The 288,358-nt window shown below is 40.7% G+C and overlaps 2 protein-coding genes across 8 annotated transcripts; both read right to left on the bottom strand.

The window, feature by feature from the left end:
• Positions 1-147,593: 147,593 nt before the first annotated feature.
• On the bottom strand, positions 147,594-189,759 carry LOC115653968 (spindle assembly abnormal protein 6 homolog). 7 transcript variants are annotated; one of them, XM_030567837.1, is made up of 16 exons: positions 189,678-189,759; positions 179,089-179,149; positions 178,498-178,577; positions 177,521-177,625; positions 175,053-175,224; positions 171,242-171,319; positions 170,991-171,110; positions 170,444-170,635; positions 164,401-164,595; positions 162,525-162,614; positions 162,251-162,430; positions 161,829-161,910; positions 160,780-160,904; positions 153,240-153,343; positions 150,387-150,475; positions 147,594-149,607 (listed from the first exon to the last, which is right to left on the bottom strand). In XM_030567837.1, exons 2-16 carry the CDS (start codon positions 179,113-179,115, stop codon positions 149,516-149,518), a joined length of 1,731 nt encoding a protein of 576 aa, XP_030423697.1. In that variant the 5' UTR covers positions 179,116-179,149; positions 189,678-189,759; the 3' UTR covers positions 147,594-149,515. The 7 variants fall into 7 exon arrangements, 5 of the variants coding, with proteins under 5 accessions (XP_030423697.1, XP_030423695.1, XP_030423694.1 ...); XM_030567835.1 differs by lacking the exon at positions 189,678-189,759 and adding an exon at positions 189,549-189,633; XM_030567834.1 differs by lacking the exon at positions 189,678-189,759 and adding an exon at positions 189,528-189,604.
• A 2,037-nt stretch (positions 189,760-191,796) lies between these two features.
• On the bottom strand, positions 191,797-274,266 carry LRRC2 (leucine rich repeat containing 2). Its single transcript, XM_030567861.1, has 9 exons — positions 274,137-274,266; positions 265,468-265,613; positions 249,347-249,557; positions 238,338-238,494; positions 224,874-225,010; positions 200,962-201,107; positions 197,088-197,243; positions 195,541-195,677; positions 191,797-193,701 (listed from the first exon to the last, which is right to left on the bottom strand). Exons 2-9 carry the CDS (start codon positions 265,590-265,592, stop codon positions 193,652-193,654), a joined length of 1,119 nt encoding a protein of 372 aa, XP_030423721.1. The 5' UTR covers positions 265,593-265,613; positions 274,137-274,266; the 3' UTR covers positions 191,797-193,651.
• Positions 274,267-288,358: the final 14,092 nt, after the last annotated feature.

Below are 288,358 nucleotides of genomic sequence, written 5' to 3'. Positions count from 1 at the left end.
CTGGAGACTTAATTCACTCCTGTCTGCTGCTGACCTGTCCAGTGGAGTTTACACTGCTCCAATAGGAGGAGACTCCAGAAGAAATCTCTCTTCTCCACGGTAGGACTCCAAAAAGATACCTCTATATCTCTGGTGCTTCTTCTGCCTAAATACCCAATCTGGGACCATGGCCTTTCAAATTAGGGTGGCTCACTTCCCCCATTGAATAAACCCTATATGTTATACTCACAGATACACCCTAAAATTACATGGCATAGTTATTTTTAAGTGTGGTACACAGGGAAACTCCAGATTGTGCAGTTTTGCAGACTTCATGGAACTCCTGAAACATATGCAAATTAAACCTGACATCTGCCACTCTGATTTTCCAGTTTACTAATAGGAGCCTCCGGACAGCTACTAGGGACACTTCTTCAATTCCCTCACTTATCATCTAGAGGGAGACAAATAACTTATTTCCCTACGCCTTATAGGCCTCAGGCTTAAATATGGACCAGTGGTCACCACACATTTATTTTTATATTAACATTTCAAAACTCAAGGCATGTACATCTCGTATTCAAGTGCTTACTTATGGTCTGTAGATTACTCATCAAAACACACTATTTATACACATCTATGTAGGTACTTATATGCTCCCTATCGTCATAGTGTCTGAGTCTCTGCCAAGTATTTAGACAGAGGAATAATACTCTCTTTATTCTTCTCAACCTGTAAGAGAAATAGCTCAATGGCTTAAAAGAGTTATATATTTGTTAGTTTGTGAAGAACTTATTGAAGGAAAGCTAAATGATAGAAATGAGTTTAGCCTTGAAAGTAGTGAGTTCTGTGGTCAGACTTATCTAGAGGAAGTGAATCACTTTAGAAAATGAACCAGTTTTCCAAAGTATTTAAAACAAATTATCCATAAGCTGAATACTATAACCAATGTACAAACTCACACAAAGGAGTTTTGTCACATTTCAAAAGAATTCAAAAGATTTACAGAACAAAAGCTAGTAAATGCAAAGCTCTTTCACAACAGTTGTTTATTTTACACTGGTACAAAGTCTGCTGCTTTAAGGCAAATCAGCCCAAGTTTCCAAGCTTTTAAGTATACTTCTCAACCCTAGTGTACTTATTTGTTCTGTCCCAAATATACCTGATTTTTGTTCTTACTGGTAAAAATTAAAAAAAAAAAAACTTCTTATTCAATGGCCATTAAGCCTGTATCAAAGTTTTTAGTAGGACTTTTTTTTTATCATTATTATTATTGTTGTTGTTTGGGACTAAGAGGTGCTGTATGACAAAATGGTCTCATCCAGATCTGAAATCATCTCTTAATGCCAAAATTTTAACAATGGAGTTAAATAAAGGAATTGGGGGGTGGGGGGGATGCAAAGCAGGAGCTCCCTTTTCAATAGCTGCCATGGTCATGGCAAGAGTGTGCATTCAGGGCTTGTCTACACTTACAGTGCTGCAGCTGCACCAGTGTAGCTGAGCCACTATGGTGTTTAGTAAAGATGCTACCTACATCTAAGGGAGAGCTTCTCATGACATAGCACTGTCTGCACCAGGGATTAGACTGGTATAACTACATCGTTCAGGGGTATGGATTTTCCGAGGCATTGGCAGGCAGTGGCAAAACTCATATGAATTTTGGTAGGGCAATGATTTCACTCAGTATTTAAATCTTTCACAAGAGAAAAATAACCAGATACTCTTTACTATTCAGTCAGTTGTAAAAATACATTATATAAAAAAAGGAAGCAGGAGCAATATATAAAAATGAGATCCAGAAATAGGAACAGTATAATATTATCTACAGTTATTTCAGTTCTTGTCTATATTATAGGATTGGTTCAAAACAAAAGCCTGATATTTTACCCAGTAGGTATATCTAAAATGAAAGTTTTGGTTAATATGAAGAAAAAAACAAACTATTCTCCTCCCCCGCCCCCCCCACACACACTCCTTCTTCAAGCTCTATTCTTCCATAATCTTAGTCACTAATGGTGAAATTCTCCCCTGGCAGAGGAGAACTAGCAGGAGTGGTGCATAGACCTTACGCTGACTCTCTCCACAGGAGAGAATTTAATTTCTTATAAATCTTTAATGTCTTGGTAAATAGCTCTTAGATTTGCAGGATATAGTATGGCTGTTTCAACATTAATTGTATAATGAAGTTCATATAGCAGTGGAGTGACCTGGAGTATATCCGGAGAGAAACTGTCCTTTTTCCTATTCAAATTAATCTCCCTTTTAGTTGCTTTCACTATCCTTCTAGCACTAGTGGCAAATCCTGTTCCCAGTGCCTGGGCACAGTAGAATAATCTACCAGACTTGGTTTGTCAATCTTTTAAAATAGCTCTAGGTACTTTCAAGAGAACTTTGGGCACCCAGGAGGCTTCATTACCACATTGCATGTCTCGCTGTAATACTAGTAATAGTCAGTATCTCATCAACTGGAGCACCCAGCAGTTAAGTTACTTATAACTTAACTGCCCATGAAGTAATTGCAGTGGACATTATTACTCCATCAATTCTAATTTTGTCTGAAAAATCAAACAGGAATATTTCTGTGGACAAAAGCTCCATCCGTCCTTATTATTTCTCAATGAACAAAATTGCAATAGTCTTCACAATAACAGTTAGTGGACTCCTAATCCGTGCTTAATTCCTCATTACAATTTTTGAAAGTAAAAAAGGCTTGTGTTCTTTTGAAGACTCCATCACACTTTGTAGGAGGTCTTCAGAGCTCTCGGGAAGCTTTATGACTATTTTAATGTCTAGGTCTTGAATATTTTTCTGTTTACAACCCATGCTATCAATGCCTCATTCTCAATTGTATATATTACAAACTATGCAAGTTGTTTTAGTTGAGAAAGGGAGAACACATTTCCAGCAAAGGCCAGTCAAGATTAAAGACAGGCCTGTTTAATATGAATGTGTTGAATTAATTACTGATGAACTCTAGCAAACTCCAGTGGTCACTGCAGCCACACTTAGCTGATGATGAATTAGTGTGTGAGGCAAAGCAGTATGGTACAATCAGATTGTCTTCATTGTTATTAAGACTCTTTATTAATTAGAGAACTCATAGGGCTTAAACTCTAATTCCTTTCCTTATCTCTGATAGCGTAAAGTGGATATCTGATTGATCTTCTATATTGCTTATCTTTAGCAAAAAGTCCAATTAAATGCTCTATGTAGAATAAAAATTCTTGGTAGTTCAATAGACAGCATTCTTGCCTTCAGGCAACATGGTTGTATGTGGAAATTTATGCTGACTTTAAGGAAAGCTTTTGGCATCTAGGATTTTCAACATAAGCTTCCACATACAACCATCTTGCTACTTCACACTTCCCCTTCTCCTTCCCTCTCACCTTGCCCATTTGTTGACCTTCCCTTCAAAGCCTCCTAGGAAAAGTGCCCAACATTCTTTCATCCTTGAAAAGGAGCAAAGAATCCTGTGGCACCTTATAGACTAACAGACGTTTTGGAGCATGAGCTGACATGCATCTGATGAAGTGGGTATTCACCCACGAAAGCTCATGCTCCAAAACGTCTGTTAGTCTATAAGGTGCCACAGGATTCTTTGCTGCTTTTACAGATCCAGACTAACACGGCTACCCCTCTGATACTTTCATCCTTGAGTTGTCTGTCCACAACAGAACTGTGGTACCTGACAACCACAGGTGCTTCCTGAAGCCTTAGTAAACTTAGTTTGAAAATACAGGGTTTTTAAATGAATGCATTGTAGCTCTGCACTGCTTTGTGCAAGGAGCAGAGCCATTATTATTTTTGTGGTATATGAGTTGCATCCTTGTGTGGTGAGTAGGGTGGAGCAAGGAGGGTGTACTTGGGCAACAATGGTGGATCAGGCTGGCTGTGATACCTGGAAAATAGGAAAGAAACAAGGGGACAATTTAGTTTTTAAGAATGTAATTAATAAGACGTGTCCCTCTGATGTTGTGCATGTACCTACTACACTATTATTGTGTTTTCTGGGTTTTCTAATTAGATTGTAAGTTTTTCAGATAGGGACTGTTTCTATTTATGAGATTGTTTGCACGTCTAATGCAATAGGACACTGAACTAGGCATGAGGATAATTCAAGTAACAAAAGTAAACACTTCTACTTAGTACTTTATCTACTATATTTTTCCAGATGGTGATCAGGGTTTTTGCCACAAGTTAAAATGATTGTCACTGAAATTATAATTTAAATCCAGTGACATTTAGAATGAGCCACAGAAACACTGGTTCCCTGCTTTTCTCTGTCTCTCTCATCCCCCTTAGTTTGCATGGTCCATTGCTCCGTAGCTTGTATTATAATATCATGAATCAGTGCCAGGGCTGTAGTATTCTCATATATAAAGATGAGGGTGTTCATCATGTGCATTTTGAATGCTTTTTGTTCTCCTTCTCACCTTTTCCTTGACAGTTTTTTGTTTCTCATCAAACATATACTTTTGCCGGTGAAAACCTCCTGTTTTCTATATGGCAAAAATTTGTAAAACTGCATAGTATAAATGGATATGTATATTTTTCTGTACATCTTTATTAATTATCAACATACAGTGTAGACATCCACAATATGAAAATAAGTAAAACATGGGTGTGGCCACAGCGATTGGCTTCAATGCAAGAAAGCATCCCTATCCAAGAGGAAGCATATGTTTAATGTGCTTAAGTGCCTTCCTGAATAGTGATGGTTATAAGCACATGTTTAAGAGCTTTCCTGGCTCAGGACTGAGCTACTGTTATCAATGTTGTCATGCAAATATTTTATAGTTCTGTTGCTTGTCCTTACACTAAATGATATTTGCAGCATTATGTACAGCATTAAGCACCGATTATTAATTTGTAGAAGAGACCAAGGGCCCTGATTCTAGACTGTTTACACAAACATACTAAGATTCAGTCTCTGACACAAAGGACTTAGTCTCTTTTAAGACAACATGTATGATACGAGAACAGCAATCTATTGACGGGGAAAGAGAGGGAGGAGGATGGTAACATTGATAGGAAAACGTTAGATGTTTTTCAGTCTAACAAAGGCAAAGTGAGTCATGTCTTCTCTGAACCATCACTTCTGACTGGTTTGTCAATACACAAAGCATACAATTAACTTGTAAAAGTTCCACAGGCCTTACATTAAGACCAGTACCAAATCTCTCATAGAAGATCTCAGGGAGTGCAGTCTTCAGTAATGTTGCCATTTGGTTCTGAAGCTAGGATGATTTTCTGCTGGATGACTTTCCCCCTTTCACTATTTTCTTCATGACTAACTCCTGAAATCATGGCCTGGCATTAGGCTGGAGTGATCCGGGTCTTCAAAGATTGAATACAAATTCACTCTAATACTGCACTTGCACGGAGCTATTCTGATTTATGGCTATCAGCAGAAGAAATATATAAGACAAATATTTTTGTGCATTCACTTGGTAAAAACCTGATATTTCACTTTGTAAATCCAGCTTGATAGGATGAGAATTTTAAACACATTAGAACACTTTAAAAAGCTATTGTGAAATGCATGAAAGTCTTATATGCACTAAGTTATAGCACTGCCATTCACATTAGTGTAGTTAAGGTGCTGTGAGCCTTTCCATTAAAAAAATCCTATTTTCAGCATTTTATAACTCAGCTCTAAAAATTCATGCTGGACTGAAACTTGTAATAAGAGGTTACAACCTGGAACCATTTCAAGTTAAAAATTCTTTTCAAACAATCTATTGGATTAGCTTTGATTGGCAAAAGTAGAACAGAAAGAAAAGTTCATTCTGAAGACTTATTGCAATTCATAAAAGTCACAAACGCCCTTATGTGAATTAACCAGTCAGTGACTGGACAAACACAATTTCACATAGCTGTGTTACTGCATGACAATTATATTTACGAACCTCATGGGCCAAATTCATCCCTGGCATTGCGACCTCTTGCTCCAGGGCTTGATTTCACACATACCCTCACACAAACACACACACACACGTGAATTAATAGTAATGTAGATGATATGTTTACATAAATAAAGTTAATTATTAATGACTTGTGTTGAAATAATTATTTGATTACCATTTACTAGCTAGACAACACCCAGATAAAATGGACCTCCACTGTCAGCTGTTTTTAAACAGGCTTCACTTCATCTTGTCTTTAACTTCTCCTTGATGGAATGTAGAGTCCCTTCCTCATCTTCTCTTCATGTAGTTTAAATATAAGAATTAAGAAGCAATGTAGTTTAAATATAAGAATTAAGAAGCAATGTAGTGACCTTTTATGTGACAAGTGAGAATCAGCTCAGGTAGTTAAGGTTTCATCAAGTTAATTAGTCATTGTGTAAAAATAAATACATTTCCTTTCCTCAGTTTTAAATGTGCTGTCCCCTTGTTCTTGTGATGAGAAAGTATAAATAAGAACTCTTGCTTCGCTTCCTCTTCACAGTTATTCATCTCTTTTTTCTAAACTTATCTTTTCAAATTCTAAGGCTTTAATAAGTTTAGTCAACTGTTTTTGGACCAGTTCTATTCCTACTGTACCTGTACTGAGATTTTAAAATATCATCACAGGACAGGTGCAAAGGTCCAAATTTAACCACAGTTACTGCCTGTTTAAGCACTCAGCTCAACTACATCTACACCTTGGGAGCTTTGCTATCTGTATGAATAGATAATGAAAGTACCATTTAAAATATATTAAAGATCTGAAGAAGTGGCACCACAATGAGTGCGCAATGTGTACCTAGTTTCAATGTTTGTAACACTCAGAGGCCTGTGGCCACTTCCATTCTGGTTCCATGCTATGATTATGATGCTATGAAAAGATTCAAGATTGTATTGAAAAGTATTCATGCAACCTGGAATCAGGATACATCAAGGCAGTCTTAAAGCACAATAAATCATTTATGAATAAATGGAAGAGGATAGAATCAGTGAAGCAAGTCGGGAATCAAGAGGGATGGAGAAGGAAGGGCAGAAAAAGAGGTGCATGAAACAAATATAACTGAAGAATCACATGTTCACACTGAGTTTTCCAAGAGTACGGTATAACAATGACAAACCTGGATTTTGCTTCTGTCACTGCAGTGAATGCACCTCTACTTGTATTGTCCTGAAGACATAATGACAACGTGTTGAGAGGGAAATTGAGTTGAAGTTGTGTGTGTGTAGGTCGGGTATTTTCTATTTGGTTTCTTTTAGGCAATTGTCCATTGCTTTTCCTAATTCCCTTTTCACAATAAGACAGTTCTATTTGTTTCTCCTTTATGAAAACTCATCCCCTTGGTTGACTCTAATTCCCTGTAAGCCAATCGCCCTCTCCCCCCATCAATCACAGCTTGGAAATAAAGACACTATCGTTTAGAAATCATGTATTCTTTATTACTTGATTATAAAAATAGGGAGATAACTCACAAGGTAGCCCGGGTGGGGTGTGGAAAGAGGGAAGGAGGAAAGGAAAAGTCTACTTCAAAACTTGTTGAATGACAGCTTTCTGTCCACTGGGCTGGAGTGGTTGGGTGCCCGGAACCTCCCCTCCCCCCATGTTCTTGGGCATCTGGGTGAGGAGGTAGCTATGGAACTTGGGGAGGAGGGAGAGTGGTTAAACAGGGGCTGCAGCGGCAGTTTCTTCAGCTGATGTTCCTGAACCTCCACCAGATGTCGCATCATGTCCGTTTGTTCCTGCAGTAGCCCCAGCATTGTATTCTGCCTCCTCTGATTTTCCTGCTGCCATTTCTCCTCACATCATTGGCCGCTTTCCTGTCCTGTTCTATTGTGTCCCTCCACACTTTCTGCTGAGCTCTTTCAGTGCGGGACGCCTGCATGAGCTCAGAGAACATTTCATCGCATGTGCGTTTTTTTCACTGCCTTATCTGAGATGGCCTTTGGGACGGAGGAGAGGGACTTGAAACATTTGCAACTGTGGGGATGATTTCTTTTCAGCCACAGGCAAACAGCCCAGTAGGAATGGCCACCTATGAATGTCCCCTTAATTAAATTCACGTATTTCAACCAGGTTACCATGAATGATATCAATCTCCTAAGGATAACACAGAGAGATAAAGAACAGAAGTTGCTTGAATGCCAGCAAACACCGGGACCATATGCTGCCAGGCTTTGTCATGCAATGATACCAGATTACTTGCTACTAGCATGGCATGATGAAGTGTCCTACCATGGAGAACAGAATAAGGCTGCTCTCCCCAGAAACCTTCTGCAAAGGCTTTTAGAGTACCTCCAGGAGAGCTTCATGGAGATGTCCCTGGAGGATTTCCACTCCATCCCCAGACACGTTAACAGACTTTTCTAGTAGCTGTACTGGCCACGAATGCATCCCAAGTCCTCAGGGCAAATTAATCATTAAATATGCTTGCTTTTAAACCATGTTTTATATTTACAAAAGGTACACTCACCAGAGGTCCCTTTTACAGCTTGGATACTGCCTTGGGAGGGCATTTCAGTCAGGGTGAGAAAAAGATCCTGGCTGTAGGGGAGAACGGTTTGCTGTGTTCTCTCCTCAACCTCCTCCTCCTCCTCCTCCTCATCATCATCATCTTCCCTGTCCACAAAATCCTCAGGCATGGCGACTGAGAGTACCCCATCATCAGAGTCTATGGACAGCGGTGGGGTAGTGGGGCAGGCCCCCGCAGAATTGTCTGCAGCTCAGCGTAGAAGCGGCACGTCTGCGGCTCTGTCCCAGAGCATCTGTTTGATTCTTTGGCTTTCTGGTACGCTTGTCTGATCTCCTTAAGTTTCACGCAGCGCTGTGTTGAGTCCCTGTTGTGGCCTCTGTCCATGGCCTTGGAGATTTTTTCAAATGTTTTGGCATTTCATCTTTTGGAATGGAGTCCTGATAGCACAGATTCATCTCCCCATACAGAGATCAGATCCAGTACCTCCTGTATGGTTCATGCTGGAGCTCTTTTTTGATTCTGGGTCTGCATGGTCACCTGTGCTGATCAGCTCTCCATGCTGGGCAAACAGGAAATGAAATTCAAAAGTTCGCGGGGCTTTTCCTGTCTACCTGGCTAGTGCATCCGAGTTCAGATTGCTGTTCAGAATGGTCACAAAGGTGCACTCTGGGATAGCTCACAGAGGCCAATACCTTCGAATTGCATCCACACTAACCCTAATTTGAACCAGCAATGTTGATTTCAGTGCTACTCCCCCCGTCGGGAAGGAGTACAGAAATCGATTTTAAGAGCCCTATATTTTGACAAAAATGGCTTTGTTGTGTGGATGGGTGCAGGGTTAATTCGATTTAACGCCGCTAAATTCAACCTAAACTCGTAGTGTTGACCAGGCCTTCAAAGCAAAACCAAGCTAGACTCAAAATCAACATATATTTTATTTTAAATTATATTTATAATTAGAATGTGTTCTATGTGAACAACTTTGAATGACAATGAATAAATGTAGAACTTGTTGAGAGTTCATTGTATGGTCTCCCCATAATGTCTTAAGGTCTGTATCCAAGCATAAATTGAACATTGTAGAGGCAAGTTCACCAGCATAAGTACATCATATATTTGTGTGAATATCTGCATACCTGACAGTCTCATATTCTCTTCTCAGTAACTGTTTCTGCAGTAATTTTCCAATTATCAGGAAGACATAATAGGGCGAAAAAGAAAAATGCAAAAGAAAATGCAACCTGGGTCATTATTTATTTATTTATTTATTTGTTGGTAAGTTTCAGTACAAAGGAATGTTGCTGCCCTCTCTTCCACTGCTACAGCTGTGGCAATCACTGCGGCTAGAATTGCTTCTGTTGTTGAAGAATGTGTCCCCTGTCTTTTCAATTTTGCCCACTTGGGTCATCAGATATCTACTTATAGTAGAAGGTCTTAAATATTTTGATCATCTCAGCATTAACTGGTTGTAGACAGAACGCAAAGTTTACTAGAAGTCATTTTAGTTTCACATTTGAAAGATTCATAGTCACCATAGTATTTATAGACAGTGCCTCTAACTCTACACATGACCAGCTTTATTTTAATGGAAATTTTCTTTTCACTCATTCATGTCAGATATTATGTTGGAAACAATTAAAAAGTCCATATAAGTAGAGTATTTGGAATGAAAATGGTATGGAATGCTTTACTTTTCACATCTTATCCAGTTAACAGCTGCTTTTCTTTTTCACTCGTCATACTACCATGGGAGCAGTACATTTGTGTAGTCTTTGGCCAATTTTTCACCATCCACCTTCAGCTTTGTTTAACTGCCTCCACAAGTAATTCTTTTATAGTAAACTCCAGTAAAATAATTTTGTTGCAGCCATATTCTATAAGCAGTCCAGCTTTCTGTCCTGAACCATTGTTTTTGATTAAATGTGCTGCTAATTAACTGCTAGGTTTCCCACTAACTATTCTTGTTGGTTTTACACCATGTGTGGAAGTTTTCTATTAAATATACTAGTATTGTCTAAGAGAAAGCATGTGAATGCATTTATGGATTATATTATAGTTGGCTTGTCTGACCTATACAAAATCAAGTTGCATACTTATTGCATTCCAATTTTAAGCATGGAAAAAGCAGTTCAAGATGATTGTGTATTTCATTTGGCTACCTGAGTATCAAAAGAAATCAAAACGGTTTCAAGGCACTACTTATAATGCTCTGCAGTTTGCCTTTGTCAGATGCCGAAATGAAATATACAATCATCTTGAATATTGGAAAGGTTGATTGTAAGTTTTTGCTAGCAACATCAAACCAAATTTAGCCCTGTAACAGCTCTGATCATATCAAAGAAAGATACACCTGTATATACCCAGGCTGAATTTTACTGCAATTACTCTATATACGGGACCTAAATTGTGGTATGCACTTCACATCCAAATAAAACACACAGTACCTGACTGGGGGAGTCTGCAATCTAATTTTAGACATTGCACAACAAAAGCAACGATCAATAAGAGTAGAAAAGTGGAAAGAGAGACCAAGGGCTACAATAATCAAATACAATGGTTCCTCTTAAGTTCAAAGTGAGCACAGAATGGTGCTGAGGTTTCCTTTTTATTTAATTACTTTACATATGAGTGGGCTAGTCATTAGGGCTGGATGAAAAAAATTGGTCACATATACATATATATTTTAAACAAAAAAATGAGGTTTTAACTAAAAGACATTTTTAATGAAGAGAGTCTGTTTTCCTAAAAGAGCTAGAAAACCAAAATTGTTCAGTTTTCAGCAGAACTGGGATGACTATTTTTGGTTTTTATCTTTTTTTAAGAAGAAGAAAAAAATCTAACTAGCTCTCCCAATCATATTCTTCATTTGGTAACAGACTCTTGCCTGTGAAAAGCCAGAAATTCATCTCCCTTTCGTGAGATGAAACACTTAGTTGCCCATTGATTGTTTACATCTGTGGGATGAGTTTAGCCACTCTAGCATCAGCCAGTTAAGTGAAATAACTCATTTTTCATCTTACTGGCAGTTCTGAAAATTTAAAAAAAAAATCCTAATTTTTCCTGAATTTTTGTAAATCAAAAAATTCATTTTGGGTCAAAGTAAATGTTTCATTCAACTGGAATGATTTTGTTTCTGAGCATTTTTATGGGGGCTAGATTAACAAAATGAAGGGAGAAGGTGCCCCTTCTTATAACTTTTAGCTAGGATGCTCACCTGGATTGTGAGATACTCATGTTTAAATTGTTGCTCTGAGGCAAGGTCTGAGCTCCCCTCTTCTGGGTTGTCTCCACTATGCTATACAGTCAAGCAGGCTCATGCTGTCTTTCTGACCCAATGGCTATTCAAGTATTTTATATACAGTAGAACAACTTCAACAGGAAGCTCCAACCCAGAATAACCACTAGCCCAGTGGTTAGGGCTGTCGTGTAGGAAAGGACTAGACCAAAACATGACACAATAATCATTTATTATTGTATGTATCATTTCTAAGACACCCATCATTTCAGTGCCTGGGTACCAGGTGAGGTAACATGTATTTAAGTCAGGAGGAGGAAGATGACACTAGGCAGACTGCTACGTCAATTCACAATAATCACACTTTGTTCTTTGTAGAAGCAAAAAGTTATTTTTAACTTGCACTAAATTACATGGTTTAGCTCTCATTCATATCACCAGAATGATCTACATAGCCATTGTACTAAGTAAATTAGATTACTAGCATTTCCCAAATGAATTCAAACAATTCCTAAGTAGGTCTTTTTGCATAGATGTTTTCTCGCTAATCCTGTTTCAAATAACAATTGCATAAAGCTAAAAGAAAACATCTCACCAGTAATTCTTCAACTGTGTAATTGGCAGGGCTGCTTCTACTATCAAGTAAGAACAAGTGGGTGCCTAGGACAACAAAATATTCAGGGCAGCAAAACGTTCAGTACCGTGTCTAGAAGTTGGTAGAGAAAGACATTTGCTTGGGGCAGCAGAGCTGCTAAAGCCAACCCTGGTAATGCGTAACGCTGATTTTATTCATAATTAGAGCTGGGTGGAAATGGTTTCCCTGTCCTGCAAAATGTTTCCCGTTCCACACTGGGGGACAAAACCCAGACTTTTCAAAGTGTTTTTTTTAATGAAAAATAAAGGAGAGGCCCTCCACCTACCCCCAGAATATCCCAGGGCTTGGTGGTCAGGACACTTATCTAAGATACAGGAGGCCCAAATTTAAGTCCCTGTTCTGAATTAGACAGAGGAGGACTCAAACTTGGATCTCCCTCAATCTTCATTCAAGCGAGTAGGCGTGGTGTAGTCCCAGCAGCAGGTTGGCTGGGATGAGGGTGGAAAAGGTTTGGGGAGAAGCTGATAGAAGCCCCTGGGGATATATTGAAATGATTATGGAATTATCTGCACTGTACTCTTTTATCTCCTGGGTACTCCCAGATATTTTAGAATAAAGTTGCAGCCTAATTAAACCACATCCACTGCCTCCTGTCCTTCTGGAACAGCCAGACAATGGGACCTAAGTGAAAATATGATGACCCAAACTGAAGGACTAAACCCTTCAACCATAGGCAGGCTCACTTTTATGTGGAAGTGACGGCTCTCTGGAATGGCAATTTGTTTCTATACTATCAAAATCAATTCTATTTATACTGGCAAGTCTTTATGCTAGTGACTAGCCTTGTAGAGAACAGAATATATTTAGGTTAATAATAATAAACCAAGCACAAAGGAAATCAGTAGCCTATCAGATGCAGAAGACATTGCTTTCAAAAAGCAACACCACGCCTGCTGCTTCCAAAATATTTTCTTACTAAAAACACAATTTCTGATCTGCAACTTGAGTGTATAATATATATATATATATAAGCAGCAATGAAAAGGAAAATAAAGTACTATATCTGCTTTAGTAGCTTCTAATGAAATCAGAGCCTTGTTACAATACCCCAAGGCTATACTTTGTTTCCAATTAATGTTTGCACTCTTGGAATCATATATAAATCGTTTATATGTGTTCATGCATAGCAAATTTGTGTAATGATTTTTTACCATGTCCTAGTCCAGATAAAAGTACTTAATGGCTTTATCATTAACTTGACAAGAAGTCTGTTACTTGCAACTAGATGTTTCTTAAGCTGCACCATCACATGCAGAGAAGAAAATGTAAGCACTGTAGTAAAAAGACAACATTGCAAAAAATACACTTTAATTTTTAGGTCTATTTGTTACATACTTCTAAAACCACTGGGAAAAAATAAAAACAACAGACAGACTTAGGAAACTTTTTGATAATTTTCCCTTGAGCTCATAATTCTCTCTTGAGGGTAAAACAAATGAAAAATATATTTCTAACCATTGTACTTCAGGCATTTTTGAATGGGCTTTACTTGTATTTATCTACATAGTTTTTGTATTACCTCATGAGAGAAGCTGCCCAACTGTTGCCCTTCTCCAGGGACCCTGACAGTTCTCGGGACTGTCACTGTTAGTTGTGAGCCCTCATTCCAGACTTGCTGCCACAGAGCCCAACTCTATTTCCTTTGGGTGCATTCCAGCCTGAAGCACAGATCTTCTCTAAACAGACCCTTTTTCTTCCCCAGTCCCGGCTAAACAACTTTTTCCTTTCTAGTGTTTTAGCAGCCACTTTCTAGCTCAGCTGCTCCATTACTAGTTACCTAAAGGAGCACCTGATTCCTCCCACATGTAGCCCACAGTGTCCTTATGGGCCAGTTATGCAACTCATTCTCTTGAAGAACCATTGGCCAACAATCCACTAGATCTCCTGTACATAAACAAAAATATGTTTCCCACTGTACATCTGAATTCCCCATAAAGAACTGTCAGAATGTGTCAAAACTCATACTCCCAGGTCTGAGGGAAGTCAACCATTTTTATGTTTTTCTGTCATAAAGGATATCTGGGAAACTGAACCTGTAGCTTTGAAATAAACACTGGCAAAAGTACTACACATCAGTCAGTTCCATTCAAGAGCCACAATGGAATAGGCCAGGGTGCCCATTTTATACACTGAAGTTGAACCTCCGTTACACTCATTTTTCAAAATTAGGTCCATCCAATCAACTGGTGTACACCAACACATTTAGAGAAATGGAATTACAGACTTGCTTGCTAAGACTAATGAAACGGAAACATAAACACCTCTTTTGCTGCATAAAATTGCCCTGATTTAACCATTAGTTTGTTTTGAAATTTATGCACCGCTATCCTGACAAGCTCAGCATCATAGGCTTTACTTTCGACATTTAACAAGAGCATGTTTGTGTCTGCTCAGGAAAAAAACACACCCCAGAAGCTCTTATATAAAAAAATAGCCCCATCATATTTTTAAAATCAAATTTTCCTGTACACTCTAAAGGTTTATCTATTATTATTTATTGTTAAGAGATAGTGAAAGTATGTCTGTGTCTCGTTGTGCTGCACATATTCTATAGAAAAAGATCCAAACCATTTTTGAAAACTTGCAGATGAGAATTGTGAAGCACTATTAGAATATCACCTTATAAAGAATTTCTTTTATGGATACACAGAAGAAGGGTTATTTGTTCTCTAAGTGAAATACCATTGTTCAAAAGAGATGGCTTTATCCTGAGAATTTTGCATTTTAACATGTATCCTCCCAATTCATTTTCAGAAGTTCTATATATGGGCCAGATGTTAAGACTTTTGTATATTGATTATTGGGCTCATATTATTTCCATTCCCACAAATGGCCTATGAAAACCCTGCACATCTCAAGTACTAAATTCATAGGCCCACTTCTGCTCTGATTTTCACAGGTATTTAGCTATTTTAACAATAGCTGCACTTGTGTAACTCAGCACTGAAATGAATCCTAGGGTAAAACCCTGGCCCCATTGAAATCATTGGGAGTTTTGCCACAGACTTCAATGGGGGAAGGATTTTGCCATAGAGTTTGAGCTGAAATTATGTTGGCATTTAGGCCAATTTAACAGTGTTATCAAAAGCATCTATCATCTTATTCTTTCTCTGTTAAATAGTGGTAGCCCCATTTTAAATTCAACTTTCTCTTGAAATTCTGGGAATTCACTTGAATTCAAATATTTCTAATGCTGATATTTTACAGTAGTGAATTGCACTGTGGCATCACAGGTGTGACAGCCGGAAATAATTAGGAGTTTAATGCTAGAGAAGTAACAGTTGAGAGCAACTGCACCTGTGTTTCCCCATCTACAATCTAGCACGAACACCCACTATTAGGCTTTTTGAGTCCCCAGCCACCACTTCTTTTGGGCAGAAACACATGTCTCTCTCCCTTCTGACTGGGATATTTCCAAGGTGCACAGCTGCCTGCCTATATTGTGTATTCCCCAGCTAAGTCACACTGCCCACGTAAGCCTGCTTTATTTTTCTCCTCAGAGACAGAATAGAGTATAATTGCCAGATTTAAGTTACCACACAGCTCTAAGCTATTATTATTTAAGGTACTAAAAACAATAAGAAAACTCATATGCATGCTAATAAGCTTACAGGAGATCACCCCAACACCAGCAAGGACTCTGGAAAGTGAACAGTCCTTCAAACCCCAAACCGGAGTTTTAATGTGGTCACAAGTTCATAACAACTGTTAGTTTACAAAAAGCACACAAACTGGGTCAAGTCCTTCCAACTCTTCTCAGGAAGGACTGGACCCAGGGCACCCCTTGGACCGAAGATTTGGTCCATTTGTTGGATCAGAAAGAAGACCCTGAGTCAGTTTTTACTCAGGCTATTTAACCAAGCATCCTTACTTTGTTGGTTGGTTCCTGGAAAGTCCAATTAGAACCAACATACACTAGACCCTCCCAGGGGTGGTAGCTCTCCAGAGCTGTTACAACTTGACTTAATGTGGCTAACCATTTCCCCCGCTCCTCCATTCTTTATTGCAGGAGAGCTGTGCTGTCCCTCCCATGGCCCACAGTGAAGCTTAAACGTAATTCAATAAGTCTTGTCTAGTATGTTGAAGGAAACTACCATATCTGTCACAAGGCGGGGAATATATGTGCTAAATAGGCACTGTCTCCACTTGTATTTGCAAAATATATCTGAGGCCAAAGTTGTATGATATTAATGCTAATCCTCCCTCCTGAAAAAGTTTTTCCAATGTCAAAATAGTGGTGAGCAAATTAGGCTATGTGTACAAAGGTTGGTGTACCTTTTATGCTATAGGAGGAAAGAAGGTTTTGTGGGGCTGGCTTGTCCCCAGCCAACAAAGGATCCACTACCACACCCAGAGTCATTTTCCAAATACAGTTTTATTTCCCAAACACAAAAACAGTTTTCCAGCACACCCAAGGCTACAGCTTCCTTTGCCCCTCTTAGTTCCTGTTGCCTCAGGCCCTACTGCAGGAGTCTTCCTTGTTTTTTTCAATGAGCACCACCTCCCAAGGCTTTCTCCTTAGAGACCCTTTTTCCCCAGCAGGTTCTCACCATCACCTCCTATCCAGGCAACTCTAGCAGCTTCTCCTAAGGAAATCCCTGCTTCTGCTTCCTGACTAACAGCCTCACTCTTCATAGCCCCAGGTGAGAGCACCTGTTCTAGCATAGGTATACTAGATTTGCTTCATTTAAAGTGGCTAGCCACCTAGTGGCAAAGGCTATGTTATGTTAGTACCCGTAAGATTTAGTCATAATCAGGCCTCAAGTGTGCTAGGTGCTGCACAAACACAAAGGAAAATACAGTTCCTGCCCCTCCCAAATTATCTCAATGTACTCAGATTCCCTTAGACCCACCCCCGAATATGTTCTTTAGAGGATGATTCTGTCTACCATCAGTTAATACAATATGATTTTTTTTTAAAACGGAGATACTAACACTAAAGGGGTCTGGTTTTGTTTGTTTGTTTATTTGTCTGGTTTTTTGCAACATTTAAAATGCACATTCCTTGAAAGTCAATGGATTGTTCAGCCAACTCATGTACAGTAAAGGAAGCCAGTTTTTAATCACTGAAATTTAAGGTACATGGAAATACCTCTGCACACAGTAAGAGGACGTGCAAATATTCACTAACCGCAAATCTTAAAGCTTTATTGCCTAAAGAAAACTGTGCAGAAGCATAACTACTTTAAGATAAGTGGCTTATCACAGAAATTCATTTGTTATTCATGCTAATAAAACTAATTCTGATTAATGTTTTGGTATGCTTAGGAATATAACAAATACTTGATTTAGCATAAGTTAATAAACCTGTCAATTAAAAATTACAAAAGCAGGGCAAAAAGAATTAGATGTTAGCAATACTCAGGCTCCTTTGGCATTATACAAATGTGCTAGCTTTTAAGTTTAAGAAACTTCTGGTTTTATACTGGTTCATTCTGGTTGATTATTTTCATTAACACTTCAAAGCACTTATGAACCACCATGACTCAGAACCAAATTAACACACTTGCATAACCACAACCAGAAAAATGCAATGAAGGGGTGGCTCTGCTATTCACACAGTGTAATTTGAAGAGGTAACATAGCTTTACCTGAACAGCTGATCTGACATAACACTGAACTACTCTACCTGTTAGTTTGGCTCCATGATCTTCAGAGTTTCACCCTTTTAACTGTTTATAAGCATCCATGAATTGACAGTAAGCTAAACAGCCATTATGACTTTTCTCAGCTATTGTGCTCTGAAAGAGTTACATGTTGATAATTTAAAGATATAACAAGAAAAGAACAACAAAAAAATCCCTGCCCTGTTATCAACAAGATGTGTAACATTTCAAACAGAACACTAAGTGCAAAGACTCTTCAAGTTCTAAAGTGAAGCACTCAAAAGACAATGTGAGAATGTGCCATCTCCCTCAGCAATAAGAAAGGGAAAATATAATAGATGCTTACCTGCTCAAATTGAGAAAAATGTAACAAATGGCAATTTTTTTTTAAATGGCTACTGCCTGGCTCTGCCAGATTTAAAGGGCTAACCACAGAAAAGCATGCTGAGGGGAAAAATTACAATAAGAAAGTTAGCAGAGCTCAGAAATTAACAAATAAAGATGATTCTGGGGAAAGGTTGATTATATGTCATTAGGGTGACCAGATGTCCCGATTTTATAGGGACAGTCCCAATTTTTGGGTCTTTCTTATATAGGCTCCTATTACCCTCCACCCCATTCCGATTTGTCACATTTGCTGTCTGGTCACCCTATATGTCATGTATAGCACCACTGTATCATAGTGAAGAAGTGTCAAAATTAAGGATGCCTGTGCAACCTTCCTTCTATCCTAATGGTATATATGCATTGAAAAACCGTATGTAATCATATGGTTGCCTGATGTCTTTGCAAAACCCTGCATCATTCTTTGCACAGATTAGACAGTACACAGTTAATGACATATACTCCTCCTTTTGCTTCATCTTCCTTCACTTCTACCTTGTTAGGCCACAGTTCCCTCTAATAGAGACTATGAGTAACAGGTTTTATGTTAGAATAGGTACATATATTAAATAAAGGGAATACATTAGTGACTCCTATATTAATAATACTTAATGTTTGTGATTCTTATAAATGTCATGATAGTACTTTGCACAGAAAGCACTATGAAAAATGCTAAGTACCCTAAAAAATCAGGTCCAAGGTGTCTCAGACTGGGCACTCACTCACTAAAGCACCAAAAATTAGTGGGAAATTTTGCAAATGTTGGCCTTAATCCTCTTGTGCCTGAGTCCTCCATCCACAAAATGGAGATAATACTTTCTTATCTCAAAAGAGAGTTGCAAAAACAAGTTCATTTATGTTTGAAGCACTTACACATTACGATGACTGTCATAGAAAAGCCCAGGAGGAAATTAATTCTATAGTCCGTGCAGGGTTCAGTTGATTTGTAATAAATAAGCTATGAGTCCACACGCTGAATAATGAGAATCAAACAAAATGTTGAGCAGCTGCCTCTTTCAGGGAGTCCCTCCATCGGACTTCCCGAATGATGTAGGGATCTTGTGGAAAATGCAGTGTGCAATCATGTAACACTGCTCTACAGCCAAAATACTTCTGAAGTAAATGTAGTCCAACTTTACTAATTCTGGGTCACTGAGAACGAAAATGATGCTTAAAATTGTTTATTGGCTCTAGTTTTCAAGATATGCTATTGGATCAGTATATATGACCCTTGACTTGGCGGAGGATAAGAGAGTTATAAAGGGAAGGGATCTCAATTTAAACCAGAAATGACTAAAATACATCTTTGACTGGATCTATGAATAAATCTATGACTGGGTTTGGACAGTACTTGCTTTTGAGGCAAAACAATGAATGATGCAATCTGAAGCTGGTATTGCATCATACATGATAATAATTGCATCATGGTATTCCTAGAAGTCATGGATGATGCAATCATAACGAAGCTTACATCACTCTGCTGAACAAATTGCCCTATATCAGCTCTAGAAATCATACAGTGTCGTGCTCTCTTATTTGTCAGTGTTTGATTTTGCAAAGGGACACATTTCTGTTTAGCCAAAGTGAGCAGAGATGCCTCGTACTTGTGAACAGTGCAGATAACTTCTGCTATGTTTGTGGTAAAGTGACTTTTGCATCACAAAAGCGCAGTATAACCACTATGGTTAAGAAAGCCTATCACCTTTATTTTGGCTGCAAAATTGGAGATCAGGACAAGAGGTGGGCCCCACACACATGCTGCAACACTTGTGCAACAAATCCTTGCCAGTGGTTGAACAGGAAAAGGAAATCTATGCCTTTTGCAGTGCCAATGATTTGGAGAGAGCCAACAGATCATACCAGCAATTGTTACTTCTGCATGGTGCCTCCAGTTGGGAAAGGTGTGTCAAAGAAGAAAAAGTGGACTGTGCATTATCCAAACATTCCATCAGCTATATGCCCAGTACCCCATGGAGAAGGACTGCCGGTTCCTGATGCACCAGAACCATTCTCACTTGAGTCAGACGAGGAAGAGGATGAAACTTCTGGTCCTGAACCATCAATGTCACAGGACCCACATTTTCTCCCATCCTCCTCCTCTGAACCACACCTCATAACACAAGGTGAACTGAATGACCTTGTCAGGGATTTGGAACTACCCAAGAGTAAGGCAGAGCTGTTGGGCTCCAGACTACAGCAGTGGAATCTCCTGGCAGGCTGTCAGGGCAAATGGAGCCCATCAATGCTTGCAGACTATTGCTGGACAGTGATAAGAGATGCTCCATTTAATGAATACAAGAGACAAGCCAAGAAGCACCGAGTAGACACTGGACAGGACTAAACTATGTACATAATAGTTTTTTGCCTTTTGTTTCATAATAAATTTTATTTATATAACCCTTTTGCTGATTTTTAAAGTGTTACGTAAACAGGATAGGTGAAATATTATCATGTAAAGCAACCATAAACACATGAAAAGACCTAGGTTTACAATTTATGATTAAAACTCTACTATCTACACAATATACATAGACATAAAATGTAAAAACTTAACTATCTTAGAAACAGTAGCCAATCAGTTGTTTTAATTGTCATATTTGAATTCAGCACATCAAAATACATAATAAATATCACATTTTATCTCTGAAGCAGATGACGTCTCAAAAATTGTAGACCAGTGTAAAGACCATGTCATAATGCATACACACAAAGGACAGAATTCAGGTTGTCTGTACAAATTTCATTTAGCATCTTCTAATTGCGGGTGCTTGATTTTGCACCTTAATAACATTTTAACACAGTTTATTAGCTTATGTTGTATGTAGTAGTATAAAGGTAACTCACTAGTGAATGTGTGATACAGGCCCCCCTCTGTGCCAAGCTGCAGAGGATATGAGTTATTACAAGGCTACCCCTCCTAGGGCTGCTCCCATTCCCCTCAGCCACAACTAAAGAGCTTGAGCCTTTTCGCTCAGGCTATAGCAGCATGTGCTTTGTAGCTCTGGAGGTTTCCTTGTTCAATTCCCCAAGTCTCCCCAAAGATGTCAGCGACTACTTGAGCTGGGCACAAAAATATTAATTAATGGTTTATTGGCTGAAAAATGCAATTTCAGTCAACCTGAAACAATTCATGAATTTGACTAAAAAATTCTGAATAATGTTGATGAAATCTTATCTTAGGCTAAATTCACAAAGGGACTTAGGATCCATTCACAAAATGGCCCAAAGAGAAGATGTCTCCAGCACTCCCCCGTCCCCTTCCCCTCCAATAACTTTTAGCTCAGTGATTAGGGCATTCACCTCAGATGTGGAAGACCCAAGTTTGAATCAGGGCTCTGTGTGATGCTGACAGACAAGGTGCTAGCTCATGCCAGGCCTCACTGAATACTCACAAATTCATAGCTGGAAACCAGTCTGGCTTACCTATGTGCCAGTATTGTTAAGATACATATTAGAGTTGTAAGACTTTGTTTCATGTCTAGACCTTATGAATACTGTAGAATGCTGCATGTAATGATCTCACTTATAATTTCAGTAGCCCATGGTATAAAGTTAGATTGAGTGTTTGCATTATAAACCTCTGTAATTGTGTAACTCATCAAACAGGAAAAGCAGCATTCATAGAGGTAAAGTGTTCATCCTGCATACAAGATGGCCTACTGAAGGCAAATGAGGCATGTTTAGCATCAAAGGACAGAGATCTTGTTGACTGCATTCCTCACTCCCTCCAGGAAAGTGAAACCTGCACATGAACTCATGCCATTAGCTTGGATTCTGGGGTAAGAGGTATAAAAATCCCTGACAAGGAGAAACTGGGATGTTTATGCTGTCTGGACTCAGAGGGGCAAAGATGCTTAAACATAAGCAAGAGATCCCCATGCTGCTTGGCCTGGGTCAGCCCTAAAGGACATAAAGCTGCTAATTATAGAAGCTTATGTTACCTTTTTAAACCTAAGACTGTAACTTGTTTGTGTGTGTATATTTCCTGTTTCAATTATGTAAATAATGCAATTTTTTTCTTAGTTAATAAATCTTTAGTTAGTTTATGTCTACAAGCATTGTCTTTGGTTTGAGATTTATGTACAAATGACTTGGAATAACTGTCTGGTTCTTTGGGACTGGGAGTAACCTGAATATTGTTGTGATTTTTGGTGTAAAGTGACTATCTAATCACATACAGTAACTCCTTGCTTAATGCTGTAGTTATGTTCCTGAAAAATGCAACTTTAAGTGAAACAATGCTAAGAATCCAATTTTCCCATAAGAATTAATATAAAGAGAGGGGTTAGGTTCCAGGGAAATTTATACACACACACACACCACATACAGTATAAGTTTTAAACAAACAATTTAATACTGTACACAGCAATGATGATCGTGAAACTCAGTTGTGGTGGTGAAGTCAGAGGGTGGAAGAGGGTGGGATATTTCCCAGGGAATGCCTTACTGCTAAATGATGACCTAGGACTTGGCTGTGCCCTCAAGGGGTAACACACTGTTGTTAAGGTAGCCTCACAATCTACAAGGCAGCACGAATGGAGGGAGGAGAGACAGCATGGTAGACACAGACAGAGAGACACACCCTGTGTGAGAGAGATGCTGACCCCACTCTAAGTACAGTGCCTTTTTAAATAAATCAGCAAGTTGAGAGAGCAGGTGTGGCCAGCAAGCTCCCTCTGTCTTGAGCCCTGTTGTGTCTCCCCACTACTCTATGGGCGGGTAAGCGGGGGGCAGGAGCATGGGAGGGGGGACACCCTGACATTAGTCCCCCTCTCCCCTCCCTCTGCACAGCAACCAGGAGGCTCCCAAAAGCAGCTCCAAGGCAGAGGGCAGGAGCAGCACATGGCAGTGGGGAAGGGACAGCTGAATTACTGGCAATTGATAGCCTGCTGGGTGGCTGCTTAGGGAAGTGGGGAGCTGATAGCGGGGCGGGGAGCTGATAGAGGGGCTATGGTCTACCCTGGTTCCAAGCCCCCACCCCCAGCTAGCTGCAATGGGCTGCTCTTCCTGCAAGCAGTGGACAAAGCAGGTGGTTGCCAAAAAATGTTATAAGGGAGCATTGCACAACTTTAAATGAGCATGTTCCCTAATTAATCAGCATCATAACAACAAAACCTTAATTAGGACAACTTTAAGTGAGGAGTTACTGTAATACATTTTCCTGGATGACAAGATGGACTGGAGGGTCCTAAGTCTATGACTCCCTGGTAAGACTGTTACAATGCTGAGTGTGCTTGTGATTGGGTAAGTGAAATCTTACTATAGAACATACAATTATAGAACATACTCCATGATTGCAGAGCCATTGACCATTATCTTTGAAAACTCATGGCAATCGGGGGAGGTCCCAGATAATTGGAAAAAGGCAAATATAGTACCCATCTTTAAAAAAGAGAAGAAGGAGAATCCAGGGAACAACAGACCAGTCAGCCTCATCTCAGTCCCTGAACGTTTTTCAGAGTAGCAGCCATGTTAGTCTGCATCCTCAAAAAGAACAGGAGTACTTGTGGCACCTTAGAGACTAACTAATTTATTTCAGCATAAGCTTTCGTGGGCTACAGCCCACTTCATTGGATGCATAGAATGGAACATATAGTGAGGAGATATATGTACATACAGAGAACATGAAAAGGTGGGAGTTGCCCAACCAACTGTAAGAGGCTAATTAATTAAGATGAACTGTTGTCAGCAGGAGAAAAAAAAAACCTCAGTCCCTGAAAATATCCTGGAGCAGATCCTCAAAGAAACCATTTTGAAGCACTTGGAAGAAAGCAAGGTGATCAGGAACAGTCACCAGGGATTCACCAAAGGCAAGTCATGCCTGACCAATCTTATTGCCTTCTATGATGAGATAACTGGCTCTGTGGATTTGGGGAAACCAGTGGACATGATATATCTTGACTTTAGTAAAGCCTTTGATACGGTCTCCCACAGTATTCTTGCCAGCAAGTTAAAAAAGTATGGACTAGATGAATGGACTATAAAGTGGATAGAAAGCTGGCTAGATTGCCAGGCTCAACGAGTAGTGCTCAATGGCTCGATGTCTAGTTGGCAGCCGGTATCGAGCAGAGTGCCCCAAGGGTCAGTCCTGGGGCCAGTTTTGTTCAACATCTTCATTAATAATCTGGGATGATGGGATGGATTGCACCCTCATCAAATTTGCAGATAACACTAAGCTGGAGAGAGATGTAGATATGCTGGAGGGTAGGGATAGAGTCCAGAGTGACCTAGACAAATTGGAGGATTGGGCCAAAAGAAATCTGATGAGGTTCAACAAGGACATGTGCAGAGTCCTGCACTTAGGGCCAAAGAATCCCATGCACCACTACAAGGTGAGGACCAACTGGCTAAGCAGCAGTTCTGCAGAAAAGGTCCTGGGGATTACAGTGGATGAGAAGCTGGATATGAGTCAGCAATGTGCCCTTGTTGCCAAGAAGGCTAATGGCATATTGGGCTGCATTAGCAGGAGTATCGCCAGCAGATTGAGGGAAGTGATTATTCCCCTTTATTTGGCACTGGTGAGACCACATTTGGAGTACTGCATCCAGTTTTGGGGCCCCCACTACAAAAAGGATGTGAAGAGGTTGGAGAGAGTCCAGTGGAGGGCAATGAAAATGATCAGGGGGCTGGAGCACTTCACTTAAGCAGAGAGGCTGAGAGAACTGGGCTTGTTTAGTCTGCAGAAGAGAAGAGTGAGAGGGGATTTTATATCAGCCTTCAACTACCTGAAGGGGGGTTCCAAAGAGGATGGAGCTTGGCTGTTCTCAGTGGTGGCAGATGACAGAACAAGGAGCAATGGTCTCAAGTTGCAGTGCGGGAGGTCTAGGTTGGATATTAGGAAACACTATTTCACTAGGAGGGTGGTGAAGCACTGGAATGGATTACCTAGAGAGGTGGTGGAATCTCCATCATTAGAAGTTTTTAAGGCCTGGCTTGACAAAGCCCTGGCTGGGATGATTTAGTGGGTGTTGGTCCTGCTTTGAGCAGGGGGTTGGACTAGATGACCTCTTGAGGTCTCCCAATCCTAATCTTCTTTGATTCTATTAACCAGTTCAGGGTGTCTGCCTTGCTGCCCTCTTTTTTTTTTTTTTTTTTTCCTTTGGAGTGTCTGCCCTGAGGTTGGCACTCATGATTGTGAACCACTGCAGATAGTGTGACGCTGTGAAACAGGGAATAGAAATATTCATTAGAACAGGTGAACTGGAACCTGGGTTTCCCTCCTCTTAGGTGGGCACCTGAACCACCAGCCTACAAATTCATTCTTACTTGCTCTCTCTTTCTGGCCCAGTGACTATTCAAGTATTTGATATCAAGTGGAACATCTTCAACAAGGGAGACTTAGAGAATGCCATGCCAGAATTCCATATAGGCCACTCAACTAGGACAGAAAAGACATGGATTTAACTCTCTCTTCCTAAACAATTATTCAAACCTGGGTCTCCTACATTCCAGGTGAGTGCTCTAACCCCTAGACAAAAGGTCATAAGGGTGAGGTGCTACCATCAGCAGGCTAAAGGTTGTAAGGAAGCCATCACATCCTCTGGTTTTTTCATTAATCTAGCCCTTTAAAAATGCTCAGAAATGAACTGTTTCAGATCAAATGCAATGTTTCATTCAATCCAAAATGGACTTTTTTGATTTATCAAAAATTCTGAAAAATTCTCTCATTTACTTTGATCCAAATCGTATTTTTTGGAACTGCCATCAAACTGAAAAATCAGTTATTTGGTCGACTCTAGCCACTACATGTATACCAATAGAGAATTTATATGGTTAACGTCTGTGTATGTGTGTGTGTATTAGCTGAAAGTATGAAAGAGATATTAATTTCAGTAAATGTAAATATTCCACTAGCATTTAGAGATGGTTTGCAATACTTGACCAAAGCCCTGTGTTATAGGAATAGAGAGAAGCAAATTTCCTGGTACACAAAGGGAATCAATGAAGTTATACCAGCATAAAAGCAATTTAACATCAGAAAGCATCAGACTCAGTCTTTAGTTTAATATTGAAGTTCTATTTTTGGTGCATAACTTTCCAAGTTTCATTCCATTTTTGTCTGAAGACTCATGGCTGAGATTATGTTTGGCATGCAGAAACTTTCTCTCTTTTGTTACTCCTTTTTAATTACACTGCCTCTGATTGCCAGTGAAATCGTTTTAAGAATTGAAAAGTAGCTTCCCCATGCCTCATTATAATGAACAAAAAACCTAGTGAAAGCCTACATTGTTGTGTTATTGGATCATTACTGCAGTATATGTTCAACTGATGAACACTGCTTATTCAACGAGAAGATGATTAGACTGATCTGTGAGCCTGCAATGATTTACTATAGATGGCAGGCAGCAGGCAGGGCTGTGTGACAGCAAATCTTAATTCTCTCATTTGTAAAAAAGATCATTAAAGTAACAAAGCTGTCCATGAGTGGCTGTTGTCTGTACCTAACTATTAAACTGTATTTTTCTACTTAAATTAAAGTATTAATTTCATGCAGTGCACTAATGATGGAGGATGTTCATAACAAACTGTGAATTTCAAGTTCCTATTAAATGCTCTGCCAGAAGCAACAAAGCCAACAAATGCAAGTGAAACTATTCTAATTACACTCTTTTCACTATGCAGCCCATGTCAAAATGCACAGGATCAGGGATTGGAAGCAGTGATAGATTTGTTGACAAAGCTTCTTGACCCAGGAGACATTGCTTTTGCCCTTGAATTTTCTAGGGATTGATCAATACAACAAATTAAGATCTCCCAAAAGGATGGTTCTTGTCTCTTCTGATTAAATATGATATTGCCATGTAGTCAGCAACCTATTCCATGACTGCTCTTTTGGACCAGCTTTTAGAAAGACCCTTTAGCACAAGAATAAGGATGATGGCTGTGAGTTTGAGAACTAGGGAGCCGCACAGTCTGTGTGTGCTCAGCATCCTAAATAAAGAATCTTCTTTCACTTCACTATATCTAAATTGTCTTTTTTCCATCAAAGGGGAAACAATTCTGGCAATGAGCCCACAAAGCCCACAGCATGTGGAGACTAACTCCTTTCCCTCCTCTCCTCCCCCCCTCCCAAAAAAATATCAGATACAACACAAAAGCTTCCAAAGTACTAGGGGAGGGAGAAGAAAGGGGCAACATTCAAACCAGAAAATCCAGCTTCATAGGATGCAAATAGATATCAAGAAAGTAGTAATTGAAAGGGAATAAGGAATAAAATTAAATTCTGGCCATTAAAAGGAATTTAGTTCAAAACAAAATATAAACCAAACCGGTGACATCCCAGCACATTACTCACCCCCATGACCTAAACCACCTGAAGATAATTGCCCCCCTTGTGTTCCCCCTCAGCAATGGAAAAAAAGCTGAATTCCCACCCAGGCTTAATCTTTGTGGTGGTAGAGACCTTGGAGTCTGCACAAGACAACATCAGACATCTTGAGTTACTACAAACAAGCCAGGAACGCCCACCACACTTCTGAGTGTGCCTTCAGAAGTTATTCCAAATGTAAAGAAATTATACCCTTTAACATGTAACAGTTAAATAAATAAAAGAAAGGACACAAAAGGTGAAGGAAAAGGAAAAAACTGAAATTCAATTATAATACACTATTATGTTTATAATGTAATACATATACACTAGATACAGGTAGAATACAGTATACTTTTATATATATATATATATTGGGTTTGTTTTTCACATGAATGTTAAGGTGAAAATGATCATCTTAACCAGGTAGAAGCTTTGCCTGGGAACTCCAAATGCTTTGAAATCTTCAAAGACATTTTTTATCAGTGAATTAAAGATCATGATAAGGAGAAACTAGTGGTGTCTGAGTCTCTGAGTGGGGACTTGTCACCGAACTCTCAGTTGTTTAAATAGGAAACTCATGAAGAGAAATATGAACTCTGGCTTATCTGGCTCTAAGTGTGAGGTATCTGAAGAAGCAGATGAAAAATGTTTCTGAAGTTATAAGTGTATTTACATTTATCAACTTTTCACTATAGAAGGCTGTGACATACCAAGGCACAAGTCAGCCAAGTGGGGGCCTGTGTCATCCCTGCCCTGCAACCTTGGGTGCCTTACAATTCTTTGCTGGGCTGCTCACAAACAGCCTGCCAGCCACACCCTGACTAACTGCAACCTACCAGCTATACCCTTGTTCTCTCCAGCCTTAGTTATACTGCAGGATGACCCAACACATGCCAGTCTCAGATCTTCCCCCAGAAATGTGTGTCTTGTACTACCTAGCCCTTTCCTGGACAGTGCAAATATATTAAGTCCATTATTTGCGTAAGGGAATAATATGCTGGTTTATTATCTTCAGTGGAGTTACCCAGACACTTCAGTTTAAACACACTGAATTAGGTAAAATAGTAAAACAACTTTATTAACTATAAACAGAGATTTTAAGCAAGTACAAGTAATGAGGCATAAAAGTCAGAAATTGTTACAAGAAAAATACAGATAAGCTGCTTATTAGTATCTACTTAAGAAATTATCTTATTTGCAGAGCAGACTCTCTCACCGCATGCTCCAGATTACTGACCAAACTTTCAGGCCAGGACCCCTTCCTCAGAAACCAATGGCTATTTCCTTTGGTCTTCTCAGGTGCAGTGAATGAGGAAGCCCTGCTTTTTATAGTTCCAGATACCTTGAAAAACATTTCCAGCTGAGAACCAAGAGACAAAGAGTCTGTGTGGAAGGACATTCCCTGCTGTTTTTCTTCACCTGTTTGAGCTTCCTTTCTTTCCCTTCCTGCTTGATGACTCTATTTATTGTTTAAATGCAAATTAAGGCATGCACACATTCCTCTGTTTAGGACAGACCTGTTTGCTGACTTCTGTTTGGGCAGGGCTATACGGTTTGAAACATATTTTGAACAATATCATACAGGGAAAACATCATATACACAGTGTTGCCACACATATTTTGTCAGGACAATACTGACCTGCAAATTAAGAGTTTTCTACTCTAAGGGAATTCTGTGCCAAAAAATTAAAAATTCTGCAAAATTCTGCATATTTTATTTGTAAAAATAATATAATCATTCTAGTTTCAATTATTTTGGTAATTTATATCAAAATACTTGTCAACAAGTATGTCAACAATACAGACAACAACAAAAAGATTCCCCCAGGAGTAAAGAGTTAAAGAAACTTCTATGACAGTTGGGGAGTGCTGTAGGGGGCTGTGTGGGCCCCCCCCAATGCCCTGCTACAGGGCACCCCCAGAGCCTAGACACCCTCCCTTTCCCCCCCCCTTTACCTCCCCCAGCTTCTTTACTGTCCTGCCAGGGGACATGGTACAGTGCAGTCCAGCCCTTCCTCACCCTTTGCCAGAGCTGGGTTTCTCAGACCCTCTCCTGTTCATGGGTGGAGGAGGATCAAGCTGGGCAGCTAGGGCATGCAGGCCTCCATCCATGCTGGACTGGGAGGTCCGCTGACTGAGGGCTGGAGAGCTGGGTTCTGCAAAGCCCAGCAGCCCCTAATGGCCACCAGCTGTTCTACAGCCCCAGTTCTGAGGGGAAAACATGAAATTCTGCACAGAACGTTAATTCTATGCAAATTCTGCATTCTGCAGTGGCACAGAATTCCCCCAGGAGTAGTTTTCAAATGATACCTTACAAGGCATAGCTTGTACAAAGATTATTACAATAATGTGCAAGGTGTGAATACAGGGGTATAGTCTGTCACAGAGGCAGCCCAAACTATTGGTATGCTTGGCCACATGCTACTGAACACTGCTTTGATCAGTGGCTTGAGGGTAGAGTAATTAGGGTACTTTCCCTGACTTATCTGCGTTCTAGATCAGTATACCACAGTTTTACATGTCATTCATTAATACATACATAGGGCGAAAAAAAACCCTAGTATTGCCTCTCTAAAACCCACACTTCATTCCCTGCTAAATTCAGAGATGGTTTTTCATTTTCAGGTGGTGATCCCAAATCTCACATAATACAGATATAACAACCTCTGAAAATTACACTATCTGTAGCAGTTAGCACCAGACAAAAGATGAAGTGAGCTAGCAGCACACACCTTGATTTTTCATTGCAGAGCTTCTATGATGAGACAGCCAGGTGGTTGATCCACTCACAAGCAGAACCTCATCTCCTGCTGTCAGACTGAAGACATTCAAGACAGCCTAATTTATTGTCTCAGAGCAAATAATCTACCTGCACTGGCAAATCACTTTCTGTAGCAGATATTCCTTTTACAGAAGCAGAAAGAGAGATCACACACTCAGGCTTTGAGGCTAATAGCACCTCCTTCTGAGCCATTTGAAATGCTGGAGAACCACAGATTTTGGAATGCACTACTAAAGAACAGGAATAGTCCAAAGAGAAGCAAGGCAAATTTTCTCTCAATGACCCATAAAAATGCTTCTATCCTGAAAGGTTACATCAAAAGTGAAAAGGCAATTCAGTCTCCATGTTTATCTGGCCCTTTAGTGAGCTTGTGACAATGATTTTTTAAATGGACTTCTGGCAATTAAGATCTAGAATGAGACTAGAGTTGGTTGAAAAATTTTGAAAAAAACATTTTCTCATCTCAAAATGGGGTCCCAGCAAAATCAAAATTTTCCATGGAATATATTTATTTTGGTGGACTTCTCTGTCATGGAGACTCTAAATGAAAGGTTTCATTTCTGGTCATGCTGACTAATCTCACTAGATACAAGACTGGGGCATAAGGGACATGGCACTACATCTCACCTGAGGTACAGCTGCAACTCAGGCAGACACAGAGATCTTTCATTTTGGATCAATAATCGACAAGCCAAAGCAATGTGTTCCAATTCATCATTCAATAGCACTGAGCATCCTATGAGTCAGTGGGAGTTGAAAGCACTCAGTGTAATAATAATGTGCTACCCAGGAGTGCTGGTTAAAGATAAATAAATTTTATGTCCTGTTCCTAGTCACCTGACCTGAGTCAGGGTTTCTTAGGTTAATGACCGTGCCACATAACAAGGGTCAGTATCAAGTATCCACTGTCACAAGATGTGTAATTAGTTTTGTTTTTCTGATTTAGAGTAAAGACCTTTTTCACAGCTTATGCTTAACTAAAGCAATGTGAAAGAACCAAAATAATTAAGTTGACAACTGTCCAAAAAATTATTTTTGAAACACTCTTTTTGCTTTGATAAATAGTCCCAGATGATATTTGATTGACAATATTAAGTCTGCACATCTGGACTACCATTCTTGAATCAGAATGTTACTTAATGCTGACAAGAACAGATAATTCTATAATTCTTCAAAAGGAGCCATTATTTGCACAATCTTGCATAACATCCTTGATTATGATTTACAATTATTGTATAGGCTCAAAACCCATTTCACCAGCTTCTGGGTCCCACCCAGCTAGATTTCAACAGAAATATAAGCTTTTGCCTTTTTTTTTTTCCTCCTGTCAATATTCAGTCCTTGCTATGGAACAAACAAACCTTCAGAGAGATTGTAAACAACTTAGCCATGAAATACAAAAACCATGCTAAATGAAAAGCTCTGCAGCTGTGAAACCAGCGCTAGATAAGAGTCTTCCTTTTGGATAGAAAATCGTTCATATTAATTTTAGAGCTCTGTAGTGTCTTTGATACCTTTTCCCCATGGGCATCTTCAAATTGCCTGACAGCTTTTTATGCTTAATTATCTTTTCCAGAAGTACTGCATCACCTGCAGAAGGTGACACATTTAGCACCAAGAGAGCATGTGATAAGACTTTCAAAAACAGTGCTTTTACAAACGGTAATTCTGCATAGTGAGTCACAAGATCCTGTAGGCAGCTGAATGCCTGCCCAGATGGACATGTTAGTGTTTGAAACAGCTCCTGAATCTTAGCAGATAAGTAAAGAAAAAAATCTCTAACTCATTAGTTACGGTGGTCAGTCCTATAAAGGCAACACTTAATTAACAGCACTGCCAGCAAAAACAACAAGGAGTCCAGTGGCACCTTAAAGACTAAGATTTATTTGGGCATAAGCTTTTATGGGTAAAAAAAATACACTTCTTCAGATCATGGAGTCAAAATTACAGATGCAGGCATTATATATTGCCAGCAATAGCCACCAGGTAAACAACGCTACATTGCATTGGCACACCCCTTAAGAGTGTGGGGGGGAAGCTCTGGAGAGGTGATATACAAGATAACAAGTGTTTGGTTACTAAAAGCATTGTTTAGCCAGTAGCACAGAGTTCTCCACAGGGAGGAGTGTGGAGAAACGGAGCCACTGTAGCTAACTGGACCCCAAGTTAGGAAAAGATAATATAAAATACAAAAAAGTTTACTGCAAACTACTACAATAACTTATTGAAGCAATCACATGCAAATAGTGGGGGAGAGATGCAGCAGGAAGACACTGTCAGTTTCAGTTTCTTAAACTGGGAGGGAGGTCTTTTCTGCCCTGGAGATTAGAAGGTTGTCTTTAAGGACAGGCAGACAAATGGCTGTGACCAAGAAAACAAATGGACGGTTAAACTACAAAAGTGCTTAGGGGGGTGGCAAGAAAGATGGAAAAGGTGGGAAGGACTTATGTCAAATTATCCATTCATTCCTGCCTCTGGGAAATGTGAGAAGCTAACCCACTGCTGGAGAAGTTCAACAGCCCACATACTTATTTCCCACGCTGGTTGATAGGGCTGCAGCACTTGGCAGACAAGTCATGGGGCATCTCCACAACAGGGAGCTACTGCACCACCCCAGAGCGAGAGTGAGTTTATCATCCAAAACACCATTTTAGTGCCATCCTTAAAAATAAATGGAAATTCATAAGGCACCACGTTCTTCTTTTACTATTCTATGTAAGGCCTGCTCTACACCAGAGTTCAAACCAAGTGAAGAAGCAGGGTTTCAAACACAGCTTCAGTGGAATTGGTTTGTGGCAGGGTTTGGCCAACCAGCCAGGCAAGGCGAACCTGTACCACAGCACTTAACTATGCAACATCAGGACCTAGACTAGAAGAGGTCTAAATGTACTTATGTCATATGAGTGGGCCCTATCCATACTGGTCAGCAAAACCATCTATGTAGGGCAAGCTGAAAGTTTTCTATGTCATTGGAAGACATGTCTGTTTTCGGCAGAAAATTACAACTTCTCGCCCAATCACCAAAATCTTCAATCTGGAAATGCTAAAACTCCATTTTGATGTTTTTGGTTGAAACAACATTTCAACATTCCCAAAATCAAAAAGTTTAGTTTTGTCCCATTAAACCATGTCCTTCTGAGCTGCTGATGCTGTATGTCATGGGAGTTGTTCTCAGTAAATATTTACCATTTAATGGCAACCACTTGCATCAGTAAACATTTTAAATCTGCTAGATTTGCCTAAGGGCTTGTCTACACTACAGAGTTGCAGTGCTGGTGAGGGGGTTACAGCGCTGCAACTTAGGATGTGTACACACCTGCACGGCACTACCAGCGCTGCAACTCCCTGTTTGCAGCGCTGGTCGTACACCCGGTCGAGCCTCGGGTGTAGAGGATCCAGTGCTGGATCACCAGCGCTGGTCATCAGGTGTAGACACTCACCAGCGTTTTTGTTGACCTCTGTGGCATAAGCAGGTATCCCAGCATACCTGAAGAAGCCTCTCTGGTAATCAAGTATCAGAGGGTAGCCGTGTTAGTCTGGATCTGTAAAAGCAGCAAAGAATCCTGTGGCACCTTATAGACTAACAGACGTTTTGGAGCATGAGCTTTCGTGGGTGAAAGCTCATGCTCCAAAACGTCTGTTAGTCTATAAGGTGCCACAGGATTCTTTGCTGCTTCTGGTAATCAAGCAAACTCCACTGCCCTGTGCTCACCTGACCCCTCCTTTAAATGCCCCAGGAAATTTAAAAATCCCCTTCCTGTTTGCTCAGCCAGGTGTGGAGTGCAATTAATCTATCAATCACTCAGCGACCATGCCTCCATGCACCAAACGAGCCCCAGCATGGACCAATGCAGAGCTGCAGGACCTCATTAGTGTTTGGGGAGAGGAGGCTGTGCAAACACAGCTGCGCTACAGAAGGAGAAATTATGATACGTATGGGCAGATAGCGCAGTCCTTGATGAGAAGGGGCCATGAACGGGATGCCTTGCAGTGCAGGGTAAAAATTAAAGAGCTGAGGAGTGCGTACTGCAAAGCCCGTGAGGGAAATCGCCGCTCAGGAGCTGCCCCCACAACCTGCCGGTTTTACAAGGAGCTGGATGCCATACTTGGGTGTGACCCCACTGCCAATCCTAGGAGCACGATGGAGAGTTCAGAGCAGGGAACAGTGGGGGATATTGTAGAGGACGGAGACAGTGAGGCTACTGGCGTGGAGGGAGACACCCCGGAGTCCCAGGACACATGCAGCCAGGATCTCTTCTCAAGCCAGGAGGAGGCTAGCCAGTCACAGCAGCTGGAAGCTGATGTTGAGGAGGAAGCTGAGGATCGTGCTCGGGGTAAGTAGATTTCTATGTTTTGGGTGAGGAGGATTTTGGTTATGGCTGCCTGCATGCATGCCTAAACGTGGAATAGCCCATTGATTTGATCTATCACGTCTCTGTAATCTGCCTCGGTAATCTCTTGAAATGTTTCTGCAAGAGCATTTGCAATTTGCTTTCTCAAATTGATCGGGAGAGCCACCATGTGCCCTGTCCCGGTCAGGCTACCTCGTCCGATCCACTGTGCAGCGAGGGGTGGAGGGACCATGGCTGCACACAGGCAAGCTGCATAGGGGCCAGGGCGGTATCCACATTCCTGTAGAAGACCCTCCCTCTCTTCCCAGGTAACATGCAGCAGTGATATGTCTGGCAGTAGGAAACCCTGTTGAGAGTTTAGGGGTAATTGAGTGCAGGGTGCCAGATTCGCGGTTCCCCAGCCCATGGCGCTCTGTTTTCCCACCCCCCCCCTCCCAGCACATAGGCAGCCATGCGGTGTGCTCCGGTGTTCCCCGGCCCCTCCCTCCAAGCAGGCACCCAACCCTGCGGTGTGCTCTGGTGTTCCCCGGCCCCGCCCCCAAGCAGGCACCCAGCTCCGCGGTGTGCTCTGGTGTTCCCGGCCCCCCCTCCAAGCAGGTATCCTTCCTCGCGGTGTGCTCTGGTGTTCCCCGACCCCCCTGCAAGCAGGCACCCAGCCCCGCGGTGTGCTCTGGTGTTCCCGGCCCCCCCTCCAAGCAGGTATCCTTCCCCGCGGTGTGCTCTGGTGTTCCCCAACCCCCCTCCAAGCAGGCACCCAGCCCCGCGGTGTGCTCTGGTGTTCCCCAGCCCCCCCTCCAAGCAGGTATCCTTCCCCGCGTTGTGCTCCCGTGTTTACCACCCCCCCTCCCAGCACGTAGGCAGCCACGCGGTGTGCTCCGGTGTTCGCCGGCCCCCCCTCCAAGCAGGCACCCAGCCCCGCGGTGTGCTCTGGTGTTCCCCGACCCCCCCGTCCAAGCAGACACCCAGCCCCGCGGTGTGCTGTGGTGTTCCCCGGCCCCCCCTCCAAGCAGGTATCCTTCCCCGCAGTGTGCTGTGGTGTTCCCCGGCCCCCACTCCAAGCAGGTATCCTTCCCCGCAGTGTGCTCTGGTGTTCCCCGACCCCCCTCCAAGCAGGCATCCTTCCCCGCGGTGTGCTCTGGTGTTCCCCGACCCCCCTCCAAGCAGGCATCCTTCACCGCGGTGTGCTCTGGTGTTCCCCGACCCCCATCCAAGCAGGCATCCAGCACCGCGTTTCCCCCCCGCCCCACTGTCAGGACGGCGTGAACGCGGACCAAAGAAACCCCCACCCAAGCAGCTAGCTCACCACCTTCCTGTTCACTACTGTCCCTTCTTCAGGACACCAGCTACCCCCTGTACCCATTGCTGATAAACCCCAGTGACCCAGTGGTCAATTCCCACTCCCAAGGGGAAATCGGGGCAAAACCACTCACCCCATTTCTTGCCATGACTTAGCTTGCTTGCCCTCTCTGTGTTATGTGAGGTATGTGAGAAGGATGCTACCAAAAGTCTCAAAAGTCCTTCAAACTGTGATAATAAACAATGATGCCTCTGTGTATTACATGGTTCTCTCTCTGTTTTCTAGGGACCTTGACTACTGCAGCCGTATCACCGGCCTCACGTAGGTTGCAGAACTTGAGACGGAATCCTAGGAAATCAAAAGAGGAATTGATCAAGTCTGTTATGATCCACTACAACAGAGAAAGTAGGAATACAGAGGAATGGAGAGAGAAGACGTATGAATGGAGAAGCAGTGCACAGGACTGGAGAAAGAGTGTACATGAATGGAGGCAAACAGAAAGCAGGAGAAAGGAATTGTCTGCCAAAAAAACCACAAAGCAGATAAGCCTCCTGTCTCGCCAAGCTGAGTCTTTCGAGTCTCTTGTAGCCATGCAGACAAATTTGTACCGTGGTAACCCACAGCCCTCCCAAAGACCTCTTCCTTGTTCCCCAGTCTTTCCACAAAACAGCTTTCTCCAGCAGCCAGTTCCATATTATCCCCAGCTGCCCCCAACACCTATAAGATCACCTACCAGCCCTGATAACTATAATTCTTACCCTGTTCACTCCACCCCCACTGTTCTGCAGCATAGTACTGCTGAAGTGCAGCAGACAGGGAATATTGATCAAAATAGGACATAATAAAACCTGTAAATGTACAGTCCACCATCCCTACTCCCTTGCCTGTTATGTACTGTTTGTTGAATAAAGTTTTTTCTTTCTATTTCTTTCACTACGTTTTATTGTTGCTGGAGTGGGAAATATTACACAGCAAGGTAAAGCAAAGCACATCAAATGCATCAAACATTACTGTTGGCTCTCAGCATCAAATTGCTCCCTTAAAGCATCCCTAATCCTTGAAGCCCTTTCCTGGGCCTCCCTATTAGCCCTGCTCTTTGGCTGAGCAAACTCATCCTCCAGGCGTTGAACCTCGGAGGTCCATTCCTCACTGAATCTTTCACCCTTCCCTTCACAAATATTATGGAGGGTGCAGCACGCGGATATAACTGCGGTGATGCTGCTTTCCATCAAATCTAGCTTCCCATAAAGACAGCGCCAGCGAGCTTTCAAACGGCCAAAAGCACACTCCACAGTCATTCTGCACCGGCTCAGCCTGTAGTTGAACCGGTCCTTGCTCCTGTCAAGCTTCCCTGTATATGGTTTCATGAGCCATGGCATTAAGGGGTAAGCGAGGTCTCCAAGGATCACAGTGGGCATTTTCATGTCCCCTACTGTGATCTTGCGGTCTGGGAAAAAAGTCCCGGCCCTCAGCCTCCTGAACAGGGCACTGTTCCGAAATATGCGTGCATCGTGCATCTTTCCAGGCCATCCTGAGTAAATGTCAGTGAAACGCCCACGGTGATCCACAAGCGCTTGCAGAACCATGGAGAAATACCCCTTGCGATTAACATACTCTGATGCCAGGTGAGGTGGTGACAGAATAGGAATATGAGTCCCATCTATTGCCCCTCCACAGTTAGGGAACCCCATTTCTGCAAAGCCATCTACAATGTCCTGCACGTTCCCAAGAGTCACAGTTCTTCTTAGCAGGGTGTGATTAATGGCCCTGCAAACTTGCATCAGCACCATTCCAATGGTAGACTTTCCCACTCCAAACTGGTTCACCACCGATCTGAAGCAGTCTGGAGTTGCCAGCTTCCAGATTGCAATAGCCACCCGCTTCTCCACAGGCAGGGCAGCTCTCAATCTCGTGTCCCTGCGCCGCAGGGTAGAGGCGAGCTCAGCACACAGTGCCATGAAAGTGGCTTTTCTCATCTGAAAGTTCTGCAGCCACTGCTCGTCATCCCAGGATTGCAGGACAATTTGATCCCACCACTGAGTGCTGGTTTCCCGAGCCCAAATGCGCCGGTCCACGGAGCTGAGCACGTCTGTTACTGCCACAAGCAATGTACTGTCTTCACAGTGAGGCGATTCAATATCATCGTCTGACTCCTCACTCTCACTCTCACTGTCGCTCTCACTCTCACTCTCACTGTCATTTTGCAGCTGAAGGAATAGCTCCACTGCCAAGCGCGATGTGCTGGCAACATTCATCAATAAGGTCGTCAGCTGCTCAGGATCCATTTATAAAAAAAAAACGCAGAAAAAGCGCTGTACAATCACAATGCTGCTACACTGCTCCGAATGTGTACCAAAGCACCACGGGGCGTTGGAACCGGAACAGGAAGCAGAAAGACAATCACAGTTCCTTCCCCTTCCCACAAGCCACAGCGCCGATATGGGACGAGGTGCTCCTTGGGATAGCCGCCCACAATGCACCACTCCCAACAGCGCTGCAGTGTGGCCACATTTAACACCACTTGCAGCGCTGGTTGCTGTAAGTGTGGCCACTCTGCAGCGCTGGCCCTATACAGCTGTACTAACACAGCTGTAACAACCAGCGCTGCAAAATTGTAGATGTAGACATACCCTTAGATTCAGTTACCTTGGTGTTTACATACTGTAGGGAATACTGCAAATACTAGAGTGACATTATTTGGATTTCTAAGGTAATTTGCATGTTAAGTATGACTACTATCCTTGAGATTAGATCTTTGAATCTGTCTTTGGAAAATGGAATTCTCACAAATCTTTCCAATCAGGTATTGATTGAGCTATTCACTGCTGGGAGTCACAAGTAAACATAATAGACATTTAAGGTGAAAAATCAAATTGGAATTCCTGGAAAACAGTGCTGCATAATAAAACAAGATAAATCTCTAATAGGGAATTTAAATGCTTCAATCAATGTATATTCCTAACCTGTTGTATATTCAAAGCTCAACCTGAAAACTTATTTTTCAGAGAACATGCCTGATATCTACTCTTTGAAACTCATTATTGCAACTTCATTTCAAACTCTTCCTTGTTGAAGCCATAAAATGTGTTAAAGGCTCCTGTAGATATTTAAGTAGAGATATGCAGTCACTGGCAGGGACATCCCAAGGCAGATGCTTTTACCAGCCTATTATACTTTTTTAAATTCATGGGGCCATTATCACATGAGCATACAGGCAGGTTTTCCAGGACCTATTCAATCAACACTAGTACATTTCCAACAACATCTTTATGACACCAAATGTTAATAGTGGCACCATCCTATTTGGAATTTGGTTGTAAACTGATGGAAAAGGTTTGTATCTACCTTCTCCATTACATTATTCAGTGCGAGTGAATATCTTTACATTTTTCTCTCTCTCCCAAGAATAGGCATATATATTCAACACATAAATATACATACAAACTCAGATCATCCATGCAAATAGGTCTGATATATGTTAATCATCAAAAAAGCAGTAAGCATGTATCAGCTTTAGTGGGTTTTTATGCTCTTACAGCTACAAAGAATTAGATGACTACCTGTGGTAGATGTGCAAGTGAAACTGCTTGCTACCTTGTGATAACTGATGTTTAAAATGACCTTGACAAGAAGCATTAATAGCCTTTGCAAGCTCTACAAAGTAGCAAGACAAACATGTTCTTCCATCTTGATCACTCCTACTATAAGTCATCCAAACACCTGACCTAACATTGTGTGGAGATGTAAGAATACTGCAGAAGAATTATTTATTTGATGGGAATGCAGGGCTATTTTCTTTATATTTCCTTTTTAAAGGAGGACTTTTCTCTGTGGTGTAGTTTTCAAGCTGAACTCAGTATAGTGATGGACAAATTTCAGTCATATGATTTGAATTCAGATGCAACAACCTTGGAGGAAACTTTTATATTTGTGTTTCATGACACTCTAGTGAATTGTTTTTTTCTCTTGTGAACTGGCTACATATAGACAGAGCACAGAATTTCCATTAATGGGTCAAAACACGGTCTGGAACCACTGATTAGATTTAAGTTCAAAATCTGCAGTACAATTGTCTAGCTATGTGGGACCTCCATAATTTGGGGCCATAATCAAAATGCATCTTCCCCAAGTACAATTATTCCTGGACACAAATTTTTCCTTGAAAAATCAGAGCACCAGTTGAAGCTTGACCGAGTATCAAGTATCTTAATTCCTTAGCAATTTTTTCTCCAAACACATGGACTATGGTAAGAAGATTCTTGTCAAGATCTGATTTTTCTTTTTTTTAATGGCAAGTTATTTCAAAGTACTATGCAATTGTCTGGAAACACTGCATGACCTAAAACCAGTGACATTCCTGTTTGTTTAAACCCTGGCATGTTGAGATATTGTAGGTAGAGAGAATAGAAGATGCTGTGATCCTATTATAGTGAACATCAAAATAAAAGCAATAATGATCTGGCTGATGATAACCTGGGCAGTCTGGATGGTGATGCTGTATCTGATTTAATGCTTCCAGAATAGGAAAGGCATATGCAAGGACAACAACTTGGACTAACTGTGTTTTTCATAATAGCTTGGACTACCTGTGTTACTCATAAAATATTTAAGTACCTTCTTTTTAAAAAAAATTGGGACTGACACCATTACCTTGATGCTTCCGTATGGTACTTACAACTGTACTTCATGCGTACAGAATGGGAATAAAATGCTACTACATAAGAATTCTATCAACTCAGTTTTCACACTCCTAGTACTCAACACATGTAAATTAGCATAGCTCTATGCTACTCTCCCAAAACAAGTAAACTTCCTAGGCCTTGTCTACTATGCACTTTCATCATTAAAACTTTTGTCACTCAGGGATATGAAAAATCACCCTCCTGAATGACAAAGGTTTTAACAACAAAAAGCGCCGGTGTGGACAGAACTTTGTCGGCTGAAGAGCAGCTACTGCCCCTCATTGGGGGTGATTTTATTTTGTTGTCAGGAGAGCTCTCTCCTGGTGAGAGAGAGCAGCTACACTGTGTGCCTTTCAACGGCACGACTGGAGTGTGCAGTGTAGACATATCTCTAGTAAAGCCTGACAGGACTCCTGGGCATTTAGACCTAAATCCTCAAAAGGTATTTAGGCGTCCAACTCCCATTGATTTCAATAAGAATTAAGCATATAAATAATCAGAAGATCTGGACATTAAGGCCTGCTCCAATTCCCATTAAGATGTAAGGGAGATAGATTGGATGCTTAATATCCCACTAAATGACCAAACTCTCTGCTGGTGTGAATTGGTTAACAGAGCAACCACCATTTACACCAGTAGATAATCTAACCAAAAGCCTCAAGCATGCGTGAAGCTCTCAGGAGTTATGGTCATATTCTGATTTCACTTACAATCGGTATAAATGAAGTCAGTGTAGTTATTCCAGACTTACACCAATAAAAATAGATCAGAATTTAGCCCATTAATACCAATGGGATTTACAAATACACAAGAAGCAAGAGGAAGACCAAGGACAGGGTAGGTTCATTACTCAACGAGATAGGAAAGACAATAATAGAAAAACACAGGAATAGCCAAAGTGTTAAATGTCTTTTCTGCTTCAGGTTTCACCAAAAACATTAGCCGTGATTGGATGACTAGCATAGTGAACATAAGTATAAATGGAGTAGGGCAAGCATTCAGGGGCACTGATGCACATACCACTGTTGTAGATGTGCGAGAAAATAATAAGGATTCTGGAGGTTTTTTCCTAGGAGGGATTGGTTTTAGTGGCTACCAGTAAATGTTATACGTTAGGGAACTGGACAATATGCTCTTTAGTATCCTGTGATTCTTATCATTAAAATGGTATTGACTTCATACACAGAGACATACAAACAGAATGGTTCACATAGTTAACGATGGAAGCAATGGAAATACAATAGAGTGAGAAAAAAAACTGTCTTCTAAACTCTGATTAGTAATAGTCAGTCTGATGTTGTTTTGGAAACAAAGAAGCATGCAAACTCAGGTGGAAAATTTTAAATACTCTAAGACATGCCATAAGTTTTGAAGTCTTAAGAAAAACCCAACCCAACTGATTTCTGATGTGAACAGAAGGAAACATCCCCCTTGCCTTCTCTAACAGGTTCTATATGTATTACCAGGAGGTGATAATTCAGGAGATATCTTTAATTCTAACAATTGGAAACAACCTGAGGGCTGCAAATATATTATTTTTGGAAACTGCATCCCTGTGTTATAAATAAATCCCATTAATTTATGGTCACATTACCAGCAGCTGAGGTGCACATTCAAATGCAGTTAGTGAACTGTTTCACCATAAATCAGGTCTTGGTTTGCAGTGTCAGTGGTTCTGTTGAAATGGATCATTTTAATGGTTAAAAAACATTTTAGAATATAGCTGCATTTTACAGTAATGATTATTGTTTTGTCTCTGATATTTACATGGCAAGGATTTATAAACCTTGTTAAATTTCCCAATGCATAAATAGTTTTTTAAAAAGATAAATTTTAATGAGACTTTTGTCAGAGAATAAAAATTCACTCTCAGAAAATTGTTTTCATACAGAATAAATAGCAGTTGTTATTCTGAATTATAACTATCATTACCATTACATTGCACAGATACAAGGCTTGTTGGCTTTTATCACATTTGAATGTTGCACCCACACGGACATAATTGTTCTCTAAGGCACTGCCTGTGGTAGGGCCAGTGTCAAAGTGCACTGTCATAGTGGCACTCTTCTTTTGGATCATACAATGGGACTGATCTGACTCCCTGAGATCAATGGGAGTCTTGCCATTGACTTTAAAGAAAGCTGGATCAAGCCAAATGCCTGTGTGAATGCAAGAAGAGCCCAGTTGTTGCGCCACTGTACACCTGTGACACAGTGAAGTGTGGATTTCTCCTGCCCAATGGTGCCAGCACCACTGGCCTGTACAGAATGGGTCCCCATTCTCTTTCACTGAGGGAAAGAGTCCAGCACTCTGGACTGAGAAGTCTGTGTTCTCCCTGGGCATTAGAACTGACATTGTGCCCAGCCGATACACAGACACCAGTGATAGGGAAAGGTTCATTATGCTCTTTTCTCTCTCACCTGAGAAAGGCTGGACTCATTCAACCCTAAAATGTTTTCGAATATTATTTAAAATTTGAAGCAAGTGGAATGACACTGGGTTCAGGGTTTCTTTTTCAGCTTTATTAATTATAAGATCACTGTGACCTTCTCTCTTGTAAACCTAATTTTGTATCATTTATTAAACACTGAAATCTACTTAAGTAAATTTTATTAGAACAGTTTAATTGTAGGATCATTTTCACTTCTGTCTTTTAGTCATATAAATCACGTTGTTTGATAATGTACCAACTATGCCTGTGCAATGATTTCCAAGAGGACCAGACCGATCTAGCAAAATCTGATTCTTCATTCATTTTTATGGATATTTCCTATGTTGTGCCACCATCATACCTGCTCTTACCTGTGGCCCTGGGATCAAGGGGTATAGAAAGCTGCCTATGCCACACTCTCTTCAGGTGCATAGCACAAGCATACGTGAGGATCTGACCCACAGTAAACATTTGTCGCTCTTGTGAATTTTAACAAGGAATATGTTACTTTGTATGGATTGAATCTTTTTTAAAATGTTTTGATTAGTCAGAATATATTAAAGTATTATCATTTAATATATCTTTAAAGACAATTATTGATCAATTGATCAATTGATTTCATTCTTTGACAAAGGACCCAATCCAGTAATCTTTGTGCATGCATTATAATCACTGAAGTTTCTAGTACGCCAGGAAGAAAGGTTCAGATCCACAGAAAAAAAAATGTTTGCTTTAATGCCCTGGTCAGAAGATATTCTCTTTATTATGAATTATGAAGACATAGAAGAACCAATAGCCTTCTCATTTTGGTACTAAGATCTGCATTTAGCAAACTTCTCCCCAGCCAGTCCAATTAAAGGGAAAATAGTTATTTTTTATAAAAACTATTATCCTGTGAAGTCAATGTCAGCCTCATTCCTGCTTGATTTCCATTATCTTGCTTTCCATTATATTTTATTTTTGGCATCGTACAATGATGCCAAAAATAAAAAAAGGAAAGTTACAGAAATTTCTGCATGATATGACACAAAAAGTGCATATAAAAATTGTGCGGGTAAAAAGCATATCAGATTCTAGGGAAACAGCAAAAGGATTGGAAGTTTGGTTTGGAATTTAGTGTGTTTAGCTAAAGTATACAAATATCTTAGAGGCTGACAATGTTATAAGAACTGTTGGGAGGGAGGGGGGAGAGTGCTTTTTGGTAGTGAAATTTCTGTTATTTTCTTCTGGTCAGATAAGAAATGCTAGAGAAGTTCCTTTTTTTTGTATTAATTATGACACTTCAGAACCAGGAAATACAGAAGCAGATAAAAAAATGCTGCTTTTTTTTTCCAAATAAAACCAGAATTTTATCTAGCTTGAGATAGGTTTGTTTCAGGTTTAGGTTGGTCCTTAATTTGTCTGAAACAGCTCACCTCTCCCATGTTTTATTTGTGTGTCTGTTTTTCATCAGTCATCTTATAAGAGTGTTTTGGTTATTTATTTATTTTATTTTATTTGCTTGATTGACTACATCCCATTTGCTGAAACTTGTTTGTAACAGATTCTGGTTTCTGCTTTTTGCTCTCCTTTATGACTGGGGATAATTCACAATAGCATGAGTTTCAACATGATATTGATCTACCTTCCATTTATACTTTGGCTCATGTTGCATTTCAGTAACAGTGAGGAGTTTGTCAGTGATCCAGTATTGATTTAAGGTATATTTTCTGTTGCCACAACACTTTATAACAAATTATCCTCTACTTGAAAATGTTCAGCCAGTATGGGTAAAAATGCATTCACATTATCAGATTCTCTAGTTTGTCATATGTTTGCTGAACAATCTTCTGTCAAAGGTGAACATTGCTTATAGAAAAGATACTGCCTTCTTCTGCTCCAATGATCCAGACTTCCAGTTAAATATCTTTAGTTCATATACACAGTTAAATGACATCTGGATCCAGTTTTGTCAGTTTTTACACTAACTTGCAGCATTTACAGTGCCAAATCCACCTGACAGTGAAAGATGAGCAGTCATATACTTTGACATCCTGTTACTCAATTTGCATGCTGATAACTGATTTTCCAAGATTCACGACTAAGGACTGGATTTTGCATTAAACCCTTTTTGGAATGTACAGGAGTTGTGCAGTGGTGTTCTAGAGAGATCTAAAAGCTATGGAACAGCTTTGGTTTCATTTTAGGGAAAGATAATTAGGATATTTGCTTGTATGATAATCAGTAGCAATTATTATCCCAGAAAGCATTTTTTAATACTTCAGGGATTCAGTGCAAATTGTCAAGTTTTGGCCTCTATTTATGACTGCAGTTTTTACACATTATCATCTGAGCACACAAATAATAGACTTAACACACACAAAACTCATTTCTAGGCATTGATTAAATGCATATAAGATTTAAATATATAGATTCTATTATTTACATAGTGTTTGAGGCCAGAAGAGACTATTATAATGTATATAATTTATCCTGATAGCTGCATAACAAAGGTCTTAGATTTCATTCAGTTATTCCTACATCTAAACCAAATTGGGTTTGAGCTAGAGCATATATTTCACAAAGATATGCAGTCCTGAGTTAAAGATTCCATGGGATGGACAATTTAAAATATGTAAGTAAGTGATAGCATACAAAAATTGCACACACAAAGTGCATGCACTAATTGAAAAAACTTGGCCCTTCTATCAAATGCTGGTGATAATGACTGACCTGGGTGAATGGGTCCACTGGGTAAGTGTGATGGATGCTAAGGAGCCCCACTCCAACCAGGAAGCAAGTGAGCATCTATTACAGGAGCTTTTAATGTACAAGGCCTTGTGTTGTAGAAGTGATCCCTGTGGTGTTCCTTACGAAGTATTGCTCAAGCTATGATGCTGGACTCCTTGTGGAAATGCAACCCTATGAGAAATGAGAAGAAAAAAATTATTTTTTATCTCAAGATTTGCAGAAGCAAACCCCATCACTGAATATTCAGAATTGAGTGCAGATACCCAGATATTCAATAGAAAGATCCTCATGATAAACTCAAAGTGGAAATGACCCATCAAGAAAAAAACAACCAGACATTTTATCCACAGAGTTAAATATTCTTTCCCAAATGTACAATATTCTTTCCAATATCAGTCTTTTTTTTTTAAATAAAACACACTTAAAAATATGTTTCCTTTAGGAAGACTAGACTACTTAAACTCTCCTTACAGGAGGAACTATGGAAAGCTATGAGAAACCCTGTGTTAAATTTCATATTACAGTCATTTAACTCTTTCTGTAATCAGCCCTGCGAAACCCCATCTGACTGCAATATAAGTATTCCTGAAGGCATCCAGGAAAGTTCCACAATTTACAGCCACCACAAACTCAAAACAAGAGGAGGTTCCAATCTGAAGGAGACCTAGGGGGATAGGGCCAGAAATTGTTTCCAAGTCTGGTACATATGCCAGAGAGGAAGACTCAATGAGTTGCCTCCCTTTTTTATCCCTTGTCATGAGAGGGGATTGGAGTAATCCACGAATTGCTGAATAAACCAAGACCATGAGGCTTGAGATGGTTGGTTGTGTTGCTTGTGCCTGAAGTCAGCATTAAAAACCATTGGTTCTTTCCCAATGTTCACCCCTTCTCTACTGTCCTTGGTCTGCCTGCTGCTGTAGGAGGTTGAGTGCATATAGTCATATAAATGACCATACTGGATCAAACCAATAGTCCATCTAACCCAATATTCCCTGTCAGTTGTAGGTTTAGGGATACCCCGAGCATGGGGTTGCATCCTTGACCAATTTTGTTAATAGCGATTGATGGACTTGTCCTTCATGAACCCAGTCATACTTTGGCCTTCACAATATCCCATGGCAATGGTTGACTGTGCACTGTGTGAAGGAGTAATTCCTTGTGTTTGCTTTAAACCTATTAATTTCATTGTGTGCCCACTATTCTTGCGTTATGTGAAGGTGCAAACAAACACTTCCCTATTTCTTTCTTCATACCATTCATGATTTTACAGGCCTCTATCATATCCCCCCTTAGTCATCTCTTTTCTAGGTTGGCCGGATGCAGTTTTTCTAATCTTTCCTCATATGGAAGTTGTTCCATACTCTTAAACATTTTCATTGCCCTTCTCCACACCTTTTCTAATTCTAAAATATCTAGTACTCTTTGTTTGCCAACACCCTGAGTTGAGTTTTAATAGCTGGATTCATGTCTAAATATTATAATAATAACAGACAAATACAGTTGACAAACATTTACAAGCTGTTCTGATGCTCTAATTAAAATGAAGGGAAAGGAAGAACTCTGCTGGGATTCTGTGGAGGGCAACAACAAAATGGAATGGGCAATAAAACAACCATGTTACTCATTTTCCTTTACTTATAGGATTGCCACCTGTTCAGGATTTTCTTTCCCCTTAGTTTGAAGGCATTCCCATCACTCCCTAGTTGTATGGAGCAGGGGTGATTGTTGATTTGTTTGTTTTAAGTAAGGTATTTGGCTTTCCGCAATGCTGCTCTTATGGACTGACAGCTGAATTGAGTCTACCTCTGCTCCTTCTAATGTAGATTAATCTACTTCAGATTAGGGTGACCAGATAGCAAGTGTGAAAAAACTGGCTCAGGGGTGAAGGTGAGGCATCTATATAAGACAAAACCCTGAATATCAGAACTGTGCCTATAAAATTGGGACATCTGGTCACCCTACTTCATATGCAGTTGAGGTCTTTCAAATCTGGAGCTGACTGCTGTGGCGCATAATGTTTTTAATGTTAAAAAAAAATCTTCTCTTCAGAGAGAAAATTTCCATCCTCATCCCCACCCATCTAGAAAAATAAAATCTTCAAAGAGACCATCTTTCCTCAGAATGAAACATCATTCCCTCAGAAAAATCTGAAATGTAGAGCTATTTGAGGCTTCATTTTTCCAGCACAGTGGATTTCACTGTCCTTAAGAATGACTGGATAGTGATGACAATCATTGTCTGGTATAGTTAATCTTTGGCTAACCTGGAGAAATAGTGTCTTCTCAGAACAAATTATTGAGAGAGATTCTGGTTAATCTATTTTGTTACACTCAAGTATTATCACACCCCTTTGTAATCAAGTGACATGGTATTATGCAAATATTAACAAGGAGTCAGTGACACCTTAAAGACTAACAGATTTATTTGGGCATAAGCTTTCATGGGTAAAAAAGCCTCACTTCTTCAGATGCAATCAATGCAACAGGGATAGATTTAGCGGGTCTAGTGAAGACCCACTAAAATTGATGACAGAGCAGTCTCGATCGACCCCGGTACTCCAGCTCTCTGAGAAGGGTAAGGAAAATAGACTAGAGAGCATCTCCCATTGATGCAGCACAGTGAGGACACCATGGTAAATTGACCTACGCTACATCGACTTCAGCTACATTATTCATGTAGCTGGAGTAGCATAAATTAGGTCGACGTAACCCCGTAGAGAAGACAAGCCCTAAGTGCCCCTAATGGATGGATAGTTAATACAATGGTGTACTGATTATACAAGTTATTCCTAAACAATTTGGACTATCTTGCTAACAAGAAAAAAATGCATTCGATTCCTTCAGTACTGTCTCCCTCAGCCCCTGCTCCTTTATAACAACATCCTTCTCAATGGAGAGGGAAAGCAATGGTGTTTTCCTCAGTGGATCACCAGGGGATATTTTTATAGTACTTATTGCAACATTGCTATGACTTGGTTATTTAATATTCTCATGCATATTTATCCCTTTCTAAAGATCATTTGATGAAAATTGCCTCTCACCTTAATTAAAGAGACCTTTCAGGATCTAAACTTGTACTAATAAATATTAATCTGCATCCCAACAGAAAATCAAAACTGTCATTTCATGTTTAATGTGTTTTTTTCCCTTCCTCTAATTGTTATTTTGTAGACATTCTATAAATATTTTTTATTAACAGACTGATAGCACAGCCTTCAAGCAGACATTAGATGTCTCTTCTGGCACCTCACACCCTCTTAGTTATGTAAACAACTCAGTCTCAGTTGTAACTTCTTAATTGTGTTCATTTGTAGACTATAAATGTTGTTTACATGTTTCTTCAAAAGGAAACAGTATTTAAATGAGGTGACAAAAATGGACTAAATTTGAACTTGCAAAGTAATGTTCTTGCTCCTTTGGTTCTTACCTAGAACCCAATTCTGGTAGGTGCTGTGTGCCTCCAGTGAATTCGGGATGTACTCTCTACTACACTGAGGTCAGAGGGTTTGAGGGCTCTCAGAACCTTGTAGGAGGGATTCAGTGTCTTGCAGGACTGAATCTTGAAAGCTCTCAGCAATAGGCTAGCTGCTGAAGAATAAATGTCTACACAACATATAAATGCACCATTTGACATAATATATTCAAAACTAGTAAATATACACAGGAATCTTTTTCTCATTTGCTCTCCCTCCATCCTCCTCCTTTACATTTCATCTGATTTTTTTAAACCAAGAATATCACTCAAAGTGTTTCCATAATGATTTTATGTAATTTGAAAGGGACAAATACAGGCCCACCCTACATAACCATAGAGGCCCAAGTGTAGTGTAAATGCAGCCTCACTAGGAAAGATAGGCCACAAACCCCTGAGTATTGGAGAGTAAAAAAGCTCTATGTGATGGAACATGGTGGAAAGTGTTACTGGACATTAGAAGCAGAGGGTTAAGTTAGTGGTGGATGCTGGCTGGGATAAGCCATTACTACCAGCAGCAGAAAGGCAACAGAGAAGTAAGCAGAGCCCTCTAGCCTGCACCGCATACTATTAGGGGACAGTAATTCCCAGAGGCTTAAGCACCTATGTGGGCCCCTCCAGCCAGGGCAACAGCAGCTGCTGTCTTTCACGGGCTGTCTTTCATGGGCAGCCTTTCAAAAACCCCTGTTGCCCCCATCAGAGCCCTCATGGGCCCCAGCACCAACAGGACAGGACATCACCAGGGCCACCAGCAGAGAGAACCCTCTGTGACATCTTCTCTTTTCATTAGCCACCTAGTTGGACCAGTAAGTATTCATCCCCCACCAGGTACCTAAACTTATTTTCTTAGTCTCCTTCACCACCGTTCTCCTTCTACTCCTCCTTGCTTGTTCATATGTTACCCACTGATGAGTTTGTGTTACAGGTCCCCCTCTGTGCCAATCAACAGATATGAGTGGTTACTGTCCCAACTTAGCTCCACAGCTCATGCTTTTAGCTCTGGAAGTCCCTGATTCAATGCCCAATGTATTGGCCATGAGGGTAGCCATCACATGTAGTTCCTCTTGCACCCTACCATGTCCTGCTTTCCCATTCCTGCCACCACATATGCTCTCCATAAAAATGCAAGTCAGTCATGTTTAATTACTTAGTAATTACATATATTATGTATATTATTTTAAACTGGAAAAAAGACAAAAAATCAGCAACTAGGAGACATATAGAGAAGGCATGAGAGACTGTGACCTTTCACATTTGAAACTCTTACAGGTTCTCTCTATTTGACGATGTGCTTCTATCTTCAACACACAGCTACCTGTTGCAGGGGGCTGGTGGAAAAGAGATGGCAAGAGAAATATGCAGTGTTTTTGTAGCAATGTTGCTCCCAGGATGTGAGAAAGATTAGGTGGGTGAACAATAGCTTTGGTTCAATAGAAGATATTACCTCACACATCTTGTCTCTCTTACAGAGAAGGGCTGAAGAAGAGGAAAAGGGATTTGTGGAAAGAGAAGAAGCAGCTAAAATCCTATAAAAGCCTTGAATCCTGTACCTATCATCACCTTGTTTGGCTTGCTTATATGTTGCAACCCTTTCCCTTTCGTCTTTCTAGATTACAATTTCTTTGGAGCAGGTCTGTATTTTCATACATGTTTAGAAAGCATTCAATACCTATTGGACACTTCCATACAATAATTTATAATTAAATAAACATCTTTGTGAGCTGCCATTTGCACTATAAGAACAAGAGAAAAAAAGAATAATGAGTTATGGCTGATGGGATAGAATTAAAGGAGGAACAAAAGGATGGTGGAAAAAATCAGAAGACCAAAAGCCTCAAAGCAGATAAGGCCATGCATGATGCCAAGGCATCAACCCCCAGCCAGGCCACAAGGCTACTTTTGACATTTAAAGGCCAGAGATTATTTTTCTCCTCCTGTAACTACACAAAGAACAAAAACAAACACGACAGATATCCTGGACCTAATTATATGATTCAGCATACGTCACACTCTAGCAATAGGCTTATTGACCTAAGTGTATCTAAAGCTATCACAATATTAGGAGGGACTGCTTTAATCTAATGTATTATAGTAGATAATATTGTATCTACTATTATAGGTGAGATTGGGAGCACTGCCCATTATTAAGGTTGCCTGACACTTTCCATTGTAAGATTTATCAGTTGCTTATAACTTTTCCAAACTTCAACCATTTGGGCTGAAATTTTTCATGCTGAGCATCTACCTCAGGTTGAATGTTTTGGGAAAGTTTCATCCAAAACAGATTAGCAATTTTCATAAATGAGGCTAGGGAAAATATGCTGTTTTTCCCATAATAAAAATGTATGGTGACCTTTTCTTTGAACAGCCCTACTGCCCTCTGGCATTGCAGCAGGATCTTGACATTTGGCAAAGGAGTGGCCTTTGTGTCAGGGATTTGTCGTTTCTTGTCCATAAGAAAATTATCAAAATTTGGCAAACTCATGTCTGAAAAAAAATCACACAGTTTATACATTCTCAATAGAGACTTCTTAGATTTTAGCAGCTAAATACCCCAAAGATTCTGTTCACACTTGGCATGCTCCAGCCTAGAGCTAAGCAGAACTTTCCCTGCAATTGCAGGAGCAGCTCTGTACTGCTGCTCCTCACACCAGGACCAGCCCCAGTGATTTTGGTGCCCTAGGCACACTGCCATTTCGCAGCCCCATGGGCTGCTCCTGCGGCTCCGGTGGACCTGCCGCAGGCGTGCCTGCAGGAGGTGCACCAGAGCCGCGGGACCAGCGGACCCTCCACAGGAACGCCTGCGGCAGGTCAACCGGAGCCACCTGTCGCCCCTTCGGCAAAATGCCACCCCCCCAATAATCCTGGCATCCTAGGTGATTGCCTAGGTCGCCTAAATGGAAGCGCAGGCTCTGTGGAGGAGGAAGCAGCCTAATTTCAATGCAGAGGGCACAAGATCCAGACCTATGGGGTGAGGAAAGCGGAAGAGAGATGGGGGCCTGGGACTGAGAACCAAAGGGGGTGGATTGTGATGGTCTTGGCAATGAGACTGGGAGCAGCAGAGGAAAATGGGGGAGGGAGCAGGAAGAGCCAAGGGAGACTGGGACTGACTGGGTAAGGAGACTGAGAACCAATTAGGTGGAAGGAAAGAAATTGAAGTGGGAAGGAAGACAGATCTCATGTGGAGCTGGGGTATATGGGGAGAAATGGGACTGGCAGGGCAAAGAGATTGGGACAAGGAGCCTGGAGAGAGGGATTATGACTGGGAGCCAGTGAAGATGGAGAATGTGGGTAGAGGGGGCAACTGGAGGGATGGTTTAAGTGAGAGAAAACGAGGAGTTGGGGGTGGCAGGGGAGTTGGGAAAATAGTAGCATCTGGATAAGAAGACTGGGACTGGGGGGAGACTGATTATGGAGGATCCACAGGGATGAGACTAGGGCTTGCTGGGAAAGAAGACCAAGATTGGGGAGAGAAGAATGAAGAGTAGAGATAAGCACTGTCTAGGTGAACAGAATGGAACTGAGATGAGGAGCCAATGCTCGGAAGAAAGACAAGTCTGGCACAAGGAGAGGTTGAAGGAGAAAGGGCAGAAAGGAGTCACACTTGCAGGAGAGGGGGGTCTCCCTTTTCAGTTTGCTTTTTAAAAAACTTAAGAAAATACACAGACACGCACACGCGCACGCGCACGCGCACACGCAAGTTGCAAAATCTAACAGAAAGGAACTGCCAGAATAAGACTGTCTGATCCTTAATTTAGTCACCTTGTGCAAAAGCATGATATACAATATTTAATCACAGGATATTAATGCTGGTTTTCCTCATGTGTGTGTTTGTTTGAAGATCCTTTCTGCCAAGCACAAGGTGAATTTGGCCTCATATTTGAGTCAGTGAATTTACTGTTAGTCTTGTAATGTAAATATAGGTAGAAAATATGTTTTATAAAACTAGAGAAAACCACAGGGCTCAAACTGGGTGGGTATTCAAGCATGCAACTCTGAGCCAGACACCTTTTTGCTGCGTTGTATCATGGTTCCCACTATCACAAGCAGCATGACAGTTCTGAAGCGCAGATGCTTAAGACTAGGCATGCAGCTTCCCAGCACTTTGCCACCAGCCAGCAGAAGGGACACAGCCAGAGCCACTCACTAGGAGCTGCCACTGCCGAAGAGAATGGCTACCATGGTCTTTTCTTTACCCATGGTGCAAGTGGTGCAAGAAGAGCTGCCAAAAGAATGATCAGGAGTAGCAAGTCTTACTTAGCAAGGAGGAACACAGAAGCCCCAGCAAGGAGTAAACAGAGAGCTTGTAAAAATGGGTGGGAGCATCCTCGTGAATTCAGAGCCTCCAGTTAGACCAGAAATACCACAAGTCAAATGTTTTTATGTGGTTTCTTGGCACACTTCTTTCCAGTTTTGGCCAGAACCAAAAAAGCACATGAAAAACAAAACCAACCAAACAATGGGAAAATATTAGCTGATCTCTTTAGAACATCAAGAATGGTTCAATTATGGCTCAATTAAAGTGTTTAGTAATCCCAGATGATTCCATATAGGAAGCCCCTGAAAGGCTTCAATTGATTTTGGATCAGGCTTTGTGGTAGCCGACCAGAAGCAGGCTCTGTCTATATTTGGATTGGAGAACTGTAAGGAAGACCTAAATACTGAAGCAAATAGGTCTGGTGATATAGTGACATGCTATCCTCTGGATCAAGACTGAACCTGTGTTCTACTATAGCATGAGAGCTACTGTCTTGCCGGATATGCCATCTTATAGATGAGATGTAAAACCAAGGTCCTTATTAATTGTAGCTGTTAAGGGAACCACACTACTTTAAAAAAAAAGTAGGATATTAGTTAACTCAGGTGTGCTTATCTAAATTATACCTTGTCTGTGATTGTATAGTGCCCAGCACAATCATGACTGGGACTTTTGGGTGCTACCATAATAATTCACTTGAAGTATAGGAATCTTTTGCAGGATAGGCAGGAAACTATTGCTCCAGACAGTCTAGTTCCCAGATCACATTTTTCTGAAATTTAATCCAGACATCACTATAAATTTTCAGATTTCTTGGCTACTCCTTCCTGGTTATGTTCATGAGTAATTAGAGGGTCAGATCTGAAAATATTTGCACTGTGGGGGGATCAGCAGATACCCACAAGTTCTAAGACAGCAACGCTTTGACAGATTCATTAGCACATCTTTACTAGGAATATTTTTAAAGATCAAGAGGACATTGCTGTTTTAAGGAGCAGGCACCTCTAGCTATCTCTCAAAGAGCAGAACAGAGCAGTGGATAATTGATGCATGCTTGAGAGCATGATGTGCAGACAGAATGATTTATTAGCAATTAAAACAAAGGAGAAGACAGTGAACTCAACCATTGTGGTACAAAGTTTGCAAAAACCAAAATAAAACAAACCAAAACCAAAACCACATTAAGCACTCAATTAGGCTTGAATAAAGACTAGGAGTGGATGGGTCATTACACAAAGTAAAACTATTTCCCTATGCTAATTTTTCCCCTACTGTTACTCCCACCTTCTTGTCAACTATTGGAAATGGGCCATCTTGATTATCACTGCAAACGTTTTTTCTCCTGCTGATGATAGCTGACCTTAATTGATTAGTCTCGTTATAGTCTCGTTATAGCTGGTATGGCAACTCCCATTTTTTCATGTTCTGTGTGTATATATATCTTCTTACTGTATTTTCCACTGCATGCATCTGATGAAGTGGGTTCTAGCTCATGAAAGTTTATGCTCAAATAAATGTGTTAGTCTCTAAGGTGCCGCAAGTATTCCTCATTCTTTTTGCTGATACAGACTAACATGGCTACCACATGAAACCTGTCAAATTTTTTTTCTCTCCCAGCCTGAAAAACATTTGCCTTACAGCTATAACAAGTAAGACCAGCCATAGGAATGCTCAGATTATGTTGTTCAAGACATGGGTAATTTTAAGAAATGTTTCCTCTCTCAAACCCACAACAGACCTTGTGCTGGGACACCATGTGTCCTGTTGTTCCCTCTAACCACTCAGTGACAGATTTGAAGTGGCAATTTTGCAACAAAAAGACTTCAAAAACAGACTCCAAAGAGAGACTGCTGAACTCAAATTAATATGCAAATGAGATACAATTAACTTAGGTTTAAGCAGAGACTGGGAATGGTTGGGTCATTACACTAATTGAATCTATTTCCCTATGTTAAGTTCTCCTCACACTTTCTATGGGTCATCTCAATTATCACTTCAAAGGTTTTTTGTTATTTTTTTTTCTCCTGCTGACAATAGCTCATCTCAATTGATTGGACTCTTCCAGTTGGTATGCATACTTCCACCTTTTCATGTTCACTGTATGTATAAATATCTCCTGTCTGCTGTGTATTCCACTCTATGCATCTGAAGAAGTGAGCTGTAGCCCACGAAAACTTATGTTGAAATAAATTTGTTAGTTTCTAAGGTGCCACAAGTACTTCCGTTCTTTTTAGAGAGAGAGAGAGAGAGAGAAAGAAAGAAAGAAAGAAATTACAGACTTGAAGTGAAAGGACACCTTGTGGGAAGGGAGTTGCCAAGGTAAAGTAAGTGTGTAAAGAAAATGAAACCTAAAGGTAAAGGAAACTACTTTTCTTTCAGGGATCCAACACTTTAGCATCAAATTGCTATATTAGGAATAAAATTTTCTGGACCTCTTTTGCGTGGTTTAATTAGACATGGAGCTGAACCTTCTGTAAGACGCAGAAAAAAATTATGGAGCTATCCTACCTCCTAGAACTGGAAGGGACCTTGAAAGGTCATCGAGTCCAGCCCCCTGCCTCCACTAGCAGGACCAAGTACTGGTTTTTGTCCCAGATCCCTAGGTGGCCCCCTCAAGGACTGAACTCAGAACCCTGGGTTTAGCAGGCCAATGTTGCAAAAACCAAGACTAGTTCATTGTCCCACAGCTGCACTTTTTATTTTATTCAGGTTCTTATACCACACCTATTTTTCTAGTATGGGAGGTCCTTCCAGCACTGTTGATTCTTGTTTAATTTTTATTTTTTTTAATCACCCAATTGTAATGGTGGGTGTCACTTAACTAAAGTAATGACAGTGCCAGGCTATGAAAGTAGCATCATGCGTAGCCACCTTCCCATGCCATCAGGTCTCCAAATTCCCATGGTTTTCTATACTCTTTAAGCTTATGGCTGCTCTTGATCAACTTCAATTCTTTCAGTCCGTACGAATACAAAATGCACATCCACCAAATTGGAACACATGTGGTCTTTAAAGTACATAAGTTCATCCTATTGAGGTTTATTTTTCAATAGAGAACTCTGACACTGAAGCATTTTTGCCTGCAATAAAATAATCATGTGTATTTTAACATAAGCACACATGGTTTTTCTCTCATAGCCCTATCATTCAGAACCAGCACTAGCAGGTAAAGAGTGAATACAGCATTTCCTTAAGATCACGAGATTTCTTGTGGGGATGGCGAGGGAATGTGACCAGTATACTGTAGCCATGTTCTGCATCTATCCTATAAGGAGCCGCTGAAAGCGTGACACAAAGAATGTGTGATAGAGGGAATACCTGCTGAACCTTCCACTGTGTGAAGTCTTTGTTCTCTATTATTATCCAAATTTCTTTTCAGTTATGTGATAGACTTCTAAAATCAAGCATATGAAAATCAATGTACCTTTAACATCACATAGCCAGGAACCCTGTGTATTTTAGTCCTACACTTTTATCAGATCAACCAGAAACACTTGAATGAGTGTACTTCCACCCCAGGAAGTTTTAAGTGCTTGGAACATATATGCCATTAATAATTCTGTTGTCTTTGCCCTAGAGAGATCGCTTCTATTTCTTGGTGTATTTCACTTCTTCCAGCAATACAAATTAAGTTTAGGTATTTCATGAAATATTTGTGTTGATTAAAAAGACTCATTGATTTGTAAACCCAACTCTTAATCAATAAAAGCAGTCTTTTCTCTTTGGTCCCTTCCACCCTCTGCCCCCAGCATTCTCAATCCATCCAAATCCAGTTTTAACACTGACTAGAAAGCTAAAATGGCCTTTTGGAAGGTCGTTCGTGGAAAGTTACTCTCTGCTAGCCATGGCTCCCTCACACTACCATACCCCTCTTCCTTGACCTCACTCCTGGCCACACCATCCTACTGGTATACTTTGAATACTATGCTGGTGTCTCAGGTCCATTCCATGCCTGCTATGCTCATATCTATGGTATCTAACTGCTCACAAGAACATAAGAATGGCCATACTGGGTCAGACCAAAGGTCCATCCAGCCCAGTATTCTGTCTGCTGACACTGACTAATGCCAGGTGTCCCAGAGGGAGTGAACCTAACAGGTAATGATCAAGTTATCTCTCTCCTGCCATTCATCTCCACCCTCTGACAAACAGAGGATAGGGACACCATTCCTTACCCATCCTGGCTAACAGCCATTAATGGACTTCACCACCATGAATTTATCTAGTTCTCTTTTAAACCCTATTATAGTCCTAGTCTTCAAAAGCTCCTCAGGCAAGGAGTTCTACAGGTTGACTGTGAGCTGTATGAAGAAGAACTTTCTTTTATTTGTTTTAAACCTGCTGCCCTTTAATTTCATTTGGTGGCCCCTAGTTCTTATATTATGGGGACAAGTAAATAACTTTTCCTTATTCACTTTCTCCGCACCACTCATGATTTTATATACCTCTATCATATCCCTCCTTACTCTCCTCTTTTCCAAGCTGAAAAGTCCTAGCCTCTTTAATCTCTACTCATATGAGTCCCGTTCCAAACCCCTAATCATTTTAGTTGCCCTTCTCTGAACCTTTTTAGTGCCAGTATGTCTTTTTTGAGATGAGGAAACCACATCTGTATGCAGTATTCAAGATGTGGACGTTCCATCGATTTATATAAGGGCAATAAGATATTCTCCATCTTATTATCTATTCCTTTTTTAATGATTCCTAACATCCTGTTTGCTTTTTTGACTGCCGCTGCACACTGCATGGACGTCTTCAGGGAACATTCCATGATGACTCCAAGATCACTTTCCTGATTAGTTGCAGCTAAATTAGCTTCCATCATATTGTATGTATGGTTGGCGTTATTTTTTCCAATGTGCATTACTTTACATTTACCCACATTAAATTTCATTTTCCATTTTGTTGCCCAATCACTTAGTTTTGTGAGATCATTTTGAAGTTCTTCACAGTCTCCTTTGGTTTTAATTATCTTCAGCTGTTTAGTATCATCTGCAAACTTTGCCACCTCAATGTTTACGCCTTTCTCCAGATCATTTATGAATAAGTTGAATTGAACTGGTCCTAGGACTGACCATTGGGGAACACCACTAGTTACCCCTCTCCATTCTGAGAATTTACCATTTATTCCTACCCTTTGTTCCCCGTCTTTTAAGCAGTTCTCAATCCATGAAAGGATCTTCCCTCTTATCCCATGACAACTTAATTTACGTAAGAGCCTTTGGTGAGGGACCTTGTCAAAGGCTTTCTGGAAATCTAAGTACACTATGTTCACTGGATCCCCCTTGTCCACATGTTTGTTGACTCCTTCAAAGATCTCTAATAGTAAGACATGATTTCCCTTTACAGAAACCATGTTGACTTTTACCCAGCAATTTATATTCTTTTATTTTATTTTACTATTTGTATTTACTTGATATTAGATCATTCCTCTCGGAGATTTCCTGAAACTCTGTTCTTAGCCCTTGTCTTTTCTATCTTCTGCCTTCCCACTTGGATATATCATTTGAGAATTTAACCTCAACTACCAGTTTTATGCTGACCTCACCTTTAAACCTTTCAGGGATCCCTCCATCAATACAATTCCCATCTGTCTTAAGCACATCAATACTTGTTTTAACTTAAGTTAATTTAATGATACCTTTCCACTGTCAAGAAAAATACTTTCAGTCACACCCATTGCACAACTCCCTTTTAAATTCTGGCCCACCTTTTAGCTATCTTGTCTGTAATTTTGAAGTCAAGTCATCTTTTACTTTGACTTCTCTTTTGCATTTCATGTGGCTGACGTCTACAAGTCTGCCTTTCACCATCCTAATATAACCAACATATGACACTTCCTTGCTGCTTACTCCTTTGGAATTGCAATTTCATGCCTTAGTCACTTCACGTTTTGTCTGTTATAAACAGTTTCTCCTCTGTGGTCTCCTAGTGTCACCTACAACTACAACTGCTTGGGATTTTCTGGACAAAACATTTTTTGTACAAAATGCCAATTCATCAAAACAATGTCTGTGGTCCAGGATGAGTCTCTGGTCAAAATGAAAGCAAGAATCAGAGCCAGAAAATAGCCAATAGTTCAGTGATTAGGGCATTGACCTGGGATGTGGGGGTCCCTGGTTAAAATCCCTGCTCTACCTGATTCAGTGCAAGTATTTGAACCTAGTCCCTCCATCCCAGTCCCTCACTACCACAGGTGGTCTGTGCGGCCTAGCGGCCAGAGTCAATAGCTGCCCCCTGGCTTGGGGTTGTATGGCCTAGCGGCCAGAGTCAACAGCTGAGCCCCAGGCTCAGGGCTGTATGGCCTAGTGGTCAGAGCCAATAGCTACCCCAGGCTCGGGGTTGTACGGCCTAGCAGGCAGAGTCAATAGCTGTCAGGATGAGCCGCCACCTCGGGGCGGGGGAGGAGCAGGCAGTGGCCTGAATAGAGGGACCCAGGCCCTTCTCTCGACCAGATTCCAACCCAGGGCCCTGTCGGTTGCAGGGTTGCCTGCCACCAGCCCAGTGGGGATCTGGCCCAAACACACCAAGCTAGCCTCCGGTTGTCCAACCAACTCCACGCAAAGACTCCCTGGGTTACTTCCTACCCACTTCTCCACATCTGTTGGCTTCCCAGTTCCCTCGGTTCCTTTTCCCTCAACTGCGTCCAGGGAGAGCTGAGGGTTGCTGTCAGCTGGCTGCCCTCCACATCATGAAGTACCCACAGCCCTTCAGCATGAGAGATTGAAAGTAAGACTGAGGCTATATCCTCACTACCATTTATGTTGCCTAGATCTGTGAATAAGGGCTTGTCTTCACTCCCGGGGAGATCGACACTGCTGTAATCGATGCAGCGGGTATCAATTTAATGGGTCTGGTGAAGCCCGGCTAAAACGACAGCACAGCGCTCTCCAGTCAAACCCAATTCTCCAGCTGTCCGAGAAGAGTAAGGGAAGTCGACTGGAGAGCGTCTCCCATCAACACAGCGCAGTGAAGACACCACAGTAAGTCAACCTAGTCTATGACGACTCCAGCTACGTTATTCACATAGCTGGAGTGGCATAATTTAGGTCAACTTACCCCAGTAGTGAAGATAAGCCCTAAACCACCCCCCTGAGCAGCATAAGTTACACCGACCTAAGCACTGGTGTGGACAGCACTATGTCGGATGGAGAGCTTCTTCCGCCGACATTGCTGCAGCTACTCATTCAGGTGGATTAAGTCTACAGAGGAGCTCTCTCCCATTGGCTTAGAGTAGTTACACTGGAAAGCTTACAGCAGCATAGCTGCACTGGTGAAGCTGCGCCATTGTAAACTCTCTACTGTAGCCATAGTCTGAGTCTATAGCCCGATGGTTAGGAAATTAACCAAGGAGATGGGAGACCCAAGTTAAAGTCCTGGCTCCAGTTCAGACAGAGCAGGGACTTTAATCTGGGTTTCCTACATCCCAGGCAAGTGTGGCTATTGGGGTTATTGGCTTTTGGGGATGGTGTGGTAAGAGTGTTTTAATGATTTGTTTGTTTGTTTTAATGCAGAACAAAAACAAATTGCAAAAAAAAAAAAAAGAAGTGCAAAAGAAAATTCTTGTTTCCTGGCCAGGCCCACTTATAACCAAATGGGCATCTCTTCGGAATGCTGCAACACATTTTCTCACCCATATGTGCAAATGCAGCTACATCACCCTGTTCATGGATGACTGCTCTCTATTATTTCATATACAATAAAAAAACATTTCTCACCATTCAAGATCTCTTGTTTTCTCCACTCCAGTGCATTTATCCTACCTTAGATTCCCTATTCCCTTCTCTCTTCCAGTGTTCTTGCTCCTGCTGTTGCACCAGGTATTTGGGGCTATATGCCTGTCTCCATTTGCCTAGCCGATTCTCTACCCTCATTAAAATGCAGCTCTGAAACCACTTCTTCTATGCTGCCTATAAGTAGTAAGCTGTCAACCAGTTTCATAACCCTATTTAATATATTATCAGCCCTTCACACTTCTAAGATTTCTTTCCACTCCTATGCTCATACCTTATAATTTTTGACACTGTCCATTGTTGCAACTGGTGTGCTTTGTGAGGTATATATATGAATTATACTTTATACAATTATATTTTAATGTGCTGAACATCATCTGAAAGGACATATGAGTGCTCATAGAAAAAAGGTCTCAATTGTGTAGCCTCAATACACTTTGATTAATTGTCAGTGTTAGACATTTCTTCTTCAGTGTGTTGGCATTAAAAAAGGCAGATTGACAAGGAGGTAGGAAGATGATTTGGATTCAGAATATAAGAGCAAAGAAACCTTTACAATAATTGCATTAAATATTATTTCCCCCAGGCAGCTAAATGAAAGTTTTTAGATCTGTGGGACTTGTATAAAGTGAAATAAGATTCTGCAGTCTCAGAAATCAGTTTTTGAGTGAATTGGAAAAGTATCTCTTTGGTACAACTGTTCCATAATATATTTCCTTGTGGCTCTCTCACCCCATTTCCTTACTGTAATGAGATTTATATACTTCATTCAGTATAATCAATAATAAATTGACTTCTTTAATCTTAATAAAAATGTATAGCTGTTTCTCTTTCCATATTGGACAGAAAGTCAGAGAAAACTGACATTTTTCACAGAAAACTGGAGAAAAGGTGAGGTCTAATCTTTTGCTATGCATAGACTTGCACTTAGATATTAGGTTGATAGGTGTTATAGAAAACCTTAAATTAGACAGACAATTAATGCTGTCTGCGGATTAATCAGCTGTGAATATCTGGAAGGCACACAGATGTCTGATTTCATTGTTGCTTCCTGGTCATATCCAGGTGCATGCTGGGGATCTGAATAATCCATGTTTTCAAATAAAAAAGCTTAAATCCAATGCTCCTCCAACAGGTTCAGTGCTTAATAGCATTAAACGTATTATATAGTAGTCTCACACATTCACATTCAACTCTTTCTGAGTTTCCTTCGGAGGTAGTTATTGCCAGTAATATTATTTGTTTTATAAAATAACTAATACAAAAGTAATGCTAAAATGATATACCAGTAGAAGAGTTCCTAATTTTTTTTTCAAAAATGAATTGCTATATTTGCTAGGAAATATTCTGGGCAAGAGTTTTGCATAGCACATTCACATAGAGCACACTTCAGTCCATTGGAATGCATTTAAAAAGAAAAACAGGTTAAATGAATATTATTAATTAGAAGTAAAGGCTGGACAAAAATCCCAGGGTCAGATCTTCATCTAGTGTAAATCTTCTTAAGTGCATTGAAGTCAATGGAGTTATATTGATTTATATCCATTGAGAGGCTAATCAAAAAGGTGCTTTGGAATGGTTTTAAAAATAAGTTTTCTAAAGTGAGTTCAGCGTTTATTGAAAGTGCGAGATTGAAATGTCTCAGGACTGACCTCCTAAGAATAGTACAGCATAGGAATGCCAGGCAAGTTTCCTCAGCTGCTGCTTTGATGGTGTTTCTATCCTAATTTTAATGGACCACCTCATTAAGAGAGACAGGGTGGTCCACTCTCTATACTCATTCAAATTCTTGGCCTCTTTGCTGAAGCTGCTAACAGTGGTGCTTACCTCTACTGTAATTAAAGGACAGGGATCATATTATTATTTACTATTTATTTTTGGTAGCCTCCGTAGAGTGTTAGGCACATTCATAACAGAGAAGATAGCAAAATCCCTGCCCCAGGAAGCTCATAGTCTAAAGATGGAAAAGTAAACAAGAAATCAGGTGATTGTACAGTTAAGTTATCCTCTTTATTTTTGTTATGTAAAATAACCCATGTCGCTCCTCAAGCAAAAAGCCAGTTATTAAAGTTTCTTAGGGGCACTGGACAGATTGGCTTCAGGAATGATTTCCAAGCCACCAAGATAGTTAAGTCCAAAGCAGACTACAAAGAATTACCAAGGGATCTCACAAAATGTGACTGGGCAACAAAATGGCAGATGAAATTCAATGTTGATAAATGCAAAGTAATTCACATTCAAAAACTTAATCACAACTATTCATACAAAATGGCAGGTTCTAAATTAGTTAGCACTCAAAAAAGAGATCTGGAGGTCATTGTGGACAGGTCTTTGAATACATCCTCTCAATGTTCAGCAGCAGTCAAAAAAGCAAACAGAATGTTAGTAACCATTAGGAAATGGATAAATAATAAGACAGAAAATATCATGATGCCACTATATAAAGCCATAGTATACCCACACCTTGAATACTATGTGCAGTTCCAGTCTCATCTCAAAAAAAGATATATTAGAATTGGAAAAGATACAAAAATGATAAGGGATGTGGAACTGGGCAAGTGGAGGATATGATAGAGGTCTATAAAATCATAATGTTGAAAAAGTGAATAGGAAAATTTTATTTACTTCTTCAAATAACACAAGAACCAAGAGACACACAATGAAATTAATAGGCAGCAGGTTTAAAACAAACACAGGGAAATACTTTACACAATGCACAGTCAAGCTGTGGAACTCATTGCCAGGGGATGTTGTGAAGGATAAAAGTATAACTGGATTAAAAAAAGAATTAGATAAATTCATGGAGGATAGGTCCATCAATGACTATTAGCCAAGATGGTCAGTGATGCAACCCCACGTTCTGGGTGCCCTAGGCCTCTGGTGGCCAGATGCTGAGATAGGCTCAATAAATATATCCAGCAGTTAACATATTACATGTATTACATATCAACCATGAAACCCAGATTAATCCTGATTATGATTACAAGAAGACATATCAAGTAATCATGAGATCATTACTATTTCTAGATCATTATCTAGAAATCGGGGTTCTCATCTTTTGCTGTGTGCCACAATGGCATTCAAAGTAATACAAGTGTTAAGCTAGGAATTCATTACATAAACAAATTATTTCACAGTAAATGCAGTCCAAATGTGTTGTAAAGGTATATTTAATCTTTCCTACTCTAAAACATACCTAATGGGGTTGCTGTTTATAGTCTCTTTTTAAAGCAAAAGCAGGTGCAACTGGAATCATTTAAAAATTGCCCTGGAAGAACAGATGGCTTCAATGCAAATGTGAAGTATCTTGCAATTTGTGTAGTATAAATTGAAAATTGATTTTAGGACTTCCCTGTGCATTTGGACTTGCAATTTAAAACTCAGGAAAGGAAACTGTGGTTGTCATGAAGGGGTTTCAGATTATAAGGTTACTGTTCACAAATGTCATTCCCTTTAAATTGAACATAATTAGTTCTGTTTTGGTGTACATTAAACTTTTTTAACAAGTTTCAGTCCTTCCTGTATCTGCAACAATACACATACCAGAGGAATACAAATTATTATAATCCAAAATAGTATTTCCTGATGTCCAAACCCCCTCTTTCTGAACAGTGAGAATGGTAAGGACCACAAGTTGGTTAACTTTTATTAATAGAATCTTCTGGGCCACTGTCATTAAATCATCATCGCTTCACTGAAATCAATAGAAGTATGCCAGTGCACACAAGCTGAGGATATGGCCCTCTGCTTTTAAATAAATAAAAGCTAATCGTTAAATATAACTATCTTACCAAATCATCAATAATTACACTTTATTTTGCCTGTAACCTAATGAAAGCAGATAAACCTCCAAACATAATTCCTAATCTTGCCTAGGAACTTTAGACACAAATATTTGTCTGATGTTTCATATGTTTTTAATATGCTTTTCAGTTCCCCCACTCTCTAAGGGCAGGTCTACAGTATAGCCTAAGTCAATATAACTTACATCACTCAGCGGTGTGAAAAAGGCCCCTCCACATGCAACACAAGTTTTGCTCTGTCCACACTGGCACTATGTTGGCAGGAGATGCCAGGGCAGCCAGAGGATTCAGGGACTTGGGGTCTTCGGCGGCGGGGGGCCCCTGCTTTGGTGGTAATTCAGCGGCAGGGGGTCCTTCCACCCCAGGGCAAATTGACCCCCCACCGCCGAAGACCCAGAGCTGAAGAAGCTCTGGGGGCCTGGGCCCCGTGAGAGTTTTCCGGGGCCCCCGGAGCGAGTGAAGGACCCCCCTCGAGGGGTCCTGAAAAACTCTCATGGGGCTCCTGCGGGGCCCGGGGCTAATTGCCCCACTTATCCCACCCCCCCGGGCAGCCCTGGGAGACGCTCCCCCGGTGACATAGCTTCCACTTCTCACTGAGGTGGAGTAATTGTGCCAACTGGAGAGCGCTCTCCCGTTGGCATAGCGCGTCTTCAACAGACATGCTACAGCAGCGCACTAAAGCCAATGTAGTCCTGTAGTGTAGACTTGCCCTAAATGTCTTGTGTCAAAGTATAGGGTCCTACATCTGCCCTAACTCGACTGTTTCCAGGTACATTACTGAGGTGAATGTTTCAGTACTATCCTCTCATCCTTCTTGAGAAACATGTTTTACACATTCCCTCAGCATCCTCCATCTTCTTCAGATGGAAAGCTCTTCCCTAACCTCTTTTATATGAAGAGTTGTAAAAAGTTTAAGCCTGCAACAATTTAACTGGCTGGCAATGATATATTTCCATTGGCAATTATTTAGCTTGATCTTATTGTACCCCTACTTAAATTATAGGCAAATGCTTCCTTTGAATCTGCTATGACAATACTAGTTTAGCTATCACAAATAATCCTCAATAGCTAAAGAAAAACAGATCTCCATTTAAAACTGTTGCCTACTGTGGCAGCTGCTTAGTTTTCCTTAGGCCTGGTCTACACTATGCGTTTAAACAGAGGGTATGGCTACACTTGAAATTTCAAATCGCTGCCGCGGCAGTGCTTTGAAGTGTGAGTGTGGTCGGAGCGCCAGCGCTGGGAGAGAGCTGCACATAAACCACATCCACTACGGGTGCAGCTTGCAGCGCTGGAAGCCGCGCTCCCAGTGCTGTGGCACTGATTACACTGAGGCTTTACAGCGCTGTATCTTGCAGCGCTCAGGGGGGTGTTTTTTCACACCCCTGAGTGCGAAAGTTGCAGCGCTGTAAAGTGCCAGTGTAGCCAAGGCCTGAATTTAGCAGCGTTAAACCGATTTAACCCTGCACCCGTCCACACAACGAGGCCCTTTATATCGAAACTTTATGAGCTTTAGTTAATACAGCCAGATATAATTGAAATCGTAGGAAAAATCAATACACTTAAGAATAAGGCAAATACAATAAAGTGGTTTCCTATACTGTACATATTTATAACCTTATGCAGACCACTAGAAACAAAATGGAAGGAAACATAAGTAAAGATCATCCTGAGAGAAAGGCATCCCACGTTGCTTCCTGGTGCCCCAACAAGAGATTGGATAACCTTATCTTCAATACACCTTTTCCTATTCCACCCATACATGTCAGCAACCATATATGATAAGGATTTGGTCTTCTGGCTAATCATGTGCAGTATAGTGGCTAACTATGGTTAAACTTCTGACCGTTAACACCTCACGTTCATCAGTAAATGTCCCAATAGTTTCAATATGTCAATACAGTTACATCCATGATTATCTTATTGCAAAAGTATCCTAAGATGATACCATATGTTTATTTGTGGTTTACGTACTAAATCACAAGATACATACTGCTAAATTTTATAACCTTACATCAAGCAAACAATACTCATGTTAATTTATGCCAACTGCCAACTTCTACTGGGTCTCACTCAACACTTAATGTTTATAACTGATAGCCAAGCCTACTTTTAATACATATATTTTGATTCTTCTATTTGCTGTTACAGCTTCAATAACTTCCACTTTTATTTCTATATGCATGCTTAGCAAATAGATTATATTTTACCCAAAACCATATACCTTCCAAGATGAGGTCAGGGTCAACAGTCAACACTGTTACCCAGTTTCCTTGCATTGGTGCATAAACAAGACAAATTGAAGTTGCTCATTTATGAGCATAAATTCCATTTAATTGATATTACTGAAACCTGGTGGGATGAGTCACACAACTGGAATGTTAAAATCAAAGGTTTTAACTTATTTTGGAATGACTAAGTGGGCAAAAGGGCAGGAGAGTAGCACTCTATGTCAAAAATGGCATTACCTCTTTCTGAGTCACTGATGACTTGGAAGAAAATGATCTTGGATTTTTATGGATCAATGTCCTAATAGATAAAGCACAAGTTAGGGTACTAGTTGGTGTCTGCTACTGGCCACCAAATCATGCTAGGGAACATGAGGACTGCCTCCTTACACAACTATCGCTAATGTGTAGGAAAAAAACTGCATAATCTTGAGGGACTTTAGTTGGAGTGACATATGCTTGAGGTCTCATGCTGCCAGTACTACAACATTTCTAAACATTATAGATGTCACGTTCCTAACACAAAAAGTGTTATAGCCAATGCAGGAAAATTCTGTTAGACCTTGCCCTGACAAATAAGGAAGAACTGATCACAGAACTAAATATTAATGGTAGCTTAGGTACAAATGATCATGATTAGGGCTATGATTTTGTCATGGAGGTCACAGAATCTGTGACTTCTAGAGACCTTTGTGACTTGAGCCCCCGCGCCTGGGAACTCTAGGGTCCCCCACCACTCCTGGTGCCTGAGAACTGTGAGGGCCCAAGCTCTCAGCTGCAGAGGGCAGCAGGGGTGCCCAGAATTCCCAGGCAGCGGGGATACCCCAAGCTTCTAGACGCTGGAGGCAGCAGGGCCCCCAGGAGCTCTCAGCCACTGCTTCTGGCAGACACAGCCTGCATCTCCCGGCCCTGCAGGTGGCTGAGGTGCTCAAGAGCACAGAGCTGCCACAGGCGGAGGGGGAACCCCAGAGCTTCGAGCCACTTCAGGTGGCGGAGGTGCCCTGAGTTTGGAACCTCTGGTGGTGGGGGGACCCTGGAGCTCTGAGCCAGGCCCCCCAGGTGGTGTGGGGAGAATGCAGCTTCCTATTTTGTCATGCATATTTTTAATAAAAGTCACGGACAGGTCATGGGCTTTGATGAATTTTTCTTTATTGCTTGTGACCTATCCGTGACTTTTACCAAAAATATGCATGACAAAATCTTAGCCTTAATCATGATGATTGCATTTATAATATGCATGCAGAATAAAGTAACCAGTAATTTATCTATACTTGGTGCTTTAAAAGTGCCAATTTCACAAAACTGAAAACAGTTATGGGCCAAATCAGAGAGGAAAAATTTAATCAGATAAATGTGAGTGATAATTGGGAATAATTTATGAGCACCTTACTAGATGCCCAAAAAGCCACAATCCCAAAATCAAGGAAGGAGACTGTACTTTTAGTAAAATGGCCTGGTTTGAGGATAAATAAAGGCAGCTGTAAGAAAGTAATATATAACAAATGGAAAAAAGGAATAATTGATTGTAAAGAATATAAATCAGAAGTTAGAAAACATAAAAAATTAATAAGGGAAGCAAAGGGACGCAAGAAGAAATCAATAGCCAACAAAATTAAGAACAAAAAAGGTTGTTTTTTTTAAATTGTATTAGTAACAAAAAGAATCCTGGCAATGGTATTTATGCACTACCAGATGGAAATGACAGAATTTTCGATAATGCATTGTGACAAAGTTCCTCCTCTACCTTGGTGGGTCCTGAAGTTACTGGCAGATTTGCTCACCTCAGTGATCTCCCCCTCAGTCTGGATCAACTCCTCCTGTGCCTGATCAGGAGTTGGGAGGTTTGGGGGGAACCCAGGCCCACCCTCTACTCCAGGTTCCAGCCCAGGGCCCTATGGATTTGCAGCTGTCTATAGTGCCTCTTGTAACAGCTGTGTTACAGCTACACCTCCCTGGGCTACTTCCCCAAGGCCTCCTCCAAACACCTTCTTTATCCTCACCACAGGACCTTCCTCCTGGTGTCTGATAACGCTTCTACTCCTTAGTTCTCCAGCAGCACACCCTCTCAGTCTCAGCTCATGTCTCTTGCTTCCAGCTCCCCACACACACTTCCTCTCCTCTGGCTCCTCCCCCATCTGACTGGAGAGAGCTCCTTTTAAAACCCAGGTGCCCTGATTAGTCTGCCTTGATTGGCTGCAGGTGTTCTAATCAGCCTGTCTGCCTTAATTGGTTCTAGCAAGTTCCTGACTACTCTAGTGCAGCCCCTGCTCTGGTCACTCAGGGAACAGAAAACTACTCACCCAGTGACCAGTATATTTGCCTCTACCAGACTCCTGCACCCCACTGGCCTGGGTCTGTCACAGCAGAAATGGCAGAAGTGTTCAATAAATATGTCTGTTCTGTATTTGAGGAAAAAACAGATGATATAGTCTCATCATATGGTGAGGATAACATTCTTTCCATTCAACTAATATGTCTGTAGGACATTAAACAGAAGCTACTGAAGTTAGACCTTTTTAAATTAGCAGGTCCACATAACTTGAATCCAAGAGTTTTTAAGGAGCTGGATGAGGAGCTTGTTAATGTTGATTTTCAATAACTCTTGGCACTCTGGGGAAGTTTCAGAAAGCTAATATGTCAATTTTTAAACAGGGTAAACAGGAGGAGGGTAATTATAGGCCTTTTAGTCTGACATCAATTCAGGACAAGAAAATGACGTAGCTGATATAGGACTAAATTAATAAAGAAATAAAGGAAGGTAACTTAATTATTAATGTAAATCAACATGTGTTTATATAAAATAGTCCAGATATTTTGACTAAAACAACTAGAATGATATAAAATTAACATGGTTCACATTAAATGAATTAAAAACTGGCTCACTGTTAGGTTTCAAAATGTAACTGTAAATGGGGAATAGTCATTGGATGGGTCTGTTTCCAGGGAGGGCTCCCACCGGGATCATTCCTGACCCTATGCTATTTAACTTTTTCTTTTTTCAATGACCTGGCAGAAAACATAAAATAATCAAGTTTGCAGATAACACAAAAATTGGATGTATGGTAAATAATGACGGAGAGGACAGGTCATTGATTCAGACTGATCTGAAAGGAGTCACAACTGTGGTTGGAAAATGTTTACTTTTTTATTTAGGGGATTATTTCCCTACATCTTCCATTGGTACTGTCTTTTGCAAATTGCGGTACTATGTACTTTAGCATCTCTTTTACAGTCTGATCACTGAATGTTTACCAAAAGCCTACAGCTGTTGGGTAATTATTTACCTCTTAGTTACCACGTGTTGACAGAGGTCATATGACAGGCATTCCAGTTGCTCACTCACTACCATAGAAATCACAACCAACCCTAACTCTAGGTTTTCATATCCTTAGCACACAGTAACACTCTTCCACCCATGTTCACAGTGCTCTTACAAAAGTGTGTGGATGTGTCTATCATTTTCTATCTAAATGAAAGTGACATCACACATCAGTTCTGCTCCTCACCGCCATCAATTCTGCATACGCAACCTCATTTCTGTTTCTCCTGCAAAGTTTGGGGTTCTTCACCCCCCCTCCACCTCTGAGGCTTGGGTGGGACTGCAGCAAGATCCCTTCTTCTCCTTCTTAGACCTGGTGTTGCAAGAATGGATGAGGAAAAGAGAATCCATCCTCTAGTTCATAGGAAGGGAGGGGGAAGAAGGGCGCAGAGCTGCTCTGAACTATTAGTCTCTTTCCGTTCCCTTCTTCCCCTTTCTGTGAGGATGGTGGTTCTTGAAGTTGGGGAAAGCACTATCTGAGTCTTGACTGGCTGTTGAACCCCTAAGAGGTGGGGAAGTAGGGGGAAAACAGCCACTCAAAAGAGGTTTCCTCCCTACAAGAAAGACTGAAATTTGCATCCCTCAGCAATCCAGCTGGAGTTATAGAAAATTTATTTGTGAGGTCTGCAACCCATTTCGACCAAGCAAACTTTAACCACTGACACCCTTTCAGTGATCCTACAGTGGCTATCAAAGGGCTACAGCTGTCTCATGTGAACAACCAGTGGCGGCTCCAGGCACCAGCGCTCCAAGCGCATGCCTGGGGAGGCAAGTCATGGGGGGGCAGCCTGCTGGTCCCTGTGACGGTGGCAGTCAAGCTGCCTTCGGCGGCTTGCCTGTGGGAGGTCTGCCGGTCCTGCGGATTCAGCAGCAATTCAGCAACGGGTATGCCGAATCCACAGGACCGGGGACCTCCTACAGGCAAACCGCCGAAGGCAGCCTGCCTGCTGTGCTTGGGGTGGCAAAAAAGCTAGACCCGCCCCTGTGAACAACCAAACTGAACTTTTAGAGCAGACACAAAACAATCTGCACTAACATAACCACTTCCTTCCCCAGCCATCAACCCATAAACGTTTCCATATCCCATCCATTCAGAGCCTAAAGTCCCTCAAACCAAAAAGCTTCACTTCTCATAATTTCCTATCTCAAACAGACTTCCATGTTCTGCAGGCCATTCTTTGCTTCTTTGTTTGCTTTCTGTCATGTGGTCTCTGGAGTTAGAATTATACTCGATTCCCAGTATTCCGCATTAATGGTTTCCAACAAAGCTTCTTCTCGCACTGGTGCAGGTTTGAAAATGCTTAGCTTGTTCCATCTAAGAACCAGTGGTGGCTGTTGCCATCAGTCACATGGTTACAGTAGAAAGATTAACCCCTTGTGTTGAATTAAATATTCTTGGAGCTGGCGGCTACTAACAGAGTATAAGATTTCTCCTTTTCTGTTAACAATGATTGAAAAGATTCTACAAAGATTTTCTCCCTTTTTACAATGGAGTGGGTATTTGTTATAAAGTGCCTGTATCAATACTTTTTATGTATGTGTTATTATATTTCTTGGTATGAAACCAAATATTGTTGTGAGAGGTTCACACTTGGAACTGAAGAAATAATATTGTACATTGCCTACCCAAGAACCTCATATTAAATTGCACCATTGTTGTTTTTTAAAAAGCATTTAATTCCGAAGCAAAGCTGATGGTTTGTTGATTCTTGATGTATACACAAACAGCTTCACAAAGAAGCATTTGCACAGTAGGGTTTTCACGCTTCCTGGATTTCTTGATGAACCTATATAACCTGAATCCTGTGTGAATTATTCAGTTTATCAGCAGCTTTCAAAGCACAATTGCCTTTAATGGTGTACTGAAATTTTAAAAAGCAGCTTTCTACCTGCAGTTTTGAGCTATAAGCCTCAATTAGCAATAACCTAGCAAAAGCCTCAAGTCAAAGAACAACCTAATTTAAGGTTGTTAGTATGATACATCCATAGCGCTGGTCTGATTTAAGAATCATAAATGCAGGAAATCAGACTAAAAAGAAGGGAAAGAATCTTTTTTTAAACTTAAGCATGACAGTAAAGAAACATGTTATGAGCTTCACAAATTTCCAAGGCATCTTTCATTATAAAGCTTCTTAAAAACCATTCTTGTATGAAAAGTCCTATATAAATAATCTGCAAATATTTAATCATTTTAATTAATGACTGACTACCTACCCAATTAATACATTAGTGAGTTTGCTACTCTTTCTTTGTGTGGGGTTTTCTGGGCTTCATGCAGGCTGAAAGTAGCGAAAGTTGTTTGTTTTATTATTTTCCCCTGTATATATGGAATTAAAAGAATAACTAGAATTGGCTTTGAAGGAAGGCTTGAAACTTTCATTACATTTTATGCCCCTCCATTCCCAACTTTTATAATAGTATGGTGGACAGTGTGCATTATATCATATGTGGTGGCTAAATATTAGAGATGAGAAGATTCCACAAAAAAAGTTTTCTGAAAATTAGTGTGAATTTTTAAATGAATCCACTTTGACTATGTTTGCACCACTGCCCTTTTCCTGAAAACACAAGCAAGAAAGATTGACGGCTGGAATGTTTCTCAAACAATGGATTTTAAGCAAATGCAAATATTCAAGAACAGCTAATTTCAAATTCATATGCAAGTATTCAGCCAGAATGCAGAGCCTAAGAATTATGCTTATCCAGACAGGGAATAGAAACATAGCATCTCTACTATGTGTCCAATTGAAATGGCTCAAATTTCATGTTTATCAAATGCGCACAATTGTTTTCAAGAAAATTATTTTCAGAAATTATGCAAAGAAAATCGAATAATGAATACATTAAAAAAAACTAGCAAACAATCTTCTGGTGATCAATTTCTAAACAGAAAATGAGGCAAAATTATTTGGTATGAATTACTCAGTTATGCTGAAAATCTATTTTCAAAGTTGGGTTTGTGCTTTAGTGGGATATGCTATGACTTTCCTTCCTTGAAAGCTTGTAACCAATCTTTAACTTAAAAAAAAAGCATCAAATAAACAGACGATTAGCCTCAGCTGAATTCTTTAAGTGTATACATTCCATAGGCCTCTTCTTGTCTAAATGTCAGTGTTGTAGACAATTACCAGACAAACTGTCAACAAAGGATAAGGGTTTGCTATGGTTGAATGTCATCTGCAAGTTGTTAGGATTCTAATCTCACCACTTGACAGATTTTGATGCCTTATGAAGGCAGCAGGATCCATTCAAATAAGAAATCTTTCCTCTGAACACAGAAAGCTGAAATGAGACACCACAGTAATAACTGTTAATATGACTTTCTCGTACAACAGCAATTTCAATCAGTCTTTATTAAAAAATGATTGGTGCAAGCATTTACAGTTTCCTTATTTTATTTTGAAGGGCCACCAATATGAATCCAGCAAGAGAAAATTATTTGTATTCAGTTCCTGGGCTAGAAAAGTTAAATCAATTGTTTTGCTTTTCAACTCTTGCCTTTTTCCAACTTGCTACAGAGACAAACAAACAAAAAATAAAATTGCTGTCCACTGAAGAGTGAAGCAGGTGCAAGCTTTGCTCTTTCATACTTCCCATTTAATTCAACATAAATTCCTTGTAATTATTTATCAAAAATGTTCTAGTGGCTCTGTAACTCATCCATGGTTTATTTTTCTCTTTCATGAGGCTTGTTTTTAAATGATTATAAATAAGGTGCTCTCTTTCAAAGCCATTTTTATCAACATAATGACTAAGAAACAAACCTGAATGGATTATAATTATTATTTTAACATGTATACCTATTGATGGGGATGGAGGCAGGGGCTGATAGAAATGGAACTACAGTGCTACTACTCTGCATTTGGCAATAAATGTTAACTGCAATAAATTGATATGAAGTTTCTTCATCATAATTGTGCTACTCCGCAAACACCATCATTACAAAATTTTGTTTAATTTGCTAATTTGTTTATTTTTTCATCAGGAAAAACTAATCAGATGCCTTATTCTTTGACTCTGTAATGAAACTATGAAGATGTTGGTTGTATGCACAATTAGTTTAACTAGGTGAGAAAATATTTCTAATCATTTTCTTTTGAACTATAATTTGAGATATTTATTTTAAATAGAACTTTATTATAATTGTAATTCATTTTAAACAATCCTAGTCACTTAGACTTTTACAACTTTATGGAGACATTTATATGCTTAGAATATCAAAATCTTTGCTATTAAAATTTCTCCCTGTAACTAAACTTTTCCCATTTTCCTAACTCTCTGACTGATCCTTTTCTCTCTTTGCTTTATTACAATTTTATAGTTTAGCTCATTCTCTTTAGTTTTCCATTGGCTATCTGGGGCCTGCCTTTACTTCCTAGTTCTTTTTCTTTACAATTTTTTGTTGAAGAATAATGTACAGTAAGTAAATCTGATTTTAAATGGCTGTTTTAAGTATTGTAGACATTGGTATGAACTTGTAGGTGCACTTTCTTTGAACTCTGTCTGTAGCCCTCTGCTAGTGGGCACCCTCCGCTTATTTCTTTTCTGCAGTTTTAAATGAATGTTCACTGAAATCAATGGAACATCAGAATGTATAGACCCCAGATTTTTTTCTGTAACATAGGAAATGTTTATATATATATATATATATATATATATATATATATATATATATATATATATATATATATATATATATAAACACATGATCCTTTCATTATAAAAGGAGCAACTCAGTCAACTTCAGCTGCTATAAAAATGTGCCTGTCAGTAAAGAACCATACTTTGTATTTCTTGCTTTTCTGTTCCAAACCTCTTCTAGGACCCTAGGCCACAACCTACAGCAAAACCCTGCCCATTGGTTTGCTCCAGCCAATAACAGATGTTGTCCCTTTTTGAGGAACAAAAAACAAACACCCAAAAAACAACAACAAAGCTGCAACTCCACACATATAGTAGGGCAAGATGCTGATCATCCTTACATCCTGAAATGCTAAAACACTGGTTCTCAACTGCATTTTGCTGGAGCTATCCTTGTGATGGGTTGATAGATGGCAAGGATGACCCAGCCATTAGAAGTCTCTTATTTCATGGTAAAGTTGCCACTGTCTTTCCTTTTATCTATCCATTTTGTCTGTCCCACCCCTTTTGTCTCTGCCATTTCCTTTTCCTCCTTCTTGCTTTCTTGCTCTCCCTCCGGCGTCTCATCTCTTTCTTCCCTTCTCCCTACTCACCAGGATACATGTGCTTTTTAGCTGTTTGGCTGTGAGAGCCATTTGTTGGGAGACTGGGTTCTCATCATTGAACAGATCTCCACAGGAGCAGCAAGCTGTTGTCAGAGTACACAGGCCTGTATCTGAGTTGTCCTTAGAGCAGATTGCATTATGGGCCACCAAAGAAGCAAGAAGTGGATGTGAGTAGCTTTCAAGGAGTCACCCACACTTTACTCAGAATGTGGAAATACTCCTACCTTTGGAAAGGCAGGGTTGATCCAGGGCAATTCAGCTTTGTCTAACTGCACCTTACCTCTCCTCTTCTCTAAGCCCACCCTCCCACAGTAAACTGATGCTCCCCAATTCCAGAAGACACTAAACTAAAAAGAAATGGCTTAACAGTAACCCTTTCCCCCAATGATTACTGCTGGTCTAATGATTACTGCTGGTGGTTTAACCAGAAAGAGGACGTTCCAGATAGAAACAGGTACTCTTCCTTACACTTTGTATTCTCCAACCTAAAGCTTGTTTTAATTCCCATCAAACCCGAGAGAGTTTACACTGCCCAAGTCGCTGCTCTGAAGGCAGTAGTAACCTTAGGCTTATTATATACTTCCAAAAGCCTTGTTTCACAGATATTCAAGGGCTGCTCAGCTTTCACATGATTGGGAAGGGCGGATATAAAGAAAAAGGGCAGGTGACTAAGTAGAGGTTTAAAGTTTGTACCTTTTCATTCACTCTCATTATTTCAGAGAAACAATCAGAAGGAAGTTACATTTCAGTGAACAGTAGCTGTTTCTAGCTTTGCTCCTTCCCTCTCGCACGTCCATTCCATCTGACCACACAAAACAGAGACAATGAGGAAACTCTAGTGCTGACAGACAATGGCGTAGGCATGTTGTCCACAAGTCCCAGTATGCCATACTGCAGCATACCAGCTTTTTTCTAGCCCTGCGTAGTTTTTTCTAGCTATTGTTGCAGAGAAAGCGAGTAATTGCTGTTCTTGAATTGAAAAGGGAAATGGTAAGAATTGCAGATTTATGCTTGAATAATAGGCTTGTCATTTATGGATTTACAAGAAGAGAGAGATTTGTTAAGGTTGAGTCGTGGCAGAGTCTCCAACTGAGGCAGTGCATGCAAAATATGTTAAATGCCAGCTTAAAACTTTCATCACAGAGCCCTTTATATAGAACACTGTTCAAGTAGAGCTGTATTACTATATACATCAGAGATCTGCCCTCTATAATCTTCTAGTAAATACTAATGAGAATGTATTATTGTACTTTAAATCTGAAGAGGAGAAATATATAGAAGCAATAAATACCTTATTGAAATGTAATAGCTGATGGGAGAAAAAATATAGATCTGTCAAACTCAAAGGTGAAATGGCAACTGGTACTGTTACATTCCATATATTGGACACCTGTGAGCATGCTTCAGAAATTTAAGCCTTGGAAATGTAGGGACAAGTTGATGTGTAACTGGGAATGGAGATCACTGAGGAAGCCAGGCCTATTCTTACTGTCCTTGTGCCCTCAACTGCTCTGGCTCTGGTAGCATAGCTTCACTAGAGCTGAATTAATAGGTCCTCCCCCTAGCCACAGCTACTCTAGGGCTACCTCTTAAGCAGGTATAACTATCAACGAAGAAACACAACGAGAATAGAAATACAACCTATGCCATATCGCCTTTACTTTATAAACTCCAGTAAGAATGAGGGGCCTACCCTTAACCTCATGTCCAGCCTCTCTCATTCTTCCCCTCACCCTCATCCACGCATTACAAGAATCCCCCAAGTCCAGAGGCAGGATTTGACCATATAGGCAGCTGACCTCTCTTCTGTACAGGCAGGAGAATAGCCACATGAAGAGTGTATCCTTCACATGCACATCTGGAGGGGCACAATCTCTACAGTGCATTAACACTGTGCTCATCACCATGCAATCCGAGTGCCTATCACTGACAACTAGTTCTGAGAAGCGATGAAAAACTGGTGCGGTACTAGAAGACTGGAGAAACGGCACATGTAGTACTAGTTTTATTGAAAGGAAAACATGATCCTCACAATTATCATGCTTTACTCAACAGATAAGTTGGGCTCAAAATAATAGAAAAACTTTTAAGAAAGAAAAAATAATTAAACTGTTAGATGATGAACGGAACCAAGAGCAAGCTAGCCGGAGACTTGGGAAACCTGGGTTTGATCCCTTGCTCTGCCCCAGACTCCCTATGTGAACGATGGGCAAGTCATTTAGCCCCTTTCTGCCTTGGTTTCCCATCTTTAAAAATATTGGATAATAGCACTTCTCTACTTTATGGAGGATAAATACGTTAAAGAAGTGAGTAGCACAGAAACTACAGTAACAGGGGCCATTCAACTACCTAAGATAGATAGAAAAGTAATAAGCAGTGTGTCTTTATAAAGATTGTATCTTGCCAGATAACCAAGAGTGAAAGAATTAGTATAGTTTTTGGGGTCTTATCTAAAGAAAGTCTCCTGGCTGTGAAATAAGAGCTCTCTTAAGGAAATCAGACATACCAGACGCAAAAATATATGTCTGTACATTTTAATAAATCAACTCATCCCCTGCAGATCACCTAAATGCCATTTAAAAGCATGACACTAGAAAAGCCTATACTCACATTTAATTAATAAAACTCTAGGAAGGAAATTACGCTGCTGTGAAACATTTCCAATTAAAGTTATACAACTGTGAGGAGAAAAAAAAAACTGCCACCAAATGCGCTGGATGCCACTTCAGCTGTATCATTTATATCTGAGGTATTCTGACTTCTACCTGAGGTACAAAGGTGGAGCTGAAAGCATAATATGTTTTAGAGTTGTGAAATCATATAAGGTTTGGCATAAAATACTTAGTGCTATAGAGAGATTACAGGACAGATCAGTTGCTTTCCCCAGAACTTCCTGTATTAAATGACACTAAAGACAGACAAAGTGCTTGCTCTGTAATTAAAATTTGAGTTAAAATAACATCAATAATAGAATTTGCTATGAAGACATTGGAAGTATGTGCTTGTTACATTGCTTATGCGATCTGAGACCTAGCATAACTTTAAGTGTGAAAAAACTGTTTATTTTAGAAAGAAATATGAAAAGAGAGGTAGAAACCCAATAAGTGTCTAATTATACCATATAAGCTGAACATTTTGTTTCAGATCAAATGTTGTGTTGCAATTTTGCCTATTTTATAATATACAATATAAAACAAAATAAAAAAAAGTTGTTTCAAAACGATAAATGTAAATGTGTCATTCCAAAAATGTCAAAATGTTTTTTCTCGTTTTTCCCCAAAATTGAATTTTGGCAAAATTGATACAATTTTGTGAAGTATTTCTGTTTCAACAGAACTATATTTTCTGATGGAAAACAGTTCCATCAAAGTTTTTCAATCAGCTCTAGGTGTCACCAATATTCCTCCTATACCCATTGCTGCAATCTATTAGCAGCTCTTTGGAATATCGCTTAATTGTACCTTGTTATTTTCCTGCACGCCTCTTCTCTTTTTGATTTCTTGTCATAGTTTGATGTTAATCTGAATACTCTTGAAAAGAGGTTGAAAAAGGTAAGCAGAGAATATATAACTCTTTCTATCAGTTACCCAGCTCAACCAATTAATTTCCTTCTCTCCACTTAGATAATATATAGTCACCAGTCTAGTGCATATGACAGAATCTTTCTGATCCATGCAGTCATTACAAAGGCAAATTAACTATAATCCTTGTCAACTTCAGGCTGCCACCACGGAATAGGAATGTGGTCTTGTGTAACACATGCTCTGGAGCAAATCAGATGTGACAAAGAGGAGGCTCAGCAGATTACAGTGTTGAAATTGTAAGAAGAATGGCTATACTATATCCCATTCTCATTACAGATTTTGCTAGGACAATAGATGAATCGAGTGTCATTTCTTGTTCTCTTCACTGTCTCTGTCCAGTACAGGAGGCATTAAAAATTTAATTTCTAACAATAGCATGTCAAATATAATAGAATGCTATAAGAGAATACTACTTTGACCTTTTCAGTTCTCTGCACTTTGATTGGCTGGCCATCCCACTCTTGCCTGACAAGTCAGGGAAGTTGTAAACAGGTAAAGAATTACAGCTGCCAGCTAACCAAATAACTAAAAAGGTCAATGCATTGTATATGACACACTTACTCACCATTCTGCTTTTTCTTATGATGAAAAACAGGAATAGGAACTGAACATTATCTATTTTTCCTCTACTGACATTAATTGGATCAAAAGTATAACATTGCCTTAATTTTCCCTCAGTCACTGCTTTGTCGATCTGTGCTGTCTCCATCACAGATGACAAACTTCTGTGGGAAAATTATCATCTTATCATGTCTATTGCTATAGTTAAAGGTAATACAGTCTTCTGCTATTTCCCTCAAAAACAATGATGATTCCCACCCCACCATATATTAACATGTCCTTCTATTAAGACCCCTTTATAAATTATTAAGATTTTTCCATTATTTTATAGTTCCCAAAAGGTGTGCTAGGTACTTCACAGAAGACAGAGAAAAATAAACATTGTCCCTTCTCTAAAGAAGTCACCCTGTGAGGCCCCAATCCCACTCATACTTTTGATCATGAGCATAACTTTACTCTGATGATTACTCATGCAGGTAAATTTCACCATATGCTAAGTGCAGGATCAAGGCCACAATTTTAAATGTGACAAAAGTGTGGGTGATAAAGATCACAGAGAAAATCATGGTTTACACTGAGAGACTGATAAAGCTCAATCTATTTAGCTTTTTGAAGTGACGGTAAGAGGTAACTTTGTCAAGGAGAAGATATAAGACACAGATGTTTACCACGAGTGTAATTAACCACTGGAATACTTCCCCAATGGGATGTGGTAAATACTCTACGACTTGGAGTCTTGAAATCAAGGCAGAATGCTTTTCCGAAAGATAAGCTCTAGTTCAAACACTAGTTGATGGGCTAGATATAGGAGTCAATGGGTGAAATTCCATGGCTTCGATTATGCAGGAGATCAGACTAGATGATCATAATGGTCCTTTCTGGTCTTAAAAATCTATGAAGCTATAACATTTTCTTCTAAGACTTCATATCAAACTTTAACCAAATCTTCTTTGGGATTGAGAAAAGTACATTTTTATTTCCCCTTTCTGGACAGGATTGGAAATGCTGCAGTAATATAAGAGAAAGTATTCTCACAACTTTTCTAGCCTGATCTGAAGCCATAAAAAAAAACCCAGAACTCTCATAAGAACTTATCCTCATGAAATTTCCAGCTTTCATTTGAACATCATTAAGTTCAGATAACTTATCTTCTCAGTGTTGACCCAAACTGAACCTCTAGACCTTCTGAAGTTTGTCCATTGCCTCTTCACTGCATACTGATAATGCTCCCTAATCTGCAAGGGTTGTGTCCTTCTCATGTTCAAGTCAGTTGTACAATTGCCATTGGTGTCAATGGAAGCAGGAATGAGCAATGGGAAAGGCTGCTGTTGGGTGACAAGAAATGTTCACTTCCCATTGAGGGAATCAGCATGCTGCCTTTGTGGCGTTTGTCTTTGTTGGCCCAGGAAGCAAGACGCTAGGCCTGGGAATTTAGTTTCCTGAATAGTCCATGTGCATTTATGTCCACACTCAGATGAGACTTTAAGAATAGATGAGACTTTAAATTTCATAACAAAATATCATTCCTTGGCTTGCTGCCAAGTTTTAGATGAGAGCAATCTTTTTTTCCCTGCTAAATTAGAACACCTTAAACATGGCTGAGACTGGAAGTGCTGACACAATTTTGATTATAACAGTTTGAATTCTGTGGCTATAATATAGCTGTGCAAACATTTTCATTATCATAAATGTCTTCTGCAATGCAAGTAAACTAAACTCAATGTTCACTGAACACAGGGCAATTCTGTGTCCTTCAGCTTTAATTTTATCATCTTTGATTCATAAAAAACGGATCCAGACACAAACTATCATGCTTACCAAAATAAAACACAGTTTCAACAAATGATAATGAAGTCATGCAAACCTGGATTCAAGCACAGGTGGTCTGTCTAGGGTAAGAACTGAGGCAGGTGCTTTGAGAGAGGACCTAGCAAATAACTAAGGGATTGATTTGTGAGATGTTGGCTTTACTACTATTTCCCAGAAGCTTCTTTCTGGTGAATAAAGGGACTTTAATTGTGTTAATATATTTAAAGGTGATCCAGTGTTTTGCTTCTCCCCACCCCAGTTACAAAGCTGATAAGATTGTGGCTCCCATTCCATCACTCCCATGTTATAACTGGACATGAGCTAAAATTAGAACCTCAAACCTAACCCCGTTTGAATTTCAGTTGTGGTGGAGGTCAGAGAGGAGAGCAGCAGCAGCAGCAGCAGGGAGTTAGCTATGCGCAACATGCCTCAGGTGGCATGTGAGCAGGATTCATCACCAAATTTGGTCCACTGATTGGATCATTAGAATCCCTGATTCCAAACCTGTCCCAGTAGTTCATTCAGTAGGGACTCCTGTGGCTAGACCAGAAGAAATGTTGTGCTCTTAGGAAAACCCCATCCAGCTTTACTCACTTGAAGGAAGATGACTACAATGAAAGAAGGATGGCATTTGTTGTTAAGGCTCCTGAGTTCCCATCCAGAGGACATGAGATTTCAAATCCAAGGTCTGCCAAAAACTTCTTGTGTGACATTGGGCAAGTCACTCAATCTCTTTGGCATAGGTCCCCAATGGTATATAGGCCTTTGTGGATCTGAGACTTTATGGCTGAGTTCCCATTTGTAAAATGGGGAGAAAAATACTTATTTTATTTTTCTTGTCTGTTTAGCTTGTAAACTCTTTTGGGCAGAAACCATCTGTTACCATGTTTGTATAAGGTCTAGCACATTGGAGCCTTTAGGCACTTCTGCAATACAACCACTACTATTAACAATAATGCAATGCTCAAATTCAAGTTAGCAGAGAAGACAGATATAATCCATGAAGAGAAAGGGTCTCTCTCAAACTGTAGAATGTATATCAGCAAGATTGAGGTTTTATCTGAGTTCTGTTAATGTTTGATTTTCTCACTTTCTTTCCTCTTCAAGTCAGATTTCAAAGTTGTTGGGTGTTTACATTCCTTGGGATATGAAAGTTCCTGTGTCACACACTTTCCAGTTTTGTGAAAAAGCTGGACTGGAATAAAAAACCCTCAGCCTAGAGCAAATCTATTCCTGTTGTCAAAAAAATTACATTTTATATGACATATTTTAATTTGTCTGCAAAACACAGTATCCAAAATTTCTGCATGTATTGCAGTTTCAGTTTAACATGCTGCATAACTGTAATCACTTGTGTATAAAAATGTACACTGTGATGTACCCAGCATCCTCAGGTCACATGAAGGGCAAATAGAAATAACTTCAAACATTTATAATTGTACATTTTGTGGAATGGAATGTAGAAAGAACAACCTCAGAGAAGAAAATGATTGCTAGGTTACAGAGGCTTGTCAGTTATTTTAAGCTTTGACCTTCAAGAAAGAGCAGTGATGACAGCTGGAGTGATTTTAGGATACTGCAGAAAGGAATTATGAGAGAAATTAGGGGGATGGAGACGAGTTGAAAATAATTATATGAATAATATGCAATTACAATAATTAAACACATTAGTTTTTTGTAAATGAAATGAATGAATATTGCTATATACTTGATCTTCCATTCATTTTGATGGTGGTGGGGATGGGGGAGGTTGCATGTACACATGCAAAAATACAGTATCTCAGTAATATCTTGTTTTTTTTTTTAATTTTTGTTCAACACTTTTACTATTAACAATTTATCAAACCTGCAAAATAAGCAGCATCAAAAAGCAGCAAACAACAAACAGAGCTATGTGTTAGGAATAATTCTTGTAGAATTCTTTGAGGTGGTCAACAAGCATGTAGACAAGGAGGATCCAGTGGATATAGTGTACTTAGATTTTCAGAAAGCCTTTGACAAGGTCCATCACCACAGGCTCTTAGGCAAAGTAAGCTGTCATGGAATATGAGGGAAAGTTCTTGTAGTGAGGCAAGACTCACCAGCGTGGCGCCCCCTTCTGGCTATCCTGGGAATTAGCTCTTCCAGCCCAGAGTACCCTCTGCAGGCCATTGTCTTGCCTGCCACTGGCCCCTGTGTCCCTCCCGGACTCCGGTGCCCCTCTAAGTCATAGTTCTGCCCCCAGCAGTGACCCACAATTTCTGGGTCCACACTCTGGGTCTCTCCTCCCAGGGAAATTCCCAACCCTCTAAACCCACCTTGCCTCAGTGGCTACTGCCAGTCATCATCTAGCCTCAGCTCACTGGGGCAGACTGCAGTCTATAAACCACTCATCATCGGCTAGGGGGTTGGACCAGCTGCCTCTGCCTATTCCCAGGCTACACTTCTGTAGCCCCAGAACTTTTCCTGGCCTTTACTGAGGTCTGCAGCCTGGGGGGGTTTCAGGCTGGAGCTCCCCAGCTCCTCTGGCCTTCCGCCAGCCCTGCTCCACTCTAGGTACCCTGCTCAGCTCCCAGGCAGCCAAGTCCTTCTCTCTCAACAGCTAAAGAGACACTCCTTGGCACCTGCCTCACAGCCCTGTTATAGGACCAGCTGTGGCCTGATTAGGGCATGGCCCCAGCTGTGGCTGCTTCCCCAACAAGCCTAGCCTTTCACAGCTGCAGCCCTCTCCAGGGCTGCTTTTAACCCCTGTTCTTCAGGAGTGGGGCAGCTGCTCCACTACAGTCCTCTTGTGGATAGGTAACTGGTTAAAAGATAGAAAACAAAAGGTAGGTATAAATGGTTGGTTTTCAGAATGGAGAAAGGTAAATAGTGGTGCCCCCCAAGGGTCTGTTCTGAGACCAGTACTGTTCAACATATTCATAAATGATCTGGAAAAAGGGGTAAACAGTGAGGTGGCAAAATGTGCAGCTGATACAAAACTACACAAGATTGTTAAATCCCAAGCAGACTGCAAAGAGCTACAAAAGGATTTCAAGAAACTGGGTGACTGGCAACTAAACAGCAGATGAAATCAGTGTTGATAAATACAAAGAAATGCACATTGGAAAGCATAATCCCAGCTATACATATAGAATGATGGGATCTAAGTTAGCTTTTAGCACTCAAGAGGGAGTTCTTGGACTCATTGTGGATAGTTCTCTGAAAACATCCACTCAATGTGCAGCAGCAGTCAAAAAAGCCAACAGAATGTTGGGAATCATTAACAAAGGTATAGATAGTAAGACAGAAAATATCATATTGCCTCTACATAAATCCATGGTATGCTCACATCTTCAATACCTCATGCACATGTGATTGTCCTATCTCATAAAAGATATATTGGAATTGGAAAAGGTTCAGAAAAGGGCAACAAAAATTATTAGGGTATGGAACTGCTTCCGTATGAGGAGAAATGAATACGATTGGAACTTGGAAAAGTGGCAACTAAGAAAGATATGATAGAGGTGTATAAAATCTTGACTGGTGTGGAAAGTAAATAAGGAAGTGTTATTTATTCCTCATAACACAAGAACTAGGGGTCACCAAATGAAATTAATAGGCAGCAGTTTTAAAACAATCAAAAGGAAGTATTTTTTCACATAATGCACAATCAACCTGTAGAATTCTATGCCAGAGGATGTTATGAAGGTCAAGACTATAACAAGGTTCAAAAATGAACTAGATGAATTCATGGAGGATAGGTCCATCAATGGGTATTAGCCAGGATAGGCAGGGATGGTGTCCCTAGCCTCTGTTTGCCAGAAGATGGGAATGGGCAACAGACAGATCACTTGATGATTACCTGTTCTGTTCGTTCTCTCTGGGGCACCTGGCATTGACAGAATACTGGGTTAGATGGACCTTTGGTCTGCCCCAGTATGGCCATTCTTATGTTTTTATGGTGGAACTTATAGGTGGGGCTTGTAGCACCTCCTATTATTAATGTTGGACAACATTTCTCTTTATAAGACCCTGTTTTCAGCTGTTTATAAAACTTTGCCAAAATTAAACCATTTAGACTTACATTTTCCATGCCAGGTGTCAGCCTCAGTCTATATTTATGTGGAAAATTTCAGCCAAAATGATCCAGTTGTTTCCGAAAATGGGACTAGGAAAAATACTTTAATTTCTGGCAACCTTTTCTTTGAGCAGCTTTAGTGACTCCATGCTTTGGACTAGAGACTTGAAATTTGGCAGGAGGGATAGCCTTTATGTCAGAGATGTGCCTTTTTCCATGCCTGTGAAAATACACCAAATGTGGCCAAGTTATAAGCCTTGGGGCGGGGTGGGGGGGAGAGCACAGTTAACTTATGCTCAGTAGAGATTTCTTAAATTTTCTGCTAAAATTTTTGATGATTCTGAACATGCTCCCTCCCTTCAGAGGTCCTAGTGTTAACCAGACTGTGCATGCCCACAAAGCATATGAGCATACTCTAGCTCAAAGCTAAAGGAGCTTGGAAGGATTTTCCTTCTATTGGCTGCTCTAAATTAGAATGGGGGCAGGAATAGGTGCCGACTCCGCAGGTGCTCCAGGGCTGGAGCACTCATAGGGAAAAATTGGAGGGTGCTCAGCACCCACTAGCAGCTCCCCCCTCCCACCCAGCTCACCTCCACTCCACCTCCTCCCCTGAGCGCACCTCATGCCTGCTTTTCCCCCAAGTTCTCAGTGCTTGTGTCACGAAACAGCTGTTTCGCATGGCTGGGAGGGAAGGGGAAAGAGGGAGAATGCAGCGTGCTCAGGGAAGAAGCTGGGCCAGGGTGGGGATTTGGAGAAGGAGCAGGGGCAGGGAAAGGGTGTAGTCAGGGCGGGTGGAGGTGCGAGAACCCACCGGCACCAGAGAAAGTTGGTGCCTATGGGGGCAGGCACCAGAACTGAGAGCAAGGAGCCTGGATCTCCCGTTATCACATTGACCTCTCCCACAAATCTCTGTCTCTCACACACACACTAGCACCCAAGCAGTACTATTTGAAAGCACTGGGATTGGGGTAGCACCTCAGTAGTGTGGAGGAGAAAGCAGTCTCACTGAATGAAGAGGGGACAAAAGTCAGAGTGTGGGGAGAGCAAGGAGTAGACTGGGGAAAGGAATCTAGTGAGACTGGAACTGGAAGAAGAGAGAGAAACTGTGTGTATTTCGTTACCCTCCTAATGCTGGTCCACACTGAGGATGACAACCTACTTTTGCTAACAGTTATTTTGATAGCTCAAGTGGCAGAGATCGGTACAAAGGCTCTAAAGATTCTAACCCTGCTGATGTAGCCATATGATGCCACTTCTTTTCACTTTTCTTTATTAAAAAGCTAGGACATTACACACAAAAAACTACATTAAAAAGCACATTTTTAAGATAGCAAATCAGGCAATGAAAAGTTAGGAAATGCCAGAATTAAGTTTGCCTGCAAAACCTTAATTTGATCCCTTCTGTGTGATATAGTAAAGTCTGGAATGACATGATCACATACTGTTTTCTCATTGCAGGACCCCTGCCTCATTCAGTGCACAAACTGGACCTGCTTTAGGAATGAATCAGGGCTGTGAGGTAAAGAAGGCTACTGTCTATAGGACCCCAGCCTCATTTGTTGCAGAAATTGGAAAGTGAATGAGGCATGGGATTGCAGGAAAAAAAAATGATAGTCTCATGGTTAAGGCATTTGAATGCTGCCCTGCAGATCTGGATTTTATCCCCGCTTCTGTCCCAGATTTCCCATGTGATGTTAGTCAAGTCACTTAATCAAATTTTCCATGGGTGGTCATTAATTTTGTGTTCCTCATTTTCTAGGTGCCTGACTTGAGACCCTAATGGCTGTTTTGCAGAAGTGTTGAACGTAGTGGCAGAATTCAAAGCAGCCTGGCAGCAGCTTTAAGGTGCACAAGGGCTGATCCCAGGAATCAGGGAATTCAGTGTGGGAGAGAATCTAGCTCTAACACATTATTTCTTAGTCCCAGTCACATGACCTGAGTCAGGCCATCCAGTGGCTACTGCTACAGGGTTCTCAGATTTTAGAGTGCTGAGTAGTAGTCTAGTAAATAGCTAAAGCATATGTAGTCTAGTAAATAGCTAGAGTGAGACACTTAGCAACTCTCAAGGTCAAACTGTACATTTGTATAAGTTCTTTTGTTCATTCACTCCTGCCTTGTGCACAGGCAGATCCCTAATTTATTTATCCACATAGCAAAGGCACCTGCAGGATTTATCGTGAGAAAAATACTATAGTATTAATTGCCCCAAACACTGCAATACCACTGTAGAAAGCCATAGTGTTTGGATCAATTGTGATAGAACATGGCAGTACTTTTTTTAAAACAAGGGTAGCCCTGTGTGCATAAACTGGGGATTTGTGAAGATACACCCAGCAGCATGCACACAAGATAGTCACATTTGCCTGTGCACAAATGCAGATCTACAAAGTCAGTGAACATCAGGCTTGTAATTTTTTAAAAGAAGACTTAACTTTATACAAACTTTAGAAAGCACATGATTTTTGGATGAGTGTTGGGTAGGTTCTCATTTTGTTCCAATTCACCAGTCCCTAGTATAGTGATATCACCTAAACAAATTCACTCCCCAACTTATCCAGGAAGAGTAATTTTTCTTTGATAGGCAAGTAAAATATTAGTAGTTTCATCATCAGTCAGTCAAGGTTTTGTGCCAGGACTGGTAAAATGTCATGAACATTTGTTAGGCAAGTATAATATATATATATAAGCAGAGTCAGGATGAGCTCTACCTGACATCTGGTGGTGAATTGTGGCGAGTTGTGGAAAAGAACTTCAGGGGCTGATCTTGTTTGCACAGGCACACCCATCCCACGTAGCATGAGCCCAAATGGTCAGTTTCTTTGTTATTGGGGCAGAAAGAATAAAGTGCTGTTACTCTGATTATGTGAATCAAGGATAATGAAAGTTTTATGACAGAGCGACTCACCACTAAGTAGCACTCGTTAGACAAGGGACATGGGTTCTAAAACCCAGTGACTTGAAAGAGGCTGGGGAACAGATATTTGTACCTGATGGTATGGGCCTCTTTTGAGGGCCTGAAATAGCAATTGCACCGCCTCCTTTCTCTATTGTAGAATATCAGAGCTAATTTTAATTCCATTAGTAGTCTAGTTACAGGCTGCTGAGCTGTATTCACTTTGGGTCAATGGTGCACCAGCACTGGGGTTCCCCTACTACAAGCTGAAATCACTAAAAAGCTAAAATTACTAAGAGCTGAAATCACTGAGTGCTGTGGTGGGGCCTGAAGAGATGTTGCTGAGTGGCTGGCAGAGGAGAGCAGTTTGCGGGATGACTGGAGCAGCTCATGGGACAGCTGGTGAAGCAGAGCGGACCAGTTTGCGAAATGGCTGGAGCGGCTCACAGGACAGCTGGTGGAGCGGAGAAGCTTGCGGTGAAGGCTGCAGCAGAACCCGACGCAGAGGTGAGGCAGTTGACCTGGGACCACGTAAGGTGCCCCTTAACACCACTTAGCACCCCCGTCCCCCTGGCTGGGAGGTAAAACTCTGCAGATGAACTTTTGAACTCTAGGGCTGCACTGACCAGGGACAAGGGTGTTGGACTTATGGGACTTTGGGTGATTTTTTTGGGTTGCTGGACTTAAGACCCTGAGGGGAAAAGGATACTGCCAAACTTACTTGGGGTGGGAAGGGCTCTTTTGCTCATGGTTTGTGTTATTAATCCTGTTTGTGGTGTTTCTCCAACATAATGCCGCATTGTTTCCCTCCTTTATTAAATGGATTTTGCTACACTCAGACTCTGTGTATTGCCTCTTAGAGGTGCCTGGTGTAATTGTTCTAGGCGACTGGGTGGAGGCTTGAGCCGGTTTTGCATTGTGTTATCGAAATGGAACTCCTAGATACTGAACCCAGCCCTTGTTGCTGCCAACTCAGAAGGGCAGAAGGGTTACATTTGTTAAGCTTCTCCTTTATACTTGGTGAAAGAAGAAAATAATTATTTTTGTCCATCATCCACTGAGGTAATATACTGCACAGACATGAGTCAGTGCCTTCTTCGGTTAGCATTTACATCTGTTTCATAAACAGCATAAATTCTGTAGTTTAGCATTTGCAAAAAAGTTCAGCTGAAAGTGGCATAGAAAAATAAGATCAAATTGCCTTTGTTGAAACTGATGAGAGTGGGTAGCAGGCAGGGAGGCAAGTTTGACACATTACATCCTAACCCTGTACATCAAACCATAAACTACAAATAAATAGGCGTGCAAGAACTAATACATTCACATTGTTTCCCTGCTTGTCAACAGCTGACTTGTTTGACAGTATCAGCACATTTCTAATTCCAAAGGTAACAAAGATGAAAAAAAAAATCATTCAATATTTCTCTCTGAAATGCTGGCTGCATTACATTTAAACAGAATTTGTTCCCTCTACCTCATGCATCTAAACAAAGGAGCTTCCTCAGGGCTGCTTTTGTTTTAGGGTCTGCATCTATGAGGTGCTGAGAGCCCTCTAGGATGCTAATATAGCTCCCATCTCGATAGCACCCAAGCGCCTCACAATCTTTAAGGTACTTATCCTTACAACATCCCTGTGAAGTAGGGAACAGCTATTATCCACATTTTACAGATGGGAAACTGAGGTACAGGGAAGCTAAGGGTCAGATTTTTAAAGGTATTTAGGCACATTAAGATGCAGATAGGTTGTTTCTGAAAATCCCACTAAGTGCCTATCTGCATCTTTCAAACATTACCTTTAAAAATATGACCCTGTCTTACCCAAAGTACACAGCTAGGGCCACCCCTCCATCCATCACCATCCTGTACCCAGAACTGTTCAGGGGAGACCATCACACCACTCTGGGTCATAGGATCCAGGTTTGCCTCTCCTCTCCCACTGCCACCATGTGTCCTTGGGACAATACTGCAGAGTAGAGCCAGCCAGAGACTTTAGCCAGGAGGAGCAGCCAAAGCGAGACCTCTGGATATTCCACTCAAAACTGCAGAATGTCTTGCTGACTCTCTCTATCCAGTACTGATTTTCTGTTTGTTCCGACCTGCCTCCTCAGCTTCAGTCCACATCTGCCCCTCCTTACTCTCCTCTCCCCTTCCCTGGTCTTTTCATTTAGCTGATCTGCTAGTAAGCAAATCCACAAAAGGGAAGAGGGAAAGAACTAACATGTCATTTGCTGTCATCAAATAGCTCATTCTGCATGGATGTTCCATCTCTTCCTCCACCCTGTGTCTGTCTTGTCTATTTTGATTACAAGCTTTTTGGGGCAGGGACCATCTACTACTGGGGCCTCCACTGGTAGATGCCCCTTAGGCACTATCATAATAAACATATTTAAAAAGTCGGTGTCAAAACCGGAAACCCCCAAGTTAGCACCTAGCCACTGAACTAGGTTTTCTCTTTAATATACATTCTATTATGTGCACAGTAATAACCCGACAACAGCAGCAGGAGGATTTGAACCTGCACCCTTCAGCACAGATGCCTACCACTTGAGCAACAGGATCACTGCCCTTCACATCAAAACTTCACACCAATTCTAATTAATTCCCACTCTAATCAACTCATCACAAGGCAGAGTTTCAATACATCACAAAGAAACTAAAATGTCTACAAATATGGAACTGACCAGACCTGACTAAAGTTTATTCCAGTGATACTCAGACCTCAGTGGTTCAGGAGCCAAATTAATGATCAGCATTATCCAAAAGAACCACAGTCATGTGAATTCATAATTTAATTTACTATATATAAAATGTTTATGCTCACAGCAAAATGATTGACCAAGTATTATTATTTTATTAACTACAGTTGGTTAATAACACAGTAAAAGCCTCCTGATAGTTTAGTTAATAATTCAAAGTTATTAACCAATCACACATTTTAATATCATGTGTTGCTAAGAGTTGCATTAAAGAGCCACTTGCAGCTCACGAGCCTCAGTTTGAGTGTCACTGGTTTATTCCAATTTTATCTCACCATCAACAGCTAATCTTCTCTTTATCCTGTGGTAACAGAGAGGAAAGACATACATATTTGATATGTAAACTTTTTCTTATTACTTACAAAACTAAGTCATGCAAATGTGACATTGCTAACAGCTGGCCTGATGTTTTTGGCAAGAATATACTGTAGAGAATATAGTGAAGCATGCACAACCTTCATAATGTTTTCTTTCACGTCTGCTTATAATTCAGCTCTTCAGCAGAAAAACCCTGGCTCAATCACACATGACAGGATATCTGAGTCGTAAAAACTATTACTCAATATTTCAATGTGTTACTATCTCAACAGGTGGAATTAGAAAACAAATATAACCATCATATAAAAAAGTGTTATATTGTAACATTTATTCTGCTTAAATGACACTAGTTCATTTCTCTTTCATCCTTCATTTCATTGCATTTCTCAGAGGTTTCTTGTCACCCTCACTTTTGTTTGTATACACTTTGTAAACATACTTCGATTACATCTAGGAACATATTTTCAAAAGGTGAGCCTTTCATTTATGAGTGAAATTGTACTCACAAATTTTGTGCCCATGTTTTGGCACCCAAAATTCATTTGTGGGCTCAGTTCTGAGTACTGGCACATTATTATGGGCATAAATCAAACACTGAAACATGCAAGTGCTTGCACGTTCACCTACAACTTATTTTGTGGGGGCAAAATTGAAGGTGCAAACCTTGCGGGGTTAAAGAGAGAGGCGAAGCTGCCACTCTTCTGAAAACACACCACGTTTTCTTATCAAATACAGGAGTAACGTGTAAACTGTTTCTCCAAATCCATCACTAACAGGCCCTTTCGGGATTCCTATTAAATAAAGATGATATTGGTACTATCAAAACATTGCTGAACTTATTGGGGCTCAGTCTCCAGATTGGATTTTAATGGTGGGACACTCTGTCTCTCTAAGATCTGAATTTCCCATTCAGTCCCGATCTCAAATTATGATAAACCAAATTCCCAGTCCTTTGGGGGTTGAGAGAGCTGTTCAAAGTCTGAATCTAGGTCTAATTTTTGCAAATTGGGCTCATGTCTGATTAGATCCTTACAGAGTTCTAGACAATAATCTTATGGATAGGGCTATCTGCATGTGAATCAACTCCTTTTTCCCTTTTCTTTTGAAAAAGAGTGTAGTTTGGCAGGACTCTTCATATAAAGCTATTTTTCAAACCAATTTCAAGAAAGGCCTAGGCCCAAACTCATATACTCAAATGAAAGGCATTTGAGCTGAGCAAAATTGAAACAGGGATTTCCCCAGAATTCAGTAAGGCACAAGTCAACATATAGATGTGTAAATCAATACAAATATTTTTTAGAAGTGTATTTTAAGGATTGGTCAGGTGGGGTCCTGAGATGCCTTCATCTCCCATTGATTTAAATGGAAGTCTAGATGCTCAGCAGCACCTCACAAGATTAAGTCCTTAGTGTCAATGCCAGAAGTTTTAAAAAGGAGTGCCCAAAAGTCGGGTAGTTTCCAGAGGTATTGAGCGTGGATGGATACTGTTGACTTCAACCTCTGAAAATCAGGCTACTTATTCAGGTGTTTATAGCCAGGTACGAATTCCTAACTTTGGGCAGTCACCTAAGTTCCCTCTAAGCTGCACGGCCACACAGCAGGCTATCAAGGGCCATGCAGGGAGAAAGGCCCCTCTCCCCTGGCCCTGGAGCACCCATAGCCGGGAAGAGGCTCCTCTCTCCTGGCCCTGGAGCACCCATGGCGGGGGAGAGGCACCTCTCCCCCGATTCCAGGATGCTGTGGTGAGAGATGGCAGGGGGGAGTCCTCTCTCCCTGCTGCAGACCCAGCGCAGCCTGCACCCCAAACGCATCATCCCCAGCCTCACCCTAGAGTCCACATCCCCAGCCAAAGCCCTCACCCCCCTGCACCAGCTCTGAGCCCCCCTCACACACCTCAAACCCATCTTCCCCGGCCCCACCCAGGCCCACCGACAGAATGAGGCAAAAGGGGAAATTGCCCAGGGCCTGTGAGCCCCCAGCCACTGCCACGACCGCCGCTGCAGTAGCAGCAACAGCAGCTGGGAGCCCCAGGCCCTTTAAACTGCCCAGGCAGGCCACAGGGCTCATACAGAAACACACAACCGCTCCAGGCCCTGTGCTTCAGGGGGCCCCATGGGCTGGCATGGTCAATCCCAGAAGGAAGGGCATCCTGAAAGTGACAAATCATCACTTCCGGCCCGAGTCTTCCCCCAACCCAGGATGACCCTGGTCCTAGGGCCCAGAATTGCTCTCTGTGGGCCTGGTCCCACCCCAGAGCCCTCTATCTCCACCCCCAACCCTCTGCTACAGCCCTGAGCCCGCTCACACACTCTGAACCCCTGAGTCCCACCCCGCCATACATCACCTCTGTATTGGTGCACATAATAAAATTCAATCCGCGCACGGATGTAAAAAATTAGAGGGAACATTGGCAGTCACATTTGACAATTTGCATCCTGTGAAAGCTCTTAACATAAATACATGAGCAACTGAATATCCAGACTGAAGGAAAAATCTATGTGGGGGGAGAGGAGAGATGAGATCTTAGAGTGCTCCACCACACATTGTGTCATTGGGATATGGTGTTTGGAGCCCACAGAACTGGGATCTGTGCACACCCTGGGGATGCATGAGCGGCTAGAGCTATCCAGAAGTAAGCTGTGTCTCCATACTGGCTCTGGTGCCTAATGCCCCTGCTAAGCTCCATCCTGAGACACCGTGCAGAACAAGCCCATTTGAGCTGCACTACCAGACACTCATCCTAACTGCAGTTTTCCCTGACATCCAAGAGAAGGGCCACACAGGAAAGGTAATATAGCCAAAGGGCTGAAGCAGATTAAATTTGCATCCTTCCTCGGCCTACTCTCTACCCCTGCCCAACTAGTCTCCACCTCCTTCCCATGCATGAATCTAGACTACACAGTGGCCTCTTTGTGGTCTTGGGATTGGGGGAAGGGCAGAGGAAATGAGACCCCTCACATGTGGAGAATCTCCATGCACAGATCTGGGAGCAACCTGATCCCCAAATAAGCAGCCAGTTACCAATTTTAGGTCTGAGCGTAGGAAGATATATCTGAAAGTATAACCCTAGATACATACAGATATATCTATATTTTCTATGGAATGGGTTGAACCAGAATTTCTGCTTTGTTCAGTGGTTCATAAAATGTATATATTCAGCGGATTAAACAAAAGTGCAGCATCAAAACTATAAAATAATTCTTTAGCAAGCTACATACAGAAATGTTTGATCCAGAGTTTTGGGGAAATGATAGTGACTTTACAAAAGCTATCATTTGTTTTACTTCTGTTCTCAGTGACAATAAAGAGGAGACAGCACAAGATGGTTGTAAATGCATTGGCATAACTAGTGCATTGCAGTTTTATGCTCCAGAAATTACCATGAAAGGAAGATGTAAAGATGAATGGAAGAGGATAATGATGCTAAAAAGTCTCCTGGAAGATTATCATAACCAGACATACGTCCAGAAATACTTTCTAATTAAACAGTTGTTATAGGGATCTCAGTCAGCAAGCAACTCTCTATGTTTGACTGTTCAACAATCACAAGAAAAGTCCTAGAAGCACTTGATCAGCAATTCCCACAGTGTGGTAAATGTAGTCTGCAGAGCACTTGCTGCTGTCTTAGACAGCTGTTTCATCACATGGCAATAGCCCTCCTGTGTTTCCAACAGCTATATTGAACTAGGAGAAGCTATGAATACCTAAATGTTTCCTAATGTTATGTTTCCAATGTGAAGAAGGGATACAGAATGTATCTGTGGGGTAAGTGACTGTCTGCAGTGTTTGGGTTTGTGTGTGTGTTTGGGGGTTACTTGCTGTGTGCTGAGCTTGTGTTTGTCAGTCTGTTTGGTTTGTTTGTTTGAAGGACCGTGTGCTGTAGCTGGCAGTTGGAGGTGGAGCTACTAGGAAGGTTTGAAAGCTAGAAGCCTCTGGTAATTGGCTGAACCTTAACCAGTGGGCGGGGCATTCACTCAGGCCAGGGCTTTATAAAGCTGCGCACAAGTGACCAGGGGGCTTAGCGAACAGGAGCTGCTAACAGGGAGTTTTGCAAGGGAGTTTGGAAGGGGAGTAGGAAGGGAGGGAGTGTCCCTTGTCGGTCTCATCTGTGACCCACTGGTCCCCTGAACCCATAACCTGATCACATTGAAAACCTTTCTGTTTACAGCAGAGAGGACTTTGAGAGAGTTTGACAGAGGGAGGCTTACAATGGTGAGGAGGACCCGCAACACCTGTGCTAGCACTACTTCTGTCTCCTCCACCTGCGCCTGTAGCCAGACAGAGCACCAAAGCATGGATGCTTTTACCCAGATTCTGGTGTGGGCTTGCAAAGACTGTAATTTGCAATTTCCACTTACTGATATCCAGGCTGGGGGTGGCATCCAATGTGAAAGGTGCCTGCTGGTGGAATCTCTCAGGCAGCAGGTGGGAGAGCTACAGGAGGAGGTGGCCAGGCTGAGGAACATCCATGCCCATGAGCAATTCCTGGACAGTATCCATGTGGAGACAGCTGATGGTGCTGTCCCTGTTGACAGGACTACTGACACTCCAGTGGAGGAGATGCTTCACACTCCAGTGGAGGAGGAGGCTCAGGGCGGACACAGCCAGCTGGTTACTTCTAGCAGCAGGCAGTGCTCCACCGCTGCTGCGAACCCTCCTGTTGTGGTAAAAGATAACCATTATGCTCTTCTTGATACAGGAGAGAAGAAATCACCCCCAGTAGTTAAGGGGGTGAAGCCTCGTACCCCTAAGGCTGGGAGGACTGCTGCCACCACTGCTAAGAAACGTAGGGTAGTGGTGGTTGGAGACTCTCTGCTGAGGGGGACGGAGACACCAATCTGTCGCCCTGACCGTTCATCCCGGGAGGTATGCTGTCTGCCAGGGGCCCGTATCCGAGATGTTACAGAGGCTTTGTCGAGGATTATCCGGCCTTCTGACTACTATCCCATGCTACTCATCCATGTAGGCACAAATGATACTGCGAGGTGTGATGCTGAGCAGATCAAGAGTGACTACAGGGCTCTGGGAGTACGGGTTAAGGAGTTTGGAGCGCAGGTGGTATTCTCTTCGATTCTTCCTGTTGAAGGTAGGGGTCCGGGCAGAAACAGATGCATCGTGGAGGTGAATGCCTGGCTGCGAAGATGGTGTCGCCAGGAGGGCTTTGGCTTCCTCGACCACGGGATGCTATTTGAGGAAGGACTGCTAGGAACAGATGGCGTTCACCTTTCGAAGCGGGGAAAGGCCTTATTTGCGCACAGACTGGCTAACCTAGTAAGGAGGGCTTTAAACTAGGTTCGACGGGGACAGGTGAGCAAAGCCCACAGGTAAGTGGGGAACAAGACCTGGGAGATGGGTTGGTAACAGGAGGGAGCACGGGCTATAATGGCAGAGAGGAAGGAGGGTCAGGGCAAAGCTGGGAGGCGAGATCAAACCAGTATCTTAGATGCCTTTATACAAATGCAAGAAGTATGGGTAATAAGCAGGAAGAACTGGAAGTGCTAATAAATAAATACAACTATGACATTATTGGCATTACTGAAACTTGGTGGGATAATACACACGACTGGAATGTTGGTGTGGATGGGTATAGTTTGCTCAGGAAGGATAGACAGGGGAAAAAGGGAGGAGGTGTTGCCTTATATATTAAAAATGTACACACTTGGTCTGAGGTGGAGATGGACATAGGAGACAGAAGGGTGGAGAGTCTCTGGGTTAGGCTAAAAGGGGTAAAAAACACAGGTGATGTCGTGCTGGGAGTCTACTACAGGCCACCTAATCAGGCGGAAGAGGTGGATGAGGCTTTTTTCAAACAATTAACAAAATCATCCAAAGCCCAAGATTTGGTGGTGATGGGGGACTTCAACTACCCAGATATATGTTGGGAAAATAACACCGCGGGGCACAGACTATCCAATAAGTTCCTGGACTGCATTGCAGACAACTTTTTATTTCAGAAAGTTGAAAAAGCTACTAGGGGGGAAGCTGTTCTAGACTTGATCTTAACTAATAGGGAGGAACTTGTTGAGAATTTGAAAGTAGAAGGAAGCTTGGGTGAAAGTGATCATGAACTCATAGAATTTGCAATTCTAAGGAAAGGTAGAAGGGAGTACAGCAGAATAGAGACCATGGATTTCAGGAAGGCGGATTTTGGTAAGCTCAGAGAGCTGATAGGCAAGGTCCCATGGGAATTAAGACTGAGGGGAAAAACAACTGAGGAAAGTTGGCAGTTTTTCAAAGGGACGCTATTAAGGGCCCAAAAGCAAGTTATTCCGATGGTTAGGAAAGATAGAAAATGTGGCAAAAGACCACCTTGGCTTACCCTTGAGATCTTGCAGGACCTACAAAATAAAAAGGCATCATATAAAAAATGGAAACTAGGTCAGATCACGAAGGATGAATATAGGCAAATAACCCAGGAATGCAGAGGCAAGATTAGACAAGCAAAGGCACAAAATGAGCTCAAACTAGCTATGGGAATAAAGGGAAACAAGAAGACTTTTTATCAATACATTAGAAGCAAGAGGAAGACTAAGGACAGGGTAGGCCCACTGCTCAATGAGGAGGGGGGAACAGTAACGGGAGACTTGGAAATGGCAGAGATGCTTAATGACTTCTTTGTTTCGGTCTTCACTGAGAAGTCTGAAGGAATGTCTAGTATAGTGAATGCTTACGAGAAGAGGGTAGGTTTAGAAGAGAAAATAACGAAAGAGCAAGTAAAAAATCACTTAGAAAAGTTAGATGCCTGCAAGTCACCAGGGCCTGATGAAATGCATCCTAGAATACTCAAGGAGTTAATAGAAGAGGTATCTGAGCCTCTAGCTATTATCTTTGGGAAATCATGGGAGACAGGGGAGATTCCAGAAGACTGGAAGGGGGCAAATATAGTGCCCATCTATAAAAAGGGAAATAAAAACAACCCAGGAAATTACAGACCTGTTAGTTTAACTTCTGTGCCAGGGAAGATAATGGAGCAGGTAATCAAAGGCATCATCTGCAAACACTTGGAAGGTGGTAAGGTAATAGGGAATAGCCAGCATGGATTTGTAAAGAACAAATCGTGTCAAACCAATCTGATAGCGTTCTTTGATAGGATAACGAGCCTTGTGGATAAGGGAGAAGCGGTGGATGTGATATACCTAGACTTTAGTAAGGCATTTGATACGGTCTCGCATGATATTCTTATAGATAAGCTAGGAAAGTACAACTTAGATGGGGCTACTATAAGGTGGGTGCATAACTGGCTGGATAACCGTATTCAGAGAGTAGTTGTTAATGGCTCCCAATCCTGCTGGAAAGGTATAACAAGTGGGGTTCCGCAGGGGTCTGTTTTGGGGCCGGTTCTGTTCAATATCTTCATCAACGATTTAGATGTTGGCATAGAAAGTACGCTTATTAAGTTTGCGGATGATACCAAACTGGGAGGGATTGCAACTGCTTTGGAGGACAGGGTCAAAATTCAAAATGATCTGGACAAGTTGGAGAAATGGTCTGAGGTAAACAGGATGAAGTTCAATAAAGATAAATGCAAAGTGCTCCACTTAGGAAGGAACAATCAGTTTCACACATACAGAATGGGAAGAGACTGTCTAGGAAGAAGTATGGCAGAAAGAGATCTAGGGGTCATAGTGGACCACAAGCTTAATATGAGTCAACAGTGTGATACTGTTGCAAAAAAAGCAAACGTGATTCTGGGATGCATAAACAGGTGTGTTGTAAACAAGACACGAGAAGTCATTCTTCCGCTTTACTCTGCGCTGGTTAGGCCTCAACTGGAGTATTGTGTCCAGTTCTGGGCACCGCATTTCAAGAAAGATGTGGAGAAATTGGAGAGGGTCCAGAGAAGAGCAACAAGAATGATTAAAGGTCTTGAGAACATGACCTATGAAGGAAGGCTGAAGGAATTGGGTTTGTTTAGTTTGGAAAAGAGAAGACTGAGAGGGGACCTGATAGCAGTTTTCAGGTATCTAAAAGGGTGTCATCAGGAGGAGGGAGAAAACTTGTTCACGTTAGCCTCTAATGATAGAACAAGAAACAATGGGCTTAAACTGCAGCAAGGGAGATTTAGGTTGGACATTAGGAAAAAGTTCCTAACTGTCAGGGTAGTTAAACACTGGAATAGATTGCCTAGGGAAGTTGTGGAATCTCCATCGCTGGAGATATTTAAGAGTAGGTTAGATAAATGTCTATCAGGGATGGTCTAGACAGTATTTGGTCCTGCCATGAGGGCAGGGGACTGGACTCGATGACCTCAAGAGGTCCCTTCCAGTCCTAGAGTCTATGAGTCTATGAGTCTATGAGAATCAGGATCTATGGCATCAAGAGCTACGGACTTTAATTAAGCAAAATTCCTATTAATGTGGCAGCTTGGATTTCTATGGGAGTTTTGCTTAATTAGGGACCCCAGAATCCAGCCCATAATATTTAAAACAAAAAAAGAAAAGTAAACAACAAGTTTGGGACTTTAGTGTGTCCCTTTGTTTGTTCTATATAGGTGTAATTTAGACCTTGATCCAGCAACTGCTTCCATGCAAGCAGACCCTGTGCTCCACTGAAGTCAACTTCACTAACTTCAGCTTCAAGATCAATTTCCAGATGTAGTCCTATGTAGTAATCGAATACCAAAATGTCAAAGGCATTGGGTGCTGTATCTACAATGATACTTTTCTCCAGATACTCTTTCTTAAAGCTTGTGAAGGCTACCTCACTTGTGCATGTTCCAATACTTGCTGATAATCTGACTTGAACTTCAAGGCTGTAAAACTTTGCATCAATGACTTGCAATTCAAGTGACTCGGGGGGGGGGGGGGGGGGGGGACACAACCAACTTAATATTTCTAACTGATTTTGCAGAGATATTTCAGTCAACTTTTGCAACCAGCCCTTGAAATTGTGCACAGAGATTTTGAATACACAATCATATGAACCTGAGGCACTTACTATGATAAGTTCCAGAGGGTGTTCCCTTCCCCCCTTCTTCTCCCAAGTGAGCCACTCAGAATAAAATATGGACAGGTCACAGCAAAATTTACCCCTCCGTGACTCCCTTGTTGTGTCCTCCCAAACTCTATCCCTTTATTGCTATTTTTGATTTGTAGTATAGCACCCAGGAGTCCCAATCAAGGACCCTCAATATATTTTGTACTATACAGACCAGTTACAGAGAAGACAGTTCCCAGACAGCTTAAATCTGAGGGTGAGATTCTCAGCCCTACACCAGCCACTTTATTCTGGATAAAGGGGACAAACCAAAGGGGTCCTAAAAGCCCTGGATTCAACCGTAGAAATTCCTCTGGTGCAGAAACAGAGGCAGACAAAGAATGAGGGTTACAAATCTGGCATCGGGAGGCTGCTAGGGGAGGGGCTGAGGCAGCAGCACTTGATTCTGTGAAGATTTGGGTGGTGCTGCTGCCCACTGACTATACTAACTTAGTCCCTCAATGCTGTCTACGTTATTATGAGGGCTACTATAGCCCCTACCCTGCCATCTCTTGCTTGCTTGTCTGGCTATATGGTGCCCTTCTCGGTTTTTGGCCTTCCACAGTTTTTCTGCTCTTACCTCCTCTCATTCTATGTATGTGAAATAGAGCACCTGATGAAATGAACAGCCTCTGTTGGACAGTTTGGATGTGATCACTCACTGTTATTTCTTCATTCTTTTTACTCTGTCTTAAAATAAGAGTTTGCTGTAAAAACTGTTAATGCAGCCATCACAGATGAGAACTTAAATGCACCGACTTCAGGCAATTCAGACTCCTGCTTCCCAGAACAACAATAACTTGGCTACATTACACATATATATTATGAGATCATAGTTGAAGGCAAATACTGAAATATAAAAACTGTACTGCATAGGGAAATGATGAGTTATGGTTCTTTTGGGATCCGTAACTTTCAATGTCCTTATTTTCATGTGCTCCCCATAACATTGCACTCCGTATAAGTAACATTTTCAGAAGGAAATTGTTAAGCAAACCGTAAGTGTTTCATTAGTCTTTGCAGTGAACAATCTAGAAAAGGAGCAAAATACACCTTGGGGATCCTGTGTAACAAAAGATCATTAACAATTTAAGACACTTCTGAGACCAAATGGTGGAGTGCTGTTACAGCTTTCAATGTTGGTCTGACTGGAGAAATTAATGCTAGGTCAGGAAGATATACAAAAACAAATTTAATAACCAAATCCTTCCTGTGTTTCAAAAACAGAATATGCATTGGAAATGAAAGCCTTACAAATAGTAGGATGTAATGACGATGGACACAATGAACTATGATAAAAGTAGGCTTTTGACCTTAAATCTGATTATAATAGGACTTTACAATAAGGGATGATTATGTTGCTTCCTATTAGACACAGCCAATCAATAAGCAAGCTGCTTTCGATTCTAAAGTACAAGTCACACATCTCTATCATGTTTCCTTAGATGGCCATGTGAAGAACTAAAATTGGCAGCAATTTATTCTTTTTACTAGGAGAAAGAAATAGTTTAATAAATGGCACATACTAGTTCAAGCCAGAGAATTTGCAAAATCAGGCATGTAATCTTTCCAAAGGGCTGATGAGCTCTTCCGAGATGCTAAGTGCTCCCATCTTCTAATGGGCATGGGCACACTGTGACACAGGGCCCCAACATGGCTCATCCCCTAAGACACTGCTCCCCCTCACCCCCAATTAAGAGCTAAATTAATTAAATTAATTCTGGCATCTGGTCAAGATGCCAGAATTTAGCATGTAAGGAAAGAGAGAGACTTGCAAATAAACGAGTGAAATGGCAAAAGGATCAAACTGCTTATGTAGTCAGCAAAATCAAAATATAATCTGATTCACATATAACAAATTTCTTCATTAGATTTGCTCCCTTCTTTCTCCATTAAGCATTAGTTATTCTGCAATGCAACATCAGCATTACAAAGTTTAATTTACTATAACATTACCCAATTGTGCAGGAACTATGAGAAACTCTCAGGGCCTTTTTACACCATTGCAGGTCAAACCATATAATAAGTAAGACAAAGGAAAAGATTTATAAGACATGACAAGACACACACTATCAAGGGAGAAATCAAACTTAAGTGTATAAGATAGGCACAAATCTGAAGGCACTAGGCAATAAATGCACCTAAAAATGTGCCTGTAGCAGATGCAAATGCTTGTTTTATTAGACATTTTATAGGGTGAGGTTTTAAAAAAGAAAAGCTACTTACTAGATGTTAAAAATATGTATCATCTGTATTTAAACAAATACTGTTCTTTTGGAAGGAGTGTGTCTGTCCATCTTAGGTGCATAGCCCCCATTATTGTAGTTCTGATCACATCACAATCTTTAAAATATTTATTTCTCTACATCTCAGGGATGGCGTGAACCTCCTATAATCCCCATTTACAGAAGGGGAACTGAAGCATAGAGGGACTAAGTGACTTGTCCAAGGTCACAAAGGAAGCCTCTGGCACAATAGAGAACTGAGCCGTCTCCCAAGTGCCAGTCAAGTGTTCTAATCACTGGGAATATTTTTTTCTTTCTAAAATATGAGGATTAAGAGTTGGGACCCTGACACCACTTCCTGTGTGACTTGAGCAAATCATTTAATTCTGTGCCACAGCTCATTCAACTGTAAAATGGATACATCCGTTACCTGCTACACAAAGAGGTTGAGGATTAATTAATGTTTGTAAAAGTTCTTGAGAATTTTGGATTAAATGTTTCTAAGAGCTAAATTGTGTTGCTGAATGTTAATCAACAGCTTCAAATTACATATGCCTGTGAATGGGGATGGATGTAAACTGCATCAAAATATACACAGATGTTACAGCACGTTTAGAACTCCTGCCAAAATATGTTCTGAATTCAAGTTCTTGGCCAGACTGCCATGTCTTTGTGTCTTAACTCCTCCCCGATCTAATAATACTTTTAGACAGACACATCAATCCAAATCACCACCTCATCAGCTAGGTAGTGTGTGTCACTCAGACTATGTCCATACTTAAACCACTGCAGCTGTACCACTATAGCACTTCAGTGTAGACACTCACTACACCAAAAGTAGAGGTTCCCCCATCAATGTAGTTAATCCACCTCCCCGAGCGGTGGTACGCAGATTGATGGAAGAAATCTTCCATTGACCCAGCACCGTCTACCCTAGAAGTTAGGTCAGATTAACGACATTTTCTACACCCTGAATGATATAGCTGGATCTTTTTAATGTAGACCTGGCCTCAGTCTCTCCTGCCTTCCACTGTATTTGCTAATATTAGACAAAAGACAACTCCTTATCTGCCCATCTATTCTGTCATATTCAGGAAGGCCATTATGTTTATGGAAGTTCATTGAATTCTAAATGCACAAGTGGCAACAACTAATTGGGCTGTGAGCATAAAATTAGTATTAATAAGATATACAGAGTTGGGATGGAATCTAGTAGTTGATGTGACAGTTTGGGGGTTATACCTACATTCCCAGCCCAATTTTGTAAAAACTATGTTGTATTTCAACCTTCATTTTGAGTGCAACCTTCATTATATCCTTCAACATACACTGTCATGTTGGATTACATCATCACTTTTCAGTTACTGAGCCTGGTGCCTAGGCGTCTGACCCTGAATGAGAGTGACCAAGAGGCCATCAACACTGAATGGTTTTCCTCTATGAGCACAAATGATTTACTGAAAAAGGGAGATGAGGCTAAAAGCAGCTGGTTCTCCCAGTTTATTGCCAGGGAAACAAGACTTTAGTTTATTGACTAGGGCTTTAAAGCAAAACAGTGAGTCACCTGACAGGGCACGAGTGAAACTTTATTTAAGGGCAGAATCTGCCCTAGAGCCTCTTGCTCTCTCACCAACTAAATATACCAGGAAGCAGGACTGCAAGATGAAGAAGGGAAGAGGAGCCTAGTCAACTCATACACAGACTAGGCCTAAGGGCTTACAGAAGAGGTGAGTATAGACCCTGATAATAACATATAGATGTTTGTTGTTTTTCTGTAGATCTATATATCTTCTGTACTAAGGGAAAAGCATGTGAGTGTTTAAGAAGTTATTTGTGTTCCTTCCTTTCTCTGCCATGTGTCCCCCAGAGAAAATTAAACTATACACAGAGTGTCCATGGAGATGGTGCTCTGGAGAGTGCATGCATAAACTACTGGGGAGACTTGGGAAGTTCAGCACTGATCTTGGGGCATGGCAGCTGGACAACAGGGTCCTGCAGGAGTACTACTATATGGGGAGTCTACAGCCTGAGAAACTGAATTTTGAGAGAACATCTGGACTCTACTCAGTGGGTTTGGAAGCACAGGGGATCCAAAGACTGGGTCCAATAAAGCAGTCTGATGACTCTCTCTACGGGGATAGGGGAAAGAACGGAGGGGAGATTCTGTCAAGGCTATAATAGTTGTCACTTATATTTCACATTTAAATAATTTTAAATAGTCAGATGGTAATCCTTCACTGATCTATTTACATCTGCAGCAGCTATTAACTCCTTCTACAGATTCCCATTTCATATGTCCCAACCCATCTATAAATATTTCAGTAAGTATAATGGCTACAGCATTGCTAAAATTGGTATCAGAGGCTGGAGTTTTTTGTTTGTTAGTTTTCCCCTGAGCAACTGGAATTCTGATGGGTAAATCTGCAAGTACTACAGTACAAACAGTTACAGATTTTCAGTGTTAGAAGTACTCAGAGAGTCACATAATTGTTTCACATAAATTATATACTGATTTATGCACAACAAACAGTGAGAGCTTAGTTTGCAAAGTAAGCCTTTATTGTTGGGCCTGCAGTCATTGCGGGTGCAAATCTCCCGTGAGATTTCACTGAAACAGAGAAGTGTGCGAGGACTGCAGAACTCAGCTTGAGACTGCAGATTCAATTATTCCCTCTTCTAAAATGATTGTACCACCCACAGGTTCAGCTTCTCAGCCTGTGCTTTTTGTGTTGTTTTTTTTTAAACAATCTGATTAAATACTGTAAAAGTGCTACAGTTGTGCCTCTGTATTGTGAAACTGTATCTGAGAACTTCTAATGAAAAGTAACTTCTTGGCCTTCTGAAGATAACTGTCATTGCTGAAATATTTATCAGATCTAAAAGCTGGCCAGCATGCATACACACCCAGAGACACCTGCAATGAATTGGTTTTGGCACTCTGAGTGGTGTATGGCCATAAATGAATATAAATTTGAATTTAGTGGCAGTGATTTATGTTTTCCTTCCAAGAATCTTCTTATTTATTTAATATATCTTGGAATCCAGAGACAACTGCAATTGTTTCAGCTGTATTGATTGCCCTTACAGCACTGAGCACTTCTTATCTATCCACCTCAGTTGTTCCATAATTAGCCACTCATCATGAGAAACAGAAGTGTGTCATTTAATTAGCTTTTTAAAACATCCATATTAATCTGTTGATGTTTTTCCCTGCAGAATGCCCACACAGATTTACAAAGATATGTTTTTGCATTATTTGTTTGTTTGTTTGTTTTCTGCATCACTGGCCTGGAGAAGAATCACAGCTGCTCACAGGTATTATTCGCGGAAAGATTTTGCTTAAATTATTTAATGTCTTCCAGTTTGAAGGAACCCAGATTAATTATTTAATTAGCATTCTGCTATGATTAATTGAATGTTCACAAATAAATTAAAAGCTACTTACCTTTTGTCAGTTCGGTAGCTTCAATAGAATCTCCTGAGAAATGGCAAAATTCACATAGTTCAAAAAAAAAATCTCATCTTCACTTCAAAAGTCATGTGTAGGAGATAGGTTTCCAATATTACACTGTAGTTCAGGGTAACATGGCAGATAGCTTTCCAGCATTCTGAATTCACGGGCTATGTTTTGTAAATCCAGTAATCACAGCAAATTCATTTGGCATTAAGGCAGGTGTTGTCTGTTCTTCCATGTTTATGCCATGGGTATTACTCCCATTGAAGGAATATGTGGGAATCCAGGTACTATTTACATATGACAGTTCTGGTACCCTATGTTAATAGTTTACACACACACACACACACACACACACACACACACACACACACACACACACACAGTTGATATATAAATAGATTTGGACTGGCATTTTCAAAAAAAAGTCTACATGAGTTAGGTACACAAATCCCACTGAAATTCTGCAATGAGTAGGAAGCAGCATGGAACGACATTCTGCAAGCAAGGCACAGCCAGCCCCAAACGCCCCAGTACATGGGATAGGCAGAATTCACTGGTATACTATCTGGGCTGGGGTCATGAGATCTTTAGCGCTGGCAACTGGGGAAAGCACTACTATTACATATTATATATATGGATTTAAAAGAATTTAAAATATCTCTAAACTATTTAGACTTTTCACTGGCTGGCTTGGTAGAGAAGGCAGTTTGTATACATTTCCCAAACCTCTTGCTATTATATATTGTTCTTCTGGGCAACCTGGAAAAGCGTGTATAGGACTTGCCAAGCCTGCTAAGATTTTTGAAGTTTTAGCCCTGAAACAAGTAGAGATGCCCCGGGACCCATTAGCCAAGAAACCTTTCTTTTGAGGCTAATGGGACTGACACTTGTAAAAGCCTTGGTTTGTGATTTTTAGACTTTGTTTGAAGGAAGAAATACACTGAAAATTTGAAATGGTAAAAGCAACCTCTTTCATAAATGTTGATTAATTAGCAGTATTGGAGTGGTATGGTATAAGGGGCAGAAATCAGCAATGTTTTCAATAAAAACAATTGGCTAGATTCTCTGAGTTGCTGTCCTCCACTCCTATTGAAAGCAATGGGAGCTGAGGCCATTCAACACTTCACAAGAGCTGCTAAGTGCTACAGATCAAACCTCATAAAAGGAAAAGGATAAACGGACACAAATCAGATATTAGGAACGGCAATATACACAAACCTGTAGGAGAACACTTCAACCTCCCTGGCCACACTATAGCAGACTTTAAGGTGGCCATTCTGCAGCAAAAAAACTTCAGGACCAGACTTCAAAGAGAAACTGCTGAGCTTCAGTTCATCTGCAAATTTGACACCATCAGCTCAAGATTAAACAAATACTGTGAATGGCTTGCCAATTACAGAACCGTTTCTCCTCCCTTGGTTTTCACACCTCAACTGCCTGAACAGGGCCTCCTCCTCCCTGATTGAACTACCTCATTATCTCTAGCTTGCCTGCATATATATACCTGCCCCTGGAAATTTCCACTACATCTGACGAAGTGGGTATTCACCCACGAAAGCTCATGCTCCAAAATGTCTGTTAGTCTATAAGGTGCCACAGGATTCTTTGCTGCTTTTATAAAATAAACTGTGTATCAATATTACAGTGTACTTGTGGCATGGGAATGCTGTGATATAAGCCACAAGGACTTGGATAAAGAGATGCACTGGATAAAGAGAGATGTTTTATGGGTAAAATCCCCTATATCAGCCATGGGCCTGACCCTTCCAGTCAGCTTTTACACCAAACAGAAGTCACCTTAAACAATGGATCTACACACAAGGAAGGAATATAAGATCAAGCAGCGTACCGTTACTTCTGTCAATCCTTACTTGCTAGAAACTTCACTGCTTGTATTGACTTTCTTGATTTCTCTTTAGGAGGATGAAATAATAGGGCCATCATTCTTGTTCAGGTCACTTCAGCTGAGCCTGGGACCCTTTGATAGGAAGAAATATGCTCTCTGTAGTTGCTTAAATAGCACACAGCAGCCAATATATTAAAACGGTTACACAAACAAATTGCTTTTTTTCCCCGTTTCTTTTGCATTTAATGCCAATAAGAGGCTATAGTGACTGGGATAATAAATGACTCCTGTCTAACATGACAGGTCCTCTTAGTTTCTCAGGGTACCATATGTGGTAATGCTGAGCACAGCTTTAGTGGAATGCATAAGCCACAAGTAGGCTGTGTACAAACATATCGGTAGCTGTTCTATAGGACATCTACCAAAAAGTGTAATTTGGTAGCCTATTAGATGGTTGACAGGAAAGAATGTGTGAAAAAAATAGAGATCACTAACTTTCTTTGCAGTATACATGTTTGAGAAAGCAGTACCTTTCTTTGCATTGTTATGCTGGGTTTTGGGTGAAAAGTAATAGAAGCTGGTGGGTGTAAAAGCCACCTGTCATTCAGAACAGATGTCAGAAATGATTATGTTCCCTTATGGAATGTATTTGTTAGCTATGGAGTATTCTGAGCTGGGTCTCTCTCAAACTTTCCTGTTGGACTTGTTCAATTTTATATAAACAATTAAATAGTCATTGGAGCAAGGGGACTGGAACCTGAGTCCAGGAGCGGCCCTAGCCAGTTTGCCAGCCAACCCAGCCACACCCCAGCCAATCAGCAAAGTGAAAATAGAGTTGGCCAATAAGAGTGGAGCATAAAGGGGGGGGTGCAGCTTCTCCCGTATGAAGGCATCCAGGGCAACTTCTCTGCTCACCTGCCCCTAAAACCAGCCCTGCCTGGGTCTCCCCCTCTTCCAAGTGAGAGTTACCATTGGGCTACGGAACCCCTTTCACGCTCTCTCTTGCCCAGTGACTATTTAAGTATTTTTACACAAAGGGGAACAGCTTCAATAAGAGAGAACCTAACCCAAAATACCCCCCTGCCCCATGTGTGATGCTGGTAGACCAGGTGCCAGCTCAGGCCAATTGAGCCCGGCCCTCAATTCAACGCTGACCCATTCAGAAGTGAATTAATCAGGGTCTTCTGTGTATCATTTTTAAAATAGATATTAAGTTTATAAGACTGTGTTTGAACTTTATGAAATGCCTGTAGGATGCTGCATGTACTAATCTCCCTTAACATCGGTATCGTATATATGGGTATGGTTTTAAAGAAATTTTGAGGTTTACATTGTAATCATCTGTAATTGTATAAGGCCAGATCTACAGTGCAGACCTAAATCAGTATAACTATGTTATACTTAGTTATACCAACCTAACCCCCCGATGTAGACAGAGCTATGTTGATGGGAGAGCTTCTCTCACCTCTCAGGGAGGTGGATTATCTATGCCAAAGAGAGGAACTCTCCCTCAGTGTTGTAGTGTCTTCACTAAGGGTTTGGCTACACTTGCAACTGTTGTACAGCACTGGGAGTTAAAGCTGTCTTCGTACAGCTGTGTAGGGAAAGCACTGCAGTGTGGCCACACTGACAGCTACCAGTGCTGCAGTGTGGCCGCATTTGCCGCATTTGCAGCAGTGTTGGGAGTGGTGCATTATAGGCAGCTATCCCAGCGTTCAAGTGGCTGCAACATGCTTTTCAAAAGACGGGGGTGGGACAGGAAGCGTGGGGGAGAGAGAGAGAGAGAGTGGATTTTTGGAGCTGACACTGTGTCAGCTCCCTGCCTTGCAAGTTTTGACCCCTTCCCCCACCCCTCTCTCATTCACTAAATGCAAATAGCCTTCTTTGTTTTTTTCCTCACAGACCAGATAAGTAGCTGCTCCAAAACAGACCCTCCCCTCCCGCTGACCGGGCTGCTTCTCTCCTCAAGCAAACACTAGCTGTGGACATTCATCCCCCTGCATGGCTCTGCTCGAGCAAAGAGTAGCTGTGTTTGATTTTTAGATAAGCAGCTCCGGGAGCCCCGAGTTCACAACAAAACAAAGAGAGGCATCACAACAAAACAAAGAGTGTTATCTTTACTTAAAAGCATTATGGGAAGGTTCTGGAGGTCAGTTACAGTGTAGTAAGATTAATCACTGTTTACACTGGCAACCCAGCGCTGCAAAAGCAGTGCTGTTCTCTTTATTCCTCTCATCGAGGTGGAGTACAACCAGTGCTGTAGCCAGGGAGATACACTGCTGTATGTGCCTTGCCAGTGTGGATGGGGAGTGAGTTGCAGTGCTGTAAAGCCACCATCAGTGCTGTAACTCTCAAGTGTAGGCAAGCCCTAAAGCTCTACAGCACTGCTGTAGTGCTGTACACGAAGACAAGCCCAGAGTCAAACAGGAAGGATGCATTCATTCATGTAAAATGCTGGCTTCATACAGAAGGTGTTAAGCCCTCCCCATCAAGAAGGCCCATTGAAACCAAATGAGCCATTGAGAAACATTAAAGAAAAAGACTTTGTTAAGTGCATTCCTCCCCACCCTCCACCCATATGGAGAGGAGGTGTGTGCATGAACTCACCCTATCAGCTTGAACTCTGTGGGGAATGGAATAAAAATCCTTAAAGGCATTTAAAACACTTAAAATGCGCCACTGCAGCACTTTAATGAAGACTCTCTACGCTGATGGGAGAGAGCTCTCCCATTGGAGTAGTTAAGCCACCTCCCCGAGAGGTGATAGTTATGTTGGCGGGAGACGCTCTCCCCTCGACATAGTGCTATCTACACAGGGGCTTACATCAGTATAACTACATTACTCAACAAGAAGCCTAACAAGAAGACACTATACCTCTATACTTCTTGGATTATAAGAACATAACAATAGCCATACTGGGTCAGACCAATGGTCCCTCATTGGCCTATCTTCTGACAGTGGCCAATGCCAGATTTTGGGAGGGCAAGATTTGTAGGCATAAGCAAGAGATCCCCAACTTCTCAGCCTGGGTTAACCCTAAAGGACCTATAGAACTTGCATATTGCAGCAGTTTCTATCACCTTTTAAAACTTAAGACTAGCGCTTATTCATGCCTCTTTCTTTACCTGCTTTAATTTTGTAAATAACTCTTATTTCTTCTTCTCAGTTAATAAACTGTTAGATAGTTTGCTTGCAGCTAATCCTATAATACTCTCTTTGGTGTAAGCTCTAAAATGTATTTGACATGGGGTAAGCGACTAGTCCTTTGGCATTGGGAGTATTGTGATTTTTAGTGTAAGGGACCATCTGTCACAAAGGCAAGCTTACCTAGGTGGCAAGATAGCCCAGAGTACCCAAGGGGACTGTCTGTGACTCCATGGTCAGGCTGTTATAGTGCCTGAGGCATTTACGCTTGATACTTGGTTGGTGAAATCTAAGTATAGAACTCAGAGCCAGTTTGGGATGTGTGCCCTGATACTTAAGTCTGCCCTGCAGCTGGGACTCACACTCTTGAGCCACTGCAGGACAAGTTGACACTGCTTTCCCAGCCTAACTCCAGGAGAAGGTCCATGGTTGTAAATCCCAAGTGATGAGAAGCACCTAGCTCCCTGTCAGGGGCTAAGTTTTGGCTACATTCCTCGCTTAGGCAGCTCCCCACTCAGCGTGCTGGCTTTTGTTAATCCCAGTTTTAGGCACTTAACTATATCCCTGGATTGTATAGGAAACCTGGGTGCTTACCTCAAAGTTGTGAATTCTGCTAGACATCAGGGTATCTAAAAATTAGGCACCCCAATGCTGAGTGTTGTGACACCTACATCCTCTCAGAAGTGCCATCGTTCTAAATTGCCAGGGGTGTGCTCAATCCCCTGCTTAACCCCAGGCCCCGCCCCCACTCAACCCCTTACCCCAAGCCCCTATCCTCATCCCACCTGTTCCCACACCCACTCTACCCTCTCCCCTGAGTGCACTCTGCCCTCACTTCTCCCCCTCCCCCTCCAGTGCCTCTTGCATGCCACTGAACAGCTGATCATGGTGGGCAGGAGGCACTGGGAGGGAGGGGAAGGAGCTGATTTGTAAGGCTGCCAGTGGGTGCTAAGCACCCACTATTTTTTCCATGGGTGCTCCAGGGCTGGAGCATCTCCTTATGAATCCAGCCCAAAAAGCTTAGTCAGAGGGCTTTTGGATAGAGTGTTAGTTAGAAAGTGTCTTTGAACCGCAAGTAAAGAAACTGTTTCCTGCTAACTGATTCCTATTTTGTTTAGAGAAACAGGATTATACAAAGAATGCGCACAATAAACAGGATTGCATCAAAGGAATGTGATTCCATCATCAGTTTCTGCTAATGGAAACAACCCCCAAACATGGTTAACTACTTGGGTCAGGGGTAAGAATGTTTAAGTACTTGCTATGCATTTAGGTAAATGAAGAGTTATAAATCAAATGTAATCTTAAAAGTTTTTAAAACAAAACATCTCACAGCTTATAATGAACTGCTCCAACAGACAAACCTCTACAAATATTTTTCCTCCCCAAGAAATTACATTGTGCTGTGGGTTTGAACATTACTCTGCATCTATGGGCTGAAATGCTAAGGCTGCAATTTCTTTTCATAATTCTTTCACCCAAATTCTGATGGTGTAAAGAGGCATAAAGCCAGTGGATCGAGCCACATGGGATTAGGGGTTGTCAACTTTCTACCCACACAAAACCAAACACCCTTCCCCTGCCCCTCCTCCGAGGCCCAATCCCTACCCTTCCCCTTCTCAGAGGCCCTGCCCCCGCTGACTCCATCCCCCCTCCCTCTGTTGCTCGCTGTCCCCACCCTCACTCATTTTCACCAGGGCTGGCTCAGAGGGCTAGGGTGTGGGAGGGGGTGAGGGCTTTGGCTGGGGGTGCAGGCTCTGGGGTGAGGACAAGGATGAGGGATTTGGGGTGCAGGAGTGGACTCTGAGCTGGGGCAGGCAGTTGTGGTACGGAGGTGTGTGAAAGCTCCAGTTGGGGGTGCAGACTCTGGGTTGGGGGTGGGGATGGGGATGAGGGTTTGGGGGTGTAAAAGAGTGCTCTGGGCTGGGGGATGGAGCCAAGGGGTTCGGAGTACGGGAGGGAGCTCTGGGTTGAGGCAGGGGGTAATGGTGTGGGAGGACTCTGGGCTGGGGGTGTAGGTTCTGAGGTGTGGCCAGAAGTGAGGGGTTTAGGGTGTGGGATGAGTTCTGGGCTGGGGCAAGGGTTTGGGATACAGGGGGAGTGAGGGTTTTCGCTGGGGATGCAGGCTTTGGGATAGGACCATGGATGAGGGATGCAGGAGGGGGTCCTGGACTGGAGCTGAAGGATTTGGAAGGTGGGACGGGGATCAGGCTGCGGCAGGGGGTTGGGATATGGGGGGGGGTGAAGGTTCAAGTTGGGGGTGTGAGCTCTGGGGTGGCATTGGGGATGAGGGGTTTGGGGTGCAGGAGGGTGCTCTGAGTTGGGAACAAGGGGTTTGGAGGGTGAGAGGAGGATCAGGGCTGGGGTAGGGGATTGAGGTGTGGGAGGGGGTGCAGGCTCCAGGTAGCGCTTACCTCAAGCAGCTCCTGGAAGCAGGAGCATGTCCCCCCTTCAGCTCCTATGTGGCGGCACAGCCAGGAAGCTCTGTGTGCTGCTTCATCCGCAGGCACCACCCCTGCAGCTCCCATTGGCTGCGGTTCTTGGCCAATGGGAGCTGGCACTTGGAGCATCGGGCAGCATGCAGAGCCTCCTGGCTTCCCCGTACGTGTAGGAGCTGTATGGGGGACATACCACTGCTTCTGAGAGCCACATGGAGCCATGATACGCAGGGAGCTTGACTTAGCTTCACTGTGCCACCAACTGGACTCTTAAAGGCCCGGTCAGTGGTTCTGACCGAAGCCACCAGGGTCCCTTTTAGACCAGGCATTCCGGTTGAAAAATGGACACCTGGCAACCCTGTGCTAGGCAAAATTCCATGTAGGAATATCCCGGGTGGTCTGGACCAGTTAATCCTGGCTGCTTGTAAGGTCTCTTGAGGTAGAGGGTAGGTGGAGACTGAGGCTGCTACAACTGGACTAGGGGGGTAGACAGGCTCCAGCACACCACTGGGTGTAAAGCCACCCTTCTTCTCCACTCTTCTGCACTAAATGAGAGTGCCCAGAACAGAATTGGTGTCCCGGCTTGGATCATACAAATGATCATTAGTTTTATCATTTTGGGGGTTGTCTTTATTTGTGCATGTCCCAAAGCCATCATATAATTTGCCATTGATTTTATGGTGAAAAATAAGATCCCAGTGAGTTACAATAAACATGTTGCTAGTCTGAATCTGGTGCATTAGCAGAGTTGTATGGAGCAACTTACCCATTACACCTGACTCTAACTGGTGCTATTAGTTTCTTTCTAGAGGCTAAATCCCGATAGCAACGAAGTTAACAACAATTTTACCATTGACCATAGACTTCAATGGGACCAGAATGTGGCCTTTGAGGACCTACTTTTATTTTACTGTTTAATGGGGAATTATTTCATTGTCTTCTTCTGATTTTCTCTTTAAACTTTTTACATTTCTCAATATAATTTGAGTTACAATGAAAGCAAAAGCTAGCCTGAACCAGGCAATTTTTTATATGCAAAGACATACTTATGATCTTACTTAGATGTACTTACTTTTCATAGAATTTGGGAAGCCTCAGAAAATATTAGTATAGTAAAATGCATGAAATCCCATTAGTCTGTAACTGCATATGATTTCTACCATAGCCGTATAACTTTAAAATGCCCTTTGGCTGAACTTATTGTTGAGCCTACAATACAACTCAACACATTCTACAGATAAGCTCATTTTTTATTTGGATTGTAGAAAAAAACCAAGGAAGATCTTCATTTAGTGACAAAATCTACCACTACTTTACTCGCCTTGCACTGTACATATGTTATTTGCAGAGCAAGATACTACTCAAGGTGAGTAAGGGCGGCAGACTCTAACCAAAGTTAACAGTGTTACCAGAACATACAGGGACAAACACTGCTCTCAGATACTTACATACATTACCTTTAGTGGGAGTTCTGTGTACAAGTGTGTTGAGTTTGATCTATGAAGTCCAAAATGGGTTAAGTCCTATCTACTACAGAGATCACATCTCCCCTGGTGCCCTACCAATACAGTTGAGATGACATAGAACTCAAGTTGAGGCCCCATTGGTATACACAAGAAAGGGATATTGCTTGGGTGCTCACTGAAGGCCCCACAGCTTTGTAATTTACTCTCCAGCCATTGTTCCAAGATAATAAGATCTGATTACCTGCAGGACATGCTGCAAAGCTTATCTCTTTTCCCAGGCATTTGAAAATTGGGAGTGGAGGGTGTATTGTAATGCTTGGTTATTACAGGAGGGGGAAGGGAATTTGAGCAAGCCTGCCTAGACATTATGGAAAGGCACCCTTTATTCATTTGTATATAAATCTTAGAACATAGATAAAAATACCCAAGGGCAGAATTTAGCCAACAGACCTGTAAGAAAACTATAGGAATTTACAAGATTTTATTCTTATAATGAAAACCACTGATCTGAAGACATCTGAATTTTGGATCCTTACTGTTGCTCAGTTCCAAGTCTACATTCAAGCATTTTAGCATGCGCACACACACATGCACACAGTCTCATCCTTTACAAAATATCTCCATGTTGTTGTATATGGAAGCCTATTTGGTAAAGAGAAGCTGTATCACAACCAACATACGGGATATGCACAACTAAAATAATAAGTTTTTATGAAAGATTTAGATGATAATGCGAAAAGCAGAGCAGAATGAAAGTAGGTAAATCTGTTTTACAAACAGTCAGTGGCAAGAGAAGAAGCAAAATAGCCAGCACTTGTCCAAGGAAACAAACAATAAATTATCTGTCCTGAAACATAATAATTTAGATGTCTAGGTAAAGTATGAAGAGTTTAATCAGGCAGTTACGTAATCATAAGTGGATCCTACCATCAATAGAATATTTACTAGAAAAGCAATGACCATTTTTTGTTCATTGTATGATTTAAAAAAAAAACTTTTGGCAACTAGGACATGTGCCAACATGTTGTTTGAATTCTTTGAAATCTCAGGATTATTTATTCAAGAAACTGAGAATTACAACTGTAAGAAAGACATACATCAAACCTAGCACAATGTGGCAATATCTCACAGAAAAGGAAATCATACATATTTGTACTATGTTTTGTTAGGCACAAACATGTCCTTGTTTGACTTTGGCTACACTCAAAACTTCAAAGAGCTGCTGCGGGAGCGCTGCCACGGCAGCACTTTGAAGTGTGAGTGTGGTCGCAGTGCCAGCGCTGGGAGAGAGCTCTTCCAGCCCTGCACATACTCCACCTCTTCATGGGGATTAACTTGCAGCACTGGAAGCCGCGCTCCCAGCACTACGGCACTGTTTACGCTGGCGCTTTACAGCTCTGTATCTTGCAGTGCACGGGGGGGGAGTTCACACCCCTGAGCGAGAAAGTTGCAGTGCTGTAAAGCGCCAGTGTAGCCAAGGATACAATTCCCCTTCATCTTTAAGACCACAGGCTTCAGCTAAGATGTCTCATGTCAGAGTCCCAGAACTTCATAGTTAGATAAACTTAGTATTTTTTTTAACTATTATTAACATTAACAATTCCTTGAATGGCCATTTTCTTGCTATTATGATAGGATTTGGAAAAATATGGCATATTTATATTTTAGTATTTGTATTTCCATAACACATAAGAGCCTCTGTCACATACCAGGATCCCTTGGTGCTAGGCGATATACAAAAACATAAGATGATGATCCTGGCACATGGAGCTTACAATTTAGTGAAAACATCCATAATTGCTTTAGCTAGGATAAAAATGTATAAGGGCTGTAAATCCCATTGTGTCAGACCATAACCCAAAATCAGCTGTCCAAAATTAAGAAAGAACTTTCCTTGTGGGCAGGTCATTCACTTATTTCTCAGTCCAATCCAGTATAGCAATTTCTGCATTTCCTTTATTATTCAGGAAACATGGGCTGAAAGATTTGGTCCTGGATACAGATCTCACATTTGAGGTGGTGGAGAACAACTCTAAAACAAGCTGAGATGTTTACTTCTGAATCCAGATCCCAAATTCCTCAAAATCTGAAGGGAAAACACATTCCAGTTTAGACTTATCTCTATTATCAAGAGGCTTGCAGCATAGTCTAAATTTTGGAAGAATTAAGTTTGTGGCCCTGTGACTAGGTAGATTTAGCTACACAAAAAGCAGAGAGAACAAAAATCATGCTTTATCAAAGCAAGTACTTTTAGGTACAACTACTACCATTCAGATTCAACATGAAGTATTTTTCCAGTTGTTTTCCTAAAGTCAAATATATTACTTGTGAAAAAGTAATTTTAAATTGTTTATTTCTACACTGTAAGAACTGGCAATGCTAAATCATTCATTTAGACACTCAAGAAGTGTAGTGAAACATTTATAAAGTGTGGAAATCAGATTCATTGCAAGCAATCAAATGCATAAATGTAGTCAATAATATGCCAATAATAATGTCCTGCCTATTGAGGAAGGGTCACAAGGGAAATTGCAGCAGCTGAGCCACAGCATGGAGCAATTTTGAATTTCTCTTATTGAAATCAGATGAAAGCAACTCTATTGTGCCAAATCAGATGATACCACGCTGATAATGGGTGTCAAGAAAGAGAAGTGCTGCCAGCAGATTCTAATGAATCAAGCACATATTTTAACGTCTTCTCAATGGATATGAAAGTAAAATAGCAGAAAAAAATATATGGAACACAATTAGTTATACTGTATAATAAAGGCATGGATACAGTATATGCACTATGAACAGCTAGATAAGTGATCTCACAAAGAAATTGCTGTATTCACTGGAGAAAAAATAGGTTAAATAATTCATCAAAGCATAAACTCATCTGCGTTTTATGTTCCTTTGCTCTGCATGTTTTGAAGTTCTCTGATAAACATTTTGCTCAGCTGCCATAAGAAAGAAATTATAAGTGGTTTTAGTCCCTGTCTCTTGGTAGTTTATTCTTCTCTGTTCATGCTTTTTTTTAAAAAAAAAATATATATATGGAGCAATACAGCAAACTCTTTAAAAATCTACCTCCTGAAACTGCACCAAAAGGTAAAAATTTTAAACCGAGAGCTCAAGGGATAATTGCCACAAATCTAGACAGTTCACTATAATTATATACCACAGGACCCTGTAATCTACATCTCAAAACATTTTATTGGGCCTCAGGAAGGCTTGGTTAGTTAATTATGGCAATTATTGCTGTGACCTATAAATATATCTCTAGCCACCAAAAAAAAAAGCTGCTGCATTGAAAGAATCCCCCCAAAAGTCCAAGCTAGGATAGTGTCTGTCATCTTTAAACTAGGTATTCTTGGATATTTTTTCATATGCTCAGCTTCTCATTAGAGTGATCGATTCTTGTTGGTGCATTGGAGTTGTGTGTCAAGCTAATCTCAGGAAGATGTAAGCTAATTAGCTACACCAATGACAGAATGTCCTTTAATATCATATTGCTGTTAAACTATGGTTTCATAACATTACTTTCGTGCAATGGTGATAAAAAAAAATTACCATGTACAATAAAATCAGTCATTATTGGCCTATTTGCTGACTTTGAACATACTATTGTCCATGGTAGTGCAGCATGAACCACATTTGATGCCAATGTAGCAGCTACTGTATGCAAATATTGAAACAGCAGTACTTAAAACTAAAATAGATAGGCAGAAGTCTCAAAGCATTGAGGTTTAGTTCTCCCTTTCCATGCTCCTTTTAAAAAATTATCAGAATATACAGACCTCAGGAAGAGAAGTTTGCTAATGCAATCTATAGGGTCAAATTTATTCCTGGTGAAAATCATCATCAAGAGATTATACAGTCCATGAATTTTGCCCATTTCGATGGCACACTTACACCATGTCAGCATGAAAATCTCTCTAACAACATACATTCATACATACAACAACATATTTCTCTTTCAACAGTGACACCCAGCAAGTATTATTAACATGATCATTTTTTCTAAGAAACGGGTATGAAAATCTCTTTTATGAGGCAGTCGCTGTTCAAAGCCACAGTCCTGTAACAAGATCTCTGTGAGCAGACCTTGGCACCCACGCAAGTCTCCTTGCATCAGTGGTGAGTTATGTGGGTCTAAGGATGAATCCACCCACACTGCTCTGATTGCAGGATCAAGTTCAAAGGTTAAAAATGTAGGTCTGTTTTGTAGTAGCAGGTGTTTGATGTATGTGTAGGATTTGGTTTTCTTCTTTAATTTTGACTCCTTTAATTGTGGTGGCCTGTGGTCTAGCCTCTAAGCTCCCTTGCTAAAATAACACTCATAGTATTGCAATTTTCTTTTTTCTTTTTCTTGTTAAAAAAACAAAACAAAACAAAAAACAAGTAAAACTAATCTTAAAAAGTTGTCCAAAATACATTTGTCCTCAATATGCTTATCCTGTTCTCAACTGTCAAGGACAAGTGGGAATGCATATAAGCCCTGTGAGGACCATAAGGAGAAAAATAAATAAACATTTAAGACTAATTGTCACAACATATTAGCAGATATTTCACACAACTTCACTAATATACTAGCAAGTCTTCACTAAAAAGAATGCAATTGAGGATTTTTTTTAGATGTTATTGTTTTTCACTCTCCATTTTGCCTTGCTGTTTTAGATACTTGAAAATATATATTTTTAAAATCCCATTTTTTTTGTCCCTTTCTATTTGGCAAACATTTCTTTGTTTTCCCTTCTCTCTGTTTTGAAAAGATCCAAAATTAACATGCTTGTTTTCCTATGGCAATTTCAGTTTAGCTAGAACCTTATCCTAACAAAACACCTTTGTTTGTACAACAGCATCAATGGCCATCATAACAACGCTAAAAAGTATTCAGATTGCCAGCTACACCAAAGCTGGCATTTTCAGGTTATATAAACACTGCAAAACATCTGTTTCTAGCACCTTACCTATATTCTTTAAAACAAAGCCAAGGTGTGGCAGCTTTTTTTTTCCCCCCCGAATAAATGTAAAATGCCTTAAAAGTAAATTTTACTTTATTTATTTAGCCTGAAAACAGTGAAATAATGTGATTGGTCATCTGAACAATATGCGATTACTACCAATTACAGAAACATATTAAGCAGGACTGTTTGTTTATGCCCAGAGGCACCCATTTAGAATCACTGGAGAATTATTATACAATAGATTAGTATGCATTTGAATGATCATAAGGCTATGAACGCAGTGTTCTGGGAATAATTTTATTTTATTAATATATCCTGCAAAACTAGAAAACGGAACACAAAATTTTTTGTCAAGAAGAGCAGCTATTGGTTTATATCTGTCAGCAATGAACTAGAGATTTTAAAATACATGCTGGGGATACATTATTTAGATCTGGAGACACTTCCTCTTTAAATTCTACTCATTTAAAGTAGGTTACATTTGGGTTCTCAAAGCCTAGATACTTTCCTTTTAAATTAAAAAAAATCAAATTTTATTCTAAAACAGGAAATATGGCTTGTATGCACAAAATAGGACTGAACATAAAAGTTCTGATAAGGAAACTCTATGGAAGAGTTAGCCCATGAGTATGAACACATTGCAGAGACTTTTACCTATAAGCATTAATTTTGGTTAGCCATACCACAGTTGTTTAAAGGTATACTTCTAAGGGTCCAAAGCTGACATTCTTACTCAAGCAAACACTAATTGAAGGCTATGGGAGTTCTGCATGGTCCCAAATCTTGCAGGGGAATGGAGGGGAAAGAATCTCTCATAGACAGGGGTGCTGGAACAATTTGGTTTGAGAGCCACTGAACCAAACTATAAACCCTTTATAGGATGGAAACCACTTCAAGCCAGGGGGTGCAGCAGCACCCCTAGTTCCAGTGCCTCTTCTTCTAGGCAGTGGTATAGCAATGGAGCCTCAGGAATATAGTATTGCATAATTTCTAACTCCTACAGAGGAAGAAAGGATCTGATGAATCCTTGTAGTAATGGAGCCACAGGCCCCACTCCTCTAACCCCCAAATGCCTCTGCATTGGGACATAGAGACCACACTTCATTCATTATAGATCATATTCATTACGCATTTGGCTCTTTTTACAGTTAGCACATTGTTCAAAAGCCAATTGTGATTTTTCTGAGTATATGTTTGTACAGCCATGGGAAAATGAGGCTGTATTTTTGCTAATGGTGTTTATTTTCATATACTGATGATTATATCATAAAGTGAAAATGTAGATGTCTTTAGTAATGAGAAAGGGAACACATAAGAGGTACTTACCAGATGGAAGAGAAGATATAGTAGTGACTGCCAATTCTAAAATGGCCACTTTAGACCTGTAGCTACTTAGCTCTCTCAAACATAAAAGGCCAATCCCAGAGAGGCATGCAGGGGAAAAAAACTTCCCTTGGAGAAAGTAAGGGCTAGGAAATCATCAAAAAGGCTGCTTTGGTGTTGTGCCAATCACACATATTGTAAAAACACGTTTAAATCAATGTTAAACAGAGTGTTTTGTTCCAAGGGGAGTGCAGGTTCCAACCTGGAATAGGCTGCCAGGGAACTGCTCATTGTGACTCCAGTATGGCAAAGCAGTTGCACCTCCCTAGAAAGCAAACATTGTGGGCACTTAGGCAGGAGAAGATGAAAGGAAAAAAAGGTAATGAGATGCAGGTGCTATTGAGGATTGGGTTCCTCAAAATCACTGGGAGACTTTTTTCATTTCTGAGGTACACTGGCAGTCAAAGAAGTGCAGTCCAAAGAAGGCAAAGGAAGTTGTAGAAGAAAGAAGAGATCTAAACAGGGAAGATAAGGAAGCATCATGAGAAGATAACGTAACTGACTATTTTACTCTCTTTGCTGTAGTGTTCTGATCAGTTTCTCAAGCAAATGATTCTGTGCATTTTTTCCTCCTGCTCAGAATCCAATGTAGCTGTTTTTTATAAGAATTTTTTTTAAGCAGTTGGATGAATAATTTTCAGACTCTGGGCTGTTCACCACCTGCTTTAATTATTTCATGTCCATGTCATGTGTCATGTGTCCTTAATGACAGTTCTTTAACATGTACAGCATACTCCCCTTTCCTTCACCAGCTGTACCAGCTAGTATGTAGAGTGGAGGGATGAAGCTATGATTCTGCTTAATCTCTACCCTTAGTCTCCATTCCAGTGAGTTTTGCCCAGAGGAGCAGCATGGCAGTAGCCCCTGTGGCCCTCCTAGTACAGGGGCTGTGATTGGGGCAGCCTTTAGGTGTCCATAAAAGGGGGAAAGTTAACTACGTCCTCCCCTGTGTGGCAACATAAGGACTTGCCACAATCCAGCCTGAAATTATTAATCAGCAAATAAGTGAACACTGATAACTATTATTATAGTCCACACAATACTTCACAATTAGTGGAGATTTCATATGTATCCTAATCTCTGCATGTTAACTGCAATGCCAAAGCTTGGTTACTTAATGTCAGATAGCTTGCTTGGTGGAATGGCACACTAGGAGCTGTATTTTAGGGTAACAAATAATAGCTGTAACAGAGATGATCACTAGTGTGAGTACGATGGCAATTAAGTTTATGAAATGTGTAAAGTGCTCAGTACATTATATCACAAAAGGCATGGAGAAACATAACTTTTATTACTCTTCGGTTCTCTAACTGATCCATCAATTATACTTTTTGAATATTGTTGAGGGATAAATCATCATGTACCAGGAAAGCCTTCATGGCATTTTTATTGTGAATTTATTATCATGAATGATTAAACATGGGAAATGCTTTTGGCTTTATCTCCTGCCTGTACATTCTCAGATTCCATATCACTCTGCATTAAGTGAAATGCAAGGCTACATCCTGGTCCCACCCCTTTTGAACCACGCTGGTAATGATGGACAGCTGCCCTAACAGCAGCCAGGGATTCCTCTAATGTAGGGGGAGTCCCCAGGTGGAATAACACCAGTGTAGTTGGCTCTATGCCTCATCTTGGACATAGCTGGGTAGGCTCTTGTAGTCCCTGAAGGACTGTTCTCTGTGCCATAACTTAGAGCAGCAGCTACACGCACTTCTGAGTTACATCAGGGGCTGAATCAGCCCCTAGGTTGGGCAAGACTGAGAAAAGTGGAAAGTTGGCTTAGAGGCACACCACGTTTTTTGCCAAGCACAGATCAGTAGAATTAGGGGAGCTGGTCCACTGTGTACAGACTGGTTGTGAGGAAACACTCTACTCCATAATAAACTGAAGTACTACTGAACAGGGAAGTTCATGCATAGAAGATGCAGTTATTTACCATTCTTCCTCTACTTTGTGTAGAGGGGATATGTGTTACTCTGCTGGCAACCAACAGTGAATTTACCAAAAAGCTGATGTAACTCATGTGGGCTCTTATCAGAGTTTCCCCATAAAATAACAGGTCAAATTTCAGGACTAGACCCTCATTTTCCAAGCTCTACAAGGGACGGCTCCAAGTTACTTGAGGTACCATTGTTCTCCTCTCGATCCTGAGCTACCATGACTGAATGCATAGAACTGTCACCCTGAAGGATAAGATTTTTAAGTGTAAGAGACAGAGCTTTGTAGTGACTCATCCATCAATCTGGAACTCACCCCAGGAAGAGATCAACCCTTCCCTCTGCCCCTTATTCCTGAATTCCTTTGGACTGAATAGAGTTTCTGAAGTTCTGAGCTAATCCACACCAGACCACTAAGTAGTTTCAGGTTCTGATCAGGCTATAGGCAAATATTGAGACTAGTGCTTCCCCACCTTCCGCAATCAATTCACTCCTCCCTAACTGTAACCTCAGCTGTTGTTTCAGTTCAGGTCCTATGTATGTCTGAAATTACCTGTTGTTCACATGTACACAATTTATTCATCCCCAAAAGCACCAGCGCTGTTGTGCCAAAGAAGATGAGCATCTAATGTGTCCTACAGACTAAGTGTGGGAAAGAGTGTGCCCAGCCCTTGCTGTGTGCAAGCAGGAGCAGGCTCTGCATGGCAGTGAGGCCTGGTCTACACTATGCGTTTATACCGAATTTAGCAGCGTTAAACTGATTTAACCCTGCACCCGTCCACACAACGAAGCCCTTTATATCGATATAAAGGGCTCTTAAAACCAATTTCTGTACTCCTCCCCGACTAGGGGAGTAGCTCTGAAATCGGTATTGCCATGTCGGATTAGGATTAGTGTGGCCGCAATTCGACAGTATTGGCCTCCGGGTGGTATCCCACAGTGCACTATTGTGACCACTCTGGAAAGCCATCTGAATTCGTATGCACTGGCCAGGTAGACAGGAAAAGCCCTGCGAACTTTTGAATTTCATTTTCTGTTTGGCCAGCGTGGAGAGCTCACCAGCACAGGTCACCATGCAGAGCTCTTCAGCACAGGTAACAATGCAGTCTTCGGAGAATCGAAAAAGAGCTCCAGCATGGACTGCACGGGAGGTACTGGATCTGATTGCTATATGGGGAGAAGATTCCGTGCTAACAGAACTCCGTTCCAAAAGACGAAATGAAAAAACATTTGAAAAAATTTCCAAGGCCATGATGCAGAGAGGCCACACCAGGGACTCAGTACAGTGCCGCATGAAAGTTAAGGAGCTCAGACAAGCCTACCAAAAAACCAAAGAAGCAAACGGAAGGTTTGGGGCAGGGCTGAAAACATGCCGCTTCTACGCTGAGCTGCATGCAATTCTAGGGGGGTCCGCCACCACTACCCCACCCTTGTCTGTGGATTCCAAGTGGGGGTGGTAATCTCAGCCATGCCTGAGGATTCTGCGGACAGGGAAGATGAGGAGGAAGAGGAGGACGAGCTTGCAGAGAGCAGACAGCACTCCGTTCTCCCCAACAGCCAGGACTTTTTTCTCACCCTGACAGAATTACCCTCCCAGCCCTCCCAAGCCACTATCCCAGACAATGAAGCCATGGAAGGGACCTCTGGTGAGTGTACCTTTGTAAATATAAAATATGGTTTAAAAGCAAGCATTTTTTAAAGATTAATTTGCCCTGAGGACTTGGGATGCCTTCGCGGCCAGTACAGTTACTGAAAAAGTCTGTTAATGTGTCTGGGGATGGAGCAGAAATCCTCCAGGGACATCTCCATGAAGCTGTCCTGGAGGTACTCCAAAAGCCTTTGCAGAAGGTTTCTGGGCAGGGCAGCCTTATTCCGTCCTCCATGGTAGGACACTTGACCATGCCATGCATGTTGCAAGTAATCTGGTATCACTGCATGACAAAGCCTACCTGCGCACGGTCCCGGTGTTTGCTGGCATTCAAGCAACATCCGTTCTTTATCTCACCGTGTTATCCTCAGGAGAGTGATATCGTTCATGGTAACCTGGTTGAAATTCAGGAATTTAATTAAGAGGACAGAGATGGCCATTCCTACTGGGCTGTTTGCCTGTGGCTTAAAAGAAATCCTTCCTTGCAGGTAGCCAAGTGGAGCTGAGCTTTTTCACATTAGGCTAGCAGGGATCTTCCCTGCTACCAGCCACGCGGTGGGGGGGGAGGGGAGTGTTTAGCAGTGATCTTCCATGATACCAGCCACGCAGCAGGGGGAGGAGTAAAGCGATCATCTCAGAGAATTGGATGTGGGGGTGTTTCTGCTGCTGCACGTTAACAGGAAAGAAGCAGCACTCAACAGGCTTTGCTTGCTATTTGGGAAAGAAGGGTGCTGGATGTATGAAGGCTGCAGAAGATGAAAGACAATGGCTTACCATGGCCGCATACAAGTCGAATTCTGCTGCCCAGACCTGCGTCTGTGAGATCTCTAACACCAGCACCGCAGGCACTCAATATTAAGATGAAAAATGTGACCTTGTAGTGAAATCACAAGTGCTATGTAAGGTGAATAGTGTTGTTCGCCGTGAAAGAGTATAACCTTTGTTCTGTAAGATGTATCTTTTTAAATACTTCTCTCCCTTTTTTCCCTCCCTCATACAGCTTCAAATTTTTCAAGCCTCCCTACTCTGTCCCGAAGGGTGTCTCAGATAAGGCGACAGAAAAAAAAGACGCGAGACGAAATGTTCTCAGAAATCATGGAAGTGACTTGCAATGAAAGAGCTCATCTGAATGAGTGGAAGGAGTCGGTATCAAAGTACAGAAAAGATGTCAGTGACCATGAGGGATGAACGTGAGGACAGGAGGGACGCTGGAGATGAGACGTGGCGGCAGGAAGATCAGTGGTGGTGGGATGCAATGCTGGGGCTGCTGCATGATCAAACTGACATGCTCCGGCATATGGTGGAGCTTCAGGAACGGCAGCAGGATCTTAGAGTGCTGCTGCAGCCCCTGTATAACCACACTCCCCCCTCACCATGTTCCTTAGCCTCTTCACCCACCAGACGAGTAAGAATGCGTAGGGGGACGCTCCATGCACCAGCCCACTCCACCCCAGTGGACAAGCCACCAAAAGGCTGTCATTATTATGAAATTTTTTTAGTGGCCTTTTCCTTCCCTTCTATCCTTCTCCCAAACCCCACCCGGGCTACCTTGTCAGTTCTCTCCTTCTTTTTATAATTAATTAATAAAGAATACATGGTTTTGAAATGAGAGTGACTTTATTTCCTTAGAAAGCAAGCTGTGTTTGAAGTAGGGGGGGGCTAGCTTACAGGGAATGAGTCAATCAAGGGGTGGTGGGTTTCATCAACGAGAAACAAACACAACAGTCACACTGTACCCTGGCCAGTGATTAAACTGGTTTTCAAAGCTTCTCTAATGTGCACCACTTCCTGGTGTGCTCTTCTAATCACCCTGGTGTCTGGCTGCACGTAATCAGCGACCAGGTGTTTTGCTTCAGCCTCCCACCCCGCCATAAAGATCTCACCCTTACTCTCACAGAGCTTGTGGAGCACACAACAAGCAACAACAACTATAGGGACATTGGTTTGGCTGAGGTCTGAGCGAGTCAGTAATGTGCGCCAGCACGCCTTTAAACGGCCAAATGCCCATTCTACCACCTGTGACAAAGTTCCTCCTCTACCTTGGTGGGTCCTGCGCTTATTGGCAGATTTGCTCACCTCAGTGATCTCCTCCACAGTCTGGATCAACTCCTGTGTCTGATCAGGAGTTGGGAGGTTTGGGGGGAACCCGGGCCCACCCTCTCCTCCGGGTTCCAGCCCAGGGCCCTATGGATTTGCAGCTGTCTATAGTGCCTCTTGTAACAGCTGTGTGACAGCTACACCTCCCTGCGCTACTTCCCCAAGGCCTCCTCCAAACACCTTCTTTATCTTCACCACAGGACCTTCCTCCTGGTGTCTGATAATGCTCATACTCCTTAGTCCTCCAGCAGCACACCTTCTCAGTCTCAGCTCCTTGTGTCTCTTGCTCCCAGCTCCTCACATGCACTTCCTGTCCTCTGGCTCCTCCCCCATCTAACTGGAGAGAGCTCCTTTTAAAACCCAGGTGCCCTGATTAGCCTGCCTTGATTGGCTGCTGGTGTTCTAATCAGCCTGTCTGCCTTAATTGGTTCTAGCAAGTTTCTGACTACTCTAGTGCAGACCCTGCTCTGGTCACTCCGGGAACAGAAAACTACTCACCCAGTGACCAGTATATTTGCCCTCTACCAGACTCCTGCACCCCACTGGCCTAGGATGCAGGAGTCTGTCACACACATTTTGCACTCGCTCACCCTGTAGTTGAACAGCTCCTAACTACTGTCCAGGCTGCCTGTGTATGGCTTCATGAGCCATGACATCAAAGGGTAGGCTTGGTCCCCTAGGATAACTACAGGCATTTCAACATCCCCAATTGTTATTTTCTGGTCTGGAAAGTAATTCCCTTGCTGCAGCCGTTTAAACAGAGTAGTGTTCCTGAAGACGCAAGCGTCATGAACCCTTCCCAGCCATCCCACGTGGATGTTAGTGAAACGTCCCTTGTGATCCACCAGTGCTTGCAGCACCATTGAAAAGTACCCCTTGCGGTTTATGTACTGGGTGCCCTGGTGCTCCGGTGCCAAGATAGGGATATGGGTTCCATCTATCGCCCCACCACAGTTAGGGAATTCCATTGCAGCAAAGCCATCCACTATGACCTGCACGTTTCCCAGAGTCACAACCTTTCGTAGCAGCAGCTTAGTGATTGCTTTGGCTACTTGCATCACAGCAGCCCCCACAGTAGATTTGCCCACTCCAAATTGATTCCTGACTGACTGGTAGCTGTCTAGCATTGCAAGCTTCCAGAGGGCTATTGCCACTCACTTCTCAACTGTGAGGGCTGCTCTCATCTTGGTATTATGGCATTTCAGGGCAGGGTAAAGCAAGTCATGAAGTTCCATGAAAGTGCCCTTACACATGCGAAAATTTCGCAGCCTCTGGGAATCGTCCTACACCTGCAACACTATGCAGTCCCACCAGTCTGTGCTTGTTTCCTGGGCCCAAAATCGGTGTTCCATGGCTAGAACCTGCCCCACTACCAGCAGGATCTCCAACGCACCAGGGCCTGCAATTTGAGAGAATTCTGTGTCCATGTTCTCATCACTCTCATCGCCGCTCTGCCATAGCCGCCTCCTCCTCGCCTGGCTTTGCAGGTCCCAGTTCAGCATAGACTGCACGAGAATGCGCAAGGTCTTTAAAACGTCCATGATTGCTGTCTTGAGCTGAGCAGGGTCCATGCTTGCCATGGTATGGCATCTGCACAGTTCACCCAGGAAAAAAGATGTGATATGGTTGTCTGTCACTGCTTTGACGGAGGGAGGGGTGAGGCTGTACCCAGAAGCACCAGTGACAATGTTTTTTACCCTATCGGGCACTGGGATCTCAACCCAGAATTCCAATGGGTGAGGGAGACTGCAGGAACTATGGGATAGCTATGGGATAGCTACCCACAGTGCAATGCTCCGGAAATCAATGCTAGCCTCGGACCATGGACGCACACCTCCGAATTACTGTGCTTAGTGTGGCCACGTGCACTCGACTTTATACAATCTGTTTTAAAAAAATGGTTTCTGTAAAATCGGAATAATCCCGTAGTGTAAACATACCCTTAGTCACCAAAGGCATTTTCTGTGCTTCTCTGAGCAACATCACTGCTCCCACTTAGTGCTGAAGTGCTATATCTTCACCATCACGCTATCCGGGCATATGTGCTGCACCTAGTGCAAGCGTAGCACTCTAGGAGCAGAGACAATGTAATTCATGGACATACAATGCCTCTTGCATCTCCATTAGGGCAGTTCTCAGACCTCTGCACCACTCAGCTCTACCTCCTACTGATGCCTCCTTTTGTACTGACACAATTTAACCCTATGCAAACAAACTGTCCAGTGATTTGTCTTATTTTTCTTGTATATTTTAATTTAACTGTGAGTAAAATCATTTATTTTTCAATTTTCTGACCTAGAGGCTGATTGCAGTTACACATCTATAAATCTGGAGTAATTCCATTAAAATAAGTAGTTCTCCACAAGGGGTAAGTTGATCTTCCACCGAGAAGAGAATCTGGCTCACTTTTAAAAAGTCATTATCAATCCAATACTGTCTGACTCCCAATTTTCTGCATAGCATGGGGGGACATGAATTTTACTTGAATAATCCGGAGCTTGGGTAATTGAGAGGGCAGCAGTCATTCAGCAGCTGGGTGGCCTGGCCCATAGCAAGGGGCTTGCAGTCCTGGCCAGGCGTCTCTGCTGTGCTCCACTCACTCACTCGTGACAGTGTGGCTGTTCCTCATGCTGCTGCAGGAGTCACTCAGCAGCTGAGTGTCTTCTCTGCCTAGGACTTGTCCTCCTCCTAGCAGTCTGGCTAGGTTCTCTGCTAGACTATCCAAACTTCCACATTATCTGAATCCCTTACATGCCCTCTGCACCTTATCTCTCATACTGGGAGAGAAGGCAGGGTTTTGGATAGCCTGGCGGTACGGAGAGTGGAGTATTAGATACATGGAAGTATATTCCATACCAAAAGAAAAGTACAAATAATATTTTCAGGTGGTAGGTGAGCAGAGAATGGGACAAATGTTGATTGTATACATAAGTCCCAGTTTAGGTTTTCGTCTAACACTTGGGTTTTGGCAGTCTTGCTAAGGGCAATAGCCTGCTTTTATTAAACGGGTTTGACAGTTGTCAAAACAGGATTTGAGGTGTCAGTGCTTCATGATGACTAAACCATGTGAAATGCAAAGTGACTTTGTCAGGTACAAAAGCAAATTGCTCTTTCTGAATTTCTTTATTGCTATGAACTTCAGAAGACAGTGACAAGGATTTGTAATTAATACCATGTCAGTCTATGAACCCATTGGAAAGGGAGGAGTGTGAACAACTAACACCCACCAATTCTGAACCAAAGATGTTTCTGGAAAAGAGAGGCTTTGCTGAAAAACGTGATTCATAGCCACATGGCAACAGGTATCCTACTGAGTACCCCAATTAAGGACTAAATTGCACTATTCATCCACAGCTGTGAAGGGGGTGGGGTGGGGCGCTTGATATTAACACTTCTGACAAGGCTAGCAGCCTCAGAAGTGATGATGAGCCATAGCACTCCTCCTGGCTGTTGGCAGAAGTATTTGCTATTGTAATTAAAGTGGTGTTGGCGAGGGAATCTCCCCTTCACTTCCCAGCACTGTGAAGGTATTATGCATTTGAAAGACACATTGCCACCAGTGGTCAGCGCTCCAAAGGTGCAAGTCTTTCCCCATCTCAGGAAGGCTCAGTGGTAGGCGAGGTATAATTGATCCCTCACCATATTGCAGGCAAAAGTTCATCTGAAATCTAATCCAAAGCCCATTGCAGTTAATAGAAAGAATCACACTGATTTCAATGACATTTTAATCAGGGCCTCGGTGTCTTGAAAATTCTGCTGAAAAAACACTAAAAATCTTGTTTTGTTGCAATAAAAGAGTGGAAGAAGAGAGACGTTGTAGGCAGAGATGTTTGGGGGTCACAGTGTTGGCCTAATTGTAATGGTACCTGTTGCTGGTTTATAGTATCTCTGCCAGCCAGAGTAACAAGCCCTTGGAACCGAGGGACTCAACACACCAGGGAGTAGGGACAAGGGTGGGGGGATCATATCTCAGTCACATAGCAATAATGTATCAGACTGATTAGAAAGCAGTTAGTTGAGTGACATAAAACAAACAAAGACAGATGGAGCATTAATTTTTCAGAACTTGGCAAAGGAAGAAAAGGACCTCACGTAAGATGGGGAGGAAAAAAGAGAAGGTGGAATATTAGTAGACGACGTGCATATATGAGCTTCAGTAAGAGGTAAGTCAGTGTAATGAGTGATGAAATTTGTAAGGAGGAAGTAGTCTGGAGACTAATTTAATTCAGATCAAGAAAGAAAGGGTAGTCTCTGGCTGGACTGTAATTCTTTGGTCTAAGTTGGGATGTGGGCTTAGTGTGTGGGTGTTGGATGGTATTGGCATCCTGTGACATATAGGAGGGCAGACTAGATGTTTGGATGCTCCCTTCTGGCCTTAAAAACTCTATGACTGAAAGCAAAATATTACAGAAACAAAAGAGGTAGGTGTTTCTGGTAGGGTAAAGAGAAGTGATTGGGAATTGCATTTACAGTTAACATACAGTGATGAACATCACAGCAATGTGCTCTCATCAGTCTGTCCTTCCTAACAGGAGGGTAACTGAATGTTAAACCATCTGTTGTTTCTGGGTGGCATTCCAGGTAAACCGAAATTTGAATGCATTGCAGTCGTCCAGTATGAAGTGACCAATAGCAACAGTGAACCATGCATGCTAGGTCTACATCCCATAGATATAGGCAACTAAGAATGAAATCTGGCATGTCTGTCTACTGCTGCATCCTGGGCATCCATCAAAAAGGCTCCATTTCTTTCAATATCCCTCACTCTCTTCTTTTCCATACCTTTAATGAAGTATTGATACGTTCTAATGCATCTTTCTGGCCCAGGATTCCTCCAGCTACCAATTCTTGCCTACTCTAGTATAAGCATATAGCATTATTCCATGCTCTAGGTGATATGCAGGTGTGTCAGATTAAAGCCCAAGTCCATATATGATATTAGTTATGAAAGCACTAGAGTTGTCATAGGCAGGGTCGGATTAACCTTTTGTGGGCCCAGTGCCAAACATATTTGTGGGTCCCATGTAGTCGTTGTTATGGGCCCCTTCCGAGTGTGGGCCTGATGTGGCAGTGCCATTGGTGCCATGGCATCTCTGCTATTGAATCTCTGCAACATTTTTCGTTTTGATCATGCACCTCTGCAAGACTATGTGTATTGCCATACACAGCTTTCTCAGCCCCTAGTTTTTCTCATTGAGCTGTACCAATGTCAGTTTACCAGTGTCCATAGTAAGCAGAACTTTCATAGTGATCAGGGGAAACTCCCCTCAGATTTATCTCTTTCCTCATTCAGCCATTCTATAGCCATGTTTCCAGTACCACCCTATTTCACCAGTCACTGTACATGGTCCTGGCCTCTTAGCCTCCCAGCACTTAGCCCCTGGGAACCTGATGTCACCAGCCTTCTTTCTCTCTCTGTTCCCATCTACATGCTATTCCACTGTGTGGTCACTACCACCTCTCCCCATGCTTGTTTCCCTTCTGCTTTGGACATGCTCCCCAGTCAGTAGGTCCTATTCTCCCCCTGCAAGCCTGACATTCCTTTCCTACTGCTGACCTCTGTTCCTTGAGGCTAAATCCAGTTTATCTGCTCCTAGCTTAATGGTCCCCGGTACTCAGAGAGCCACCTGTAGCTTCTCTGGCTACAGCCATGGGGCCAATTGCCAGAGGCCAGCCTTACACAGCTGCACCTACTTTGTTCGAGAGGGGTGGCAATTCCAAGGCTGAGCATGCTTGACCCTTGCAACAGCTCAGCTAACACATAGTCATGCAGAAGGTGCAGCCTGGATGATTTAGGAGGCCGGGGCACCAGAAAGTTAGAATCATAGAAGATTAGTGTTGGAAGAGACCTCAGAAGGTCATCTAGTCCAACCCCCTGCTCAAAGCAGGACCAATCCCCAGGCAGATTTTTACCCCAGATCCCTAAATGGCCCCCTTAGGGATTAAACTCACAAGTCTAGGTTTAGCAGGCCAATGCTCAAACCACTGAGCTATCCCTCCCACCCTGAGTTCTGTATCTCTGAGCAGTAGCTCTGCAACAAGCTCACACGGCCCCCGCCCCACTGCTGTGGGACTAGGACCCTGTGAAGACAGTGGTGTTACCTCATGTATAACCAGTTCCAACCAATGCCTGTTGAAGTCAGTGGGAGTCTTTTCATAGCCTTTAATGGACTCTGTATAGAAGCAAAGGACTTCCTTTTAGACTCTAGGAGCACAGTACATCCTAAAACTATGCTGCACTTGTTTACTATTGTAAGCAGGAGGGTCTTACATTGCCTAGTGAATAATCAACACCTCCTGCAGCACTTCACTTTTCCTGAGAGACTTCCCACCCAATTACTAAATGTAAACCTGCTTCGCTTACAAGGTCTGATAATATCAGGTGGTATGGTTACAAAATCAAGGCACTTCTGAATTCAGCAGGAATTTTCGATGTGCACAGAATGCAGGACTGGTTATTGCAGTTCTGTAACCATGCAGGAAAGTTCTGTTTGTGTGATGGGAGGATATCTGGATCCATACTGTAAGACTGTCCCACATAATGAGGAAAAGTTGAGGTGCCTTTGCTGTTCTTTTGTTTCACTCTTAGGGTATGTCTACACAGCCAGTGTTAAAGTTCTGCCAGTGCTGTAGCACTATCTACACTGCCAATTTACAGTGCTGAAACTTGTATGGCTCTGGGGTTTGTTTTTTCACACCCCAGAGTGAAGAAAGTTTCAGCGCTGTAAGTGGCAGTGTAGACAAGGCCTTAGTTCCTGTGGGGAACTTAGCAATTCAATATTACTGTCATTTTCTTTTCAAACACACACAACTGAAAAACAACCCAGTAATGGTTGTTGCAAATAGCAATTCCAGTCCTAGTTAATATTGGGAAGATGCTAGTATTTGTTGCTCAATTTTATCCTACTTTTTCTACAGCAAAATACAGTGGATCAGCATTTGATTTGGGAGAAATGAAATAATAGAGAGCAGTCCAAATTGAACTTGAGCACTCCTGAACTTTGCGAGTGTTCAAATCTGGAAGGCAAGTGCTAGATTCCCTTTCTGAATATTAGATAAATCTGGAAAGGAAAAGTCAATTTCCGCTTTCATGACTCAGATCCTCCTGCATGCCTCTTACTGTACCTAAAGCTGCCCAGGTCCTCTCTAGTACAGGCTCCAGGCACCAGCACGCCAAGCATGTGCCTGGGGCAGCAAGCCATGGGGGACGATCTGCCAGTCACCGCAAGGGCGGCCGGCAGGTTGCCTTCGGCACCATGCCTGCAGAGGGTCCGCTGGTCCCGCGGCTTTGGCGGACCTCTCGTAGGCTGCCGCCAAATCTGCGGGATCAGGGACCTCCCGCAGACAAGCCGCCAAAGGCACCCTGCCTGCCATGCTTGGGGCAGCAAAATACCTAGAGCCGCCCCTGCTCCCTTACCTATCATTTCAGCTTCTCCATACCTCCCTTGCTATGCTTCAGATTGTCCATTCATTCCATATAATTCCTTCTTTGGGGGCTGTCAGCAGAGTCATCCCTAATCCAGTCTGGGGAAGTCTTCTGAGGGCGATAGCTGGGCCAAAGCCTTCTACTTCTTGTGCATACATGTTCCCCATTCATATTACCACCCTCTTCTAGCAGCCAGCTCCCCATTCACAGTAAGCCGGGTGTACATCAAGTTTCACCAGCCCTGGCAGCTTTCCCCATCCCTTTCCTGTTGATAGGGGGCGGGGGTAGGTGTTCTCTGGGGCTAGAGGCTGGGTGCTGTGATAACCAGGGGCCTCTCACAGCTCTGTGGGAGGGGAGGAAACAGATGTTATGTGCCCCTTTTGAGCATGGCCCAGTGCCAGAAAGCATCTGGAGGACACCAAAATATAGGATACTGAAGTTGTGTATATCTGCTGCAAAATACATTCTTCTCTAGAAGCCTCAGGAAAAGAAATAATGAAACTATTGTCAGTTTAGCTCCTGTAATCTCAAATCTATTTCTTACATTAATCTGCATTTAACTTCTGGTTCCAGTTCATTACTTCTTTATCTGGTCCTGAGATTAAACTACTGTAAACTCTGTTTTTTTATAAGAAACTGTTTCTACGCCTTCAAATGCCCTTTGGAAACCTTCACTTTATTCTTTCTCTGATGCATTACATGGAAGCAGGCAAATGACTCTTCATTTTTAAAATTCCCTTAGATTTTGTTTACATAGGAATTTTAAAGAAAAATTCCCAATCCTTCAACAATGGTGCTATTGTCATTAGGGCTCCATAGTCCCATCCCTCCAGGGAACTAAAGTTTGTCCTAGAAAAAATAACCTATGGAAGAGTGTGGTTTGGAAGTGGAGGGAAGGGGGCGAGGGAGTGTGAAACATTAAAATGATACACTGATTTGAGGTTTATGAGATGTACTAAAATGAGAGGAATACCTATCTGTCCACAGCCATACTATAATGCTCCAAAATGCCTGCAGGATTGTTTTATGCTATACCCCCTGTGCTTCATTGTAGTCAGTATAGAATTTTCCTAATGGTACATATTACAAAAAAAAAATTACTATCACAACTGACACTAATTGGTGCCCTTGACGGCAGCATGAGCAGAAAGATTAAGGCTTAGGCATAGATCAGCATTCATGTCTTGCTTCCCATCAGTACCGAACTGGGAAGCTAATGATCCAACCAGTGGATCAAATTCAGTGATGAATCCTGGTCAGATGCCACCCAAGGCATGTTGTGCACACAGTCAGAAGAAGATGAGCACAGAGGTTAATCATCATCCATAGGGAATCTCTTCAAAGTCTGGGTTGATGCATATTTATTGATCAGCATGGAGCAGTTTGCACTGCTAATGTACTCTATGTAGGTTTCTCTCTCTCTTATTATCATCAGAGCCTATCTGTACTGTGTCCTGAAAATAAGGTCATGCTCCTGTTCACCTAAGAGGGGTGTAACTAAGAGGGGTGATGGAACTTTCAGAAAGGTCAAACTTCTAGTTCCTATTTATATACATTATGAAATCACCAGCAACTTTGCCACAAATCTGATGGATTTTCTGTCTCCACAGAAGAATAGCCATGGATTGGAGTGTTAAGGTGTTAGAAGTTTGAGAGCGAGATTTGACAGATCATGTGAAGAAGTTTGCCCACCACCTGTGTGTACTAGAAGTCAGTTATGTTCGTGATTTGAAAGAATTAAAAAGGTATGAAAACCATGATATGTCATCTTAACTTTTACATAGTGGGACCAATTTACCCAGGTTTGTGCAACCTGCACTCTACATTACATTCTTTCCTTCCGTAGTGAAATGGCAGGCAGAAGTCTCCGAGTGGTCACACAAAAAGAACAGGAGTACTTGTGGCACCTGAGAGACTAACAAATTTATTTGAGCATAAGCTTTCGTAGGCTACAGCCCACTTCATCGGATGCATAGAATGGAACATATAAGAAGAGTATATACATATATGCACACATACAGAGAAGATGCCATACCAGCTCTAAGAGGCTAATTAATTAAGATGACCTGTTATCAGCAGGAAAAAAAACTTTTGTAGCAATAATCAAGATGGTCAATTACAGACAGTTGACAAGAGGTGTAAGGATAATTATAAGGAAATAGATTCAAGCAGTGTAATGACTAAGCCATTCCCAGTCTCTGTTCAAACCAGAGTTAATGGTATCTAATTTGCAAATCACTTCAAGCTCAGCAGTTTCTCCTTGGAGTCTGTTTTTGAACTCTTTCTGTTGCAAAATTGCCACCTTCAGGTCTGTTACTGAGTGGCCGGAGAGATTGAAGTGTTCTCCTACTGGTTTTTGAGTGTTATGATTCCTGATGTCAGATTTGTATCTGTTTATTCTTTCGCATAGACACTGTTCGGTTTGGCCAATGTACATGGCAGAGGAGCATTATTGCTGGCACATATCATATTAGTAGATGTGCAGGTGAACAAGCCCCTGATGGCATGGCTGATGTGATTAGGTCCAGTGACGGTGTCATTTGAATAGATATGTGGACAGAGTTGGCATCGGGCTTTGTTGCAAGGGTAGATTCTTGGGTTAGTGTTTTTGTTGTGCGATGTGTGGTTTCTGGTGAGTATTTGCTTCAGCTTTGAAGTTTAAGATGGAGAATCTTTGCAGGCTTCTTCCTAAATTCCTCCAGTGTCAGGGAGGGGGAATGGCCTTACTACCTGAGCTAGGAGCAATAAGCACCCTATTCTGCAAATCCTTAAGTAAATATAGTCGATTTAAAATAAAATATTTTTCTTATCTTAAAAAGGGAATGAATAGCATGAGCTTTACTATGCCATAGTGCAAGCAGGTGTTTTTCAAGCTTCCCAGGTATAATATGCCACTATCAAATTCACCTATCTCCTGGTTGGCAACAGGTCCCATCCTGAGCCTCTGCTGAGCATGCATGGGACTAACCAGCTGAGGACGGTTTTCACCTTAGAGCAGATTAGTGAGATAGTACAAATTTCCATTACATAGAAGCCACACTTCAACATTTCTATATCCTCTAGGTATGTCTCCAATTACAAGGCCAATGATAATTTCTGTGCTAATCATGGTATGATTGATAGAATATTTCTCACTGTATAAAGTAAATGTTTTAATAAGCCTATTTTGCAACTCATTATCCAAAAATATTTAATGATGGTATCCCAGTTATCTTCTGTATGAAATGGAGTCTGCAAGGAATTTTAAATAATAGCTTTTGCAATTGTCTTTCCTCTCCCCAGCCCCTCACATTAGAGTTACTTTAAGCTTAATTTTTATTAAGATATCTGTTGAAAGTGCAAACAATTTTCTTGATTACGCAGCTTTCAAGTACATTAAGCATCAATAGTTTTACATAACTTTTAATAACAAAGATGCTGCAACTCTAAATGATTTGTGCACTTAGCCTTCTCTGGCTTTACCACAGGACTTTAAAAAACCAATACCAAAGGAAGAATACTAAACAACACTTGCTCCACCTAGTGGTAATTTGCTCAAGAAAAAAAAAAAGCACTGTATTAGTAATTTTGCATATGATTCAGTGCATATGAAAAGAGGTCCTATATTATAATCAAAACCAGGAGTGCTTTCATTATGAGAATCTTCCCCATTTCTTCCTCTTCTCCCTCAACAAACATGTATTTCAAAATAAAAGTGATATAGTGTAAGTCCTCCTCTCTCCACCCCCAAAAAAACCATCTGTTTGCTTTGAATTGATTATCATTGTGCTTATAAGCCAAACTTTCACTTTTTAATTGTACAACATTTATTTTAACCATCTTTAATGTGCAGGTTAATGTCTCCTGATACAGTATCTCAGTCAGCTGCTGCCAACAAACCTGTAAATCATTTTTCGACGGCACTGACAGAAGTGGTATTGACTAGAGATTAGTGTTTTATTAACCATAATAAAATTTTATTTTTAAAAAAAGCAATTTTAATACTAACTATAAAATGCATTATTTCTCAACCTCTACATGCTCTGATTGTTTATAACATAGAAGTGTGTGTGTGTGTGTGTGTGTAAGTAAAATACTGGGTCATTGTAGTTACAATCATAACCTCTAAATACTTTTTGAATGTTTTGTGTGTCGAAATCATCTAACAAGACACAGGATCTGCATTAGCATATCAGTATTATTCTCAATTCATCCTTTCTCACATTTCCCATCTTTGAAAGTCCTGATACATGCAGTCTAGCACAGAGCTTGAAGTCTGGCACTCCCAAATTTTCATCTCTATTCAGACAGCAGGGCTAGTCACTTAAACTGTCTGCCTCAGTTTCCCCATCGGTAATACATAAATCATTCTTATTAACCATTGTCAGATTTAATGTTTGTAAAGCACTTTGAAGATGAAAAACACGAAGTGCTTCAATTTCAAGTATCTTACCCTTAAAGTCAGACCAGCATTCTGGTACAAGTCAGTTTTTCTGAACCAAAAGCTTTTCTTTTTTTTAAAAAGGTGAAGAAAAGCAAGCTAATCCCATTCATTAAAAGGAACAGTGTCTAACAGTCTCAAGATCCCTTACCATCACATTAAGAAGTATTGTTCTGTTCTACTTGTTCATAAGCCACTTATGCCAAGAGGAAAAATTGCTTTGCTAAACAAACCAGATGTTCAGTACAGGTGGACATAGTAAGGCATAATGATACACTTTTATAGACATTACAGGTCAGTCTTCATATCTATGGCCTTGCCTTTATTTGCACAAAATATACTATTAGATACAGAATTTTCTACACATTGCAATGTACAGTAGATCAAGGAGAGAATAAAAATTGCAGGATGTGTTTCATTATACGCTTGAACAGCCAGCTCAGTTCAGATAGCAGAAGTGCCATTTAAAAAAAAAATCCAATTAAAAATAAATCCTTAAATATTGCTTTCCAATGTGCCCATTCTAATAACTCTCTGGATAAGATATGCTGCTGCGTCTAGTACTATGGCATTTGTTAAAGTAAATGATTTATAAGTGTAACCATCTTAAGGAACTGAATCTAGGTTAAGAAGGAAGCTCACTGAGCCCAACAATTTTACAGTTGGTTACCATGGAGATGTCAAACATAGTACATTCATGGGTTACTAGGAATTCCTGAGCACTGTATCCACTACGAGCTCAGAAGTACCAACAATGAACCCAATCCTTAGTTTAAATTTTAACTTCTATATCCAGTACAAGCTTGTTTTTGAACTCACACCCTGTTTATTTAGCAACTAAATTGCATAAAAGTGTGCGACTCCAGAAAGAGAAAGCGGCACAGACAAAAGCTTATGACCCAATTTTTCAAATTTAAGAGCCTAAATGTAGGTATATAAACCAATTTTGAAGCACCTAAACAAATGGCCTGATTTTCTTAAGTGCTCAACACTCACAACTGAGCTTAATTGAAGCTGCAGATGCTCAGCACTTTTGAGCAAAGATTCGGCCAGTAAGCTGGGTAACTAAATTTAGTGACCTATGTTAGAAATCTTAGCCTATATGATGCCAATTTTTAAAGACCAAAAAGCTATGTATTTGTGAATGAAAAATCCAAAAACAGGGGAAGTTGAATGATTGCCTTAAATGTAGGGCTGTCGATTAATCGCAGTTAACTCAAAAAAATTAATCACAATTAAAAAAATTTATTGCAAGTAATCGCAATTTAATCACACTATTAAACAATAGAATACCAATTGAAATTTATTAAATATTTTAGATATTTTTCTACATTTTCATATATATTGTATTCTGTGTTGTAACTGAAATCAAAGTGTATATTATTTTTCCATTACAAATACATGCACTGTAAAAATTATAAACAAAAGAAATAGCATTTTTTCAATTCACTTCATACAAGTACTGTAGTGCACTGGTTCTCAAACTAGGGCCACTGCTTGTTCAGGAAAAGCCCCTGGTGGGCCAGTTTGTTAACCTGCTGCGTCCACAGGTTTGACCGATCGCAGATCCCACTGGCCATGGTTTGCTGCTCTAAGCCAATGCGGGCTGCAGGAAAGGTGGCCTCATCTCTCAGCCTGCGCCGCTTCCTACAGCCCCCATTGGCTTGGAGTGGCCAACCGCAGCCAGTGGGAGCCACAAATCAGCCAAACCTGCAGACATGGCAGGTAAACAAATTGGCCCAGCCCGCCAGGGGCTTTCCCTGAACAAGCGGCAGCCCTAGTTTGAGAACCACTGCTGTAGTGCAATCTTTTTGTCGTGAAAGAGGAACTTACAAATCTAGAATTTTTTTTGTTACATAACTGCACTCAAAAACAAAACAATATGAAACTTCAGAGCCTACAAGTCCACTCAGTCCTACTTGTTCAGCCAATCGTGAAGACAAACAAGTTTGTTTACATTTACACGAGATAATGCTGCCCTCTTCCTATTTACAATTTACACGAGATAATGCTGCCCTCTTCCTATTTACAATGTCACTGTGAACAGGTATTTGCATGGCACTTTTGTAGCTGGCATTGCAAGGTATTTATATGCCAGATAGGCATACAAATGTTTAGCATCTTCAGGCTTCGGCCACCATTCCAGAGAACATGCATCCATGCTGATTACGCTCATTAAAAAAAAATGTTAATCAAATTTGTGTCTGAACTTCTTGGGGGAGAATTGTATGTCCCCTGCTCTGTTGTACTTGCATTCTGCCATATATTTCACATTATAGCAGTCTTGGATGATGACCCAGCACATGATGTTCATTTTAAGAATGCTTTTGCTGCAGATTTGACAAAATGCAAAGAAGGTACCAATGTGAGATTTCTAAAGATACTATAGCAATGCACACTCACCCCCGTGGCGCGTCTTGCTGGTTGTCCTCAGGAATTAGCTTTTCCAGTGTCTGGAACGCCCTCTGCAGGCCGGTGAGCCACCTTACTGCTTGCCCATGTCCCTCCCAGGACCCCGTTCCCCTTTTTCCTGGGGTGCTGCCCCTCTGGCAGTAACCTCTCACAGCCTCAGGGTCTCCCCCTCCGAGGGGAACCCCCACCCACTATCCCCACTTCACCCCACTAGGCAAAGGGGGTTTGGACCTGCTGCCTCTGCCTACCCATGGGCTGCCCCTTGCAACCCAGTACCCAATAGGCCTTACCAGGCCTGCAGCCTGGGGCTTTCCTAGGCCGAAGCTCCCTGACTTCCTTGGCCTTTCCCCAGCCCTGCTCCAATCTAGGTTCCCTGCTTGGCACCTTGCAGCCAGGCCCTTCTCCCTCTACAGGCAGAGGGAGACTGCTGAGCTCCTGGCTCCCCTGAGGTGTGCCGCATGCTTTCAGAAGTCTTAAAAGAGCAACACTCTGATGCAGAAACTACAGAATCCAAACTACCAAAAAAATAAAATCAATCTTCTGCTGGTGGCATCTGACTCAGATAATGAAAATGAACATGCATCAGTCCACACTGCTTTGGATTGTTATTGAGCAGAACCCATCTTCAACATGGATGTATGTCCCTGGAATGGTGGTTGAAGCATGAAGGGACATATGACTCTTTAGTGTATCAGGTACGTAAATTTTTTTAGTTGCCTGATCAATCACAAATTAATTTTTTAATCACTTGACAGTCCTACTTAAATGCCATATGATAAACAGCAGTTATAGTGACTTTATAGTATATATATATATAAACTTTTCAGTATCTTGATTTATAAACAGTCATATTTCCTTACCCTTCTTAGTTGTTCTACTTCAGTGAAACAGCTGAGAAAAAATTACTAGTTTTTATCGGCAGTAAGTAAAGCTATGCACACTTGATTGTTTTGATAAGTAATGATGTTTAAACATACATCATCATAAATCTGCAACCTATCTTTTCCCAAGCCAAATGGAGACAAGGATACTACATTTCCTCATTCCTGAGGGATAGCTCAGTGGTTTGAGCATTGGCCTGCTAAACCCAGGGTTGTGAGTTCAATTCTTGAGGGGGCCACTTAGGGATCTGGGGCAAAAATCAGTATTTGGTCCTGCTAGTGAAAGCAGGGGGCTGGACTCAATGACCTTTCAAGGTCCCTTCCAGTTCTAGGAGATTAGGAAATCTGTAATATGAGATATACCAATCTATAACTAGGCACATCTACTAAAATTCTTTGAGGGGGTCAATAAGCATTTGGATGAGGGGGAATCCAGTGGATAAGTGTATTTAGATTTTCAGAAAGTCTTTGACAAGGTCTTTGACCAAAGGCTCTTAAGCATGGGATAAGAGGGAAGATCCTCTCATGTATCAGTAAGTGGTTAAAAGATAGGAAACAAAGTAGAAATAAATGGTCAGTTTTCAGAATGGAGGGAGGTAAATAGCGGTGTTCCCCAGGGGTCTGTTCTGGGACCAGTACTGTTAAACATATTCATAAATGATCTGGAAAAAGGGGTAAATTGTGAGGTGGCAAAATGTGCCGATGATACAAAACTACTCAAGATATTTAAGCCCCAAGCAGACTGCAAAGAGCTACAAAGAGATCTCACAAAACTGGGTGACTGGGCAACAAAATGGCAGGTGAAATTCAGTGTTGATAAATGCAAAGTAGTGCACATGGGAAAACTTAATCCCAACTATACATATAAAATGATGGGGTCTAAATGTTACTACTCAAGAAAGATCTTGAGTCATTGTGGATAATTCTCTGAAAACATCCACTCAATGTGCAGCAGCAGTCAAAAAAACTAACTATGTTGGAAATCATTAGGAAAGGGATAAATACAGTAGAAAAAAATCATATTGCCTCTATAGAATTCCTTAGTTCAGCCATATCTTGAATACTGCATGCAGATCTGGTTGCCCCATCTGAAGAAAAAAAAATTGGAATTGGAAAAAGGTTCAGAGTAGGGTAACAAAAATGATTAGGGGTATAGAACAGCTTCCATATGAGGAGAGATTAACGCTACTGGGACTTTTCAGCTTGGAAAGGAGATGACGAAGGGGGCATATGATAGAGGTCTAAAAAATCATGACTGGTGTAGAGAAAGTAAATAAGGAACTGTTATTCACTGCTCGTAACAAGAACTAGGGGTCACCAAATGAAATTAATAGGCAACAGGTTTAAAACAAAACAAAAGAAAAAGTATTTCTTCACACAAATGCACAGTCAACCTGTGGAACTCTTTGCCAGAGTATGTTGTGGAGGCCAAGACTATAATAATGTTAAAAAAAAGAAATTCATGTAGGATAGGTCCATCAATGGCTATTAGCCAGGATGGGCAGGGATGCAAAACCATGTTGTTTGCCAGAAGCTGGGAATGAGCGACAGGTGATGGGTCACTTGATGATTACCTGTTCTGTTCGTGCCCTCTGGATACTGGGCTAGATGGTCTGACTCAGTAAGGCCATTCTTATGTTCACATTCACTCCCCAATTTACCACCTCTATTGAAAACATCCTGGATTGGAAATATGCTGTGTTATTTTGCAGTATAATTAGCAGTAGGCTGTACTAACCTATTTTGTACTTCACCTTTGGTTTTGATTAAGCAAGTGTGGAAAGAGATACAAGCGTGGCTCTGCCATTAGGAGGAGCTAGAGCAGTAAGACAGGCTGTACCACCACAAACTGAATGCATTATATCACTGAAACTATAAGAAAGAGGAAGCAAAGAGAGACAAAGACTTTCTCTCTGTAACATTCATCATAATAGTCCCTTATTCTGATCTCAAATTCACCTCCATTTGTTATAAACCTGATACTTTGTATTACTATGAATTAAAATACCAATAACATTTTTAGTACTAGTTGTAACATAAGAGCTTCTGTAACAACAAGTTTATAAAGAAAATAATGTCACTCTATCCAGATGTAAGGTAATGGCTTTGTCCCAATCTTTTCCAGCTACATATCTTGAAGGAAGCTTTCCTCAAGTATCTCTCCAACTTCCCATTTACCTGCATTGTTTGAATGGTTCACATAAACTTTGAATTTTTATTCTCTTCCCTAGTCTACTAATGTATGATTATAAATCTGGTTCTCAATATCTCCACAGCATTTCCTGTGATCCCAAACAACTAACTTGACTGTATCTCTGTTGAAATCCTCTGTCAATTTAGTTCTCTCTTTCCTTGACTATACCAGGTCCACAATTTCCCCAGAATTTGGCTACTTCACTTTCTCACACAAGTGAACGCAATCACTGCCTCATTATCACTTTTTTTTTAAGCTTCCCCCTCTCCCCAGCAGCCACTTTTCCAATCCTTTCCCCTCCTTTTTCTTCTCTCCTTGCTTCCTACATACATCTAGTCCCGGACCATTCTTGATCTCTTCTTACATCACCACCATTGGTAGGGAGAGCAGTCTCTCTCACAACGCCTACAAATGGCAGCCATCATGGTCTTTTCAGATTTTCAATTTTAAATTTTAAATCATCTTTTTCCCTTCTTTGCCTTTGTTGTATAGTTATGTTTTTGACTTTGTGACTGAATGCTTTCATTTATTCATTGAACAGTAGTTTTATCCCACTTATCTTTAATTCACACCACATTATCAACTGTCTTGAATTGTTTCTCTGTGAATACACACATGCACATTTCAAGTAGGAAGAGTGTATTTTTATTTTTTTTTTTTTGGAAAAATGATTAAGTGCTGTTGTGGGATTTATTTTCATTTTTAAGTCCCAAAGTATTCTTCGTGCTTTCACAAAATATGTATTTTTTAAACTCACATGTGCGCGCACACCCCTGCCTTTCTAAAGAAACACTAAAAATCAAATCAAAGTACAAAACAATAAAAGACCATCACAACTGTTTCATAGATGTTAAACAAATTTACATTTACACTTGTAACAGCACTAATGCTAACCTCAGTCTGTCCTGTAGTTTTCACCCATACCTCTCAACACACACACACACACACACACACACACACAATACACCCATGGACAGGGAAAAATAGCTTTGTAATGTGTTTGATAGTTGACAAATCCAGGCACAGGTAATGGCAGCAATGTTTTACTAGAATAATTTTCCAAATTAGTGGACTATGACAGTCAGATAGTGCTTTCTGGCATTGGTTGAAGATGGAAATGAAAATTTCAGTGTGTTATCAATACTGTTGCAAGAGATGTGAAGGTGGCAAGGAATGATGGAAATTTATTTCCACGTTTTCAAGGATTTGGACAGTCTTGATGCACCCTTAATTGTCACTAAACATATTTTGTTTGCTCACTAATCTTAGAATTATTTGAATAAGTCAATAAAATAATGAATAAATTGGTTGACTATTTAAATTTCAAAAAGGCCTCTGACAAGATCCCACACAAGAGGCTACTAAAGAAGAAATGTCGTCTTGCAGTGAGAAGCAAAGCATTGTCTTGGATCAAAAACTGGATAGAAGACAAAGCAAAGAGTAGGGTGAAAGTCAATTTTCATCATGGTGAAAGGTAAACAGTGGGGTGATTCAAGGTCTCAGGGTATGCAGGATCTGAATGAGTTCTCCCCTGACAATTAGCTGGGAGGGCAAGAGACTTCAGAAGCAAACTGTATTTACATGAACACACCTACTCTGCCAAGATATCTAGCAGATAGAGCTGTGTTGCTCAAAGTGATCAACTTTGGCTGGTATTGGGTTACAAGTCACTTTAGTCCTGAATGCAGGGATAGTGAAATGTTATTGTCTTTATTGTATGAATAAAGGGGAGCAGAACCGTGCTTAACCTGTCCCAAATGAGAGGGTGACCCTCAGCTGAAAGGACTTCGTTAAGTCAGGGGCTCCAATGCCAGAATGAAAGTAAGAGGGGTGGCGACAATCTGGGGTGGGTGTCCTGCTCACAGTTTTACTATCATGAATCCTGCTTGTGGCATTTTCCCTAATTAATGTTAGGTGACTTCCCACCTTTCATTAAAAGTTTCTTTTCTACACTCTGTGCTTGCAAGTGGGGAAATATGGCCTCAGACGCACCCAGGGGTGGTGTATAATTTTCCCAGGTTATTGGGTGGGGGCTTGAGCCAGTTCTGTGTTGTACTGTTGAAAAGGAACCCTTAGATATTGAACACAGTCCTGGTTGCTGCTGGTTCCACCTGGCAAAGGGTTACACTAGGTCCTGTGTTGTTTAACAAATACATTAAAATGAGCTGAAAAGGGGATGAACAGTTAAGTTAAAACAAAAATTGCAGAGGACAGTTATTTAGGTTAGTCAGGACCAGAGAGGACTGTGAGAAACATAAGAGATTTAAACAAGCTAGAGAGATAGGCATCATAACAGTGAAGGGGGGAAAAAAAACTGGTCTGATCCAGTATGAAAAATGCTAAATTTCCTAGGTTGATTCTGGACTAGCTTCAGTTTCCAAGTGCTTTAAAGAAATAGCCCCATGTACAATGCATTACAGAACTACAACCAGCTAAACTTTCCATGGTTAAGATATTTGATGTGAATATCATTTAAACATGGTCAGTTGGGGTGGGGGGATGGTTTTCTGGCAACAAACAAGGGATTTTTCTGAAGAGTCACCAAGCCAAATTCTGTCCTTATTTACTACGCCCATCCCCTGGTCTTCATATTTTGCTTTTAGCTATGCCTGTGTCACTCACCCCTCTTTCATCGAATGGGGTGGCAGTGTGCAGAGAGCAAAATTTTTGCCAGAGAGTATAGATTTGGAAAATACCACTTCTGTTTTCTTTAAAAGAACAAAGTTAGGCAATTAAAATCCAAAGAGTTCAAATATTTTATTCACAATATAATGTAAAACAAATTAAAAATATAACATTTTTATACACACATTTGACATGCTGCGAGACAGACAACACATTGAAACACAGGTTAGGCATCCAGTGACAGGTGAGACACATTCCAAACCCTTGGACAGTTCTTTGAGACATGCAAAATCCTCTCTCATAAAATAACCCACAGAGGAAGAGGTCAAGCAAAAAACATTGCAATTATGAATACCCAATTTTGTCTGGATCCAAACATGAGATGCATTTGAAAGTTCCAGAAAGGAAAGTATGGTATAGCACGAATAGTAATTAGGGTTAACCCGCTGCTACTCCCCACAAACTCATATATGGTCTACAAGAAAAGTAAGTTTAGAAAAAGGTTAACATTTATAATACTGACATGAAAATTAAACTGCAGAGTTCCAGGTATTACATTTTAACATTATTTTGAAGATTACAGTCGTGCATCAGTTTAGAGCAGATCTGTCTCACTTTAATAATCCAATGACCAATTTAATGTCTCCCAAAAAGTAGACTATTGAATCAAAAGGAAAAAAATGATGATAGATCAAAGCTATTTGAGTATCAACTGCAAACTATGCTTTCTGTTGAGACTGCAAATATTTACTCACAACAGATCAAGCTAGAACTGTCTGAAAATGGGTGGAGAAACTGAAGTGATATCTGTATCATTTCTTAGAAATCAGGACAAGGACCCTATGTTTTACAAAAGAAAAAAAATTAAGTGCGCGGAGGAAGGAGAGAAAATGACCCGTAGATATGTAGGAACATATATGGGGCAAACCCTTAACAGGTGAAAGGCAGATTCTTCCACTGACATCTTGACTCTCTCACAAAATGGGTTGGTTGTATTGAATTTCATGTAAAATACACATCTTATAACATTTTGCCAATAGACCCCAGTTTTTAAAACATTTTGAAAAAGGTGGATTCAATATGTTTGATTTAAAATGGTCTGGAGAACAAATGGCCAAATAAAGAAGTGATGTAAGTAAATGGAATTGCACACACTGAGAGTGTGTATCCATCCTAATCTATCAAAAAAATTACAATTTTTAGAATGGTACAGTACAAAAATTTTCAGCATCCAGAATTCATTGAATCTGTTGTCTGTTACTAGAACTGTCCAAGTTTTGAGAGTAAATATTAGATGCAAATATCTATTAAAAATAGAAACATTAGATAACTGTCTGACCCCAGTTATAAAATACATAATAAAATAGGCCCTTAACTTTGTAGTCTTTGCATAGCTAATATAAAATGGGTGTTTCAAAGTTTTGAAGAGTTTTTGTGCAAAAAATCCCAAACAGAATGCAGTTAAAAACCACCAGAAAACAACAAAAACCCTGGCTTGCAGAAATCATTTTTTTCCCCCACACAGAGTGAATAGTTATCAACAGAGGTCATCCTTAGTATGTCACAGAATAAATATTGCACACGCATTGGAGTATTCCTGCTGTAATTTGCCATTTTTAAAAAAAGTTGTTCTTAGAAATTCACAATTTGAGGATTACAAAAACCACTTCTAAGCAGAAGGGGGGAAAACTGGTACATCCTGTAGTAATAAGGTGTGTGCATACACACAGATCTAAGCACCAAAAGCACATGAAATAAATGCTTTCATTCTGCCTGCACAGCTTTGTATCTTTGAAGAGTCAATCAGCTACTGCTTTATACTAAACAAAATAAATCAAAAACATCAATTCATTTTAAAGACTTAGATCTAGAAATGAAAGCATTAGGTTTTTTAATAGCTGGCTTCACCTCCAGACCATATTTTGGCAGTTTTGATGAGCACAGACTTTACAGAAAAGAGTAACAAAGTCCAGATGGACTATAAAGGCAAATTTATGACCGTGTTGCTCAAGCACCTCTTTTTTCTTTTACATTAGACATGCTATATCAGATGCATATATTTGATGCTGCTTCCATTAACATGTGCAACCTCTTAATAAAATTGGAGCTTATGATGCAGGAAGTCTAGAGTGTTGCCCTGGGAAGTAAGCAGATATTACAGGTGGATTTCCTTGCTTGGGTAACATAGTTCTTGATAACACTGGGGAAAAAAAAAATTGACCAGATGTTGCACTCTTTGTAAGGTGGTTAAATGTATATACAAATAACTATTCATAGTAAATTGTTTTGAAAAAACAGCTTAATTTCACCATATAGTAAGATTCCTCCCCTGCTACCATACCCCAACCTCAAAAAATCATCTTGTCTGATTCAACTACAAACACAAGCAGATGCCCAACTTTTAGTATGGGGCTATTCACGTGCTTAAAAAGTTAGGTACCTGCTTAAGTATTTCGCTGAATCAGGACCTCATACTATAAACATTCCTGTTTAGGTTAACAGATTTGGCCAATAATATACTTTAAACTGTTCTATTCTAATAACCTAAATTTGCCAACAGTAGCAATGGGCCTGAACCAAAACTCTAAAATGCCATTTCTATTCTTCTAGACTGACGAAGTTCAGATCAGAACTTACTAGTTCAGGTCCATCTCTAGAAGTAACTCCACCACACATTCATATTGTCTCTATTAAAATACTAGTGTGTGTCAAACAGTGAAACCTGAACTACCTCAGTATTCTCTACACATCGAACAAGGAAACGACTGAAGTATCTTAAGATATCATGCTACATCAAATAGTGACTGTATAAATGGTGACCACTGTAACATGGTTTCAAATCACACACAGTTAAATACACAGCATATTATTACTGAACGTTTACATTACCGTAGCACCCAACAGCCCTGAACTGCTGGCTAATTGGGTCAAACAAACAAATCACCTTTCAAAACAGTTGAACTCCATTAGATCATTTACCTGTACTTGCTACAGACAAAGGTTTTAGTCCTCTCAAAGGCAAGTTGACATCTTTCTTCAAATATTTCATGTCTAAACCAGGTGGCTCACTGAAATATCAAAATGTGTTTGGGGAAAAGGTTATGCAAAAGGGAGAAAGCTGCCTGTAATTAATATCCTTTTAAAATTATATGGTCTCTTATGCCACCCCTCCTCGTCCCCAGTTTTCTAGTTATTAGCTTTTATTCTTAAAATGTGCAGAAGTAATATAGCACAATGTATTCCTGATAACCAAATAAATAAAAATACAGCTAAGAGAAGAGGTACGAAGTAATATGTAATAAATGCATACTGCAACCAACTTCAGTTGCAGAACAGTGGACTGTAAACAATAGGAATTATACAGTTCATTGCTGTCATTCTGCAGCTACTGAAACATTGCATCTAACATTGCACTCTGACTAAGAATCCTAAAAAGAATGATTTCTTAGCCTTAAACAGAGAGCTAACAACACCCATCACCTTTTACAGGCTATGGCTAGTAACAAAAGGCTCAGTCAGGATAATTTTGTGTCATTTTCAAAGGTATGTTTCTATGTACAAAGATGTTACTGGCATTAATAATAAAATCAAAATATATATCAATTTTAAATAAACAGTAAATTTATTAAACAAAATTTATAAAAAGTAATTGCTTGGGGGGGAAGCAGATTAAAAAACCAGAGCAGTTTTACCAAATACCTAACACCTATTTACATTTATTTCCATTGTCACAAGATTGCATCATTCAGAATTTTTCCCTCACCCTCTAAAAATACCATCTAACCACACTCACCACACAAAAAGCCACACAACACCACAACATATTTTTCCTGCTTATGAAGACTTACATTAGGGTATGGTAGTAAAAATCACACCATCTTGATATTCACAAAAAGGGGAAATATTTGGAATTTACACTACAGCTGGAAGTACTTTTTGCAGCAGAAAGGAGACAGTCAGACACAGGAAATGTACGTCCAACAATCCTCATAGTGGATTATAATAGGCAATGAACTGACCTGATGGGCTAAAAATAAATAATGGATTCATGTAAAACTTAAGACATTTGTAACGGAGAAGGGGAAAAATAAAAACTGAGGCACCACACCATCTAGCACTTCAACACAAGATGAATCACTTGAAGCTTTCAAAACCAGCCAACCTACGCTGACGTAACCCTGCTACCATTTAACTCAGTGGTAAAACTCCCACTGACTTCAATGGGAACAGAATTAGAACAATGCCAAGTGCTTTTGAAAAATCCCACCCTGGATCTATTTTTGTAGAGCCTTGAAAATGTTCTACACACAGAGGATCAAGTTGGCTGCTTACATGGCATATATTCTTTCTGCAAAAAGTAATGCATCAGTGCTCCTCTATTTTAATGAGTTGTGATATGGTGCTGGAGTCTAATGTATTTCCATAAAGGCTTCTATTATGCAAGTTATGATGGAGCAAGCAACTGATGATTTAAATAAATTTCCCTCTATATAATGCAGGATAAGAGGAACAAAGAGAAAAAATTACTTGGAAAAATTACTGTAACAGCTCTTCTCACATCCTCAAAGTGTCTCTCTCTCTCTCTCTCTCTGAAGCTTGGGTTTAGGTCAGATAATGGCTATAATCTTTTGAAACCAATGAAAAAATCATTTACTGTGGAGATGAATATCAGCTCTATTCTTGCCTCACAAAAAGTACAATACTGGAGTTCGATAAATAATATACACCACTAAAATATTCTGGCTGATGTCGCAGCCATTAGGTTCTTGCTTCCATTTTCTCTTCTCTTTCCAGAAAGGATTTTTGTTTGGTCTTTCTTGGTAGAGTCTTCTATTTGGCTCCGAGCTCTTCCCACCATTAGAAGAGAAGGTAGGAATGGTGGTCACTGACTGAAGATGGCTGCAGAGATGTCTGTGGAACAGTTAGGTTCCACAGTCCACATCTCAGACAAGCAGCACAATCCGCTATATCCTCCTCCTGCTGCTTAGTTCGTGGTTTGCTTGGGCAACAACAACAAGGTGTGCTGGACTCTACCTTCAGGGAACTATAAGGAGGCTTCATCTTACTTTGGAAATAGTGTGCTATCTGAGGCAAAATACTTTCTAATCTTGTCTTTACTTTCCTTGCTCTTGACAGTTATATTCCTATTCATGAAGTTGTGGTGGTGTGTGTGAACAGGGATCTTGACTCCAAGGACAAACAAGCAAGCTCAGGTCAGCTGCCCACATACCAGATCGTACTGAAGAGAATTAGAAGTTATTTGGAGAAGTGCCCAGGTGAAAATCTAATTAGCTGGCAACATTTTGAATTTAAGAAAGGCATACAGTTCCATCAGGGGTTCTCAGTGGAAGTTCGTAAATGCCAGTCCTTGAACCAGTGTGCTTGGCCCCTAGTAGATACTAGGGAGAGAAAGTCCACTGCCAGGATTGGTGGACCTGAAGAGAGGGTTAAACAAAACAAACAAAAAAGGTGAAAATAGATTTCTCTGCAGGGTTTAATTCTTTTCCAGATCTTCCCTGGCACTTTTGAACATTCTTCTGGCAAACAAATAGATGTCCCATGGATTCCTTGAAGGAAAGGGAGTCAAACAGCAGCCCATATAGCACTACCTGAAATCTCAGACTGAAGTTACTTACAACACAGGAACAATTTGACATTAGCCAAATGTGTGATTTTTCATTAAAGCTTTTTACACACACACACACACACACACACACACACACAAGTGAAAATAGGACTTGTGTAATCTGTCTTTAGAAGTTACCATAAAATGATGTAGTTTGTTATATCATTCAGCAAAAAAACAAGGAAAAAACACACCACAAAACTTACACATGGCCTGAGTTTGGGGGCACTAAAGGAGTGGAGGCTGGTGGACAAGGTCTTGTCTCATGTAATGGAGTGCTGGTTGAATTTGCTGATAAGTTGATGCGTACCTATACAATTTAGAGAGTGAAAAACAAAAAAACATTGGACAAGACTTGTGTGTGTTTATAAGGCTCCCATCACCATAGACAGCACACATTTTTCGTCTCCAAAATAGAACACAAATCATCATTGTACCACTAAGCCATATTTTGTGATTTTTAAAGTCCTTTATTTTTTTAAAACATTACTTGGGAACATCAGGCCTAGACCTCTGCTGTACTATACTAGTTTTATGCTTGCATGACTCCATTGTCTTCAGTGAAAATACATGGCTCAAACTGGTGAAGAGTCATGCCCACTGGCTTCTGGAGCCAGATTCTGCTTCCACTGACGCCAATGACAAAACTCTCATTGAATTCAAGAGGTGCAGGAGAAGGCCCCTAGTTTGTGTTCTTGAGAGGAAACTACATCTGTGAGGGAATGCCTGATGTACCCACTTTGGAACAGCATAATATCTGTATTATTGAATTTATTGCTGTAAATGCAACCAGAGGCTTAGGCAATGGGCTAATTTTTAATACATTATGTGAATAATTAATCTAAAGGTAAACTTAATAAAAAGTTGTGGGGGATAAAGCTTTACTGCGGCAAGTTTGAGATTACCGCATTTTTTGAATGTTGCCTCACAATTGTCAATAGAAGCTTCAAATTAAACATATTTACATATTTTCTTATGCTACTTTTTTACAGTTAAATCTAAATTTATTGTTTTCATACTCCCCACCTATAGACCCAATTTTGATTTTTTTTAATTTCTGTTTTTCGTATCCTCCAACTATGTACTAAAAGAATTTTGGCTTCGAGTCTAACTCTACAAATGGGAGGTAGATCAAATGATCCACTTCAAAAAAAAAAGACTACTACATGTCAAATGTTGCAATTGTAAGGCCCAATATAGTGCAGCTGGCTGAAGCCAGGAACAGATTCTTTATACTATTACAAGATTTGAGATCCCAGCTCTTTTGTGGGCTCGAGACATTTCTAGCTCTGATGAATTGTGAGATATCAGGCACAAGAATGGGTTTAGTCAGGCTTGAGCCATAGACTAGTGATAGTTTTGCTCAGGGAGGGAATAGAGAGAACATTTATAGTACCATTTCTTGCACCAGGTTTTTTTTTTGGTTTTTTTTTTTTAAATTAACAAAATGCCAGACTGCTTAAAAGCTGCCCAGAGATTTGGAATGTAAGTAGTAGTCCCTAGCAGAAATGGATTAGTGGGCAGAGTGTAGGGAGGCAGTGAAAGTTACAAGATAAAGGCCATTTATTGTACAGTTTTAGAAAAATGAAAATAATGCTTTTTCAGATATATAATTGGGCTCATAGTTAATTTTTCCAGGAGGAACAAATAAGCAAAAATGGTTAAGAAAAACACTTCTCCCACCTTTCCTCCAAAACCATTTACCCAATTCCTCTCTTGTACTCTGTGCATAATCTTTCAAAAATGGTTAGTAATGTTTTCTTAACATGTGTCATTATGTTGTATTTATGACATAAAAGTCAAAAAACTGTTGGACAGAGGGGAATACTTAGATAAGAGTATTGGCCATTTCAAAGTGTTCTATTTTTCAACATTTACATTAAGCACAGCTCTAGTTCTCTAACGCAGTTATTAGAGTCAAAACATTCCACGTTAACATTAATGTTCCGGTGTGCATTATCCAGAGGCAAATCACAATGGAGAATTAAGCTGTTCAAAACTAGGACACTTCAGCAGAATACATTATAGTGCAAAGGAGGTGAAAAACAATAAAATATATATGTCTGCCTGTGGATTATATCTTGCAGCACTGGTGACCACACGTGAGATATTCATTCGCAGAGGAACAGAGCCTTTATAGTTATTAGAAAGGGAAGCAGTGCTAATTGGTGGAGGCATCACAGGGACAGAGAAAGGACTGTTACAAAGTAGAAGCTGAGGCTGTAAGGGAATCAAACAAAAATAAGTGGAAGAAAAGTCTGTTTAAAGTAAAATATGACAAAAGTAAACAGGCCTCCTGTAGGGAGCTGGTGTGGTTCCCTAGTGCCCCAGAGAGGGACGAGCTCCGCCAGACACCAGAGTAGGTGGAGCCAGGCACTCCAAGGCCGTTCCCCTTAGGGTCAGAGGCTGGACAGGAAGTATAAGAGCTCATTTGAGAGGCAGCCGCTGGAGAGGCCAGACGCCTTTGGCCCAGCTCCCGCAGGGGAGACTCCAGCGACCAGCGGCAGACTTGGAGACTGGCCTGACTTGCTGACACTCGACACGGACCAGTGTGTGGGAGCATCACTGAGCCTACCCCTTGCCAACTACTCCGAGGATCCAATGGTGATTGACCCCCTTGAGGACACCACCTTGACCCAGGTACCTCCAGAGGGGGACTTGGGAAGTAGCCCGGTGGCAGCCAACCCGAGTCTGGATGCAAGACAGCTGGAACTCATGTCAGGATGTTGTGGCCAGGATCTCCACTGACAGCAGCGGCCCTTTGGCCACCACTAGGGCCCCGGGCTGGGACGTAGAGGAATGAGAGGGTCTGTGTCCCCCCCCAACCCACCCCCCAATGAGGGGGTGGCAGTCTCCCCCTCTCTCAGGCTGCTTGGAACCTGAATCACATATTTACCTGTGTCTGCTCAACCCCTGCATGAGGGCCTGAGCCTTGGACTCTTTACTGCCCTGCCCCGCCCCAGGGCCTGGGCTTATTACCACCTGTGCGTGCTCAGCCCCCTGCCGAACGGCTTGTGCCTGAGGCCCAACTGATTCCCCAAGAGGCCATGCAAGGACTAAGGGAGGCGGTGTGGTTCCCTGCCACCCAGGAGAGGGATGAGCCCTGGCTAACCTCTCTACACCTCCCAAATATTCTTAAGTTGTCTTGATATTTTTGTGATAGAACTCCTACAAAAGTCTCAAGTATAGTAAGGCAGAAAGGTCAGTTTTACTCCAAAGGAGGAGGGGAAAAAAAACAAAACAAAACAAAACAAAAAAACCACACCACACACCACACACAAACCCTTCATTCACATACTTTTTTAATGTCTAAGTATGTGCTAAGCAAGAAACATAACATAGGTCCATAGTACAAGCTTTGTTGCTAAGCAAAAGCTAAATAGAAAAAGAAACGCTAAGCAAACAGATTTGTGACAAATGTCCCTCTTTTCCCCTTACCTCAGAAAAGGTGCCCATCCTTTATTAATGTTTTCAAAGTGGAAAAGCCCCTTCCACTGTGCATCTTTTCCCCAATGGAGGGAACCAAAAGTTTTAGAAAAAAAGAGTCCCCTTCATAATACCATGGAAGCCTGGGGCAAGCAATAGCACTGCCACCCATAAGCCTCTTCTGATATAATGTTACCAGAGGTTAACTGAGTTTGAAAGTAGTTCCAGGACAGGGTATTTTTGAGGCCAGATGAAAGGATGTCAGTGACTGCTCTTTTTTTTTAAATAAAGAAAGTCTGGTCATTTGTAAGTTTAGTCTCAGCCTTTCACCATAACAAGACTTTTTTCCAAGTGCTCATTATGTCATGAGCACTTGGACATAGTGCATCCGACGAAGTGGGTATTCACCCACGAAAGCTCATGCTCCAAAACGTCTGTTAGTCTATAAGGTGCCACAGGACTCTCTGCTGCTTTTACAGATCTAGACTAACATGGCTACCCCTCTGATACTTGACATTATGTCATACTTTCTCCTGTGTGGATGGTAATCTGAACACCTTTATCTTCTGTCAAAAGTGAAAGCATTCAGTTAAAAATGTTGGTTAGTTAAAGAGCTTGTGTCAATCTTGTGTCTATTTTAACTGGGCTTCAGCCTTTTCTTGTGTTCTAATACTGTCTAATTTTTATTCAGCTTCCTGTCTTATCAGCTTTTCACAACTTTTAGTGAATCAGTCAAACATTATCCTATCCCAAATCACTTTGTTCAGGTCAGTAATTTCTCTGCCCTTAGCCAGAAACTTTAACTCTGTCTCAGATTACTCCATGGATTCAGCTGGAACCTGTGTTTAGTTTTAAAACGTAGGGAGTACTAACAATGGGTTAGCTTTTGCCGAGTTTCAAATCCTATTGTAAAATGCTTTTAGCTTTCTTTTCTCTTCAGCAGATCTATCCAAGTATTACAAATGTCTCTACTCCTCTTCTTCTCCAAAGAAGTATATAACAACATTTTTGCTCCTCAGCATTGAATTTTAGGAGACCCTTGAAGACGCGCTATTTAAATTTCTTCCTCTCCCGAAGAATATTCATGCTTTTCCCATTTATACTAGACAGTCTTACCCCCACCTGTTTTTTGTTGTTGTTTTAAGGATGCACTGTTCTTACAGATTTTCTGAAACTATGAAAGTTAGACAACTCGGGTAAAATTTTGAAAAAAAAAAAAAAGAGAGAGGCTAAACTGTATTAGGAGCCAAAGTTCCATTTTCAAAAGTGGGGTTTTGCTCTTAAGTTCCTAAGAACTCTTGAAAATTTTACCTTGTTTAATGGACTGGTTTGCTTTCATGACATAGTCTGTAGTTATCAGCTCTTTCCTAACATGTTATTTCTGTACAAGATTTAGAAAGCAAATCAAATCAAAGTTTTTATAACTAAACCACCACACCTCGAACAGTGTGATTTCACCCCTACCCCCGCCAACACCCAAATAGTCCTACACAGTCAAACATGACTTGTTAGACTAACTATAATAGCATCATCTGGTGACTCCTAACATTATCATGGAAATGTTTGGGAATTTTACTCATTGCTAGGTTATTTTTATATACAACTGCCTATTAAGAAAATATTTATCACTTATTTTCAGAGGCATCTCAGTGCACACCCATCCTGCAAAGCATCTTAATCCATCTAGCACCATGAGTCTAATTTTCAAGAAAGTAAATTCTTGTCAACCAAAAAATGTTAAGTGGATAAAAGATAATTGAGCCATACAGCTGTATTTGTCATCAAGAGAACAGCTTGAAGAGTTTTACCCAAATGATTTTCCTGCAAATATTTTGACAGTAGTGATCTAGCTAGAGAGATACACAGATTCATAAACTGCAATTTAATTTCTTCAATTCAGATCCAGGGTGATTGTTATATTGAAATCCTTAGTAAAAAGAACCCATTACGACAACTATTCCTTAGGTTGTTCTTTGACAAAAAATTAGTTCACTTGGCTCCTGACCAATGAAAACCCCAGCCATTTTCTTGGATTCCGCAGCAGTGGAGTCAGTTCACTATTCCTAAAGGGATAACAATCCCACTCTGATGGTTGTAGAATACCAAATTAAGTATGGATCTCTGTAAATAGCATTCCAACTGCAAGCTTGCCATCTAGGGACTCAGTAAATTCAGAGAATCCCTAGAGTTGGGTCCTTCACCTCCCATCTGTCAGCCAGCAAATTAGGAATAGAGAAGAATTTTAAAATGACAGCAGAGCCAAAGTATCTGTCTCTCACTACTCTGGAAATGGAGGGATCATGCAGATTTTAAATCCCCACTTCCTTAGAACAAATCAACAAATTAAAAAGCCAAATAGGACTGAAGAAAATGGGAGAAATCCCTTCAAAGCAGATGGATTGTTGAAGCAGCTCCTAAAGGGTTTTGTTATAAATTAAAGTGATATTTGAGGAAGTCTCCTCATCCATCGATTTTTTTTTAAACTGACACAAAAAATCCTAACCAACCAACCTGTCCATTTACTAGAATTGTAAGGTGAAGTGACTCTTCTGAACAGTCTGACATTAGCGAGTGGTGAGCTAAAGATATGCAGGAGAAGTTTCAGACTAGCTTGAGTGTTTTTGAGAAACAGAGCTGGAAATTGAAATAGCTCGCTCTTAGTAAAAAGTGGTTACACACAGCTGGACCATGCCTGGACACAATTTCTTTCTACAATCTGGCTCTACTGTATTGAATTTATAATAGCCACAATATTACTTTTGCCATTTAAAAGAAAAAAAATTGTCTTCACAAATGATTTTCAAGCTGAACTCTGAAGGCAACAGTTTTTAAATTTACACATTATTTCTGAGGCAATTTAAAAGTTGGAGCCAAACTTATGTCAGCCATCTAACAAAGCACAGTGCCTCTACTATTTCAGCTGTGTACCACTCACTCATTAATGATTTGTCAGCTGGATGCAGAGACTGAGAGAGTGTAACCAGCCCTTAGAATTAACAATCATATTGATTTTCCTTTTTTTACACTTGTTAGAAGCCATCTTCCAGATGGTCCTGAAAGAAGTGAAATGCTTGTTAACATGTCCTCCTGGTCTAATTTTCCATAGTACATCAGTCTATTTCTTCACTGCTGCATTTTTCACTGAGCCACTGGGATGCATTTTCACCTCTGTACCACCTGTCAATATCATCTTAAGATTTTTTTCTTCTGCTCCGAATATCATCCACAGCTTCAGTTTAGTGCCATCTGTTATACACCTCAGAATTCCTGAACAACAACAGCTCTTTTCTTCAGACAAGTATCATTGGGATATATATAAATCCCCTACTGTGTTTGTATAATTTGGAAAGCACTAAACAACCTCAGACTTCATTTAATGTTTCTCCATTGACTATTTTTACTTACAATAAAACATCAGGAAGAAACTGCATGAAGATAACACACTAAATTTTCTGCGCTGCTGGCAATTTCCATTGTCCAGATGTATACCAGTAATGGACACCTGTCTGGAAAAAACTCTGTCCTGGGTTCAATAGTCTCACAGACAAGATAATGACTGTTTCTAATATGGCAGTACATCTTCTGAATGAAGAGGAGGCCAGCCAATTTATTATTTCCTCCTGTGTCCATTGAAACTATATAAAGTGTACCCATTGTATAATTTTGGCCACTCTGAGAGGGGGTAACCAGTTCAGCCATATCCCTCAGGTTAAGTGTAGGAACTCGCTCTCACTCTACCAGAATCCTTTAAAATGGAAGAAATTTCACATGCGACCACTGCACATTTTGTTTTTCCCTCCCAGTCAGATCTCAACCATCAACCATGCTCACCTGAACCCCAAGGGATAGATGCTCAGCACAGCTGACAAAGGTAGGTGTGTGAAAAGATAGGGAACAGAGTGGGCATAAAGTTAATATGGGGGGAGGGGAAGAGGAGGAGGAGGAAGAGAGAGGCCAAGAAACTGCCCTAACCTATGCTAGGTACTGTTTAAAAGCTGCTTTAAATGGCTAGCACTGGAAATCAAGAGGAGCACTGTATACGCCACTCAACCCCCAACAAATCCTCTTTGTGACTCAGAAGAAATCCTCAGCTGCCCTCAGAGCAGTTTATAGTGGCTTTGTGCTGTTGAGAAAATGCAAAACGAACAGCTACAGGCAAGACCAAAAATCTTGCCCCAGGAGTGAGAGATGGGCATGTTTAGAACTGTGTGGCTTTGTTCAGTTTTCATTCAGATCTGAGACTTACTGTGGTTTTGTGCATATAAATAATCAAAAAGATTTCCCAACCATAATTCAGTGTAATACAGCACAAATACTTACCAGGCCATACTGCAAGGCTGCTGAATTGGTGGCACTTCCAGCACATGGCGTATCACTGTGACCTGATGCCCCATGCATTGATGCAATTTTATTCTCATTCAGTTGTTTATTTAGCCAGGAAATTACTACAAGGAGAAAAAAATGCATGAAATTAACATTCAGCTCCACATAAAATGTAACAGATTTCTGATTTGTCTCATACTCTAATATACTTGCCTGTATTTTTGTAACTGAGGACTAAAGATAGGACAATGAATTAATGCCTTAACTTTGAGGACACATGCAAGCAAGGCCAACTGACCTAATTTCAATATACTGTAAATGGAATTACACTAATTATACAGCATATGTATTTTCAGAAAGCCAACAGTAATCAAAATGCATTGGTCACAACATCCATCATATTGTATATTAAACATGCACAAGTTATTTACAATATTAAGTGCTGAATTTAGATTGATTGAAAGAAGTCAATTAAATGAAGCTCTAGGGATTAACACCACATATAATGGGTTAACCCATCTTGCAGTGCTGAGCACTGAGCATGAGGTGGCAAACACCTTCAACTCCCATTGAAGACAATGTTCTTTGTTTCCTGGTAGCTAGGTCTTGGACAGGGTTGGAGTGGCAGAGTTGTTATTCAACCATCATTAATGTGACTTTGCACATATCTATAAGTTTTATTAATTGTAATAGTCTTTATTGCCTCTCCCACATAGCTATATACTATAATAGTCTTACAATAAAAATTTTGTACCAAATTCTGATCTCAGTTACTCTACTGACTTCAGTGTGGTTAATCCATTTTTATAGTATTTTCACAAATCAGAACTTGACTGATGCCTCGATATGCACACAGAGAAATTCAATACCCACCTTTTCCAGTTCAAAGATCAAACTTTGCCCTTGAAATTGTTTTCAACTCATAACAGAGTGGAGAAGTAGCAAAACTAAAGTGCCCATGGAATATAAAAATGTTCTTAATAAGGCACAGGTTTTAGTTCGATAGTTTACATCATCATTCTAAAGGGTGCCTTTACTCTCCTTACCATTCTCATTAGTTTTCAGCAGCTGTTTGCTTTCTTCCAATTTCTGAACAGTGATGTCCAGCTGCTCTTGCAACTTCAAGACCTGTGAACAGTAATGAAATTATAGTATATAATTCATTAGTCTGAGCAATCTAGTCTTCAAAAGATTTTTTTTTTAAGTTTAAAAAATTGGTACAATTCTTCCTCATTTAGCAACACCATCAATACCAACCTTTCTATTCTTACTTTTTCCCCATAACAATCATTATGATACTAATAACACACTGACAATTACAAGGGTTGGGGAGAGTCAGGTTATCAACCTGCCTTCCGGGAGATTGTGGTAAAGCTTACACACTGTACGTAAACATTAAATATTTGTATTACTCTGTACTTTTCCATGCAAAATATATATACACACACACACACACACAGACATTTACCTCTTCCTCTTTTTGTTGAAGGGCCTGTTTCACATTACTAAGCTCCAATCTCTCCTTTTGAACGGTTTGCTCTTTTTCTCCTAATATTTTTTCTTGTTGCAATGTCACTGCATTTTTTAACTTCATCTTCTCCATTAGTTTCTTCATCTCTCCCTGGAGCTTTTTGATAATTTCATTACCCTATTCACACCCAAAAGTAAAAAAAAAGAACACAACACAAGTGAAAAACCTGCCCCATACATTAAAATTTAATAAATGCTCATAAGTGTCTTACTTTCAGAAGTTCCTCAGAAATAGACTTCACGGTGGTTTCAAATTTTCCAATTTGAAGCTGTTTCATTTCCAGAGATTCTTCCAACTTTTTCTGAAAGATAGTTTTGTATTCGTGACAGGACAATGTCAATATAACAAACGCTGAAATGTAGTGGTGCTGGTGACTGCAAGATTCCAGGGATTAGTAATGGGAGAGAGTGTGTGCATTTTATTTCTAGGTCACCAATTAAAATTAGTCCTGTTCAGTGGCAACCCATGACAGCCTGTGAAGGAGATCTAGTTAACATAGGTGCCAACTCTGTGGGTGGTATGGGGCTGGAGCACCAAAGGAAAAAAAAAATTGTGGATGCTTAGCATCCATCGGCAGACCCGCCCCCTCCCTCCCAGTGCCTCCCATCCACCGAGGATGAGCTGTTCAGCAGCGGGCAGGAGAAGGAGAGGATCAGGGGCAGGAAGAGGTGGAGCGAGGGTGGGCCGCACTTGGGGGCAGGGACAGGAAATGGTGTAGGGGTGGAACCTTGGAGGAAGAGTAGGGGCAGGGGCAGGGGCAGGAAATGGAGTAGGGGGTCAAGCACTCTGAGATTAGAAAGTCGGTGCCTTTGCTGGTTAAAAAAAGTGTGTTAAAAAAAAAAAGTGTGTGTGGGGATCATCTGAAGGCTGTCCTGATAGGCCTAGTGGAGAACTGTCCCTCTCAGAAAGTACCATCACAATTGTCATCCTTGCTGGCTGATGTAGAAAGAGACCAGAGGTTGCACTTGTGAGGGAGGGTCACTTTAGAGTAGATCTTCCATCTCAATGTTAATGTACGCAAGCAAGGCAGCATGGGGAAATGTACGCTGCTGCTGCCTGGTCTGTAAATACGACTTCCGTTTCCAAGACTATGAATTCTTTCATGAGCACTGAATACATTAATGTATTGTGTTAAAAAGTACAATTAAACAAACCAATTTGACTGTAGCCATGTTGGACTGTTTCAAATTTAAAGGAAACTGTGTTTAAAAACAAAGTTAATTGGTGGCAGCCGAGGAGGAAGAAGAAAATTATATCTATGTATATATACACGAGCCTGGTCTACACTAGAGCATTAGGTCAACATAAGACAGCTTACACTGCCCTATTTATGTCAGCGTACACACTGCAGCCTTGCTCCCACTGATGTAAGTGCCCTACTACACCAACATAATTCCACCTCCATGAGAGGCAAAGGGCCTACGTTGGTGTAGTTAGGGCGAAGAAGTGCATTACTTACATCTATTAGCTATCATTCTTGTAAATTTCATGGCTCCCCCTCGCCCCAGAAACAGGGCAGCCATTCTAGGCATCTCAGCCCCCCACTGGGAGCACCCGGTGGGGAGCTCCATGCTCAGAGTCTGGGTTGGTGACAGCCCAGATGCCCCCCCATGCCCCTGGCTCCCCACACTGGGAGCACAGAGCTGAAAAGCCTGGTGCAGCTGCCCCACTCCCAACAGGGAGCCAAGAAGCCCAGTGAGGAGCAGGGAGCCAGGCTACCAGCAGGGATCTGCACACAGAGCAGAGAGCCCTGACACTCAGCCCCCCACACTGCCCCTCTTCAGTCAGTGAGTGCTCCTAGTGAGGATGTGCACCACTGACAGAAGAAGGGCGGTGTGGACATGAACCACCTCAGCAATTACTGTGGTTGACCCAACATAGGTCAACTTAAGTTTAGTGTGAACGTGCCAACATACGCACCCTGACAAAATAAGACTTCTGTTTTAAGCCATAATCCTCACATTAACACCACATCATTTCAAAACTGGTTTACTTTCCAAAGGAATATTAAAAAAAAAAATCTTCAAGATGTGCATGTTTTACACCTCTAGGGAACATCTTTCAAGCAATGAGTTGCTATTGCCAACCTTGTGTTCTTGTGCACTTTCACAGACATCTGTGCTTCTTATTACTACTTGCTCTTTATCCTTCACTTCTTGTTTTAGGACTGCAATGCGTGTTCTTAAGTGATTTAGTAGTTTCTCCTTTTCATGGCACTCTGTGTCAAGAGTTGAATTTTCTCTTTGAAGGGACAGAACTTCTTGTTTTGCCCTCTGATACTCCTATCAAATGAAAATTCAGGAGAAAAATAGAAGAAAAACAATAAGTCTTTACATTAAAGTGTTAGGGAAGAATTTTAGAATGAGTAGCTGAGCAGTTCTCTGAGGACTGGAGAACTGTAGATGAAAAACGAATGAAAAATTATGAGTTTGGTCAGCTCTATCCAAGGAATTAGCCCTTTAGACAGACTCACCTTCATTATATTTCTATTCTTCTCTAGCCAAAATTTTCCTCAGAGGCTATTAGCTTCTCTGCAAATAACTCTGATTCAGTGCAGAGCCTCACAAAATCCTCCTTACACTTTTATGATAACATAGTTCAATTGTAAATGTTTCTGAGGCAAGGACAGTGTTTTCTTGTATGTTTGTACAACACTTAGCATGCTTTAGTGCTAGCCAATTAATACCAATAATTAAACAGTTATACAGATGCAGTAATAATAAAGATGCAAGAATAATTGAATGAGCCTCACTAACTACATGGATTTTGTCTTTGAAAGTGAACACCTGAGTGTCAATGCTTGAAGCAAATTACAGTTACTATAGTTTTGATTTCATTTGTCTCTGGAATTTGTGATCGTATTTTACACAATAATAGAACTCAAAATGGCTAGTAGATTCTTAAGCAAACTTTTACAAAAAGTACCATTTGGCCTTGCCTCAAAAGCAATTTGCAACATCTCTGTGTGAACAAGTGACAACTGTAAAATTCTATTCACAAGACAAGGAAAGACGCAAAATACCACACCAGGAACATACCAATATTGCTACTGTGTAATGGAGACCATTATCATAGAGTAGAGGTCAGAGAAAATTGCACACAAGCAGTTCACAGGGCAGTTTTGTTTGTGTTTTCCTGCTGTTACTATACCTTATTCTCAAAAAAAAAACAATTTTATTCATTAGTCTCCTTTTATTATGGAGTAACTTGTTCATTTTATGGATGTATTGTGTTATGCAAATGGGGCGGGGAGAAGTTCATCTGTACTGATTTCAGAATAATTCTCATCGATCTTGTCAATGCCTTTGGTTAGGCCACCTCCTTCTACACACAAATGTTTGTGAAAATAAATAAAATCTAATCTTCTTACTAACTTCAAACAAAGTCTGTCTGTGGTCAATTAAAATAGAATTGAAGAGGAATAATTGTACATATGGCATGTATAATAACTAAAGAGACAACATCTTGTTCAATTCACTGTAATGGAAGCCTACCACCAGTGCTAATGGTATATAATAAAAGTACTACATAAAATAATTTGATTAAACAGCAGGTAAAAAATGTGGTGCCTCAAACTGTGTCATGTCACTTTAATACTTTTCATTATAATTAGAAGATGATGGTATTATCTATAAATCTGTTACTGTAATAAAGAACAGCAGATTTAGACAGACAATCAAGATTGTACCATGTATGGTTTAGTGATCAAGCATGTTGTAATAAAGATTTGCAATTTAGATTTGAATAGACTATACCTATGCAAAAAATGATTACTGCTGAATAGATTCCAAAATATTTGCCAGGCCTTAAAAGAAAATCCCAATGCCAGCTGTTAAGAAGGTGTTCACACAGGCAAGTTTCTCTCTATTTCTTCCCTATCCATTTCAAATAGAAGTTTCTAGAAACAATGCCAGAGAAATGGAGAAGATAACTCATTTTCCTGCTACTGCCTATAATTCAGACACACGTCAGTCTGACTATCTTGCCTAACAATATGGCTGACCAGGGCACTGCTACATGACAGGTAATACTGCATGCAAACACTGAATTCAGTATTAATTCAGAATTTTGATAGACACTTTACAGAACAAATCCAGTGATTATAAGCTCTTGGGCAGGGATTAAACTAATTTTAAATAGTAGCAGGATAGATTCTATTTAGATTTTTTAAATGTTTTTGCCACGGACTATGAAGCATGAAAGAAGTTTAATAGTTTCCTCCTCCCTCATGTCTTGTTTTTTTGGGGGGGCACCTAAATAGTTTGCCAGGTCGTATCTGAACGTTTTGTTGAGAAGAACTAAAAATTAAACTTTAAGTCAGCTGGAGACCATCTCTTTTAACATCAGGGTACCAGAGATCATGCTCAGGGGAATTCCTTTTACAAAGTTAGCAGTGACACTATCAGGGTCTGCAAGGTCCACAAAACATTAATGACTGTTAATTCCCTTCCACAAAAAAAACACAACACACATTAACTAACTCTTATCTGCCATGCTCACACCTTACTGCACATTAATATGAATGAACTACATAATTTCAGTTTATCAACAATGTAACCACATGTCACTGAAACAACAGGGTTGTCCTTACTTTCAGGATCTTTCACAATGTTCTTGTTCTGTATTACAAGAACACCATGTTTTCTCAAGCTTTTTTGTAAATGTCAGCAAAAGGGCCAGCTGACAGGCCATTGACCAGCTCAACTGACAGAAAGCAGGTTGGGTAGATACATGTGCACTTCAGGAACGATCTCCTCTCTCACATGACAGCATTGCAGCCCTGCTCTACATGAAGCCTTTCATTAACTAACCCTTAAACTCCTCAAACCAACCCTCACCTCATGCAAACTCAGATCCACAGAGTCCAAGGCTCTGGGCGCTGCTTTATTAGGTAAGCCTACAAGCAGCCACTGCAGTTTATTTTCTAGGGTGGAAACCCTGACCCCTCTCTCAATAAACAATTTTTGTCTTCCCTTTGGTACCCCATCCAGGGGCTTTTGTCACTGAAGTATGTGCTCTGGCCCACACAGTTATTACCAAGTTAATAGGCAACATCTTCAGATTTATTATTATTATTGAATGAACACTTCATTCTCACTACCTTTCTCGCTGGCTGGCGAATGCCTCTGAACTATCCATTTATATACAGTAACTCCGTTTAATGTAGTTATGTTTCTGAAAAATTCGATTTTAAGCAAAACGATGTTAAGCGAATCCAATTGCCCCATAAGAATTAATGTAAATGGGGAGAGGGGATTAGGAAATTTTTTTCCACGAGACAAAAAAAAACAAACCCTAAATACACACATACACCTTGTATAAATTTTAAACAATTTAATACTGTACACAGTGATAAAAAAAATAAAAAATAAAAAATTGATGATTGTGAAGCTTGGTCGAGGTGATGAAGTTAGAGGATAGAAAAGGGTGGGATATTTCCCAGGGAATGCCTTACTGCTAAATGATCAACTAGCGTTGGGATGAGCCCTCAAGAGTTAACACATGGTTGTTAATGTAGCCTCACACTCTACAAGGCAGCACGAATGGAGGGAGGGGAGACAGCATGGCAGACAGAGACAGACACACACCCTGTGTATGCGAGGGGGAAGGAGAGAGATGTGCACTGCCCCTTTAAGTACGCCGACACCACTCTAAGTACATTGCCTTTAAAAAGATCAGGAAGTTGAGACAGCAGCTGTGGCCAGCAAGTTCTCTCCATCTTGAGCCCTGTCCTGTCCCCACCCTGCTCTATATGGAGAAGTGGTAAGTGGGGGAGGGGCAGGAGTACGGGGGACATCCTGACATTAGCCCCCTCTCCCCACCCAGCACAGCAAGCAAGAGGCTCCCAGGAGCAGCTCCAGGGCAGAGGGCAGGAGCAACACATGGCAGTGGCGGGGAGAGATAGTTGAACTGCCAGCACTAGTAGCCTGCTGGGCAGCTGCTGCACAGGGAACTTAAGGGAGTGGGGAGCTGATGGAGGGCTCCTGGTCCACCCTGGTTCCAAGCCCCCACCAGCTAGCTCCAACAGGCTGCTTTTCCTGCAAGCAGTAGACAAAGCAGGCGGCTGCCAAACAATGTTATAAGGGAGTATTGCACAACTTTAAACGGAGTATGTCCCCTAACTGATCATCAACATAAACAATGAAACAACATTAATCGGGACAACTTAAGTGAGGAGTAACTGTACACACATGGCAAGCATGACTCCTACAGCATAAGACCCTGTCTTCACCCTTTCATCTCAATCTCTCCCCCATCCTTCAATAAAGGTGTTAGAGACATAGCTTATATGGCAACACAGAAAAAACTTTAAACATTTCTTATATGGGTTTTATCTTGAAAAATGTTTTTCTAAAATATAGGAAGATGAAGATTAGAGAAGACAAGCTGTTTGATTTATAACCCAGTTCCAAAAAAGAAAGATTACTGTCTGATTTACAAGAATGATACTGTCATAAATTGTTCAAGATTAATTTTCATCTTGCTGATTGATGGATAAATGTTGAACTAATTGTTGGAAGAGCCCTAGCAATCAACTGTTTTTATAGAATGTGTGTGTGTGTCAAGTTTTCCATAAACTGGTGACATCCCTAGACTTTCACCTGGGTAAGACTGTCAGCTTCCTCAAGGTTGTCTCATGTACCTGGCTTTTTGATATTTTTCAGGGGTCACAGACTTACAGTGTCTGCAGCATGTAAACCACTGAATATTTTTTAAATTGCTAATTTAAAATGGGACTTTTCACAAAACTGATGCTAAACTAAGGATGATGTGTTGTAGAAGTGTCAGTCCCAGGATATGAGAGAGACAAGATGGGCAAGGTAATTTTTTTTTCTGGGACCAATTTCTGCTGGTAAGAGAGATAAACTTTCCAGTTTATATAGAGTTCTTCTTCTTCTTGTCACCTGAAGGAGGGAGGAAAAGATTAGCCAGCACATAAGAACTGAAATTTTAAGAAGAAACCTTTATAACTGGCACTGATGTTGTGTTTCAAACATTAGATAATAATTTGTTTTCTGTATTAAGACATTTAACCAACTCCAAATTACAGATTTGATTGACTTTGTTTAATAAATCCAACTAAAAGAATTTTATCAAACAGACAGCCACATTCCTAGGGTCCTCTTTAGAATTTATAAGAGCTGATTATTTTGGTATTAAATTTGATGATCTAACTCAAATTCAATAGTACTACTAAAGATTTTGATATGACTTATTTTTAGTTGAATAGTATTAAGACTATATTAGCTTTGGTGATATATTCTCTTGATTTGATTTTAATTTATATAAAAACAAACAAACAGTCACATGCCTTCAATAAGCATTGTGGGTCCAGAACCTTTGAGGACCTAGGTCAACCTAAAAGCCTCTCCCACTCATTAGCCTTTGGTTCCCACAAATGCGTCATCTCCCTCCCTCCTTAATTAAGAGCAATCTCTTCCTTAAATTAAAGTTGTATTTAATATGTGAGGTTAGATGAAGCAATAGCACAGAAAGAGGAGCAAATGTTTAGGCAAATAGCTTTGATATAGGGATGGGGCATTCTGAGGGCAATAGCCAGTTACCATGCAGGGGTTTGTTTCTGAATAACCTTACAGCAATTATCCAGCTATACAGTGCTTATGCAAATAGATTTTCCTGAGCCAGAGTGCAAGGATTTGTAAAATAGAAATAAACATACAATTATGGTCAATAATTACACAGCAGCTACATGTTTGAGTTGGAGGAAACATTTCAGTACAGACTGTATTTAGAGTCAGAACTGCTTATGCAGCAATTTTACATGCTTTATTTATTCTCCCCACCTCCTTATACACACAAAGGGTCTTGTAGAGCTCCCAGAACTACTCTGGAGCAAGCTTTAACAATATGTTAAGGTTGGGATATCCCATCCTAAGTATATCAAAATAAGGGGCCAGATCCTTAGCTGGTGTGAACTGGCAGAGCTCCAACGACTAAAGCGAAGCTATGCCGATTTACATCAGCTAAATATCCGACACAAAAAAAAGACTTAAATTTACTAGTATTCATTAGATGAATTGATTTTTAAGAGGCAAAAAATGTTACCAGTAACACAAAACTTTTAGTTCCGCAATAAGCATACTATTTATTACACTAGCTTTACTATACCTCTTCAAGTCCTGCAAATTTGGATTTCAGCTCCCTTACAGAAGATTCAGACTTGTATTTTTTCTCTGTGAGATCCTTATTAATAGTTTCAAATTCAGATACTCTGGTTTCTAAGTGACGCACTTTTCTGTTGAAAGTTGCTTCCATCTCTTTCTTTTGCTGTTCATGCTGAAGCTGGTACTGTGCTTGAACCTTAAGCAGGAAGACAAGGATGTTAATCATGCATATATACAGCACATAGACAAACATCTGAGTTTACACACAGATATAATAATTTAAAATTCAATTAAATACAGTTAAAGAAAAAAAGCACACTAGGCTCACAAGAGATACAGACAATATTAAAACTCTACATTTACACATTCCCCCTTCACTGTAGAATTCAGGGAGTCTCTTTTTTAGAAGAAGCTATTAGATAAGGGACTATTTACTTCAACAGATTGCCAAGAAGTACTCTTGCATATCTATGCTATAGATATGAAGTATTCAATCTACAGGTTATTCTGGTGCTGCTCTACCTGAGCCAGATGCCTATATTTCTTCTTACCCGTAGCACTTTCTCCTTTTCTGCTGTGATTTCTTGGGAGTACTTGTTAGTCAATGAAGTGATCTGCGATGTCCATTCATTTTGCAGTTTATCCAGTTCCTTACTTTTTTCTGCCAAAGCCTGAAAATATTACATGCTGATTTCTGTTTGCATAGCAGTTACATTTTTTTTTAAAGTCAATTTGGTATAGATTTAGCACCACACTTTCAGGATTTGGTTTGGTTTTTTAAAAATAAAAGGCTGCTTCCTACCTGCTGTGTTACTGTTAGTCTTTTCGAAAGTCCCTTGTCTGATCTGTGTAGCTTATCTTCCAACATAATGTTTTCCATCTAGTAAAAGACACCAAACCCCACAAACTATATTATAAATAATTAAGCAGCCCAGGCTAAAATTACAGATTTTTCCTTTATAATAAGAACCTTTACCAATATGTAAAATGATACTGATAGTAATAATATGGGTGACAGTATAATATAATTAGGAGGTCTCCTTCCAAACCACTAGCAAAATTAAAAAAAGTTATAATTCATTACACTTTCTACACAGCAAATATTGTAAGTAATATGTCAGTAAGTTATATGATTGAGGAAGCAGGAATGGAGGAAAGAAGTTTGCTCACAATATTGTAATGTATTTGGTTTTAAAAGGAAGATCTCTAAAGCACTTAAATATTTTTTATTTTCCATGCAAATTTGCTGGTCTTGTGTATTTATTTCTCTGTTTCTTCTAGAAACAGAAGACTTTTGCCTAACTTCAAACCCACTTGTTCATCACAGTTTGAAACCTAGACTCAGCTGTTATTGGAGTCACACTCCACTTAAAGAGATTTTAAAATAGCAGATGGGTGCGGGGAAATATCCTTATGAAGCAAACAGCATATACTCCATCTGCCAGGGACCTACTTGTGCCAGCCTAGATTTAGAGAGGAGGGAATTCTTTCCCATAGCACAAACTTCCCTTTAGATACAAAATTATCCTCACTGGGAGTTGAGGGAGATTCATTAGTTTAAAATCCAGGAAGGAGTTTTGAACTAATTATAGGTTTAACATATTCAGCATCTCTAATTCTTCCCTCTCATAGTATAGTTTTCAAACCACTGCAGTCTAGTTATACCAGGCAGGCCCATTAAATGGAAACTTTCTAATGTTATCGCTTATTATTTTCAAGCATAAATATACAAGATAAAAACTTGTATTTATACACACACACACACACACACACCCCTCTCTACCCTGATATAATGCGGTCCTCGGGAGACAAAAAAAGTCTCACTGTGTTATAGGTGAGATCACGTTATATCTAACTTGCTTTGCCCCCACTTCCTTGTTCCTTGACCACCCCCTCCAGAGACCCTCAACCCTAATCACGCCCAGGACCCCACCCCCTACCTGCTCCAACCCCTATCCACTCACCTGCCCCTGACAGGCACTCACCGGCGGCAGCAGGAAGCGGAGCAGCCCAGCCCCAACCCACTCCACTCCACTCCACCACTTCTCAGCTGCGGTGCTCCACTTCCCACTGCCGGTGAGTGCAGGGAGGTTGGGGAAAAGATGCCCCCCCACACTCACCTGCAGTGGGAAGCGGAGCGACGCGGCCCCAGCATGCTCCGCTTTCCTTGCCCTGGCCCCAGCTGTGTCACCTGCAGCAGGAAGCTGAGCACCATGGCTGGGAGGTGGCGGAATGGAGCGAGCTAGGGCTGAGTCGCTCTGCTTCCCGCCACAGGTGAGTGTGGAGGGCATCCTTTCCCCCCCCCCAACCTCCCCGCACTCACCGGCGGTGGGAAGTGGAGCAGCCCAGCCCCAGCCAGCTCCACTCTGCCAGCTCCCAGCCACGGCACTCCACTTCCCGCCGGGCAGGCGAGTGCAGGAACTTTCCCCCGTCATCCCCCAGCAAAATGGCTGGGGCCGAGGCAAGGAAAGTGGAATGGGATGGGGCTGCGTCACTCTGCCTCCCACCACAGGTGAGTGCGGAGAGGTTGGGAAAAGGACGCTCCCCATACTCACCTGTGGCAGGAAGCAGAGTGCTGCGGCTGGGAGCTGGTGGAGTGGAGCGGGCTGGGGCCAGGCTGCTCTGCTTCTGCCACTGCTGGTGAGTACGGGGTGGGGATTCCTTCCCCCACACCCCTTCTCCTGAAGGACATGGCTGGGGCTGGGGCTGGGCTGAGGAAAGCAGAACAGGCTGCTTCCAGCTCCCCCGCTAGTCTCCCAGGCCACTCTGGGGCTGCAGGGCCCCCAAAAGTGCCCTCCCCCAGCTCCTGCCCCCTGGATCTTGGGGTGGGGAGGAAAGAGCCCCTGACTGCCCCCAAGACTTTCTGCCCCTTATTGAGCCCCTTGGCCCTGGCCTGGCCCAGCACCCTTAACACGCTGCTCAGAGCAGTGTCAGAGCTTTACCGCCTTGGATGAGAACCTGCCTTATAATCAAGTCACGTTATGTTGGGGTAGAGATGTACATCTAAGACACTGGGCCCAATTTTCATCTAATGTAAACTGGTAAAAGGCACCTCTCTTGAAGTCACTTGAGTTAGCCTCAGAGGGGTAGCCATGTTAGTCTGGATCTGTAAAAAGCAACAAAGAGTCCTGTGGCACCTTTAAGACTAAGGGCTTGTCTACATCAGAAAGTTGCAGCGCTGGTGAGGGAGTTACAGCGCTGCAACTTTGAAGGTGTACACATCTGCAGGGCATCACCAGCGCTGCAACTCCCTGTTTGCAGCGCTGGCCGTACTCCCGTTTTGTCTCGGGTGTAGAGGATCCAGCGCTGGTGATCCAGCACTGGTAATCCAATGTAAACACTTACCAGCGCTTTTCTTGACCTCCGTGGAAGAAGGAAGCCTCTGGTAATCAAGCTGATCTCCTTTCCCGGTTTGCTCTCTCGTTCCCGGAACCCCGAGCAAGCAGGTCTCCTTCCCTGCGGTTTGCTGGGTGGCTCCGGGAACGCGAGAGCAAACCGCGGCGAAGCTGGTCTCCTTCCCCGGTTTGCTCTCTCGGTCCCGGAACCCCGAGCAAGCAGGTCTCCTTCCCTGCGGTTTGCTGGGTGGCTCCGGGAACGGGAGAGCAAACCGCGGCGAAGCTGGTCTCCTTCCCCGGTTTGCTCTCTCGGTCCCGGAACCCCGAGCAAGCAGGTCTCCTTCCCTGCTGTTTGCTGGGTGGCTCCGGGAACGGGAGAGCAAACCGTGGCGAAGCTGGTCTCCTTCCCCGGTTTGCTCTCTCGGTCCCGGAACCCCGAGCAAGCAGGTCTCCTTCCCTGCTGTTTCCTGGGTGGCTCCGGGAACGGGAGAGCAAACCGCGGCGAAGCTGGTCTCCTTCCCCGGTTTGCTCTCTCGGTCCCGGAACCCCGAGCAAGCAGGTCTCCTTCCCTGCGGTTTGCTGGGTGGCTCCGGGAACGCGAGAGCAAACCGTGGCGAAGCTGGTCGCCTTTCCCGGTTTGCTCTCGCGTTCCCGGAACCCCCCTTGAAGCCGCCCAACAAGCTGCAGTGTGGCCACATCTAATACCACTTGCAGCGCTGGTTGCTGTAAGTGTGGCCACTCTGCAGCGCTGGCCCTATACAGCTGTACTAATACAGCTGTAACAACCAGCGCTGCAAAATTTTAGATGTAGACATGGCCTAACTGATATATTGGAGGTTAAGCTTTCGTGGGTGAATATCCACTTGCATCTGACGAAGTGGGTATTCACCCACGAAAGCTTAAGCTCCAATATATCAGTTAGTCTTAAAGGTGCCACAGGACTCTTTGTCGAGTTAGCCTGATTCTCATCTTGGGTGTTACTGCTTATACATATGGTACATGCATACAACACCAGCTTAGCAATAAGAGATAGCCAATGTACTAATCATATGCTTTAAATATCCTTCTAATTTGGTGCTTGATCTTGGAATTGGATTTGCATGTGTGGACCACTACCCCCCCCGGGAAACCCATTCAAGTCAATGGGGCTCTACATGGAAGGATGGACCTTCATGGATCATACCAAGTTCAAGGCTTATCTTGTTCTATCTGATCTATTAAGGTTTTAATTGATAGTATTTGTGTTATTTCTTAATAAAAGAAAGACTTAAAACTAACCTTTAAATTTTTAATGCAGATGGCAAGATATTTCTTGATGTCACTGTCACTTCCTGCCAAAAGCTTTAGAGACAAGTGAGTGAGATGTTTGAATGGATTTGTTTCTACTACATTTAAATATGCAGGCATGCAATCCAATGCTGGGGAAGATGTTACAAGTTGAATTAAAAACCTATAAACATATCAACAAAAGGCAAGTGTTAAAAACAGTCTCTTGAATCAAAAAGGTTACAGCCCTTTAAATTTCACTGACTCCCTGGGCTTCTCCCACTATTATTTTATAGAAACACTGAGACATCTGTGAATTCAACCAAGACCCTCCTCTTGACCAGCTCTCAACAGGGTGGCCATCAGAATGGACAGTCACATCAATTCGGAAAATTGTTTTGAACAACAATGTTGACTGTCTAGACAGGTAGCTAAATTGTGTTCAAACCTGGTATTGAGAGCCATTTTTAAACTGTGTTTTCAAATGAATTTTAGATCCAGCTTTCTCCAGTACAGACAGGCCCTAGACGTGCTGCACTAGTCAAGGAGCAAGAAGTAAAAAGTTGATCTACATGAGAAAAACTAAACTAGAGCAGTGCTTCTCAAAGTCTGGCCGCCGCTTGTTCAGGGAAAGCCCTTGGCGGTCCGGACCAGTTTGTTTACCTGCCACGTCTGCAGGTTCAGCCGATCATGGCTCACATTGGCCATGGTTCGCTGCTCCGGGCCAAAGGGGGCTGTGGGAAGCGGTGTGGGCCAAGGGATGTGCTGGTCACCCTTCCTGCAGCCTCCATTGGCCTGAAGCAGTGAACTGCGGTCACTGGGAGCCGCGATCAACCAAACCAGCGGACGTGGCAGGTAAACGAATCAGCCCGGACTACCAGGGGCTTTCCCTGAACAAGCGACGGACCTGCTTTGAGAAGCACTGGACTAGAGGGAAAAAAAATTTTTCCCTAAACTGAATTAGCTTACATGATATGATGGACCACTGCACATCCTGCATACACAGTTTAACACAATAATAATAGTGCTGGGTACAATGTTGTAGCCCCTCAGGATTTGTCTTCACTAGAAAAAAAAGATGTATTGTGTGTTTACTAACATATGGTAACAAGGTAAAATTCTAGTAAAAAGACAAGACAATTATAGTTTTAATATATGCTAGCAGGTCAAGGTAAACCCTAGGTTCTCCCTTTAAGTTTACCTCAACCTGCTAACACAAATGAAGACTAAAAACCTTTAGGCCTCATCTACACCACAGTTCTTTTTTACAGTTAACTCAAGGGAGCTAGTATCAGAGGGGTGGCCGTGTTAGTCTGGATCTGTAAAAGCAGCAAAGAGTCCCGTGGCACCTTATAGACTAACAGACGTTTTGGAGCATGAGCTTTCATGGGCGAATACCCACTTCGTCAGATGCATGTCTGGGAGCTAATGCATTTGAAAAGGCTAGGATAGATATTCCCCAAACATCTGTTCCAAGATACAATGCACAAGGGCAGCATGAAAGATGGCACTCAGGGTATGTCTGCACTCCAATTGGGAAATGTGATTACAGCATTAAAGTTAGCTCAAGTAACAATAGCAGTGAAACAGCAACCCAGAGTACTTGAGTACTCACCTATGAACATGGGCAGGCAGGACTAGCTCATGCATCTGCCTGTGCTGCCACACCTTCACTGCTTTGATGCTATAATCACACCTCCTGATTGCAGTGGAGACATACCCATAGATGCTTATGCACAAAGCTGAGAACAGGTAATCACACAAACTGAGACAAGCTCAGATAATAAGTAAGAGAGGGCAGAGTTATGTAGAACTTTGAAGATGGTAACAAGATGCTTTAAATCTGATTCAATAGTAAATGAGGAGAAACTGGATGGGTTGAAAGTGGGCAGTAACGTCATCAAAACAAGAGGCAATGAAAATGGCTTTAGCTGCAATATCTTGCAGGGTGCAGACAAGGATGATGTGGATTTCAGGGAGACCAGAGAGGAAGCTGTTGCAGTAGGCAAAGTGACATACAGTGAGGGCCTGAATGAGAGATTTGTTTGAGGATGGAAAGAGAAATCTTGGAAAAGCTGAGGAAGAGGTGGCAAGATTTAGATATGCCCTGGACATGAGGCGATGGAGGAACCAAGTCAACATCCACATTGCAGTCTTGAGTGAAGGGAGAATGGTGCTGTTGATAAGGAAAGAGAATTTTAGTTCTTAAATTACCAGGAGGACAGCAAAGTGGTCTTTCTCTACTATTTTTTCTTAGCAGAGTTAAGGAACTTTGCAAATACAAAACCACATGAACAGCTCCCCTGGCTACCTCTATCTCTGGCAATTGTACAGGCATTACTCATCATCACCACAATATCCAAGCACCCATACAACCTACTGTGAGGGTTGCAGTGAAATGCTCCCTCAGGTAAGAATTTCCATTTATTGAATGCCCCTTTCTAATCCAAATTCTATCAAAATAATGAAACTGCCCTTACCGAGGCACTTGTTTTCCTTGTTCCAAAATGCACTGTTCTAACAAATCAATGAATTTCTGGGGAAAAGCTGAAAAATCTACAAGCAGTCCTTGTTGGCTCTTTAAACTGTAAAGGAAACAGAAGGATGGCAATGGTAAAGGAAAACAGTCAAGGGAAAACCATCTTTATTCTGAAATATCGTCAGTCTAGAAAACAAATTAGCTTTTCTAAATGGGATCTGGGTAGTAGTTCTATATTATTCAAACAACAATTAGGTTTTGTCATTAGCAGTTTCCCTTAGTTGGGCAGTTTTTCCTCTGTACTCTCTTATTAGGCGGTTTCAGTTTCTTCCCTCCTATTAAAATAGGATCTGGGTAGTAAATGAGACAGCTATATCTTTGAGAACACACACAAAGATAGTTATTACAAAAAAGTTTGAGAAAAGGATCTTATTTCTTTTTTAATACCAACTCCCGCCCTTATGTAAAAAGCCACCAGACACTGACTTTACTAAAGACAGCAATACTATATGCACCATAACTTCAGACATTACATGTTCATAAAAATAATTTTAACAGCATAAAACAGAACTTTCAAAAGAACCAAATTCATTCTATTAGGCAGCATATCTAACAATGACAACTTTTTACTATGTTAACATTACATTACACATACATTACAGAAGTTTTACATTATTAATGCAATACTTTAAAGAAGGATCATCATCTCATTTCCTACACTTATACTCCTCTACGATATAAAGAAATCTTTCAGAATAGAATCTGCTTCTGAACTCAAATGCTGACACCTACATCAGTAAGTACATTATATTAAAATGACAACATAATGAAGCTGGTATGTAAACTGCAAAGAGTATATAGTAACAGTAAAATTAAGTAAGAAACATAGAATATTGTACATATTTGTTCTTCAAACAATGTTCACAATGATAGCAAGTTCCATTGTTTCCTGGATAAAAGCAGCAAGATAGCAATTACCTCTGAAAATCTTCTTCTCCTATAGCAACAGAATACAAGAATAATGGATCTGCATCATCTGTAATACGCACAGTAAGTTCCTGTCAAAGTTAGGGTAGAATTATATTAACATTATTTGTTGAACATTAACAGCATGCTGCTTGGCACCATAAAGTATACAGGAGACACGACACACATAAAAAGTTCACATTTACAAAAAAGACAAATAAACTACAATTAAGATACAAAGTACAAGGTGACTAAAGAGGTGCTTTTATCACACCTTTGGTTCAGACTTTTTTCATTTTGGTAAATAATAGATTATTAGTGGTGACTCACATTGACAAGCATAGTCAAGTTTATCTACAATGTGCATTTTAAATCATCAGAATAATATTTTGTATGATCTCTAAACACATCACGGTACATTTAAACACAAGATTATATGGTTATACAGAGATTTACAAAAAATGTTTCATAGCACCTTATAGAATCTTAAGCAATGTAAAAAGCAAAAAAGTCTGTGTCACTGCATCAAGGCAGTTTACATTCTGTTTTAGCACACAAGAGATAGCAGATGTACAAAAGATGATTTTTTGATACAGAGCATACCTTCTTATGGATAGGACTTGATGACATACAAGTTTCAACAGTTAGCCTTACATCAGCCCTCCTGCAACATAAATAGAGACTCTCACACTCAAAAGACATTTCATCAAAAAGGTATAGATTAACATTTGAACTCATGCTTTCTACAAACTTATTGTTACATGGTGTTAAAAAAAATTGGTACTACAGTTCTATTCCTGCTATGAATAAAATTTTGTATGGCTAGACAAATTTATAAACATTTGAGTGAAGTTGCAAATGCCTAACCAGTCAATAGGTTCAGTAATCAAAACACCTACTCAATATTTAATGAAGACTGACGTCTCTCAGTGCATAAAGTTAAGCACATGCAATGAGTCTTTTCAGAATTGTTGCCCTATTTTGTACCATAGTTACCAGCACAACTTAATCCTCTGTATTATTTCTACCTACAAACACTCTTTCAGAGCTAATACTTTTAGATTTCCATGTATTGCAATATTAACCGTTTCCTGTTTTCATTTTGGGTGTTTAATACTGCCTATTGTTGTAGTCATGTGTCCATGGACTGAAGAGATTCTTCAACCATTACAACTTTTTTCTTAAGTTCAGAAATAAATGGAAGAAAGTTTCAACTTTTTATCAATACTTTCTTCTAATGATTTAGTAGGCTATAAAACTGCTTGGAATGAACTCTCAGAAGTTACGTTTTATTTAATTAAAAAAATCCTCCTTAGCACTGAATATTCACACTGTCAGAGGAATGGGGAGCCTCTACAGGAAAGCATCTGCGCATTATCCAACCACCAGAAACAGCAGTGACAAATCTCTAGCAGACAGGACCTTAAATTCACCAGGCCTCTCCATACTGTGGTTACCTCTCCTTGAAAGACATGGAGAATGCTAAACCAAGAATAAAAACTACAGCACTAACTAGATCCTCTATTTTCAGTACTGAGAGCCAAATTTTCAGAAGAGCTCAGCACCTACTCAGGGGTCAGCTCCCATTTAGGCACCTAAATATGTGCTAGAGTTTCAAAACAACTCAGCATCAAATGTGGTGATAACTTCTGAAAATCTGGCCAGTTATTTTGATGCCTAAATGGGAGCTGAACTCTTCTGAAAAATGCCATCTTAGCAATCAGTCTACCCTAAATTAAAGCATTAAAAGCTAAAGTAAAATATTTTCCCTGTCTCAACTGTGTTGCATCACTCCCATAAAATGTTCTCAATAATTCAATGGGATACTGGCAATTAGACGCCAAGAGTGCAAGATTTGAAAGGCTGCAGACTGGCGACATCAATGGGGTCACCATGATAGATATCTTAATCCAAGTCAGATAGCCCTACAGGAGCAAATACAGTAAGTACAAAGGGATGCAAGGCAAGACTGAACAGTTTCTTAATTATTTTTAATAAAAGTTTTAAAGAAAAATTATGGAACTGTTGCAACAGGAAATTGTTTATTCTCCAATTATATAAATTTATTACATCCTACAGAAAATTACACTATGGTAATTAGCATCTTGTGGTCCCCTGCCTTGCTAAAACTGCACCATAAATTCCTCAAAGCTGCATATACAGATGGTTAAATTTCAGAACTAACAGTCTCAGCTTTGAACTTAAGTCAAAATGTTCCAGTTATCCTGTGGAAGCAAAGCCTCAAGAATTCTTCCATTTCTTTAGACAAGGTAGTTCTAACTGTTAGACAACATCATATTTCTCAGAAAGGTTTAAAAGCATTCTAAGTTGTATAAATATGTTGTATTTTACAGAATGTTTTGTATTCATGCTACCCTTTATTGTAGAAACTTATTAGCAAGTAAACTGTATGTAATCTCTGTTTGCGTATGCAGAATCTGTCAGAAGTATTGTCAAAAATAAACAGTGTGCTAGAAGCAGCTTATCATCTTCCAGGGATAATTGTTACAGAGGTCTGTGTGAACTTCAAAATATGTAGAAAATTAGATAAGAAAAGGGATGAAAGGTTTGCGGTAATACTGTAAAATCACTCTCTATTGTAAACAAGCGAGGTACAAATATAGACAAAACTGAGTTAATAGTTTTGGAACAGTGAAGATGTAAACTGCATGCATTAACAGATGTGTTGTAAACAAGCCACGAGAAGTCATTCTTCCGCTTTACTCTGCGCTGGTTAGGCCTCAACTGGAGTATTGTGTCCAGTTCTGGGCACCGCATTTCAAGAAAGATGTGGAGAAATTGGAGAGGGTCCAGAGAAGAGCAACAAGAATGATTAAAGGTCTTGAGAACATGACCTATGAAGGAAGGCTGAAGGAATTGGGTTTGTTTAGTTTGGAAAAGAGAAGACTGAGAGGGGACCTGATAGCAGTTTTCAGGTATCTAAAAGGGTGTCATCAGGAGGAGGGAGAAAACTTGTTCACCTTAGCCTCCAATGATAGAACAAGAAGCAATGGGCTTAAACTGCAGCAAGGGAAATTTAGGTTGGACATTAGGAAAAAGTTCCTAACTGTCAGGGTAGTTAAACACTGGAATTAATTGCCTAGGGAGGTTGTGGAATCTCCATCTCTGGAGATATTTAAGAGTAGGTTAGATAAATGTCTATTAGGGATGGTCTAGACAGTATTTGGTCCTGCCATGAGGGCAGGGGACTGGACTCGATGACCTCTCAAGGTCCCTTCTAGTCCTAGAGTCTATGAGTCTATGCCTGTTCTCAGATTGAGTTAAGTATTAACCCTTTCTGTATTGTGCTGATTTATCTGATTGAGTGTCATCAGAATTGAGCCCATCAGCACTTCTAAGGATCCTGTGGTATTTAGAATCGCTGAAGGACCAAATACATTAAACCACATGCATGCAAGAGGAAGTGAGAGGTGATGCATTTACAAGGTGGTGGTTTGCACGTGATGGAGAAATTTCACCTTTGTCTCAGGGAATATGGCAGATTACTAATTCCCCTGAAGTCTACATAAGGCCTAAAGGGTATGTCTATACTTAAAACGCTACAATGGTGCAACTCCCATCTGTGTAGATAATCCACCTCCCCAAGAGGCAGTAGCTAGGTCAACAGAAAAGTTCTTCCGTCGACGTAGCACTGTCAATGCCATGGGTTAGGCTGGCATAGCTATATCTTCCAGGGCTGTAGATTTTTCACACCCTTGAGATTTGTACCTATACCAATGTAAATTCCTAGTGTTGACCTGGTCTCAGAGTCATGAGGAGCGCACAGCACATTCAGAACACTTGTAGCTCTTTGGGAGCACAAAAGGAGCCATGTACCAGTAAGAATAAGTGTATTAAACCAAGTTTACAACAGGAGATGATAGTGTGTGCACGCATGCTGGAGGGAAGGCACAGTACTTGAGTAAGAGCCCATCAGAACTTTTCAGAGGTTTCCAAAGTCTATCAGATCATTTGCACACTAGATAGACACACAATACCCGAGGGGCAATTCACATCTGACTTTCTAAACTCCCTTATCTCAGAAATTACTTCTGATTTTCCCCAAAATTTGGCTAACCAACCAATCAACCAACCAACCAAAAAAAAAAAAAAAAGTACACACACGTGCCAGATAGAAATTTGAAACTGAAAGACCATTTCACAGAGGGGGGCCTGTTTCAGGCATAAATAGAAGGCTGTCTACAATCTTAAATGTGCATAATCTCTTCCAATTAGTCCTTATACTGCCATGGTGTATACACTGGAGTGCCCCATACTGCCCTTGTTCATGAGTATTCTGTGTTAGGCTAAGCTGGAAGCACTCTTGTGATCAGTCGTATGCTCCTCACTCAGACAAAGTCCTTAAGACAAGGCTATAGTGATGATCAGTATCATGAAGTGCTGCTATCAGACAAACAGGTTATAGGGCTACATTTATTCACTGTTCAGTTGGAATCCCATTTGGCAAGAGCAATTTTCAAGTCTTGCATACATGTAAGTCACTGCTATAGTAAAATACAATGGAGCGCTCTTACTCTTAAAGATGCTTCCCCCTCCCCCCCCGTTTCAGGGTTGAGACATGTTGGCAGGGCAGTATGGGGAAGTTTGTACCACTGCTGCCCAGTGCAAACCACCACCTTGTAAATGCATCACCTCTCACTTCCTCTTGCATGCATGTGGTTTAATGTATTTGGTCCTTCAGCGATTCTAAATACCACAGGATCCTTAGAAGTGCTGATGGGCTTAATTAAATAAAAGAATTGAGTGTCCAAACATGTCAATTTAGAACTAAATCCACTAAAATTAAAGAAAAAAATGGTATCCCATGACAAAAACATTTGATGTGACAATTAGCACAGCTGATTTGGAGGAATTTGAATATATGCTTCTTTACTTATACAGTATTTAGAAATCAAAAGTTATAATTACTGTGTCCTATAGTGTTGAGGGGTCATCCTTCAGATGGTTAGTAGATCTCGAGTTGGCAGATGTTGGGTGTATTAACCTACAGCTTGAGCACTGACACACATTTGTAACCCCAGGTTAAGAACTGTTGAACCCTGAGGCCCAACATGGGATTCCAGAGTCTACACTACATTACGTGGGCCTGAGTCCAGCCATCCATATCCCAAACTTCCTAATGCCCTCCCAAAATGTGGCCACTCCAGTTCTTTGTTCGTGGTGCAGCATGGGAACTTTTTACCGTCCACAGACTAGAGTGTCCAGAGAACAGTCAACCCATGGGATCATGGAATACTTTTGGTGCACTCCCAGAGCAAAAGTCCAGTGTGGCTGCATCTACACTGCAAAGCAATAGAGCTTGAACCATGGGTCCCGGTTTGACTCAGATTCAAACCATCCACCCTCATGGGGGTGGCTCTGAGCCCTGGGATAACATAATTTGTGTTTAGACAGAAGGGGGGTTAGGCTTGAGCCTGAGTTCAAACCCTGGGCTTACACTGCAGCCTAGACATACCCTCAGAGAGTACAGAATCAGGCTAGACAAAGGTTCACGAAAATGACAAGTCTTTATATGATTCATTTAAAAATATGCTGTTTCACAAAAGGTGTTATCTTTTTTAACTATCTTCATGCTCATCCAAACATTTACCTGCAAGAGGAAGACAATCTTCATCAGACACACTTTGGGAAAGCAGGTTAATTTTTTTTAGATTGCAGAATCATTCTTACATTTGATGTGAGAATACATATCAATGTTTCCTTCCAATAAAGTGAGCCTTGCTGCTCTGCTTGGACAGAAGTCTAGAGATAGTCAAAAATGAGAGGAAATTAAAGATTTGCCAATTTACTACTCCTTTTTATCATGGAAATTCAGTTTTGATGAGAAGTTGCTCCTAAAATTAAACACAAAACACATCAACCACTCCTAATCAAGCCAGTGTAATGAGGCATACAGGAATCCTACTCCAAGTCATGATTGCTAAGGCAGCTATTGGCCAGGGTCTCTTTTTATAGCTCACTCTATGAATTATTGCTAGGTGGGAGAGGAAAGATATCTATGGTTAGGAAAGATCTTTAAAACTAAAATTGTGTTTTGGAAAAGTAGTGTGTTTAAAAAAAAAGAAGAAAAGAAAAGCATAATGCTCATAAAACACCAGAAAACAGCCTGGAAACTAAACTTCTCTCTTTAAATATAAAACATACAGAGCACAGGAAGAAACAAAGAAACAGTAGGGACATGTTTGAACTATCCCACTGATGGGATTCAACCATGTGCTTTCCATGCTTTGCTTCTATTCTGAGGTTACCAACAAAGCAATCAATGGCATTTATGGTTGTGGATTTCATATGGACAACTCTGAGCAGGGTTCAAACTGACAGCCTAAAATGCCTGCATATACTATTTCTAATATTTTAAGATACCCAATTAGTGCCCTAAACTATTCCTTTCTATATTATATTCTCCCTCCCTAGAGTGATTTTGCTTATCAATCTGACCTAACACTGCGTATGATATTTTCTTATAGCTTTCAGTCTGCTTGCACTGTAACATCCAAGGATATGTCTGCACTGCAATAAAACACCCACGGCTGGTTCATGTCAGCTGACTGAGGCTTGCAGGGCTCCAGCTATGGGGCTATGAAATTGCAGTGTAGATGTTCAGGCTTTGGTACCCCAAGGGAGCCTGAACACGTACACTGCAATTTTATAGCCTCATGACCTTGTGTCAGCTACATGGGCCAGCCATGGTTTTATTGCAGTGTAGACATACTCAAGTGTACCACCTTCCCTAGGAATCTTTCTAGGCTCTTACTGACCTGTTAGTTATCCTCATAGGAATGTATAGGGTTCTAAATATTTACCATACACCTTCTAAGTCCAGGATGATAGCAAAGATGATACTTCCCACCAGACCACGCTTCCTGAATTCATGGGAGGGGAGCAGAGACTGTGCTAAACTTGCCATTCAAGTGCTTCCAACAAATAACCCTGATTTGAGTCATGCACTGCAGGCAAGAGCAGTGCAAACTTTCTCACACAGCAATGGTATGATGCACTTCAATCCAGTCCTGAAACATTCCTGCAAGATGCATCATGACCCAGCTACAGCAACAATCTGGTCACAGCGTTACCTTGCCACATCCTTCTGTGATATTTATCAAAGAAATCCTGAAGTTTCTAAGACAATTCTATGACACTACTGCAGTTGGCAAATACAAAACAAAGTAATATAGTCAGGAAAACAACTAACAGAGGAGACCAGAGGAATGTCATGCCTAGAGTACGATTTCTCACTTTCTCCTTCCAACTCTTCTAGACTGCTCTTTGGCAGTGTGCAAGTATACTGATTTATGTGGTGGGTTTGTAATCTGCGCAAATGGAGACCAGGAAGAATCTAAAATAAATGACATTTGTGACTTAATATGTGATTTCAGTCCAGGTCCATCTCAGCACATAGGAAAATTTGCTCAGTTCTCCCAACCAGGTCAGTATTCAGATGAGATACTTACATGGAACAATTAAATCCTGAGAGACCCAGAGTTGGGGACTCAGAAGGTGACACTACTCCATAAACGCCGACTCCGTGGGTGCTCCGGGGCTGGAGTACCCACGGAGAAAAATTAGCAGACGCTCCACACCCACTGGCAGCCAAGCTCCCCCCCATGCCTCCTTCTCCCCTCACCCCCCCCGTCTTCCCCCAAGCCCGCCGCATCCCTGTTCCTCCCCCTCCTTCCCAACGCTTCCCCGTTCCCCCCATGCACACCACCTAACAGCTGTTTGGCGGTGCTTAGAACTTTCCGGGAGGGAGGGAGGGGGAGGAGTGGGGATGTGGCGTGCTCAGGGGAGGAAGTGGAGAAGAGGCAGGGCAGGGGCAGAGTCTTGGGGGAAGTGGCTGGAATGGGTGAAGGGCTGGGGTGGGGCAGGGACTTGGGGAAAGGGGCAGAATGGGAGTGGAGCATGGGAAGGGCAGGGGCGGGGCAAGAGCGTGGCTTGGGGGGGCGGTCAAGCACCCACCAGGCAGAGGGGAAGTCGGCACCTATGCACTCCATCTGATTTAATACTGAACCAGCACCCAACAAGATTCTAGGGGGCATTGGGTGCTGCAGACACCATTCTTTAGCTCAAACTTAACACACAGAACTTGGCCATATATGGAAAATAAGGTTCCCATGACACCTTTGGGGGCATCTTGCAAAGAAGCCTTCAGGAGCTCAGTATGGGAAGCAAAAAGCTCCATTGCTATCTAGTTTGCAGCAAGGGGCAAATTGATGGGAAAATATCTGAAACAGAACATATACTGGGCTTAACACAATAGCGATTGTCCCAGTGCAGAAGAAATTGAGGAGCAAAGCATAAATGCTGGAAGTCCTATTATTAAGTAATTAGCAGATTTACCTAAAGATAAGGAATGGAAATGTGAGGAAAGTGATGGAGAATCATCCAGTTTTCCTAGCAGCGTAAAAGAGAGCGATGATGAAGAAGAATGTGGCTCATGTGAAAAGGAGTGCAATGACAGAGAAAAATCTCATTTACATGAAAAAGAGAAGCAATAGAGAAGAATCAGCCTTGCATGATGACAGAAACAGCAGTGAGAAAAATTGCATGCCACAAATCGATACATCAGATCCTGCTTTATGGCCGTCCATAAAACTCTGCCGATATTGATCATACAATTTTGAACTAACTTCAAATTTCTGACCTCAATTGTGCTTTGGCACAATATCCCATTCCAAGGAAATGCTGTAAGCAAGGCATTACAAACTCAGTCGATGGACATCACGACTGCTACCACTTTTGATGAGAAGCTGCCTTGATTCTGTTATGGCCTCCAGAGGCAACACTTTTGAAGATCCAGCACTACTGCCAAAGAAATGGCAGAAAACTTAGGAGTTGAGCCTGTCTTCAAGGAAACTCATTCATTGGAAGAGGAGAGAGTTTGGTTGTAAGGGCAGAAATGAGGTGATGGGAAGCCTGGAAGAAAAATTAAAGACACCACTCGATTGTCCATCGAAGAAAGGTTCGGACAAATGAAGCACCACAAAAAGACCGGGGAAGGCGGGGGAAGAATGGGGATTGTATGACCTCAATAAGCACTCTCCACTCCAAGTTCTCCAATTCATTCATGATGCAGAGTTGAAGGATGCTTTTCCTAATATGCGGATAGCTTTGAGGATTCTGTTCATGCTGATGGTCAGTCAAGTGTGAGTGCAGCTTTTCAAAGCTGAAGCTCATTAAAACACATCTTTGATTGACAATGCCTGATGAGAGACTGACATAGCTTACTATTTTATCTCTCGGAAATGCCACTGACCAGTCTTTGGATCTCTCTGATGTTGTGCTTCAGTTCGCAAGGGCAAAGGTGAGAAAAGCAACCTTTTGAACTAAAGGACTATACATCACATTCTAAGGTTGTCACTTAGGGCTCGTCCAGACTAGGGGGGGGAAATCGATCTTAGATACGCAACTTCAGCTACGTGAATAACGTAGCTGAAGTCGAATATCTAAGATCGAATTACTCACCCGTCTAGACGGCGCGGAATCGATGTCCACGGCTCTCCGTGTCGATTCCGGAACTCCGTTGGGGTTGATGGAGTTCCGGAATCGATATAACCGCGCTCGGGGATTGATATATCGCATCTAGATTAGACGCAATATATCGATCCCCGAGCAATCGATTTTAACCCGCCGATACGGCGGGGTAGTCTGGACGAGGGCTTACTGTAACACTATTACTAGTCCACCCAATGTTGATACACAGTTCAATTTCTTGATATTAGTACATTTCAGTTATTTCTTAAAATTAAAGAGAATCTATAAGCCTAGAGGAAACTACTTTTTTTTTTAATTTGCTTATATATGGCGTGAATAAATACAGATTTACAGATCCCAGTATGCGAATGTATTCTTATATGACAGAGATAAAGCATGCATGCAAATTGTGCATCAAAGTCATGAAATGGGCTACAAATGCAATAAAAATAAGGTATTCAAACATTTACTAGTAGAGGGGAGGACACCGAAGATGCTCCTCACCTGGGGCGCTATTTGATCTCGTGCCAGCCCTGTCTGCATGTAATGTGCAAAGTACTGATCACATCAACTGCTTCAAGGCCTATCCCAGCATAACAGTGAGTTCTTAACGCCAGATAACTAAATAGCTGACTACACATTAAATTTAAAAAGTTTTATCATCATTTAATTTGTAGGAAAGAATTAAGGTGGTAGAACTACTGAATATAAAAAAAGATACTAATATGACTTTTAGATTTTTGTAAGTAGTTTTGATATTCAGGAAGGCAGGAAGTTGTAGAAATAATAGGAAGGGAGAAGAAAGCTAGTGCGTAATATATGAGAGAAGGACGATATAGCATACATACTGCCCCTCAAACTAGGATTATTCAAGATTTTCCTTTAGAATGTACAAAGCATGTTTATGACTTCCCTTGCACTTCTGTGAGACCATTTTATGTCATTGCCTAACAATTTGCAACACTGATAAGTCTCACAGTAGTTTCATGAGTCTCATAATATTTGGTGTTTCTTAAAGCCCCCACTCCTGGAGTCATGTGGTTAGATGAAAATCTCAACTTAATAAAAAAAAAAATTTCTAGCCCTCCTGGTTGTGGGGAAAACTTGAAAATGGGACTCCCCCACAGGCTCAAAAACACAAAAAAGCACATAAAAAGAAATTTACCATTTAAGAACAAAATCATTTTTCACCCAGACTCATGAGTCCTGAATGTTTACAGTTGACAGCTCTGAACTAATGAATGCGTTTTATTACAAGGCTTTAAGGCAGCAATATCTCATGGGAATAGATTTATAAAGCGAGGGGGTTATTAGAAGAGGAAGGCCGGGGTGTTTTTTTAAAGCTACAAGTAAAGTGTTCTGAGTTTGTCAGTTTGGGTGAGGCTGCGGCTACCACGCAGCTGGGGCTAGTGAGCCCAATCGACAATACTGCCTCTCCCCACGTTTCTGGGAACAAAATGCAAGAAGCTTGGGGGCACTTCCTCCTGACCCCTCCCTTTGCAGGCTCTGCCTACCGGCCTCGCGCCCAGCCGGGACCCGGCGGCACTCACCTCCCCTCGCAGCCCACGCACCTCATCACCGCGGACACCCCCTTACAGAAGAGCTGCTCTGCCATCCTGCCGCGAGCCGGCGCATCCCCGCGCCCCTACATAGCCCTGGCGCTGCCATCGCCGCCTGCGCTGGGCGCATTAGCTCCCTACCTGCACCTGCGGGGATTCCCCGCCGCCGCCGCTCCCTGCTGGACTCGCTTCCCCCAGCCCCTGCCGGGCGGCTCCCCGGCTTTGGCGCCGGCTTCCCGCCGCTGGGGAGACCGCGCCGGCCGAGCCGCGGAAGGGGGACGCGCCCTCGTTGCTCTGCCCCTGGCAGTGGAGTTGCCTAAGGCCGCAGGAGCCTTGGCGGTGCCCGGTGGGTGTTAATCCCTGGATCTGCCTTAGCAGCAAGCAGCCAAAGAGCAGCTCCAGCATTGCCAGCGGGGGTCTGCTGGTTCCTGCGCCGGCAGGTTAACCTAGGGCGAGAAAGTCCAGCTTGTCTCTGCAGGCGGGAGGGTTAGGAACGATTGAAAATGACAAGTGAGGGTCTCACGTCATGGAGGAGATGCCACCTCCTAGCAAAGCCCATATTAACTTTCGCTAAATAGCAACATTATGCCCGGCACTGATCCCATCCCATTGACTTAAATGTGAATGGGACTCGGATGTTAGCAACAGTCATGCTACTTCCTGCTTAGTAACAACTTTTCTGAAAGAAAGGCTCTGGCTGCAGGCAGGTTGGCAGGGAGGGCAGTGCTAGGAATGCTGAGGCCAAATGTCAGGGAAGGGCACGGTCTGTAGATGGCAGGGAGAGGTAACATCCATCTCCACAGGCCTCCAGCACCTACGCTCCCTGAGGAGAGCCCCTGAATCAGGGCAGCAGCCCCTCAGCCCACTGTTGCCCTGGCTGCATCCTCCCTTCCCAGCCCACAACACCAGGACTCTGGCAGAGGCTCTCCCACTGGGTGGTAATGTGGGTGCCCCAGTCGCATACCACATGTGGGAAACATGGGTCACAGGCACGTTTGTAGTCTGCATCCACTGAAGGCACATCCCAGCACTTTCTTCCTTGATTGAAGCCCCACTAGCCTGCCTGTCACTTATTTTATGCATTGTTGTAGCCCTGTTGGTCGAAGGATATGGAAAGCTTGTCTCTCTTTCACCAACAGAAACAGGTCACAACTACCTCATCCACATTGTCTTTCACTTATAGGCAACTCTTGGATAAGAGTTTTTCTGGGAGCCAAGAGATTGCTAATAATCAGAAGGAAAAATGCCAAGTAATATGAGTAAGGCCCTGGGGACAGCTGTTGCAGCTATGGAAGTCATGGAGGGCCCAGAAAGTCACAGAATCCGTGACTTCTGTGAAAGACTCACAGACTTAATTATGAGCTAGCAACAGTGAATACTGCCCACAATTACACTGGGGTAAATCTAGAGTAACTCTAAGGTAAAAGTAGAATCCTGTCTAATTTTGGCCCAAATGCAGCCTGAGTATAGAGAACGACTGACTGCATTTCCAGACCCTTATGCATCTCAGGACGTGAGCGCTACACCAAACACATAAAGAACAAGGTGTAGTCACTTTGCTTGCACCAAAAAATCCAGACCGTTTTGTAAACTGGAATAGCAGCAGCACAAAAATGTATGTTTGACATTTAGGTCAGCTCTACACACTTCCTGAAAAACTTAAAAATATATACCCTTGATACCACAAGCAACCATGGGAGTCTCAGCTGCCAAGAATTGGGACAGTTTAACTTTATTATTGCTACTTGGAAAAGCTGTAAACAGTAGCAGAGGCAGGCACAGGAGTTATTCACTAGCTTGGAGGAGGACCTAAAAAAAGAGACCATCCAGGGGAGTGGAATAGCAATACATCTCTCACAGCAGTCAGGAAGCACTGGATGAGGCAAAAAAGAAAGCTCCTAGCAGCTAGAAAGGATGAAACTTCACCTTTAAAAAACACTTGCTATCCACTGGTGATGTGATAGATACAGTAAGGGACTAAAATCCCAGTACTTTTCCCTTTACCAGTAGCTGATAGCTGGGGAATTGTGCACCTGTCTTGTGTGTTACCAACGGATCTGGCCCAAGTCTAATAGGTTTAGTCCCTCAATCCAGATGGTATGTGGTAAATTTTTTAAGTCTTCATAAAATGAATAAATATGTAAAACCTCTGAGGTCCTGTTACTTAGCATTTGTTACAAGATCAGCAAGGTGATCCCAGTTTTATTAGTTCATCCCATATATGATTTTATTTACTGTACTTTATAACAACATGTAAGAGGATAATTGTATTATCTGAGTCTTTAAACCTGAAAATAAATTAATTTAAAATATTCTTTTTAGCAAAAGCCATAAAGGCATAAGCAACAAAAATATGTTTGCTGAAAACTGGCATTCCACAACTGTTGTTTACACAAAATCAGTAAATAAAGGAGAGAAACTAAAATAATATTGATATAGCCTGTGATTTTCCATGCCATAAAGTATTAATTAAATACAATCCGCCTTTTCTCCCTTTCTAATGTCATGCAGTGACTTCTGTATCTCTTATATCATTTTAGTGCTATGATCTATTAAATGGTACCCATGCATGATGCAAATGAGTAGTCATAGGACTATTCATATGGTTAATGTAGCGCATGTTGGTAAGTGTTTACAGGATCATGGTCTTAGAGTTTAATAAGTTGTATTATTTTCACACTATATTATTGATCTGAGGTATTTTACATAATATTTGGGAGCCAATTAATCTCACCTTATCTTTACCAGTAAAACAAATGTAGAAAAATAATTTAATATTGTAAAATCATATTTTCAAAATTGTTCTTAGAAATGCAATAAAAATATTATTTTAGTTACCTCTCTAAGTAATATTTCTGATACTCTTCTTTGTTCACCATGTGGTGTTGGTGAACTTTAACCAGAAACTGGTCTTTATCTCACCGTTATAGCGGAGCTATCACTCTTCTGTTACATGTCATCCTCATGATGTTACTACTCTTTATTACATGTTTCTGCCACATTCACACTTACACAGTTTAGGATGATTTTAATTAAATGGCTTCAAGTTTCAATTAGTATTTTTAGATTAAAAGTTGATTTAATAAATGAAAAATATTCATATGCAAAACTAAATCATTCTATAGTATTTACACTTACAAAATTATGTATAACAGATTACAAAACAAGCAAAACAAATATCATAACCAGCAAAATCATCATACTTATAGAACTAAGGCATTTGCATTACATACAAAAACAATTCATTGTTATACCAACAAAATTACTGTAATTGAGAACTATCATTATTAGTCAAAGCACTTGGTTTTTAAATATTTTCATGATGTTTTATTCATTGAAACTTCTTCCCAGAGATTATTTTTCTTTGAAGTCCTATTATTTAAAAATTGCTTACTGCAAAAATTCCAGTCACCTGTGTACTAATATTTGTGATCATTTAAATTCTTGTAATATAATGAAAAAAGCAACGGTATTTTCACAGACTCCATACTGAGTGTCTACTTGCTAGAATATATTTAAACTGAAAAACCAGAGTAGGACCTTTCTGAACAGCAGAAAGTAAAAACTTCACCCATAAACAATGTATTTAAACCTACCATCAAGAACTATTGCAAACAATTGAATTAGTTATTTGGTCTTTAAAATATAATATTACACATGCATTTTCTAAAGCATTAACACTTCCACTGTTTGCACAGGAACAAATCTTTTTTCAGCTGAACTGCAACAGAATATATACCAGATACTGTTTAAGGCCCCTATCCTGCAAACACATACCTGCTTAACTTTACTACTGTAACCCCATTGATTGCAATAGTACTGTTCACAGTCATGAAGTACATCACATGTATGTGTTTGCATGATGAGGGCCTTAGCCATGTATAATTTACTGCTTGTTGCTGTTGACTTGAAAATAAATGTGTTGATTTAAAAAGTGAAATTTCATCTGATGAAAACTATTTAGTCCTTGCAATTTTGTCTGTAGTTATTGAAAGCAAGTATGGTAATCATTATTTAAGAGCCTCTTATAACTCTCCATGATATCAATGTCTTCCAATCACAGACAAAAATTGAGTTTTTCTGGTATCCCATAGTGTCTTAGAGATTTCTGATCTTCAGAGCTGGATAGTAAATGATACCTTTGTAGTATAGCAAGGCATAGATTCTGTAAAAGAAGAAAAAATATACTATTTAAAATTTCAGCTGTATGATCATCGAGTAAACAGTTATATTTAAACCTTGCCCAGAAATAGCTCGATGTCTTTGTTTTATTTCAAAGGTGAACTACAACAGCAAATGATGTGTGTGCTAGTTTTCATAGATTCTACTGGTCTGTTATGCAGAATGTCAGTCTAGATTATCATAACTGGCCTTAAAATTGAAACTGTGCATCTGCAAAGGTGAATGTATTTTGTGCCTGTCTGACTTCACAGGATTAGCACTTATGGGTAGAAACAATTTTTAAATATATATTTATTGATTTGCAGTTCACTTTAAAAAAAAACTATAGTGTTTTTAATAATAATAATAATTATTATTTATTTAAATATGCACCAAAATAAATGAGTATATAGCCAATGCCCGGGATCCCAGGACAATTTTTAAAGACTACATTCATTAAAAAAAAAACTCTCAATTATCCCAGATCAAACCAAATAACCCACGAACACCACAAATGAATGGACTTCCTCACATATGACATCCCCACCAGTAATGCAAACAGAACACCATCACTACACACTTGTTTTGTACACATCTCCAAGACCTTTAAAGCCAAATTCTGATCTGATATTTTCTGTTTATTTTCCCTCCTTGGTGGTACTACTAAGGGAACAGAGGGGGTGACCCAACTCTAGAGTATAATTCCAAGTTCAGTGTGGGCCTGTTCTCTAATCAGGGCCTCTTGCCATAATAACAACCATAATTAGGGCCCTACCAAATTCACGACCATGAAAAATGCATCACAGACCATGAAATCTGGTCTCCCCTCATGAAATCTCGTCTTTTGTGTGTTTTTAACCTATACTATACAAATTTCACAGGGGAAACCAGTGTTTCTCAAATTGGGGTTCCTGACCCAAAAGAGAGTTGCAGGGGGGATCACAAGGTATTTTAGGGGGGCTATGGTATTCTCTTACTTCTGCGCTGCTTTCAGATCTGGGCCGCTGGAGAACAGCAGCTGTTAGCAGGGCACCAGCTCTGAAGGCAGTGCAATACCATACCATGCCACCCTTACTTCTGCGCTGCTATCTTCAGAGCTGGGCGGCTGGAGAGTGGTGGCCACTGATTGAGGGCACATCTCTACAGACAGCAGCGCAGAAGTAAGGGTGGCAATATCATACCATGCCATCCTTACTTCTGCACTGCTGCTGGTGGTGGCTCTGCCTTCAGAGCTGAGCTCCAAGCCAGCAGCCACCCCTCTCCAGATGCCCAGCTCTACAGGCAGTGCTGCTGACAGCAGCAGCACAGAAGTAAGTGTAGCAGTACCACAACCCCTGCCCTACAATAACCTTGTGACCCCCACACAACTCCTTTATGACCCAGGACCCCTACAATTACAACACTGTGAAGTTTCAGATTTAAATAGCTGAAATCATGAAATTTATTATTTTTAAAACCCTATCACCAAAATGGACCATGAATTTGGTAGGGCTCTAACCATAATGAATTTTGACCCCTCCATGAAGTTTGTATATATTTGTTCACATCCAGGGCTCTGATTCTGGCATCTCTCATCAAAACATATTTGAAAGCTCATCTTATTTTGAAAAAAAGATAAAAGAACTTTCACCCTCCTCCAATGGCATATAGAACTTTTACAGCTTTTAAAATTGCATATTTTGTGTGCTCTTACACGCGTCTTCACTTTTTATAAAGATTCAGGATATTGTTGATCTCTCTGTATAACCCAAGCATATTATTTTGATGTGGCCAGGAAATCTTTATGAAATCTACAATTATATCATAAATAATGGGAGATGTACTAAAAATTTAGTGCATATACCTCTTCCTCTTATGTCTGCAATGTAGCTCTTCATAAATTCTTTCTCAAATTGCTCTCGATCACGTTCACTTTCTACGTTGTCTTCAGTATCGTGATACAAGAATGTTTCAAGAGGATTATCCTTAAGGCTTATAAATCTGTAAAAAAAGAAATGTTAACATGAAAGGATAACTTCTTAACATGGGCAGACAAATGTAGTTTGCTATATGTCAAATACTGATTATGTTAAAAAAATTTCCCTATTCTGAAATTACAAACAGTATGAATTGATTAGCTCTATAAATTATATTTACTAACTTGTCTTGTTTGGGTGTATCCCACACACAGTCCATGCATGTGACCAACAGGCCACTTGGTTTTATTAGCTAGTCAATATTACTTAAAAGCGGCAACTCGCAGACAGAGGGGGAGTTGTAAAGAATTACTATGCTTAAGTAATTGAACAAAAGTGTTTTATGGTCTTTCTATTATGGAGCAAGTAAATATTTTAGGTAGAACTCTCTTTACATTCTGTTCTCCCTAATACAATTCAGTACACCCATACTGCAATATTTTTTTCTGTAGGAACAGAGTTTTAGCATTTTGGGGCATCTGTACATATCACACTTCACAACATCTGACCAGCTGTACCATAATTCTACAGCAACTCCTGATCAGAACAAAAAACTTCAACATAGACCCCATCCTATCCAGGTTTCACAGCATTCCAGGATTTAGTCAGAATTCTTTAATTAATGATGCACACCCTTGGGAGTTACAGTTACTTCCCAACATCCATTACAACAGAGAAGTTCAATCTGCATCCCCTTTTGTCATGTTTGTAAATATACTAAACCAACACTTTGAAAATGAAAATCACATGTTTGCACAAACTGCTCAATAATTCCATGCACAAAGTATGTGTACATAATTCTGAAAATTATGGGGCCATCTCTTGAAAGCAACAAAAATAAATTAATCAGTGAAATTTCAACTATCAAAAAGAAAAAATATCACTCCAATTAATTATATGGCATAGTAACACTACCAGGAACTGCTCTATCAGATTCAAATGACTTCAGGTCCTAAATCCTGAGTGTCAAATCAAGACATGGGATTATCATAGTTACAAATGGGAAAGTCTTACGAGTCCATTGTTCTGTATCTATAGGATACAGTCTCTCCACCAAGAATATACACATTATTAAGCTGACACAAACACTGAATGTTGATGAGGCAATAATGTCTCAGTACAAGTACAAAAGCACTCCTCGGTAGCTGGTGAAATATCAGGGACCCTGAGGTACACTTGTACAATTCCCCACTGGACTTCAGTGATTTCATTGCCCTTAAAGAGTGGTTCTTATGTAAATGAGGTCAGAATTTTGCCCCAGGTTTGGTGGAAGTTGCACAGGTAACAACATATCCAGCCCAGCAAGCATAAATGCAGAACCCAATAAAAGGAAAGGAAAAGAGAATTGTAAAATTGTTTTTGAGGACCATTACTGCACTGGGTCACTTACCTTTCTACTTTTGAGCATATTCATTTCTCCCTAACCATAACTTACTTTAAACCTGTGGGTGATTCACAAACGTCGGTGGGTATCTCAACCAGATCATCACCACTAACCACCAGTAAGCTGAGCTTTGGCATATTGAGCAAAGCTCGTGGAAGATAAGTCAGCTTGTTTTTCTGCAGGAGAAATGTCTGCAGTTCACTGAGCCTAAGGAAGCATAACAGAGAAACGTGGCTTAAAAATACAATATATTTTAAAGATCTTTTATTATATATGTGTATCTATTCAAACACCAACTGTTAATGTCTTCCTCTGGGAAAGAAGTATGAAAATATTCACATGAACCATATGCTTTTCCTTATGCTGTTTTTTATTTTCACAGAACACTCCATTGACTGCAGTGGGAAGTTTCATGCATGGTTTGATAAGATAGATGCTAATAATACACCTGTGAGAAGAACTAAAAGTTGTACCCAGATCAGAAGCTAGAACAGTAGTGTGCACTTTCATGGTGCAGTGAAGGTGTATGCACACGATGCCTTGCCACACAATGTGATGTAAAGTTCTCATGTACCTCATTCTGTCAGAAAGTCATCAAAATATAAGTAGGAACAAAAATATATATGGGAACTACTTGTAAGAGTCATGTGACCAGGATTTGGCCTTTATTTTGTTGCCGAAAATATAGGTGGGAACAAAATATATAAGGGAACTCTTACAAGTACGACTGAAATCAATATAAAGGACCTAATCTTGTGGTTTAGGGAGTAGGCTCCTTTCATTTGTTTTGCATCCCCTTATCCTTTCTTCACATAATAATAATTTGGGGCTGAACATTTTGAGAGTGAATGTGGGGGCCAGAACTATAAAACTTGAGATATTATTGTTTTTCTCATTAACCTGGTTCTACTGCTAGAATAGTAATGCAGCTGTATTGCATGAGAGACATTTCCTTTGAGTTCTAGAAGGCGTGGCAAGTGGTGCTTCAGCACATTAGACAGTGTTGCCAACTCTCATGATTTTTATTGTGAACCTCATGATAATTGGTGTTTCTCTTAAAGGGAGAAGTGATTGAATGGATAAAATGGAATCTATTTGGCTGAAAATCACGTTAGGGAAGAAAGCTAACTAATACTCCACTGGGATAGTGGATAGGGTATGCAACAGCCCCTCAGGATCTGATATGGATAGAGACCTCTTTAATATTTTTAATGAACTAAATGTATATATAAGAGTAAAAGTTTCTAGTCCTCATCCTTGCAGAGAAAAGATTGAAGCAAGAGCACTCTAAAATCTCAGAAACCAGAAGGTTAATAAAAAGAACCAAAAATGTATATATTTAAATATTCATTATTTTTAATCCAATCTCTTGATTTGGAGGGGCCTAGCTGAGAGTTTTAATATTTGAAGTTAGCAATGCTAGGTTATCAGCTGGATGAAACTTTGTAATGAGTTGGGTTAAAACTCCATTGATGTCAATAGGTGTGAACTCACCCGTCAGTTATCATAACTGTAAACATATGTCCCATCTGAGACCAAAGGTGTGTATGAACTCACTCAGGAGCTTATGACTGAGTACTGCACTGGGTAGGGAGGGGTGTCTGACAAACAAATACTGAGGTCACAGGCAAGAACAGAGAGAAAGAAGCAAAGGAAATGAAGCAAGAAAGCCAAGCAGTAGCCCATGAGCCCACTGTGACCCTGGAAAAAGTGAGAGAGTGAAACCAGATATTGTAGGGATAACAGAAGCATGGTGAAAGAGTCATCATGGCTAGATTATAGATATTGAAGGATATTTGCTGTTCAGGAAAGAAAAAAGGGTAAAGATAGTAGAGTAGCAGTGTATATTAATGATGAGGTATACTGTAAAGAAATTAGAAGTGATGAAATGGATAAAATGGAATCTATTTGGCTGAAAATCGCTTCAGGGAAGAAAGCTAACTAAGGCTTTGGCTACACTGGCACTTTACAGCGCTGCAACTTTCTCGCTCAGGGGTGTGAAAAAAACAGCCCCCTGAGCACTGCAAGATACAGCGCTGTAAAGCGCCAGTGTAAACAGTGCCGCAGTGCTGGGAGCGCGGCTCCCAGCGCTGCAAGCTAAACCCCATCAGGATGTGAAGTACGTGCACACTTGGAGAGCTTTCTCCCAGCGCTGGCACTGCGACCACACTCGCACTTCAAAGCACTGCTGCGGCAGCGCTTTGAAGTGTCAAGTGTAGCCAAGCCCTAATACTCCACTGGGATAGTGGATGGAGTATGCTACAACCCCTCAGGATCTGATATGGATAGAGACCTCTTTAATATTTTTAATGAACTAAATACGACTTGGAATTGTGTGATTACGGGAGACTTTAATTTCTTAGATATCCATTGGAGCTCAAGTGCTACTAATAATGGTAGGGCTCAGATATTTCTGGATGTGATAGCTGACAGATTTCTTCCATCCAAGTCACCTAACCAACAACAGGTGATGCCATTTTATATTTAGTATTAGTAAGTACCAAGAACCTTACAGAAGAACTGGTTGTAGAGGAGAATCTTGATTCATGTGATCATGAGCTACTTCAGTTTAAACTAAATGGAAGGATAAAAATAGGTATGTAACTAGGATCCCTGATTTCAAAAGGACAAACTTAAAAAACTTATGGGAGGTATATAGGGAAGTGAACTGAACTGAAGAACGAAAGGATCTGAATGAAGAAGAGGCTTGTAATTCCTTTAAGTCAAAGTTGCATAAGCTATCTGGAGCCAGCATCCCAAACAAGGTGGGAGGGAAATTGTAGGGAAGGGTTGCAGACTGAACTGGATAAACAAGCATCTCAAACAGGTTATTAAGAGAAAGCAGAAATCCTAAAAGGAATGGAAGATGGTATGGATCAACAAGGAATGCTACCTCTTGGAGGTCAGAAGATGTAGGGGAAAAAAGTGAGAACTGCCAAAAGCAAAGCAGAGTTGCACCTTGCAAAAGGAAATTAAAAATAATTAAACCCAAGGTTCTTTAGCCATAAAAGTAAAAAGAAAACAAGAAAGTAGAAAAAAGAAGTAGAAAAGTAGAAAAAAGTAAAAAAAGAAAACATAAAAGTAAAAAGAAAACAAGAAAAAGAAGAAGTGGGACTGCTAAGCTCTGAGGATGGGGTGGAGATCAAAGATAATATACCCAAGTCCCAACACCTAAATGAATATTTTGCCTCAGCCTTTAATAAGGGTAATGAGGAGCTTTCGGATACTGCTAGGGTGGTAATGGAAATGAGGACGTGGAAGTAGAAAATACCACATTCGAGGTGGAAGTCAAACTCAAAACAGCTTACTGGCCAAATTGGGGAATCAAATAATCTCCATCCAAGAATATTACAGGAACTGGGGCATGAAATTGGAAGCCCAATAGCAAGGATTTGTAATGATTTTCTTGGGAGGGGGATGGAAATTTAAAATTCATACAGATTAGTTTGCTTCCCTACAGATGTTTACCAGGCTCTATGAGTCACATTAAGCATGCTTTGGCTTGACCTTTCTCCCCACCTTGTATTCCTTTCTATGTAGCTGCACAGTTGCTGCCCCTGCACAGTTGCTGCCCTTTCAAGCAAACTTGCTGCTTCTATCTCCACACCGAACATTATGTTGCTTAGGAATAAGACAGGAAGAGCAACTAGCTAACCCCAATCAGGGAAACTGACTACACACCATGTGGTCAGCACACTAGAAAATTGAGGAAAATATATTTTGTTCTCCAATATCTTTCTGTAATGTAAATGGTATGCTTTACTTGTAAAATACTAGATACATTTGCAGCTGGAAATGGAGTTTTCTGGTGATGGTGTCCCTTTCAAACAATAATTGGTAAATTAAAACTTGCTGGTTGCTATCATGTTACATTCTAAACAAATTTTCTAGTTCATGAGCCTATTTATGAAATGTAAGGAACTACCTGTCTATATCTTGTGGGAGATCTTTCAGTTTGTTGTTGCTAATATCCAGCCAGTGCAAATTTGACATCCGAAGTATACAAATTGGAATAGTGGGGAACTTGTTTGTTGACACATCCACAAACGTGACTTGTTTCAAGTTACTTAGCTGGAAAAAAACAATGCAGCATTTTAAGTACATTTTACAGAATATTTTATAAGCAAATCACTACACCCTTCAAATAAATATTATTGCTTCTCCAAATCACTTTGAGCACTGAGGAGTGCATAATGTTTCTGATTTGTACTCGACTTTATGCCACACACATCACAGCCATCATTCTTCAGGTAGAGGGATACCAGACATAACTCCCTCCAGAACTTTTCAACACCTCTAAATTCACCAAAGAAACCTAAAAAATGACATGAAGTAGTATTTCCCCTTTTAAAAAGCCTAGAGTCTGGGAAAACAGCAACTGGGACAAAGTATTGACCTTGGTCATTCCCCAAAATAGTACAGAAAGCTAACACCAGTAAATAAAACTGTTTTGCTAACTAATAGACTTAGTTATTACACACTTTATATATACACTAAACAGTCATTTTTAAAAACATCATGGAGGTTTTATCAATATATCATTTATTTACTTTAAATAGACTTCTTTGACTATAAACTCACGTAATGCATTGAAAATGTTTAGCTAAAAGACCACTTGAGAATTGCAACTTTACCAGTTCATGTCAGACTAGAATACGATCCAATATTTGTTAACTAAAGCTGTTTAAAAATACATTTTCTGTGTCCCAAACTAAATATATATATTAAAAAAGCACTAAATCCTTTTATTTGAAGATCTGTCAAAGGAATTACATTTTTAGATAATAAACTGCTAGTGTATCAAGGTTAACTACAAATGCATCCCTGCTGATGACAGGGCACATTTACGAATTAAATGTGTTAAATGAAGGGCTCTGTGTACTAAATCAATTATTTATAGTAGGGCTGTCAATTAATTGTAGTAAACACACGATTAACTCAAAAAAAATTAATCGCGATTAAAAAAATCTATCGTGATCAATCACAGTTTTAAATCACACTGTTAAACAATAGAATACTAATTGAAATTTATAAAATTTTTGGATTTTTTTACATTTTCAATTATATTTATTTCAATTACAACACAGAATACAAAGTTTGCAGTGCTCACTTTATAGTATTATTTTGATTACAAATATTTGCACTGTAAAAATGATAAAGAAATAGTATTTTTCAATTCACCTCATACAAACACTGTAGTGCAATCTCTTTGTCGTGAAAGTTCAACTCACAAATGTAGATTTTTTGTTACATAACTGCACTCAAAAACAAAACAATGCAAAACTTAAGAGACTACAAGTTCACTCAGTCCTACTTCTTGTTCAGCCAATCATTAAGACAAACAAGTTTGTTTACATTTACAGGAGATAATGCTGCCCTCTTCTTATTTACAATGTCACAAGAAAGTGAGCAAAGGAGTTCACATGGAACTTTTGTAACTGGCATTGCAAGGTATTTATATGCCAGATAGGCTAAACATTCATATGCCCCTTCATGCTTCAGCCACCATTCCAGAGGACATGCTTCCATGCTGATGATGCTCATTAAAAAACATAACGTGTTAATTATATTTGTGACTGAACTCCTTGGGGGAGAATTGTACATCTCCAGCTCTGTTTTACTCGCATTCTGCCATATATTTCATGTTATAGTAGTCTCAGATGATGATCCAGCACGTTATTCATTTTAAAAACATGTTCGCTACAGATTTGACAAAACGCAAAATGTGAGATTTCTAAAGACAGCTACAGCACTCGACCCAAGCTTTAAGAATCTGAAGTACCTTCCAAAATTTGAGAGGGACGAGGTGTGGAGCATGCTTTCAGAAGTCTTAAAAGAGCAACACTCCAATGCGGAAACTACAGAACCCAAACCACCAAAAAAGAAAATCAACCTTCTGCTGGTGGCATCTGACCCAAATGATGAAAATGAACATGTGTCAGTCCGCACTGCTTTGGGTTGTTATGAAGCAGAACCCGTCATCAGCAGGGATGCATGTCCTCTGAAATGGTGGTTGAAGCATGAAGGGACACATGAATGTTTAGCGCATCTGGCATGTAAACAACTTGCGATACCAGCTACAACAGTGCATAGATGCTGACTCCATGGCTCTGGGGCTGGAGCACCCACAGAAAAAAATGGGTGTGTCCTTAGCACCCATCAGCAGCTCCCCATGGCCCCGACTCGCTTCCCTGCTCCAGCTCACCTCCACCTCCTCCTCCTCCATGAGCATGCTGCCGCATCCCACTTCTCCCTCCTCCCTCCCAGGGCTTGCGCAGTGAAACAGCTGATTCACGGGGCAGGAAGGGAGGGGGGAGGAAGGGGGAATGTGATGCACTAGGGGAAGAGGTGGGGCCGGGGTGGGGATTTGGGAAAGGGATTCAATGGGGCAGGAAGGTGGTGGAGTTAGGGCAAAAACTGGGGGGATGGGGTTGGAATGGAGGTCGGGCCAGGGACTCGGATAGGGTGGAGCTGGGGGGAAGGGGCAGGGAAAGAGGTGAGGGGCGTGGGCAAAGGTGCCATGCAAATGCCCATTCTCACTTTCAGGTAACACTGTACACAAGAAGCAGACAGCGTTATCTCCTGCAAATTTAAACAAACTTGTTTGTCTAAGTGATTGGCTGAACAAGAAATAGGACTGAGTGGACTTGTAGGCTCTAAGATTTTATGTTGTTTTATTTTTGAATGCAGGGGGTTTTGTACATAATTCTACATTTGTAAGTTCAACTTTCATGATAAAGAGATTGCAGTACAGTACTTGTATTAGGTGAATTGAAAAATACTATTTCTTGTGTTTTTTACAATAAAAATAAATATAAAATGAGCACTATACACTTTATATTCTGTGTTGTAATTGAAATCAATATATTTGAAAATGTAGAAAACATCCAAAAATATTTAAATTATATTGTATTTTATTATTGTATTCTATTATTGTTTAACAATGCAATTAATCACAATTAGTTTTTAATTGCTTGACAGCCCTAATATACTGTATTAGTGTTCATGAAACTATTCAGACATCTTAAGTGACTATCAAAGCAGGTAACAAAAAAATAAATATTTTAAGAGTGGAAATTAACTTCTAAGCGTGTATCTGAGATGATAACCTACTCCAGTCCTGAAGTGAGATGTGCACAGGACTTCACTTATACTTGAACTAAGGCATTTTAGAATGCAGGGGAAATTTTCTGAACAAACAGCATTAACGAGTGAAAGTATGATTTTTAAAATTATTTCATTTGTTATAATGCAGGGAGGGTGTTATTAGTGACATAGGTAAGGGAATTTGCTTTTTCAGGATGAGATCCTGGCTCCACTGAAGTGAATGATAAAATTTCTATTAATTTCAATGAAGGCAGAATTTCACCCTTAATATTTAACTTCACACTGCTTCTTTAAAATGTTGATATTCCCAGTGTGATGCTGTGTCAAAGCTATAGCTTCCTTTCAGATACAACCTGATATTGCTGCCAGCTTTCCAAGAACAGGCTTTAGAACTTGAGGGAACCTATTCAAAGAGCTTCATTGAAGAATATTGGATTACATAGGATACTATTAAATTCAGCCTTCAGAATCAAGATAGAGGCACAGAATCAAGATAGATGCACAGAGGCTCTCAAAGTCAAGATACAAGTTAAAAGTCTGCTGGCTCCCACTTTAAAGCTGCTTTCAGGAAGCATCAAAGTGGAAGCCCCTCACGAGTGAGTCAAAGTTTCCAGGAAAACATTTTAAAGAGTGAGGTGTCTGATTTCCAAACCACATCTCATTTCATTTTCCAAAAGCAAAATTGCCACGCATGCAGTTCAAGTTTCTCTCAACTCAAAAAAATTAAATTGTTAAAACTGTGTCTCTCTGGTTATGACATAGAAAGGATAAATGGATTTGACACAGACTCTAGCAAGGACAGGGTTAAAACAGAGCCCCAAACAACCAGATGCCCATGCAAAGGTTGCAAACTCTCCTTAAGTAACAAGATCCCTGGTCTCTCACTTCCAACAGGACCTACCTGACATCACCCCTTTCACAAGCTGCCAAACACTTTAGTTTTCCCAGACAACTGCCACACTGCAACAGTTCTGTAATGTTAATACTACATTCCATGGCAAACAGAAATTTCTATCCAGCGTAAACCGGAAAACATATAAAACCAAAGTGTTTTACTGAATTACATGTTAAAAGGAACATCAATACTGCATGACTGCATGTTATAAGAATAGCTATATTTCCATTTATTATATGCTATTGCCAAATGATCTTTTTAATATTTAATTTTGTTTTTCTTCAGAGTTTATAATCCCACAAAAAGGAATTTGCCACAAAAATATATACAAAACTTTGATACAAAACTTTGGTTTGGCATGCCACACAATATATGAGTCTCTAATTATATTGTGTAGGCTACAAGCCCTCCTTGCGCTTTCTTTTAGGGAAATAGTTAACAAAATCTATCTGGTTTCTACACCATGTTCCAGCAAAATGGAGTTTTGATTTAATCTGTCACTGAAATGCTACCAACAACCCCCTGGGGAATATGACACACTGGAAATTATGACAGCTAGATATTATATTTACTAAAGAAAATCCTATATATATTTATTTCCTTTTGAAAGACTAATGGATTTTTGTACCTCCTATAACATTTCATTTATAAACAAGCCTGCCAACCTTATCATTTTTACTTAAGCAGTTTATTTTTGCTATTTAACTTAGTTATCTGACTTTGAATCAGTCAGAATATAGGTTTTATGCAAGCTCCATTTTAAACACTAGCTACATTTGACAATCTAACTACCTGGCCACAGTTATTGCAGTCCTTACTGTTAATCATAATTGTCATCTTTATTTGACAAACAACCCGTATTGCTTCTTATCTTAATAATTTTGCTTTTAAAGGAAATAGTCCTTGCAGCATTCCAGAGCTCCACTGCTTTGCTTTTCTCTGACAGTTAAAGTTTCAGTTGAGAGAAAAGGACACCATGTCCCTGAGTTAAATGAGTTGTTTGATTAATGGGTGTGTTTTTACTTCTGCTTTATTTTTATCATTGAAAGGGTTTTACTGATAAGGTCTGTTGACTGTGGTTTTAGTATGAGCTGCCCATTGCATGGCATCAGCAAATGCAAAGGTCTGAAATTATGTCAATACCTACCCAAAAAAAACAACAACATTAAATTAAATACAAATATTCTGTGGCAGAAACAATCTGACTAAAACCAACATGAGCCAGGAAATACAGAGAATTAGCACAGCTATGCCCAACTGCTTTCAGTTCTGTCCAAACAATTGGTGACCTAACACATGAGGAGCCCAATTTTGCAAGAAAATCTTGGCCCCATTGAAGTCAAAATGAGTTTAGCATCATTGATTTTAATGAGGCCAGGATGTCACCCAACCTCTCCTGCCAGGTTTGGATGGCACTCAACACCTTGCAGAAGGCACTCAGCAACTTGCAGGATTGGGACACATCTGTGCTGCAATACCGATGACAAGAAAACTACTCAGGTAAATTCTTAAGCTTTAACTCTCAGCTAACGAGCTCTTGTCAATTTAAACCACACAATTAACATTTCTTTCATATGTCTTTAAAAAAATATATTATTATTACCACCAAGGTTTTTTGCAGAAGAGTACAGCAGTTAGCAGGGAGTTGATAACAAGAAGTATGCCCTATTCTCCACCAGAGACAGGATGCTAGATGAGACTACAGTAAAACCATTCCTAGGGTTAGAGTCTGTGATTTCATCAACCCAGGATCTTGACATAAAGTAACATAAAGAAACTCACCCCAAAGTTTTAACATGGGGACAGGTTCCTAACTAGATGACAGAATTCTGGTAATTGAAGAATGTTAAGTTGGTCCCAAAAGAAGATTTTCAGAGGCATTGGACACCCTTATCTTGTACCACTGGAGTCAGTCAGAGCAGCACCTCTGAAAATCAGGCCACATTTATTTTGACGCCTACTTGTGAATTTAGGGATTTAACTTTAGGCACCCAAGTTTTAAAATGTTGGCCCTATTTCCTTTCACCCTTTTATCTTTAAAAAATTACATATACTTAAAGAAAACAGTGATGAAGTAAAATGTCTCATGTGATTTGAGAAGCAAGCAAAAATGCCAACTATTTCAAAGAACGAGTAAACTAGGTGCATATAAAATACTAATTATTACTGTAACATTGGGAAATGACCTACAGTAGAATGTAAAAATGGCATCAGGGCCATGAAGAAAGACAACTATGTACTCGTTGTTATTATTTATTTGTATAGCTGTAGCACCTGGAGAACCCAGCCACACTGTGCTAGGTACTGTGTGCACACTGTATAATAAAAGGATGGTCTCTATAGCTCTAGCAGGACCAATCCTTCTCCCACTGAGTATGTCTGCAGTGCAATCAGTGGTGTGACAACAGCATGTATAGACATACCCGAGCTAGCTTTGATCTAACTAGTTTGAACACCAATAGCAGTGAAGTTGCAGCAGCATAGGTGGCAGCACAGACTAGCCCTCAAGTACACACCATCCCAAGCAGGCTTGCACTGCTATTGCTACACAAGCTAGCTAGATCACAGCTTGCACAGGTATGTCTACAGGTGCTGTAGTCATACCTCTGATCACAATGTAGACAAAGTCAATAGCAAAACTACCACTGACACTAAAGGTAGCAGGATTACTAGACTATGCAAGCAAACAGCCATAAAAAGCCATCATGTGTGGAAGTGTTTTAATTGGTTTTACATTTTTCCTTTATTTCATTGACTCCTGTACCTTTGTTTCATCCCTTGATCATACATACATGATTGAAGAACTGCATGGTAATAACAAAAGCACTATGCTGCATAAAGATCTGATCCAGCAAGAAATTTAAGCACACACTTACATTTAAGCATTTAAATCCATTTCAGTCAATGGGACTACAAAGGTGCTTAAAATTAAGCATGTGCTTAAGTGCTTTGCTGGATTGGGGCCACATAAATGGCAAATATCCCAAAAGGTTACTTCCTGTTGATTAGAGTTATAAATTATAAATCTTCATACTGCTAGTGCTCCAACCACATGTAATCCGCATATCAATGCAATTTGCCAATACAAAATAGCTCTGTTTTCTAAATCTCCAAATCATATTGCATAGGAACATGATGGGATGAAAATCTAGCCCCACTGAAGTCAATAGCAAAACATCCACTTACGTACCTGGACCTAGAAATACGCACCAAGGGCTTACTTTTCATATTCTTTAATTAAAAACACTAGTTAGAAGAGCCCTGTCAATAGTATTGCATATTATTTGACCTCTCGGTAATGTTCTGATGGTAAATATCTTTTGATTTTCAAAGATCTCTTTTAAAATATATTCTGCTCCATCAACAATAAATGAAAAAAAATGTATGTCCACTTTTATAACAGAACAGATACAAATACACCATTTTGTTATGCTTCCTCTGCACACTGCAGCAGCAATGAATGGAGAAATACTATTACAGTGACACAGATGTAATGATATAAACACACAAACAAAAACATTTTGGCACGACCAGGCACTATATCTACTAAAGTTGTCATTTTGTTTGTTAAAAATGGTCATATTCGTTTTAGATCTTACAGAAACGCACAGTAAATCAATCAATATTTGCCAAAGGGAGAATGAAAAAAAAAATCAGTCAAGAAGTAAATTTTATTTTCAAGCAGCTAGAAAGAGTATTATAAACCAAGGAGATGACAAATGCATTAAGAACTGTAAAGCACTGGTTGACAGTTTTCTTTTAGGTTGGTAAACTAGTAATGACTCACTTTAGAAAAAGATATACAGAGGACATTTAAAGAGACAGTATCTGTCAGTAGAATATTGTCACAGGATAATATTGGCGGATGCTAAAAAAAATATCAAGAAAAGATGAGAAATAAATGTTAAGGCAAAGCTGAAAGGCACAGCTCCTGTGCCTCAGTACTGTTACATTTGCTGACTGATATACAGTAGATACATTTGGTCTGATGGTTATTGGTGCGATGCAGTGACAATGGCTTACTGTACCACTATGGAATTATTGATTCTGATTAACTAAGAAACCAGGCTTTTGGGGTGCTTCAGCCAATCAGAGTGCAGCTGTTCTATAAAAGTAAAGGTCTTTGTTTTAAAGAATAAATTGTTTTTATTAATGAATCACAGTTTAAAACAAAACTTTTAGAGGTAAAATTCAGGAACAGTCCCCCTATTTTTAGGTGCTGAGAATAAAGGAATAATTGTAGTTACGGAACAGGACTAGAAGTTAAAAGCTTTGGGTTCCATTCCTAAGTGTCAGACTTCCTGTGTCATACTGGGAATCAATCACTCTCTGCCTCATTATTCTTATCTGTAGAAATGGTTGTAAAAATACTTTCTCTATACCTGACAATGGCTTTGTCAATCTTAGTTCACTAACCTTTGGGAGGTACTTATCTACTATGTTGATGAGCACCACAGATATGTCTATAAATAATAATTAGGAGATCAAGCAAAAGTACTCCCACTTAGTCTTTGGTGGAAAACCCTCCACAATTAGGGTTGCGCTTGCTGCTTCCTAAGCCAACACTTTCATAGTCAAAATCCCAAAATTAAGTGGAGTCACACCAGGGATAAACCTGTCCCACTCTTTAACAGATCAGATGTAAAACTCAGTTGAGCCTGTCCACATCAGTGGATGACCTTTTCAGTGCCGCCTGAAAGTCTATTATCAAATATGGCTCATTTTTTTTATGCAGGTAGATCCACAAAATCTGCCTTTGGGTGTGACACATTTCATGAGCCTACAACTGGGCACAATTTCAACAATTAACCTGGCAATTCAAAGTCTTGTCCCCTGCCAGGATTTCAGTGGTCTCCCTCCTTCACCCATGCAGAGTGATCTCAGATTTGCAATTCCATTCCAAAGGTTTTCTTTTAAAAATTTTTATGCACGGATACAATTATAGATAGAATGGCCTTAGGTGGAATAACTACTTTTACTGTGCTTTAATTAATTACCACCACCAGGCTACCATGGAATGTTTTCATCTCATCTATCCTGTTTATTATCCTGCATTCTTCTTTTTCTCTCCACATAATTCTCAATATTTGAAACATGTAACAGGTTTCTTTATATCCTGCCCCTGTATGCATGCATAAAAACTCCATAAGGCATGTACCACGCACTACGGGATTCAGAGGAGATGGAACTATGGCTCCACCCATCTCTGCCCTGGCCTGGAGAACTGGCTGGTTGAAGAAGAGTGTGCACATTTCCCCCTCTCAACAGGTGGCACAGTGATCATGATCATCATAACGCTGCCTAACAAGGACCTTCTTGTAAACGAGGGAGCTGGCCCTCAGCACAAAGCCTCCAGCAACTCCCACTGGGTCACTGCCACTCTGCATCACCCTAACTTGGGGCTATATCCCTAAAACACAAACAGACCACAGAATACCTTGTATTATTAGAATTACATATTCATTTGTTACAAATGTCTGCTGATTGAAATACAATTGATGTAGATGCTAGAACATTTACTTCTTTAGATTAGTGATAAATAAATAATAAATAAAATAATAATAAATTATCTGGCTCAATATTTAGCCAGCTGGTTCAGCCCTGAACAAGCAATCTGTATATGGCAGGAGGAGCAGTGAATCAAACAGAATTACATACAGTTGTATGAATATTCCTATGTAAAACCAATGAGTGAGGTCCTCACCCCCGCGCTGGCTCTTTTACCCCAATTAAAGGTCTGGAGCAGTATAAAGGGGTCCTAAAAAAAACTCAGTTCCAGCTGAGAGTGGTTTTCTCCAGCACAGACACTGCAGAGACAACAAGAAGGCTGCCTTCCAAGGACCTCCTCATAAGCCCTGGTGTAGGGGGCATGCCAAGGGTGGGAGAGGCACCTTGAGGTGGAATCACAGCACACGTTGCAGCAGAAATTCCAAATAGTGCTGTCACCCATCGGGCAGTTCAGAGAGGCAGCTATAACTTGCTGTCTAAGATATGTTAGGAGCTTCTCCAACCCCCAGATGAGCCGAGGCTCAAAACTACCTTAGCCACTCATCCCACAGGCTGCTAGTTTTGTACTGTGTCCATACGCATCTTCCAAAAAGTCTATTTCTCTACCCATATCCTCTCACTTTTAGGAACCTTTTTCTAATGTGTTGCCTAAACTTTTCTTTGCTTATCTCTGTGCAATTGCTGATGATGTGTATTCCCATAAGCATTAATCTGTATTAGCCAATTGAATAGTTCTGCATGATTGTGTATAATTTGTATACTGTCACAGAATATTTTCTGTGCAGATAGCATTTCAATAATACCTACAGTGTAGCATGAATATATCAGAACATGGGGTTGGGGGAGGAAACTGTGGATAATGAACAAATACTTAAGTGAACAAAATTAATATGATTAATGGTACATATCTGAAATATTTGAGTTTTCATGATGGTATAGGAAATTCAGTGTTGACAAATATAAACTGGAAGAAATAATGTCAGTTACTAACATGCACATTGCCGATTACTAAATTAACTGGAACCCAGGAGGGATGGAAAGATAATTATTCAGGTGAATGAAAACTTCTGTTCAATGTACACTGGTGGTCAAAGAAAATACTACTTTAATACATAAGGAGTGGAATATACTAGAACAGTGAAATTATTATAGTGTCACTATATATATCAATAGCACATCTTGACCTGCAATACTATGTTCATGTCTGGTCACTCTGTCTCCAAGAAAGATACAGCAAAAATAGAAGGGGTCCAGGGATGAACAACAAAAATGATCAGAGGAATGGAAAGAAATTTTTTCTATCATCTTTACTGAATATTTGCATTGCAGTAATACCCAAAGATCTCAATCAAGCTGAGGAAAAATTTAAAAGACGATAACACTTTAGTTTAAAGAGCTGATGAATAAAAAAGAAATTTTCAGAACAGTGAACAATAGAAAAATGGTAAATCAGCTGCTCCTATATATATTCCCTTATAACCATAAGAACAAGAAGGATTCAATGAATCCAAAAAGCAATAAATTTAAACTGATAAAAGGAAATAGTTTTCTTTACATAATTAACCTATGGAATTCACTGATATAGAATCATAGGACTAGAAGGGACCTCAAGAGATCATCTAGTCCAGTCCCCTGCACTTATGGCAGGACTAAGTATTATCTAGACCATCCCTGACAGCTGTTTGTCTAACCTGCTCTTAAAAATCTCCAGTGATGGACATTCCACAACTTCCCTAGGCAATTTATTCCAGTGCTTCACCCCCCTGACAGTTAGGAAGTTTTTCCTGATGTCCAGCCTAAACCTTGCTCCCTTGCTGCCCATTTAAGTCCATGGCTTCTTGTCCTATCCTAAGTGGTTAAGAAGAACAATTTTTCTTCCCCCTCCTTGTAACAACCTTCTATATACTTGAAAACAGTTATCATGTCCCCTCTCAGGCTTCTCTTTTCCAGACTAAACAAATCCAATCTTCCTTCATAGATCATGTTTTCTAGACTTTTAATCATTTTTGTTGCTCTCCTCTCGACTTTCTCCAATTTGTCCATATCTTTCCTGAAATGTGGTGCCCAGAATTGGACACAATACTCCAGCTGAGGCATAATCAGCGTGAAGTAGAGAGGAAGAATAACTTCTCACATCTTGCTTACAACACTCTTGCTAATACATCCCAGACTGATGTTTGGTTTTTCTGCAACACGTTACACAGTTGACTCATATTTAGCTTGTGGTCCACTATGACCCCTAGATCCGCAGTACTCCTTCCTAGGCAGTCATTTTCCATTTTGTATGTGTTAAACTGAGTGTTCTTTCCTAAATGGAGTACTTTGCATTTGTCCTTATTGAATTTCATCCTATTTACTTCAGACCATTTCTCCAGTTTGTCCAGATCATTTTGAATTATAATCCTATCCTCCAAAGCACTTGCAACCCCTCCCAGCTTGGTATTGTCCACAAACTTTATAAGTGTATTACTGAGTCTAAGAGTGTAGCAGAATTCTGAAGAGGATTTGACATTTATACAGATAATGAAAACATTCACAGGTACATTAGACAGGATAGAAAAATATGGGATATAAACCTTTATGCTCCAGGACATAAGTCAACCACTACCTGGAAAACATTTCTCCAAGGGGCTGGTTATTCCATTATAATCCATGATAGGAACACAACCTTTTCAGGAATTTGTTAGAAGCCACAGTCAGATTGGATATTGAACTAAATGAATGACTTATCTGATCTGGATAATAATCCTATGTATCTAAATTCTGAATTTATTACTAATTCATCAATTCATTTGGACTAAAATCTTTGAGGTCTCTTCTGGGGTGAAGATATAGATATGATTAGCATTCACTGTAGAAATAAGACCTTGAATCAGCAAAGCATTTGCTAACTGCAATAGGACTGCTTCCATTAAAATTAAGCATATGCTTAAGTGATGTACTGGACTGAGGCCTAAGAAAACAAAAATCACATTTCAAAACACTGACTCCTCTTTGTTTTCCCATGAATGCATTCCTTTCTGCAGTAAAGTTGGAGAGCAGTCAGGAGAGACCAGATCATGGCTTCCTTCACAGGAGATGCACAAGCTCCTTTATACAATTTTAAAATTCTGTGCCACAGTCAATGGAAACTCGGGAAATTAAAAATGTACGTAATTGATTGTTTGCTGTTTATCTTCTTATAAGATAACATCACTGCATTAAAGCAGTAGTTCTAGACAATTTATGGATCCCCCATGCTTCTTACAGTCAACAGCACCAAATTAATGTTGATGCCCCCTGCTCTTAAATTTAGAGCCAGATTTTCAAAAGTGTTCAGCTTCTACAATGAAGTTCAGATTTTTGAAAATGTGCAACTCTCATTTGGGAACCTAAACAAAATAGCCAGATTTTCAGAAGAGTCTGCCACACCCAGTGGTCCCCATTATTTTCATCTTCAGAAGCTGACATCTCAATGGCATTGCAACACTTTTGAAAATCTGTCCACTTAATTAAGGTGTCTGACTGAGAGCCGTTGAGTGCTGAGCTCTTTTGAAAATCTGATTCTTAGTAAAATATTTTTTTTCTCTTACAGTAGCACATAAAGGCTCCTAACTGAGATCTGGGTCCCATTGTGCTAGGTGCTATACAAATAGAGTAAAAGTCTCTTCATAAAACCCAGGTTTCCTGATTCTTAGTCCTATGACACATCCGTTCAGACCACTCTGCTTCCCAAGTTATTTTTAACAGCCTGTTCAACTTTCAAGATCTGTTTTGATAGTGTTGTATGATCATTGGGAAACAATAAGGTGATTTGTTCTCTAAGAACCTCAGTTTTTTAAATTGTACTCTAGCTCCTGGACTCCATTTGTTCTTAACTGCAACAGTAGGTCCTTCAATCGAGTTCCTGTAAATTTTTTCGTTGCCTCTAGCCATCTTTTCATCTAGCCATTTTGTATTACGTAATATTCTGAGGTCTCGGTGCCAGCTTCGGAGGATGAAAATCTTTCAATTATATTAAAAGTAGTTTCAGGGAAAAGTAGTTTCTTTAATCCTTTTCCTGCCCCAGAAATAAACAACAACTGCAACAAAAGCACAACTGGTGGAACAGGGGCTAAGATACACACATCTGACCTTCCAAATATCTAACTACTAATTCATTCTAGTAAAAGCATTGCAACATAGGATTAGCAATAGCAGATCAGTCCATATCCAGTCCAACAGACTGCCTCTAGCAGTGGCCAATACCTGATATGTCAGAGAAAGGGGAAAAAAACCAATAAAACAAAAATATCCAACATCAATTTTGCAAAGCTTTACATAGTGACAAAAATCTTTTATCCCTGAAGTGATCTGCTTATAACCTGAAGAATAAGATTTTATTAACCTTATCATAGCCTGCATAACTATAAATGATATTGTTCATAAAATTACTTTCTAATATTCAGCCACAATAACTGGCTCAATGGCACGCTGTGGCAGTGAATTTCATAGGCTGCCTATCGGCTGCATGAAGAAGCATTTCTTTACATTTGTTCTAAATTTACCAGCCATTAATTTCATAATATGAGATTCATTGTCCTTTCCATGTCACTTCTGATATATTACAAGGCTCAGCTCTGAGAGGTACTGGGTGTCTCCTGCTAGGTGCTGAGAGGAGAGGAAAAGATATAAGGATTGAGGGAAACATAAAGAGGGAAAAGGAGAATGAAGCTGACCACAGATAGACAATGAGGAAATGAGGCAGAAGATGGAAAAGAAAAGTTCACAACATCCACCTAATCAGACATAGACAGAAGCCTTCACTTTTAGCAAACAATGCCTTCTTGGACTCACCCACAGTTGTAAAACTCTTGCACAGTGCATGGACACTTGATAATTGCCTTGTTCTGTTCATTCCCTTTGACCTATCTGGCATTACTGGGCTAGATGGACCATTGGTCTGACCCCGTATGGACATTCTTATGTTCTTATGACAAACTTCTTCAAAAACAGGAGCAGTAACCAATCTACTATGACTTCAATCTACTTCCACCAAGCCACTAACATCACTTCCATTATATGTAGGCTCAGCCTCAGCCAACTTGTTCACCTTTAAGTCCCAATCTTTGCCTGACACTGAAAAAGTACAGACATGGCATCATCCAGGTAAAATGGAAAAATAATATGGAGCTGTGTATCACGAACTGGGACAAGGGCAGTCAGGCCAGGAGGTCAGTTCAGCGGTAGTCAGAGGCTGGGAGCCTTTCATTACCAACTGGCAGAGGGCACATCAAATTATAACGCACATCAAGCCTGACATACTCATTGCCTCAACACACTGTTGATATAATCTGTATCTAAAAGGTGTCAGGTGAGTTGTCATATTTAGTGGGGTGTCATATGATTTAGTTGGGGTTGGTCCTGCTTTGAGCAGGGGGTTAGACTGGATGACCTCCTGAGGTCTCTTCCAACCCTAATCTTCTATGATTCTGTGATATGCAAACTGATAACACATTGGTCATGAATAATATGGGGCACGGGTCGCTTGCTGGTGGTTTCTCTGCAGCTTGAGGTCTTCAAACCAGTTTTGAAGATTTCAATAACTCGATCCTGGGATAGGGGTTGTTATAAAATTGGATGGGTGGGGTTCTGTGGCCTGCCTTGTGCAGGAGGTCAGACTAGATGATCAGATTGGTCCCTTCTGACCTATTAGTCTATTAGTCTATATTGTGTGATGTATGTACCAGCGGTGTATAAAGAATTTTAGATCTGTGTTGAAAATATGTTCTTAAAAGGTGTTTAGCAAGCATTGTATAAAACCTACCTATCCAAGACAAAGAACATTGTTTTGCCTGTTTTCCAGTGTCTCCAATGTAGACAGGTAAAACCTCAGGAGGACAATGAAAAGTACATCTACATGCAAGTTAAACTAAGCCATCAAGCTTAAGAGGGAGAAGACCGCTTAATGATCATGACAGGGATGGAGCCTGCATTCCCAGGATGCTTTCTGGCTCTTGAAACAGAGACAATAGACTTTGGGAAATATAAGCAAAATCAAAAAAAAAAAGGAGGACAAAGGGACAAAGGGGAAGCAGCGCCCCTTGAGCTCATGAAGAGTGGATCCTCTTGGCCTGAAAACCGAGAGTAGCTGGAACTGACTATAGGTGAGAAACCTGCTTAGACAAAGATTGTAACTTGCTGAAGTTGTTTTAGCCACAAAAAAGTGTGTTCTGTTTTGTTTCACTGTAACCATATCTGCGTCTTCTATTCTTACTTATTGTCATTCAAATTTCTGTTCTTTGTTAAAAAACATTCTTGTTTTATTACAAAACCATTTCAGTTTTGTGTATGAAACTGAAGGATGAAATCCTCAGCTAAACTAACAGGCTGATGTGAGCTCTGTCTCTTTGGAGGCAGTGAATGTAATAATTTCTGAGTATCCAGTGAGAGGGACTGGACACTGCAAGGGTGGTGGTTTTGGACAGACTTGGGACTGGAAAGGCTGTTGCTGTCACTCTGCAAGGAGTAACCAGGCTGATGGAAGCCAGGGTGAGAATATTGTATTGTAGAAAGGTTGCTAGTGTCAGGGCTCTGAGCCAAAGCCACACAGACAGAAGTACCCAGGGCTCCAGGGCAGGCAATGACAGAACCCCTTAATGCTCTAGGTGAAACTCCAGAGCATCACAGAGGCCACAAACAGAGCCAAAGTTCAAAGCCACTGCCAGCAATCAGGAGTCAGAACAGGAGCAAGGCAGCAAGGCTGAAGCTAGTGAGGAAATAAGGCAGAAGCGGAACTGGGAACAAGGCAGCACAGAAGCAACTGCAGCTGCAGGAGTAAACATTATGTTTCCAGCAGCCTGCCACCACTACTGCTGAGCTTAAATGCACACCTGATGGCTCCTTCCAGCCAACAGGCCAGACCAGCAAATCAGGCAATTCTGCCATAGCCCAACTAGGCTCATTAACTGGGCATACCCAGCAAGCCCCAGGCTCAGCTGAGAGAATTTAAGCCCACAGTGCACCATCTGCAACCACTGACACTTTGCATCATCTGCTGACTGATAGCACTGATCTCATCTTCCTGTCCACCCTCACAAGAGTCTGTTGAGGATATACAGAAATTCATGGTTAACAGTATTAAATGTTGCTGACAGCTATAAAAATTTAACTTGTAATCATGTAACTAGCCTGTAATTAGCAGATAACCGAGATGAATGTACTCAGTAATTAATTTAATACATTTCCTATTTAATATTTGGCACTGCCCAGAAACTCCAATCATGATCAGGAACCAGTTACGTTATCCTTTCCACTTCATTAGTTTCACTCTATGGGCCACTGTGGAGAAGTGACTTGCTTTTTCTCTAACCCTCTTCACCCCCTTGAGGTGCTGTACATCCCCAGGGGAAGAAAGAGACAGAGGAAGCAGTCCCTGTTTCTCTTTATGCAGGCCATGCAAATAAGGGAAAGTTCTGCATTCCCTCTCCGACCACTGAACACCTATTTATGGATCAGGCAGAACCTGGCTCTGATTTTCTAGCTTATGTGACTAGATAACATTTGAGGGTAAGATTTTCACAAGCACTCAGAGCTGCTTTAACTTTTCCTGCTACTGAATTGTTCATTCTTTACTTATGATTTAATACTTCACTCCTTACTCAGGCAAAACTCCCGTAACAAAGTTTAACTTTTGACTTTAAAAGACAGCAGGGTTGGGCCAAGGCTGAACACTGTTGAAAACCCCCACTCCTTATTAACAGGGAACAAAACTTTTTTAAAATTAAATCCACATTTTTATAATGAATTAGTGACATTCTAATGTTCACATAATTCCCTTTTGCTCAGTTTTTGGTAGCATTTGGTCACCACTAATAATCCTTTGTCTATACAAAGGTTTTGGTGCCATTTAAACTCTGCTTGTAGAAGGAGATGCTACTTTTGTTTAAAATTCAAGTGGAAAGTAAAGGTCACTGGTATCACAATACAAAGGTATACAGGGATCAGTTCTCTAACAAGGCAGAGCTATTACTGTCAAATGACTTGCTCTGGTAGAGAATGCAATGTCTTTGAAGTGATGTTATATTAATTATAAGATTTTTTAATCAAATGGTCAAGAACTACATCAACTGATGCAGACATTCCTTTGTCTAACTACATAATCCTGTTTCCTAACACATTTGCATGTCCTTCCATACTTTCTTGTCTTTTCAAAACATTTATAAGAACTCATGCAGTGCTAATGCCTTTGTCTATCTCCTCCGATACATAACACCTTTGCACCCACCCCTTTCGATTTTCACACACTCCTGCTAATGTCTGGTATTGTATCTCATGCCAGTTCCACAAAGCAGCTGTTCCTTACCTTAGATTGACAGCATTTTGGCAAATGCTACGATAGTGTGAAACTTGGCATGAGCGTTAGGTGGATTTGCCATCCAAAAAGCTTTAATCTTTGCAGGTGAGTATGTGCATTGAACAAAGAACCAAAGCAAGATAAAATTCTCTCAAACAGAAAGTCAGCAAGGCTAAGCAACTGTACCTTTCTTAAACTGCAAAACATACACTGAAATGCTGGTCCCATCGCAACAGATTTCAGTAGAAGCTGGATTTTACCCACAGTAGGCCTTTTGCCACTGACTTGCTACCTCCTCACAAAAGTAATAGCCAATGCACATAGTTTTGTGGTTCTGAACCTGTGCATGGACAAACCAAACTCAAATGATTTGGGCACTAATAAAGTTCATTTTTTACTTATGATCCAATACTTCACTCCTTACTCAGCAAAACTCCTGTAACAAGATAAAAGTCTTGCATCTTGTAAAAGGTGAACAGGCTAGTAACATGTCTGATCAAGGAAAAATAAAACAGGAAGGTGAAGTTAAAAGGAAAGGTGGGCCTTTTTCCTTTCTGGGTGATTAAAGTAAGGAGGCCTCTGGGAAACTGTTGACCAATGTTTCCAGTTTATTTGAACCCATCTGTGCAGCAATAATGCAAAACAAGATTACCACCTGTTACACTGAGATTATGGCATGCCAAAAAGAAAATGATCTCCCAGTCCTCTGAACTTTGGAGGCTGGATATTAAGTAATACATTTAAAATACATATGCATGCACATGAAAACACAGAGGTGCATGCACGCACACACACACGCTCACTCTGCAGAAGTGTTACACCTCATGTTAAAAATTAACAAACCACACTATGATTCCTTATGTTGCTTAGAGCTAAATTTACTAATTTTGGTTAATTTATTCAAGTGTTCAAGATATTATATATATACACACACATTCTTTTCACTCCCTCTCATGATATTTTAGGATGCTCTTCTCTGACAAAATATTCATATGCTGGAGCAGGAGCAGTCTCGACCCCATTTCACTCACTCTGCGTTGTTCAGGCTGCACAAAGGGATGTCCAAGTAACCTGCTGGGATCCCTCCTAACAGCAGCATTCACTATTCACTGCATAAGAAGTTCAGAACACTATGCCGCACCCTCCGTTAACCTTTTTGAAATTTGATTTTCTTGAACAGCAAATCTAAAGTAGCTGCTTAATATTTCGTATCAGAGATGGACTGAATTAATTATAATAAATAAAATAAGTAAAAGGAATGCCTCAAAGGCAAGGGAGTTTGAACTGACTAGAGATTTGGCCCTTCCACGTAGTGCAGGTATCACTGTGAAATACTAGCACAGAAAGAGTACTTAAGAAGAGCTGTTGCAGCATTGGAAATGGTGATTGTGTGATGCAGTAACATAATAGTTGAAAGTATCACCTTCTGAAAGCAGTACACTTAGGATTGAAGTCAGATCAGTTTTTCTACATACCCAAATATATGAATGCACACTATGGCATGTATTTAATTTACAGTCTTATCTATAATTCCTAAGAAAACAAATTAATTGCACAATGTGTAACAACATATCAACAGCATCTAGATTCAAAAGTTAGTTAGAATAATACTTCATATCTCTTGGTCTTAATTCTTCTCTCATACACATTTTACTCCATAGACTTCAATAGAGTTACTCCTGATTGACAAAAGTGTCAACGAGAGAAGAATTATGTATATATAGTGCATTCCTTATTAGAGTCTCAGAGTACATTGTGATCATTAATTAATTTATCTTTACAATCCCCCTGCAATGTAGGTGAGTATTATAATTCCCATTTCACATAGAAGGAAACTGAGGCACAAACACCTGAGCACAAATGTCTTGTTCTAGGTAATACAAGAAATTTGTGATGGAATCTCAATCTCCAGACTTTCGGTTCTGTGTCTTAACCACAATGTATCTTTATTATCCTAGTAAAGAACACTGTTATGAAATAATACAGAGAGCCAACTACCTAGGGAGTGCCTGTGACATGCAATCAGAGATGCCATAGCTTTTGGAAGAAGATTTTCTTGGCTTGTTTTAAAGGCACATGGCAAAAATTACCCCTCCATCCTGCATTGTTTTCTGCCTCACTCTGTGTGTGTACAGAGCTGAGTTAAAATTACTTGAAATCTAGGATCTGAAGTGCTGGGATTTCAAGTCATTGTCGCTTGAATCCCAGAGCTTCAGACACTAGGATTCAAGCTGTTTTCACTTTGTTGTATATGCACACAAAAAGTATGTCTAGACTAGAATAAAAACATTTTTAAAAAAATTTAGCTTTGTAGTCTTAGCTTGGTTTCACCTGAACCAGATAAGACATATTAAAATATAATTTGTGCTGTCTGCGTGAGACCTTTAAAATGTGTTCATTAAAATGTGTTAGCAAAATGTTGGGTGGTGGTGGTATTTGTAAAGTAAATAAATAAACAAATCTTTCTTTCTAGTCCAGATACATCCAAATGTGAAGAGAACATGATTCTGAGGGAAAGAAGACATCATAGGGCAGATCACCAGCTGGTATCAATTGTCACAGCTCCATAGAAGACAATGAATCTATGATACTTTGTGAGGACTTGCCCATTAGCGAGGATAGAGAATGAGAGCCACATGATCCTACCAACTCTAACTCACACAAAGCAGTCCTTATTGACGCTGGTGCCAGGTCTATGCTACAAACGTCTGTCAGCAGAGCTATGTCAGTCAGGGGTGTAATCCCTGACTGACACAGGGTGCCAAGATACAGAAGCCCCTAATGTAGATACAGCCATACCAGCAAATCTATCCTGTACCAAGCTAGCTAGTTTCATTCATAGTGGCATCTGCATGCACACTACAAGCGATTGGCCAGAATAGTATGCCAGTATTCCTTCACTAGTAAAGTGCTCCAAGCATAAGTTACCTGTGGAAAAAAAAGTATAAGCTCATGTAGTTAAGGTCTGTATCATAATGCATCTGGAAAAGGGGGCAGAATTAAGTGTGTGTTAATTCTGGTATTCCCTAACTTTTGAGTTCTTGAGTTTGCAACCATAATGTTCTTTTAACATAGACTTTTGGGGGGCTTTGGGAAGATATTTTTTGGTATGGAATAATGATAAAAAAGTCCAGAATGATATCAACATTCACACAGCAGTTTATTTGAGTACAAGCAGAGCTGTTCTGTGAAAAAAAGACTTAACTATATATGATTTCTAAGGTATACTATACAGTATACAGAGCTAAATGAAATGTAAAAGACCTAAGTCATCATATATTGTTAATGGTCCTTATCTTTAAAGGTGCTGCACATCTGCCAGCAGCTGGATCTTACACTGAAGTAAATGTGAGTTGCAGGTGCTCAGCACCTCTCAGTATTTGACCTCATAAAAAACTACAGAAAATTCCTGACATATAGCAGTTATTTGTTGACTTCATATATAGCTGACTTGCAAATTCTGGGGCCTATGTACATCCTTTGTCACTGTGGATGAAATGTTAAAAATAGAAGCAACTGGTGCACCTGCAAAAATGCATGAACACATATTGCAGTCCCAGAACACAGTGGGTGCCTTCAGACTGGACAGCTGGTTCTCAAATGGGTGTTTGGGGGTGCAAGTGCATGATTTGTACATGGAATTGCAGGCAGATCAGACTGAATGTTTGCCACTATCAGACAATGCTTTTGCCACTGCTATGTAGAAAGTGGTAGCAAGTATTATGTAACACGCACAACTGAATTTTTCCCCTCTAATTCAGTCAGTTTGTAATATTTTCTTTCTGTATCTGTTTAAAAATCCAGAATTCTCTTCTTATAAAATTCCTCAATAAATTGCTTTAAAAGCTCAAAAACTTCTATATATTCTACAGCTGTCATAAAGAAAATTGATAGAAAGAGAGTAGGGAGACTGATTACTGAAGATGTAATTCAGTCTCAGAGTTCTGATGATCTCATAAACTTTTTATGGTACTGTCAGAAACTCTTGACTGAATTACAGGCATGTTATCAATCTCCCTGAATCTATCATCATATATATTATCAGGTTCTCCCTGGCCATTATTCTATGTACAATACCAAGGTAAAATTAGACTTTGATCATTTCTGCTGTGTTGAAGTTTGTCATTATTTCTCTCAGGCAAGTTTTACAGTAGAGAATATTACCTGCTTTCTTCAAGTTGCACATTTCTGTAACCTTCCAAGGAAGATTTTTTTAAGGATTTTGAAAGTCAAATAAAAGTTGAACTTTCCAAATGACAATATATTAATAAAAAATACCTTTGTGGGTAATTTTTCTGTATACACACACACACACACATATACAGAGTACTCTCTAGCCATATTGGAGCTTGTGATATTTCTCTTGTGAATCACTCTTTTCACCCGACTGGTAATTTTCAGAAGTAAATATGTTCCTCTCTTTCAGGTATTATAAGCATTTCAAAATCTCTTTCTTTCTCTGTCTCTCTCAGGTTCCAAACACAATTCAAGTTATTTCAATAGTTTTCATTCATGAAGAAGCAATTATTGCCAGTAATCATTAGGGTGACCAGACAGCAAGTGTGAAAAATAGGGACGGGGGAGAGGGTAATAGGAATCTATATAAGACAAAGCCCTGGATATTGGGGCTGTCCCTATAAAAATTGGGACATCTGGTCACGCTAGTTACCATCTTATGCCCATCTAACAATGAGATGTCAGACATGTATTACATTATGAAGGATAATGTTACTACTTTAAAAAACTGTGGTTTAAAATTTAAATTTTTCCAGGCAAATAGCCTATTTATCTGTATATCTGAATCAGACAGAGAAGATTTAAATCCATGTATCCTACCCCCCAAGTGAGTGCATTAACCACTTTTTCTCTCTGGCCCAATGAATATTTATGTAGCTACATAAAGTGGAACATCTTCAACAGGAGACACTGACTGCAGTCACCTCAGAATAGCCTACAGCCTGGTAGTTAGAGCACTCATCTGGGTTGTGGGGGAGATCTGAGTTCAAGTCTGGAATGGGGATTCAAATTTAGATCCCCTACATCCCAGGCAGGTACCCTAACCACTAGGATAAAGATTATAAAGACGGAGAGACAGGCACACATGGGATTTGCTGGCTGGCCTGATATTATAACTTATGTCTATATGCAATGTTTGCTTGTGACATGAGGCTCTGGGAGACAGGCTTGTGTGCACTTCAGTTTCTCTTTACTACACTACTGAACACCTACTTTCCACCCAAACATCTGACCTACAACAGAACCAAGAAGTTTAAAAAATCTCTAGGTTTATGGAAGTGATGAGGACATTAGCAAAATGCAGGAAATTTCTAGATTAAAATTGAAATTAGGAACTTTATTTAATTTCACCATAGACATTTTCGACCAAATTGCTGCCTTAAATAGCAAACACCTGTTGGGTGTGTACGCAGTGGGTAGACAACCACACATCCAACTTAAGGAATATACTGCAGTTGCAGGGCTGGGTGTCTCTCCATGGACCATCACAATGTAGTAAGTAGAGCTTACTGATCCTCAGGAGTCATGTAAGCATCTACATTTCTGCCAATCAGTTTTCGCTGCTCATGGAAGAATACAGCATTATTGGCTTGGGACAGCACTGTGTTCCTTTAATAAACCAACACCCAATATACATGGGGTTGCAACTTGGGGCATTTCATGGATAAAGCTGTCAACACACACTTGTGTTTCATGGCAAGAAGCCTACAGCAGCCTTCCCTTAGCCACATTATGCAAAATCCCTTTTGGCCCCTTTCCCAGCCTTATGCACTAGAGCAAATGCAAGCAGGATTTAGCCATTTGTCAAGTGACACTCAGATGTTATGTCCTGTTCTGTTCTAAGATATTTTCAATGACATTGCTACTAAAACTGTATTGTTGAAGTATGTGATGGTGTGTGAAATCAGTTTGTAAGAATCTCTGTTTATGCTGCATGTGATGAAATATCTAATAGCCCAAATAAATCAGATACAAGAAATGCAGTTAGAGATCTTACTTCAAATGGGAGCTCTGTAAGTTCTATATTTCCAGCCAAATCCAGTTTTTCCAGATTCTCACAGTTTCCCAGTTCTGGAGGGATGCTCTTCAAATTATTAAAACTTACATTGAGTTCTTTCAGTTGTTTTAAAACACCTGTTAAAATAAAAAGCTAAAATCAGTAGGGTAGAAGCACAAAGGAATCAAAAGTCTATTCAGGTTAGCAAAGGAACAGCCACCCTATGTGCCAGTTAATTAAAAAAAAAAAGTATTCAGGCATAAATATTGTTCATAACATCACTGAAGTCACGATGGGCCCAGTCCTTCAACGTATGGAATGCCCTCAACTCCCAATGAGTTCCATGGGAGTTTAAAGGACCCAGCATCTCACAAAAGGTCTGATCATGCTTCTATTGGTATTAATGGCAAAACTTCTATTGACTTCAACAGGAACTGAATCAAGTGAGAATTAGGCTCTCAATTACTGCTAAAAGGGAATAAAGAGTTTGCCTTTTGGCTGGAAAGTGCTGTGACCATTCGCATGGCCTTTATCATCATTGATTTCTCCTGCCACCAAACTTATTGGAGGACATCAAGAATTGCATCTGGCAAGTATCAAGCATTATATACTCTTTTATGTAATCTTGATGACTTTGGTGCTCATATCTCATATGAAAGACAAGGAGAATGTACAGTTATTACATTATTTGCTTTATTGAAAGCTATGCTCCCTGTCAGCTGGATCTTAGGCACTGATGATATATTAGGGAAGCATTTCTCAAAATGGGGGCCCTGAGGGTACTCCAGGGGGTCCGCGGACCCCACTGAGAAACTCCTCCTCTCCCTCCCTTAACTCCTCTCCCTCCCAGCACACTGGGGAACAGGCTACCTATCTGCACTGGCTCTGTGCTGCTCCCAGAAGCGGCCAGTATCCCTGCGGCCCTTGGGTGAGGGAGGCAAGGAGTCTCCATGCACTGCCTCTGCCCCAAGAGCCAACCCTGCAGCTCCCATTGGCTGGGAACTGAGGCCAATGGGAGCTGTGGGGGTAGTGTCTGCGGGCAGGGGCAGCATGCAGAAACCCCCTGGCCCCCCTGCCTAGGAGCTGCTGCCAAAGGGATATGCCGGTCGCTTTCGGGAACTGCCCAAGGTAAGCGCCACCCAGCCGCAGCCCACACCCCTCATCCCTTCCTGCACCCAACCCCCCTGCCCCAGCCCAGAACCCACACCCCGCACCCAAACTCCCTCCCAGAGCCCACATCCCACACCCTCTCCTGCACCCAAACTCCCTCCCAGAGGGAGGTGTGGGGTATGGTCTCTGGGCTGGGGGAGAGGGGTTGGATGCAGGAGTGGTGAGGGGTGCAGGCTCCGGCCGGGGGGGTGCTTACCTCGGGCAGCTCCTGAAAGCAATCAGCATATCCCTCTGGCAGTGGCTCCTAGGCAGTGGGGCCAAGGGATTCCTGGCCAATGGGAGCTGCAGGGATGGTTCTGGGAGCATGGGCAGCGCATGGAGCCTCCTTCCCCCATGCCCCATCAGGGACCGCAGAGACATGCCTGCGGCTGGCTGCTTCCGAGAGTGGCATGTGGCCATGGCATGCAGGCAGCCTGCCTGAGCTCTGCTGCGCTGCTGGCTGAGAACCGCCTGTGGTAAGCGCCTCCCAGCTGGAGCCTGCACCTCGTACCCGCTCCTGCAACCAAACCCCCTGCCCCTCGTCAGAATCCCCTCCTGCACCAAGCTCCCTCCCAGAGTCTGCACCTCTCACCCTCTCCTGCACCCCAACACTCTGCCCCAGCCTGGAGTCCCCTCCTGCACCCAAACTAATGTAACAGCTGTTCTAAGGTAAGAAGTAGGCTATTTTGAATTAACATAATTACATTCTACATGTTTTAAGACTGAAATGTAACCACAGAATTACTTTATATTAATTAAAAGGCAAGTTTAGTATAGCATTAGTAGCCTCAATGCCACAATTGTGATCATTTTGTTTTAAATTAGGAAAAAGACTTGTATACAGGGGCCCCACAAAATCTAATAGCCCCGGCTCACAGGAGAGTTAATCTGACTCTAGTGCTAGGAAGCAGTGGAGGTGAAGGTGGAGGGTCCCCATATGGAGGAAGTTCTGCAAGGGAGCCTCTACAGATTGCAGAGGAGGATGATATGCCTGCCTCCATGTCAGCTTGCCCTGGCCTACATTCTCCCCAACTACGGAGCCCCATATCCACAGTGAACCTTCTGAGGGACAGGGCCTAGGATGGTTCTATGGAAGTAGAAGCCCCACCCTTGTTCTGTGGCACCTGAGGCAGATTCACTGAGCTAAGAGGCATGACCTAGACTTTAGTTTTTATTTAAGTTCTTTTACTCAGGCAAAAATCCCGTTGTCTTCGGTGGAGCTTTGCTTCACATAGAGCTGAGTAAGTATTTAAGCTCTATGCACATAAGAAATTATTGTTTTCCCTTTTTCCTCTTAAGTAGTGTTTCAGTTAAACTGGCAAGAGAAGAATTAGCCTTTAGACTACAATAGACATAGATTTGGCAGTGTAGTATTATCACAAAAGATTCATTTGGCTGGTGCAAGAGGATAATAGCAGTAGCTAGGGTGTTAATGTGTGAAACACTTATCCTATTTACAAGTGCATCGAAATATAATGTTAACCTATTGAGTGTAACATGATTTAGAGAAATGAAGGCATTATTTGTATATTTAGCCCATCAATTTATCACCTTGTTATAGCAAAAATAAATCAGTGAGCTGTAAATATGTGGAGGAAGAACAAGTCTGATGGGAAAGATTTCTTTCAACGTGGACCCAATTACTTCCTGGCTTTAAACAGGAGTAACTCCCATTGAAGTTAATAGGAGTTGGAATCATTTAGACCAGAGGAGAATTTGGTCCCTGCCAGGAAATCTTTGCTAAAATTTCTCGCCATCCCTACTACCATTTCTGCTCCACTGGTGGATGGAGTGTTAACATACACCAGGATTCAGAGGACCATTGGTGTTTTAAGCCCTTTGTTTTCTAACCATGATCAGGGTAGATCTGCAGAATGAAGCATTACCTCTTGTGAAGCTGAACTGGTGATAGCAACGGTGAGAAATCTTAACAAAATTGTTCTACTGGAATAGCCTGAACAGGATGAGGGGGGCAAGCCCTGTTGTATTTGTATCTCCCTCCCTCTAAAACCAGACCTTATGTACCAGACCCAGCCACCCCTAAGATTGATCAAACTGAAATCCAACCCGTTTATGTAGTCCCCCTTTTCTGGCTGCATGGAATGGATCAGAATTTGGCCCCACATGAGTCAACACTATATTCAGATGGTGCTCAAGCATAAATTCACAATTAAAAAACCCCCACAATAATAAACTTGCTGCTGGTACAGCTTTATGGTTGACTTCTCTTTATGAGGCTAGTGCACTGAGTTTTCCATTCCATAAAATATATAAATTAGAGCATTAAACAGCTAACATCTTCTTGTATTTTCCAAGCAGAGGCAGTTAAAGCAGTAATGAAACTCATAGTTTCCCTGGCAATTTCATGTCTAAGAATATTTTATTTTTAATTAGAACCTGCTATGCCATCACAGTTGTTGCATAAGATACCATTTATTCTCATTGTGATTTTTTAAACTCATTATTTAAAAAATTAAACCCAGTAATTAAACCCTATAATTTTTAATTTTTAATATGCAAAGCAGCTCAATAATGATTGCCATGCCACTTGAAGAGGTAGACAAGCCTGCATTAGAGCTTCTAAGGGGATGGCTAAGAGAGCAGACAAAATTATAAAGTAGTTTTTATCACCTAAGGACAGTATTCTTCACTAATGTTCTTCCACCTGTATAAGCCTACAGAAACCTACAAAGCAGGTGTTTGTATTGGTCCAAAATAGTCAAGCCGAATTAGCTGGACACAAGCTTCTTTTGGTCCATTAAATGGTAAATTGTCTCTTTTCCTCATCCTCTCTGGTACACCAGTGATTAGGCCTTGTTTCATCTCAAGGGGTATAAACTCTGTAGCTTACTGATGACAATTTAAATGTCAACATTGTTCATTATTTCACTTCTAATCAAAGCATCTCAGAAAAAGAGAGGGACTATGATTTTTTGAACAATCTACTTTGGCATCAGATTGTGGCATAACAAATAGGCAAAGCTTGGGATTGTGGGTGGTGCTTCAGAAAGTACTATCATTTTTTAAAATTATCATTATTATTATTTAATGAAGTGACCTTGGTTAGTGACATTTTGTTCTTTGTCCAGTTTCTACGTATCCGCATCTAAAATTTTGGATTTAAAAAATCAGAAGGCCAGTATCAATCCTGTTTGCAATTGCACTATTTTTCATGGACAGATTGAGATATTATCTTTGGGATGGGTGATCTAGGATCAGAGGGTTACGGATATGGCAGTGAGTCAAAGAGAACCTAGATGTCCCTTTCTAGCAGAATATGTGGAAGGGGAAGATGAGGAAGTCCATGTGGGTTGGGAGGATGGAAACAGACTCCACCTGGGGGAAAAGAACTATGAGTAAGAGACCATTTGTGAGGACTGAGGAGGAAGTTCAAGGAGTCAGAGAGGTACAAGGAGTGGTGGGAAGAAATCTCTGTGGTGAGGACAGGGCAGATGTAGGGTTTTGGTTTTATTTGTTTTGAAAGGAAGGAATTTGATGGATCAAGGCTCCATATAATCTTTATCTAACTATAATTTTTTTCTGAACAGATAAATGGAATACCAATTCAAATCTCTCTCTGGACCACCAAAACAGTTGTATTCTTCTGGGACAATGGAGATCACAAAGTCCAATACAAAGTGTGTGGAAACCAGGGAGAAAGCATTCTCAGTGGAAGGGATCTAGCTGTCAGATTAACATCTGGAGAAGGTTAGAGGAATTCAGAGTCTAATCACTTTTAAGAAATGCAGCAAATTCTTTCTATTTGATAAAGATTTTCTACTCCCACCTAACTAGATTTTCCTATTATTTAAAATGAGAGGACAGCCAGATACGTACACCAGGGGATATTTCTTTTACCAGATTATTTTATCTGTAAGGTTCTGAGATACTACAGTGATGAGAGATAGCATAAAACTCAAAAGATAAATCAATAGATACAATTTTTTTAGCAAAGAGAGGTTACATAAATGGGGTGTGTGCGTGTCAGAATTCACAGTGGGAGCTCTGATGTATACAATGCCACTATGTGAAGCCTTTGGAAGTAATTAAGTGGTTTTTTTATTTATTTATTTTCATTGACCTTGGCAAAGTCCCTTGTTGTCTAGAAAGCAGAGGGAGTTTGTTTTGTTTTTTACATTTTAATGTATTATTCATCTTCTTGATATCTTAAGCAAATTAAAAGATAGATTAGACAGATAGATAAGATAGAATATAACACATGTGGAGGAGACAGACATGGGATAAATTATCTTATGATAACCTCACTTCCCCTCTGCCCATGAATCCATGTCTCTCAGTATTTATTATAATATTCCAAACCTGTGAGCAGCTGCAAACAACTGCCACTTTTTAAAAAGTCAACCTGCCAGAGAAATGTTTCCACCTTCCCCCAAATGGGAGTTTTTCTTCAAATGTTACACTCCTCTGGACAATATTCAGTACTGAACATGTGAAAAAGTTAAGATCTGCTATCCTGCAACTCCTCTGGACTATATAACATTGGAAAAGAGGGATTGAGTTCCCAGTTTAATTCTGGAAGCTCACTGAGATAGCACACTGAGAATTTTAGGTCTTTTTAAATTTATTTTAAAATATACTTCATTATTTTTTCCCCACTCAGAGTTTTGTGCAACTGGATTCATAGTACATGTCTATAAAACTCTAGTTTAGACAGAGCCATGTGGTCTCATCATTGAAGCTAAGAGATGTCTTTCCATTGGCTTCAGAGGACTTTGGATCATGTTTTTAGTGAATTCTAATGTAGAGTTCCATATGCAAAGATTACTTAAAAGCCAAATCATTTGCCATCAAGAAGGAATATTGTAAAAAATTCTCTAAAGCCATCCCTGTAACAACATGTTTCTTTCTGCTTATGCAAGGTACTGTAAATTATCATGAAGCTATGGACAGAGTATAAAGTATTCACCATGGTTCATAAGTTTCCCATGATTGCAACAGCAGCATAAACAGCAAGCTTGAAGTTGCAGCATCAGGGAGGCTTAAGTCCAACCTAATGAAGATACCTTGATACTTGCTAGCGGTTATTTTGCTACCATTTAATTTACTTTTTAAAATACCTCTGATTTAACAAGTTTCTATGTTCTTGTAATGCTACAGTTAATATTGCCAAACAGGATATTATCTATGCAAATACAATACCCATGATTTCTCAACCGGAAATGGAAAAAAGCCCATGCTGATTTCTACAAGATTGGGTGTGTGTAAGGGAGATGATAATTGGTGATTTACAAGTCTATAATTCACATATCGCCAACTGCATGATCAATTTAACTGCCACTTTAATGGAAGTTTTCACTTCTTTTTTAAACTTATTACCAAGTGATGGAATGTTTGTCAAAGTTACAGAATAAACAACAGGGGATACTATCATCGATAGCTATTTTTAACAGCTCAATGGTGCAAGAAGTAGTTGTTTCCCTAAGAACAACTCCTACCAGGGGTCATCCATCAGCAGGGATTTAAGCCAGGACTTTCAATATCAAAGCACAACTCTCCACCACATGAGCTGAAGGAGCAGCTCTACTAGGTGGTAGCAGACTAGCCGTTAGAGTGCGGTAAACACGTTCAGGCCCTGCTTCAGCAAAGAGATTAAGAGTGTACATACATCCCATTAAGTCAATGGGTGTTAAGATCACGCTTCTGGGGTTTCCAAACTGATGTCTTAGCCAGCATGTTAATAGTCAAAGAAACTTTAAAAGCTAAGCTGCCTTTTTAGACTAAAGTACATTTTCTAGATTAGATTTGAACTAACTGATTACATGTTCTATCCAAAAAAACAAAAAACCAAAAAACCAAGCCTATATTGGAGAGAACATCAAAGTTTCACAGTTAAGTGCTCAAAATCAGGCAATGCCAAAGTTAAGGTTGAACGCACAATCTTAACACTGTTCCTATAAAGACACTCTAATTACACTGCTCTACAGCCAAAATGCTTCTGAAATAAATGTAGTCCAACTTTACTAATTCTGGGTCACTGAGAACAAAAATGATGCTTAAAATTGTTGATTGGCTCTAGTTTTCAAGATATGCTATTGGGTCAGTATATATGACCCTTAACTTGGGAATGGCAGAGGATAAGTGAATTATAAAGGGAAGGGATCTCAATTTAAACCAGAAATGACTAAAATACATCTTTGACTGGATCTATGAATAAATCTATGACAGAGTTTGGACAGTACTTGCTTTTTAGGCAAAACAATGAATGATGCAATCTGAAGCTAGTATTGCGTCATACATGATATGAATTGCGTCATGGTATTCCTAGAAGTCATGGATAATGCAATCATAATGAAGCTTACATCACTCTGCTGAACAAATTGCCCTATATCAGCTCTAGAAATCATACAGTGTCGTGCTCTCTTATTTGTCAGTGTTTGATTTTGCAAAGGGACACATTTCTGCTTAGCCAAAGTGAGCAGAGATGGCTCATACTTGTGTAAACAGTGCAGATAACTTCTGCTATCTTTGTGGTGAAGTGACTTTTGAATCACAAAAGCACTATGGTTTGCATCACTATAAGCACTATGGTTAAGAAAGCCTATCACCTTTATTTTGGCTGCAAAATTGGAGATCAGGACAAGAGGTGGGCCCTACACATGTACTGCAACACTGTGCAACAAATCTTCACCAGTGGTTGAACAGGAAAAGGAAATCTATGCCTTTTGCAGTGCCAATGATTTGGATAGAGCCAACAGATCATACCAGCAATTGTTACCTCTGCATGGTGCCTCCAGTTGGGAAAGATGTGTCAAAGAAGAAAAAGTGGACTGTGCATTATCCAAACATTCCATCAGCTATACACCCAGTACCCCACGGAGAAGGACTGCCGGTTCCTGATGCACCAGAATCATTCTCACTTGAGTCGGACAAGGAAGAGGATGAAACTTCTGGTCTTGAACCATCAATGTCACAGGACCCACATTTTCTCCCATCTTCCTCCTCTGAACCACACCTCATAACACAAGGTGAACTGAATGACCTTGTCAAGGATTTGGAACTACCCAAGAGTAAGGCAGAGCTGTTGGGCTCCAGACTACAGCAGTGGAATCTCCTGGCAGGCTATCAGGGCAAATGGAGCCCATCAATGCTTGCAGACTATTGCTGGACAGTGACAAGAGATGCTCCATTTAATGAATACAAGAGACAAGCCGAGAAGCGCCGAGTAGACACTGGATAGGACTAAACTATGTACATAATAGTTTTTTGTCTTTTGTTTCATAATACATTTTATTTATATAACCCTTTTGCTGATTTTTAAAGTGTTACATAAACAGGACAGGTGAAATATTATCATGTAAAGCAACCATAAACACATGAAAAGACCTAGGTTTACAATTTATGATTAAAACTCTACTATCTACACAATATACATAGACATAAAAGGTAAAAACTTAACTATCTTAGAAACAGTAGGCAATCAGTTGTTTTAATTGTCATATTTGAATTCAGCACATCAAAATACATAATAAATATCACATTTTATCTCTGAAGCAGACGACTTCTCAAAAATTGTAGACCAGTGTTATATGACACAAAATACTTTTCAAATAATGCAACACAATATCCTACAATTCTTTTATTTCAAAAACAAAATACAGCCTTGTGTATGGAAATTCTTGGAGAGGTTCTTTAAACAAAAAAATCTGTAAAGTGAAAATTTGGCTAGATATCCCTCAAAACCTCCATGCCATCTAGTTTACGAGGTCTGCAGGAGTGACCCTCTGCCAGCCTGGCTCACCTTAGGAAGCCAGTTGTCAAGGGCATTCTTCCTACTTCCCCCCCACTCCCTACTGCCATCTTGTGGAATGTTTCCACCAATTAAGCCCACTGGCTTACAGAACAGATAAAACAGCCAGACTGTGAGTGTTTATACCTGCCAATATGCACAAAGCTTTGCATGGAAAAACTTGTGCTTAAAGTTTTCCACTTACTTAAAGGCTGAGTAATCAGGTTCTACACAGGTAGATTGCAAAGGTATTGGGGAGATTAAATCCACCTCCCTAGCTGGTATTCTAGTTTATATCTTGGAATAGCAGCAGCAGCAGCCTCTTCTCATGAGGCACCTGATACAAAGGGATCCAAATATTCCCATTGACTTCAATGCGCTTTAGATCAGACCCTTATGTCACAGACAATTACTCCACAAGATTTGGATTACTGGGACCCACAGCCCATCCATTATCACGGCTTTCAAGACCAACCTATGCACAGTTGACCTGTAGATTTTTCCACTGCAGGTAAGGGTTGTGCAGACACCCTTCTTTGTCTGCTGTGCAGGCAGTCCCCCTCAGCACAGGGCTTATGTGGTGTGGACGGCTTCACACTGGCATAGTAGGGCCCCAACCTTCAAAACTCAACATTATGCAGTGAGACCACACAAAGCTAAACACCACTGAAAAAACACAAAACAGAACTTAATTGGTAATTATAAACCCCACACAGTCCCTACACACAGGGCTGAATTTCACCCATAGAGCAGAGAAACTGCAGCTGCTATTCATATATTCCAAGCCCAGAAGGGATCATTGTGATCATCTAGTCTGACCTTCTGTATAACACAGGTCATAGAACTTCTACAAAATAATTATTTCAGTGGGAGTTGCATGAAAATTATTGTAGGCAAAATTTAGTCCAATGAATGTATGGATTTTTTTTTAAAAAGATAAGTGGTTGGTAGCAAACAAATCTGAAACTTTTTATCCTCATTTACCAAGGTAGGTCTTGAATGGCTTCAAAATCATCCTTCTGTAGAGAACACGTCATGCCAGTAATACCTAGTTTTATGTCTTTATTCCTTGAAACAAATGTTATTACTTTTCTTAATCAGCTTTGATTGGCAGGACTGACTTATTTGTTAATATCTAGTATCACCAGAGACTGAAGAAACTGTAATGGCCTTTACCTGCTTCAAATGGTCAAGCAGTGGTAATTTTTTAATATGGCATAAAATGGTCCTGTCTTTAGTTAATTTAAGATATGGTTAGCCATTTTTTTCGTGTTACTTCACATAGAATCTAATTTTGGAATCATTTTTCCCCCCACTCCCTACTGCCATCTTGTGGAATGTTTCCACCAATTAAGCCCACTGGCCTATGTCAGTTCTAAGGTTACAGAACAGAAAAAACAGCCAGACTGTGAGTGTTTATTTTATGTTCATAATCTCCTCCTTATGTCTTGTTTATGATTTGTTATACTATTTAGCCACCGGAATGCCCCTATAAAATTTTTTTTATGCCAGGGGGCAATTATTTGTATAAAATACAATGTAAGTAAATAAATACATCAAAAGTATCAGTGTTAATCTACCTCTGGGAAAGCCAAATTTGGCAGTGAACCCCAAATACCAAATCTCTAACTAAAAGAAATGGAAATAAAAGCTAAGGCCATGTCTACACAAAAAAGTTACGTTGACATTGCTCAGAGATGCGAAAAATCCACACCACTGAGTAAAATGACTAAGCCGACCTAGTGTAGACGGCGCTAGGTCAATAGAAGAATTCTTGGGGAGATAGATTAACTGCCGTGACTGGAGAACCCTTCCCATCCCTGTACCGAGTGTCTACAATGAAGTGCTACAGCAGCTCTGCTGCAGTGTTTCCAGCAAAGATATTGCGTAAGATTCTGAGATAGATAACACTGGTCTACAATTTTTGAGAAGTCGTCTGCTTCAGAGATAAAATGTGATATTTATTATGTATTTTGATGTGCTGAATTCAAATATGACAATTAAAACAACTGATTGCCTACTGTTTCTAAGATAGTTAAGTTTTTACATTTTATGTCTATGTATATTGTGTAGATAGTAGAGTTTTAATCATAAATTGTAAACCTAGGTCTTTTCATGTGTTTATGGTTGCTTTACATGATAATATTTCACCTGTCCTGTTTATGTAACACTTTAAAAATCAGCAAAAGGGTTATATAAATAAAATGTATTATGAAACAAAAGGCAAAAAACTATTATGTACATAGTTTAGTCCTATTCAGTGTCTACTCGGCGCTTCTTGGCTTGTCTCTTGTATTCATTAAATGGAGCATCTCTTGTCACTGTCCAGCAATAGTCTGCAAGCATTGATGGGCTCCATTTGCCCTGATAGCCTGCCAGGAGATCCTACTGCTGTAGTCTGGAGCCCAACAGCTCTGCCTTACTCTTGGGTAGTTCCAAATCCTTGACAAGGTCATTCAGTTCACCTTGTGTTATGAGGTGTGGTTCAGAGGAGGAAGATGGGAGAAAATGTGGGTCCTGTGACATTGATGGTTCAGGACCAGAAGTTTCATCCTCTTCCTCTTCCTCATCCGACTCAAGTGAGAATGATTCTGGTGCATCAGGAACCGGCAGTTCTTCTCCGTGGGGTACTGGGTGTATAGCTGATGGAATGTTTGGATAATGCACAGTCCACTTTTTCTTCTTTGACACACCTTTCCCAACTGGAGGCACCATGCAGAAGTAACAATTGCTGGTATGATCTGTTGACTCTCTCCAAATCATTGGCACTGCAAAAGGCATAGATTTCCTTTTCCTGTTCAACCACTGGTGAAGATTTGTTGCACAAGTGTTGCAGCATATGGGTGGGACCCACCTCTTGTCCTGATCTCCAATTTTGCAGCCAAAATAAAGGTGATAGGCTTTCTTAACCATAGTGCTTATGCTGCGCTTTTGTAATGCAAAAGTAACTTCACCACAAACATAGCAGAAGTTATCTGCACTGTTCACACAAGTACGAGGCATCTCTGCTCACTTTGGCTAAATAGAAATGTGTCCCTTTGCAAAATCAAACACTGACAAATAAGAGAGCATAACACTGTATGATTTCTAGAGCTGATATAGGGCAATTTGTTCAGTAGAGTGATGTAAGCTTCATTATGATTGCATCATCCATGACTTCTAGGAATACCATGATGCAATTCATATCATGTATGACGCAATACTAGCTTCAGATTGCATCATTCATTGTTTTGCCTAAAAAGCAAGTACTGTCCAAACTCAGTCATAGATTTATTCATAGATCCAGTCAAAGATGTATTTTAGTCATTTCTGGTTTAAATTGAGATCCCTTCCCTTTGTAACTCACTTATCCTCCGCCATTCCCAAGTCAAGGGTCGTATATACTGACCCAACAGCATATCTTGAAAACTAGAGCCAATCAACAATTTTAAGCATCATTTTTGTTCAGTGACCCAGAATTAGTAAAGTTGGACTACATTTATTTCAGAAGAATTTTGGCTATAGAGCAGTGTAATTGAAAGGAGGGAGGTTTCATTTTTTAAGTCTTTTTTCTCCTTTACTTGAATGAATATATTGGCATTGTCTGTAGATATATATACTGACACCCAGTTGGGTCATCTGCAGGGCATGGACCTAGGACCTCTTGATCTCAAAGCATGCGTCTCTACTGCCAAAAGAGTAGGTAGCAATAACAGACTCAAATCTCTCTGCCTTGCCTAGGCACCAGAGTAGGGCAACAACCCTACTGTGTGAGTGTGGTTTACAGCTGCATAGAGGGGTTTTTCTGCTTTGGTAGTACCAGTTCCAGCAATGTTCCGCATTTGAAGTATAACAAAGCTCTCTCAAACTGGTAGAATCTTTCAAAACAAAATACAATTTTGAGAGACCACTGTAAACCACTAAAAGGCCAAATAGTATTAGCATTTGTTTAAACTTAAAAGTAATAAAAGCCAGACTCTATACAAGATAAGAATTAAATTCTGTCTTTAGCTAAACCCCTGGTTGCCTGGGAAACATCCCTTTTTTTAAGATCCCTTCACTACTTAGCCAAAATGGATGGATTAAAAGAAGGTGTTTTATCCAAAATTATATGTTGTGAGTTTCCCCATTGCTAGTATCTGAATTTTTATTTATTTATCTATTTTGTGTGTGTGTGTGTGTGTGCGTGCGTGCGTGTTTTTCAGTCTGGTGTTCTGTGATGTTGTTCTCATTGTTGATAACCTAACAATGGGCCATAAAATGCTGTCCATTCTTAAGTAGAACTTAGAAACAAACAATGGCACCATAGAAACCAAAGTCACTGCCTAACATCTTAACAATAGGTGAGTGTCATTTTCTCTTATATTTTGGCCAGGTTTGACTGCAAAATATCATACATGATTCAGTACATATAAAGTATCTGAAAAACAGTAAACATCCAGGCATAACTATTTTCTGAAAACGGTAGAGAGAATAGACTTTGGGACTGAGTCAGTTTATATTTACAAGTACTAGCTTCATGCCAATTGACCACCATGCATTTGCACATTTAACCATAAAATTAAATAGCTAAGTCCAAATTAACATACCAATTTCAACTGGAAGATGTGTGATCTGGTTATTTGATAACTCCAATACTTTCAGCTCTTGAAACAGGGCAATGTAGGCTGGAATGGTTTGTATCTGTGTTTTGCAGATATGCCATTCTTTCAGATGTGTCTGTTCTTTCAATGAATCTGGCAATTCCTGTAATGAAATGAGATTACATCAATCAAGAGTATTTGGCTAGTATTTTATTTTTCCATGTGCTTAAGTGTTTTGTTGAATCAGGTCCAGAATAGTCTGGTCCTTTGAGATCCGCCTTTTAGCATTTATTAACGTTTCCAAATTTGTCTCCTTCTGAGGAGGAATATAGGGTATGTCTACACTGCAATTAAAAACCTGTGGCTGGACTATGCTAGCTGACTCGGGCTTGCAGGTGTCAGGTTAAGGGGCTATGTAATTGTAGTGTAGACTTTGGGGCTCAGGCTAGAGCTTGGACTCTAGGACCCTGAGTGGGGGAGGGCAGAGTTCAGGCACCAGCCCGAGCCCCAATATCTACACCACAATCAAAGAGCCCCGCAGCCAGAGTCAGCTGGCACAGGCCAGCTATGGGTCTAATTGCTATGTAGACATACCCACTGAGACTGAAGAGTGCAAACTCTTTCTAACTTGGTCATATAGCGACTGGATCAAAATAATGGGTAAAATTTTCAGAAGTGTCTACGTGACTGGGAAGTCTAAATCCCATTTTCAAAAAGTGACCTGGGCACTTAGGAGCCCAAGTCCCATTGACTTTCACTTTCTGAAATAGGACTCCTAAATCACTGAAGCACTTTTGAAAATGTTACCCCCAGATCTTTCTTTTGGCTTCAGGAAGCATGGAAATAGTGTCTTTAAACAGCTCATTAATTAGAAGCAATTTTTGCCTTGCCAATTTCTAGAATTATTTCAAATACTTGGGAAAGAATTTGCTACTGGGGTAATTTTCAAAACTCCATTCCGTTTAACCCATGTGTTTCAGCCGTTTTGAATGATGGGGAGTGCAGGTTTTTAAGCTTTCGAATTCATACTAAATTGTTTTAGTTAATTGGTTTTCAATTCTGGCCAACTGTACATGGTTTGAGTTATACAACAAATGCTCTAAACCTGGGTCAGATAGAAATCAGTTGATAAAGATGAAAATTAGGTAATTTTAGACCCAATTTTTGTAAAGTAGCATATCATCTAGCAATCTTACTGTTAGGTTTTATATCATTCTGCGGTGGTAACATCTGAAATAAAAAATCTAGCTGAGGTGCCATTACCATCTCTGCAGCAGTAACTCCACTTCATAAAATGAGTTTTAATAGTTTCCACCTTTACTCTGTTTAAATCTTTGTGTGGGGGTTTTGTTCTGTTCTTTTAGAATTTTACATTACAAAGGCAACTTTAACTGCAAAGGCCACAATTTTAACTTGTTTTTAAGATCAGAAACCTCAGTTTTTCTTTAGATTTGTTAGTTTCCCCCAAAATATTAATACGGTGACATATTTTAATAGGTTCCTCTTAATTAAGCACCAGTAATAGTGCTACGTATGTACAGCTAAATCATTCATCTTAACTTAATTAGCAGTACATTGAAACAGACATTCAAATGCTGACCACTGGGATTTTTTTAAAGAATAATTTAATGCTAGTTCTAATTCCATGATTTCATATATATATAAATCTGCAGACATTGAGTCGGTATGTAATTCTTTTTTTTCCCCTTTCTCTTTTTGATATGAATTGTTTCATTTTTTGCTTTATCTGCAAGGAAGTATTTAGCATATTTTGATTCATCCTATATATTTGTCAGTTTATGGCAGTTAAAAAAATAAAGTGCCTGAATTACCTCAAGGATGGTAATAAGCAATCTTTCTAAATTCTTGTGGAAGATTACCCCACCCTTTCCTTCCCCCACAACCCCTCCAAATGTGCAGTACTTATTTTTACATCTATTATAAATAAATAAATCATAAAGGTTCAAACTATGATTGGTCTTCTTTCATCTCATTCTTGATTTTCCCCACCATTATGGGCTAAACTAAGACTTAACTTGAAGCTTCAACCTATGGGGTAACACATACTTGTACCAGCCAAGGAGGAGCTCTCAGAAGGAATTGTGAGTCAGGGAGGAAGTGGTGGGGTGGCCCAGTACTTACGGGGCTAATCTAGGACTTACAAGATACCAGATTCAAAGGCCTTCTCTACCACATGTGATGTGGGCAAGTCACTTAGCCTTTCTGTGTCTCAGTTTCCCATCTGTAAAATGGAGATAATAGCACTTACTTACCTCACTGAGTGTTGTGAAGATAAAGACTATGAGGTGCTCAGATACAATGGTAATAAGGGCCACGTATGTAACTAGATAGATTAGAGACACTCCATTTAGTCACAATTCCTTCAGAGCTCCACTTTGGCATGAGGGTTAGATGGGTGTTGCATTATCCCTTTACCAAACCCAATGTATTTCTCTTCCCCCACTAACTGGTGCACACTCCTCTCCTCATCCACTTCATTCCCACTTGCTAGGGAGGGACAGTCTTTGGCATGCTCTCCTCCCACCCCAGAGGCAAGGTTTGGGTAGCTGCTGCTTGGAAGTTGGAAAGAGTGGACGGCAGAGAGAAAGCACATTACATTTCCTTGTTCCCTGGCTCCGCCGTGATCTAGCTCTATTGCTGTCCCTTCACTGGTCTGCCATTTCTTTCCATCTTGTGCACATTCTCCTAACACCTGTTATTCCTAATTCACCAAAATGAGCTCTGAGAGTGAAATCCTGGTCCTATTGGAGTCACATGGCAAAACTCCCATCAGCTTCACTGAGGCTAGGATTTCATCCTGAGCGTTCTCCATAAGTAAAAAGATAATCATGCAAAACCTTTTTCTTTGTTAGAGATAGACTGATCCAAAGTGCTGGGCTTTCCTCTGCTATCTAACTCCTTCATAACTTTGGGAATGTTATGAGGTTTGGGAACTTCATAACTGAGGGATTTATTCTATCGTCTGGAATCAATCTGAAAGGCTTAGAAAATTTTACTTATGTTTCATTAAGAACTAAGTATCAGAGGGGTAGCCATGTTAGTTTGGATCTGTAAAAGCAGCAAAGAGTCTTTTGGCACCTTATAGACTAACAGACGTATTGGAGCATGAGCTTTCGTGAGTGAATACCCACTGACGCCACGTGCATTTGACGAAGTGGGTATTCACCCATGAAAGCTCATGCTCCAATAAGTCTGTTAGTCTGTAAGGTGCCACAGGACTCTTTGCTGCTATTAAGAACTAAGGATTGCTACAGCAGTATCAAGCAGCGCTCTCAAGCAATTAAAAAAAATAATCATGATTAATCACACTGTTAATAATAGAATACTATTTATTTAAATATTTTGGATGTTTTCTACATTTTCAAATATATTGATTTCAATTATAACCCAGAATACAAAGTGTGCAGTGCCCACTCTATATTTATTTTTATTACAAATATTTTCACTGTAAAAAAAAAAAGAAATAGTATTTTTAAACTCATCTACTACAAGTACTGTAGTGCCATCTCTTTATCATGAAAGTTGACCTTACAAATGTAGAATTATTTTTTTAAAAACGCTGCATTTAAAAATAAAACAATGTATAATTTTAGAGCCTGCAAGTCCACTCAATCCTACTTCTTGTTCAGCCAATCGCCCTGATAAACAAGTTTACATTTGCAGGAGATAATGCTGTCCGCTTCTTGTTTACAATGTTACCTGAACGTGAAAACAGATGTTCTCATGGCACTGTTGTAGCCAGTGTCGCAAAATATGTATGTGCCGGATGCGCTAAAGATTCATATGTCCCTTCATGCTTCAACCACCATTCCAGGGAACATGCGTCCATGCTGACAGGTTCTGCTTGATAACAATCCAAAGTAGTGCAGACTGACACATGTTCATTTTCATTATCTGAGTCAGATGCCACCAGAACACGGTTGATTTTCTTTTTTGGTGGTTCTGTAGTTTCCGCATCAGAGTGTTGCTTTTTTAAGACTTCTGAAAACATGCTCCGCACTTCATCCCTCTCAGATTTTGGAAGGCACTTCAGATTCTTAAACCTTGGGGCAAGTGCTCTAGCTATGTTTAGAAATCTCACATTAATACCTTCTTTGCGTTTTGTCAAATTTGCAGTGAAAGTGTTCTTAAAATGAACAATATGTTCTAGGTCATCATCCAAGACTGCTGTAACAAGAAATATATGGCAGAATGCAGGTAAAACAGAGCAAGGGAATTCTCCCCCAAGGAATTCAGTCACAAATTTAATTAACGCATTATTTTTTTAAAGAGTGTCATCAACATGGAAGCATGTCCTCTGGAATGGTTGCTGAAGCCTGAAGGGGCATATGAATATTTAGCGTATCTATCACACAAATACCTTGCAGTGTCAGCTACAAAAGTGCCATGCAAATAATGTCTGTTCTTCCTTTCTGGTGACATTGTAAATAAGAAGAGGGCAGAATTATTTCCTGTAAGTGTAAACAAACTTGTTTGTCTTAGCGATTGGCTGAACAAGAAGTATGACTGAGTGGACTTGTAGGCTCCAAAGTTTTACATTATTTTGTTTTGGAGTGCAGTTATATAACAAAAAAAATCTACATTTGTAAGTTGCGCTTTCACGACAAAGAGATTGCTCTACAGTACTTGTACATAAATACTATTTTTGTTTATCATTTTTACAATGTAAATATTTATACTCAAAAATAATATACGCTTGGATTTCAATTACAACACAAAATACAATATATATGAAAATGTAGAAAACATTCAAAATATTTAATACATTTCAATTGGTATTCTATTGTTTAACACTGCAATTAAAACGGTTAAAAATTAATTTTAATTGTGATTAATTTTTTTGAGTTAATCACATGAGTTAACTGTGATTAATTGACAGCCCTAGTATCAAGATATTCTTTGTGGAGGTTTGGTACAGTAATCAGGCCAAATTCAAACCTGATTGCAATGGAGTTGAACCCACTCACACTAACTAATGAATGAAACACTTAAATGGCAAGAAGCCAGTCAAAGTAAATTCATTTAATAAGTCAAATAAATATTCATGGCATTGGTGTTTTTTTGTTGTTTTTTTTTGCAGCCTTCACCCATCTGCAGTAGCTAAAGCTTTCTCTGAAGAACTTATTTAATTCAGTAGGTACACGTTTGTGGTAAAATCACAAAAAATCTCAACTAAGAGCTTTATCAACTGGTTATCATTCTCTGCTAGGTAGCTGATTCAGACACATGTTGTTAAGAGTCTAAAAGCACTACAACATTATTTTTTCATCAGGGGTTCACTTGGGAGATTCTCTAAGGGCAGATAAGGATAAACTACATGAAGAGGGAATTGCACCTTAAAGGGAGACCTATGAAGAAGCTGTAGACAGAAGAGTCATGCATTGGGAGGACAAATGAGAGAGAGACACCAAAAAATGAAGGGAGAAGGAGGAAAGCGAAGAGGGAAAGAGTTAAAATAAAACAGTGGGCCAGATCCTCAGCTGACATAAATTATTTGTAGTGCAGTAGCATCTAGACAACCCGATTGATTGGGGCCCCACTGCGCTAAACACAGTACCAATATATAATAAGAGACACCTCACCTGCTCCAAAGAGCATACAAGCTAAATAGACAAGACAGATAAACAGTGGGAGGGGAAACAGATGAAGTGATTTACCCACGGTGACATAGCAGATCCTGGGTAGATCTGGGAATAGAACCCAGATCTCCAACTTAGTGTGCCAGTCAGTAGACCACCTTGCTTCACCAGCTAATGAGCTGAACTAGTGTTTTGAATTTTATAGGACTTCTCATGTGCTTAAAGAGATGCATAAATCTTTACAGAAACTGGGCCTCGTTTCCTGATTTCAGGACTAATTATTTTACATCAGTCTACGTTAAACAGCATTTGCAATCTGTTGTCCTTAATCCCAAATGATTTTAATCCTTTTGAAACTAGCAGCATTGTTCTTCATTATTTGCTCTGCCTCCTATTTTATTTGGACAAGTGACTGAGGCAATATCTTTTATTGGACCAACTTCTGTTGGTGAGAGAGACAAGCTTTCAAGCTACACTGAGCTCTTTTTCAGGTTTGGGAAAGGTACTTAGAGTGTCAGAGCCAAATACAAGATTGAACAGATAGTTTAGCATAAGTAGTTAGCACATATTCTAAGGGATCATCCAATGTCTCCTTATTTTAGTTGTATTTCCAAAATAAACTCTCATTTAAAATAATAATAAATGTGGGCAATGACACCAATTAAGCAAGAGGAAAAGGTAAGTGTTACAATCAATTATGAAAAATTATTTTTAAGAAATTGGGGGGAATATCCAACAAACTACAATTTACAACCCATCAATTTTTAACAAAATTCAAAGATGAAAACAAAGCTTTAAAATTCATAACTTATTCATCACTGCTCAGACCTGTTTTGGACATACCTAGTTTCTTGCCAACTATAAACACAAAACCTTTTGACATTAGTTAACAAGGGGCATCATTAGGATAACTCAAGGTCTCTCAAGGTCTAGGATAACTCAAGGTCTCTGTAATAACCACTTATCAAGTCCAACAGAAATACTCCATTCCTTTCAAATACAGCTATTTTCTCCCTAATAATATAGACATAGATAAAGAGCTCTAAAATGCTGAAAATATTATTTAATCTCTAAATTATTTAATATTATTTAATATTAAGGGACTCACATCCTCAATCATACAACAGATGAGAGTATAGAATAAGTTCCTCATCAATACCCCGAGGTCTGGAGTAACCATTTTGATTTCTGTATCACTGATACTGCTTGGAAAGCTATTTTTAAATCCACTAAAGTTCTTTCAGTTTTCACAGCTCGTGTGGAAACCCAATATAAAATACATTATCTGACTGAGATGACTGTTATGTATCAGCTGCATGAATTCTGATGTTACTCTCACATAGAAGTTTTCTTTCCTATATGGCGAGTACACCATATAATAGTTAATTCCTGGCTGGACATATTTCCATAATGGACACCTTACTAACCTGGAAGATTCAAATGACACTACTTGGAAAAAGTTTTGTAGACTAATACACTAGATCCACTGTCCCAGCACTATTCAGTACTTACTGTTTGCTGTCGAGTTAGCTCTAGCTGTGAACTGGAAATCTACACTTCAATCAAAACTGTGGTTCCAGACATTAATCTATACATGTTCTTCTACCATCCTCATCAACGTAATAGCTCAGCACCTTCCAGTAGTGCATTACATTATGACTAACATCTGTCATGTATGGTTAACACTCTCTTTCATGCTCTCTCCAGGGAGAGAATAGTGGGTGCAGTGAAGTACTTTGTTTTATTAGGGTTTGTTGGAGAGTTTTTAACTGCAGATGCTTCTATATGTTTATATCACAGAAGGCAAGGTCAAAGAAGCATGCTCTTATAGCAGAAAGTGATAAAGTTTGTGATGGTCCTTCATTTCTGTAGGAATTCCACAGTTTCAAGGTCAATCTACACTGTAGTTGTGCAGCTCTTGCTGCAGTAGTATAGACATGCCACTAATTAAATAGCTAGGCAGACAAAAGTTACTCTCTGAGGGCTTGTCTACATCAGAAAGTTGCAGCGCTGGTGAGGGAGTTACAGCGCTGCAACTTTGAGAGTGTCCACATCTGCAGGGCATCACCAGCGCTGCAACTCCCTGTTTGCAGCGCTGGCCGTACTCCCGTTTTGTCTCGGGTGTAGAGGATCCAGCGCTGGTGATCCAGCGCTGGTAATCCAATGTAGACAGTTACCAGCGCTTTTCTTGACCTCCGTGGAAGGAGGAAGCCTCTGGTAATCAAGCTGGTTTCCTTTCCCGGTTTGCTCTCACGGTCCCGGAGCCAGCCAGCAAACCGCAGGGAAGGAGACCTGCTTGCTCGCGGTTCCGGGACCGAGAGAGCAAACCGGGAAAGGAGACTAGCTTCGCCGCGGTTTGCTCTCTCGGTCCCGGAGCCAGCCAGCAAACCGCAGGGAAGGAGACCTGCTTGCTCGGGGTTCCGGGACCGAGAGAGCAAACCGCGGCGAAGCTGGTTTCCTTTCCCGGTTTGCTCTCTCGGTCCCGGAACCCCGAGCAAGCAGGTCTCCTTCCCTGCGGTTTGCTGGCTGGCTCCGGGACCGAGAGAGCAAACCGCGGCGTTCCCGGTTTGCTCTCTCGGTCCCGGAACCCCGAGCAAGCAGGTCTCCTTCCCTGCGGTTTGCTGGCTGGCTCCGGGACCGAGAGAGCAAACCGCGGCATTCCCGGTTTGCTCTCTCGGTCCCGGAACCCCGAGCAAGCAGGTCTCCTTCCCTGCGGTTTGCTGGCTGGCTCCGGGACCGAGAGAGCAAACCGCGGGGAAGCTGGTTTCCTTTCCCGGTTTGCTCTCTCCTCCCGGAACCCCCCTTGAAGCCGCCCAACAGCGCTGCAGTGTGGCCACATCTAACACCACTTGCAGCGCTGGTTGCTGTAAGTGTGGCCACTCTGCAGCGCTGGCCCTATACAGCTGTACTAATACAGCTGTAACAACCAGCGCTGCAAAATTTTAGATGTAGACATGGCCTGAGTAGCTTTATGATTTCCCCCCTTTTCTCATAATAGGCACTAGAAAAGGTTATACTGGCACTAGAAAAGGTTCAGAAAAGAGCAACTAAAATGATTAGGGGTTTGGAGAGGGTCCCATATAAGGAAAGATTAAAGAGGGTAGGACTCTTCAGCTTGGAAAAGAGGAGACTAAGGGGGGATATGATAGAGGTATATAAAATCATGACTGATGTGGAGAAAGTGGATAAGGAAAAGTTATTTACTTATTCCCATAATACAAGAACTAGGGGTCACCAAATGAAATTAATGGGCAGCAGGTGTAAAACAAATAAAAGGAAGTTCTTCTTCACGCAGTGCACAGTCAACTTGTAGAACTCCTTACCTGAGGAGGTTGTGAAGGCTAGGACTATAACAGCGTTTAAAAGAGAACTGGATAAATTCATGGTGGTTAAGTCCATAAATGGCTACTAGCCAGGATGGGTAAGGAATGGTGTCCCTAGCCTCTGTTTGTCAGAGGATAGAGATGGATAGCAGGAGAGAGATCATTTGATCATTGCCTGTTAGGTTCACTCCCTCTGGGGCACCTGGCATTGGCCACTGTCAGCAGACAGATACTGGGCTAGATGGACCTTTGGTCTGACCCGGTACGGCCGTTCTGATGTTCTTATGTTCTAATACACACATAAATAATTATCTCTGATTGTGAAAATGCTTCAGAACACTTTTATCTTTCTACAAACCAACTCCACTACTAATTGATTGGCATCAGTTGAGGAAGTGGACTCCTTGTCTCACTTCTAAACTGAAGTATCAAGAAAAGCAATGCCAACTGTTATTTCTACTATGCCATGACTGGTAAGTTCTACTTATGATTTTGTTTTAAACAAATGCAGAACAAAATTTGTCTCTGAACCATCAAGGAATGCAAGCAAACCTTTGGATATTTTAAAAGTAATTGACAAGCCAACCTAAGCTAATATCGTTACTGCCGTCTCCTTTGTGCTATAGGTGGAACTAGGGAACAATCCCATTGTATTGTGATAGTTTACTACCAAGCTTTCCAGAGGACTACATTATACACATAAGTGCAGAATTAATGATCAACATTGTGATATTGCACTCTATGATTTTAAGAATAATTTTAATGATTATATGATGAGTGTGAATATAATGTAACTAAAATATGCTTCATGCAAAAGGTCTCTTGTAAGGTATCATTACAAAGCTTATAATCTACTGAGTGTGGTCATCCTAATTGTATAAATGTATCACTCTTATATCTGAAACTAGAAATATGAAATATATCTCTGAGGTCCTATTGAGTTATGCAAAGTGTGAGCCATTAACGGTGGTTTGGAATTTTAACGGCTCCCATTAACTAGGACAATTGACTGGAGATGGCTCTGTTTTACTTGTAAGTCTTCCTGTATATGTATGTGCTGGCAAGTTGGAAATGAAGTCTTACAGTGACATGTGTTCATATCAGCTGAACTGGAATCCATCTTTAACCTGGTGTATTTCCATTGAGAAGGAATGATGGGAACTCAGAGGGATTCCCACCTTATGCAAAAGATATATAAGTGGATGGAACAGAACAAATGGGGCGGTCATCATGAGAAATCCCCTAGCTGCCACCTGAGCTGGAACAAGTGCTGGACCAGGGGAAAGGATTGTGCCCAGACTAGGAAGGCATCCAGTCTATAAAAGAAACTTATTGAAACATCTCTGAGGGTGAGATTTTATCAGTATTCAGTTTTATTAATATACTAGGCTTAGATTTGCGTGTTTTATTTTATTTTGCTTGGTAATTCACTTTGTTCTGTCTGTTATTACTTGGAATCACTTAAATCCTACTTTCTGTATTTAATAAAATCACTTTTTATTAAATATTTAACCCAGAATATGTATTAATACCTGGGGGGGGGGAACAGCTGTGCATCTCTCTCTATCAGTGTTATAGAGGGCGAACAATTTGTGAGTTTACCCTGTATAAGTTTTATGCAGGGTAAAATGGGTTTATTTGGGGTTTGGACCCCAGTTGACATTGGGCATCTGAGTGTTAAAGACAGGAACACTTCCTAAGCAGCTTTAAGTTAAATCTGCGGCTTTGGGACATGTGGTTCAGACCCTGGGTCTGTGTTGGAGCAGACTGATGTGTCTGGCTCAGCAAGACAGGGTGCTGGAGTCCCAAGCTGGCAGGGAAAACAGGGGCAGAAGTAATCTTGGCACATCAGTTGGCAGCCCCAAAGGGGTTTCTGTGATCCAACCTGTCACAAACATATTTTAAAACTAAAAATGTTATTAACTTATAGCAAGAAAGGAAGGTAATATTATTTTCACTTCTAATACAGTAGAAAACTATTCATAATGGACTAGAATGTCAGGCTTTGGCATAAAATGTTTTGTTAGGGGAAAAAAAAATGTGCCATGCTAATCAGCCAAACACTGCAGAAAAAGGCTCAGACTATGTTTACCGTCCAGTGCTCTCCAGAAAGTTGAAAAATAAACTTGCTTCTTTCTTTATCTGTTTCGTCTGACAAAGTACTCTTCTTACAGAGCTGAGTTTTCTTCTCAGTTTTATCCAAAATCTTCACAGTGGTATCTATGAAACCATTCTTTAGGTATGCAGATTGTGGAATGCCTTTCTTTCTGCACTCTAGTACAAAGTCCCATTCTTGCTTTATCCTGAAATAGTTCAGATAAAGAGTTTCTATGAATTCAAATAACAGAACTCAAAAACTTAAAGTCTTATATTTTAAAAGGAGACTCACTCCTACCTCCAAATTAGTGCACACATTTCACACATGTAAATAACATTTGAATGCACACAAATCAGATGGAAATCCATTTGATTTTTGCACTAAAACAGTCCTGCTTGCACTTGGAAAGGCATAGGCATCTTTGCGTAGGCAAATGACTAAAGATGCAAATTATGCATGTAAATTTAGAGGCCATTTTTATAACTCCTGGCCCAAGAGTATTGCTTGGGTTTGTAAGGATGAATAGTAGAATTCAGATGAGTAGGCTCTTCTTTAATGCGTATGAGAACAAGATCAGCTCCAGAAAATAATGCTCACATATAGGGGCCTATCCTATATGAATTTTGCCATTGGATTTCAATAGGAGTAGGCTCACACTAAACAAGTTACCAATATATATGCATACAATGGAGACCCTACATTGGTCCTGGGTTTATGCTCATAATTTTGCAACTGGAAAAATATTCTCTCAACCTTTTCCAGCCATTGGAAATAATTTTTTTCCCCTGACTTTTTAGATTCAAGTAAAGAGTTTTTACCTAGAAAAGAAAAAAGAAAAAATGTCTAAAACTATCGTGTGTACATCATAGAAGAGGTGAAGTTAAAGGTTAGATAATATATTTTACCCCTGCTAATTTCAACATCAACGATACTTAGGGCTTGACTACGTGAAAAAGTTGCATCAATATAAATGAGGGTGATTTTAGAGACACATATTTTGATTTAAGGGTAGCTTATTTTGGTTTGGCTCAAGTCAATTAAGGAACAGGTGTAACTAAACCAAAATAAGCCATTCCTATACCAAAAGAAGAGTCTCCACAGACCCTTTTGCCCCAGTTTAACCATACTGGTTTAAAAGCCAATTTAAATTATACTGATGCAATTTGGTAATGGAGACGAGCCCTTCCATGAACCCAGAAATCACTGGCAAAACAGGGAGCAGGCAGTGGCAAGGAAAGAGTTAATAGAGAGTTCACACAGGAACAAGTAGGAAAAAATCTAAAAAATACTGTTATAATATACATTGAGAAAAATAGGTCCAAGACACCTACATGCTATTTTCTAAAATTATTCTACCAGTGAGTGCATCTAATTAACTATAAAAGCTTTTTGTTGTTGTGAGTGAAAAGGTGGGCAAAACAGAAGTGTGCAGAGAAAAATTAAAATAAACCCCAGAAGGAAGAAGAGGGAAGAGAAAAAGAAAAGCAACAGGATTTGAACCATTAAAAAGGGGAAAACTAAAAAGTACCTAAACCCCTAGAGTTCTCTTCTCTGATATCTTGGAAATAATCCTAACTTAGATACCACTGCGGTACTGCTCCTTCTTTGTACTCTCCTCCTCCACTTGTCTTCCAGGTATATGCATTCTATAATTGTTGAATTTTGATTCTGTGGCACAATTCTCACACATCCATGGAATTCCTTGATTGTCCACCAAAGAATTAAAAATTTCACTGTGATAATTCAGTGAACTGATAATTGGCTTTTTTATGCCTTGCTTGCCCTTTACTCAGCCAGTCCCATAAATGGTTGTTTCATCTCTAGCTGGTTGAATTCAGGAAACCTGAAGTAAGTAGAAGAGGTGGGATCATAAAAATCTTCCCCCAGCCCAGAAGCAGGCCACCTCCATGCTGACCGTTATTCCCAACCCAGGGACGACTTGAGATAACACAATAAAACCCACAAAGGGCAAGATTTAGCTCTAATACCTTTAACTGTGGTAACAAGCAAATACAAACATTTAGAGGCAATACTACATTGTTAGTTGAGTAAAATGCAGTTCCTCTGAAAATTCAATTATTGATCAATGCAGCAAAAGAGAGACTGAATGCAAAAGAATTATGACAACTACAAACTTGATGACAAATTCAGCATGAATATAATCACACAGTGATGTAAGAGGAAAGAAGAAATTTTACATAGCTTTTTAATGTCAGCTTAATGCAATATGCTCTTCAGAGCTTTTATAAAACGATCTCACATGGTCATCAGGTTAAGCATCATAGAGAAATACTGCATGCGGATGGAGAGTGAATTATACCAATGGGGCAACAAACATGTCCGATTTTATCCAGTATGTGTCAGAATAAAGACATGGTCAATTCCAAGGGCAGATGTTCTAATCACTTGCAATCATTGTTTGTACCACTGGGGCTGCATCACCAACCAAATATAAATCAATACAGCTTTCCTTGCACAGAAAAATACTTCTATATAGGCTTGGAAGAATTTGATTTTTATTAGTAAACATCGATTTTCACCATACACACACAAACAGACAAAAAAAATTCATCTATAATAATCTAAATGTACAGATAGGCAAAGTAAGACAAGTACTTCTTGACAATTTCTTAGAGACTGATTTAAGTATATTTACTGTGTATATTTTGATGTGATGTTGACAGTTTGTGTTTTAGTAGTTATAAAGCTTTAATTTTTTTAATCTCCATCTTTGTTGTCATTAATTACTGACAACTGTGAAAATTTAAATAGGTAAAAATCTAAAAAAAAAAAAGCTTTAAAGTTAATGCTGATATTATCCATCAAAATTAGAAAAAAATAAAAATTAAATTCTGCCAAGCCTACTCATAAATCAATGGCTGGCTCTTTATTCAACCTACTAGTCTAATCTGATGCCAGATAAAAAATTCAGAGAATTTTCCAGGGCCGCCCAGAGGATTCCGGGCACCTGGGGCCCTTGGTGGCAGGCGGCTCTGGTGGACTTCCCGCAGGCATGGCTGCGGAGGGTCCGCTGGTCCCGCGGCTCCGGTGGAGCATCCGCAGCCATGCCTGCAGGAGGTCCACCAGAGCCGAGGGACCGGCAAGCGGCAGGGCGCCCCCCACACGGCGAAATGTCTAGAGCCGGCCCTGTTCAGTGGTGGGGGGCCCTTCCGTTCCAGGACCCGCTGCCGAAGTGCCCCGAAGACCCGCGGCGGCGGCCCCCCACAGGCAAATTACCACCGAAGCGGGACCCACCGCCGAAGTGCAGCCCACTCTTTGGCGGTAATTCCGTGGCGGGGGGGCTCCCGCCGCAGGTCTTCGGGGCACTTCGGTGGCGAGTCCCATAACAGAAGGGCCCCCCGCCGCTGAATTACTGCCAAAGACTGGGTTGCACTTCTGCGGCAGGACCCGATTCGGCGGTAATTCACTGGCGGGGGGTCCTTCCACCCTGGAGCGGAAGGACCCTCACCATCAGCGAAGACCGAGAGCGGAAGAAGCTCCTGGGCCCGGCCCTGCAAGAGTTTTCCGGGCTCCCTGGAGCGAGTGAAGGACCCCGCTCTAGGGGCCCCGAAAAGCTCTCGTGGGGGCCCCTGCGGAGCCCGGGGCCTGGGGCAAATTGCCCGTCTTGCCCCCCCCCCCGGGCGGCCCTGGAATTTTCACAGACAAATTGATAAACATCATTAAATGTAATGATATATCTGTCAATTGTATGCTACAGGTAATATCAGACCAAGGTGAGAGGGACATCTAGGGGTTCCTCACTCTGTTCTAGCTAGTCACTGTTAAAGTGTGTGATTGCCATTATTTCTTATGGAACCCTTATCAAAATAAACTTTTATCTCTGACAATCTCATATAAGGGAAATTATGTATTATCACACTTCTGCTATCAAATGCTATCATGCATGCCTTCGAAAAACAAAAAAAGCCTCTGTTGTGAGTGAGAAAATTCTATAAAACAGTGCAACAAATTCTTGGGTGGTTGGCGCCAGGGGCTGAGAGAGGGGGATAAGGGTTCTTTTAAGAAAATACTCCAACAGCAACTATTTAACACTTCCAGTCCTTTTTAAATCTGTTAACTTTTCTCTAAGGAAAGTAAGTAGGTTTCCAGTCTAAATGCTTTGTTTTGAAGACTGGCTTTCTTTTAAAGGCCCTGGAAATCCCAGGAACACATTTTCCCCTACAACAAATGCATAAAATGGTGAGGAAATCTTTTATTGGACCAACTTCTTAACTCAGCCACCTTGTCTCTCTAATATCCTGGTGTGAGAAAACTGGATTTGACGTAACTTGCAACCATCTTGTGTACATAGCACCATCCCCTGCCTAAATGGAAGCGAGGATACCACATAGCAAGGACAAATTATTGCCTAAGGCAGACAGAACAAAACCAGCTGCACACTGCAATTTTTACTGAGTGTGACAGATAAAGTGAAAGAACAGATTCATGAAAAGGGGGAAGAAATATGGGGAACTGACTTTGAAATGTTTTTGCTGAAGCTGCTTTGCTAATAAAGAAAATAATGAATTGTTATTGGCTATTGAGATAAAAAGTTACCACTGCTTTGGGTTCTGAAAGCGCTGGATAACTCTGGGACCAATACAGCAACATGTAAGAAAGTTACAGAGATACAAACCTCATAACCCCTAAAGTTTATTTTTTGTTCTTTTTATTAATTAGTAAAAGTGTTGATGTTATTAAGCTGTGTAATAGCTTGATCCTCATCCTACCATTAAGTAGCAGAGGGATAACCATGTTATCCGGATCTGTAAAAAGGGACAAAGAGTCCTGTGGTACCTTTTAGACTAACAGACATATTGGAGCATAAGCTTTCAGGGCTGAATACCCACTTCGTCAGACACATGAGTCTGACGAAGTGGGTATTCACCCATGAAAGCTTATGCTATAATATGTCTGTTAGTCTATAATGTGCCACAGGACTCTTTGTCATATCCTAACTGCTAGTTAATGTTTCACTTGTTTTAAAGAGATGGCTATCATTCTCATGGTATTTAAGAGATAATTTGGCCACAACTGGGCCCAGTGCAGTTGGGCATGTGGCATGAGTACAGCATAAAAAGGGGAGTGTTCCTTTTGGGGCATGGAGATCATTCCAGTATGATCTGAGGCCTCAATTCAGCAAAATACTTAAGCATATGCCTAATGTTAAGCACAGAAGTAGTCACACTGGTTTCAATGAGGTTATTTCTGTGTTGATAGCTAGTTATATGAATAAGTACACCTTATTGAAACAGAAGTCACTCTTGCCATAGAAACCTGCCAACATTGTGATAACCTCACTACAGACCAAGCAAGTATCAGTTTTCAGTAAGCCCTTAAGGTAGTATTTTTGAGGTATAGAGTAGGATCAGCAGAGATTGTGACTATTTGTTTAAGAGTTACTGGTTTGGTTATCAGGACCGGCTCTACCTTTTTTGCTGCCCCAAGCAAAAAAAAAAAGAAAGTTGGCTGACGAACTGCCGAAGCAAAAAAAAAAAAAATTGGCCAACGAACTGCTGCCCCCTGAACCCTGAATAGCAGGAATGCCGCCCCTCAGAATGTGCCGCCCCAGGCACCTGCTTCCTCAGCTGGTGCCTGGAGCAGGCCCTGTTGGTTATTGCTCATCTTGTCTTCAGTAAGACCTAGCCTAACCCCTTCCCCCGCACCATCCAAAATCCCTTTGTTATATTGATGTGTGAAGATCAAACAAACTACATTTCTCCCCCTAATGAGGATGGGAAAGTTCTGTGCTGCTGCCATTTTATATTCTCCAGAGATTTCACTTTGGAAGAAATACAAATAATTAATGAGTATAAATAATGTTATTCTTTGAAGGAGTGACCTGTTTGGAAAAGTAGTAGGGTGACTGGATTTAGTATCCAAAAGGATTTCAGAGTCATTAACTGAGAGGATACCATTCATTTTTGAGGGTGAGTGGCTAAAATCCTTTCCCCAGCATAATTTAAGACCTACTCAGTGGCTGGATGAGAGGTCTCAAAGGAAGAGATAAGTGCTTTAGGAAGTGGTGTTATATTTCATTACATGACACTTTTCCCTCAGAATCACTGCTAAAAAAAATAGCCTAGCAAAGTATGTGAGGGTACTGTATTAACTGACATGTCATCTGTCGGGTGAGACTCACCTGAAGACCTAGCCACTTGGGTTAATTAAATGATCCCATGGAATCTTTTGCAAAATTAGAATTGTTAATCTGGACCAAATTTCAGTTTAAGTAATTCTGGTTAATGAAATTTCCCCCATAATTCCAAGTATTCTTTTCTTCCCATCCTAAGCTACTGCCCTGTTGTACAGGATAGCAGCTGAAGAATATGAGCTGCAATGTAACAGACAGAAAACTATATTTCTGTTAATTATATTATGTATAAAGATCTATATGAGCAAATGCACATGAACAAAAACAAATTATATTGCTAAAATGGTAGCTAGCTTTGTATAATTACTTCTGTTCTAACCACCAATTTTTTAAGTATTCATAATTTTCTAAAACACTTGATTTGGTCTAAGTGTGGTAAGAAAGTTTCTCAAAAATAGCTGAACCACTTTTTGCTCAGTGAAGGACCAAAAATAAAATACTTTCACTATTGTAAAAAATCTTATAGCTTAAAAAAAATAGTCACAAGCAGTAAAACAACTGGAACTCAAACAATAAAGTCCAGCAGAGAAATAGAGGAGAGGCTTTGAGTGTTCTAGTAAGAGTTAGTTTTGATCAACAAAGTTATAAGTCTTTGAAAAAAAGTTACACGCTGCACATTAACTGAATATTGTCCATGCTTTTTTCATACATTCAGAAAGAGTCCAACTCATGGTTACCTTAGCTACACACTGAAAAAGTAAGTGAAGATAAGAAATGTGTGAGACAGTTCTGCAAGCTCTGCCTTATTCACTTCATGTTTTGTTGGTGGGCTGGGAATGAACCAAGAGTATTTACTGAGCCACTTCTTGAGGAGAACCTTAGGTAGCTACACTGGACATTTCCACATTTTTCAGAGCTTAATGGTGCAGTCTTAGCTTTGTATTAACAGTGTGTTTGTGTTTTAATTGTAGATTATGGTGTAAGTTATAGGGTACTTACCTTTTATTCATTTATTTATTTTTTGAAGACGATCACAGAAGGTGGAGATAGATTTCCACATGATGAGTGCACTTAACATACTACATGAAGCTTCTCTGACAGCATGCCGGATTTCTATTTATGCTTCAGTATTACAGGATGCAACAAAAAAAATCACTGAGTATCATCAGAATGTAGAAGAACCAATTTGAAGCTGTATTGTAAACAACATTACTTACATTTTAAAATGATAGTCTTTATTTACATGCTGACATTGCATTAAACCAAACCCATTCCCACGCATTAGCTGCTGGCTCTAGTCTCTAGAATTTGTGTTGATTTCTATACAGATGTAGTGAACATACAGTACTATACATTTCTAACATATTGTGGCTTATTATTTAAGCCATGTTCTGGAAAATTTACCATGAGGTTTTCTGGTAGGTTTTGGGATCTTGAATAAAATAATCATTTACTCCTGGCCAGTGTTTTAAGAGACAGAAAGGCAAAACACTAAGCTACCTGCTGGCCTGTACAAGTGCCCCACTATTTAGCAATACACCGGCTTTTCTGAGTTTATCTAACCCATCTCCATTTCCGAAAAGCACCTCACATAATTCTATCTCCCCAAGTGCATTGAAATACAAACACACAACTTTCAAGTGCTTTGGGAAGCATAGAGAACCTCCCTGCTTATGTAGAAAGTCAGTTTCTTTTCAATCAATTAAGTTCCTCTCCAAAATACAAACAAGTTTGCAGAAAAAGCTTTGTCCTAGCAGAAGCTGTCCCCCACCAGGGGTACAATCAACCTCTACCCAAACAAACAAAGTCTTTCCTGGTGTGAGACATAAAATATAGAATAGCAACAACAGCAAATCTTTTCTTTCACTAGGGGCATAATAAATATCATTCCCTCTATAGCACTTATTCAACACACTCTACTTCCTACTAGAACTGAGTTCATTCCACAACCTACCCCTGCTTGTTTGCTTGTCCCTTTCATACCCTACTCTTGGTCCTGATTGTTTATGCAGCCCAGCTCCATTGGCTCCACTCCTTAATCCTTTTCTTTCTAATTTCACAACTCTGGAGAGCCAAGAGGGAAACAGATGGTTGACTTGACTGCCCAAGTGGATCCAGGGCCCAGCAATCCAGGGCCTCTCATCATAGAACCCAGATAGGCAACACACCCAGTCACAATTTCTCACATCATCATACTTCAGAGTTAGGTTTTGCTGATAAGCTGTTAACACTTTAGAGTGGAACTCTCAGTAAAAGATTCATAATCTTTGTCACTTTTAACATAAATACAGTTCACAAATGTATGGAATTCCTTTATCAGAATCCATGTTTGCATAGGTAAGGTTTCCTCTTTGTAAAATCTTGTGTCTCAGAGGATTACAAATGAAGGAGAATCTTATATTTTTCACAGTGAGACTGTTTTAGAACTTTTAAGAGCTAAATTCTGCTTTCTCTACTCCAGCAAAACTCACTGAGAGTTTCTTTCAACTAAGGCTTAGAATTTGACTAAATAATAGCAAGTCCCTTTAAACTCAGGCCTTTGTCCATATGGAGACTTAGTTTGTGGCAAGCGGAGTGTAAATCTATAGCGCACTACTTTGTCACACACCAAATTACCAGCTACTGTACACTACAAGGTCCCTTTTGACCTACTGCTGTTTGAAACAGCCTTCTCTTTGAATCCCTACTTCTAACTGATCACTGTGGGCCAGATTCTGACACCCTTCCTCACCCTGAGTATGCACTGAGTACTTCTATTGATTTCAGTGGAAATACTTGAGCAGTAAGGAACTACTCAATGTGAAGAAGGGCATCAGAATCTGGTCCTACATATGACTCCCCTAAAACAGTGAGGTTTTTTCCCCTCCTTACCAGGAGACATTGGCTCCTGTTAGGAATTTAATCCCAGGTACATTCTTTATCTGTAGATGAGGGATACTTGGAAAGATGCAAAATATTTTCTTGCCTTTCAAAGCATCAAAACAAATCAAAGGAATCACTTCCAATCTGATCCTTATAATCTGGAGCCCCAGTGATCAGTACAAACTAGGTGCATGGGCACCTGCTCTTTCCATGTGGGAAGTGGCTTTTGGGAAAGTCATATGAATGTTTTGATTGATAACAAGCAGCAAAATCTAAAGCTGAATTTCTGTCTCTTTCTTTTAAGTTGTTAGAAATCATAGTCTCTTTAGTGGGCAGATTTTATGGATGGTTTCTCAGATATTATGTGAACATACATACAATATAAGTAGGGACAGATTGTGAACTACCCCTGCTCACCTGCACAGGGATGAAGGACCACGCAGGAAACCTAGCCAATGTTAACACACAAGAAACCTGGCCAAAGTCAAGTCCATTCCCTGTGCTCTGTGGATAGCAGGGACTACTTGCTCTTGATCTCTGCATGGAGGTACGTGACCAAAAGATGGTGAGGAGGGGTGGGAAGGAGGCGAGGTCATGTATTAATAATGCCTGCCCCCATACACACACACACAACACTGGCCCACTGATTTGGGGGAATTCTATACTGGACTAATCACTGATACCAAATCCTTACACCCATAACATATGCAGGGAGCAGTAGTGGAGAAATAATGTCTGTCTAAGGCAAAATCTCACTAACACTTCTCTGGGATGGTGCAGTCCACAGCACACCCTACTCAAGGATTATGGCTACATGTCACAAAGTAGACTTTACAGTACATGAATATTTATAGGTGCCAAATCCTACTCCCAGTATAGTAGGAGACCACTTCCAGCATAATACTATGTGACTATTGCACAACATGTGAATGTTTGTTATATAAACTTGAAAACAGGGATTCTTAATCTGATCTGGATAACCTTGTAAATATAAGCAGGAAGATTTATCTTGAACTTCTACTCAGGGAGACAAGTTTCAGAGGGGTAGCTGTGTTAGCCTGTTTCAGCAAAAACAATGAGGAGTCTTAAGGCACCACAAGACTCCACGTTGTTTTTACTCCAGGAGAGATTGTAAAAATGGCACTTTCTTACTCAGCAGATCGACTTTCTGTCTGAATTCAGTCAGTGCTCTTTTCTTTTCAGGCAAAACTGTTACTTTGGGGGAAAGCATAACACACTAAGTGTTGTGTATTAAAACAAACTAAAAGCAGAGAAAAAAAACTTTTGGATTAATAGCCCTCAGAAGGTAACTCCCTACCAATTGCAGAGAGCGGTTTCTTCCCACCTCATCTGCTCCTGCTTTAAAAGCCATCAAGCTTTGAGGAGCTCCTGCTGGGATAATAAGCCTTTGCAGGATCCACTAATGCAGGATGGTGCATTAAGGTTAGAATTTTTGAAAGGGCACCACCAACAGTTGTGGCTACTGAGAATTTGAAAACTGGACTGAGTGCTCTTTTGACAATCTGGCCCAGGAGACACAATGGGCAACAGTAGCTGATACATGGTTTTTAAGCACACACATCTCTTGGAAATTCTGTCATGTGACAAGAGGGTTTTTTCTCTAATTGTGAGTTTTGTATTAATTGTCATTTTCTTTGTGACTTTGGCCACATTGTTTTAACTCAGGGGCGGGCAAACTTTTTGGCATAAGGACTACAACAGATTTCATAAATTGTATGGAGGGCCGGTTAGGGGAGGGGTTTGTGGTCTGGCCCCCACCTCCTATCTGCGCCCTCCCCAGACTCCTGCCCCATCCTCCCCCCCCCCATTTCCTGACAGCACCTCTGGGACCCCTGTCCCATCCACACACCCCTCTTTCTGTCCCTTGACTGCCCCTGGACTCCCCCCCACCCCATCCTCTCATTCCTGATGGCTCCCCTGGGGCCCCTACCCCATCCAACCACCCCTTCTCCTTGTCCTCTGACTGCCCCTGGAACCACTGCCCCTGACTGCCCCCTGCTGCCCCATCCAATCCCCTCTCCTTCCTGACTGTCCCCTCAGACTCCTGCCCCCATTCAACCCCCTGTTTCCTTCCCTGACCACCATCCATACTCCTGCCCCTTGACCACCAACTGGAACTCCTCTGCCCTCTATCCAGCCCCCACTGCTCCCTGTCCCCTTACCACGCTGCCTGGAGCACTGGTGGCTGGTGGTGCTACAATTGCACTGCCCGGCTGGAGCCAGGCCACGCTGCTGCTGCCACCGCTGTCACCACGCAGCACAGAGTCCAAGTCAGGCTGGCTCTCCCGCTGAGTTGCCCCAGGAGCTCACAACCCTGCTGCTCAGAGCATTGCAAGCTGAGGCTGCAGAGGACAGGGGGCACCAGGGGAGGGACCGGGGCTAGCCTCCCGGGCCAGGAGCTCGGGGGCTGGGCACGACAGTCCCACTGCCTGATGTGGCCCATGGGCTGTAGTTTGCCCACCCCGGTTTTAATCCACGCCTGCTGGATCCTGCATCACTGGAATTAATGGGAGTTTTGAAATTAATTTCAAGAGGTACAATATCAATCCATAATAACACAGGCTTAGGTTCTGAAATACTTACACTGAGTAATATCTTATTCCTGGAGTACTCCCATTGAAACCAATAGGGAGGAACTTGTTGAGAATTTAAAAGTAGAAGGAAGCTTGGGTGAAAGTGATCATGAAATCATAGAATTTGCAATTCTAAGGAAAGGTAGAAGGGAGTACAGCAGAATAGAGACAATGGATTTCAGGAAGGCGGATTTTGGTAAGCTCAGAGAGCTGATAGGCAAGGTCCCATGGGAATTAAGACTGAGGGGAAAAACAACTGAGGAAAGTTGGCAGTTTTTCAAAGGGACGCTATTAAGGGCCCAAAAGCAAGTTATTCCGATGGTTAGGAAAGATAGAAAATGTGGCAAAAGACCACCTTGGCTTACCCTTGAGATCTTGTGTGACCTACAAAATAAAAAGGCGGCATATAAAAAATGGAAACTAGGTCAGATCACGAAGGATGAATATAGGCAAATAACACAGGAATGCAGAGGCAAGATTAGAAAAGCAAAGGCACAAAATGAACTCAAACTAGCTATGGGAATAAAGGGAAACAAGAAGACTTTTTATCAATACATTAGAAGCAAGAGGAAGACTAAGGACAGGGTAGGCCCACTGCTCAATGAGGAGGGGGTAACAGTAACGGGAGACTTGGAAATGGCAGAGATGCTTAATGACTTCTTTGTTTCGGTCTTCACTGAGAAGTCTGAAGGAATGTCTAGTACAGTGAATGCTTACGGGAAGAGGGTAGGTTTAGAAGAGAAAATAAGGAAAGAGCAAGTAAAAAATCACTTAGAAAAGTTAGATGCCTGCAAATCACCAGGGCCTGATGGAATGCATCCTAGAATACTCAAGGAGTTAATGGAAGAGGTATCTGAGCCTCTAGCTATTATCTTTGGGAAATCATGGGAGACGGGGGAGATTCCAGAAGACTGGAAGGGGGCAAATATAGTGCCCATCTATAAAAAGGGAAATAAAAACAACCCGGGAAACTACAGACCAGTTAGTTTAACTTCTGTGCCAGGGAAGATAATGGAGCAGGTAATCAAAGAAATCATCTGCCAACACTTGGAAGGTGGTAAGGTGATAGGGAATAGCCAGCATGGATTTGTAAAGAACAAATCGTGTCAAACTAATCTGATAGCGTTCTTTGATAGGATAACGAGCCTTCTGGATAAGGGAGAAGCGGTGGATGTGATATACCTAGACTTTAGTAAGACATTTGATACAGTTTCGCATGATATTCTTATAGATAAACTAGGAAAGTACAATTTAGATGGGGCTACTATAAGGTGGGTGCATAACTGGCTGGATAACCGTACTCAGAGAGTAGTTGTTAATGGCTCCCAATCCTGCTGGAAAGGTATAACAAGTGGGGTTCCGCAGGGGTCTGTTTTGGGACCGGTTCTGTTCAATATCTTCATCAACGATTTAGATGTTGGCATAGAAAGCACGCTTATTAAGTTTGCGGACGATACCAAACTGGGAGGGATTGCAACTGCTCTGGAGGACAGGGTCAAAATTCAAAACGATCTGGACAAATTGGAGAAATGGTCTGAGGTAAACAGGATGAAGTTCAATAAAGATAAATGCAAAGTGCTCCACTTAGGAAGGAACAATCAGTTTCACACATACAGAATGGGAAGAGACTGTCCAGGAAGGAGTATGGCAGAAAGAGATCTAGGGGTCATAGCGGACCACAAGCTTAATATGAGTCAACAGTGTGATACTGTTGCAAAAAAAGCAAACATGATTCTGGGATGCATTAACAGGTGTGTTGTAAACAAGACATGAGAAGTCATTCTTCCGCTTTACTCTGCGCTGGTTAGGCCTCAACTGGAGTATTGTGTCCAGTTCTGGGCACCGCATTTCAAGAAAGATGTGGAGAAATTGGAGAGGGTCCAGAGAAGAGCAACAAGAATGATTAAAGGTCTTGAGAACATGACCTATGAAGGAAGGCTGAAGGAATTGGGTTTGTTTAGTTTGGAAAAGAGAAGACTGAGAGGGGACATGATAGCAGTTTTCAGGTATCTAAAAGGGTGTCATCAGGAGGAGGGAGAAAACTTGTTCACCTTAGCCTCCAATGATAGAACAAGAAGCAATGGGCTTAAACTGCAGCAAGGGAGATTTAGGCTGGACATTAGGAAAAAGTTCCTAATTGTCAGGGTAGTCAAACACTGGAATAGATTGCCTAGGGAAGTTGTGGAATCTCCATCGCTGGAGATATTTAAGAGTAGGTTAGATAAATGTCTATCGGGGATGGTCTAGACAGTATTTGGTCCTGCCATGAGGGCAGGGGACTGGACTCGATGACCTCTCGAGGTCCCTTCCAGTCCTAGAGTCTATGAGTCTATGAGTCTATATGGACAGTGTGCTGCTTCTCAGCATAAATTAAGAGCATCTGAATCTGGCCTAGTGCTGTGGGACAAAGTATTGTATACATTTCAGGCTTTAAAAAATTTCCCTTGTGGCTATAGAAAGTTCAAATGCTGTATATATATTGCTGTATTCTCTGCCAAATCCTGGGCCTACCTTCATAGGTACAGAAATTATAATGAAGGAATTTGGAACTTCACTAATGAATGCAGTAAGATTGGGCAGAACAGATCACCAATCCCTGTTACTTTAGTAGAACAGATGGGTAATGAGAAGCACAGATGTTAGCTCCAGCGAGATTGTTGTCTTCATGGAAAACATGACTCACAGGACAGCTCTGGGTCTTGCCCTAGTCCACTGGCAAAATGTGAGGTAGCTAAAATTAGCTGCATTGCAGCAGAAAAAACTACTCCTCACCATATTAAGGTGCCCTCTTTTTTTCTCTCTGTTGAATTTCCCTGATGTATGTCAGTTGTGGTTTGCTTTTGTACTAGCCAACACAAATAGGAAACAAAATGGTCTGTGGTTCGGAACGTTTAGAAAACCTACACTATGTACGAGAGATGGAGAGATGCACAAATTAGGGGCCAGATTGCGGCCAGCCACTACATCGGTGCCCAAAGGGTGCATGGACTTTTCCTGCCTTTTTCCCCTTTGCAGGGGCCAACAATAGTCTAGCTGGAAAGTGCAGGCCCTGGTTCCTCCTAACAACTTTGTGGGCACTAGTTACCTGAAAGGGGGCAAGAAGGCGAAGGTGAGGCCACTAGCCTGTCTCTCATCCCCTGAGCAGTCAGAGAAGCTGTCTGGCACAGAAAAAGCAGCACTTTCCACCCCCTTCAAGCAGCTTAACTGTCTTAGGGTTTTATACTGCAACCCATCATGAAAGTATCTGAGTCCATCCTATGTAAAATCAATAGCAATGGATAAATCCCTGTGGGACTTCATGGACTCTCTGGCACTGTCTCCTTTTTGGGGTAAAAGCTCTGCTTAGGGTATGTTGTTTTGTCTTTGGTAGTGATTTAGGAACAGCAGGGGGTGTCAGTGTGTCATTGTTATGTTGGAAAAACTTTTTTTCAAAGAAGAAGATTTTTACAGCATTTCCAAAAGATTCTGGATTTGCCTGATCTCCTCTGGAAGTTTGCTCCATAGCCAGATGCCCTTGACAAGAGTGCTTTCGGTTATGTGCCTTGTCCTGGGCTTTTAAACAGTGATGTAGCTACTATCAGGCTGAGTCGCACCAGAGACTCCAGGAGTAACTCCTGCTAGGTCAGCCAGATTTCAGTCTAGCGATTTATGCTGTCCCTCCACCAAAGGCACCATTCAGCCCTAGGCACTTTTCAGCAAAGAGATTCTTTTCTTTTCTTTTTTTATCTTCCCTGAGCAATAAATAAGGTATTAATCAAGTCCTGTAACTCCTGCATAGGTGACTTTCTACATTCCTGAAGGGTACTTGACACCTGTATCGCCCCAGGCCTGACCTCCACTTCAGCCCTGGAGCATTCACGGAGTCAGCACCTATGCCTACACTATCTTCCTGGTATAATATTCCAGTTACTCTAATGGAGATGATCACAAAGAAACTGAAATATCACTTAAACAAATCATTAATAAACTATAATAAAGCAACCAGTCTGAATAGTAGGGGTGAACGGTATTGTATTCAAGCCTTTGGTTTTGCATTTAGGTTGGGACAACAGAAGGCTCCTTTGATAGTTCTTTTGTTCTAGTCCCCCTTTTCTCCTCTATTGTAATCAACAACACTGTACATGCATATATATTTCTTCCTTTTTGCTTCTGCTCAAACACAACAACACATTTCTTACTATTGAATTTCACAAGTATATTTTCATATGTGTTTCACAATAAATGCAGTAGCTTAATATTGCACTTTTCATGAACAAGAATAGAAGAAGGGGGAAGCATGTATGTATTTTTTAATTAACTCTATACAATGAACTAGAAAATATCCCATCAGTAAATTGCAGTCTACATACAAAGTTCAGTAACTAATGAGACAAGGCAATATACACATAATCTGTGCTGTATTTCTGTTACAGTCATTTGAGGGGAGGTTGGATTTGTTGACACAACTTTCTAACCAACTAAATTAAATTGTATTCCTGGGATCATTTGACTATCCTTTGTATGTAATGAAATTAACAAATATGTTAATGAAATCAGTTAAACAGAAGAATAGTAGGTTGGCTTACTTCTCTAATGAGCTTTGTGCTAATCTTTCCTTCTCCTTCTTTCGAATTTCTTTATACTTCTTGACTTGAGTTTCCCAGAAGCCTCTTACGACAGAAATGTCAAATATTATCACCTGATGTCCCATGTTACTGACATTAAGCTTTTCCTGTAAAAAAAATAAGTGTATCATTAAGATGTCATAAAAAGGGAAGAAAACAATTAATACAAATATTTAATGTTCTGGTCCAGTTCTTTACAGCTTGCTTGAGGGAAAATGGACAAAGAAATATTAACTTGATTAAATATCATCCAAAAAAATATTTTTTCTTTAATGATGCAATTAACAATAATAGTAATAATAACAGTTGGTAAAGTTCCTGTAAATCCCAAATGATCCTAAAATGTTTACCAAATTTAGGCCATCATCCTACTGACCTTTTTTCATGCTACCAATCTCTATTCCACTCAATGAAACTACTTGCACAAGTAAGTGTTCATCATGTGATTAAGAGCTGCAGGATCAGTCCCATCAGAGACAGAAATCACTTCATCTACTACAGAAATACAATCACCAATTTGTGAAAGGTGGCAGTTGTTTAGTAGAACATAGCAATAGGACCTCCATTCAGCCAGGTACTTCACATGCCTACTTTTAAGTAAGCAAATGAGTACAGTTCTGAATTGGAGCCTAAGCCAGGAAGTAAAGTATGCTGTGTCCAGCCAAAACTGCAGAGAGAAATTAGATACAGGGCTATTACCTGCAGCCTGCTCCTGCTCTTAGGGCTTGTCTGCACTACGCAGCTTTTAGCAACAAGGCTGTGTCGACACGGCCTTGTCACTAAAAGTCAGCGTGTGTGAATGCTTTCTGTCAGTATTTTGTCGGCACTTTGGCCGACAAAATACTTCCAGCCCCATGAGAGGTATTCACTTTGCCAGCAGGAGAACATTCCAGCCGACAAAACCGCATTCACACTGCTACTCACGTCGGCAAAAGTTTTGTCTTTCGGGGGGCGGCTTTTTTGTTGACAATGTCGCCGTGCAGGCAAGCCCTTAGTGAAGTCAAAGGCTAAATTCCCATTGCTTTCAATAGGAGCAGTGTAGGAACTGTTCTGTCTTGCTCAGAGTCATTGCTGAAGATGTAATCATCTCAACTAGATTTTTTTATCATGAGATGAAGCTAATCTATCTATAGAGGGCTTTTGTTATGCCTACTTGTTCATAAAATGGTTCACAGAGCCAACATGAGGAAATCTTATAAAACAGAACTCTGAAAGCCTTTTAAAAATAATTGCTTCCACCAAGATAAAAACTGCTGTTTCTTCTCTTTTTTTAACTTCAGTTGAGATTTCATTAGATGCCACTTTTATTACATTGTTCGTTAGTAAAACACACAAAGGCCTTGAGCTGTCAAGCTACTGTTGAACAAATAATCTGTCCCTTACCTTAGTGTGTATTTTCAAGGTTTCAGCTACTAATTTTTCCAAGTTCTTACTCTAATCACTGTTTCCAGGCCTCCTATCCTTCCACTGGGGTCACTTACAGTCTGGCCTTGAGTCAAAACACTTGGGGCAGGGGTAGGCGGGGAGAAATGGTAGCCAAATCTCTATTTTTTTCTTTTATTCTACCTTTTCTTACTGCTCTTTTTCTCTTAACCTACAAAATATCTCCATACAAGAGGGCATATTAAGAAATACAAAAATACATTGTTTATCAACAAAGCACTCCAGTCTCCCATAACCAAACCCTTGGGGTGACTTAGGCAAATACAGACTGATAGGAACAACAAGTAGGCTTAGATCCTATTTGTTATATCTGTAAGAAAGATCCTAAGTACTATCATGAAGATACAGTGCCTCTGAATTTGGGCATAGGGATAGGTCACGTATTTTGCTATACTAGTGTCTGTCTTTTGTATCTTTGGATGACCACAGGAACTTTACCTTTCCTGCTTGTAAAAGAAGCTTCTGTTGTTTGTTTATATCTGAGTGTTAACGACGAAGCAACGAATAGCTCCCAGTATCTCTTCAACCTACTGCTGACAACAGCAGAATCAAAACCCCATGAATAGCAATGTCATGAGAACACTGACCTTACTCCTCCATGGAAAACTTTGTCTATAATCAGATATGTGGTACAAACACTAAGGTCATGTCTACACTAGCGAGCTTACAGTGGCACAGCTGTACTGATGCGGCTGTGCCACTGTCAGATGGCTCATGTTGCTCTCCCATCGGCATAATTAAACCAACTCCAGTGAGTGGCAGTGCTATGTCAGCGGGAGAGCATCTCCTGCCGACACAGTACTTTCCACACTGGCCCTTCTGTCAGAGTAACTTATGTTGCTCAGAGGGGTATTTTTTTCACACCCCCGAGTGACATAAGTTATACCAACCAAAGTGCTACTGTAGACTTGACTATCAATTTACAGTTTGCCACTTAGGAGAAAATACTCTTCTCTACTTCACAGGTAGCTGGGTTAGCTGCTAGAGACCTTCACATGAGGAAGGTGGCAGGAATCCTTTCCGCATCACAGTTTCATCATGCTCCCCCACGTGCCCAGTCATCCTGAACAAAACTCAGCTCCTTTTCCTCCCCATCCTTGCACCAGCAGATGCAGGAGTAGTCTCGGCCATGAGTGAGAGGGCTCTCAAGTTCTGCACGCAGCTTCTGCCTCTAACTAGAAGGAAGCAGTAGGTGAGAGAGAGAATACACTGAAACCAGCATATTTCTTATCTTGTGTGGGCTTTGACCATCCAGGGCAGAGGAGCATTTGCTCTAATGTCTGCAAAGTTTATTCTTTAACTGTATTGAGTCTGCAGCTGAATACCTTCTTCCATGGATGAGGTCTGCTTCTGAATTATATTACAGATCATCAAAGCCCCTTTCTCGGATGATGCATTGTTATAATGTTCACTCCATCTTATGAAGTGTTAGTGAGACAGATCATGAAAGCAAGGCTCTTTGGTAATATACTACTGTATAATGAAAGCACAGTGCCTTCCAGGGAAGAAGGCTCTAGGACTATAAAGTGAAAGTAAGGGTATGATTTACAATAGCATCACCTCTGGAAAAAGGAGTTCTGCATATGGGAGTCAATGGTAGGAGATAATTTTACCACTAGTAATTCACACTCACATATGGGCAATTTAGTGAGCCTTAATCAATATCCTCAAATGTAACACACTGGGCCAGATTCATCCCTGGTGTATCTTTATTGATTTCAGTAGAGTTCGATCAGGAACTAAGATCATCCATTAACTATAATTCATGGCTATTGTAAAGAATATTGTAAAATCTTTTTCTGCTGTTTAAGGGAATATGATTCATTGCATACAGACTATTTTTCAAAGTAGTGTATATTATTTTTAAATAATTAAATTGGGGGTGAAATGTCCTTTTCTGGTATCAAATGCTGAATGATTTTAAAGTACCATTATAAATACATAGTTCCAACATTATCTCATAGTTGCAGGCTATAGAAGTTGGATGTTGTTGTTCTCATATCTCATTCTTTCTGTTTTTTTTATTTTCACATTTGTTTTCCAGATATAAAGGGATTTAAAATCGATTTTCTGTTTTACTTATTCTTCAGAAATACAACTTAGGGCCCAGTCCTGAAAACTTGTACTCAGGTGAATACTTTTAAAATGAGTAGGCCCATTGAAGTCAATGGGTGTAATCATTGGATAAATCTATTTGTGTACATAAGAATTGGTAGAATCAGGGCCCAAAAGGCCAAAAATAAAGAGATAGTATTTATCAGATATTTTACTGAAATAATTGTAACATTTATGCACAACTCCATCATCAGGATGAGTATCTGCTAAGTATCTGGCATGGATGACAACAGGCACCACAGGCTATGATTCATATTAATTTTTGAAAAAATCTATAATTGCCTGTCCAATGTTCTAGGTGCTTATCCCATAAATAAAAAAATTATTAGTATTAAGGTAACACTTAGGAACCCTACATGAGAACTTGGATCCCACTGTGTTAGGTACTGTACAAATACAGAACCAAAAGACAGTCCTTGCCCCAAGAAGGTTACAATTTCACAATATGAACATAAACAAGGACTACACATAAATATATCTACCTCAGCCCACACGATCCTCACCAGCTTTAACCATGAGAGAAAAAAGATGGCCTTTGCAATGTGTTCAGAAGATTAATAAATCTGGGCCTGGCAGACCAAGTGAGGAAGCAAGGGCCAGAAATGACGACTCCTCACTGAGGCCTGGTCTACACTAGGAATCTAGCTACATCTCTCAGGGCCATAAAAAATTCTGGTGTAGAAAGCGCTTCCATCAACCTAGCTATTGCCACCTTGGGAGGTGAATTACCTTTGCTGAAAGGAGAAACTCTCCCATCAGTGTACCACTGTAGCATTTTCAGTTTAAACATACCCTGAGAATGCCCTGCCAGCAGCTCCCTCTCATTTATACTGAGGAAGCACCAGCTAAAGCACTTTGGTTAAACTCACCTGTGGAAGTACGTCATGGGAAGAGTGGCGATCTCTGAGGTGAACATGAACCAAACAACTTAAGACTTTTTAAGTTAAAACTAACACTGAATTCCACTTAGAAGCTCCATGGAAACCAGTGCAGTTCATACAGCAGTGCAGTTCATACAGCATGTGCTCCAAATGTGCAGTTTCTCTTAATAAACAGGCTGCAACATCCTGCTTTAGCTTCTGAATAGTACCAAATCATAGCCCTGGGTTGAGCACAACCCATTTATCTAATTTTGAAGCAATGAAAGCATGGGTAATTGTGGCAAGAGCCACACTGTAGAGATAAATCACACTCATTTTGCCTGGTGCATATGGAAGAAAGAACTCTTTGGCAGCCATTACTTAGGACTCCAGGAGTAAAAAGGTCTACCAACTCTTCCAGCTGCTTCTACCAGCCCACCATCATTACTTCTGTCTTGTTGGGAGTGAATTGCAGCCAGCGAGTACTCATCCAAGCCCCCCAGTTCATTTAAGCACCTATTTATATAGTGGCCTTGTCATAAACAGATAAGAAAAGTTAATAGCACAGAAGTACTTTATATCTCTTTGACTGTAAAGGGTTAACAAGTTCAGTAAGCCTGGCTGTCACCTGACCAGAGGACCAATCAGAGGACAGGATACTTTCAGATCTTGAGGGAGGTAAGTTTTTGTGCTGTGCTATTAGTTTTGGTTGTTGTTCACTCTGGGGGCTCAGAGGGATCAGACGTGCAACCAGGTTTCTCTCCAATCTCTCCAATACAGGCTCTTATAAGTTCAGACTAGTGAGTACTAGGTAGATAAAGCGAATTAGGCTTATGGTTGTTTTCTTTATTTGCAAAAGTGTATTTGATTGGAAGAAGTTCAAATGTGTATTTGGCTGAAAGGAGTTCAGATTGGTATTTTGCTGAAAAGATTTTAATTTGTACTTGTATACTTAGGCTGGGAGGGTGTTCCCAGTGTCTATAGCTGAAAGACCCTGTACCTATTCAATTTTTTTAAAATTTACAAAGATAATTTTTACTGTTTTTTCTTTCTTTAATTAAAAGCTTTTCTTGTTTAAGAACCTAATTGTTTTTTATTCTGGTGAGACCCCAGGGGACGGGGTCTGGATTCACCAGGGAATTGGCGGGGAGAAAGGAGGGAAGAGGGAGAGAGAGGCTGATTTCTCTCTGTGTTAGGATTACTTTCTCTCTGGAAGAGTCTGGGAGGGGGAAAGAGAAGGAAGGAGGAAGGTGAATTTTCCTCTCTGTTTTGTGATTCAAGGAGTTTGAATCACAGTGATCTTCCAGGGTAACCCAGGGAGGAGAAGCCTGGGAGAGGCAACGGTGAGGGAAAGGGTTTACTTTCCTTGTGTTAAGATCCAGATGGTCTGGGTCTTGGGGGTCCCCGGGCAAGGTTTTGTGGGGACCAGAGTGTACCAGGCACTGGAATTCCTGGTTGGTGGCAGCGCTACAGGTTCTAAGCTGGTAATTGAGCTTAGAGGAATTCATGCTGGTACCCCATCTTTTGGACGCTAAGGTTCAGAGTCGGGAATTATACCATGACAGGCCTAGATGTGTGTGGCACCTTACAATTTACTTTCTTCTGAGCACAGTTCTCACTGATGGATGTCATGTGGCTATACTGTAGTAACAATACATTAAAAAAGAAAAGACCATAATAAAAGTCATATTATAAAAGTGGCCATTTAATAATAAAGTTGATATAAGTCACTTAGATATTTCTTCCTTTAACTTTTCCATTAAAGATCAAGTTAGTGCTATTTTAAGCAGCAGCAATAACAAAAACGTGCAGATAACAGGTATGCAAAAACTGAGTTTGTCTCCTGCATTGTTTTCTATGTACATATTTCTAGATTGCCTATCACTGTAGCACAATGTCTAGGTAACAATTTTCTTTAATCTGTTCAAATTCTACTCTTAGTTAAATTAACTGATCTCATAAACGAGATTACCCTTTATCATTTTTCTCATCGCACCTTGATTCTGAGACAGTTTCTCACTGGCTTATTCGTTAATTAGGTCTTTTAAATGTGGATTAATTAGCAGTTGAATTACAGTATTCCTTATACTTGCCAACTCTTGTAGCACTAATATATTTGTCATCAAGCACGATAGATATTACATTTGCAAGGGAATTTATTACAGATGTATTTCCCCAGCATCTCAATGAACAGACAGACAATCTATTCAGTAAAGTGATTCTTTCTCCAACAATGGAGCCAAAAAATTTTTTTGCTGATGTTTGTGGTATATTTTCTTCCTTTTATTTACCGGACTTCACTGAGAAGCTGACTAATTTTCATAAATATTGAAAGAGACCTGCTATATTTAAAATGAAGCTGAATTGGGGACATGTCTATGTGAAAGTGAAAACTGAAATTTCAGAATAAAGCAGAATATTTTTTAATGAGGGTATCATATAGGATCTTAGCTACAATATATCTCTGTTAATTAAAAACAGGAAAATTAAGGGCCCACTTACCTCAGGGCTATTTTATGTCACCAGTTTTTAAGCAAGATACCCCATTGACTTAGCCCCTGATTGACTTAAGTACTACAGCCTTGTTTCTCAGGTCTGGCCAAGTATCACATGGCATAGAACCCTAGTTTTAAACTACCTTTATCCTTGCCATATTCCACAGTCTTCCAGAGGCAAGTTTAGCCCCCTTCAGAGATTATAGCATCCTAAGGCTCTCTCTAAACTGGACTCAGTTGCCCATGGAGCCATTGTGTCCCTTCATTCTAGCCACGCCTTCTTCTGCACTAGTCACATTCCCTTCACAGAGATCTGTGAAAGGGGATGTCAGCAAGCCATTTTGCTAGCATTCTGCACCATTCCATTTACATGAGAGGTATTCCCTGGCCAGTTTAAGACCCTTTTATTTTGCAGGAACAGAGTAAAATGCCTATGTCTAACCTGTGAATCAGGCCCCATATCTGCCCCAGTTACTGCACTTGGAAGGAACACTTCAGCTATCAATCCCAAAATCATGGGAGCCAGGGCAACGTGCTCTTGCCAGCTCAGTTCCTTCATACTCTGTTGTCACGGTGATGAGTGCAGTATAAGAATTTAGGGCACACCAGTTAGATAGATTAGAAGGAGGGCTGCTCTAAATTATTCTTGCTTCAATGACTACATTATGCCATCAAGACTTGTCACCTCAGGGCCACTTCACTGGCTGAGGGGCTCTGGAGGACAGTATACTCCAGCTCTGCCTCCTCCTGATCATGATCAAGAATTCCCTCTACATGCCTTGATATGTAGGGAGCAGGTGGCACAGAGCTGGTGACACCACGTTTACATCCCCCCAGGGATTCACTTTCCATCAGGGCAGTCCTTAGCTTCCCCATTAAAGCAGTTGTCTATCTCCTTTGTGCTGTCAGAGAGGTACATAGGGGATGGAGCCAGCACCTAAGAACTTTACCTTTGTGCACTAGGTGGTATCACAGATCTTCTCAAGGATGCTGAGTTAGTTGCCATAGAGGTTCACACAGTGCATGCTCACAGATTTTGGGGCGTGGGGCTGTTCAGTACCATTTTAGCCTACAGTAAGGAACACATGCCCGCATATCACAGCAATGGACACCATACAAATACTTTTACTAAAGACAACTATGTTTAACTTAAAATGGCATGTTTTCTTCACAAAGATCTATTAGCTGGTTAGATTTCCTCTACCAGTGCTAGATTAGGTGTAAGTGGCCTTCAGAGGCTGAAGTTCTATAACTCTTTTTCGATTCTACCGTAAATTTTGACAGCTAGTGAAAATAAATGACCACTCTCTCCAACCATTTATTTTATTGAAAAGCATTTTCACACCAACATATGTCCTTGAGATGTAATAGCAAAGGTTTATTACAGTGCAGACATGGAGAGAGCAAATATCTGGAGTCATAGGCATTGTGTGTGTATAATACAACATGCTGGGTTGAATTTGTCCCAGGTGTAAGTCTATTGAAATCAGTGGAGTTACACCGGGGGTGAATTTGGCCAGCTATCTTTAAAATATAACACTCTTAGGGTGTAATATGCTGCATCTATCTCTGTTCTCTTTCTCGTATACCTATCTTTCTCTTTTGCAGTTCATTAGAAGCAACAAAGACCTGATGACAATTTCTCCTTCCTGCTTCCCACCCTGACCCCATGAATCCAAAGAAACTGTAAACTGTAATCAGCAAAATTGCCACTTACCTACAACTAAAGGAACACAAGTGTCCAGAGCTCCGGGTATGCACTGTGGTTAGTTAACTGGGGACGCTGAGGTTGTTTACAACAGCAACATAGTTTGTGGTGAGCAGATCTGTTTGAACCCCACAGCTGACTAGCCTTCCACATGCACTAATATGCTATATTTGTACAGTGATAACATGATCTGTGGTCTCAGAACAGAGACACGTGCAAGATAAAATATCTACACCGCATGACTCAACAGTACGAGAAACAGCAGTGTTAATAGAATAGCATCTTACTTGAACTATGGAAAAGTGAGAAAGCTAACATTACTTGGAACTGTAACCTACAGTTATTTAAACCACACACAGGTGCCTATGTACTTTTCCACTTGAAAATGGCATGGGTAATCCATACTTGAAATTAGTTAAATAGTTTTCTGTTGTTACTGTAAAATCCTTGCAATTAACATAATTTTATAGACTAGAAACCTGTTAATACAAGGAAATGAAAAGAAAAAGGGATATGGAAATCCCCATCAAAGGCATCCCCATCCCCTCTATTTCAGGTCCTTTTCGAAGTTTTATTAAACTGTAGGTAAAATCTGTTTGCTGTAACTCTGGTTATAAGGTTAATTTTAGAATGACCCATCTAAAAATGCTTCTCTTTGGTAACAAAACAAAGCATTTTGATTATAGTCTCTCTCTTGAGTTCAAATCTAAAGCGATCAGATGATGGGTTACAATATGGGGGGGAGCAAACATCAAGTCCTAATCTGAACCACCATAAATTTCAGGATGACTGTTTTCAGATTCAAATTCTTAGATTCAAATCCACTCCAGTTGTTTTAGTTCTGAGCTGGATCCAGAACCAGAAAAAAGTTTTACAGTTTTTGTTCTGACGTGAACAATATCTCTTGAGAACTGTTCTTGTGAGATTTTATCCCCAGATGGTGATCATCTGATTCTGTGAGTAATGAATCTCTTGCGAGTTCCATCATTTAGGGACAAAGTCTCATTGAGAGAATTCATAACCCAAACTCGAATCCTAGCCCTCATTAGGCCTTGAAACTAAACCTGAATCCCAGCTAAATGTAATCTGTATTCCATTTTTAACACTATGGCCCATCACTAGATTACATAAAGTGGGCCAGATCTTCATTCCCATGCCATCAACTGCTGCCCATTCTTGCTCCTCTAAGGTTCCAAAAACTGGAAATCCATCCTAATGGGACAGCTGTATATTCTCCTTGCCCAGGAGAATCCCGAAGCAGGTTAAAGACACATAGTGTGCTCTGTGTCATCTGCTCCTAGCCCAGGCCCAACACAGGGAGCATATTCTTCACAGTGATATTATTATGATATGAGTATGGCATAATTATGCAAGATAAGTCATGTGACGTATCACTGGAGAAGTTATGATTTGCTGAATATGATTAGCCTATGTGTCATTTTTGTATCTGAAGTTATGACTAGTGAATATGTATCTGTATTTCAAATGTAGTTACACCTGGGTAATGCCCACTAGACAAGATGCTTTCAGTCTAGATAGCTGATTGGGAAGGGCCTATTCAGGGCAATGGGCCATTAGGAAAAAACAATAGGCCTTAGGAGAAGCTTATCTCCCACCTGGGAAGCCTTCCTGAGAATGCTACAGAGAGCCTCCTACTAGCAATGGTTGCTATGGCTCTACAAGGACATGTTATGAGACCAGATGTTGCTAGACTCCATCGTGGGGTGTCAGTGTTTTTCCACAGACTGGAACCAAGCTTTGGGAACAAAGGGTTCCTGCTCTATGCAAACGCTATACAAGGCAGGGAGAGACATCATCTGGGGTTCTTCACTCCCCACCCAAGAAGACTCCTAAAAACACCTGAGGAACAAAGACTGAGTCAAAAGGGATTTCGAGCCTTTGAATGAAACACCTCAGGATTCCAAGCTATAAAGCAAGTGCAGCTTGCCCCTTAAGAATCTGAAGCCTGCATGTGTTATCTCTTAGAGTAAGAATATGCTAGTTATCTCCAATCGTATATTAAGCTTAATTTGTGTTTTTTATAATTTGCTAGGTAATCTGCTTTGATCTGTTTGCTATCCCTTATAATCACTTAAAATCTTTTGTAGTTAATAAACTTGGTTTTGCTTTATCTAAACCAGGGAGTTGGAGTGAAATGTGTGGGAATCATAACTCATGGGCAAAGGCTGTTGTATATTCTCTTCCACACGGAGGGAAGAGGGTGAATTTTATGAACGAATGCTATAGAGCTCCCTGTGCAGCGCAAGATGGTATCATTTTGGGGTTTATACTCCAGAGGAGATGCATGCCTGAGGAGCTGGGAGTTGCCTTATCTGTATACTTCCTAGGCAGGGTTTGACAGTTTGGATCACAGAAACCCCCTTGGGGCTCTCAACTGATGTGCCAAGACTACTTCTACCCCTGCTTTCCTGCCCTGTCAGCTTAGGACTTCAGTGCCCTGCCTGGTTTGAGCCAGACTCGCTATCCTGCTGCAAACCCAGACCCAGGGTCTGAACCACGGCCCCTAATAGCTGTAGGCTTGACTGAAAGCAACTTACAGAAGTGTTCCTGTCTTTAACACTCAGATGTCCAACTCCCAGTGGGTTCCAAACCCTAAATAAATCCATTTTACACTATATAAAGCTTATAAAAGGTAAACTCATAAATTGTTCGCCCTCTTTAGCACTGATAAAGAGATATGCACAGCTGTTCCCCCACACACACACCCGGTATTAATACATACTCTGAGTTAATTAATAAGTAAAAAGTGATTTTATTAAATACAGAAAGTAGGATTTAAGTGGTTCCAAGTAGTAACAACAACATGAAATACCAAGTAAAATAATATAGAACACGCAAGTCTATGTCTATCTCTAAGAAACTGAATACAAATAAAACCTCACCAGTTCCAGTAAGTTCCCTTTGACAGACTAGTCTCCTGCTAGTCTGGGTCCAGCAATCACTCACACCTCCTGTAGTTACTGTCCTTTGTTCCAGTTTCTTTCAGGTATCCTTGGGTGTGGAGAGGCTCTCTCTTTGCCAGCTGAAGAAAAAATGGAGGGGTTTCCCAGAGGTTTAAATAGACTCTGTCTTCGGGGTGGAGACCCCCTCCTCATTCCTATGCAATATCCAGCTCCAAGATGGAGTTTTGGAGTCACAAGGGCAAGCCACATGTCCATGCATGACTCAGTTTTTACCAGCCAAGCCACATTCCTGGAAAGGCTCAGATGTGGATTGGTATCTTCAAGTTCATTGTTGGCTTTAGCAGTTTTTGACTGGGCTCTTAATTTGCACTTTTCTCAAGAAGCTGACCAAATGTTTTACGAGGCTAGTTAAAATCAAGTCAGTATACAGCCAATATTCATAAGTTTGAATATAAAAAATGATACATGCATACAAATAGGATGAATACATTCAGCAGATCATAACCTTTACATAGATATATGTTACATGGCATATGTAGCCTAAAATATATTCCAGTTATGTCACATATACAATCATAAGCATATTCCATAAAGCCTTATGGGAGGCACCATCAAGCAGGGTCTGGTCTGGGTGTGTCCCTATCTTCATGTATGCTTGTGAAAGTGCAGGCTGGAGGGCTGTGCAGCTTGTCACAGCAGTACAGTGTGAGAGGGAGCCTGGGCTGGAGGGTCAGGGGACTCAGTAGTACCCAACTTCCAGGTGGTACTCCAGTGTAAATCCGTCATAGTAGACTCCAGTGTTCAGGGGCCTTTCTAGGTGTCACAAGTCACAGCACCCTGGAGGAAACCTTCTATTCCCCCTCAACCTTGGATGTGCCAAGACATAGACTTAGGGTCAGAAGGGACCAATATGATCATCTAGTCTGACCTCCTGCACAAAGCAGCCACAGAACCCTACCCATCCACTTTTATAACAAACCCCTAACCTATGTCCGAGTTATTGAAGTCTTCAAATTGTGGTTTGAAGACCTCAAGCTGCAGAGAATCCACCAGCAAGTGACCCACGCCCCACGCTGCAGAGGAAGGCAAAAAACCTCCACGGCCTCTGCCAATCTGCCCCGGAGGAAAATTCCTTCCCGACCCCAAATATGGTGATCAGCTAAACCCTGAGCATGTGGGCAGGACTCACCAGTCAGCACTCAGAAAAGAATTCTGTGCAGTAACTCAGAGCCCATCCCATCCAACATCCCATCACAGACCACTGGGCATACTTATCTGCTGATAATCAAAGATCAATTGCCAAAATTAAGCTATTCCTTCATACCATCCCTTCCATAAACTTATCATGCTTAGTCTTAAAGCCAGATATATCTTTTGCCCCCACTATTCCCCTTGGAAGGCTGTTCCAGAACTTCACTCCTCTAATCGTTAGAAACCTTCGTCTAATTTCAAGTCTAAACTTCCTAGTGTCCAGTTTATACCCATTTGTTCTTGTGTCTACATTGGTACTAAGCTTAAATAATTCCTCTCCTTCCCTAATATTAATCCCTCCTAATATATTTATAAAGAGCAAGCATATCCCACCTCAGCCTTCTTTTGGCTAGGCTAAACAAGCCAAGCTCTTTGAGTCTCCTTTCATAAGGCAGGTTTTCCATTCCTCGGATCATCCTAGTAGCCCGTCTCTGAACCTGTTCCAGTTTGAATTCATCCTTCTTTAAACATGGAAGACCAGAACTGCATACAGTATTCCAGATGAGGTCTCACCAGTGCCTTATATAACGGTACTAATACCTCCTTATCTTTGCTCGAAATACCTCGCCTGATGCATCCTAAAACTGCATTAGCTTTTTTAATAGCCATATCATTTTGGCGGCTCATAGTCATCCTGTCATCAACCAATACTCCAAGGTCCTTCTCCTCCTCTATTGCCTCCAATTGATGTGTCCCCAATGTATATCTAAAATTCTTATTATTAATCCCTAAATGCATGACCTTGCACTTTTCACTATTAAATTTCATTCTATTACTATTACTCCAGTTTACAAGGTCATCCAGATCTTCCTGTATGATATCCCAGTCCTTCTCTGTGTTAGCAATACCTCCCAGCTTTGTGTCATCTGCAAACTTTATTAGCTTTTTGTGCCAAGGTCAGTAATAAAAAGGTTAAATAAGATTGGTCCCAAAACTGATTCTTGAGGAACTCCACTAGTAACCTCGTTCCAGCCTGACAGTTCACCCTTCAGTACCACCCATTGGAGTCTCCCCTTTAACCAGTTCCTTGTCCACCTTTCAATTTTCATATTGATCCTCATCTTTTCCAATTTAACTAATAATTCCCCATTTGGAACCATGTCAAATGCCTTACTGAAATCGAAGTAAATTAGATCTACTGCATTTCCTTTGTCTAAATAATCTGTCACCTTCTCAAAGAAGGAGATTAGGTTGGTTTGGCATGATCTACCTTTAGTAAAACCATGTTGTAATTTGTCCCAATTACCATTGACCTCAATGTCCTTAACTACTTTCTCCTTCAAAATTTTTTCCAAGACCTTACATACTACAGATGTCAAACTAACAGGCCTATAGTTACTCAGATCACTTTTTTCCCTTTCTTAAAGATAGGAACTATGTTAGCAATTCTCCAGTCGTATGGTACAACCCCTGAGTTTACCGATTCATTAACTCATTACAGATACTTGAGAATCTGATGCAGTATGTTTGTCAGTAGAAATGTAACCAGAAGCATTTCTATTTCTGTTCTTCTACACTGATGAATTTTTCTTACCTACATCTGTACAACAACTATGGTAACTTCAGTCCAATTTGGGGGAAAGTTCCTAGAAAAATACCTTTTTTCCCTTTTTCTCCTTATAAAATTGTGTGTGTGTGTGTCTCTCTCTCTCTTTCTCACACACACACACACACACACACACACACACACACACACACACACACACGCTTTCACTCTATGAGTGCACTGGTCAATTTCATTTACAGGGAATTCTGCTATGGGACTTTCTATATTTGATGATGCCAGCCTTTTCTCTATCCCGATTTTTATATCTCTGTACTGGTGCTCCATTTATTTTTCTGTTGTTAAAAAAATAAAAATAAATAAAAATAAAAAAATCTTTTGGCTGAAATTGTCAGGAGGAGGAAATACATTTTTAATCAAAAATGGCTTTTCAGCTACAAGGAAAATGTTGCAGAATTTGGTAGGATTTTTAATGGTTTTACATCAAAAAAGTGGGAAATCAAAAAACTTTTCTGAAAAAAATTGTTTAGTTTTTGGTTAAAAAAAAAATTTTTGGTTTGGTTTTTGAAACCTAAAAGATTGATTACAGTTTTTGAAAACCAAACTCTTTTGGAGTTTGAGTTCAGTCTTTCATTTAAAAGAAACCAAAAGAATTTCATGGGGAATTAAAAAAAAAAACACATGAAAAAGAATTGGTATTTTTTGACCATTGCATTACTCTTCAGCTTCAGCAATTGTAAGTATTAATTACAGCAGCTGGTCCTGATTCTGATTTCACTTAGTTTTACTTCCCTATAACTTCATTGACTTCAGTTAAATCACACCTAATTTATACCAGTGAGAGAGGAGAATCAAGTCTATGAATTGCAGGACTAAAAATGAAGTTTTGCCTTTAGTCCTGAAAGAGTGAAAATCTGATTGTAACTACAATGAGCTCTTGTGGAAGTGAGTTCCACTGTCTTCATGCAATTCTTGATGAATTTCTGTCTCCTGTACTTGCAGTCTAATGTATCCAAACATCAAGCTCTGTTACCAGGGCCGGTGCAACCATTTAGGCAACCTAGGGGGTTGCCTAGGGTGCTGGTATTTGGGGGGGGAGCCATTTTCTTCAGCAGCGACCATGGTGGCCTGATCTTCAGCCGCCCCAGTCGCCGCCAGCATTTAGGCAGAGGGAGCTGGGGCAGGGGAGCACAGGGAGGGCTGCCTGCAGCAAGTAAGTGGGGAGGCAGCACGCAGGGGAACTCCCCGCCCCAGCTCACCCCTGCCCCACCTCCTCCCCGAGCATGCCGTGGCCACTTCACTTCTCCCACTTCCCAGGCTTGCAGTGCCAATCAGCTTAGGTGTTGCTAGCCTGGGAGGCGGAAGAAGTGAAACGGCCACAGCATGCTTGGGGTATTCGTGCACGGAGCAGGGGTGAGCTGGGGCACAGGGAGGGGTGCCTCAGAGTGGAGGGTGGGAAGCTGCCGCAAGGGAGGCGCCTCAGGACGGAGGGGGAGCTACCATGGGGGGTGCCTCAAGGTAGGGGTGTGGGGGGAGAGGGCGCAAGATGGAAGTTTCGCCTAGGACGTGAAACATCCTTGCACCGGCCCTGTCTGCTACATTGAAGTAATGGTCACGGAATGAAAAATGCGTCATTGGACAGTTAAGATTAATCCCAGAGGCCTCTGAATATTAACATAAAGGCTTTAGAGTCTGTGAAACAATGCATTTGGATGATGTGTTCACAGAGGCTGTGTTATTCATGCAGGCTGATGCATTCTGTATCAGGTGGAGCTTCTTCAAGGTGTGTGATTTCATTCCTAAAATTGAATAAACAAGCCTGGTAGCCACAAATGTACCAATCTTCATAGTCAGGTCCGAATCCAGTAACACAGAGTACAGTCTTCTGGTCAGAGCACAGTGGAATGGCATTTTTTGTGGAATGGCTATTTGGGATTCCAGTAGCAGTGAGGATTCCAAAAAGACTCTCAGTCTGAGAACTGATTCAGGAATTGGAAAAGGCGATGACCACAATAGAGGGAGATACTATGGAGAAGACAAGTTCTTCAAAGTGCTTCCCTCTTCCCATCAACATCACATCTTTTCCTATGTGTTTGTACAGTGCCCAGCATAATGGGTTCCTAATCCTGACCGTCTTCGTTGTGTGCTATCACCACACAAATATTATTACTAATTAATAATAAGTCACCTGATTCTTGACTTGTTTCAGGTCCACCAACTGCTATTCATTCATCTGTTAATGTTGCCCAGGCGTTGGGAAAGGCATTGTTTGAGTTTGCTATAATGAGATATAGAGCTGGGACTCAGAAATAGACTGCTGGCACTTCAAGTAATGTTGCCACTCCAGCTGAAACAATTGATTCATATGGATGTTGAATAAATTGAGAAAGAGGATTGTGCCTCCAAAGAAGAAGATGTAAGTGAGGAACTCTAGCCCACTATAACCCCCTGGGTTCAGTTCAAGGGAGGATTTGGACCATTTCAGGGAGTTGTAGGAAGTGTTTGTAGAGATAAATTAATAATAATAATAATAATACCTAGCTCTTATACAGCACTTTTCTGGAGTACATCTCAAAGCACTTTACAAAGAAGGTCAGTGTCATTATAACCAGCTTTCCATCTGTAAAATGGGTATTTAAATCTTCAGACTAACTGCATGATTAAATACCAGAAAGTTTGGCAACTAATAATACAACCTGATCCACATCATATCTGAAAAAGTCTGTACTGAGTATTCAGTTCCCAAAGCTGTTTCCAAAAATAGCTTGTTCAGACATGCCCAGTTGCTTCTTTGGTTTCACAGAGCCAGTTAAACCATTAAGAATTAAGACACAGATCAAGGGTGTTAAAAGAACCCATCTTTTTACTTTCATTCTGCTCAGAACACACACACAACTTCCGATTACCGTATCTGAACACTACCTGCTAGCCTATTATTTTGTATAAAACAGCATGAGTGGCTACAATTAACTCAGGATCAAATAACCCAGTCTATTGAGTAAACAATATTAAACACTAGCTGCATAGACATAACAGTTCTCCTGCTCTCTCTCCCCCACTTGTTCAGAGATGAAGTAATAAAGTACTGAAAATATTCCATTTGCTAACAATCTCTAGAACACCTCTGAGAGGAAGTGTCAACCCCTGGATGATAGGGGATCCAGAGTCTCTCAGTGCAGTTCTACCATTGGTAGAAATAGAGAGAATATTAGGGGTAGACAAGGCACTAGTGTTTTTACCATCGTGTCATTGAATCCTGCTCAGAACAGATCTATTCTAAACAGCACAATAGAGAACAGAGAAATTCAGTGCCCTTCTACACCAGAGCTTGCCATTGTTTACCCCCAGTAAAGATGTATCAGTAAAAGACTTCCTCAAAACTCCTAGTGTAGGCAATGCTTTAGTGCAACTGTGTGGCAAACAACAGCTCCTTGGAGATACACTTCCCACAAATGTCTAGCAGAAGCTGTTCCCCATGAGAATGGCCGAGTGTCAGGCTGAAGACAAGGTGGAATTAGCTGTGTAGATTTTCCACTCACTAAAGAAGCTGTGCAGTGCTTAAGCAAGACTCAGTGTTGACAAAAATACTTGGCCACCAAAATTATTTCTGCTTGTTGCTTTATTTTCACAACATTCATATGGCCTTCAAGAGCCATCTGTACTTGTCAGAGCTGCGGAGTGAGACGACACTATCCACAAGTCCCACTACAAATCATTCCAATAGGACAGCTCATTACCTATTTGAAAGAAAGGTATCAATGCCCTTCTGACCTTGCGAAGTCGGCCCTTCCTGAAATAGTCTGAAAGGGTACTAGGGAATGGGGCCAACTTTTAATTCCTGGCTTAGCTGCTGCTATGAGACAGATGCTCTAAACTGTGTCTGGAGCATTCACGCCAAGAAATGATTAGTATTCCCAGCTCCCAAGGATTCTTAGAGCAATTCTCAGAAGCCCACAAGAGAATGAGGGGAAAAGTTGATCCTCAATACTATTAAAGAGTCTCCAAAGTCATTTTAGCTTGTGGAGGCTATACTTTTGGAGGTGACGTGTCCATAGACAAATTTGCAATAACCTGCAAATTACCAGCCAAAAACCAGCTAAGAGTTCCTGAAGGATTTTGCTAATGTTTTAAGGGAGACTCACAGCATTTTAATGGAGATTTTTGCAAGATACTGGAACACTTTCCAAATCTTTTTGAAGGAAGGACAATGCTATGACTGCACAAGTCTTGTACAGGAGGTAGATAACAAAGCTATAAAGAACACAAAGCACTATACAAATAAATAAATAATAATATTGTTAATGCCTGATGATTGCAAATGTGTGCAGATGTAAATCCAGAGCAAAGACCCACGCTCAATCTCAAGGTCCCTTTTTTAAGAATTGCTTCCATTGGCACTTGATGGTAACCAACTCACCTCACTTAAAAGGTGTTCTCTGAGCTGAGTAATGGGAATGTTATCAGTCAACTGAACTCTTATTTGATTTCATTATGCAACAAACCAAACATACAGCAAGGCCCTGGTGTAATACTGATTTGTTATGTCTGATTTGTTCACCAATCACTGCTCAGAACTTTGGTGGTACTTGAAATAAGAGGGTATTATAGTAGAAGCCAAAATCAACTGATAACCTCAACAGAGACAGCAGTACAGTGAGTGAAATGCCGCTAGCCTTCCACCCATATCAAAACAGTGAAGGAGCAGAACCTTCTTCCAGGAGTTCACATGATCATCAAGGCCTAATGCAATGAGGTCAATACATGGAAACCTGTTGCTTTCCAAGTAAGGCTAAAAATAGAAGCGGCACAGTTATCCTTCTCACTAATTTTCTGTTAAGAGAATAGGAGTGCTATGAAGAGGAAACAGACCATTGGCCTATCTACTCTACGCCAACATCCTACCATTGGCAGCCTGTTCAGAGATTAGGTTTGAGAGGGAGAAATGATTTGCCAAAGAGTACATCCTACCATACGTCCCCCAAAGTGATCAGCTTATGCACTGTGGCATTGCATTTTAACAAACAACAGCAATTCAGAGGAATGATTCTGAACCTGCTCAGAGACAGTAAACAGACAAGGACAGACTGCTGTAACAGGAGTGGTTGTAGTAACAATGAAACAAATAGCACCATCTACTGACTAAACTATATTAATACCTACTTAATTCACATACATAGCAATAAGCACCAAATATTTTTCCATCACTGTAGTAAATGCGCCCCCTGGAGAGGCAGTAGCTAGATTGGCAGAACAATTCTTCTGTCAAATTAGCAATTGCCTACACCAGAGTTTAGGTCAGTTCACCTACATCACTCAGAGGTGTGAATTTTTCTACAATCCTGTGGGATACAGCTAGGGTAACCTATTTTAGATGTAGATCTGGCCTTAGTCAGCAGCATTCTGGGTGGAACCAAAGTGGAGAAGGATCACTCCCAGAATGAAAAAGAGGAATTGTCTATGTCCAGTATCAGAGGGGTAGCCGTGTTAGTCTGGATCTGTAAAAGCAGCAAAGAATCCTGTGGCACCTTATAGACTAACAGACGTTTTGGAGCATGAGCTTTTCACCCACGAAAGCTCATGCTCCAAAACGTCTGTTAGTCTATAAGGTGCCACAGGATTCTTTGCTGTCTATGTCCACTAATTCATGAGCAATACTATTTTTCTTTAAAGTGCTGGGGTACTACTGAGCTAAAGAACTCTCCATTAATCAATCCTTGATATCCAATCAGGTCTATACATTGTCTTTTGATAGGTCCAACATAGCTTTCAGTGAGTATATGTAGACATGCCATGAATTATTTTACACAAGAGACGAGGAAAGATAAGAAAAGAGGGGTTGGGTGTTGTGAGGTCTAAAAGGCAAGGACAATAAGCATGAACTTCATGCAGTGGAGGAATGGGGTCACTGAGGAATTAAAAAAGATAGACAAGGAAAATTATGTTAGATTTTGTAAGGACTAAAGTGATCATAGGTGCCAAGAGGCCAGAGAGGAAGGGCTTACACTGATATCAGGAAACAAACACCTCCTATTAATGCCAGATACCTCACAAACCTTGTCTCCACTGGGAACTAATGATAACTAACATGAGATAAAATCCTAGCAAAGCAAGGTATTTGTAGTTTTAACATAGGTTAGCAAGTTTAGGCAAATCAGTGGTTCTCAACTGGGGTACATGTACCCATGGGGATACCCAGAGGTCTTCCAAGGGTACATTAACATCCAGATATTTGCCTAGTTTTACAACAGGCTACATAAAAAGCATGAATAAAGTCAGAACAAACTGAAAGTTCATACAACAACTTTTTTATATAGCTCTATATACTATATACTGAAATGTAAGTACAATATTTATATTCCAATTGATTTATTTTAAAATTATACAATAAAAATGAAAAAGTAAGAATTTTTCAGTAATAGTGTGCTGTGACACTTTTGTGTTTTTATGTCTGATTTTGTAAGCAAGAAGATTTTAAGTAGGTGAAACTTGGGGGTACATAAGACAAATCAGACTCCTGAAAGGTGTACAGTAGTCTGGAAAGGCTGAGAGTCACTGGGGTAAATCACAGACACCTCATTGTCTTTACCTCAGTCTGCCCATATGTGAAAGCTACAAACTGCCTGGTCTTCACTAGAATTTTACAATATGTCAGCTATCATGCAGTAAGAACACACCAGGCTTTTTCCCTAGTGAATATGCACCCACAGCTCCATTCAAAACCATGTGAAGTCACGCACAGAGTAAGGCACAATGTAGTTAAATTCACTGAACACACTAATAAGACAAATTTATCCCTGGCATAACTTTATTGCCCTCAACGATTTTAAATTTGGCCCAACAGTTTTTAAAAACTAGGTTGTGACTTGCTTTGCTGTGTAATGTTGCCTGTTAAGTCTCATCATAGGGCAGGAAGCTCCCCCAGGGCAGTATTTGTACTTTTGCCAAATTGTTCATCATAACTTTATAAAGAAGAGAGCAACAAGGGAAAAGAAAAGTTTTAATCCATACCTATGAGAACTGTGAACAGAAAACAAGCAGTATCTATTTCTTGGTAATGAACCTGATCCTCTCCCACTGGGAGTATATCTAGATAAAAACAGCAAAAAAGCTTAGTGTGTAAGTTCTCATCTCTGTGTCATCTTGTTTATTAGATTTAAATTTAATTGACACTTCCATGACCTAATAAATGTGTCAGCGAGTGCTCAGATAAATATGGTAACTCTGTGTGCAGATAAAAAGATTGGCAGACAAAGTGTCCATGTGAAAAGGAAGAAGTTTGCCCAAATTAACATTTCAAGGTAATAAAACTGGATTTGGAGTTGTAAAGTAAAAAATATTAATGAATTTTGCTTGGGTTCAGGTTTCATAGGAAAAAAGTCACCACAGTTCTAGTGCTACCAGAGCCCAGTTAGTTATGTAATCCTTCTTTCTCTGCTGTACATACTGTCCTATGCTACCAGCAGAGACAAGAAAGAAATGTACAACAAAGCAGAATGGGAGCTGGCAGCATCAACCTCCAAGAGGCAGTACCCTAGGTCGCCACACGACTATTGTCAAATCACAACTGCAAAGGACATTTAAAGGAAGGAAAAAACAATGTCCTCATGTGAGGCTGTAGGGTTGGGTTTGCTGTTGGTTTTTTTGTTTGTTTGTTTGTTTTAATGTATTGTGCTAGTTTTTAATTTGCGGAGGGTGGGGGAAAAAAGAGTATAGGACCAAGAATGAGAAGGGATGGGTGAAGGTGGTAAAAATTGAATTTTAATTTATGACCATTCATAACATGCAATGTATTGACATTAGTGTTGATAGGGTAATTCACTCTGAAATGGTCAATGTTTTCCTCTGTACATGATTCATGGAGCCAATTACGTGTTGGACACCATGAAAACAAATATAAAGCAGCAAACAAAGTATCATCCCTGGCATAAGCCTACCGGATTCCCCATTCTCCTAGTAGCTCACCAAAGAGAAAATTTCTCATTCTACCTACAGGTTTAAACAATTGGCTTTGTATCAGTGTCAACAGTAAGTACTAAAGGTGTCCTAACTATTACATATATTATCTTTCTCTCTGTCGAGCAAACATGACAAGTGGGGGAAGTGGTAATTACAAAAGGTAAGTACAAGTGGAGACAATGCAGCTCATCACACAAGATGATGAACTGCATGGAAGAATGAAGAATCCATGTGCAAAGAATTAATTATTTCTGTCTTGCAAGAAGCACAGATTAAACAATAATTTTAAAATAATTAACCTGGAGGAATGTAATGTTTAAAAAAAAAACAGTTACTAAGTATTTAATTTGTTGAAATGAGTTGTCCAATTAAGACCAGCATTTGTCATTTAGATTTGGAAAGGAAGTTTTAATAAGCCAAACCTTCAGTGCAATTTTAATGACATTGTTACAGATTTATAAATGACTGTATCCTGGTAAATGTCTAAAGATGAGAGTGTTTATAATGGTAGAATGGCTTCATGGTTAGAGCTAGTCAAAAAATTTCAAAAAGTTAAAAATGAACAAAGAATGAAAATAATTTTCAATGGAAAATGT

Source organism: Gopherus evgoodei, chromosome 6 (genome assembly GCF_007399415.2).
Source record: "Gopherus evgoodei ecotype Sinaloan lineage chromosome 6, rGopEvg1_v1.p, whole genome shotgun sequence".
NCBI classification, from domain to species: domain Eukaryota; kingdom Metazoa; phylum Chordata; order Testudines; family Testudinidae; genus Gopherus; species Gopherus evgoodei.
Note: the sequence above shows the minus strand (reverse complement) of the source record. Positions and strands in the feature narration are given on the sequence as shown.

Coding starts and splice junctions, on each gene's coding strand:
- LOC115653968 (XM_030567834.1), bottom strand. CDS start 189,592: ATGGCAGAGCAGCTCTTCTGTAAGGGGGTGTCCGCGGTGATGAGGTGC. Junction 171,320..175,052: donor TCTGCATTAAAAATTTAAAG/GTTAGTTTTAAG, acceptor GTCTTTTACTAG/ATGGAAAACATTATGTTGGA. Junction 153,344..160,779: donor CAGCCTTGCAGTATGGCCTG/GTAAGTATTTGT, acceptor TAAATTGTATAG/GTACGCATCAACTTATCAGC.
- LRRC2 (XM_030567861.1), bottom strand. CDS start 265,592: ATGGGACATCAGGTGATAATATTTGACATTTCTGTCGTAAGAGGCTTC. Junction 238,495..249,346: donor TTTCTGGAGAGCACTGGACG/GTAAACATAGTC, acceptor ATTTCATTACAG/GAATTGCCAGATTCATTGAA. Junction 225,011..238,337: donor ACATCTTCCAGTTGAAATTG/GTATGTTAATTT, acceptor TTATTTTAACAG/GTGTTTTAAAACAACTGAAA.